The sequence below is a fragment of the Micromys minutus genome (assembly GCF_963924665.1).
Source record: "Micromys minutus genome assembly, chromosome: 5".
Classification (NCBI taxonomy): domain Eukaryota; kingdom Metazoa; phylum Chordata; class Mammalia; order Rodentia; family Muridae; genus Micromys; species Micromys minutus.
In genome coordinates, this window is record NC_137974.1 from 46,927,971 (window position 1) to 47,213,198 (window position 285,228).

The window sequence follows — 285,228 nt, forward strand, 5'->3', positions numbered from 1 at the left end:
ATTTGTAACCTTAAGTGACCTGCTTACCAAAACTGTCCTGTCAGCCTCCTTCAGGCTCTTACCTTTCATTCATCCTGAGTCTCTGGCATCTACGGTTGTTCTGGCTGATGTGTTCTGTGCAGATGACTCTCTTGCCTAGGAACATGCTTAGCTCTTCTAGCTCGTAAACGAGCTTCCCATGAGTATCTTCTCTGCTAGTAAATATTTTTCCATCCCCAGCAAAAGTGTCTCAAGAAGTCCTATTCTCATTTTTTTCTGCACACATTTGGAGAGTAAACTGGTGTCATCGATACTGTTTCTCATTGGTTTGCTGAAATTTGCAGTGACATTCTCATGCCCAAATCTAGAAACCATTGTCAGGGTTGTTGGTGTCTTTCTTTCTGGTCATCATACCCCATCCTGCACATGTCCTGCTCTAGCCGTTCCTCACAGCCCTCCTCAGTTTCATAAAGAGCATGCTTGCTGCAACTGCTCAGAGCTTTTCTTCTAAGCTGGGGATCAAACCTACATCCATATGTATGCTAAGTGTTGCATGTGAGGATATAGGTTTGATCCCCAGCATAAAGTGTAAAGTGTGTATTTTATGAGTAACAGTCTTGTTCTAAAAAATATATATTTGGGAGCTTGGAGCAGTAGCGGAGTGGAGTACCATGGGAAGTGCTGTTCATCTGAGGCATGGGTTGTTGCTAATTGAGAAATGGACTCAGAGCCTTGGTGGAAGTCTAACTGCACATTTGGCCTGAATTGAGGAAAAGCACAAGGGGAGGACAATGCCTAGCCAGGAATCAGTGACTAGAGTATAGAAATAACACACAGAACATGCAGCCCAAATGAAACGTGAGCAGGGGGCCTGGCCAGCAAGTGCCGAAGTGATACCACAGTCAGCAAGTGCCAGATGCTCACTGCAGTTGTCCATAGAAATGCAAGTTACAACAGTTCTAACTGTGATGAGAATATGTGGAAAGGCAGCTCATTAGCTGCTGCTGGAGTTTAAATTGTACAAAGCAGCCAAAAAAGCAATTGCAGTTTGTAGTAAAGTTTTAAATTATGTATAACTTGTGACTTAGAAATTCTACCTCCTTTTTTATTCTCTACCTAAGACACTAATGCTGTAATTCAAATTATAGGGCACTGTCCCTGCTTCATTTGTGTTTGACTCTGTCTTTTCAGGATTGTGTTTGCCGACTTCTTTATCATGAATCTAATCCTCTGGGGGGAAGGCTCTTCAGCAGCCATTCCTTTTGGCACCCTGGTTGCCATCTTGGCCCTCTGGTTCTGCATATCTGTGCCTTTGACGTTTATTGGTGCATACTTTGGCTTTAAGAAGAATGTAAGTTCATTGGTGCTAACTTATTTTAGTGGGTTTTAGCTGAGTAAATTAATACATTCTGCCTTAAAAGATGCCATAAAAATGTCATAAGATATAAACTTACCCTTAAAATTGGGGCTTCAAAACCAGTTCATGAAGTAATAGTGTTAGGAATGTTGGTTTTTAAAGACAGGCTCTCCATATCCTGATGTATCCACTTCCATATGTTACAGTTTGATGATTTAAGTAAACTTTCAGTGTCCAGTCCAGTTATTATTAATGTGGAAACTAAGATAAAAGGGGAAAACTGCAGAATATTTTTAACAGCTATTTAACTATAAATCTTTTTTCCCCTCTTTTGGATGAAGGCCATTGAACACCCAGTTCGAACCAATCAGATTCCTCGTCAGATTCCTGAGCAGTCATTCTACACAAAGCCTTTGCCTGGTATCATCATGGGGGGGATTTTGCCTTTCGGCTGCATCTTTATACAGCTGTTCTTCATTCTGAACAGCATTTGGTAAGCTGAGGACAAAGTCCTCTTACCTCATTACCACTGTATACAGAGCCGCTGTTGAGTTTTGGAGGTTACAGATGTAAACAGTTCCCTCATAACAGCACATCAGGTTGTCTCTCTGGGAGAAGTAGAGTAATGGTAACAGCTAGCACTCACTGAAGCTTTTGTTTCTCTCATCGGTAACTCTTTTATAACTTTCAGGATTCTGTCCTCATCTTCCAGAGAAGAAAATGACTTTTTGGAGGTTGAGTGATTATATCAGCCCAAGTCTTTCCTAGCCCATGTTCTTAAGTAATTGTCCTGCTTCAGAGAAGCAGCTGATAGCTCATGAAGGAAGTTAGAGGTTGGGAAGAAGGCTGATTTTTGTGATCCTGGAAGGTTTATACGATCACTCAAAGCCTGCATTCATTGTTTCTCATTCCTGTGGAAAAGTCTTTTTTGGAAGTAGTGTTTGTGTGTCCCTGGCGGGCCTGGAACTTGCTCTGTAAATAGGCTAGGCTTGAATGCACAGAGATCCTCTGCCTCCCAAGTGGTGAGAGTAAAAAAGTACGTGCCACCACACCATGAGAATTTGTTGTGGTTTGAGCCTCTCCATTGTATTGTTAAGTAAGGGTAGTGTATTGTAATCACCTTTAATCATATGGACATGTATTACCATTGTGCCAAGATCGGAGGTAGCATGAACTTGGGATAAATATGAACTTTGGAAGTGGTTAGAATTTTTCTTCCCCGGGTATTATAGTAGTTTTCCAAATTCTAAAACCTTATGCTAATGTGGTTTCCTTCCTAGTTTAAATGCCTTTCCATTGTGTTTTTATCAAACACTTCTGACTCACTAGTAGGTAAACAGGGTTGCTACATTTTCAGTATTGGGTTAGCAGTATTCAGACCATGAATAGTAGTTTCAGGGTCTACCTGAACAGGAGGCTGAAATGTGACAGCATCACCACCATATCCTTTCTTGTCTCAGCCCTCCTCATAAAATTACCTTGTTTGATTTGTTGAGAAAAAAGAAAGAAAACCCTTCCTAGTTGAAAGCAGAATGAACAGTAAGTCATTTATTGTGTCAAAATATTTGTATCATTGTGTTCTGACTTGTTTGATTACAGGTCACACCAGATGTATTACATGTTTGGCTTCCTGTTTCTGGTGTTTATCATTTTGGTTATTACATGTTCGGAGGCAACTATACTTCTTTGCTATTTTCACCTATGTGCAGAGGTACGTGTTAGTGGTATTCAGTGTTCATTTATTTTAGCTTGATTATTGTTGAGATAATTTTTCTACATATATGTTTATTATCAAAGAAATTGACCTTTATTCACAAATCAAAAGAAGACTTTTAAATTTTATGTATTTGCATTCCAGTCACCCCACCCACTGCCCTCGCCCAGTCACTCATCCCATTCCACTGACTTCCTTAGGACTGAGTCAAGACCATAATCTTGTTCATTGTACCGATTTAAAGATTATCAGTGAAGATTTTAGAATGTTCATTTCCATTATATTGTACTGAATATATATACTGCTGATTTTTATGACTTATTTGAAATTAATATTCTTATAGATGTTTCTAGGTTCTAAAATAATTGGTGAAAATAGATAGTTGGGGATTGGAGAGATGACTCAGTGGGATGCTGTGTCCTCTTCTGTCTTCCTTAGGCACCTGCACACCGGTGGTACAGACTCTGACAGGTAGACACACACACACACACACACACACAAAATATCTCTAAAAAGAGAAGTAGAAATGATTGCATTGAAATGAGTTATAATTTTGGCAAGGCCACAGTGACAGAATCGTTGTATGAGAGATAGAATGATTGGTAAGGTTCTTGAGTGTTCCGCCTTTTGACATTGCAATATGATGTCATACACATAGGAGCTCAAGAACCATGCATTTCAGTTTTTCATTTTCTTTCCCCTCACGTTTACTATCTTATAAAGGGTGCAGATGCAGCTATTTTTGGCCTGTACAGCTCACAGCCACAGCTCCGACACGCCTGACCAATCATTGGGTCTACTCTTTGATCTCTACAGATACAGTCTGTTAAACTGAGTTGGTTTTCTGCTTTGTTTTGGGGGTTTTGTTTTTTGTTGCTGTTTGCCTATCAATTTTGGTTTTATTTTACATTTAAGTTAAATTTACATTTTTTAAAGTTCAAAAAAATGGCTGGCATTTAACATATTTTGTGCAACTCTTCTTGTCTGATTCCGAAATATTTCCATTCTCTCAATACACAGAAACCCTATAAGCAGTGACTGACCGTGACCCTGGCCCTGGCAAGCCTTAGTCGGCTTTCTGTCTTTAGAAGAGCTCATGAAAGCGCATCTGTGATCTCAGAACTCAGAGGCTAGGGCAGGAGGAGTCAAGAGTTGAAAGCCAGCCTGAGCTACATAGCAAGATCTTTTTTTTTTTTAAGCAGAAAAGATTCTGGAGCCATAGAAATGGCTTAGTCAGATAAAGTGCCTGCCGACTTGTGTTCAGTCCCAGAAGCACCAGTTGTGACTTGTGTAGGAAAAGAGAACCTACTCCACACAGTTGTTCTTTATCTCTACACGTGTGCTTTAGCACATCCAGGTCCCCACACACAACCAGTCACACACAGTAATAATACATGAATTTAAAATAATAAAAAGCATAGGATATACTTTTAAGGGTTGCCCTCTTAACATTTTTTTCAGTGATTTTGTGATGGGATAATATTTTGTTGTGTGTTATATCTGTGTAGACATTTATCCACCAACAGACATGTGAGTCTTTTCCACTGTTGGCTGTTATAAATAACGCTGCTGTGAATACCCACCAAGTGTTTAAATGAGTTTTAGTTCTTTCCGCGTGTTCTTTTGGATTGCTTTTGAGTCTTTGCTTCAAGTCCTGAGGGGCTGCATTTAAGCTCTTACTTCTGTCTCCGTGGCTCCTTGCTGAGGCTGTGGAGTGGGCATGCAGTGTGGTCTCATTTTGATTTGTGTGTTCAGTGACTGACAGTATTGAGCATTTTAAATAGGGGACACTTTGTCTTTGGCAACTGACTGTTCAGTCCTGCCCATTTTTAAATTGGACTAGTTGTCTTGTATATATTTTGGACATGAAGCCTTTTTTCTGATAGTGTCTTCCATACCGTGGTACTTGTCACTTTCCTGATTTCCTTCCCAGAGAGCCCGTTAGTTTCCTGGGTTAGCTCACCTGATGTTTGTAGATGCATGTTCACTCCTGTCATCCCCAACCTAGTCCTTGGACCAGGCTAGCCCGTGAGCTCTGAGGACTAGAGCGTGGCTTGTGCAGCCGACACTGCCAGCCGAGCCCCTGGACCTTGTTACTCTGTCGTTAGGGTCTTCGTGGGTCCAGGTTATTGTAGAGAGCACTGGCATCTTAACTGTTAAGTTTTCTGGTTTACAGATAAAAGTGTGCCTTCTCTGTCTGTGTAGGTTTCTGTCTGTCATTTGTCTCAATGCTTATACTTTTTGGCATGTAAATGTTTCAGATCATTGTTAAAAATTATCCTAGGTATCTTTGTGTTCTTTTTGAGTTGGTCCACGGTTGGTGTATAGAAACACACCTGGGCTGGAGTGTCACTCTGACATGGAGTGCGCACCTAGTGTGTGGAAGCTGAGGATTCAGTTGTCAGCACCACACGCACATGTGCATTCTTGCCCTTGCCTGGTTGTGTGTATAAGTGGTAATTCTCTAACACGTGGACGGGCTCATCGGTTAGCTACAGTAGGCTTTATTATGTTGGTTTTCCTGACCTTGTTCTGCTTATTTTGGTGCTGGATTTGCTTTTTGACATTATTTCGCAATCCAGACTAGCCTGGGTGCACCGCATAGTTGAGCTGGTCTCCCTCCTAAGTGTTGGGGTTATAGACGTACTCAGCTGCTTGCTTTTTAAAGTATAGTATTTTTTTTTTTCATATATTCCCAAATTGTAGAAGAGATTGGGAAGGTTTTTTTTCCTTTTTTTCAAACGATGGTTCTGCTGTGCTAAAATTGACTTTATGTAAAAAGCAAGAATAGCTGTGTCTTAAGCACCTACCTTGTTGAAATTATGAGTCGTAACTGGAAGTAAATCTCAACCAGGCCTTGATAGAAAATTGCTGTCATGTAGAGTTGACTGAACTTTATTTAGTAAAGTGAATATTAATTTTGAACCATCAAAGGGTTTTGTACACTGCTTTTCCTTCAGAATCATAACCTTTCAAATATAGTCTGATCCTTTACTAATCATAAACTATTGAATATTTTCTCATAGATGCTTAGCCAGATTTTAGGTAGCCATGCAGCAAACAAAAGTGTGCCTCTTAGCACCTTTAATGAAGTGGAAATACTCAGACTTGAGCTGGCCAGCGCCTGGAACTGGTAGATGTTAAGTTGGGTTCCAGTGAGTGCCATTGCTTGGTGACTGCTCAGCTCCGTGTCGCCTGGCATTAGGAACTAACTCTGTCCTTCTCCACTAGGATTACCATTGGCAGTGGCGCTCCTTCCTCACCAGCGGCTTCACTGCAGTGTATTTCCTAATCTACGCAATACACTACTTCTTTTCGAAACTGCAGATCACAGGAACAGCGAGTACAATCCTGTACTTTGGTTACACTATGATAATGGTTCTGATCTTCTTCCTTTTCACAGGTAAGAAGTCAGTGGTTCTTGAGTAAGTTTGTTTCTCCTTTCTGAATATTCCTGCTTCCTGTTCCTCCTTTATTGAATCATCAGCCCAGCTCTGCATTATTTGGCATGTCCATGTGTAGTTGCAGCTTAGGAAGATGAAAATGCAAAAGACAGAATCAAGGTCACACATCATCAGGACAGGCTTAGATTGTGTATCTTGGTGCCTGTGATAGATTGAGATCCCAGACCCTGAGTCTGCTACGTGGCCTGTAAAACAGCAGTGTTTCCGTGTACCGGATCCTTTGCTCTGTAGGAAGGGAATCTATTGAGGGCACGGGTTGTACTCCAAAAGCATCTTTTTTTTTTTTTAATGTGCTGAGCCTATGTGTGCTTGAGAGTTCCAAACTGAGCCTCTTTAAATGAAGCTAATCTATTTACACAACAGAAATAACTCCCTATAATCTAAGGGAAGATCCTTTTCAGAATTGGTGCTCTGTCCTTATGGGCACTGTGCTCCGTGGGCGCCAGGGCGGTGAAGGGGGCTTTAAGTTCTGCCATAGTCTACAGTGCTTACAGTAGGATGGCGGTTTACAGTGGATCACATGCTCCTGTGGAGCAGAGTCTGAGTTTGTGCTTCACTAGAACATTTCCACACCCTCTGTTTTACAGATTTAGAATAGGTACAAATTAAGTGTTTGCTGATAAATAATAAAGAACATTATTTTAAAATAATTGTTTGATGTATAAGTTAACCATTTAGTGAAGATTAAACAGTATTGCAGAGAACAGAGAGATTACTCTGTGGTTAAAAGCAAGTACTGCTCTTCCAGAAGACCATAGGTCCTAGAACTCATGTTGGATGCTCACAACCACCTGCAGTTGTAGCTCTGACTTCCCCTGTGTCATAGGACATCTGTACATGCCCATGCACAAATAATAATAAATATTTAAAATAATAAAAATGGAATCTTTAAAGCAAATGTGATTAATGATTAGGTGTGCTTGTTTGTCTAACATGCTATAATCCTATGGTCCACTTACATGATCTATGATGAGAAATAATGGTTAGAAAAGAATAAAGGTCTTTGTTTTTCACATGAAATAACTGTTGCCTCCATTAAAGGCACTGTAGTTCATGAAGCTGCAACCTGGAATCTGAGCTGTGTGTTTGAGGCAGTGTTCACTGGTGGTGTGATACTGTGAGCGTGCTCTGTGTTCAGGGCTGGGGTGAGTGTGGAACAGCTCACACTCATTACTTGTTGATCTTGAAGTAAGTTTTTCTCATTGCACATTACTGTTGCCAAATTTTTCATACTGCCACATTCAGTTGCACTATTCCAGCTCACCGTGGTTCTCAGCCTTCCTCACGCTGTGACTTAATCCACTCCCTCATGTCATGGTGATCCTCACCCATAAGACTATTTCATAGCTACTTCATAACTAACTTTGCACCTGCTATGAATCATAATGTAAACATCTGATGTGGGATATCTCATATGTGACCCAAGGGGTCACAACTCACAGGGTTAGAACCACTGCCACACAGTCATAGCCCTTAAAGAGCTTTTGTTGTGGCTGGTGAGGTACCTCAGGGTAGAAACCCTTGGGCTCAAACCTGACAGCCTGAGTCTGAACCTCAGAACCAATGAGGAAGGAAAGAACTCACTCTGCTCTCTACACTAAATACCCTCATACACGGTCAAAATAAACAGAGTAGATTAGATTTTGACCACGCTTCTGACAGACTCCTTTGAGTTTTGCTAGGCTGATGAAGGTAGCTGAAATGAAGGCATATGTTTTTTTGTGTAACAGACCAATGGAGATATCTCTTTAATGTGGCCAGGAAATGGATTTGGAGTGGGGCAGTGGCACGGGCCTATAATCCTGTCCACTTAAGAGTTCAAGACCGAATTAGGGGGAAAAAGGCTGTGTGTTTGTGCATTCGTGCGTGCATGTGGGTGTACAGCTGAGGGTGCGGTGAGTGGTAGAGCAAGCACTTGCTTGCTTGCTTGCTTGCTTGCTTGCTTGCTTATTGAAGAGGCCGTGTTCAAACCTACTTCCAGCAACAAAAGCAGCAGTGGGCTTAGAGATGTGCTCGGCTTTCACCACGCACAGTGTTCCGGCCTAGCGCTGTGTAGTGCCTCACTCCCTGCTTCTCCGATGGGCATCTTTGTTCTTACCCTCCTCACATCATTTGCATATACTGCAGAAACTTCTGGGTTCTCTTACTGCAACACATTGAATACTAACTATAGTTGCTAATTCCTAGCAGCTATACTGCATCTCATAATCCTTCCTCTCAGTCTGTCTGGAAAAAAATGGTAGCAGTTCCATATTGTGATAAAAATTCTTAAATGGGAATCGCTGTATGGTAGACTTTTCATTTTTAATTCAGTGGTGTATGTAAGAGGAAAAGAGCTGAGCAGTGGTGGCACTCAGGAGGGAGAGGTGGGTGGATCTCTGAGTTCGAGGCCAGTCTGATCTACGTAGTGAGTTCAGGATAGCCAGGGCTACACAGAGAAATCCTGTTTCAAAAAGGGGGGAGGGGTAGGTGGGGTGGATAATGGGTATTATGGAAAATATGGACAGTCTTATTACGAAATTGTAAACATTTTTGTAAGGAATTGAAGCGTTTTTTTATTCTTCACAAAGCTGTGTTATTTTTGTCCCACAAGAGTTTAAAAGTTTTATTCTTTTTAAAAGAACTCATCATTTTACATGTGAGTTTCTTTTTGGTGTAAAGTAAAAGTAATCTTTTGAAAGGGATTCATTTTGTGTGTCTTTTTTTTCCCCCTAGGAACAATTGGCTTCTTTGCATGCTTTTGGTTTGTCACCAAAATATACAGTGTGGTGAAAGTTGACTGAAGAAGCCTGGTGTGTCCAGTTAAAACAGAAATAAACTAAATCTTCATCAACAAAGACCTGTTTTGTGACTACCTTGAGTTTTCTCAGACTTATTGGCCTAGTAATCCTTCAGAAACAACATACTTCCAAGTACACCTCTTCCCATGCACCTGTACCTACAAGACGTATTTCAACACTAAGCATTTGTATTGTGATTGGATTAGTATATATTCAGTTGTTCTCAATGAAGAGCAAATTTAAACATTATGTGCATTTGTAAATACGATAGCTGTAAACTCTTCAGTACTTGTAATGGCAGATGAGAGGAGGCCATAACGCTGAGGAAAGACTGGACAGTTGATTGTACATAGGATTTTCTAGACTCGGTAGGTGGAAAGAATTATTTTTCTTTGAAGGAAATAACTTTTTATCATGGTAATTTTGAAGGATGATTCCTATGACATGTTCACTGGGGGGAATGTGGCTTTTAAAAATCTTGTATTGGTTGTAATTGTTCATATCTTCTTACTTTTCTGTGTTGACTTCATTATTCCCATGGTATTGGCCTTTTAAACTATGTGCCTCTGAGTCTTTGAATTTATAAATTTGTTATCTTAATAAATATTGTAAAAATGTCTTCGTTGTATCATTCCCTGCATATTGAAGAAAACTGTGTGAATACAAATGTGTTGACCACTATACTGTTTTATCAGATGATGCTGAATACTGTGGATACACACTTCCTGTTTTCACTTAAGTGAAATTTTAGTCTTTTGGGCTTTGTTAAGTCTGAAATTTCACTCTGAAAGAATGGTAGAAATTGTAGTTATGCCTGTAGGGTCAGATAAGTGACGCCTTTAGAACTTAACTGCAGGCCTTATGTTGTTACTATTAAAAATTTACATTGTAGACTTACTTTCCAAAGTGTAATTTTTTAAGTCAGCAGGATACCTCTGTAGTATCTATAATTTGGAGGTGGCTTTAAGGATGGTGTTGGTCCCTCCTGGCTACACTGTGAGTTGGAGGCCAGCCTGGATTCACAGACTCAGCCCTGTCCTTGCACATAGTATGGGTTAGGCGCTATGATCTGCACACTAGCAGTTGTTACCTCATAATTGCACAAGTACTTCTTGTCCTAGGTCAGGAGCTCACTAATAATTCTTACATCTGGCAAGTTTGGGCCATTTATATGGAAAGCTACGGTGGTTTCAGACAGATCTGTATCAAAGCACCTCCTGTATTGAGGGCTTCACTGCCACCTGCTTATGAAAACAGATCAGACACTTTGTTTAAACTGAAGTAAGATTAGCTCACATCACCAGTTCTCAAGAGATTTTACACATCAGTTGGGCCTGGGAAGGTGAAGTACAGGAACACTGGAGGCAGGTTGGTCTCAGTTACTAATGTACAGTACGTATACTGAGACCCTGTCTCACAACCAGGCAGCTTGTTGGTTTTGAGGTCTTTGCACTGTGACTGGTACTTTTGAATAAGCCGATGACTGACCAAACAGAGTGTCTGATCCACAAGCTCTCCATTCAGAAGCCACGTTGATCTTAGTGGTGCAAATTTTCCTTCAGTTCTGCTACAGTGAACAGTCAGGATTCAACACAGTTGACTAACTCTTCTGGTCTGCCTTTGTTCTTTATAAACCAGCCACATTCCACACACACTAGGTCTAGTATTCTCTCTCTGAAGTGCTTGGGACCAGAATGTTTCAGATTTAAGAATGCTTTCATCGCCTTTATCCAGTTGAGACTCCTTAACCTCACAGCCTGAAATCGAAAACTTTATCAGTGTTGTAAAAGTTTGAAATTCTGAGTTGGGGGTTGAGGGGAGCTTAATGGTTGAGTGCTTGCCCAACATGTACTGAGGCTCTGGTTTTGGTTCCTAGCATCCTCCCACACACATACACACAATTAGGATTTCAGGTTTTCAGATAAGGAATGCTTAGCTTGTAAAAAGTATTGCTAGGAAATGTGAAGGACAAGATGGCTCAGTAGAGGACCCAAGTTTGCTTCCCAGCACAGGCATTAAGAGATTCATAACCACCTGTAATTCCATCCTCAGAGGATTCCTTCTCTGGCCTCTGCAGACACCTGCACTGGTGCATATACAGATAAATATAAACCTTTTAAAAAGTTGGAGGGCTGGTGGTGTTTGGAGAGCTGGCTCCATGGTAAAGAGCACCGGCTGATCTTCCGGAGGTCTCAGGTTAAATTCCCATCAACCACCGTCAGTAATTCCAGTCCCAGGGGAATCTAACACCCTCACACAGATATAAATGCACCAGTGTACATAAAAATAAATTGGGGGAGGGGGTATGGTGACTCATACTTGTCCCAGTCCTTGAGGAGTTGAGTCAGAAGTATTCCTGCGAGTTCAAGGCCAGAAAATGAGGTTGTATCATAGTCCTCTCCTTCCCCCTCCCCCAAAGTAAGAATGGCAAGGAACTAATGAAGGGCAGTGGGGAAAGCCAACTGCAGGGGTGAACTTCAGCTATGAGCTGAAGATGTCCTGCTGAGGACCATGCTGGTGAACCTCAGTACCCACAAACCCTTTCTGGGAGCCACTGAGAGAAGGGACACGGTGTGTGTAAGGACCTGGAGACAGCTGAGTGAGGTATGTTTCTGCTAGTATGCTTGATGTATTTTTTCCCCCTAGGTCTTCTCTAAGGTAGCCGTTTTGTATGGCTGTCAGGAACACAGTCTAATACAATAGGCATATTTAAAAATAGACATTTTAAAATATGCCTATTGTATTAGGGTTCTCTAGAGCCACAGAGCTTACAGAATGTCTCTATATATTAAGGGACATTTGTTGTGATGACTTACAGTCTCTAGTTCAACTACCCCAACAATGGTCAACTAATGGGAAGTCCAAGGATCTAGTAGTTGGTCAGTCCCACGAGCCTAGATGTTTCAGCTGGTCTTCTGTAGAAGTAGGTTCCAACAGATGTGCTGGCAAGTAAGTGCAAGCAGGTAAATTCTTCAAATGTCCTTATGTACGTCTCCAGCAGAAGGCGTGGTCTAGATTAAAGGTACATATCACGCCTGGATCTGGGACTTGTTTTGTCCCAGGCTGACCTTGAACTCAGAGATCTTCTTGCCTTAGTCTCCTGGGATTAAAGGTGTGTGCTACCTTGCCTGGGCCTAAGTTTTTCATAGCCAGGATGCCTCAAAATCTCTATGCCAAGATCCAGGTTAGAAACGAGTGTCTTCCAGCCCTCAAGATCTGGATTGATCACAGGTGTGCCCTCTAAATCCTAGCCAGGGCCCTTTGTTAAGTCTTACATACACCAAACAGAACCCAGAGATGCTGTAGACATGGCCTAGCCCCGCCCATGCCCTGATGACTGCAGTGTTTCAGAGATGGTATTTGACTAGTGAGTGTTGATGCTCTCCCCTGTTCTGTGTCTGTTCCACTCACCAATGTGTTTGATCCAGTTCCACCCTTTATAACCATTTCATCTGTCTCCAGCTGCAGCCACCAGCTTGCTAGACATCCTGAATGGTCCTAATAGCCCTCAAGCTCACTCTGTACACAAGTGGACTTCCCTCAGATCTGCCTTATCCCAGCTTCTCCATCTGCAGAGGGATCCCCTCAGCTACTTCTGGAACTGAGCTGGAACTTCAGGGCACCGGGACACCTCTCCAGTTACTCAATGAGGTCTGGGCCTCGAACCTAAACTTGGTTCTGTTCTTAGCAACAACCTCCACCACTGGGGCCTGTGTGGCACCTCCTAGGACATCCACAGCCAGCTGACCCATCACCTGTTCCTCACATCACATCTGCCACAGAACAGGCCTCAAGCGTGTGCACCCTGTGCTGCAGCTGACCTCTGTGGCACCCCAGCCACACCACACTATATGTGCTCGTTAGTTCTTTGATTTAGGAAATTAGAGAAAGCCTTCACCATGGTATAGCAAAACATAGAGTGGGTGTTAACATTGTAATAGCAGTGTAACAAAATGTCCTGCGCAACCGTCTCGCCAACAAGAACGACGCGGCACAGGAGTAGGATTCTTCTGTGGTAAAGCTTTAATGCTCTCAAGAGGCAGAGCATAAGCTTGCAACAAGTGAAGACGAAGACCCCAAACTATCTAGCCCGACCCCTTATATAGGAATCAGTCCTCGCCTTGGACATGGAGCCCCCTGATTGGTTGAAACTCATCAGGCCCTATGACGCCACGGGAGAGGCAGAGCTCAAGGAGTGGAAAGTTACCCAGCGCGTGCACACATGACTTGTTTACTGCTAACTCCAGCTGGATGTCAGCGCCATCTTGTAATGGAGAATGTGCAGGCAGCGCCCCACAACAAAACATAGACTGAGGGTTAACATTGTAAGACACATGGAAGTTTTTATGGACCTAGATCACTGTTCAGCTTCAATCCTGAGGATTTTGTTCTGCTACATTGTTTATTATAATGTATTAGGATTTGTAACCAGAAGAGAACCTAAAAGCGTTTCACACACATCTGGAAACATGCACACAGGAAGCAAATGCATGAATTCCGATAATGCCTCCAACCATAACAAAACCTCCAAATTTTTTCATGTTACTTCAAAATTTGCCTAGCTATGTTATTTTTAAGTTCTAGCTTCAGGGTAATAATTTAAATAATACCAGTAAGTAGAATGGATTTAACACCATGATTCAACTCTTGGCATTTTAGGTCACCTGCAACACATGGGTTCTAGTTGAAGAAGAGACCCCAGAGTGTGCCATAGGACAGCTTCAAGGGAGGTAAGGACAGATGGTTATACCTGGAGGCAGTCGTGTGGCTTGAAGGTTGCCCATCTGTGGTATGATATCAGTGCCTTACTGTACACAAGCATCCTGACAGACCGTGTCTATGATGACAGAACCAATGATCACAGCCTTAAGGCACTACAGACCTGAAGGAAGATCAGCTTTACAGGGTCTTATAAGGACCTGCTTTGTGCTCACAACCATCTTTAACTCAGTACCAGAGGATCCAATGCCCCATTCTGGCCTCTGAGGGCACCAGGCATGTACACAGTACACACACACACACATACACACACACACACACACACACACACACACGCAAAACTGATACACATAAAATAAAAATAAATATATTTTTAAAAGTGAAGTTCAGATTTATGGTTACCACCTGTTTGGATTATAGAAGAAAAAAATATACATTTGAAAAACATTTTCTTTTTCTGAAGATTTATTCATTTATTATATATGAGTACACTGTATCTGTCTTCAGACACACCAGAAGAGGGCATCAGATCCCATTACAGATGCTTGTGAGCCACCATGTGGTTGCTGGGATTTGAACTCGGGACCTCTAGAAGAGCAGTAAGTGCCCTTAACTGCTGAGCCATCTTTCCAGCCCAAAAAACATTTTCTTAATAATGTAAACTTACATGTTAATTAAATACAAACTGTTCTACCATGTATATGCACAAAGCAAAGAATTCATTGTTTCAACAGAGCTTTTTTTTTCTGTTCATTGAAAACCAAGAGGAGAGATGGCTCACAACCATCTGTAATGGGATCTGGTGCCTTCTTCTGATGTGTCTGAAGATAGCTACAGTGCACTTATATATAATAAATAAATCTTAAAAAAAGAAAAGAAAACCAAGAGCTTTTCATGCAGGGGTGCAGCTTAGTTTGAGCATCTACCCAGCGTGCGTGCATCACACTCTGGGTTTGATTCCTGGCACCACAAAAAACAAACAAACAAACGAAGAAAACCAGGTCTTTTTTAAACAAAACATTTTAAATTACAGAGCTCACTGATGGCCCAGCCGTCAGCACAAGCGTCTACTGTGAGGTCCTGAGTTGTCTTCTCAGCACCCATGTGATAGCTCACAACCACCTATCACTGAAATCCCATGGGGTCTGCTGGCATCCTTTGACCTGCTCACTTGAGCTCCGAGTTCAGAGTCTCATATCTGATTCTCCCTTTGTTCTTGAATTATTTGATTTTTCTCAATAATGAATTACTTTATTATTATAAATAGAAGAGCATGACTTAAAAAGTCTTATTGTTTCCTTTGGCTACTTTTAGCAAGAACTAGTGTCGGCTGTGGGAATTGATCATGATAAATGGCCTTAGAAGAGACCATAGCTCGTGACTTTCATTGACTGTGGACTTACAGATGCATAGTTAAGGTGACAGTAAGGCCAGTGGGTTTGTGACTTGGGTCAGAGAGGGGTTATCTAGTGGCTGGGACAGAGGTGGTAATTGTACAAGCAGGAATGCGCCTGTTTGGGATGACATTAACATCAGCAACATCAGTACACTCTGATGCTGGGGGCGACAGAATCTGGTGATAGACTCCATATCTCACTGTGCTGGGTCTGTCCGTCTGTCTGTCTGTGTGCTGAGAAACAGCAGAGGACATTGTGCCTTTTCCAGCGGTCATGCCATATGACTCAAAATGGCTACCAGAGCAGGTAAAGACTTTGCATATGTTTTCCGTCATAGGCATACATTCCTTGACTGAAATTGGGGTTTAAGCGATACGTATATTGATTTTAAATAGTTCAGTTGACTGAAGGGAACATTGTCAGAGTCTTTAGCTCTCAGATTCTAGAACAGGCTGTTTTGATTCTATAGAATTCTAATGGGCTTCCAACGGCACATCTCTTACACATGCGCTATGGTCACCGAGGGCTAAGAACACAGCAGCAGTGGTGGAGCTTGGCCAGCTCCTCTCTACACTTAGTTTGAACTCAGTGGCTAAGCCTGGAGCCAGCCGGACAGAAAGCTACAGAGAGGCCAACTGAAATCAGAATGCTGGGTCACTTCTTTTTTTTTTTTTTTAAGATATATTTTATTTATGAGTACACTGTCGCTGTCTTCAGACACACCAGAAGAGGGCATCGGATCCCACTGCAGATGGTTGTGAGCCGAAACCATTTTTTTTTAACTCCCACACATGCTTTCTTCCTCCTTGAAAGAACACTGGGGTTGGGGGAGGGCTCTTCAGAAGCCCAGCTCCTCTCTCTTTCTTGAGAAAGTTTAAGGAAAGGCATTTTAATAGCTTAGATTCTGAACATTTAGTTCTCGGTTATTTAAATTCGTTTTTCCCTTGGAGGAGATAGATGCTGCACATGGCCCATAATTCAGATTGTACAGTAAGACTCCTGCTGTCTCTTGATGTGCCCTCCAGGGTTGGTCCAGACCCAAGTCACCTTGTTTTACCCATGGTTCTTAACGCCTGTTATCTGATAGTTTTTTGGTTTTTTTTTTTTTTTTAAAGATTTATTTATTTATTTTATGTATATGAGTACACTGTAGCTGTCTTCAGAGAAACCAGAAGAGGGCATCGGATCTCATTACAGATGGTTGTGAGCCACTGTGTGGTTGCTGGGAATTGAACTCAGGACCTCTGGAAGAGCAGTCGGTGCTCCTAACCGCTGAGCCATCGCTCCAGCCCATCTGGATAATTTTGTAATTGGCAGTATTGACATTCATTTTCATACTTGGTACATATGCTTTAAACAGAAAAAAAATAATCATTTATTTTTATTTTACGTGAATTGGTGTTTTGCCTGCATGCATGTCCGTGTGAGGGTAGATCCCCTGGAACTGGAGTTACAGACAGTTGTGGGCTGCCACAAGCATGCTGGGAATTAAACTTGGGTTCTCTGGACGAGCAGCCATTGCCCTTAATCACTGAGCCATCTCTTTAGTCCTTTGTGGGCATATTTTAAGAAGCAACCACGGATATAAAGTTTTCATTGTGCAGACAAGGCTGTACTGTCATTAGACAACACCTCTGGGGTTAAATAAACAGGGAAAGTGATAGAGGCCACCTCTTGGGACCTGAAGGGAGAAAGAAATGAGTATGTTCTGAAATTTGTCTAAGAAATGATTGTTCCACATCTCATTTCCCCAGGATCTATTCAGATGACAAAGGCCCCAATCAAAGCGTAGCTGGAGTCCAGCTAATAGACGGATCATCTTTTACCCTGCAGTGTAGCCCTTACTAATAACTTCTGAGAAACCGTGTTAAAACAACCTGCTGCCTGGCCGTAATGTGCCCTGGCAGAGCCTCCCTGCTGGATCTGCTGGCTGGCTTCTCAACCCCACAAGCTCCTCACAGCTTCATTAGAGGAACTGTGACACGGTTTACTTCTACCTCAGTAGGTAAGAATCCTAGCCCTCTCCATATTTGTCAGTGTGGTACCATGTGCTAGCTTTGTAACAGCAGCCAATGGGTATGGGCACGAGGACAGCCCAGTTCCCCTCGGTGGGTGCTTGTCCTACTGAGAGTCACCTCTTCCTCCACCTGGACTCAAAGGTTGTGGCCAATGTGGTGCTTTTGGAGTGATTCCTCCTGGGCTGGCTTGCAGCAATGCGCCCAAGTGCCTCAGGGTACCCCTGCAGGCGGCAAGCTCCAGCAGTCTCCAGATAGAAGCTCCAGGCCTCCCAGGCAAGTCTCAGGAGGCTTGGCACCTCCCAACACCTGGCTCAAAGATGGTACCGGCAAAGGCTCCCCTAAGGGAAGAGCGGACTCTCACACTGTGCCTAAGAGTGGCTCCCTGACCTGCAAGATACAGCCTGTTCTCAAAGCCCTGAGACATAGGCCATCCTTTAATCCTTTCCTGACTTGCATTTACATTTAAATATTTGACCTTTGGTTGCTATAGTTATCTATGAATAAATACATGTAAATGGCAAGGGGCTGAAAGAGAACTGGGAGATGTTATTTTATAATCACAATTACCTCTGACCCTCAAAATATTGCAATGAATATCCAAATTTTACCAGATTTCCTAGATTTCGATTTTCTAGACATTATATAGAGTGGCTTACTTTTTTTTTTTTTTATTTCTTCTAAAAATTATGATGTAAGTACTGAGGAAAAAAAAGAAGCTGTTAGAGGCAAAATGTAGTGGCAGATGGGAGCTTCCTGTACACCTCGTCTTGCTCCCAGCATCCATGAGGGAACTGACCTATAGTTTATTTTGAGGTTTCCATCTGAGATGTTGATTGAGGGAGGGAAACATGTTTGAGGCCCTTTTAGTCAAGGGAGACAGTGATGTGGCCAGACAAGGCTGAACAAGAAGTATTTGGGGGTGGGGTGGGACCTCCGTCTAAGTGGAGGATGTGTGCGTGGAAGGCGGGGCGTGGAGAGGTCAAGGGTCACAATGAACCAGTCTCTACAGAGCCTCTTCTCTGTGTCACCGGCTGTCTGAACAGCCCAGGTGGCTCTGGATTGAAAAGGTAGCTCAGGCTGTAGCCTCCAGCTCACACCTGTGTCCCAGGTTCACACTGGGCAGGACGGAAGGTCACATGACTACAGTCTTCACACCCGGAATCACTGAAGAGGTGGTTGAACTGCAGATATCCCAAGTCAGTCCAGCTGCAGTGGCCATCCTTGGGGGCTGTGAGGGGAGGGCGTGCTCACCCAAACCTTGATCACAAGTAAAGTATGTGGAACTTCTCGGGTACAGGCAGGTGGTGTCTGATGTGTTTATTAAAAATAAATAAATAAATAAATAAATAAAAGGTATGCCCCGGGTTTCGGCACCAATGTTAGGAAAAAAGATAAAGGGTGTGGGGGATATGGACCATGGAGGTGCCACGAGGCATAGGGGCAAGGGGGATGCCTCGGGCGTACCCATGCTGAGGCATCTCTTCCCCCCCGCCCCAGGGACCAGCCACTATAGAATAGTTTATTCAGGGCATGGGGAGGGGAGTTAAGAGGGTAGTGGACAGTCATGAGCACATGGACAGAGGGGGGGAAGGGAAGGGGAGAGGAGGGACAAAGGGGGTAAGGGCAAGAGAAGAGAGATCAAGAGAAAGAGCAGGGGGCAAGCAGCCCCTTTTATAGTGCCAGGTAACTGGGGCGGAGCATACCTGGCTGTTGCCAGGTAACTGTGGGGCGGGTTTACAGAATCCAAACAGTTTTGTCTGCGTTCTGTGAAACTGGAGGTTGAGCCCACGAAAGGTTTTCCTATAGTTCATTTTGTGTCTGGATGTAGATGGGGTTGGTACTCCGATGGTGGTTTTTGAACAAACTCCTAGAGGGTGGAAGCTTCTGTAGATAGCTGCATTCTTTGAAGAAGAACACAGGCATGGGCAACTCTTGCCTACGATCAGGAAAATATGTAATTCAAGTTACTTTTTTTCTTCAGCAGGAGAAAGAAGAAATGACCCGCCAAACACGGGGGTGGGGGGGAGCTTTGTACACCCTGCTCTGTGTGCCATTCAGTGATCCTCATGAACAGCGGGAGCGCCACCGCCAGGCGCCCTCTGCTGCTGGCTCTAGGAATGCCAGCACGCGTGACACAGCTTGGCTATCTCTGCCGTGACTGTTTCTGCTTCCACCCTCTTAAACTGCTCAGTTGGTACAAGGGATCTCGGTGCCAGATTTTGGTGTTTTTCTATTAGCTCCAGGCTGCCCGTTACTTCGCTCCTCTCCAGCTCATGACCAAAGAACCCCCAGAGAGGGACCGCAGAGTCTTTCGGCTTTTGAGTAGAGCAGGTCAGAAGATGCTTCCTAGCCCCCGTGGAAAGCTAAGTGACGGTCAAGTGGAGGACTCAGCACCTGATCGTTAGTGATCACATACCACTGCTCCATCCTGTGTTGCTTTGTAACTCAGACCCGGTAGTCTCTCTCTCTCTCTCTCTCTCTCTCTCTCTCTCTCTCTCTCTCTCTCTCTCTCTCGCTCGCTTGTTTTCTCCATGGTGGAATATTATGCAGTGGATGTTTTAGGGCTGGCTGCTCATCCCCTCTCCCTGGTCACAGCTACATGTGGAAGCAGGACCAGGGCATTCGTTATTTTTCTCATAACTGTTGACAAAATATATGACAAAAGCAATTTAGATGGGCGAGGCGATGTAGCTGGGAGTGGGGCGCGATGTGGCTCACAGGTTAATGGCACAGCCCGTTGTGGTGGCAGGACAGGAGGCGCTACCACTTGGCACCCACAGTCAGAAGCAGAAAGAGAGGGAGAGACTCAGGCGCTCAACTGGCTTTCTTTTCCTCTCCCTCTCCCTCTGTCTCTTGCCTTCGCTTTTTCTCCTCTGTTGACTTTATTCTTGAACAAACTCCCCCCCCCCGCCCGCCAGAGCAGTCTAGATGGAAATGCTGTCAGACTTAGAGTTGTCTTTAATGTGCTTGATGTGGGAGAAGAGACCCCATTTTCACCAAGCGCTAAGCTGCACCCCACAATGTGGCCTCCACAGTTGGATCACAAGCCCATACCTGGGGCACAGGCAGGTCATAGGAATGGTCCCAGAAGCGGGCAGAGAGGCATTTCGAAAGAGAAACAGTTTCAGACCAGACACAGATGTCTCTCTCTACCTGACACAGAACCCCAACCCTTGCAAGGCCTCGTGGGGTAAACAGAGGCTCGGAGCGCTCCAGGACTCCAGGGCATCAGTTTTGCTTTACTGCAGTTCTGTGTGGAAACTCTTCTCCATGGGCCTCTCTCCCTCCCGGACGTTGTGAGTTTGGATGAGACGTGCTTTACAAACCGAAACACAGTTGGAAACAGCACACAGTCCCAGCTCAAAGCCAGGGCTCCTTTGCCACCACACTGACCCTCTGACAGACTGGAGATGATCATCCACTTGCTCTCTCACCCGAACTAGGAGCCGATCCTCTCTGTCTACTCGACAGGAACTCTCACTGGTCATTTTGGTGGGACACAGTTGAGAATCTTTGTTGTTGTTGTTGTTTTTTAATTTTTATTTACTTACTTTGTATGCATTGATGTTTTGCCTTGTGTGTGTCTGTATGACGGCGTCAGATCCCCTGGAACTAGACAGTTGTGAACTGCCGTGTGGGTGCTAGGAACTGAACCTGGGTCTTCCGGAAGAGCACCAGTGATGACTCTTCACCACTGAGCCATCTCTCCAGCCCCATGTCCTTGGGAATCTTGTAGAAGTTGGACATAATCAGACTACGCCAGTCAGTAAACTATGCCAGCAGTGAGCTGCTTACTGTGGTCCCACAGCCCCAAGTGCAGGGATTGTCTGGGTTCAGTTGGTGGTAGGTTAGGTTTCTCTTCTAGAAAGTAAATTGAGAAAATGATTCCCCCCCCCCTTGGGGGGAAAAAGAGATCTCAAGGAATTGTTTTCTAAGCAAACAATGGGGACAGTTTATTTTTCTTGGTTCTCTGCATGTCTGCTCTCCCCTGCTTCTTTTCTTCTTTCTTTTTCTTTCATTTCATGTGTTTGGATTGAGAAGTTGGCTATGAAATTGAGAGATGATACCACTTCATTCTTTCTTGTGCTTGGTTTCTCTGGCTGGAACATAAAACCCTGCCTACGCTCTGCAGCCAGAGCACTTCAAAGTTGTAAAAATTTGGATAAAGTACATCAGGGTTATGGCTGTTCTAGATTTCAGTCTTTTTATAACTTCTTCATATTTCACATTGGTTTTGACCTCAGGTTAAAGGAATGCGTTTGAAAAGTGTAAGGATTTGATCCAAGCAATGGATGTAGCAAAAATACTGAGGTCAATAAGTTAAAAGCCTTTTTAAAAAGAAGATGAAGAAGAAGAAGAGAAAGAAGCAAAAACTAGATTTTGCAAACTTTAAGCAGAGGACTGAGTGAAATAGACAAGTTTCTCAGCTGTAATCTTATTTTTAAAAATGGATGGTGTAAAAATACTTTCCCAAGTTTATATATATATATATATATATATATTCCAGTGTATAAATGTTTGAATTAGAGCCAGGTATGGTGGTGGATACCTTTGAATCCAGCACTCAGAGACAGCTCAATATCTGAGTTCGAGGCTAGCCTAGTTTACATAGAGAGTTCCAGGCTACCTATGGCTACATAATGAAACCTAGCCAGGCTGGGGACGGGGAGGGGGGAGATGAGCCAGATAGGAATGGTAGCTTCTCTGAACCCTGAAACCACTTTCTCAGTTCATGAAGGCACTTTCTCTGGATTTACCTTTAATATTTTCATATTTTGTTTTTTTCTTTTGCACAAAAAAATCTGAATATCCCTATGTGTGCTAGGATTTTGCAAAGTGTGGTGGTTGGCATTCTCTTTTTTAATAAAGGTTTTATTTTTTTAAATGTTATTTATTTATTTTTATTTATATGAGTACACAGTAGCTATCTTCAGACACACCAGAAGAGGGCATCAGATCCCTTGCAGATGATTGTGAGTTACCATGCGGTTGCTGGGATTTGAACTCAGGACCTCTGGAAGAGCAGTCAGTGCTCTTAACCGCTGAGCCATCTCTCCAACCCTAAAGGTTTTATTTTTATTTATGTGTTTGTGCGAATGTATGCCACATATGTGTACATGCCTACAGAAGCCAAAGAAAAAGAGCATCGAACCCCTGGGGTTGAGTTTGCAGGCAGTTGGGAGCTGGCTGATGTGGTTGCTGGGAACTGGTCTCCGAAAGAGTGGTGTGGCTTTTTACTACCCAGACATTTCTCCAGCATCTTTGGTGGTTGGCATTTGTTGTCAACTTGATATCAAGAATCATCTGAGAAGAGTCTGTTTGAGGGACTGTGCAGATCAGCTTGACCTGTGGTCCTGTGGTCACATCTGAGGAAGGTGGCTCTTGATTGTACATGACCACCATGGTAACACCATTGCCTGGGTCTGAGTCCTGAACTGTATGAGAAAGCAAGCTGAGCAGGAAGCATGCATGCATGTTCTCTCTGCTTGGGACTCTGGGTGACGAGCTACTTCGAGGTCCAGCCTTGACTTCCCTGCCGTGATGGGCTGCAGTCTGGAACTGTGAGTTAAGATGAACCATTTCTCCCTTCAGTTGTTTCTTCTTAAGGTGTTTTGTTTTGTAAAAGCCTCTCCAAGACATACTGTCAACAAGAAAGATGATACTTTAGGTAGGTAGGTAGGTAGGTAGGTAGATAGATAGATAGATAGATAGATAGATGATAGATAGATAGATGATAGATAGATAGATAGATAGAGAGAGAGAGAGAGAGAGAGAGAGAGAGAGAGAGAGAGAGAGAGTTTCTCTGTATAGCCCTGGCTTCCTGGAACTCACTGTGTAGACCAGGCTGGTCTTGAACCTAGAAGCCTGCCTCTGCCTCCCAAGTGCTGGGGATAAAGGTGTGTGCCACCACAACCAGAGCTATATTTCTTGTTTTATATTAAAAAGGAGAGTGAGATGAAAATCGGGGTTAGGATTGCATGACCATACCACTTAAATCCCCCCCCCTTGTTGAAACAGTCTTATGTAGGTGAAGTACTGAATTCTGTATGTAGCCGAGCATGACCCTGAATTTATTCTTCCACCTCAGTCTTCTGAGTGCTGGGACTGCAGGTTTGTGCCACCATGGATGTTCAGTTTGTGCTATGCTGGAGACTGAACCCAGGGCTTTGTGCATGCTAAGCAAGCACTCCGCCAACTGAGGCCAAACCCCAACTGAATTTTTAAGTGGACAGTTCTAGGACATTGTTTACATTCACATTGGGCAAGGGTTAGGGCTCAGTAGTGGAGCACTTACTTAGTGTGCAGAAAACTCTGGGTTTCATACACACACTATACATACATACTGTTGGTAAACATCATCAACTCTCTTTCCAAACTGACAAAGTACTTTCCATGAAGCGTGGCCTCCCCACCTTTCCCATGACCCCTCTGTAAGAAAGAAATCATGATATCCATCCTCAGTATGAAGTGCATATTGAGCTTATCAATGAATGATAGATAAACAGGAGACTCCTGTCTTCCCTAGCTCACTGCTAGTACCTGCTGGCCTGGGCCCATGTGTTAGAAAAGGGTAAGATCCTTGAACTCGGGGGACATGGAGAATTTGCGTAGGAACTGGAAAGATTGTTCTCTCTGAAGAACCCAACCAGAGAGAGATTTGGGGGAGCAGGGACAATTAGGAATAACCCTCCCCCAAAATAACCCACTGTTTTACACCAAATCCGGTGTGCCAGGCACTTCTGTCTTCTCTAGGCTGACACCCAGCTTTTCAGAGTTGTAAATTAAGCGGCTTCACTGCTCAGTGACGGCATTCTTATGAAGTGAGGGTCACTGTTTCTCTTACCAACCCTCATTCCACTGTTTCTCCCATCTGACTACCCTAGGATTCTCTGTAAATACAATGTTTCTTCTCTGTAACAACCGTAATTGGTTTAACACAAGTCACCCGGCTCAGTCCAACTCCCTATGTGGATTGTTGTTTTGTTTTATTTTGTTTGGGTTTTTGTTTTGTTTTGTCTGAAAGAATAAAATAATTCTGAGGAAAGTCACCTGCGCAGGAAGAAGCAGCTCAGTAAATGGGGATAAGGATGGTAAGGCTTTCTCTATGTCCGTTTTTGCTTTTTTTTTTTTTTTTTTAAAGCTCTATGTATATGTATACATTAACTATTCAATTCAAAACAATACTTTTAAACCATCTGGATAATAAGATGAAATGAAGGAGACCCTTCAGGTTGACCTTCCGGGCTCTAACTGGCCCGGGGCTCCAGGTTTGCCTTGGCACGTGCAGTGTGCAATACCATTTTCCATGTTTGTGGCTGCCGACTTCTGTGTTAGTTCCCTAACTCCTGAAGGGCAGCCTGTGTTTTGATCGGGGCAGGGACCCAGGGACTTAGTGGCACCACTGACAGCCAGTAGCCTCTGTGGAAGCGACACCCGGTGACATGTGATGCTGGGCCCTGTCATGGAGACTTTTGGGTAAGACCCTCTGGGTCGTGTGGAATTATCTTTAATGCGCCAGACAAGAAGATTGTTAACCTGCTTATTACCAACACTTTTCTATTACCGTGGTAGGCAGGCAGATGATTGGAGGATTAGCCTGACTCCGACAGACCCTGCAGGTCCTGCCAATCTTGTTTGGAAAGGAGTCAAATCTGCTCATTGCTGATAATAGACCACATGACAATGCCCCAGGTTGGCTTGTAAGAAATACATACCTCGCTTTTTATTTTTATTTTTTTCTTTTAGCAATAGGAGCCAAATTTGGATTTATCCTGATATATGAGAGATTTGGGACCTTGTGTGATCTAATTGGTCCAAGCTGTTCCTTAATCCCCATTTGCTGACTCTCTGAGCCCCTGTCCACATGGTACAAATGACCCTGTCTCAGGAGTAAGCCTGCCTGGCTAATGGAGGCAGCCTTGGTGTTGCCTGCAAAGCCTGAAGTTCTCTGGGCCCTTGGCTTTATTTTCACTTATCCTAAAGAACAAAGCATTTCTTAGACTTGTTGCCCGGTGGTGGGAACACACCGCCATTTCTGTTGCTGCGGTAAGATACCTTCACCAGGCCAAGAGCAGTCATGCATTCCTGTGAAGCCAGGCCCAGGAAGCAGAGGCAGGCAGAGCTCTATGAGTTTTACACTGGTACTAAGAAGAAGCATTTTTACTCCTATAAGTTCTGTCATTTCATGATTTGTTTATTGTGTGTGAGTGTTGGGGGAGGGGAGCACATGCCACAGCAGCATTGTGGAGGTCAGAGAACAACTCTTGAGAGTAAAGTCTCTCCTTTTACCCTGTGGATCCCAGGAATTGAACTCAGCAATTAAAGCTTTTGAGGCAAGTGCTATCTAACCACCCACACCCCACCTCAAAACAGGGTCTCACCGTGTAGCCCAGGTTGGCCTCAAACTCACAGAGATGGCCTACCTCTCTCTGTCCAGAGTGCTGAGATTTAAGATGTGAACCACAATGGAAATTTACTTTTTTTTTTTTTTTTTATGAGACAGGGTTTTATGTAACTAGGCTGGCCTCAAGCACACTATAATTGAGTATAATCTTGGATTCCTTTAAATCCTTTTCATTTGTTTTCATTTTATATGTTCAGGTGCGTGCTTTACCTGTTTTTATTTAAGTGCAGTCCATGTGTGCCTAGTGCCCACAGCCTCAGAAGAGGGTATTGAAACTGGAGTTACAGATGGTTGTGAGCCACCAGGTGGGTGCTAAGAACTAAACTCCTGCCCTGTGCAAGAGCAGTCAGTGTTCCTCACCAATGAGCCATCTCTCTAGCTCCAACTTGAACTCCCCCCCAAGACTTATTTGTGTGTATATGAGTACACTGTAGCTGTCTCCAGACACCGGAAGAGGGTATCAGATCTCATTACAGATGGTTGTGAGCTGGGATTTGAACTCAGGACCTCTGGAAGAGCAGTCAGTGCTCCTAACCACTGGGCCATCTCTCCAGTCCTCATATCTTGAACTCTTGATCCTTTTGCCCCCACCTCTTAAGTGCTAGGGTTACAGACATGTGCCTATATCCAATATATGCACTGCGCATGTTCTAGGCATGGAACCCAGGGCCTCATGCATGGCTGGAAAATATTTTATCCACTGAGCTATATCCCAAGCCTCTCCAATGCCTTATAGCCAGTCTTTAAGAGCCGTTCCTTGGTGGAGGAGCTCTACGTTGGCATTTTTACGAGGCACCTCGGGGTCCCTTTGACTCTGCAACCCATCACTGCAAACTTAGTGGCTCAAAACAGCGTAACAATTATCTTCTTACAGTTTTAGAGGCCCAGGAGTTCAAAATAGCTCCCATGGGGATGAGGTCAGGTGTTCCTGCGGTTCTTCAGGATGAGGTAGGGTAGAAGCCTCTTGCTGCCTTCCCAGCTTATGGGGGTCCCACTGCCTTGTCTGTGCTCTACTCCAGGCTGCATTGTGTTCCCAAGTCTCACATCTGGGCTGTGATGTGACTCTCTTGCCTCCTTCTTATAGGGATGTTTATGATGATGTCAGGTCCTCCCGTATGATCCAGGATTATCACCTCAAGCTCCTTCATGACACATGCTGAGTGGTGTACTCATAGGTTGTAGAGGTTAGGATGCAAACATCTTTGGAGGCCAGGATTCATTCAACCACACTTGGAAATCCAGAAACTGAGGCCGGGGAGTAACTCAGTTGGTAGAGTACTTGTGTAGTATGCACGAAGCCCTGGGTTTGATTCCCAGCACTTCATGAAACCAACATGGCTGTAATCCTAACACTTGAAAAAGTGCAGGAATTCAAGTCCGGCTTTAACTACGTAGTGAGTAAAACGTCACCTTGGGTAATATGAGACCACGTCTCAAAAAAAAAAAAAAAAAAAAATCATATAGGTAGATAAGTACTAGAAGAGCTACAGAGACAAAGCAGAGGCCATGGCTTAGAAGGTCTAGAAGAGCCAGCACTGGCCTTCTGATCCTAGGGAATGCTGCTGCGTGGGTTGGAAAATCATGCCGTCAGAAAAACCAGACTTCAGACCTTCCGGAGCAGAAGGGTATTTTAAAGGTTATGTAGTCTAACTTCCTCAGCTTAAAGAGAGGGAGCTAAGGCCCGGCAGGCTCACGACGCGCGGCCATTAGTTATTCTGCTTTTGGCCTAAATCTGAGAGACGTCTCTTCCTCTCTCCCCAAGGAGCCAGACGAAGCCATCACCCTTATCAAAGGCAGCGCGGGCCGGGAGCGCGGCTGGGAGGGTTTTGTATCTTAGCAGCAGGAGGCAGCAATGATCTCAGAGCCAAGTTCTATCTGTGCCACTGCTTAAAAACCATTCCACAGAACTTCTAATAGGCCTCTTTCTAAGTGCGCCATTCTGAAGTTTGAAACCAGTGACACCGGCCCGCTCGGCCTTTGAGACTCAACTTTGGTGAGAAAACCCTACATCCGGCCAGACAGCAAAAGGAAGGGAAGATCGGATTGTGATAAAGAGCCTTTGGGGTTCCTAACCAAAGATAAAGGGCTTAATTTTCCTAATGGGTCTGCCCTTTACCACTGGAAAAGTTATTTAAACGTTACAGCAAACAGGTTGACTAGATTATTTTCAGTGGAAGAGACCTAGGAGGTGTCTGTGTGGAGCCAATACCAAGCTAGATATCCTGAGACAAACAGTGAAAGTTGATTGAGTTTTCACGATAATTACAAGGCTGCGTGGTGAAAATATAACTCACTTCTATCTAGGACAAATGAATTCGTGAGCGACAGCATTAAGATTTCAGCAATCTGGGGCTGGGGTGTATAGCTCAGTGGTAGAGCTCCCCCTTGGCTGGCTGAGGCCCTAAATTCTACCCGAGAGCATATCATTAAAAAGGTGTTTAGACCATTTACATCTGGGCCCGGGAGAGTCCCAGATCTCTGCCTTTTTATGCCTGATCTACTTTGCCCTGAAGACTTTCACCCTCCCCCACGCCATCCTCTTTCAAAGCTGCACCCATCCCCCCTCACCCTCTCAGGTGCAAAACTTGCAACGCTCTCTTTTGTGCATGTAACTGAAGCTTTACGTGACTTTTATTGATAAATAAAAACTCTCCCCCCGCCCCAGAGCTGTGTTTGTATTATTGGCCATAGAGAAGGGTCAGCGGACAAAGCGTATGGCCTAGTATCCGGAGACAAGGCATCGATGTGTCAATTAGAGATGGGATGGGTGTTCCTATATCTTCTTTGTCTCAGGCTCCATTTTGGCTGAGCACAGGCTAGAGGCGCAGTGGAGACGGGAAAGTGGAATGGTCCTCACTGGGTGCAGGCAGGAGAGGTCGGGGTGGGTGTGGGAGGCCTCACAGAGGGTTTGAACAGTCTGCCCTGTTGGTATCACAAAGCAATAACTCAGTCTTGCAGATAGTCGGTATCCGTGTTCCCACTCTGGTTGCATAGGGCTTCTGGGGTCTATTCTTTAACCCAGCTCCCGACAACGTTTGTAAGTTTCAATTCAGATAAAATGAACATAGTGACCACTAAAAACAAAACTGCAGAGCTGGAAGACGGAACGGTGGAAGGTGGATCTTGGAAAGGACCTGTAGGTAGGGCAGTATTGGATTAGGAAAGACGGCCGGTGGCAGCTTCTCTTGGCTTCTGGGAGACCCGCAGGCATGGTGAAGGGACCTGTGTGCGTCCCAAGCCTGCACTAGTCTCCGCGCCTTTTCAGAAATAGCCCATTACGTGCTTTGACCACTTCTAGCTAGTTCACCACCCCAGGCTCACCGACTGTGTTAGGAGCATGTTGACAATAAAAACAGCAAAATTCAAGTTTCCCTAACTCGTTTCGGAAGCGGGGCCAGAGTTGGGTCACCAAGCCTTAGTGCAGGAAGGAGAGAGGAGGAACCATGAGCCACTAGGAAAGGGACCAGAGCCATAGGCTCGCCGAGGGGAGGCGTGGCTAGCGGGGGCGGGCGTGGTGTTGGGAAGAGAGGCGGGGCGGGGGGGGTCATGCCTACAGAAGCAAGGCGGGCGGGGCGGGGCCGGGGCCAGCGGGGGCCGGGCTAAGCCTGGTGGGATGGGCGTGACCGAATCCGTCTGGGCGGGGCGGGGCGGGGTGTAGGCGGGCCACGTCGGGAAGATGGCGCTGTGTGTGCTGCAGAACGCGGTTCGCGGAGCGGCGGCGCTGCCCAGGCTGTGAGTTCAGGTTCCCAGTCCCCGCCGCGCGGCGAAGGCGGTGGCCAGAGTGGTCCCCGGAGTCTGCATGGGCACTCTAGCCTGAAATCCTCTGTGCCTCCCGTCCTTGACCTCTCCCAAGGTCGCTGCGGCTGCTGCCTCCTGGGAGGGCTGTGAATGGACCTGGGCAATGGGTACAAACGTTGCTGGATTGGCAGGGCCATCCGCACCTGGCACTTAACACGCTAGCGTAGGGGCGCTCTGGAGTAGCTGAGACGCTCGCCTCCTGGGCGACAACACAACCAGGACCTATGTGAAGCACAGAGGTTTCCAAATGTTTGGTCTCTGGACCCCCTTAGCCAGCTAAGTATGATCGAGGGTTCCAAAGAGCTTTTGCCCAAACCTGCTCAAGAAAAACATTGAATTTTTTTTTTAGGTGAAAAGTGCATAATGCTTTTATATACTTTGAAAATTTCTTTTGTTTAACAAGAGACGATAAGTCTCATACCATCAGCTTTGGAGTAAATATTTGAAAAGAATTCCAGAACTGGGGAAGCAGAGGCAGAAGGCCGCAAGTTCAAGTCTATACTTACCTACATAGCAAATCTGAGGCTACCCTGGACTACATGGCAATACTAGGTGGTAAAAGATCGGTAGACTGTCACAAACAGGGACCCTCCCTCATGACACTTGCCCATCTGCTAACTGCTTGTGTCCTGAAGTCTCCTTTAAGGTGTCCCGCCTAATATGAGGAAACAGGATCAGAGACTGTCTCAAAGTCCCATGGAACAATGAAACCAGAGTTCACAGTGTAGTGATATTTTGTCTTGTGTTTCATGATTTACCCCAGAACCATGGCAGGACCCACATGGTTCCTTTCTCTGTGGCTTTGCACCTTGGCTGGAGAAACCACTCCTCGAACCTGAGTGGTGGTGAAGGAGTGTGATCCTGGGCCAGCCTAGGGGTTCCGTTTCTGAAGTGTGAAAGGGCCAGTCCTGACCACACACAGTCACTACTTCCAATAGGCTTGGAGCTTAGTGCGAACTGCTTTTTACCCCCCCCCCCCCCCTTCGGCCTGTGTATCATCTCTACCAAGGGCAGGTGCTTGGCTTTACTGAGCCAATTGTGCTAAGTCACTGTGGTCCTGGTAAACCCACTAGAGGAAGTGAAATGCTGTCTTGGACCAGTGGGCTACTTCTGGTGCTTAGTTTTAGAGTGTCTGAACCATTGCTAGGCACACAGGGGCCGTTCTAGACCTCCATTATTGATTCCCTGTTTCTGACCCACTAGCATTTGCCCTGAGTTCTAGACTGTCTTGTTATCCACGCAGATGCCTGTGACCATGCCATTTGTCTATACAGACCATCAGTAGCTATTTATCAAGCTACACATAAGTCCTTATGTTTCCAGTTCTAGCATATCACTCAGGGCCCAGTCTAACTTATTCCCCAGGCTTGTTTGTAAAACACCACCCCAACAGTAAGAAAGCCGGCCTCTGCTGTCTACTGTGCAGGCACTTAATTGTTCAGTCCTAGCAAGCATATGAATTATTAGCTCACACCCATCGGGAAGAAATCCACTCCAGTCTCACGGACTCCATTTATTCCTAGCATTACTAAAGTCAGCAAAGTAATTTTCTCTTTCTTTCTTCAAAGTCCTTGTGTACAGGTGGTGCTTTTCTCCATCTGCATTCTTTTTTAAAAAATTATTTATTATATATGAGCACATTGTAGCTGTCTTCAGACACACCAGAAGAGGGCATCAGATCTCATTACAGATGGTGAGCCACCATGTGGTTGCTGGGATTTGAACTGAAGACCTCTGGAAGAGCAGTCAGTGCTCTTAACCACTGAGCCATCTCTCCAGCCCCTCTGTCTGCATGTCCCCTCTACCCCACATACGTTTTAGTTTTTACATTTACTTTATTTATTGTGTGTGTGTGTGTGTGTAAGACTGTCAGCACACACATACTACAGTTTGTATGTGGTGGTCAGAGGACCCATTTTCAGGAGTTGATTTTCTTCCACTATGGACTCCAGGGATGAAAGTCAGGTTGTCAGGCCTGTGTAACATATAATTGTATTGCTCATTTAGAGTGTCAAAGAATTTGAATCATGCGGTGCGTAGTCTTCTCAGATTGGGCTCTTTATTTAACAGGAGGCGTATGAAATTCCTTCATGTCTCTTACGACTTAATGACTCTGTTCTTTGTACTGCCAAGTAATACCCATTGTGCAGCTGTGCCACAAAATACAGTTTGCTATTGAAGGATGTTTCGGTTGCGTCCAGTTTTTGTTGACTGAACAGGAGCCTTCGTTATGCGTTTGCGTTCAGGTTTGTCTCAGACAGAACTACTGAGGAACGTGACCGTTGAATTCTTTCAGAAGATGCCACAGTAGTTGCCCGTCTTGTATGTGAATGAGTGTGTTGTTCTGCTGACTCATCGTTTGTCATTGTGGGTTAAAGATCATTCGACAGTTCTAACCAGTATGTGGCTATAGTATCTAGTTTTCAGTTCGTTTGAACCTGGAATCCTCTTAGAAGATGCTGTGGTGAAATACTCCCCCCCCCCAGGGCTAATACATTTGAATGTTTGGTCCCCGGGTGATGGAACTGTTTGGGGAAGATTAGGAGGTGTGGCCTTCTTGGAGGCTGTGTGTCACTGGGGTCAGGCTTTTGTGCAACCGTCCAAATGGTGCTTTGCCATCTGTGTACATTCTTTGTAAATTTGTCCCAGTTACTTTGCCGGTTTCTGAATTGTGTTGTTCGTGATACAGTCAGAGTGTATATTTGGTTTCTGTCCCTGTTTCTTGGAACAGAGCCCTAAAACACTGGACTCTCCTGAGTGACTTGAGTGTTGGGGGGCTGCTAGGCTTTGGGGTTCAGAAAGTCCACGATTTTAAAGTACACCTGTGGGGCTGGAGAGATGGCTCAGCAGTTAAGAGCACTAGCTGCTCTTCCAGAGGTCCTGAGTTCAATTCCCAGCAACCACATGGTGGCTCACAACCATCTGTAATGGGATCCGATGTTCTGGTGTGTCTGACAGCTACAGTGTACTCATATACATAAAATAAACAAATCTTAAAAAAAAATAAAGTACACCTGTGCCAGCGAGTGTTTTGTCAATTTGACACAGGGTAGAGAAGAAAAAGCCGCAAAATTGGTTCCTGTCTTGAGTTCCCTCAGAGGTGAAGTGTGGCTTGATAGTTGTAAGGGGAAACGAACCCTCTCTGGTCTTACCACTTCAGCAGAGACCCTAACTAAACCATGGGATATGGTGACACCTCCAACCTCTAGGGAGAGGGGATGGGAGTGAAGATTGATCCCAGATCACCAATGAGGGGTAATCCATCACGTCTGTGCAAGGAACCTTCCATCAAAATCCAAAAGGAGGGGGTGTGCTTAGAGAGGGCATAGAAGGTCCCACCCCTCAGCCACACCCTGCTCTGTGCATCCTTCCATCTGGCTGTTCGTCTGTATCCTTTAGAAGGTCTCCCATAGTTATCAGTTTCCTTTGGTTCTGAGAGCCCTCTTAGCAAATTAACTAAATCTAAAGAATGGAGTTTTAGAAACCCCTGACTTAAGTCAATCAGAAACACAAGGAAAACACCTACAGCTTTTCTTGCACCTGAAGTAGGGGCAGTCATGAGGGACTGGGCCCTACGTGTATGGGATCTGGTACTTACTAGCTCCAGCTGGAAAATGTCAGAGTCAAGTTAAAGGGTATCTAGGTGTTGTCTGCTTTTCCTGGGTGTGTGGAGAGCTGTCTTCTCCACAAAAAGCTGTGTGAGCCTAAGGGAGGACAGGGACCTCTGGCCATTTGCTTTCTGTTGAGTTTATTCTTGGTGTAACGACAGTCTGTCATCAGATCTGTAGTTTGGAAATATCTTCTTCCTGTCTGCGTCTTTTCTCAGCATTCTCCTTTAGACTGTATTTCAAAGGGAATATATTTCTAACCTTAATGAAGTCCAGCTAACCATCGGTGGATCTTGAGAGTTCCCCCTCCCCTGTTCTTTATTTCAGAAGGTAAACAACACTGTATTATTCTCAGGTCTGCGATCCCTCCAGTGGTTTTAGTCAGTTTGTTGAGGAAACTGTTCTTGCTCCTTCATCCAGCACCAGTTGGTAGCATCTGTAGGTCTTTATGGATTGACTATCCTACAGTTTGACAATGTTTCCATTGCTTTGCAGACACTGTACGCTCTTTATGATCGACCATCTTGTGTGCTTTGTTGTGATGACTCTCTTGGGCCTTTTGCTTTTCTACATAAACTTCAGAATTAGTTTGTGAATGCCACACACGAATTTTCTGGGATTTGATCTGTATTGCACTGAAGTCTATACAGTAAGTTAGAGGAATTAACATCTCAAGAATCTTGTGTCTTGAGATGGGAGACATGGCTCATCAGTTAAGAGCACTGGCTGCCCTTGCAGAGGACTTGGGTTCAATTCCCAGTACCCACACTTAAGCTCACAACCAGTCACTCCAATTCTAGGCATCTGTTGCCTTCTCTGGCCTCCTTGTGCACTGCACATACATGATATACAAATATTCATGCTGGCAAATCATTTATACCCTTAAAAGTCACTTTAAAAAGTGAAGAAATGCCAGGCAGCGGTGACACACACTTTTGATCCCAGAACTCAGGAGGCAGAGGCAGATAGATCTCTGTGAGTTGAAAGCCAGCCTGGTCTACAGAGTGAGTTATAGGTCAGCCAGGGCTATAACAAAGAAACTTTGTCTTTGAAAAAAAAAAACAAAACAAAAAGAAAAAAAGAATAGTGAGAGATGCATGTGTGTATATGTACAGTGTTTAAGTTATTTTGAATATAGTTTATAGCTACATTGTAATATACACCCATCAGCTGAATATAGAGTTTATAGTTACATTGTAATATACACCCAATAGCATTTTCTGTTGCCCCATCCCTGCTGAAAGGAAACAGTCTTGTTTCTCAGAATGTATCCAATCTGGATGTTGCATCCCTAGTGTTTCTCCATTGGTTCCTGGCTTCCTTCACTTGGCTTAACACTTTGAAGCCTTCGCACACTGCAGTGTGGTCATGTGCTGCCAAATGTATATTACTATTTACATCTTCATGGATCCAATCTACTTATCCTACTCCATTCAAGGAGATACAGAAATGGTGCGGCTGTTTGCCACTCTAGAGCCGGTGGGATCTGAGAGAGTGGAGCTGATTCGTGAGGTGAACTAAAATCTCGTGTGATAGCAATTTTATTCAGAACATCAGGTAATTTTATTCTGAGGGTTTAGAAGAGTCACATGGGTAAAGTGTACAATCACCAGGATAAACCACATGTGGCAAACACCTGTTTTTCCATACAGGCACATTAACGACTGACAATAGCCAGTTGTCCTGAATAATCTGAAGTGAACTCACTCCTACCTGCTATGCCTGGGAGGAGCCTGAAAACACAGTCCAAGAATCATTCTGCGTTTTGAAGACACTGAGGTCACAAGACTCTGGTCTTATATTGTTAGAGTTTTCTTACAAGCAACTCAGAATTCTCATGTGACTTGTTTGGACTGTGTTCTGACAACTTATTTATTTGCTAGCATCCTTGTTTTGAGTGTGTGTCACAAACTCAGTAATCCATCGCTTTAATTTAAATAAGTTTACGAATTTCATTTTCATTGTCTATTTAGTTTCTGACATAGGGTCTTCCTATGTAACTCTGGTTGACCTGGGACTCACTATGTAACCCAGGCTGCCCCTGAAGTCACAAAGACTGGCCTGCTTCTATCTCCTGGTGTGCACTAACACACCAGGTCAAGAGGTTACATAGAGAAAGCTGGGGAAGAGCTGGATTCCTTAGGGGAGGGGCCACTGGTATGTATGATGAATTTTATTAAGGGGGAAAAGAGTTGCTAGTGGAAAAACAATACACTTCTCCTGGCACTAAGCAGCTGTGGTGTGCTCGGCCGGAGCTCACTTGTTTTTTTACACTTTGCTCATGTGCTCAACAGGTTTAGAATTTTATTAGGTAGTAAAGATATTATGGAGGAAATGGTATTTGTTTTCATATAGGTCACTTGGGTATGAATATAAATCCACTGCCATTCAAGCGGCTTCAGCTTATTTTCATGTTGCTTTTATAGCTTGTTGCTGTGGTTTGAATGCGTCCCTCAAAGTCATGTGTTGGGAATGAAATCCCCAAAGCAACAGTGTTGAGAGGTGAGACCTTTAAGAGGTAATTAGGTCATGATGGTTCTGTCCCATGAATGGGCTAATGCTGATATTATGGGATTGTGTTCATGATTCAGAGTGGCTTTGTCATAAAAATAAGTCTGGCCGGGGGTGGGGTGGGGCTGGGGGGGGGGCTGGAAATGTAGCTCTGTTGGTTAAGTGCTTGCCTAGCATATATGAAGCCATCAGTACAAGTTCAAGGCCATCCTTAGTATACAGTGAATTCAAGGCCATCCTGGTCTATGTGAGACCCTGTTTCTAAATATCAAGACAGGTAGTTAAATAATACACAAATAAGTAAATGTGAGTTCTGTCCCTCCCCTGGGGATCAAACTTAGGATACCAGGCATCAGGCTTGGGGCAAGTGCCCTATCTCCTGGCATAGCACCGGTCAGCTCCTGCTGGTCATCATTCCTTCTGTCGTGGGTTGTTGACTCAGTGAGAAATCACTCAGCAGACAATGGTTGGTCTTCCTGGCCTCCAGAAATGTGAGGAAAGTTATATTTCCTTTCCTCTTCTTTCTTTTCTGCTTTTGGGGTAAGGTCTCATTGTTTATGTAGGATTGGCCTGCGATTCATGATCCTCCAGCCTCAGACTCCTTAGTGCTGGGTTATGTGCATGTGCCATAGTACCTGAAAATCATGAGCTTTTCACTCCTTGACATGGGTTATAGCAATACAGAATGGACTAAGCCAATGAAATAACTTTCTCAAATAGTTTGGCTAATAAATGGGCTTCAGAGTTGAGCTTTTTTTTTTCTCATTTCCCCCTCCCACCAGGTTTAGAGAAGTGTTTTTTATTTCTCTTTATTTTATTTTGTTGTTTTAGGATATTAAGCTAACAATGCAGATGCTTTAGCTTTAGTGATAATCTGCTGTTTCCCTATACACGTACACATGCTGGAGCATACATGCGCACGGGCACGAGTACACACACACACACACACACACACACACACACACAAGCCTGCCAAACAAGGACTTTGTTCCTGAGCTAGTACCCCAGCCTTTTTTTTTTTTTTTTTTTTTTTAGAGTTTTCCTCCTGATTATTTTAGAAGACAGACTATCACATTTTGCACATTTTGTGTGCACATGTTTTTGTGTAGGACCATAATCACAGTTGCTCATTTAGTCTATTCCGAGTTTTCTTTCTTGGAAAATCCTGGAGGCAACTTTTGACTTGTGAGCTTGCAACCTTTCGGTGCTTGCTGTCAAATCATCTTCCAGAAGGACTGGTTGGTCACACTCGGACTGCAGGCTGCCTTAAAGGGCTAACCTGCTCCTCTTCCTCGTTATTAGCAGGCCCATACTTGGTAAACACGGAATGTGGGCTACAGAGCTGGTAGTGCCAGGGGTACTTGTCCTCTGGCAGAGAGCCTTGGCTGGCACTCTGTCTTACCAGGCAACTACCCATGTCTTTCTCTTAGCTAGGCTTTTGAGAGCCACATAGGTGCCCGTTAATAATAAAGAGCCAAGAGTCAATGTCCTGGTGGTTTTTATTGGCTTTCTGCGTGCAGGAGTTGGTGGCAGCAGCTGAGAATGGCTGCTGTTCTTCAGGTGGCTACAGGACCCTTTAGATACTGGGAAATAAAAATGACAACGAAGACTTTGTTATCCCTCTGTCCCCTCCCCTTCACGAGCGCCACATTCAATTTATTCATTTTCTAAAAATTACAGTTCTTTGTTCTGTTTTGTTTTTTGTTTTGTTTTGTTTTGTTGTTGTCGTTGTTTTGAGACAGGGTCTCACACTGTAGCTCCGGCTGTCCTGTAAACACAGGCTGACCTCAAACTCACAGAGATCACCTGCTTCCTGAGTGCTGGCGTTAGAGGTGTGCACCACCATACCTGGCAAATTACAATTCTTATTTATTTGTGTGTAGCTGTGTGAGAGTATGTGGACAAGTGTTAATGGTACAGCTCAGATGTAGAGGTCAGAGAGGGGTTATCTTTGGGGGTTGGTTCTCTCTCCACTGTTCATGTTCTGGGCTTCGAACTCAGGCCATCAAGCTTGGAGGCAAGCCATGTACATCTTGACTCTTGATGGCTTTTTGAAAATGGTATTTCAAAAATTTAGTGCATATGTGTGTGTGTGTGTGTGTGTGTATGAGTGTGTGTGTGTATAAGTGTGTGTCTGAGTGTGTTTGTGTACCTGAACACCTACACTGAGGCACTTGTGTGGAGATACGAGGATAGCTTCAGGAGTTGGTCTTCACCAGGTGAGTGTGTGGCAGTATTGAACATCAGTCAGGCTTGGAGGGAAATCCTTTCACCTGCCTAGCCATCTTACCAGCTCAAGTTTAGTGGGACACTCCTTTCCTGTTTAGCTCAGTTCTCACTGAGGTGCCGAATATCTGTGATCTCAGCTTTGGGGAGATAGATGCAGGAGGATCAGGAGTTCAAGATCAGCCTTAGCTACATAGCAACCTTGAGGCCAGCTTGAGCCACATGAGATCTTGTCTTAGAAAACACACAACAAAATAAAACCGTTCTATATTTCTAAAATGACCTCTTTCCCTTTTAATACTGGCCCCTCTGTAGAGCTTTTGAAAGATTTAAATGGATATGGGTCATTAAAATTGTTAAAATATTGTCACTTGCAAATTGCTTAGAAGGAATGGAGGCTTATGTAGAGGCATGTAAACTTCTCTTGCCTTATTATCCAATCTCACATTGGCCTTTGGGAGAAGGCTGACTTGCCCATACTCGGTTTTGGTTCAAATTAAAAGTTTAACATAAAAAGATAAAAAAAGAAAAAAGAAGGAGAAGGAGGAAGAGGAAGAAGAGGAGGAGTAGGAGAAAGAAGAAGGAGGAGGAGGAAGAGGAAGAAGAAGAAAGAAGCACCCAGCTCCCAAGCCAGATGTAGCTCATCTCTGAGACACTGGAGGGCGCTCTAGCAACAGAGATGTTGCTGATAGCAGTGGTGGACAGCGCCCTCACAAACTGGCTGTTTTTCTTAAGATAGGTGGGCGTGTTTTCCTGTTCGTTCTTGAGGACAAATGAAAGACACTTTTCTACACTGCCCTATAAACGGCCTGCTTAAAAGTTGATAATAGACTTAAGTTGCGCTGTACTCCCGTACCCCATGACCTTCCCTCTCGCTATCCTGGTCTGTCTGTGCCAGCCTGGGGCATTTCGCTCTTTAGATCTCAGGCCAGATGTCACCAATCAGGGAGGCCTTCCCTGAAGTCTCTGCGACAAAGAACCCACAGCCCAGCAACCCCAGCAGCTGCCTCTGTATCCTCACCTCATGCAGTGGCTTTCCCCATCACTTCCTCTCCCACAAGCATCAGGTGTTTCTTGATTGTCTGTTTGACCTCCCCCCAGGCCACAGAGACTCCCAGACCAGGGATGTGGCCTGTTTATTCTATTCTTTTAAAGCATCAATAAAGCTGGACGTTGCTTTGTCAGGGAAAGCCTTGCTGGGCTGGAATTGAGGTGGGGGAGTGGCGCCTGACGTGAACAGAGCCTGGGTCTGGTTTCCAGCAATGTAGACACTCAGTAGGGTATCACAGTCTTATGGTCAGCTAGATAGCCTGAGTTAGCCTGGGCTACCTGAGACCCTGGAGAGAGTGAGAGATAGTCAAATAAGGAAAAAAAGAAAAAAGAAGGATTACGGCCCTCAAGTAGGGGAACCTTGGAGAACTAAGAAATGTGGAAGCACACAACAGCTTTTTGAGCTTTAAGTTAATTTGTTTCAGCCTGGGGACCAAATTCTTTATTGAGCTTATTTGAGTTCATATTGGCCAGAGTTTGAAAATAATAATAATAATAATAGTAATAATAGTAATAATAATAATACCTGGGTGTTTGGGTGTGGTGGCGCTTTAATCCTTAGAAGGCAGAGGCAAAGGCAGGTGGATCTCTGAGTTTAAGGCTAGCCTAGTCTACAGAATGAGTTCCAGGACAACCAAGGCTCCACAGAGAAACCCTGTCTCCCAAAACAAACAAAAAGAAAACAATAATAATAAGATAATTAAAATGCTGTATACAGCTCCTGCAACACCAGCTTCCTCAGGGAAGATGGGGTGAAGGCAGGAGGAAGCAGTGTGAGCTGAGCAGCAGTTGGAACAGGAAAGGCTCTGCCTCTAACACAAGACAAAGGAGAGAATGACCGCATCCTCCACGAACAGGCTGCGAAGACTTATACCCACACAATGAGTAAGTAAGTCCTTTAAAAAAATGTAGTCTAAGGGGGCTGGAGAGGTGGCTCAGTGGTTAAGAGCACTGACTGCTCTTCCAGAGGTCCTGAGTTCAAATCCCAGCAACCACATGGTGGCTCACAACCATCTGTAATGGGATCTGATGCCCTCTTCTGGTGTGTCTGAAGATAGCTACAGTGTACTCACACACACACACACACACACACACACACATAAATAATTTTTCTAATGTAGTATGTGAGAAGGTGGGTTTGGATCTCAGAAGAGTTATATGAGGACTAAGGGATTAATATGATAAAGATACACTATGAATTGTCAAAGAGTTAATTAAAAGTTATATATGCAAAAATATGGTGAAGAGAGTGGAGCATGACTGAAGACAGACATGAACACAATGACACGTGTGTACACCCATGAATGTGTACACACGCATAAACACATAACATGCACACATATACATACCAAGGAACTGGATGTCCTAAATTTCATGCTGATCTTCAAGGTTTGGACTTAGAAAAACAGATATCTGTTTGTTTGTTTTTTAAGATTTTATCTTATTCTTTTGAAATAGAGTCTCATTATGTAACCCTGGCCAACCTGGGACTTACTACATCGGCCATGCTGGTCTTAAAATCAGAGATCCACCTGCCTCTGCTTCCCAAGTACTGGGATTAAAGGTGCATACTGTCACACTTGGGAAGATTTTATTTATTTTTATTTAATTTTAAAGATTCATTTACTTGCTGGGTGTTCCGGCATAACTTTCAATCTCAAGTTTGCCAGAGGCAGGTGGATCTCCGTGAATTGAATTCCAGGCCAGCTTAGCCTACAGAGTGAGTGCTAGGAAAGTCAGGGCCACACAGAGAAATTCTGTCTCAAAACAACAACAACAACAACAACAAAATTAAAAAACACCCAAACCAAAAAAATTCATTAATGCATGGATGTAATTCATTTGTGTATGAGTGTTTTGCCTATGTGTATGTCTGGGTACATGTGCATGCAGTGTCAATGGAGGCCAGAAGAGGGCGCCAGATGCCCTGGAATTGGAGTTACGGACAGTTGTGAGCCGCCCAACATGAGGGTTAGGCCGGGACTCTGAAGTGTTTCTAACCACTGAAGCCAGCTCTCCCTGTCCTTGGATACCTGATTTTTGTCTGTGTCCTGTTCCCTCATCCCCTGTCCTGTCTACCTTCCTTGTTTTCCTGGGACCCCTAAGCTGGTCCAGTGGTGCTCTCGTAGCCCATACTTGTCCTGGGTCCTGCAGTCAACAGGACCGTAGAGAGCTGGTGGTGGATATTGTAGACCTCTCTGAGCATACTTTAATCAATGCCTTCTGCAAGGGTCTCAACAGCAACACTGCAGCCAGCCAAGGGATCTTTTACAGGGATCAATCCAGTGGTAACCCCTTGCCCTCCTCCTCTGGTTACAGGTTTAGGATGTGAGTTGGATCACCAGAGCCCACCCATGTGTGGAACATCAGAGCTTTCCTGAGTAGTCTGGTGCCACAACTGTGACTGTGGATACTGTAGAAACCTTTCCCTGCAACTTTGTTACACTCTGTTGATGTCTGGTCTGTTGCTATTTATCATAATGCAGAATTCTGTACTCATAGGCCTAGATCTTCGGGTATAGAATCCAGAAGGAGGAGAGAAGAAGGTGAGGAAGAAGAGGAAGCTGCCATGGGTTAGGAGTCAAGAGAACATGGCCCTGAGGGCTGCTGGCCAATTGGAGCTAAGAGCAGCCAGGATGAAACATAGTAATAACTCGGGGTTATAGGTAGAAAGCAGATTCTAACTGCACAGAGGGTAGATATTGGCCCAGCTCTTGTGCTGATTAAGGCTTATTGTAACTAATGAAAGTTGTGTGCCTTTAATCTGAGAACTAAATTAAATGGTCAAAGGTGGGGTAGAAACCCAATATCTTCCTCCTGCTCCCCCACCTCCTGTGTGTAGGGGTGAGGTGGGGCTGGGGGGCGGTACTGGGGAAGAATCACAGGGCCTCACACATGACAACCAAGTACTTAACCTGGCCTACATAGGGACTTTAGTCTTACCCTAAGGCAGGTAAGCCTCACCTTGCTCCCTGTTATCTACCGACATAGCGATCCGCCTACTGCTCCTCATGACGCACACAGCCCTTACCCTGCTTTGCTCACAGTCTCCCTAACTTTAAATTGTGCTCATCATCCAGGCCCATCTTATCCTGTTGTCATGGACCTCTCAGACAGCAGCATCTCTAGCCTTCAAAGCCCCGCCCGCCTGCCCTCCTCTGCTGCTTCTCGCTGCCCCTCTTTGATGTGCTAAGGTGGGATGTGAACCCCAACTCCCTCTTCTGATCACATCTCACCTGCTTCCAACTCTTTTCCCCACCAAGTTAGTTTGTTATTCATATAGCAGATTATTTCTAATTTTGTGGCTCTGAACAACACAAACATTGTAGGTCAGAAGCCTGACAGAGACTCAGCAGGCTGAACCCAAAGTATCCACAGGGCTTTGTGTGCCAAGCAGAGCCTGCTTCTTTGACTCTTCCAGCTCAGGGGGCACAGCATCCTTGGTGGCTTCCTCTGTCTTCAAAGCTGGCGGCGTAGTGGAGTTACCTACCATACTATAGTCTGTCTAGTTTCCCTTCAGCCTCCCGCTCCCCTTGTGACTGTGTTAGGCCCCACGTCCCCAACAGCAGCTTATTTGATTTTCTCCTTTCATCCCACATCTTCATATAACCTAAGGCAGCAGCAGGTGCTGGGGACAAGGACGTGGGTGTCTCAGAGGAGCTATTGCCCTGCCCACCCACTACAATCCTGAATTCAGGTTTGAGCTCTCTGGTGTGGCATCCAGTTGACAGTTCCTTCACCTTCCACATGGCCTCCTATGCAACATAGCAGCTGTATAGATGTTAAAATAATACTTTTGAGGCTGGAGAGACAGCTCACAGGTTAAGGGTTCATGTAGGATGATGTCATTATACAACAAAGTGGGTTGAGCTTATCATTGGATGAGAAGGAAAGGTAGGCGGGGAAAAGTCTAGGAAAGTGGAAGAGGAGGAGAAAGCTAGAGATTCCAGAGGAGACAACATGGAAGCAGATGTGGATGTTTTTTTCAGTACATCTCTAGATGGAAAAGGTTATGATTATTTCTAAGGGTTTCTATGGGTCAATTTATCTTATCTGGGTGGGCAGTTTATATCTTTGTTAACTGGTTGTAAGCTTATTGTGTAGAGGGATTGTGGATTGAGAATTTAACTTATAAACCTGTTTGACAAGTTAATGATTATGCAGTCATGTTTTTACCAGTGGAGGACAGTGTGGAAATGTAACATGCTGGGGAGGTCGTGGACCATCCAGGACAGGAGCAGCTGGAGAGGGCGGAGTGAACCGCCTGGGAAGGCAGCCGAGTGGAGAGGGTGGCTTGTGGATCATGTGATATCGTCCAGGTGAGCTCGGCTCCACACTAGAGTGGTGTCCACTAACAAGAGAATTGTTTTAATGTTTTCTGTAACAGGTTCACACTGTTCTTACAGAGGACTTGAGTTCAGTTCCCAACACCCATATTTAAGTGACTTACAACCACCTCTAACTCCAGCTCCAGGGTTCTAACATCTCTGACCTTCACGTGTGCATACCAACACACACCATACATGCACACACACACCTCTGACCTAGGTGGACACTCCTCTGTGCATGTCAATATACATACACACACACACACACACCACTGACCTCAGTGGACACTCCCGTCCATATCAACACATACACACACAAAGATGCACACACACATGCATGTGCACGCACACACACACACACACACACACACACACACATCTGACCTTGGTGGACACTCCTGTGTCCACATCAACACATACACACACACACACATACACAACACACTTCTGACATCAGTAGATATTCGTTAGTGTATGTGTACCAACAAACACACACATGCACACACACACACACACACACACACACACACACCTCTGACCTAGGTGGACACTCCTCTGTGCATGTCAATATACATACACACACACATACCACTGACCTCAGTGGACACTCCTGTGTTCATATCAACACATACGCACAGAGAGATGTACCCACATCAACACATACACACACACATACACAACATACTTCTGACATCAGTAGATACTCGTGTATGTGTACCAACAAACACACACATGCACACACAAACACATACTCGATTAAAAAATAGTAAAATAAGGCCAGGAGTGGTGGTTCATGTCTTTAATCCCAGAGTTCAGGAGGCCGAGGGAGCAGATCTCTGAGTTTGATGCCAGTTTACATAGCTCCAGGGCAGCCAGGGCTACGCACAGAGACTCTGTCTCAAAATTTAAAAAATAAAAAATGTTTTTAATTAAAAATAATATTTAAGAATGTGACACGTCAGGGTCTGGAGAGATGGCTCAGTGGTTAAGAGCATTAGCTGCTCTTCTAGGTGACCTAAGTTCACTTCTCAACACCCACATGGCCGCTCACAGCTGCCTAACTCCAGTCTCAGGAAACCCAACACACATGCAGGCAAAACACCAATGCCCATTTAAAAAAAGTGGCATACTTGTCATCTGGACGTGGTCCTGCCACCACAGCAGGCTGAGAGTATTGTTGTTTTTGTTTTGGGGGTTCATTTTTGCTATAGTATGTACCAGTATATTTTTTTTTTGGCTGAATAGCATGCTGCTTAGAGTATACAGTTGGTTATCTTTCCATCAGCTGATGGACACTTGAATAGTTTCTGCTGTTTTGACACTTGTAAATAGTGCTGTTTTGGGCATTCACTCACCCACCAGTATTTGAGTAACTTCTAATCTATCTTCCTTCCCACAAGCCCCTTTTTAACTTTTATCCACCAGATGTAACTGTCATCTCGAAGGTTACTGCTGAGTAACTCACCCTTTCTAGTTCACTCTGAACTCTGGCTGGCTGGTTCAGCTCAGCTGTTCTGGCTCAAACTCCTCTCCAAGCTGACTGACCCAGTCTGTCTTCTCTTGGATTCTGACTGAACTGATCTGCTTGGCCTTGGCGCCTCAAACTAGCAATCTGTTCTAAACCTCTGGCTCTTCATTCTCTGGCGTGTTCTGTTGTATCTCACCTGCAACCTGTCTCTGTAAAATTTACCTGGTGAAACTCTAACTCTCTCTCGCTCTCTCTCGCTCTCTCTCGCTCTCTCTCTCGCTCTCGCTCTCTCTCTCTCTCTCTCTCTCTCTCTCTCTCCATCTCCTCTCTCCCTCCTTTTCACCCCCCCCCCCCATATTAAGTCACCTCTCTTTCCTGTCTGTTCTCAGGAGAGTTCGGAGTGTCCTGTCTTGTTGTTCCTCATTCTTGAGCTCCAGGTACCGACTCTGAAGCAATTGCACTAGGGTCTTTTTATTACAAGCTGAAGCTTGGGGTTGCTCGCTGCTGACTCTGACACAGCAGGACGGTTTGGTGAAGCAGCTCTGAACCCTCATCAGGACAAGGTTTTTATAGGAAGTGGTGAGCAAGTGAGGGGGTGTTCAACCTGGCAACCATGTAATCCAATGACTATTGTAAGGTGGGTGCTCTGAAGCAAAACTACACACAATCACAAACAGTCTGAAAGTACATCCGGAACAATCAGACCTATCTCGATTGGCTGTTGCTAGGAAGTAGCTAGGGAGTAACTCTGGGGTCTGAGCCAAGGACAAGTCATAGTACTAGGGTGCAACTTGGGTTCAGCTGCAGGTAAAGTTCTCAGACGTTTTTTCTTTTAAGATGGAATCCAGTCCTAAGATGGAGTAGGTTTGACTTCTCAGTTTTTGACTCATTCTGTCAAATCTTTCTGTTTGTCATTTTGACCCTCAGTTCCACATCACTTCCAAACATGGCTGCTTCCTCCTACAAACTAATTTTACCTTCAGTGTTTGGAATTAAAGATGTGTACCAAGGGTGTGTCTCTATTCCAGGCAGATGGATTAAAGGTGTGTGGTGTGTCTGAATTCCAGCTGGTCACAAAGACCTAGAAGATCTTTGGATACAGTCTCTTCCCAGAGGAGCTGTGTTGCTGGAATAAAATCCCTCTACAGGGTCTTAATTAGCCCAGGCTGGCCTCAAACTCAGTATATACCTGAGGACAACCTTGAGCTTCTGACATCCTGCACTCAATTCCCAAGTGCTAGGGTTGCAGGTATGGAATATGTCAGTTCGTGCTTTGCTGGGGATTAAACTCAGGGCCTCTTGCATCTTAGGCACACCATCTCTTAACTGAGCTATGCCCCCACCCTTATTTCAGGTCTTTTGGGGGGCGATGTAGGAGTGGGATTCTGGGATCATGTGGCACTTTTGCAAAGAATGTCTGAGGAAATATCCGACTCTTGTTCACTTATGCTCTATTTTCCATCATACCCATAATGCACTGGGGCTTGGATATATCTATATTCTCAGCAGCTCTTGCTACCTCCTACCATCTTACTATAGCTGTTCTGGCAGGTATAAGGCTGCTAGCTCCATGCTCTTTCTCCAAACCATTTGAAAAGGCACACTGGTCCATCCTGCTGCCCCCTTGCCTTCTCCCCACTGCACCGGAGGGCTCTCCCCCTCCTTCTAGCTCCTGAGCAGGTGTGATCTTCCTCCCCACCCCTTTCCTCCTCTGCTAACAGGTGGTCTCCTCCTTCCTAAAGCTAGACCACGATCTTTGAGGCTTGGGGGTGGCAGGGTTCACATCCATTGTTTACTTAGATGGGAAGAGGCACTAAATGCTGGTTATGGTGTCTGCTCATAAGAAGAGACTGGAGAGGTGGCTCGGCAGTTAGGAGCTCTGGCTCTTCTCCCAGAGGACCTGGCTTCAATTCTCAGCACCACGCGGTGGGTTACCACCATCTGTAACCCCAGTTCCCAGAGAATCTGATACTGTCTAGTCTCTGTGAGTACTAGTCCCGTGGCATCCCAGAGGTGCAAGGACATACATGCAGACAAAGTACCCATACACATAAACAAATGAGTAAATCAACACTGGCTTCTTTAGAGCTGTTTAAGGGGAACAAAAAAGACTGTCATCAACATGTCGATACACAAAAGGACAGCAGACACTTAGGTACAATCTCCATCCTTGCGGGAAGCGCCTCCCCACCCACCCCGTCCCTTTCATCAGCATCCCTTCTGCTTCTCTTGAAGGATTATCCTAAGGTGTGAGTTGGGACACTTTCTTGTTATATTAGACCTTCCCCAGACACTGGGAACTTAGTGCCTAGCACAGAGTATGGCACATAAAGGGCTCTGAGGAAATTGTCTTGAATGAATGCCTCACCGAATGGCCGCAGTGATCAGAATTCATTATTAATTACCAATTCGATGTGAGAGGCAAACTTTCTGTGTATGAGTGTGGGTGTCTGTATGTTTTCCTAGATTATAGATTTGTCTAAACATTCCTGGTAATCTAAGACATCAAATCTGAAGTTTCTTTCTTGGCTTTGAGTTCTTGAACACAGGCCAGGGCTGTTTTCAGATTCCACAATATTCCTCCTTTTGATGAAGAGTTTTTCTGAAGAATAAACCAGCGGTCTGTGCAAACTACACTGTTGATTTACATGGCTGATTGACGGGGGCCTTTAGAAGTTCCACCTGTAGTATACCTTCGTCCCAAGGTTTGCAGAAGGTACTCTGGCCAGTCTAACTCAATGTGACCCAGACCTCTCTGTCACCGTGACCAGCCTTCTGTTTGTTTCAGGTTTCTAGGGAATACTTCTGTTCTTCAAGGCCGGACTGGCTCAGCATCTGGAGGTACATTAACAGTGGCTGTGGTGTGGGCCAGAGCATGTCTCCACTCAGAGCACCCGTCTGGTGTCCAGGAAGCCCTGGGGTCTAAGCACTACAAAGGAGGCAGTGTCTTAGCAAGATGGCAGTAGTGTTCGATTTAGTCTTGAGATTGCCAATTTTTTTAAAAAGGTGTGTGTTCACACATGCTCGCCGGGCACCGGGTGCACACACTCAGGTGTCACACACTCAGGTGTCACACACTCAGGCGTCATCCTCAGGAAAACCTACTCACTTTCTTTGAGACAGAGTCTCTTGTTGGACTGGAGCTCACTGATTAGGCTCAAACTGGTCAGCTAGCAAGCCCCAGAGGTCCATCTGTCTTCCCCTCCAAGTACTGAGATTACAAGTGTGTGCCTCACGTGCCGTTTTACATGGGTCCTGGGGACTGAACTCAGGTCCTCACGCTTGCGAGGCAAGCACTTTACAGGCTGAGCTAGCTTTGTTTTGCCGTCTTTGAGTAGTTCTGGAATAGGGCACAGTGGGGAGTGTGAACTGCTCACTTTGCTGGCTGCCCACTCCCGGTTTTGCTTCCAGCCGTGGCTGTGGAAGAGGCCAGTACTCATGTGGTGGCTTGTTCTGGAACCAGCCACATGTAAGCCCCACGGCCTGCTGGGCCAGAGTCCCCCATGTGGGCTAGTGCTGTAAGCTCACTGAGGACAGGCCAGACCTGGGGTGGGGCTGCTGCTTGCTAGCCTACCTCTGAGCCTGCTCTGGTGGCTGAAGCCTGAGCATTTGCACCCAACCTCGGACCAGCAGGGATTAGCAGCTTTGAGGCTGCACAAACACCTGAGGTGTTAAAATGAGGATCCCAGGCACCAGCCCACGCAAGGCTTTGGAAGATGGACGCTGTGCTGTTGACACAGGTGTGTGCTATTAATGAGTATCCTGCTTGGGGAGGAATTAGTGAAAATGTTAATATTTCCAGGATGATTGTTAATGAGGAATAAAAAAAGAATGTATCTTTTCATCCCCGAAGCCATATGGCTTCCTGCTTAATGTGGCTTAATCTAAAAAAAAAACAATTTTGAAACTTGTTACTTTTTATTTTTCTAAGGACAACACTGTTTTTCTTGCAGAACTCACTATTAGTTATATTGTAAAGGGAAATTAAAACAGTATTTACTTCCTAGAACAGCTTGTCACCAAATATCAACTTGGAGAGCTATTTTCAGCATCTCTTTTTATTATTCGGGCATTCATTCATCCATTCTTCTGAAAAGCAAGGATGGCCCCTGGTTCTGGCCCTGGAGGCAGCTGCTCAGGAGGAGAAGGAAGAGCAGTGCGCAGAAGCCCTTCTGCAGCACCAGAGGGTCTGCATTTGGTGCATGGTCTTGTTAGTCAGTTCTTGCCTTCTTGTTTTGAGACAGAGTCTCTCTTGTTTCTGCCTCTTTGCTGCACACTTGGTCCACAGGTTTCCAGATCATTCTCCCATCTTTGTTTTCTGTCTCAAGGTAGGAGTGCTGGGTTTACAGACAGGCACTTTTTAAAAATTATTCTATTGGATATTCTCTGTATTTAAATTTCAAATGTTATCACCTCCCCCTTCATCACCCCTCCACTTGTTTCCCTGAAGGTGCTCCCTCTCCCAATCACCCTCTCCTACCTCAGTTCCTCGGCATTTCCCTACACTGGGAAAACACGCCTCCACTGGACCAAAGGCCTCTCCTCCCATTGATGCCAGACAATGCTATATTCTGCTGCATGTGCATCTGGAGTCATGGGTCTCTCAATGTGTGCTCAATGGTTGGTGTTTTAGTTCCTGGAAGTTGTGGAGGGTTTGGATAGTTGATAATGTTGTTCTTTCTATGCAAACACTTTTAGCTCCTTCAGTCCTTTCTCTAGCTCCTTCATTGGGGTCCCTGTGTTCAGTCCAATGGTTAGCTGCAAGCATCCTCAGATGTATCTGTATGACTCTGGCAGAGCCTCTGAGGAGACATCCATATCAGGCTCCTGCCAGTAAGCACTTCTTGGCATCAGCAATAGTGCTTGGGTTTGGTGGCTGCATATGGGATGGATCCTTGGGTGAGGCAGTCTCTGGATGATCTTTTCTCCAATCCCTGCTCCTCTATTTGACCTTGAATTTCCTCCTGTGAGTGTTTTGTTCTCCCTTCTAAGAAGGACTGAGGCATCCACATTCTGGCCTTCCTTCTCTTTGAGCTTCATAAGGTCCAGACAGTTGCTTTTTACATGGATTCTGGGAATCTGGATTCAAGTGGTTAGTGGGCTTGCAAGGGCCAGCGCCTTACTTAGTGATCCGTCTCCTCGGCTCTTGAGACATTGTCTCAAACTGTACCTCAGGCTGCCCATGGAGATCTGCCAGCCTCAGCCTCCTGGGGACTGATATTACAGGCATGTGTCACTATTCTTGGTTTGCCTCTGTCCCTTCAAGTGCAGTGTGAGGTGGCTGGCTGGGTGGAAGAAGCTTTCAAGGAGTACTTCTGCCATGATTGTTTCTTGGTCTCTCAGCAGCCCGCATAGCTCCTTGACCTGTGGTAAGTCTTAGCCATGTTGACTAAACTATGTTGGGGCAGGTTCCGAGAAACAGTGTCCTAGTTCCTTTTCTGTGGCTGTGGTAAGATGCCCTTGCAACAGTAACTTATGGGAGAAAGGATTTATTCTGACTCGAATTTGGGGATTTCGGTCCATCATGATAATGTGAGCAGCAGAAGCTTGAAGCTGCAGTTACATCACACAGTCTAGAAATGGGCTGAGGGGCTGGAAAGGTGGCTCAGCGGTTAAGAGCACTGGCTGCTCTTCCAGAGGTCCAGAGTTCTATTCCCAGCAACCACATGGTGGCTCACAACCATCTGTAATGAGATCAGATGCCCTCTTCTGGTGTGTCTGAAAACAGCTACAGTGTACTCACATAAAATAAATAAATAAATCTTAAAAGGGAGAGAGAGAGTGAGAGAGAGGAAGAGAGAGAGAGGGGGGGGGGGAGAGAGAGAGAAATGGGCTGAAGAAGTGGTACAGTGGTTAAGAACCCTGGCTGTTTTTCCAGAAGACCCAGGTTCAATTCTCAGCATCTACATAGCATTTCACAACCAGGGAATCTGACGCTCTCTTTTGGCCTTATATAGTGGGCACTATACACATATAGGTGCACAGACATATGTAGACAAAACACTCACACACATGAAAATATATATAACTTAAATTGTTTTTTTTTTTTTTTTTTTGAGGAGAGAGATGTTAGTACTTGTGGTTAGCTCACTCTGTTTCTAAAGTCCAGGTTCTTAGCTTAGAGAATAGTGCCACCCACAGTGGGCCAGACTTCCCACTCTGGTAACCTAGACTAAGATATTCCCTATAGGAACCTGAGTATTTCTAGATGTTATCAAGTTGACAGTTGGGATTAACCGTCACACAGGGATAAGCTCAGAGTGCTGTTGAGACACAGAAGTGGGGGTGACTTCTGGGGGTGTCTGGGGCATCCTCTTGGGAGCTGACTTCAGATGGTGACAGAGGAAGAAAGGGTGGGGCAGTTTGTAAGAAAGGGACCCAAGGCTGGGCTATGGGCAATGAAAACAATGGACCTGCCAAGCTGGCTCTTCTTCCTGTGGCCTGGTTGGTGTGCTGGTTTGTCATTGCTATGTTCACAAGAAGCAACAAGAGGAAGCAAGGGTTTGTTTGGGCTCTCTGGCTGCAGGGAACCTTTCCTTATGGTAGGAAAGCATGTCCAGGTGGCTGGGGAAACAGAGATGTGGATGTTCATGCTCATCGGCTTTCTCCTTTCTAGTCAGTCCCTGACCCCAACCTGTGGAACGGGTGCCATTCCACCTCCATTAACCTATCAGGAAACTCTTGTCATGGACGTGCCCAGAGGCTGTTTCAAGGTGACTTTGGAGACTGTAGTCATGGCTGGTCTGAGTGGCATTCCCAGGGCATTTCCATCTCCTGCTCCTCTTTTCCATGCATTTGCAACACTGGGGGTGGGGGAGGCTGCGGATGCTGTTCAGTGGTGGAGTGAGCATCTCTGATATGCAGAAGGCCCTGGGTTCCAACCCCTCAGCACTCGGTGCTCTGGGAAAGCTAAGTGAGCCAGCGCAACTATGATGGCCCCTCGGCTTTAATGAGCTCACTGCGTTGAGCGGGTTCTCGCTGTTTGCAGCTCTCAGGTGACTTCGGATCTCTGCGTACTGCACACTTAGCTTCCTACATCTGCAGTTAATTTGTTAAGAGACCTTAATTAGAAACTTCAAACAGTTTAAATGTCAATCACCAAAGCAGCGAAGTTCTCAGGTCCCAGCATTCTGCCGGTGTTGGTCATCGGGACATAATCCCAGGTGGACATAATTCAAGACAGATGACATTCCTGGGTTGCAGTTACAAAGGGCTTCTATATGTGGGAACTAATAAGCTGGCCCCTGTCGTCGCTCAGCCAGAAGGATCATCCAGTTAGGACTTGTGACTTTCTGCTCATGATTCCGTGGTTGGGCCAGTGCTTCTGAATGGCAAAGGACGCCAGAGCTACGCTGTGCATAAAAGGCATGGAGTACACAGTAAGAGCGATAAGATTCCTATTTAATACTGTGCTTTCCAGAGGGAAAATAATCACGGGCTGGGAGTGTGGCTGGGTGATGGACCATGGGGCCTGAAATGCTCAGAGTCCCTGGCCAATTTATGTTTCTTTTTAAATCATAGGCTCAAAGTCACATGCAAATTTGGAACTCATAAATGTTGGCTTTTTGCCACTTTTTTGCTTTCTCTATTCTTTGGTCTTTTTTTTTTCCCAAACTATGTGATGAAAGGGTTAAATATGGCAACAAGTCTTGCTTTAACAAAGTAAAACCCAAAGCAGGCAGAATAAATGAACCCCCACCTTTCTCTGCAGGTCAGTTAGTGGGTGTTACATCCTTAGTCGTTTGTGCTACAAAGTAACTAATTTTTGGCAGCTGGGGTACTTTTCACCACTTCTACCTTTATGACTAATGATGTCAGAAGATCTGTGGTCCTAAAAAGGAAAACTGCATGAGAGAGTTTTAAGTCGTGTTTTGAAAGCTTAAAAATATACATATTAAGAAATATGCATACATAAGTCATTTATATAAAATCTTGTCTTATTTGAATTTGAAATGTTTTTAAGTTTTAAAACTAGTTCAAATCTGTCATACTGAACTGTGGGGTTTTGTTTGTTTGGTTTTGGGTTTTTTTTTTTTTTTTTTTTTTTTTTTTTTTTTGTTTTGTTTTACTTTTGAGTCAGGGTTTCTCTGTGTAGCCTTGGCTGTCCTGGAATTTACTATGTAGACCAGGCTGGAGATCTGCCTGCCTCTATCTCCCGAGTGCTGGGATTACAGGTGTGCACCAACATGCCTGGCTCCTATTTTTCATATATTTGGCATTTAAAAGTTAATTTGTACTTTTAAAAGGTATTGTCAAACTATTTGTCATTGGTTATTTCTTAGTCGTAAAGATGTTAGACATAGAAAAAGAGATGTTAACCTTAAAAGTGTGTGTGTGGGTGAGAGAGTGAGCAGTACAGTGTGTGTGTGTGTGTGTGTGTGTGACCATACAAGTGTGGAGGTCACACTCAGCGCCTATGTTTCCCCCTTCTACTGTGGATTCCTGGGATCCAACTCCTGTAGTCAGGCCTGTAGGCACCTTTACTGGCTGAGCCTCTCGCTGGCCTATCAGCTGCTTGTGAAAGTTGAAAACTTGCTTTTACTTTGTATAATTTTTTTACAGGTTTTCTTTCTCCAAAGTACATTAGTAAATGGTCTCTGGCCAGAAACAGCTCTCAGTAAATAGCCAAACATACCCAAACTAGTGATTTCATGCATTTTTCGGGTAGCCAGCTCTGTTTTAACGGTTTCTAGGAGGTGTTTTCTTTTGAAAGCGGCTCATTGGCTCTGTTTGGTGAGCTGTGTGTTGTTAAAACTTCATATAAATGTACACATATTAAAACACAAGGTTTACAGACCCACTGGGGCCTTCCCTTGTGCGGCTCCCATGATCGCCCCCGTGAGTTACAGCAATCCCTGGGCTGTGAGCATAGGTACAGAGCTGCTTTATGTGGTCAGAATGTGCAATTTAATGTTTTCTTCTAATTACTTCTAGCAACGCAAGAGCAGCTGATGTCTACCCATTTATACGGTTTAAGTGGGAATGCAAAGGCCTGGTGGCTTTTACAACTGTAGATTAGGAAGCGAGTTCAAATCCCCCACCCCCCTCTAGAGAGAACTTGGTGACTTATTCCTGGTCCCCTGTTCTTATGAGCCAGCAGCCCAGGGAGACAGTGTATTCGAAATACCAAGTGGAAAAGTTCTTCCTACTTGGGGAAACAAGAGACTCGGGAGTGAGAAGACCTATGTGTCCTCATCCTGTCCCTGGTGGCCTATCACTTGTAAAGTTGCTGGAGAATGGTAATAAAATCCTGGGAGCTCATTTTACGTGAAGCCATTAGCAGTGGGGAAGTGAGGACTAGTTGCCTCTCATACTTTAAGACACTGGACGTCCTCCTTCACAGGCCTCAAGGGCCAGCAGGAAAGCAGAACCGGCTTATGAACCTCAGCATCGGTCCCTCATCAGCAACCATTCTGTAACGGAGTCCCCGAGACTTAGATTCACAACTGTACCTTTAAGCATGGCGGGCACGGTGCCATTGTTTACTACTTGTGACAATGCAATTTCTGTTTCCAACTTCGGATAGACGGGGAGCAGTGTCGCCAGCATTAAAACTTAAGTAAAAGTGTGACTGTTCTTGTTAGTTAAAGAAAAGGGTTCAGCTATCACTTGGTTTTAAATGTCGCAGCTAATGAGGTTCTTAGTGTGAAAACAGCAGCTCGTCGTCGGCTGCTGTGTGGGAACAGGAGGCGGGAGTTCTGAGCCTGGGGCAAGTGTGGCAGGCGGAGGTTTCCATTTGTATGGTGGAGTGGGGAAGTGTATGGTGGAACACACCCTGGAATGGAGTCAGGATACAGCTTATTGGCTACCTGTGGGGTTGGCAAATGGTCCTGACGGTGGCTAACTCAATTCCAGGTTTTTAAATTTAAGGGTGGGTCTTATTTCTTTTTTTCTAATTAAAAAAAAAAAAAAACTTAAATTACATTTATCTAGTGTGTGTGTGTGTGTGTGTGTGTGTGTGTGTGTGTGTGTGTTAGCACAGAGTTCATGTAGCCCAGGCCAGCCTTAAACATACTATGTGATGAGCCAAGGATAGCATTAATCTTCTGTCTTTATTTCCCGTGTTATTATTACAGGAGTGTACTGGACTTATGTGGTCTGGGAATCAAACTCATGGTTTTATGCATGCTAGGCAAGCGCTCTACCAAACGAGCTAATCCCTATCCTGAGGTCAGCACTATGTGGTTGAAACGGCATACCCATGGGCTCCTGGCTCCTCTGGTATAGGTCAGGTGCAGCTCTAAGCCCAGTTCCTTGTGAGGAACTTGCTTTCCACTGAGATTTTAGTGTCCTTCCTTAGGTCTCAGGGTGTTGGAGCACCTTCTGGCTTAAAGGTGGCATTTGCTATCTGAGGGTGGCTTCCTCTGACTCTCTTGTTTAGAGTCACCAGATTCACATTTTTCTCCAGCTATTCTGTCAGGTCACGTGCAAGTTCAGCTCAGGGTTGCTCGGGCAGGACGGAGCGCTGTGCCCTGTAACATGCTTCTCTCAAGCAGATGCACATTTGAATGCTGAGAGCAAATCCTCCCTCCCTCTCTGCCTCAGGAGCAGCTTGGGATGTTACTTAACTTCCAATGAAGCAGTGTTCTTTTCTGAGGGGTTTATTTCGGGAAAGAGAAGAATGCTTGGCTCGAAGGCTACTAGCACATAGAAGGCTGAGGGAAAATGGCTGACCCGGGCCACTGGCCCGAGCTGCACCCCTGTCTTGCAATAATAGTAATACAAAGTAGGGAGCAGTGAGAGAACTCAGTGGATAAAGGTGCTTGCCTACAAATCTGGCGAGCTGAGTTTGATCCCCTTAACCTACATGAAGGCCTAAGAGAGAATCAACTCTGGCCCACACATGCCCTCACGTGTATTAGCACCCAGAAAATAGTAAACGCAAAGAAAGCCAAGGAATGACACTCCTAGGAATAAAACGAACGAAATCTACTTGGACCCATTACAGCTTTCCCCTTCTCGTCCTCTTTACTGTCTCATGTAGTGCCAACAAGACATTTGTGAGGGTCCGCGTCGAGGGAGGTCTTAGGACCACTGCCCAGTGTGCTCTCTGAAGACCAGGACTGTTTATCACACAGGCACCAGGCTGGCAGGAGCCCAGAGGGCTCGGAGAAGCGCTAAAAGTGGAAGGGCTGCGGCAGGGAGAGTGCGGGCGGGCTCGCGGGCTTCCACTAAGGTAGTTCTGAAGGGAGCAGCGTTTGATGGAATCTTACCTAGTTCAAAGACATTACTTTTGGCCTCTCCTTTCTCTTCTCTCCATCTTTTTCTCTCTCCTTTCCCCTGTGACCGCCCGTTCCAGCTGAGCCCTTCTGTCCCCAGTTGCTCTGTACTGTCCTCCTTGACCAGGTTTCTGCCTTGGAAGACTCCACTCCGAGTTCTCGAGTTCTCGCAATACGCCAAGCACTGCGCTTTACCTTCAATGGCCTTGTGAGAGCACATAAGTGAACTGAGTATCCTAAGCTTACAGACTAAGGGAGGGGGCTTCTGTGTCTGAGTCCTGTTCGGACAGCCACAAGCATTTTAGTCCTTTAGTGTGGGCACCTTTAGGAAGGAGAATTCTTTTATTGCTTTCAGAGAGGGGACTCTTTTCTCTGAAAATTAATTCATTTTTACTTTATGGGTAAGTGGTTTTACTTGAAGGTATGCAAACGCACCATGTGAGTGAGATACGCAAAGAGACTCGAAGAGAAACTCCCTGGAACTGGAGTTACAGATTAGCTGAAATGTGGGTGCTGGGAACTGAAACCTGGGTCCTCTGCAAAAGTAACAGCAAGCACTCTAAACTGATAAGCCAGCTCTGCAGCCCCTAAAGCAAATACTTTTATAAAATACCCATGAGATAAGATTTAATTTTTTAAAAATTTTATTTATTCACTTTACATCCCAATATCAGTCCCCCTCCCAGTACCCCCTTTTCTGAGAAAGGGGAGCCCCACTCTGGGTATCACCCAGCCCCCATTCCCACCCCCTTTTCCACTGAGGCCAGACAAGGTTAGGGTAACTGTATCCCCAGGCAAGCAAGAGATTCAGGAACAGCCCCAACTCCAGTTGTTGTGTGGGAGAGGGCATGCGGGGGCGGGGGCTAGATCCAGCCAGTGTTTGCTCTTTGGTTGATGGTTCAGTCTCTGGGAGTCCCCAAGGGTTAGTTGACTCTGGATAAACTGTGATGTCATCATACAGTAAGGATCCGGGTATTAAGAAAAATGATGTAGTTCCCGTGAGTGGTAAGTTGATAGCACTCCTTATATTGGTAACTTTAGTAAAATCCACCTTAAAATATTTCTATTACATTTGTTTGTTTGGGGGAGATCTGCGTGTGCATGGAACATTTGTGTAGGTCAGAGGACACAAGTGGGGTTGCTTCTCTTTCGGTTATCCTGAAGGATGGGACCCAAGTTGGCAGGCTTGACAGTGAATACCTTTACCTTCTGGCCGCTCTTAATGGCCCTAATGTATTTTTTTGTTTCTAGGAGTTATAAAGTGCTGGAGGTCAAGTAGATCCATTGCTGGCCCCTGAACAATGGGCTTCTAGAGAACCTGGTGGAAAACAAACTAAAGCAAGCTGCTGAAGGCAGAAAGAACTAAGCAATAATAGTCTCAGGTGCTGCCTAAGACCAGGCAGGGAGTTGGTGTCCATACTCAGATGTTAAGTCTGTTAGAGCAAAAATACCCTTTAGAGGGAGTAAAAACCCTGGAGCATGCAGTGTCCAGTTCCTGTAAAAAAAAAAAATCAAACAAGATGAAGGAGGACAGTTCCTCGATCCAAACGCAAGAAGATCTGGATATTGCAGTTGACAGGCAATGATTTTAAAGCATCTATCATAATATGTTCAAGGGGTTAATAGAGAAAATGCACACCATGAATGATCAGACCAGGATGAGATGTCAGCTTAGAAACAGAAGCTTGCAAAAGAGCGGAACTCGTAATGGCCGCCCGGGATTTCGGAGGAGGGAATGGGAAGCGACGGATGAACGAGTATAAAGTTCCCCTTCAGTGAGGAAAAATGGGTTTGAACTTGGGTTACTTCCACACAACATATTGTCAAGTTTAATTTTAAGATGGAGTCTTGCTATTTTGCCCAGGCTGGCCTTGAATTCCTGGGTTCATGTGAACCACAGTTTCCAAAGAAGCTGGGGCCACAGGCAAATTAGAGGAGCCAGGAGCAACTCTGAGGGTGAGTTTCCCTCATCAACGCTAGAGACAGGCTGCAGTAACCCACACTGCGTATTCCTTGTGACCCTCCCTCACCCTGCCCCCCCCCCAGTGGGGAGGAGATTTTCGGCCAACATAGGTCCATGAGGGGGAAAGGGAGATGACCAGTGGACATCAGGGTGTAAGCCCTGAGAGTAGGTAGGGTGAAGGGGACCAGCTAAGGCAGATCAACTTTACTTGGGGTGATTCAAGGCTTATGTAGTTTTGGGGGACCTGCTGAGTGTTGAATTAAAGGTATATACTACCATGCCTGGCCGTGGACCTCTCTCTCTCTCTCTCTCTCTCTCTCTCTCTCTCTCTCTCTCTCTCTCTCACACACACACACACACACATACACACACACACACGAGTCAGGGTCTCTGTCTTTGGTACCCACACTGTACAATTATCTGTATCCGTGTGTTTTCTATCTGCTCTTCCATTTTTAACAAGGCAGAGATGGAGAAATCACTTAGAAGCCTGAACAAAGGAGGTATCTCTCCGTCACTTTGTACGAAATGGTGTCACTTCTGCATTTTTGTTTGTGGTTATGATTTTGACATTTTAGTTTATGACGTTTGCAGGGCCTACATTCTATAGCCACCACATGCTTACCCGTGTGATCGTATGAGGCATGGGTGTTCACACTGAGGTTCTCTGACGAGGTAATAAGGAAACAGAAGTGTGAGGTGCCTTTTTAACCTGCAGTCAAGAAATCCCCTGGTGTGAACTGGATCCCCTTTCATGAGCATGTTCGTGCAGTGATACTGTGGGACTCATGGGGCTCATGTGGGGCTTTTGTGGACAGTCCTGAGGGCCCACCTGTCTGTTGTAATTGGAGGGGGTATTTGTCTGATGTTTATAAGATGGCCGGTCTCACTCTGGCTAACCTGGAAATAACTATATAGACAAGGCCTGCCTCTTCCTCTTGAAATTAAAGATACGGGAGTAAAGCCACACAGCCCCATGCTGGGCCAATAAAGCAATTTGTTTATTTTTCTTTTTTAAAGACTTGTTTAAAAGGCCAGAATAGTGTTGAATCTCCTGCTACTAGAGTTTTTAGTCACTTCACGGGTAGTGGCGTGAACCTGAATCTTCTTTAGAGCAGAAAGTGATTCTAACCATTGAGCCACCCCTCCAGCTCTGGACTGTTTTCTTGAGAAATGCTACAGATCCAGGACAATCAAAACCAAACACAAAACCTTAGCATGAGTCTTAGTCCAACAAAACAGCCGATGGGACACAAGCTCATAGACAATGGCAGGGTGTACCAACCAAGATCTATTCTTCATAATTGGAGCGTGTTGGCACGTGTCTGTAATTTTAGTATTCTGAGGCTGAGGCAGGAGGATTGCCATGAGTTTGAGGCCATCTTTGGCTAAAGGGTGAAATTCTATTTAAGAAAACAAGTGAACAAAAAATAGATTTATCATTTCTGGTGGTCTAGGGATAACTGAGTGGGGAAGTATGAGGCCTTGAGTTCATTCACACACACACACACACACACACACACACACACACACAAGCACACACACACAGGCATGCACACAGACACAAAGGCACAGACACACCCACCCACATACACACACACACACACACACACACACACACATAGACACACACATAGAGAGACATACACATGCACACAGACACACAGACATAGATACACACAGACACACACATACACATGCACACAGACACAGACACACAGAGACAGACTCTCACACACAGACACACACACACACCACACCACCTTGGAAAACGTAGTCTATGTCTCAGTTGAGTAGTGAGTAAGTCTTGTGAGGTCCATATCACACTACAGCTCCCAAAATGCAATCTCATGGGGAAGGAAAGGACCCAGTGTCTGTTTTCCCCAAGGATTGGGAAAAGGAAATGTGGGAAGGGAAGGTCTGCTGATTCTCCAGGGACCAATTAAACAGAATCCGAAGAAGAAAGCAGAGAAGGTTCGGCAGAGTTAAGATGAGGGGAAAAGTAATTTTGGGGATAACAGCCGTCAATTATTTTCCGGCTCGAGTGTTTTTTTTCAAAGGGCAGAGGGCAAGAAGCGTCGGGCATCCTCCAAAGCGAGACACATTTCATCATGGAGACGTTAGAAGCAAATTTGGCGCCCAAGACAGGTGCCAGATTTTAATTACAGTTGGCATTTCTGAGCATGCTTTTGGCAGAGGTGGCCATTCTGTTGGAAAAGCCATAGATTTTGACACTAGCAGTATGGGTACCCAGTTGAGAATGATTGCAAATAATTTCCCTCTAGTTTCCATCCTGTTGGTCGTGAGCAAAACTTCAGTGGTTCGTATTTAAACCAGCATTTTCTATTCAAAGAAAACAGTTGTCGGTTGGAATTGTGTTGGGAATTTGGTGTGCTGGATCTTGGGGTAATAATTTTTATTTTAGAGCCAAAAGAGGGAGAGAGAGAGAGAGAGAGAGAGAGAGAGAGAGAGAGAGAGAGAGAGAGAGAGAGAGAGAGAAACTCACCACTAGTTATAACAATAAAATAGGCTATTTCATTACAAGAAATGAAGTTGGCATGCATTGGGTTTTCTGTTAAGTTCCAGGTCACAGACAAATAAAGAAAAGTATGTTGTGGGGAAAAATCCTTTTTAAAAATAATTAGGGAGCTGTCTGTTTTGTTCACCAGATGGAAAATCCATGGTTGTGGGTGGTCTGTGTGAAAGAGGGCACCTCTCGATTGGCAGGACTATGCCTTTAACTCTGTAGTCCTGAGACAAAAATCCTAGCACTGCTGACTGTTCCCAAGGTGTCAGTTCATGGCAGTTCTGCATGGCTCAGCTTCCGTGGCTTCTACCTGTTTTCTGAGACCGGTAGGTAGGTGACATCTCTACTGATCAGCACAGCTGATGGTCTCTTGTCCTTTGGAGTCTGAAGCAGCGTTCTTGTCCAGGCCTGGTATCTGAGATGCCTTTGTCCCACGCTCATGATAATGATAATCTGACTTGTGGGGTTGTCTGTGTGGTTTTCGCTGAATGCTCCTGTCTGGTACACCTATGACCCAGTACAGATCGCATGGCCTGTTTCACGTGGATAACCGAGAATATCCTAAGAGTCAGATGTGGTGGTTCTCGTTAGTTTGGGAAGCCGCTGTGGCCTGGAGGCCAGCCTGGGCTGCCTAGCATGACCTTGTCTTAAAAGGGAGGCAGGTCTGCTGGGAAGATGGCTCAGTGGTCAAGAGTGTGTACTGCTCTTACAGAAGACCCAAGTTCAGTTCCCGGCACTGGCATAAGTCAGCTCAAAACCCCCAGGCACGTTCTCATTTATACAATTAAAAGCACATCTTTAAACAAGTGTGGCTGGGGGTATGGCTTACTTGTTAACGTGCTGTCTGTAAGCATGAGAACCGGAGTTTGGTCCCAGAACCCCACACGTGGTAACGAATGGTTAGAATCTCAGCTCTGGGGAGCTAGACACAGGTGGGTCGAGCCTAGCCCACTGGGGGTCAGTGAGAGAATCTGTCTCGCTGTCTCTGAGGTTTCCTGGCCTCTGCAGACACGTAAAGGCAATTGCACCGTTTCTGAAGCTTACAGTCATGTGGGAATTGTAGTCAAATTTACTCTCACTACTTTCTTCTATTAATCATAGAAAATGAGTCATGTAGCTTCACTGGTAGCTGTTTTTAAATGAGCAGCTTTTACAAATGCATGGGAGTGATGGTTTTTCCAGCTCTGTCTTTTATGTCACGTGGTTTTTACATCTGCAGATTGGACTTTGAAATGTCCCATGCTGAACATAAGGACACATATATGTTTATATTCGTATTTCATTCATAAATCTCCCCAACATCCCCCAATTACAACTACTAATGGCTGGAGGAGAGTTACGTTAGTAAAACTTGCCTAGGGGGCCCAAGCACTCATATTTTCGAGTTGAATGGGGTGACTTTTCTAGAACAGCAGCGTGGTGTCTAGTTTGGATGGCCATGGTTCCCACCTAAGTGTCACGAAGTCAAGGATCAGCTCTCTGTCCCTGCACAGACGCTGCACAGTCTGTCCTGTTTCTGGGCGCTAAACAGTGGGTTTTCTTTTTCCAAGCTGTAATTTCACTCACGCTCTCGCGTGCGTTCGGCGATGCTCCATTTATAGCAGCCTTTGCGGCTGGTGCCAGCTCACTTCAAGCTAAGACAATCAGGCGCGGAGATCAGTTTTAACTAAAACACTATCACACCAGTGTGACGGGCCAAGTACAGCAGGAGGACCAGGAGCCTCCCGAAAAGCCATGTCAGGGTAGAAAAGCTGGGAGAACAGTGAGGAGGCAGTTTCTTTGGGAGATTTTACGAACTTGCCACAGAAGGTGGGAAGGGTAGAGACAATTCGAAACATGGTTTCCGAACGTTACATGATTCCTGATGCAACAGGGAAGCAATAGAAGACAACAGTAGCCATCTCAGGTGTTAGTCTAGGGAGACTCTTCTTGCCCAACGACATAGAAACTGTCATCACATTGGCATATCCTGTGGCAGCGAAATGGCTTAGTGGGTAAAGGTGCTCGCTGCCAAGCCTGACAACCTGAGTTTGATCCCTAGGAGAGAACCAGCTTCCACAAGTCATACTCTGTCTGGCCTTCACATATCATGTACACACACACACACACACACACACACACACACACACACACACACACACCACTCACAGGAGAAAACCCTCCATGAGTGTACTGTATCCTTTACATTTGGACCCAGCTTGTTTTTCCAGACATTTCTCCATTCCATCTCTTCTTCCTCACTTTCCAGCCACCTCTAGGCTCTTCTCTCTCTTGCCACAGTTTGCTGTTTCTTCTGCTTCTAGAGCCCCTCCCACTTTCGGTGTGATGAGATCAGCTAATCCAGTGTCCCTTTCCCTTTGAGGGCCTAGCGTTCGCCCACCCTCCCATTGGCTGACAGCTGCCAACACAGCATCTACATTCTGTTTTGCTCGTGGGTGATTGGTTGAACCCTCTGCTGTCTCTCAAGCTAGGCATGGTGGCACGGATCAGTAATTCCAGTCCTTGGAGGCAGAGACGAAGGAATTGCCATACAGCCCAGGTCAACCTGGGCAACATCGTGAGACTCTGTCTCACACCAACCAACCGACAAATCAACCAACCAACAGCAACCCCCCAGCATTATACATATACTAACAAGTGATTTAAATGTTATTAAACCTCTCAGAGAGTGGGGTTACTTTCATACCTGTTTGAAAGCTCAGCAGTTGCCCTGGTGCAGAACACAAGACAGAGAAGGGGAAATGTTTGCTTGCTGCTTGGTTTGGGTTTTCTTTTTTTTAAAGATTTATTTGTTTATATTTATATGAGTACACTGTAGCTGTCCTCAGACACACCAGAAGAGGGCAACAGCTCTCATTACAGATGGTTGTGAGCCACCATGTGGTTGCTGGGATTTGAACTCAAGACCTCTGGAGAGCAGTTAGTCCTTTTAACCACTGAGCCATCTCTCCAGCCCCCTGGTTTAGTTTTTCAAGGCAGGGTCTCTCTATGTAGCCCTGGCTACCCTGGAATGCGCTCTGTAGACCAGTCTAGCCTCAGACTCACAGAGCCTGCCTCTGTGTCCGGAATAAACCGCAGAGATGGGCACATTGCAGATAATCCCAACAGACTTGGAACTGTGTATGGATGTAGCCGTTCCTCAAGAGGCAGAGTGGATTTTAGGATATCAATAGACACTTATGTCTGTGAGAGACTGGACCTCCATGTCTGGCTTCTGCCTGGCCTGGCTTGTGTATCTTTCTAAACATTCAGAACAGGAGAGGAAGTGCTCCACTAAAGTATAGACCTGTCTGGCAAGACCTGGGGTCCCAACCCTGCCAACGCCCACTGCCCTTAGATGAGGAGGCTACAGAGTAGACACAGTAGATGAGTGGGGAAGGATGCATCATAAGGATGGGCCGATGAGGTGGAGAGGTGGGCTCCAGAGAGTGAGGTAAAGAGGGGTGCAGGGCAGGCAGGGGTGGATGAGGGGGGAAGGGTTCAGGCAGGGGTGGATGAGGGGGGAAGGGTAAAGGGGAGGCAGGGGTGGATGAGGGGGAAGGGTAAAGGGGAGGCAGGGGTGGATGAGGGGGAAGGGAAAGGGGGAGGCAGGAGTGGATGAGGGGGAAGGGGTGCAGGCAGGGGTGGATGAGGGGGGAAAGAGTTATGAGCATCTTAGCAACACCACCTGTGTGTATCACACATCTGCTTTCATGTCCCTCCACACATGTAAATGAGACCACTTACAGGAACAGAAGGTTCCGGGGTCCAGGTGACTGGGCTGCCCTTAAAACATGCTCCTCTCTTTCTCTTTTATTTTTAAGACTTATTTATTTCATGTATGTGAGTACACTGTAGCTGACACACCAGAAGAGGGCATTGGATCCCATTTACAGATGGTTGTGAGCCACCATGTGGTTGCTGGGAATTGAACTCAGGACCTCTCGAAGAGCAGTCAGTGCTCTTAACCGCTGAGCCATTTCTCCAGCCCAAACATGCTTCTCTTTATAAATCAGCCACATCCAAATGATGACTTCCTCTCCATAAGTAGAAGCGTGGTGCTGGCCTCCCATGTGACTGGTTGGAACATGAAAAGAGTTACAGTTATGGATGTGGGTTCAGTAAATATGAGTGGTTTACAGGACGGGTGTCTGTCAGCTGTGGACACCACATACAATGGTAGTCCCCAAGTTGAATCTCCGAGGGACATTGTAATAATCATAGTTGTATTGGCGTGAGTGTTTGCATAACATTAAAGTAGCTTAGGACCCATGTCTTAGAGGGTATCCCCATGAAACAACACATGCCACACATGCTTGCAACAGAGGTGGCCCAGGGGGATGGGACAGGACCAGGGCTGTTGAGAGAAAAAGGGTTGTGTAAGGGAATGGTGAGAGGGGATGTTCATGACTCCAGGCCATGAAGAGCCTCGAATTGTAGATCAGGGTTTTAGGTACCACTAAAATGAACTGGAAGTACCTGTAGGTGTTCAACAAGAGGGTGTAGGCATTCTAGAAGAGGGTGTAGATGTTTCAGAAAAGGATGCAGGTGTTCCATTAATGAGATATATGTGTTTTGGAATGGGATGCAATTATCCTAGAAAGGGATGCAGGTGTTCCAGAATGGGATGCAGATGTTCTGGGATGGGATACAGGTGTTCCAGAAAGGGCTGCAGGTGTTCTAGAATGAGATGCAGGTGTTCTGGGATGGGATGCAGGTGTTCTGGGATGAGAGTGTTGTGATGGCTGTTACACTCCCACACCCTTATTTTCTATGGAACCAGAGATACAACTTGAGACCTTCAATGCCACAAGGGCTGTACTTCTGAGTTAATAGTCATACACCTTGTCTTAGTCAGGGTTTCTATTCCTGCATAAACATAATGACCAAGAAGCAAATTGGGGAGGAAAGGGTTTATTCATCTTACACTTCCACATTGATGTTTATCAACAAAGGAAGTCAGGACTGGAACTCAAGCAGGTCAGGAAGCAGGAGCTGATGCAGAGGCCATGGAGGGATGTTGCTTACTGGCTTGCTTCCCCTGCCTTGCTCAGCCTGCTTTCTTATAGAACCCAGGTCTACCAGCCCAGGGATGGCACCACCCACAATAGGCTGGGCCCTCCCCCCTTGATCACTAGTTGATAAAATGCCTTATAGCTGGATCTCATGGAGGCATTTCCTCAACTGAAGCTCCTTTCTCTATGATAACTCCAGCTTGTGTCAAGTTGACGCAAAACCAGCCAGTACAATTGACCCCTTGTCAACTTGACACACAAACAAATCAATATTAAGCTTCAACCCTTACTTTCTAGTTCATTCATTCCCAAGATCTAGATAACTTTAAGAGTCTCACAGCCTTTACCAATTCTTATATTTTAAAATTGCAATACCTTTAAAATGTTCAGTCTCTTTAAAAAATCAAAGTCTTTTTACAATTTAAAGTCTCTAAACTGTGGGCTCCACTTCTTCCTTCAAGAGGGAAAGATATCAGGGCACAGTCACAGTTAAAGTAAAATCAATCTCTAGCCATCCAGTATCTGGGAATCCACTCACGATCTTCTGGGCTTCTCCAAGGGCTTGGATCACTTCTCCAGCTCTGCCCTTTGTAGCACACACTTTGTCTTCTAGGCTCCAGCTGCCTGTTCCCCACTGCTGCTGCTGTTCTTGGTGGTCATCTCATGGTACTGGCATCTCCAAAACTCTACTGTCAGTCCTGGGGCACTAATTGCCACTGAGGCTGCACCTTCACCAATGACCTTCCATGGCCTCTCACAGTGCCAAGCCTCAGCTGCTCTCCATGACCCCTTCATTCCTTCAAAACCAGTGCCACCTGGGTGACTCTTACACGTTACCAAGTGCAGTCACAACATGTACAACATAGGCTATCTCTGGAACACATCCTCTTTGTGCTTTCACAGAACAGTTCCCAGAAGACTTCACCTCAATGATGCTGGTCTCTTCTTAATCACCACTAATTTCTTAGCTCCAGCTGACCAGCATCAATAGTCCCAGTAATGCAAAGGTTTTGCTTTAGTAGTTCTGGTATCTTGTTAATCACAGCTGATTCTTCAGCCCCAGCTAACCAAAACCACAGAATCTTCACAACCAAAACAGCAACAGCCCTGACAAGAGTCTTTAATCTTCCCTCTGAAATTTCACAAGCCAGGCCTCCATCTTCTGCACTGTTCTCAACATTATCTTCCAAGCTCCTACTGAACATGCCAAAGAGATCTTAATATGCCAATGGCTCTTCTAGCTCAAAGTTCCAAAGTCCTTCCACAGTCCTCCCCAAAACATGGTCAGGTTGCCACAGGAACACCCCACTATGCTGGTACCAATTTGTCTTAGTCAGGGTTTCTATTACGTTTATAATGACCAAGAAGCAAGTTGGGGAGGAAAGGGTTTATTCAGCCTACACTTCCACATTGCTGTTCATCACCAGAGGAAGTCAGAACTGGAACTCAAGCAGGTCAGGAAGCAGGAACTGATGCAGAGGCCATGGAGGGATGTCACTGGTTTGCTTCCCCTGGCTTGCTCAGCCTGCTTTCTTATAGAACCCAGGTCTACCAGCTCAGGAATGGCACCACCCACAATGGGCTGGGCCAGCCCCACTTGATCATTAGTTGATAAAATGCCTTACAGCTGGATCTCATGGAGGCATTTCCTCCACTGAGGCTCCTTTCTCTGTGATAACTCCAGTTTGTGTCAAGTTGACACAAAAATCAGCCAGTACACACGTTTTCTGTAGAGTAGGGATAAACAGCCACAAGCTAGGCAGCCTCTTCTTGAGGCTAACACCTGGAATAAAGAGCGCTGTCCAAGAAAACCAATGTAATGGAGCAAGGGAGCATCAGAACACTGGGGGCCTGCATCCCAATTTCCTACTTGCTGTTAATTCCTAGGGCAGCATCTTGTCATGTGCATGTCCCTGCGGGTGCTGGCACTTCTTTGACGGTCCTGTGAATTAAACATGTCTTCCTGGGGAAAGAGGGGTGGCTCAGTGGTTAAGAACACGTACCACTGTTTCAGAGGACTCAGGTTCAGCTCTCAGCGCCCACAGGTGGCTCACAGCTGTGGCGTCAGTCCCAGGGGATCTGATGCCCTCTTCTGGTTTCTATGAGCAATGCATGCATGTGGTACACAGATGTTCGCACAGGCAGGACACCCATACGCAGAGAAATAAAAAATAAACAAAACAAAACCCAAAGCAACCAAAAAGATGACGGAGCCGGTAAAGGCTTATGTTTTACCCAGGTTTCATCCCCAGAACTCATGTTTAGAAAGAAGCCTGCTGTAGTGGAACACCCATGTCATCCCCACCGGGATGGAAAGACCCGCAGATTCCTGGAGTTTGCTCACCAGCCACCCTAGTCTCCTTGGCAGGCTCCAGGCCAACGAGAGACCCTGTCCCCTACACCTCTAAAAGATGAGTGGCTCCTGAGGGTTGGTGTCGGGTTGTTCTCTGGCCGTCCTATGCTTGCACACACACCCCTCCAAAGAAAAGCAGAAGTAAATAGACACCAGCTCAGAAGGAACAGGGCAAAGACCCCAGTGGAACCCCAGGAAAGGAGAAAATGAGCTGTAGCTGAGCAGCCAAACAAGCATTCATGATTGCAGGGATGTACACATATTAAAAAAGATTTATTTATTTTATGTATATGACAGCACCGTAGCTGTCTTCAGACACACCAGAAGAGGGCATCGGATCCCATTACAGATGGTTGTGAGCCACCATGTGGTTGCTGGGAATTGAACTCAGGACCTCTGGAAGAGTAGTCAGTGCTCTTAACCACTGAGCCATCATCTCTTCAGCCCGTGAACACATTTTTAAAGATTTACTTATTTTTTTATTTTATTTTATTTTATATGTATGGATGTTTTTTACACTAATGGGTGCTTGGATTTGAACGCTGGTTCCTGAGAGTGCAAACAGCACTCCTACCTTCTGAAGCTTCTCCCCAGCCTTAGTTTTGCTTTTGAGACAGGATCTCACCAGATGCCTGGCTCCCGACTTGTTCTGTAGCTTTTTAGCACAAACACGAGAACTAGCCAGAGTTGCTACTGTGATACATGCCTGTAACCTCACAACCCAAGAGGCAGAGGGTTATGAGTTCAAGGCTTTGAAAAGTTCTAAAGTCACTGTGTGAAGTGTATGTTATTGATTGGTATGTGTGGAGCATCGAGTAGACCTGAATGAACAGAACAAACAATTTCTTCTCAACCCGGATGTACCAGAAGGGAGGACATGCCACCATTTTAAAATCGAGTAGCATTTTAGGGTACACACACTTTGGAGGCTGGGTCACATAGCTGGGTACTCCCCCCTCAAAGGAAAAGAAATTAAATTGAGCCAAGGTTACACTGATGAGAAGCTACTCTTGGCCCCTGGTCCTCCTCCCTTTAGAGCTTTCAACTGAACTCTATCACGTGCTCATTCCTCGAAAGCAGAAAATGGGGTGTATAGAGCTGAGGCCCACTGACCCATCTGGTACCCCAGGCTATGAATGACTCTTGGCATCATTTTCCTTTCTGTCAGCCAGTGAATATGTGCTGAGCCCTGGTCGTTCTAGGTCGCCTGGGAGCCAGCACTGAGCGATGACATTGTTCTTTTCCCGCTGAAGCCAGCTTAGGGAACGAGTGTCTTCTAGGATTCATGGAGCCATAGAGCTGGATTCAGGCCCATGTCTGCTCCAGAGACAAAGGTTTCTCTGTTAAAACATCTCTTTAAACTTTCTCCTTCTCACTGGGTCTGTGATCCTGTGGGAGTGGCCGGGAGCAACGGTGTTGCCCTTCTTTCGTTCTTTCTTTTTTTTTCTTTCTTCTCTTTCTTCCTTTTATTTTTTTAAAAAAAGATTTTATTTATTTTTATATATGCAAATTCACTATTGCTGTCTTCAGACACACCAGAAGAGGGGTATTGGATCCCATGACAGATGGTTGTGAACCACCATGTGGTTGATGGGAATTGAACTCAGGACCTCTGGAAGGAGCAGTCAGTGTTCTTAACTGCTGAGCCACCTCACCAGCCCCAGTGTTTCCTTGTTTCCTTCCTGTCCTGACTATGCTGGGCCAGGTGTCTTTACCTGAACTCATAAAATGGAGATAGAACAGTGACCTCTAGTGCCTGGCAGGGGCCTCTGGGACCACCTGCTGCTAGTAAGAACAGCCATTGTTATTTAGGGTAAGGGAGGGCCACACTCAAAGCTGGGTGAGAGGGTCCTATCACCCCAGGACATGTTGGTAGGTTGGTCTGCGGAGCTTACAGTCCAGGCAGCTGGAGCAGGAGAAACTGCTAACTTTTCTTTCTAGATGCCCATGGTCTAGCTGCAAGGAAGGCTTCATATCCCTAGAGTATGCAACATCATGTAGAGGACTAAGAGGTCTGTATGTGAGCGCCCAGCTTTTCCTCAGGGAAGTTGATCAGCTGACATCAAAAGGGCACGTACGAAGGCAGGGCTCTATTTTCATGGAGTCTGTTCTTCAGATATGGTCAAAATAATTCCTTAGTAGAAGTGGCCTCTTTGAAGACTTGTTTTCCCAGTGTAAGGGAATGCCAGGATGTTGAGGAGGGGAGGGGAGGTTGGGAGAGGGAGCACCTTAATGAAGGTAATGGGAGGGGGAGGGGAATGAGATTGGGGGAAAGGGGATAACATCTGAAATGTAAATACAGAGAATATCCAATTTAAATAAGGGGAAAGGAAAAGAAGTGGTGTCTTTACCCTTCTGTGTGGCTTGTAAGCAGCTTCAGTGCCTTAGGAATTAACAGCAAGTAGGAAATTGGGATGCAGGCCCCCAGTGTTCTGATGCTCCCTTGCTCCATTACATTGGTTTTCTTGGACAGCGCTCTTTATTCCAGGTGTTAGCCTCAAGAAGAGGCTGCCTAGCTTGTGGCTGTTTATCCCTACTCTACAGAAAACGTGTGTACTGGCTGATTTTTGTGTCAACTTGACACAAACTGGAGTTATCACAGAGAAAGGAGCCTCAGTGGAGGAAATGCCTCCATGAGATCCAGCTGTAAGGCATTTTATCAACTAATGATCAAGTGGGGCTGGCCCAGCCTATTGTGGGTGGTGCCATCCCTGATCTGGTAGACCTGGGTTCTATAAGAATCTGCAATGCTGTGTTGCTTTTCCTAGTCAGAAGCCATTTTGGGCCCCATCTCACTTCCTGCTTTGTTTTCTGAAGCTCTTCAGGTTTTTATCTTTCCTTAAGTTCATTTTGTAATCGGGGCAACAAATGCTGCCACGAGTGGACAGGAGGATTGGGAATGCTGGGGTGAGAGATCAAATCAGCTTGGGGAAATGGTGGGGCGCCCTAGGTTTCCATACAGTTAAGTGCGGTGGCCAGACTGTAGTTCTGAAGTGGCCACTAGATGGCACTCACACACTGGTGTTCAGACCAGTCCGGGACGCTTTCCACTTTGGTGCCTGTAAACTCACAAGAGAGACTGGCCGAAGCTTTGTATCCCTCCACTGTTGATGGTCTAGACAGACAGGTACATGCCTCTTTCTAACACATCTCACCTGATAGTAAGCAATCTTAAGAACCTGACAAAAATACCTTCAAAGGTCTTAAAACCCCAGTCAGCTGCCTAGTGCATGCTTGTTCTTCTGAGCGAATGCTTCTGCAGCAGTGAGCCCATCTTTGCAGTAGAGAAACTTATTTGTTTCTCTTCTGGTCATTTCAAAGATATTCTCAGTGGATAGAATAAAAAGTGAGGGCAAGGAAGGTACTTAAAAGGCTAGCATGTCAGAAGAAGGTCTAACCTGAAAACACTTCCATTCAGAACTACAGCTTGGTAAAATGCAATGTAACCTACTAGAGATTAATATTATTTTATCAGGTCTATTGTTAGACAATTTCAAACGAGCCACGCATCATCTGCATGTTCTTGTATACTGCCAGAGTAGGAGGAGAAAGGAGATCTCACGTTCTTCTTTCTACAAGTTGTGTGAGCATCGTAGGAAGACCCAATCTTAACTTCGTAAATCTGTTCTGATGGACCAGGACGGGGAAAAATGAATTTCTAACGTCACCTAAGATGGAGTCGGCTCCTGCCTGGTTCAGTTCTCTATGAGCCGAGTGGACATCTTGGGGAGGGGCTGAGTGGCTCTCCCGGGCACAGGCATGCTTCTCTGCCCTTCTTAGTTGAAATAACAGTGCTCCGAGCCCCACTGGTAAGGTTAACCGGGGTGCCGCAGGACAGCAGATGGGAATTCTGGTTTGTAGCCACTGCAGAAAAATAAAAACATGTTCCAGAGGGGAAGGGAGCTTGTATTTCTGCGTTTGAACCTTTGATCCACATTCGCTTCTGAAGGGAGGGCTAAACCTTTTGCTGGAGACACATGGCTGGACATCTGTGAAAACACAGCTGTATGGAGATCCAAGAAAAGTTCTGGAAGACACAATGGTTTTGCTGTGTCAGGGCCATTAATGCTCAGATTCTAGACAAATATTGTCTCTTGATAGCGCTCTCGGAAGGCCTTCTAGATTTTCCCAGGTAATTGCTTAGTAAGGTTATTCTTTGGCTTTCAGATTTCGAGCCACTTTTAAGAAGTGAGATGTAGGTTATTCTCTCCTCTCTGTAAAGACGGTAAAACAAACGGATTGTTGTGATAACCTAGCTGGGGGCTGGGAAGTGGGGCGAAATCAAACCCTTTGAAACAGATTATGGTAAACGTCCATGATTGGCTAGAGCGTTTATTTAGTTTTTAATGGGAATATTAGATGGGGAGCTTTGTTCCTGGAGCTACAGGCAAGAATGGGGCTTTCGAAACACCAGGCCTTGGAAACTTGCTTTGTTTTGAGCCATTAAGGTTTGTCACCGAGCAGATTGAAGAGCCCTCCTATTCATCTGTATGAGCAGCCTTAGCACGCCCCTCCTCCACTCCTCTCCCCAGCCCCTCCACCGAGAGATGGTGTTTCAGCGAGGTCTCCCTTCATCCCCATACTTCCCTCCGACTTCCTCTTGACCTTTTCCCTTTTCCCACTGCTGAATGTGTGACCTGCTGGCTCTTCCCTGTCCCTTGGTAATGGGATATCTTTGGACCCTCCCATTCCTCCCATAGTGTGGCTACCAAGACCTCCTGGGTTGAGGGTTTGACAGGGAAGCAGGAGCCTGGACAGTGGCTGTCCCATCCTCCAACCCATTCTGACTTTCCAATACCCACCACTTCAGCAGCGGCCATGTGCTCCAGAAATGAGATTACTGTGGGGTTTCTTTAAGAGACAGATACAAATATCTACCTTAGGGGGCCATCCTGCTGCCTGAAGGAGTGGGGACTAAGGAAGCTCTCCCAGATACCTCAAAACTTTCCCCCTTTGACGTCATGGTCCTGCCTTCCCCTTGCAGGAGAGGAAAGAAAAGCAGGGACCTCTGAAATGTTGACTTTTCCCTGGGCCTTCTTCTGTGGGCTCATCCTCCAGCCTGGCCAGGCCTTTCCACCCTGCGGTAGTGTCTGCTCTGCTACAGGCAGCAAAGGGGAGGGGCCGAGGGAAGGTAGGAGGGAAACCTGGGTGAAGGTTAGCCCTGGAAGAGTTTCAGCTGAAGCAGCTGAAGGTTTTACCCACCTTGTTGAACAAAAGGAAAAATTTAAAAACCTTCCCAAAATCAAATAACACCCCCCACCCCCTGCCAACGCCAAGCCCCTCTTCTTGGCTGCATTTTGTCCCTGGGACTGTGGGTGTCACCCCAGCTTCTTTTTTTGTAGTTTGAGCTTATGATGCAGAGGACTTGGTGAAGGCTATTAATTTTTCAGGCAAAACAGATCAAGGGAAGTCTTTGATGCGGCCGGTTCCCTCATTTGGTATTCAAAGGTAAAGAACCTACCCTCTTCTCTTTGCTTTTGCCATAATTAAAAGAGATCCCCCCCCCCCCACTCAGTGGCCACAAAAAAGTCACCCGGATTTTTGAAGTACAAGTTTTAACTTTTTCTATCAAGGCTGTTGTTCGGGGGCCCTAAATACAACCGAAATTTATGTTATTACTGTCTGTCTACCTTGCATTTTAATTTTGGCAGATGGGGTTATATTGGGTCTTACACACACGTACTCTTATTGCCTCCCCTACACGCACGCACGCACGCACGCACGCACGTGCACACAAGTATGTGCAACTAGAAATTTGAGGCAACCTTGGACACCTAGCTGGTTTTACAATGGAGCATCCTAAAGTTCCGTGAAGTGGACTCTCAGGTCCCCATCTGCTCTGTTTAGCCTGCAATTATGACCCGAGAAACCCCAGCAAGGCCCTTTGTCGTATCTGTGCATTGCAGTGCTGTCTGGGGAGGCCTTAGGCTTCACTACATTTGCAAAGAGCCTGGCTTGGATTTTTTTTTTTTTAACACCCCTTGTTTTGCTTGTTGTTGATGTCCTGTTTTCCATTGTTTTGGTTGCTGATGTTGGCAAAAGTCATTTCTTTTCTATGCCAGGGCTACTGTGCTTTCTTCTGGATTGGCCGAGCCCCAAACTATCTCGGGATAGTTTAAAAAATTCATGCACCAGGCTGAATCAGTTACAGGTTACGATGGTTTCATTTCCCTATCTAAAGGTAGGTAATATTTTAAAGGTACTGTGCCCGTGTAGTCACCAGAAGCCAATTAAAACCGCCAGCATTCTATCCAAAACCTGTTTGGTGGTATAAATAATTGATACCGGGAAATACAGCTGTCGGGCAGGCCGGCTGCATAGGCCTGCGCAGCAGCCGCGCCTCTCCCCTGTGCGCCCCGGGAACCAGTGCTGACCACCCTATCACCTGGGTTTTAAAACTTGATAATAAGGCCATGTACAAACACATTGTTAAAAGAATCTCTCTGGCCTGCGGAGAGGGAGGAGAGACTGACGTTATTTACAGGTGTTTGAGAGAAAGAAGCAAATCCCAGGATCCGCAAGAGGCAGGTAGCCCCGGGGATAAATTGAGGCGCTCCACCGGAACGTCCAGCTTTTAAAAGGACGTGGTTAAAAGGGACAATTTTATGAAGTTGTTATAGCAACTGAAATACTCCGATTGAAATGTGTGTATCTAAACCGTGAAAGACCGTAGGAGGCCCCAGAAACAAGGCCAGCATTGTGTTTGGGAAAGGCGGCGGGATAGTGGTGGCTAAATATTATCTACCCCTCCCCGGTCCTCCTTCAGGGGCAGCTGCCTCAGTTTCCACTTCTAAAACCAAGCTTCACAATGTCACCTGAATCCCCAGGCCTTGTACCGGGGTCTGCTCGTTGGTTCTCTGACTTGTGGGGAATACAATCACCGAATTATGTGTGATTGGGGCTTTTGGAGTGGCCTCTGAATTCAGCCTTGCGTCTATACTCCTGTGTTCTCTCATTAACGTCTTTGTGAACAATCTCTCTCCGCCTTTCATTCCGTCTCCACCAGGCGTAAACCCACGACTGGCCACCTACCAACGGCTGTGCTCAACAGTCCAAATATGTAAATATTCCTCAAAATTTTATTTTTAAAACCCCTTTCTAAAAGCTCTATCACTCTTTTATGTGACTTGACTTGGAATTTCTTGGTTTTTTTTTTTAAATGATGTTTTTAATTTTCCTCTCCAGTGCTGGCAAGAGTATTAAACAATTGTTGCTTTAAGTCACTGGCAAGACTATATAAAATTAACACATACGTATAACTGTATATTATGCTGTGTTAAAGCTGGTTAGAAAATCAATACCTTAAGGGCAACTGGGAAAACCTCGCTTCAGAATTTGGACTTCAGATAGTTACAATGTTACAAATTTCTTACAATGCATTGTGGGGTTTGGAGGTAGGTTTTTTTGTTGTTTTGTTTTACATTAAAAGAGGTGATAGTTTACTATCAATTATAAGTCTACTAGACCATCCTGTAAGAAGTTACTTGTTTGAATAAAACAATTAACAAAACATGTTTCCACAACAAAATTCAAATGAAGCAATTTCTCCTTTAAATGGTGTTTATTGTTAAATGTTGGTTATCAAGTTGGACTTCTTAATTAATTGTACTATTAATTCTTAAAGATGACAATGGAAAAAGAGTTTATTGGTTTTTTTTGGGGGAGGGTGGGTGTTCTTTGTTTTAGTGGTGTGTGATCTTGGACTCAGAACTTCTCCAGTGGATTGCTTCCTAATTCTTTAAGTCTCAGATCAAAAGATTTTTTTTTCTCCGTTTTCCAGCAGAAGTAACTGTTCTGAATCTGTCAAGGCAAATATTCATTTTAAATTGTCTATCAAATCTGTCATTCTGTTCTGCATATGGGCCTCAGAGTCGTTTCATTTTGATATAACTTCTTGATTCAGAACACCTGCAACCCAAAGACAACGACAAAATAATAAATAAAGGCCCTGTGATCCGAGGCCTTTGTACACATTTTCAGTCACATTTTAGCTTCCTTTGGCTTTTCCGTTCTAAAGACCCTCCCCCCATATGATTTCAAGTATTCCAAAGTGGATACTATTTTATTTCAGGTGGGTTGTTTAATAGTTTGTTGGTGTTTTCGGGGTCTCTAAAACAAAGTCTGACGTGTTAACAGTCTTATTAACGATGTTAAAACAGAATCGGCAGCTTGTGGAGACCGCGGGAACACAATAGCCCGGCAGCCTCCCCTGCCCCCTTATAAACGGCGCCCCCGCTGTCTTCCCTTTGTTTCAGGCCCAATCAGCTAGCTAAACTTTTGTGGAGCAAGGAGGCTGTTCAAGTGTCTCCAGGCAGCTGAAGGGAGGAGCTAGTGTGGAATTTATTGGGAGACCAATCAGGGTAGGAGAGAATGACCCCAAATTGGGAAGAAGGGCTTTGCTGGTCTGCCTGTCTCCCTGACCTCTCCTTGCAGGTTTTGTTCCTCCGAAAGCATTTTGTTCTGGTTGTGTTTCCTAAAGGCCCACACGTTTCAGAAGTTCTGGGTATAGATGCCCATCCCAAGACAGATAGATGTATCCGTGCTGCATGGTTTACAGGAGCTTGCCTAGGTGGGAGTGTTCAGTTCTTTTAGAAGCCCGATGTGGGCTCTTACTAGTTTAAAATACTTAAAAATTTTTTTTAAAAATCAATTCTCTTGAGCCAAAATAACTTCCAACTTTCTCCAGTGTCCTGAGAATTACCGGGGTCACGGAACTGGATTAGCTGTGTCCGCTCTGATTTAATTCGTTTGCCCTTTACAGAAATAGATGTGTGCGCCCAGTTCATTAAAAGATTGTCTTTTCCAGACAATGGTTATAATAAGACAAAGGTTTTTTTAAAGAAGGGGCCTACTTTTTTGTCATCTGTACTGCCAATAACAAAGTTGACAAAGCCATCTCACTTTGAAATACAGATTTATTCGGACATCCTAATGAGTGTTTAATGCCACCATCTGATTTCATACTTTGTAAAGTGCAGTGCCTTCATAAACTCTTGGCCCCACATATCCTGAGCATTACAGAATTTCGGAATGGGCTACAGGGACACTGCTTAGATTTTTTTTCCCTCAGGTTTGGGGAGAGTTTCTTTGTTCGTTTGTTGGCCTCGTTGCTTATTTTTATTTCTCCATAGGCTGCTGTTCAGTGACTTCAAATATAGTACCGAGACCCGGGGTGGGTACCCTGTAGGTACAAAAGAAAAAAAAATGTTGGGTAACACACAGGACACTGCGTATTCTCTTTAGAGCTTGGCTCTGTAAAATTATTCAAGTATACTGAAATCCAAATTATTCGTCAAGAACACGCTGGCTCTCCCATTCTCTTAGTGTTACTTAGACAGAACCCCAAGGGAGGATATTTTCTTCTATTTTGTAAGCCCTAAAAATACACAGCACTGATTGAACAATGTATGAAACTGGAGCAAACGGATGTCATTTGGTACCAACTGCACGCATGGGTATAAATAATACTGTTTCCGGGTTGGCACCCTCGAGCGAGCGTGGCACGGTTTAGCGGCGTTTTACCTGCACGAGGAAGAATGACTGCGGTAGCTCTCTCTGAATCGTCACTGCCTGTCATTCTTTCCTTGCAGCCCACGGGGCTGGCCACCCTGTATCCAGTGCTGAGTGTGACCTCTTCCACATTTCCCTGCTGGGCTACGGGAGCAGGGAGAGAGTGTGCCAGGCTGTGTGCTGGACCTGTCTAGGGACATGGGCTGCCGGCATCAATACATCAACTGCGTCCACCTGATGGAAATGCCTGGTGCATGTCTGTGTGACTTAGGGACACTAAGAAAGCCAAAAGGATTAGCAACAAAGAAAGCTTGTCACCTTTGTGCAGAAGCCAGCTGGCACCTCTCAGTGACAACCTAACCGGCTCCATTTTCATGGAAGCCAAGCCACAGAGCATTGCAGGCCTGAATAGGGTGGGAAATGGGGGGAACCGAGCCAGGATCATGACGAAGGACCCTGTTCCTTTTATTGCAGGTGACACAGGGTGAAACCCACAAATGTAAAGAAACTTTAATAAGCAGAGCAAGTTCAGTCTTTGGGGTGCTGTGAATAGCACTGAGCCTTCCAAAGCTCTTCCTGATTTAGTTTTCAAACTCAGAGGGAAAAGAAAAAGTCAGTGGTCCCAGCATTTGCTTTGGTTAAGTGACCTAAATGGATTGTAACTCTTGGCCACTGGCACTTAAAATAAATCAATGTCCTAGATGCGAGTTAGATGACACTGTGGCTCTGGGGCTGGTTACTCTAGGCAAGAGTTCTGGTGTCTTTCTAGAATTCTGGACTGGCCAAAGTAGCTTCTTGGAAAGTAAAATGTCTGAGCCATTTTACTGTTTGCTTTTGCATTTGAAAAATCTGTGAGCTGCAGAGACATTTTCCTCTGGGGTTACTGTGAAATAATACATTAAAATTATACTTCTTTATTTAACCAGATGAAGGAGATTTGGAGAAAGAACTTTTTTTTTTTTCCTGAGGTCATTGCCACAGGGTCTCTCTATGTACCTGTGACTGTCCTGAAACTCACTATGTAATTCAGGCTGGCCTTGAACTCACAGAAATCCACCTGCCTCTGGCTCAGCCTCTGATGGGACTAGAGGTGTGCACCACCTTGCCTGGCTGCCATTTTGTTTTCTAGTACTTATTCTGTGGGAACGTTAATAAATAGTTGTGGTTATTAGAGGTAGCTGACCTTTCACACACCGCTTCACACAGTATTGGTGAGAACACTCAGCACAATTTTTTTGGGGGGGAGGGACTTGGTTTTAAAGGTAAAGAAATGATAAATGCCTGTGTTCCTCACATGTATTGTGCCAGCTTTTTAAAAAATTGCCAGAGACTTGTATGTTAGCAAATATATCTGATATGTAAATCTCTAAAGGCTTTGACTGTAAGGCTGAGGCACACGGTACCTATAAAAGATGACCGAAATTAATAATGCATATGATAATGAACAATCTCTCTTCTGGTTCCTGTTGCCTGAGTCTTGGTTTTATGACAGCTTGGTGCCCATGTGTTTGTAAAATGCTGCAATGTGCCGCTTAACAGTACCATAACAGGAAAACGGAAAGATTACTCCTCCTGTATTTTATGCACAAAAGTTCTAATCGCTAAATTGATCATATTGCAGAAGAATGGTGTTTTCCAGTTAAAGGGCCATCTGATTAAAATAGGATTCTTCAAAAATATCTTAAATGCCTAAGATACATTTGTTCTTTTTAAAGGTGTCTATTAATGACATTTTCATAAGTGTACATTATGTGCATTGTTCCCATTCAGCCTGTCACACTTACCCTTTCTAGTCCTCCTATTTTTCTCCATTTGTTAAAGATGTGGTGGCTACAGTATGTATCTGTCTTTTCTTTTCTTTTTCTTTTTTGTTGCCACTGTTTCAGAGACAGAAGCATGTTATTGGGCCCAGGGAACTCTGAACAATGTTTCTAGAACTTGTTTTACAACCTAAGCAGGCGAGGAAGCATTCCAAAGTGGGCAACGTCAGAGACAGAAAGGCTAGGGATGGGTCTCCTCTGTTCAAAGAAATATCAGAAGAGAGAAAACATGCTTCTCGTGGATAACTAAAACTGCCTGGTATTTCATGAGTGTTTTTCACAATAATATTTTCATAAAAATATTTTAGTTGAAGGATGCAGAGGAAGAAGGATTAATAGTAGAAAGAAAAATCCCATTTTATAATATATATAGTTTTCAATGAAGCCAAAAACAAACAAAACAAAACAAAACAAAAAAAAAAAAAAAAAAAAAAAAAAACAAAAAAAAAAAAACAAAAAACGGAAGTGAACTTTCACAGGATAACCCTAAGAAACATCTCCACAAACGGTCCTGAAGGTTTACAAAAGTCAACGGGTGGAAAGAAGTCCATTTGGAATTGCTCCGGGTCCGCTGTTAGAATCCGGTGGAGCTTCTGGTTATTATGATAACCGAGTGTACATTTTCATTCAGGGAGTTTAGAGGAAGCATTATTCTATCTCCATAGAATAATGTTTTCTTTAAACAACTCTAACATCAAAATGGCCAAACTGTCGGACGGAGGCCTGTTAGATAAAACAGATGGGATTCTCAGATCGTGCACCGTTCAGCCGTTTGATGGAATTCGCGCCACCCTGACCAGCGAGCCCAGATGGCGCTTAAATCTGTCACTCTTTAACGACCCTACTGTTTTTTAAAAATATTTTTATATTGAGCTCATTCAGTTTAATCTGAGAGATTAATCATTTCCAAGATCTGTCCGGGGAGGGTCTGACTGAGGGCTTTCTCTTGCCAGGACTGAAGCAGGAAGGATGGCACACGACCCGGCCTGCCTGCTAGAACAGTCCGGCACTGCAGGCCCCTGTGGGCTTCGGGCTTTGGGACATTCACAGACAGCAGAGTTGAGAAGCCCACCCGGGGAAGAGTAGCAGTGGGGCTGAGGGAGAAGGGGACAGACATTTGGGAAAGGCCTGGGGGGTGGAGGTGAATTACTGACTCATCCAGAAAAGCCGTTGCTGTTGCCAATCTCCACATTCTGCAAGGGCTTTGGTACTGACTGGGCTATGGAGGAATGGCCTCACTACAAAGGGTTGACCTGGTGGCTGTACCACCTGGAGCAGACCCCCAGGTGGATGAGCCTCTCCAAGATGGTTCTAGAAACAATCGGCTTTACACCAGGACTCGCGCCAGTCTTATAGATCTTTCTTCCAAGGGTTCCCACCCTCCTTTTCTCCTAAATTATTATTTTGGGACAGTGATTTGTGCGGTGAGACGCTGGCTAGCCTCTCTTTCCGTGTCCCTAACTTCACATATGCCTGCAGAGTGGCTTGCAATTGCTGTCCCTGCTGGGACTAGAAAGGGGAAAATGAATGGTTTTTCATTATGCAGTTGTGGTTTTTACCCCCTGCATCTGCATCTGATGTAGCAGGTGTCAAAATATGGTTCAGAATTTACAGCATTAATGTGAAATGTTCTATTACCACTAAAAGGCTACCACCGATGGTGATACAGTCACACAAGTAAGGAGCTGCCGGATGATGCTCCCGGGCTATGTTTGGGTGTGGCGAGGTGGCGGGTTTGTGGGTCACGTGACTGCCTCTCTCTTCTAAGCAGGGGTCTCCTAGTGGGATGCCGATATGCCCGGGTTCAAGAGTTCTATGCCCACCTGAGTTTCTGCCCGCTGAACTCATGTTGGAATTCTGCTTTAGGATGTGGTTTCTTTTCTGATGGCCTTCAGGAAGACCATCAGAGTGGAGCAAGCGAGCTGTGTTGGGAGCTGTGTTTTGGAAACCTTTATGGCTTCTGGGGACTCAAGGTACAAAACAATAGCGGCAGTTATGATGGTGCTCAGGAGGCAGGGCAGAAGGATCAACACAAGTCTCAGGTCAATCTGCTCTATTTGGTGAGTTCCAGGCTAGCCAAGGGTACGTAGTAATACTTTGTTTTTCTTTCTTTTCTTCCTTTTTTTTAATATTACATATAAGTAGCTGTCTTCAGACACACCAGAAGAGGGCATCAGATGTCATTACAGATGGTTGTGAGCCACCATGTGGTTGCTGGGATTTGAACTCAGGACCTCTGGAAGAGCAGTCAGTGCTCTAACTACTGAGCCATCGCTCCATCCTGATACCCTGATTTTTGATAAGCTTTGATCTGTTCTGAGCAGAGCACTGAGCACTTAATGTGTTGATATTAATCACATGACAGACTGGGTTGCAGCAATGTGCACCTTACGGAAGGACTGCATCCTGGTCCTGCCTCAGAATGCTGAGCCTGCCCAGGGGGAACAGCCTGAAGGGGATTGGAAAGGCCACCTGCTGTCTGTTGCTGCGGGATTAGGGTTTGATGATAATTAGAAAGATAGGAGTCTATGTGTGTACTGGCTTCAGTTTACAAACTATAAAATAGGACAATTTATGGGAAGCAAGTAATTGTTTCCACACTGAACCTTATCTCAATGGGGCTGAGGGGATGGCGCAGTCAGTGAAACTCCTTGCTGTGTAAGCACAAGACTCTGCTTTTGATCAGCAACACCCATGTACAAGAGAGGCACAGCCTGAACACTACAACCCAGCACAGAGGAGGCGGAGACAGAAGGTTCTTGGGACTTGCTAGCCAGCCAGGTTCAGTTAGAGACTCTGCTTCAAAAACTAAGATTGAAGCTGGACATGGTAGTGCACACCTTTAATCCCAGTACTCAGGAGGCAGAGGCAGTGAGATCTGTGTGAGTTCAAGGCCAGCCTGGTCTACATAGTGAGACCCAAGACAGTCAGAGCTAGTTAGGCCCTATTTTAGGAGGGAAACAGGTTGAAGATGATTGAGAAAGACATCGTTAACCACCTCTAGTGTACACAAGAGTGCACACACACGCTTACAGCATGCATGTAGACACATCCTGCACACATAGCACAACACAGCTCACACATAGACATTTATATAATGAACACACACACAGCATGCATACACACATATAACATACATATACATCACAATACAGCACACACAGAGAAACACACATATACAGTATGTGCACACACAGCATGCACACACACATACACATGCAAATACCATGTACAAACACAGCAGGAGGAGCCTCGACAGATGTCCTCAGATGCTGGCAATGAGCTCTACCACTGAGCCACATTCTGAATGGGGAGCGAACTTTGATGTGGTTTGAATCTGAAACCTTGTCTCTCAAAGGCTTGGTGGTCACCAGTGGGACATAGGGAGTGATTGGAACATGAAGGCTGACTTCTTTAAAGGATGAACTCATTTGTAGGTTGATAATCTGTTGATTAATCGTAGTGAAGATGGGACCAGGAAGATGGTTTAGCAGGTAAAGGTATTTGCTCTTAAGCCTAATTTAATGTCTTGAAGGCAATGCTGGAGCCCACAAGGTAGAGGAAAACTGGCTCCTCGCTTCCACAAATGCACCCTTATATACACATAGTGTGCGTGCACACACACATACACACACAGTGTAGGCAGCATGCACACACAGTGCAGCTCTCTCTCTTTCTTGCACGCACGCCGTGTAAATATGTGAAGAGGTGAAGGGTCTGCCTTGTCTCCAGCCTCCTCCATGCGTTTTGCTCTGTCTGCTGTGAGGTGAGCCTCCTTGCTTTAGCACATACCCACCATGCACGAATGAGCTCAGAAGAAATGGAGCCAAAGGCCTCTGGTCTGAAACCTGGATCCATGAGTCAAAACAAATGCTATTTTAACTTATTCTCTCAGGTATTCTGTCACAGAGGTGAAATGAGCTCAGGTGCTGAGATACTGTGACAGACCTGCGACAACCTTCCTGTCTTTCCTCCGTCCCTCCCTCCCTCCCTCTTTTACAGAAGGTTTTGTGTTGCTTTTGTTTTATCGAAAACAATAGCAACAAGAAAGATAAACACTGGTTAATTGCAAAATTAACCCTCAGACGTCAGCTAAGTCACTTCCTGCCCTTGAGTCACTACCCTTACTTGTGAGGACCCACAATGTTGTCATGGGCTGCTGGCCCATGCATGTTCCTCTTATGTGCATGTGTGCGTGGGGGTGGGGGCATGTGTATGCCTGTGTTTGTGTGGTGTGTGTGCCTGTGTGCATGTGAGATGTGAATCACCAAAGGCAAGGTGATCATAGTTGTGATAAAGGGCAACACAGACAAAACGATGCCCACAGTGGCCTCCTCCAGAAAGCAGCACGGCTCGTTTGGACCTTTGGTTCTGGCGACCCAATCATGGTGTTTCCAGGCGTGAAACAGAGGAGAAGCGTACCGCATTTTATTCGTCCTAGATAAGCACAAAGATTCCCAAATGAACACATGAAAGGCTACATTGGGTAGTGGCGGAAGGGAATCTCTGTTTGTGAGCCAACTTCCAGACTTGAGCAGGTTGCAGACCCAGAATGAAGGGACAGCCAGGTTCCTCTGAGCAAGGATCTTGATAAAGGAGTTTTGCTATTAGCTCCAGTCCTTCCCCAGAGGGACCTGTGCCTTTTACAAGGGTAACTGTATTCTGTGGTAAAGAAAATAATCAGACTTTTCAGACTGGTTCTGAATCGATGCTGATTCTGGGAGAGACCCCAAGAAACCCTGTGACTATCTGGTTAAAGTAGGGGCTCATGGAGGTCAGAGATTAGTGGAGTTTGGTTTGAGTCTGACAGAGTAGGTTCAAACTCATCCTGTGGTTATTTCTCCAGTCCCAGAATGTATAATTGGGATACATACTTATCAGTTGGCAGGATTCTCACACTGGTTCCTTGACCGGCGGAGTGACTTGTTACAACTGGAAAGGCTGGATGGAAGCCTTTAGAATGTCCTGTGCCAGGAAAAGTAGTGAATCAAAACCAGTATCACATCCCTAGAAAAAATACAGAATGGGTAGCGGGGAAGGTAGTTATAGGTAGTTATAAACACCAGCGAAGGCTACCTGACCAATTATAGAAGCAAGGGTTGTAATTGACATGAGAATTTCTGTCAAAATCTTTTAAAAAAAGATTTATTTATTTTATTTATGTGTATACACTGTAGCTGTTTTTTTCCCCCCAGAAATACCAGTAGAGGGCATCAGATCCCATCACAGATGGTTGTGAACCACCATGTGGTCGCTGGGAATTGAACTCAGGACCTCTAGAAGAGTAGTCAGTGCTCTTAACCACTCCAGCCCCTGCCAAAATCTTAAGAATGCATTTATGCAGAATTGTGGTTTTCCCTCTTGATTCCTTTATCATCAGTTCATTAAGATCAGTTAAGAGGACATCAGTGGTTATCATAAACAACTTTGAGGTACTAAAAACAATGTCTTGAAAGGACATTGCCACCTATTCTAAAATTCATTATGTGTTTGCTGTTGTGCAAGGGGTAGTGATGTCACATCAGGATTAATTGTGACCTGGATAAATGTACAATGCATTTTTTATTGCCTGTGAAACGGTTATATCACGTTAGGTGTTATTATGACCTGGTCGTTGTTTTCCTTTGGAATTTAATGACATAAGGAGATTTGTGTGGGTCAAGTTGACAAGGGTGGACTGTGATGGCTGTTCTTGGTTGTCAGCTTGACTACATCCAGGATTAACTAAAACCCAAGTGGCTGGATATACCTGTGAAGGGTTTTTCTTAATGAAATAATTTGGAATAGAAAGACCCACTTTTTGGGTTTTTTTTGTTTGTTTGTTTTTTATTATTATATATAAATACACTCCAGCTGTCTTCAGACACATCAGAAGAGGGCATCAGATCTCATTACAGATGGTTGTGAGCCACCATGTGGTTGCTGGGATTTGAACTCAGGACCTCTGGAAGAGCAGTCAATGGTCTTAACCAATGAGCCGCCTCTCCAACCTGGAAGACCCACTTTTAATCTGGATCTTTGTGGTCAGCAGATCCACCTTTAATCTGGGCCACACCTTCTGTTGGCAGCCTATATAAAGGATGTGGGAGAAGGAAGCCTCTCCTTTGACTCTCTCCCTTGCTCTCTCGATCTCTCACTGGCAAAGCCAGCCATTCCTTCACTGGCATTAGAGTCTGATTATTCAGGATTCCAGCATACACTGGAGACCAGATGAGACATCCAGCATCAACTGAATGTCTACTGGATTCTTGGACCTTCTGTTGGTCGGCGTCCATTGATGGACTAGCTGGACCACAGCCTGTCAGCCATTATAAGAAACCCCATTTATACATGGATTCATTCTGTAAGTTTTGGTTCTCTAGAGGACTCTGACTAGTACAATGTGTGTCCCTGTGTGTGAGGCAGGGGTCAACATCATTCATTGGGTATGTCTTTCTCTATTGCTTTTTACCTTGTTTTTATTTCTGAGATAGGGTCTCACTGAAACCAGAGCTTGCTATTTTGACTGAATGGGTTGGCTGGAGAACTCCCAGTGTCCTGAGAATTTTGGAATTTCATTTTTTTTTTTTTTAAATCTTAGAAATGTTACGGGAGGGAATATGTTTTCTTTTTAATCCCAGGTGTGGTATATGAGGCTGCTGTGGACTGTTCAGAGCAGCTGACTATGATTTGCCTTGTGGTGTGGCAGGGACGTGGGTTTTTTGCCAGCTGCAGGCAGTCTCTGTGATTGCGTGACGTGTGGAATTCTGGGGACTTTTCAGAGGGTAGATAAATGCTAGGGCCCAGAGAGGTGAGGCGGGCTGCTGTTTGCTGCTATTTCCTATTGTGGTTTGTTAAGTAGTCGTTCGTTTGCAAAGAATAAACAAGAAGAAAGTAGATATCCTGTGGGTGAAGATCAACTTTACTCCTTATGAACAGGAAGTAGTCTAATGATAACCCTGCCTCCTTCCTCTCTATCCCCTTGTCTCTCTTATCTAGCACTAGGTGGTTGAAAGGGTGAAAGGAAGGAGAACCCACAAAGTAGCCAACCCCAGCTACACCCCAGACCTGTCCTCCCCACAGTACTTGGATTGAGGCCAGGGCTGCCCAGTCTGAAGCTGCACCAGAGCCGAGGACCTGAACCTAGGTCCTCATGTTTGCAGTTGACCCACGGAGCCATCTCTTCAGTCCTGGTGTTTCCCAGCAGGGCCAGTGGATGTAGCTCAGTGGTAGAGTCCTTACTTAGCGTGTGGAAAGCCATGAGTTCAATTTAGGGCACCAACACTATGAAGCAAGGAGAAAAGAGTCATGGGGCTATCCATGATGGTCCTGCACTCTGGCTCCCAATGACCTTCCCAGTACCATAAGGAACATCTCCGCTTCCCTCTCTGTCCACTCTGGGTTCTTTTGCCCCGGTCTCTCAATACTGGTCAGGCAGCAGCTGCCTCCTCTTCAAGTCCAGATCTACAACTTTCCTACCATCCTACCTGCAGGGCTCCCCTGAGCTCACTGCCTCGATCTCTGTGATGACATCCTGTTTGTTTCATTCAGCGTACTCCTAAGGACTTTCTTGTTGCTGGTCCGTTTTATCATGTGGGCATCTCCCTGTTGCAACGTAAGCTCCAAGAAGCCAAGGACTACAGCTGTCTTGCTTTATCCAAGTACCCCTAGAGCCAGCAAAGGACCAAATACCTAGTACATCATAGGTGCAACATTTTGAAAAACTTTTCTAAGTGAGACAGTTTAAGGGAAAAGTTGTCAGTGGATAGATGTGTAGCTGCCATATCAAATAATCAAAACCCACCTTCTCTTGACCAACAGACGGGGAATAAGGTGGGAACGTAGGCTGTTTGTCGGATATAAAGCCATGATGTCAGGAAGCTGCTTGGAGGAACCATGAGGAGTTTCCAGGTAGGAGAAGGCTGTGTGTGGCTGCATTTCAGGATTAGCCCCTGATGGTGAGTGGGGAAGGTGGATCAGAGAAAAGAGACTGTAGAAGAAAAGCTAAAAGTAGAAAATTATTTCGAGAGTCCAGCTAAGAGATGACAGAGTCATGAACTCCTGTGGGCAGGGAAGTGTGACTGACTCCCCTTTGGCCAGGATGCATCTCCCAGGCCTGTGTCACCGCTCCACGAGCACTTATTGATGGGGCATGGTGATGGTGCACATCTGCAAACCCATCATTCTGTAAGCGGAGGCAGGGGGATTAGAAATTCAGTGAGGGGCTAGAGAGATGGCTCAGTAGTTAAGAGCACCGACTGCTCTTCCAGAGGTCCTGAGTTCAAATCCCAGCAACCACATGGAGGCTCACAACCATCCTTCATGAGATCTGATGCCCTCTTCTGGTGTGTCTGAGGACAGCTATAGTGTACTTATAATAAATAAATAAATAAATAAATAAATAAATAAATAAATCTTGGGGGGAAAAAAGAAATTCAGTGACATCCTCTGCTATGCGGGAGTTCTGAGCTAGCTTGGGATACAGTGCTTGAGATCCAGTCTTGGAAAGAGTTTCGGATGGGGTTAGTGATGATCTCGGATTACTGGATCCTCTTAATGTTGGGGCCTCCTTTGTTTCCAGACTATAATCGATATTAAACAGCAGCAAGAAACCTCACCTCTTTATTTTAGTTCAAAATCTGCATAGCGAGATTTTATAATCTTAATCCATCCATAAAGTTGCTCTGGACCAGATGTTGGCAAGTGATGGCTCTGGGGGATTGGCAGCTGTTACTCATTTGTCTGGTTACAAACTTGTCATTTGTCTCATGTGTTGAGCAGGCACACCAGGCACAACCGGGCAAACCAGCCCAGAAGTGAATGTCCTGAGCGGCTAAGCACTGACTCGTGGTGGCTCAAACAGGGAGACAGATTTGGGGTATACTTTGAGGCAGAACCAAGTAGAGTTTTTGGTGGATCAAATGTTTCTTGGTTGGAAAGAAAAGATGAGTCAGGGAAGCATTTAGGGTATTGGCCTGGAAGGAAGACTTGCTCTCTCTGAGGTGATGAGCATGCTGGGAGGAACGAGAGCAGACATTCGGCATAAGACCTGTTCACCTTCAGGCAGCTGCTGGAATTCTGCCTTGAAGTCCATTAGTGACTGCATATAAGGTCTGGCTTCCGAGGAAGGTCTGGGTTGCAGATCTGCATGTAGGCATTGTCCCCAGAGACACTATCAGAGCAGAGTGCGTTCATTGCTCCGGCGGTGAGGAGGGACAGGTGTTGGTATGGGTTGTTAAGGAGGAAGAGTGTGTCTAGGGAACCAAGAACAGTGAGGTGGCAGGGACTAACTATGGCACATGTTGCTGATGCTGGTGATAGGACAAGTATTCTGGTGCCAGAAAATCCATCACTGCACTTAGCAGTTTGGAGGTCACTGGTCTCCTAAACAAGAGCAGATCTGGTAGGGGCATCATCACCAGAGTACTAGGGAAGCGCCTTTGTCTTTGAGTCATGCAGCGGAAGCTAGGACACCTACCCAGCAAAGGACAATCTGAGCCCTCAGATTGGGTTAAGCATGCTTTTTAATGAGGTCAGAACCCAGTGAAAGCATATCTTTCAGGAAAAAGGCTCAGCAGATAAGAGTGCTTACTGCACAAGCAAGACAGCCGGAGTTCAAATCCCCACTACAGATGTTTTAGAAGGAAGGAAGGAAGGACAGAAGAACAGACACCATGGAGCTGTGTGTAGTAGCATATATCTGTAAACCCAAGCAAGAAATAGAGGCAAGAGAATTGGGAATTCAAGGTCGGCTCGAGTTACATGAGGTCCTGTCTAAAAAAGAAAGGGAAGGAAGGAATAAAGAGAAGAATAAGAGAAGAAGCCATGTGAGGTGGGTGTACCGGAAGCAGCAGGAGGAAACTGGTTGCCTCACAGATGAAGGAGAAGGGAGATTCAGGATGGCTTCTTCTCTTTTTCTTTGAGCAGGAAATCCCAGTCCCATTCCTCAGGCTGGTGCACATGTATGCTCAGCGTGGAACTCACTGTGCCCTGGAGAGTGGAGGCTTGCTACACGCACCGAGGGCCTGGCTTCTTGCTCAAACAGGTACAGCAGCACTTGTGCAAAGCCATACATAGCAGGCTGTTTGCAAGTAATCAGGTAGCAATATGTGTGTAGCCCAGTAACCAGGGTGTGACAGGCAGCAGCTGTCCAGTGGACACTGGGTTTTCTTTAGCTAGCATGGTCAGCCATAAACTATTCAGAAATTTCTGAAATGTCAACAAAAGGCCCAAACTTTCTTCTTTTTCCCAATCTAATCCTGATAGTGTGGAATGGATGTTTCCTAATTGTCTTCATGAACCAACACATCTGTCTCTCGTGTGTGTGTGTGTGTGTGTGTGTGTGTGTGTGTGTGTGTGTGTGTGTGTGTGTGTTGCTTTGTTTTGTTTAGAGGGACTGTTTTGTTGTGTAGCCCTGTGGCAGTTCCTGGAACTTGTAGACCAGGTTGGCCTCAAACTCTGAGATCCACCTGCCTCAGCCTCCCGACTGCTGGGATTAAAGGCGGTGCATTACCATAGCAGGCCAGGACCAGTGCATCTTACATCAAGAGGTGAGTTCTCTTTGGTCTTTTTGGTTGAACCTTTTGTTAGTAACTTCTTTTTTACAAACGTTTTCATGGTCATCCGTGGTTTAGTACTTTGTATCCTTTTATAGCAAGCGATTCATCAGATATATCTTTTAATTTCTTATTACATCTGCTTATCTTGTGTGTGTCCACACGTATGCAGGGAAGGTGGGTGTGAACTGTGCCCATCAGAGGACATCCTCTGTTCTCTTATTCCACCTTGTGAATCCTGAGGATTGAACTCAGGTTGCCATATTTGGTGGCAGGCGCCTTTACTTACTGAACCATCTTACCAGTCTGAAATATACCAGCTTTTAATTACACATTGATCAGTTCATAGAAATATAAAGGGCACTTCAACGGGCAGTCAAATACAAAAATTAGAATGTTTGTTCCGGGGTATAAGTGTGAAATGGAATTAAATTTCTACTTTCTTTTCTAAAAAGATTTATTTATTTATTTATTTATTTATTTATTTATTTATTTACATATGTGAGCACACTGTCACTCTCTTCGGACACACCAGAAGAGGGCATTGGATCCCATTACAGATGGTTGTGAGCCACCATGTGGTTGCTGGGAATTGAACTCAGGACGTCTGGAAGAGCAGTCAGTGCTCCTAACTGCTGAGCCATCTCTCCAGCCCAGATTTCTACTTTTTTTTTGGTTTGTTTAAAAGATTGATTTTTTTAAAAAAAATGATGTGTGGTGGGGGTGGGGTGTGTATGTGAGGGCTGGAGCCCACAAGGCCAGTAGCATCTGATTGTCATCCATCTTTCTGGTCCTAGAGTTTATGGGTGATTGTGAAACACCCATCCTGCATGCTGAGGGCCAAACTTGGGTCTTCTAGAATAGCAGAAGAGCGGCAGATGCTCTTAGTGACTGAGCCATCTCTCCAGGCCCTTATTTTTGCCTTATATAGTTTTGGCTGGTCTGGAACTTGCTGTGTAGGCTAGGATAGCCTCACATCTGTAGCCATCCTCTTGCCTTTGTGAGTGCTGAGATTATAGATGTATGCTACCATACCGAACTCTACTTTCTTGAAGACACCCTAAAACGGCCTATAACACATCATAGTTTTAGGATTAGAGACGACATATCAGAGTTCTGCAGGGGCTGTAGGTTCTTAGGACGGTAGCAGTGGTCTCTGTGTGTACAGCCTAGATTCAGATGCTAGGAGAGAATGCTTTAGTGGGTTACATTTAAAAGGGTAGATAGTGGGGGAGAGATCCCACCTGCACCAGACTGTTGTGGGAAAAAAAAAATCAGGTTATTTCAGATTCCATTGTTTACTTTTAGCTGCATAATAATCTTCAAGTAGGTTTTCTAACATGCTCTCCAAAGATGCCAGGAATGGCAGCCAAATACCCCGAAGTCTGGGGTGGGTGGGAACGGCACACAATTGCCTGTCACCCTCTGGATTTACTTGTGTAGGACACCAATTAAAAATCTCAAACATGTGTCTTCTTCAGTGGGATTAAATGATATCTTTTTTTGATTATCAAATGCGAGTGCATGCGTGTGTGTGTGTGTGTGTGTGTGTGTGTGTGTGGGCGTGTGCATGTGTATATGCGTGAGCGTGTGTGAGCACGCACAGGCGCATGTGCGCCTGTGTTTTAAACATTTCCATAATGAGTTCCCAAGTTCTTTTGTGGCCATGGTTATTAAAGCTTGTGTGTTTGCGATTTATTTGGCAAAATGCCTTTTGTGAAGAAAGGATATAGTGTTCTCTTGGTTCTTTGCCCAAAGTAATTTTGGAGAAGTCTGCGACTGTGTTTAGTTCCTGTCATTCGGTGGAGACAAGGCATTGTAATTACATTTGATCGCACTCGGCTTACAGTTGTTTTATCGTGTTCTTGTGCTGAATATCTACTCAGACATCATGACAAAACTTAATGGCTACTGTTTTATTTGTTCATAAAATGTTTTACGGCCTTTTTTCCCCCTGCTAGCACACATAGGGTTTTAATCATCACCCTGCATAGAGAGAGGAAGGCAATGGATAAAGAGCTATCAAAATCCTTGACTACATAAAATTTTATTTCAGGTCACATTGCCATAAAAGATATTGAACGTATTTTGTTGCTTTTTCTCCCGACATGCTCATTGTGGTGGGAGGGGTACCGTGTTCAAGCAAACCATATGAAGTGTGGGATTTAATTCACCTAAGATGCCAAACATGGGTGTGTGTTTTCTATTGGAATGGGTAGACAAGTATTTTACACAGAGGCCCCTGGATAATCCAGAGTAAAGGACACCAGTGTATTGGTTATTCTTGGGATTTACAGGCAGGCTATCTTCCTAACCAAAAGGCTACACATTTGCCACTGCTATTCAGGTCTGTCCTAACATCTGCACTGTGGTAGAGTTAAGTTACCAAGTGTTGTTTACGCGGAGCCACCAAATGTCTGCAGCCCCTGTCTGACTGTCAGGGTTTGGAGATTGCTAAGGCCAGCACATTTGCCATCTTCCAAGTGTCAATTCTCACTGTGTCTTATTTTTCCTAAAACCTTGGTCCTGAGATCCTCCGAAAATTGCTCCCAGCCCTTGTATCTGAGCCTGGCTAAGGAAGCATGCCTGTTAAAAAAGGTGTAATTAATAGGAAACTTTGACATCCAGCTGAGGAAATTAGTTTGCATCAAAAAAGGCAAGATAAAGGATTAAAGAAATTTTAGTCCTAATCTAATTAACACCAATTAAAAGATGCAGATGAATTTGCACCAACAAATTGTTAATTATGCACCAATTTGCCTTTTCTGCAACCAAACTCACATCGGGGAAAGTATTATTACCTTTTTTTTTTTTTTCTGTTTGAAGAGATTTACATAGTGGGTTTGTTACAATCATCTTTTGCATAATTAAAGAAAGAGCGGGCGGTAGGAGCAGGTGTGAAATACTTCTCCTGATGTTTTAATTTAGGTTATCTCTTTCCAAGCAGAAGAAGGAGATTGCTGGGGTAGCTATTCACTTACCGGGCACTGATAAACTAGTCTACACAGATGGTTTTCTCTTATTCAAAATATTTTAATTTGTATTTTCATATCCTGGTCCTTAGAAAGGATCCTTTTGGGGGAGGGTGGGGCTGGAGAGAGAACTGGTTGCTATTTCAGAGGCTGTCCTCTCAAACCCATGCCCCACAACTCCAGCTCCAGGGGATCTGACACCTTTGCCCTCCAAGCACACCTAATGCAGTATGTACACCCTCTCCTCACACACATTTAATTAATAATTAAAACAAATCTTGGGACTGGAGAGATGGCTCAGCAGTTAGGAGCACTGCTGACTGCTCTTCCAGAGGTCTTGAGTTCAATTCCCAGCAACCACATGATGGCTCACAACCAACCATCTGTGATGGGATCCGATGCCCTCTTCTGGTGTGTCTGAAGAGAGCAACAGTGTACTCACATACATAAAATAAATAAATAAATAATTTCAAAAATGTTTTAAAAGATCAGGAGAGAGACAGAGAGAGGGAGAGAGGGAGAGAAAAAGGGCCTAGGAGATGGCTTAGTAGTTAAGAGCACTTGACCACTTTTTTAGAGGACCTGGGTTCATCTACCCACAACTGGCTTAACTGCAGCCCCAGGAAGCCTGACCCCCTCATCTGGTCTCTACAGGCAGTGCATGCACCTGGTACACACACACACACACACACACACACACACACACACACACACACACACACACACACACACACACACAGGCAAAACAGTCATACACATAAAGTAAAATAAAAATTTTTAGAGCCTTTTGGCTGAAATGGTATAGCTAATTAAACGCTCTGGGATACATGTTCTAAATGAAGAATTGATCTGGGAGGCCTCTCGAAAGGCTTTGTCTCAGCAACGTGAGCCCTCACGGTGGCAGCTGAAGTCATCCTCGCTTGGCAGCTCAGGGTGTGTTTACCAGTGTTACTCATGAGCCACTGTGCTGGGACTTGTGGGTTGTTTCTTTTTCTTTTTTTTTTTTTCCTGGTGACTGGCTCTTACGGCTCCTCAGATGGTGATCTGAGTAATTGTGCAGGGGGCGGTGAAGCACAGGCCTATTATATCTGCAAATGACACATCTGTCCAAGTGTCATGTAATGAGCAACCGCAGCCCTCTTTATACAAACCATATTTCTCCTCTTTCCAAAATGGGGAAAGAGGTGGGGACTAGGGGAGGGGAGGATCTGGGAGGCAGCAGAGGAGCGTTTCTGTAGATTCCTCCAGCACTGTATGGAAAACCCCACAGCGGCTTTTGATTTCCAGGTACTTATTATTGAGCTCCACTCAAAGAAAATATTTTCCCGCTAGGTCCTGGTGTGAGAAACAGCACCCCAAAGCCGAGTATTGTCTGCTGTGCATCCATTAAATAGCACTAAGTGGTCTTGCCATCTTCTCAGGGCCGACGTTAACACAGCAATTAAGGACGTTCACGTTTTTACTGTTTGTGCAGAACACTCTTGCATTCACGACTTGGCCCAAGCAAGACAGCTGACATTTTCAAAGATTTAAAGTTGGCCCTAACTCTTTTTCTTTTTAAAGTTATATTTATTTTATGTATGTGAGTACATTGTATCTCCAGACACACCAGAAGAGGGCATCAGATCCCGTTACGGATGGTTGTGAGCCACCACGTGACATCCTTTGGAAGAATAGTCAGTGCGGTGCTCTTAACCATTGAGCCATCTCTCTAGCCCTGGCCCTAACTCTTATACTCTCTACAGGGAGACTATTTTGAAAGGATTTTGAAATAAACATAGGTGAACAGGTTTCAGGCAGCTGCCTTTACTTCTTCATGGGGCAGCCGAATTCTCCAGGAGGCTGGAAACTTTCCCCTGCTCCATACTGCAGGGAGAATTTCACCATCACTTCGTTTAGGACACCAAAGAGAAGGAGTTCTTTATAAACAGTGTCTTCTTCTACACAGTCACATGATGATACCTGACTCTACCCTTGGCCCCAAGAGCAGTGGTTCTCAGAATGTGGTCCATAAGCATTATAGAACCTAACTTAGGAATCTGTTGGAAATGCAGATTCTTTGGCCCCTCCTAGGAGCCCCTCACCAGGAGAACTGAAGTATGGTAGTCAGCCACAGTTCAGCAAGGCCTCTAGGTGATGTCTGTTCCAGCCGCAGGGTGGGAACTTCTCTTTTCTGCTGATTTGTGGTCTGTCTGGGACATCTCTTATGCAAGTCTTCCATGAGACATGTTCCTGTTTCCTAGACTCCAATTCCAGGTCTGTCTGTGAGGTAGCAACAGTAGGGTAAGGACAGCAGAGCTGTCCTGTCGGATTGAATGAAAGAACTATAGGTAAGTGAGCGAGCTTCATAAAGGTAAGTTGAGGTTCACTAGTAGAGTGCTTATCAGTATGGGCATTGTCTGAAGATTTTTAGTCCATCCATCCTTCTTTCCTTCCTTCCTTTCTTCCTTCCATATAGTCAACTGTCCTTCTTTCCTTTCCTTCTTCTCTCCATCCATACATCTATCCACTCATTCATCTGCCCCTCCTTCTATCCATCTATCTATCCATCAGTCCATCCTTCCATCCATCCATTAATCTATTCTTCCTTCCACCCCTTCATCTACCCTTCCTTCCATCCATCTATTCATCTGTCCATCCATCCTTCCTTCCATCCCTCCATCTATTCATCCTTCCATCCATTTGTCCTTTCTTTCATCCATCCATTTATCCATCTATCCATCCATCCATCCATCCATCCATCCATCCATCCATTCATCCATCCATCATCCATCCATCCAACCAACCAACCAACCATTGGTGGTAATTTTACACAAGACTTCCAGCAATAGTTGAAAGGGACTGTTCTCTTAAGTAGGTGAAACCTGCTAGACCCAGTCTAAAACCTAGAGTTTGTTACCACTTATAGAAAAGCATGTTTATGTTATGTCTAGGTAAGACCTTGAATTATCCAGTGTTCTTCCATCATAGAATGGTCCACCAGGGTAGAGGTTCAGAGTATGTTCTCTGGGACCATTGCCACTTGCTTATGGAAGGAAGACCTGTATTCCATGTTAGCTTCCATCTGACAAATAGTAGAGACAATGGGTGGCTGCCAAGACTCAGGAGCCAGTTGCTGGTCTTAGAAAGGACATTTTGGGCTTCTCTAACTAGATAGAAACTCTAGTCCCATTGGCATCTAGCCTGGTGTACATTCTGGCTCATTGATGTGTGCTACCCTGCTCATGATGTCCCACTGTGTCCCACCCTATATGTTCTTTCCTAGACCATGAAAAAAAAAAGAATGTTTGAGTTGTTTCACAAATTTTTGGTGTTTTCTTATGTGATTATTTCCTTAAATCATCTTTTTTAAAAAGAAATATTTTCATTGGTGTTTTGCCTACATGTATGTCTGTGTAAGGGTGTGAGATCCTGGATTTACAGTTATGAGCTGCCATGTGGGGTGCTAAGAATTGAACCCCAGGCCTTCTGGAAGAGTAATCAGTGCTCTTAACCACTGAGCCATCTTTCCAGCCCCTTATGTGATTATTTTTGACCAGAGCTATAACATCTAAAGAACCTCAGGAGTCGAGTTATATACAAAATTCTTCAGAAAAAGGTCGGGGCTACTGAGTTAGTAGGGCGATTGGCTGGCATGCCTGAATTTTTGGGTTCACCTAGAATAACTATATAACTAAATAAATATACATCTGTGATCTGAGCTCTAGGGATGGGGTTGAGGGAAGACGGTAAGTTCAAGGTCATCTTGGGAATTGGAAGCCAGCCTGGGCTTCATGTCAAAAAAAAAAAAAAAAAAAAAAAAAACACCAACAGGAGATTGGCTTATAGTTACCTTCTCAGGAGGCAAGGACAGTAAGACTCATCACCGAATGGGACCTGGGGTATTCGGGAGTCTTATTTATTTTTCTTCTAATCTTGAAGCTTCTGTTAGTTTGAAAATTTCAAATAGATAAGCTAGCTTGCCTTTGAATTGAACTCTCTGCTCCTGGACAGGAGGTGTGGTCTTACCAGTGGCTCACCTGTAGAGGACGATGTCATCTTCCTGGCTGGGGGACGCTCAGGACAACCTTTCCATGGAGACTGAAGTCTACCAGCCTGGGAATGCAGGGAACTAAGCGATCCCCTCGGAGATGAGGAATAACAAGATAAAATGTCCCGGAGTCCATTTACTTCCTCATGCCTCCCACTCTTTTAAGATGGAGCTTCGGGTTTAAAGGAACACTTGTATTGAAGTTCACAGTATTGTGTGTTCCTGTTCAGAAGACTTCACAAAGACCTTCTTTTATGAAGAAAACAGCCAGCCAATAAAATGGCATTATATATGTGACCAATCATTTTATAAACCCTGATGTAAGCCTTCAGGCATAATTGGAGTTCTAAGCAAAATACTTTGGTTTTTAATATTTCTATGACCCTCTAAGGGGGACTTAGCAATTACTCTTAAATTTTCAAAGTGGGGCATGGAGTTTTAGCTGCGTGACTTCCATTAAAGCCCATGGGAGTCTTGTTGCTAAAGACATCACACTATTTAAGAAAATGTACTTCTTCTTATGAAATTGCTAGAAGTAATAGTTACAGAAGCGTAGCCCAGTGTTGCCGGTACATTTACAGTCTTTTTATGCATGTTTCAAATTTTATACTTTTGTAACAACTCAACAGTTCTATGAGAACTGAAAAAAAAAAAAAAAAAAAAAAAGCCAGAAAAAGCTTATTATGTGTTTTCTAAAAAGTAAAGGGTGGAAAAATATGAAATAAATTTTAAAAATTAAGGGAAAATTAAAATAATCCTTTAGAAAAACCCAAATGTTTGAAAATATTTATTATTTCAAAATTCACATAGTGACTTCCAAAGTTTTTCTTTTTTAAGTGTATCTTAAAACTGAGCTTTAAAGACAGGTCTCTCACTTCAGAAAGATTCCAGGTTTTCAGTGACCTCAGTAGGAACGCATAGATGAATCAAAGCCATCTTGGGGCAAATCTCCGTTCCCTTAGATGGGAAAACAATCAGTCTTCCCTCTAAACAGGAGGAGGCCTCATGTGGTAGTTCACTAAGAAGACAAGTCCTTTCTTACACAGGGCTTTCCTGCCTCTCTACAGTCAGGGTGCTGTGCCAGATGCCAGATTTCCTCTTGCTTCCACCCTATGCTACATGCAAGAAGAAAGTGCACCCATTAGCAGATCCTGTGTGGGGCTGTTAGGTAAGGCACATTCATCCCGGAAGGGGCTGGTGGATTCTAGGAGGACACCTTCCTTCTGCTGATACCTCAAGAAATTTCTGAGTTTTTAAGTTGCCTTAAAATCTACACAGCTGCCTTAAACCACTACTAGAACTTCAACTGCCTTAAAATCTACACAAGCAGAGCTTGCACAACCAAGCCTCACAAGTCACAGGTCAGATCTTGGGAGCTCAGCACAGTCTTTATCTAGGGCAGAGTCATCGTTGGAGCTGCATTTCTCTGTAGTGCTTTGGGGGTACAGTAACCTTGGCCTCAGATACATTTAGTTTTAAATCACATTCTGAGAGAGGAAATCTAAGAAACTGGGATGCAGGGGCTGAGGCCTGAGATGATCATTTGCTGGCTTAGCTTCAGGTGAGATGTTTGCTATGGTCTCATGCACTAAGGCCCACTGACTTCTTGAATCTCTTCATTAATGGTTAGTCTTAACTGGTTCTCAACCTCTATAATGCTGCGACCCTTTAACACAGTTCCTCGTGTAGTGGTGACCCACAACCATAAAATTATGTTGTCTTTAGTTTTGTTGTCGTTATAAATCATAATGCAAATACCTGATATGTAGGATATTTAATATGGGAACCCCCAAAGGGGTCTTGACCCACAGGTTGAGAAACTGTCCCCATCCCCTTAGGAAGCTCTGCATTAGGTTTCCCCTCATCAATCGGTAGAGTGGGTTTTAGGTAAGGGTGCATTTTATTTTATGTTAAACAAGCAAACAAAAACTTGAACACACACACGTAGTCAAACATCTGTACATATATTAAAATTAAAAAGGCACATGACTGGGGGCTAGAGAGATGGCTTAGTGGTTAAGAACTTTGGCTGCTCTTCTGAGTTCAGTTCCCAGCGGCCACAGGGTTGCTCACAACCATCTATAATGGGGTCTGATGCCTTCTTTTGGCTGGCACACAGGTGTACATGCAAACAGAATACTCATACACATAAGAAATAAATAAATCTAAAACTTTAAAAATTAAACTTAAAAAAAAAAATTAAAGCCAGGTGATGGTAGCACACACTTTAATCCTCCTAGCCATGGGAGGCAGAGGCAGGAGGATCTCTGTGACTCTGAGGCCAGCCTGGTGTACAGAGGTCCCCTAAAACTGAAGTTAAAGATGGCCTTGAGCTGCCACACGTGTGCTGGGAACAGAACTTGGGTCCTCTTTGAGAGCAGCAAGTCTTGCTAGCTGCTGAACTGTCTCCCCAGCTCTTAGAAGTTTTAAAAACACAGATGAACATTTCCATAGAACCATTTTTTCCCCACCTACATAGTATCTGTGGATGAACTACTGGCATTTGACTCTCCCAGTCAGGATGATGGAGGTGACCCGGGTAAAGGTACAAACAGGAGCTGAGCCCTTGTTCGGTAAAAGCTAAGTGGCCTCAGTAACCAAGGGCTCCGAATAGTTCTTTTTGAACAGTAACCCCTCAACTCTCCAGCCCTAACGTCTCCAAAGGGTGACTCAATAGAGAGCCCCGGGCTACACCTGCCTTGCATAGATTAGGGCCTTGCTGCAGCTGCCGTCATTTGCAAGACTAAGGTGTAGCTGAAGAGGCTGTGGGACTCAGTGGGGTGCCAGCCTCCTCCAGTTCCTGAGACTGGCATCTAGGATTAAGAGGGCCTTTGCAAGCCAGGCGCAGAAATTGCAAGATGAGGCAGGTAACGATTTCCTGAGTTTTATGTGTCAGACCTTCGGAGGGAAGTGGGAACCTTCCACGGGTCTGCCCTGAATTAGTCGTCCTTTTTACAATCGGCTCTACAGTGGCGCTGCTGCCAGAACTGGTCAGCACATCCGTGGGCCAAGACACAAACAGGAGAGCTCGGGAATGTGTGGAATAGTCCCCGACCAAGGCAAAGGGGAATGAATGACTCTTTGAAACCCGTAGTTAGTCGGCATCGGTCTGTGGGTCGGACACGTTTCTTCCTGTAATGTGCATCCACTTCTCAGAGAATAACAATTAGGATAATTCTTGTGTGTTCTCTACAGGAAGTAGTATACTGCTTGTGAACGGTGGTCTGAATGAGGGAACCATTAAAGGGGTTTTAATAGACTTTTCAACCGAAAGACATAAGGGACGCTAGCTCTGCTGCCTTAATTGAGAAATATTTTTGCCGCGTGAGGAGGCTTAATCAAGTTTTCATTCCGTACCTGGTCAGGGACCAGGCCGAATGTGCTCTTGCGTCACGTGGATGAGAATGTGCGGTGAAGACTCGTTAGGTCTCTGGGAACTCGAGTGTGTGTTTCTCATCTCTCCTGCGGGCACCGAGGATTCCATACCTGGTTTACTGTGTTGGGTTGAATGCGTCTGTTCTCATTTCTAATGAACTTTACCACCAGACTGCTTGATCATGACTAAGCCCAGGAACAATGCAAATGGAATTGCCCCCTGATGGGGAGGAATGGGCCCAGATGGCCCTTAAAAGGTGATAATTAGGAAATATAGCATATCTGGGTAGCTAGAAGGAGAGAAGCTTGTTAAAGACAGTCAATCTGTTTGAAGCGATGGTCGTTTCCTTAATTATATGCGTTTTCATTTAGAGTTGCTTTAAAGTAAAAAATTTCCCAGGAAAGAGATCAGTCCCTAAAAACCTAGAAACAGTGCCCCGTATGAAATCGTATGGTTCTGACTAATTATTGTTCTTCATACTTTTTGTTGTCATTTCCCAGATCCGTGTAACAGACTTGCTGTGTGTGCTTCAAGAAGCTGTTTAGGTTATTTTAACTCTTATGCTGAAACAGTAGGGGACTGATTAAACGTGAGAAAAATATTGGTATATATTTGTAAACTGAATTTTAAAAATTAAGATAGTCACAGGGTATTACAGTCTGCGATTTCATATACTTTGTAAGCTTGCCTTAAATGTATTGCCTTCTTGGCAGCGGAACACACTGACACTTTTCAAATATGTCATTAAAATAATTTTGCATATGACAAGTTGGACTTGGTGGATTATATTTTTATCTAAATTAGCATATTTGCATTTGCTAATGACACCACTTCCTTGGCTTTTCTTTAGATTTTTTTTTTTCCCCTAGTATACAAACTTGGCATTGCTTTAAGAAAAGCCAGTGACCAGGGAAAGATATACTGTTGCCTGAGGACTGGGCGAAGACAGCCACCCAGCCTCAGCCAGGGCTGTGAGTGATACTAGCCGCTCTTCCTGCAGGTTGTAGAGTCAGAAAGGAAAAGGAAAAGTGTTACATTACACTCTTGTGAATCTTTTGGCAGTCACACTTTCCAATATTGCTCACCACCACCTTGGCACAAGCACAGGTCCCTTGGGGCCTCCGGCCCAGGTGAGACCTACCATTTCTGGGTCTGCACACAGTTTTTCTGGGACTCCCCATAAAGTCGACCTCTGTTGCTCCCACCTTCTTGCAACATGCCCTGGCTGAAATGTGGGGTTCCAGGGAGGATGCTGGGAGCTGAATTCTAAAGTCTTGTTCCCAAAACAGGGTTCTAGATAATTCTGAGTTTGGACTTAAAATCAAACAAACTAAAAGTGAACCAAGCTGTGTCCTGCCCTCCTTCCATTAGCTTTAAGGGGGTGGGGGAGGGGTGGGAGATGAGTCAGGTGACCATGGGTACACTGCTTACAGAAGAGTTTGGATTATTTCCTGGAGATTAACAGGTTGTCCCAATGGAATTAATTCACCTCAGATTTCTTACGTTATCAGCAGAAAACAAAAATTATCTAGCTCAGACACGCTTAGGGCGAGACAAAGTCAAAAACCAAGTGGAAGATAAAAAAACCTCATCTGCTCTTTAATCCCATGATTCACAGCAAGGCATGGTTTAAATCCCCATCGCCTGACAGGATCAGCAAACTGAGTAAGATTTTAAAAGATTACTCCAATGATTGCAACTTTTGAGTAATGAGGACAGACCTGGCTCCAAGTCCACAGTTGGGATTTCTCAGCTCCCAAAAGAAACCTTAGCCTTCTCAGCTGGCTTTTTTAAAGGTGGGTTTGAACAACCACCAGCTAGATCTTGTTTAACCTCTGGTTTAACCGCTAAATGTAAAGAACAAAGTTGAAATGGCCCAGGAGGAGGAGGAGGAGGGTGATTAACTCTGCATTCTTTTTAGACTGTTTTATTAATTAGCTATCCGGAGTAGTAAATTGCATTCCATTTGAAAGCTCTGTGGAGGGAATTTGCATGTGGCCTAAATACTGTCTACATTGTTGTGTAAAGTAGCATTTTATCTCCAGGTTTGTCCTCTGCCTCCTCCCCCAACCCTATTGAAAAGTTTTACCTATGTCTCTTAGGCAGTGGAAGCTTGCCTGCATGCCGGTCCTTTGACACCATGACTGGTCCTAAGTGAGCTTCTTGGTGTTCTGATAGCTTAGGCCATGAAGACTTCTCTTTGCTGTTGATTTATGGGGGGGGGAGGGGAGTTGTTTTTAGCTTCTGGTTTTGTTCAAGAACTGACTAAAAGGAACATTTAAAAAATATATTTTACTTATTATATATAAGTACACCACTGCTCTCTTCAGACACACCAGAAGAGGGTGTCAGATCCCATTACAGATGGTTGTGAGCCACCATGTGGTTGCTGGGATTTGAACTCAGGACATCTGGAAGAGCAGTCAGTGCTCCTAACCGCTGAGCCATCTTTCCAGCCCTAAAAGGAACGTTTTAAAAGTTTTACATTCTTCCTCTTTTTTCAAAATTGCCTTTGTTTCTGTGAATTTACCTTTTGCTCAGTGACATGGGACTTGGGAAAGGATCCTAGTCTTAATTCACATAGTGAAGTGAGTAACTTCCCACCACTCAGTGGACTCAGTACCCAGTTTTAGATGCCCACAGTTTGAGTGTGCTCCCGGACTGCCTAAGTAGCCTTCCTGGGTATTTAGATGGAAGGCCTGTCATTTTAATTGGTATTCCCTCGTGTAAGTCTGTTTGAAAGAATCCATATCAAACTTGCATAGGAAAATCTGATGTTTAATGGGATTGGTGCCTTTTCAATCCCCCTGCCCTCCCCCTACAATTCAACACAAGATCTTCTCCATTTTAAAAGATCATTCATCACCCACTTCTGACATTTTCCCTTTCAGCTTCAGCAGGGAGAAAAGTTATTTGAATAACAAACAAACAAATAAAAACCCATCCCCAGCAAGTAGCTGTCAACGTCCCCCTTGAACAAAAGCTGGCTGTGTCCAGGCTTTTTGTTTGGTTAGAGGCAGCAGGGTGGTGGAGACACTGTGCTGAAAGGCATGGCTTAATAAGCACTTTCAGAGTTACTATCTCTCCCGATTAACTCTCTGATCACTTGCTTTGAGTGGCTGACCTGCTCTCCGTTGGCCTCTCCAGAATTCCAACATGGTAGCCTCCCCTAAACACACACTCTCTCTAGAGGAGCTGCTGAGAGACAGCCAGAGATGTTTGTGAGCACTTGAGTTTAAAAGCATTTTATCTTGTTCCTGTGATCTAAGGGATGGTTGGTTGGTTTGTTTGTTTGTTTATTTATTTATTTATTTATTTAAAGACAGAGTCTCACTGTGTAGCCTTGGCTGGGCTGGAAGTTACTGCAGACCAGCACGGCTCTAACTTAACATCTAGCTACCTGCTTCTGCCTCTCAGCTGCTAGGACTAAAGGCATGCCCTCGCTGTTTCTTGATGAATAGTGTAAGTACTCTAGAGTTGTAAATAAGCTGCACAGACCAATTCTAAGGCACAAACTTTTGTTTCAAGCCGACTCTTCTACAGAAATTGTAATTGTTTTGTGGAAGGTCCAATCAGAATGGTTCTCCCATTCCCCATCTCTGTAGGTAGTTTTTTATAAAAATCTGTATAAATGTTTTGCATGCATGTATACATGTGTGCCACATGCCCATGGCAATCAGAATTGGAGCTACACCTGGTTCTGAGCACCACGTGAGTCCTTGGGAATTAAACTTGGGTCCTCTGCAAGAATAACCGGTTTTTTGAACCACTGAGCCATCTTTCTAGCCCCTCTGTAGTACTTAGTCAAAGGAGCCTTAGAGTTCTATTCAAAAATAATTTTGTTCGGGGCTGGAGAAATGATGGTTCAGTGGAGGAGAGCTCTGGAGCTCCTGCGGAGGACATGGGTTCCCCCCCACCACGTACTCAAATGGCGGCTCAGAACTGTTCGTAACTCCAGTTCTCTTGCTCCCGTGACCCTGAATTCATGCGGCACACAAATAATGCAGGCAAGATGCCCATACACATAGAGATAATAAAATTTAATTAAAAGTAATCTAGTGACATAGTGAAGGTAGAAGTCAGTTGCCCTAAGCTGTAGACAGCTCATGGTGGATGGGCCACGCCCTCTCCTCTGATTGGATAAATTGTCTGTGACACTGTGACCTGGGATGGTGGAGATTTTTGCCTCTTTCTGGAACCAACACAGAAAGGACCCACCAGGTGTCTTGGGAAGGACGTCCCAGATTGCTTTTAAGGAAACTATATGCCAATTTCTACAAAGCCCTTGGAGGACCATCAGGCCGGGCGATTCTAAATATTCCTCCTTTGGAACCTCGTGGCTCCTGGAAGTCCTTTTTCACATGTCCTCAGTCTGAGTTCCTTCCTTGGCCGAAGTTGAATTCAAAGCCACAAGCTTGAGGGTGCTGGGGGCCATCGACTTTCTGGAACTTCCAGTCAAGGAAGATTTTTGTCTCTGTCTAAAAAGCCACAGGGCTATGCACTATACGGAATGGCCGTCCTTTGGCCAATTTTAAGCTAAAAATTAAAACTGAGTTTTCATGCATATGTTTTGTTTGGAAGTGACTAAGGAGACCGTAGAAGGGAGAATTACACCACAGGTCCCTTAAGCAAACTGAGACTTCCCCCAGCTTCCAGCCTCATGGATCCTTTCTCTGCACTAGCTCTAAGAAAAAAAAAGAAGTCCACACACACACACACACACACACACACACACACACACACACACACACACACACCTTCCACATCACAGTATGACAAACACATGCAGGGTGATCCATGTGTTTAAACAACCCTGGGACAAAGAGCTGTAGTGTGCAGGACCCTGCAGACCTGCAGACCCCTGCTTCATAAAGCTCTGAGTGTTTAGAAGGTTGCTTCTGTGGCCAGTATCCGGTCCTGATAGTTCCAGAAAGTGAAAACTCGGAGACAGGAGAGTGGCCCATCCAGCAGCTCGCTCTGTTGACTCTTCTTGGTTTCAACATGCTGGTGAGCCAACGTGGCACATTACCTGTAACACCTGAGAGGTAGAGGCAGGAGGATGAGGAGTTCAGGGAGTTTGTGCCTAGCCTGGGCTACATAATTTATAGCAGTAGCAAAATTACAGTCAGGTAATGGCAACAAAATAGTGTTATGGTTTGGGGTCCCCACGACATGAACAGTAAAAGGGTCGCAGTTACAAGAGTTGAGAGCCCCTGCCCTAGTATTTCTTTTTAAGTTTTGGAGGGTCTCTCTTGGTAGCCCGGGCATTTACGGCTCCTCCTGTCTGTACCTCTGGAGGGCTAGGTCACAGAAATCGCCACCACATCGAGCGTTGGGCCGTGTTCTGATGTCAGCATCGTTTAGTTCGTTCTTTAGTTATGGTTAGCACTTACAGTCACTGATTTTAAAATCTGCAAACTGAAGGTTAGGCACGAATACAGTCTAGTGCTTGTTTGTTTGTTTTGGTTTTGGTTTGTTTTAGTGTATTCACGGAGTTATGAAGTAGTCATCATTCATTTTAGAACATTTTTCTTCCTCCCAAACTCATTTGCCATTAGCATTCGGTCTTCATTTCTGCCATCCCTTCCTGGACAATCACGAATTTCTTCTCTTTCATTCCTTGTTTTCTTTCTTGTCTGTTTTTTTTTTTTTTTTTTTTTTTTTTAAGTTTCATTCTACTTTAAATTTCGAGTGTGTCGAGGGGGGCACGGGGGAGGGGCAGGGGCAGGAGAGTGTCAGATCCCTTCAAGCTAGACTTTCAGGCATTTGTGAACTGCTTGGTGTGGGTGCTGGGAACCCAACTTGGGTCCTCTGCAAGAACAGTACAGCCTTTATTCTGTTTTAGCCTTGGAACCACAGCATGTGCACAAACCTTCATTGAGGCTTTGTCCCTTCTCTGCAACAGCTTTTGGTCACTGAGAGATATGCTCCGGTTCCATCTGGTTCACCAGGCCTCCTGGCTGGACTCTGATGGGCCTTCACTGGGCTCCCGCCTTCCTTCAGCCGCCCATCACCTCTGCAGTCCTCTTACCCCTCTAGTTCAAGAGGATCCGGATTATTTTAAGCAGAGACAGGATGGAGGGAAACCCAGCATTTACAGGGATTTGGGCAAGGAGGTGCTGAGATACCCAGCCAGGCAAACACACTGACAGCCTACATGAGGTTTAAGGAAGATTTTCTTTTTTTAAGACTCTCGGAAGGCAGGAACAGCGTCTTTCTGATTTATTTTAGTCCTTTTCTATAGGAGCCTGTCATTTTAACCTGTATCTCAGGTTGGATTTAACAGCTAAAGCCAGCCTCTACAGAAGTGGCCACCTTTGATGTTACAGTACTGAGAAAGGGAGGAGCATTGCCCAAATTTACAATAGGTTCACTTCTGCAGCCAGCACAAAAGAAATGTTAATGCAATAAACTGTAAACCAGAGGAAGCTAAGCCGGTTTATGGCTGGTGTAAGCTCTGTGAGGACTGCCACTGCCCTCCTTCCTCAGGAGGCATTACAATGGCTGTGTTAGAACTGAGCTCCTGTGACACCCGGTGTCCTCTCTGCCTCCCCTCCAGCATCTATCCCCTCACCCCCTCACTCCCTCACTAGACCAACACAGGTTTCCCAAGAGACCAGTTTCAGGGAACCCAGCAGGGCTGGACCAGAAAGCACAGGTGTGTCAGCTGTGAGCGTGCATAGGGCACAGTTACAGCCAAATCATCTGTTGTCTTTCTGCTAGCATGCTTCAGGAAGTACCCTAGACACATCAGGGGAGATAGAGTGTCTGTGTTGGGCCATAGAGTGAGGGGCAAGCTGGGGTAGGCAGTTAGGCACCTGCCTCTCTACCAGGAAAGGCTTCATCCAGCCTCATTCATACATGCCTTTCCCTGGGTTTGGGTGTCTGTTGCTGAGTAGCTGAGGAGCATAATCCTAGTGGAAGGTGCTTTCTGAGATCTTGGTGCCTGACTGCATTCTGGCTTGAGTACCATGGGCACGTCTCCACTAGCTAAGAAGTTCTGCTTCTGCTATTGACAGAATGAATAGCAAGCCCCACAGGTGTGGCTTATAACTTGCAGTCTCAGGACTTAGGAGGCTGAGGCAGGAGGATCACTGAAGTTTGAAACCAGCCTGAGTTACGCAGTGGGTAAATTGTGTTACATTTTCTTAAAGGGACTTGATAAACTTCAGCTTGGTGGTGCACCTCTGAAGTCTCCCCACTTGGGAGGTGCAGAAAGGAGAATCAGACTTGGTATCTGATAGCTACAGAGTGAGTTCCTGGTAGTCTGTGCGACATGAGACCCTGAATCAGAAACAATAACAGCAAATCACCCCTCACCCCGGGATGGAGAGACAGCACAGTGGATAAGAGCAGCTACTGCCCTTCTAGAGGACTTGAGTTCAATTCCCAGCACCCACATCAGGCAGTTCACAGTAGCCTGTAACTTCAGTTCCAGGGGATCCCAACACTTTCTTCTGGCCTCTTGAGGGTACCTGCATCCACAGGCACATCGTACACACACACACACACACACACACACACACACACCCACACACACACACACACTAGGTCTTGCCAGGTTTGATGGAGCACACTTTTAATCCCAGCACTCGAAAGGCAAGTGGATCATTGGGAATTTCTGGCCAGTATGGTGTGTGTATGTGTGTGTGTGTGGGGGGGTGAGTTTCAGGACAACTTGTGCTACATAGTAAGACCCCGTCTCAAAAATAAGATGAAATGAAGTAAAAGAAAATAGGGCTGGAGAGATAGTTCAGGCCAAAAAGAAAAGGGCAGAAGATACCTGTGACCTCCCTCCTCCTCTTCTTTTCCTGCTTCTTCATGCATATGTGCATGTGTGTGTCTGTACACACCTGTGCTTGTATATGTGTGTGTGCACGTGTGTATGTGCACGCATGTACATATGTGCACCTGTATGTGTGTTTCCTTGTATGTGCACATGTGCATATGCATGTGTGTGTGCACGTGTATGTGTGTGTCCATGCATGTGTATGCATTTGTATGTGTGTGCATGTGTGTGAGCATGTGTGTATGCATATGAGTGTTTGAGAGGCTGTGCTTACACTTGTGTAGAGTACTAGAGACCAACCTCAAATGTTCTTTTTTAGGAGACAGCCATCTCTGGTATTTTCCTTCCAGTATAGTTATATGTATGTGGCTGTTTCACCTGCATATACGTCTGTGTACAACTGTGTGCTGGACACCAACAGAGGCCAGAAGTGGGTGTTGGATCCCCTGGAATCACAGTTACAGATGTTTATGAGACATCATGTGGTTGTAAGAAATCAAACCCCAGTCCTCTGGAAGAGCAGCCAGTGCTCTTAACCAGTGAGGGAGCCATCTCTCAGCCCATCTACCTTGACTAGGCAGGCTAGTCAAGAGATCCTTCTGTCTGAGTCTCTCCGGTGACAGGCTTATGAGCATTTGCCACCCTGCCCAGCTTCTGTCTGCTGACACAGCCCCTTTCCCTGGTACATGACCACTGTGCCTCTCTTAAGCAACATCTCCTTTACCTGGCTTGGGCCTTTCTGTGAGTACCCTGAGCCTTTCTGTCTTGAAATTTAAAACCAAAAAAAAATTTTTTTTAATTATATTTATTTAGCAAGCACAGCGGTGTGTGTCTTTTAATCCTAGCACTTGGGAGGCAGAAGTGGGTGGATCTCAGGCCAGCCAGAGTTACATGCTAAGGCCTTGTCTCAAAAACCCAAAAAAGTAAAGTAAAATTACATTTTTAAAATCTCTCTCCCTCCCTCTCCTCCTCCCTCCCTTTCCCCTTCCCTCCCCTCTCCCCCTTCCCCCTTCTGACTCTCCCTCTCCTCCTCCCTCCCTTTTCCCTTCCCTCCCCTCTCCCCCTTCCCCCTTCTGACTCTCCCTCTCCTCCTCCCTCCCTTTCCCCTTCCCTCCCCTCTCCCTCTCTCCTCCCTCTTCCCCTGTGCTCTTTCCCCCTCTCTCTCCCCCTCCTCTCTCACACACATACATACACACACAAACACAGAGCCTAAAAGTAGACCCCAGAAAATCTCATGTGGCACATGATACACAAATCCTTACAACATATACATATATGCCTTCACCTGGTTCCGAACAATTCAAGGCATGCTTGTCTTTCAGGATTTAAAAAAAAGAAGAAAAAATCATGAAATTAGCTGGCCTCCATGTTGGTTGCCTTGACAGACTTGCCAGTTGAAGGATCAGTGACATTTCTAGGGGCTCATCAGAGTCATATCCAAGCGAAGAATAGTTATGCGAAGTCGTAGGTTAAACGCTCTCGGAATAGAGTGTCATTTGACATGACAGAAATGAACCCTCCGAGGCCCTTATTTCCTCAGGGACATGCTCTCGCTTACGGTTCCCATGTTAAGTAATTTTATTAACTGAGGCAAGAAGAGGCATTTGGTGACAAGGGAAATCTTTTTCCCCCCAACATTTTAATCGTAATCAGGAAATTTATTATGTGTAGCTTTGGAGGCGTGTGAGCTCAAAAGCCCCGGAAGACAGCAAACATAAAGATTAGAGCGTGGTGTTTCTCTTCCCAGGTGTTATTTAAGGCATTGTACAAATTGTCAAAAAGATTAATTGTTGCTTGCAGCTAAACAGATGATAAATTTTAAAATTATATTATTACTGTGTGTCGGCATAAAAGCTCTGGGTCCCAAGTGTGTCACCTTTTTCTGTTGCTGTTGACAAGGTTCACATTTCATCGTACAGCGCCAGAAGGTGTTGACATACATTCAGATTACTGATTAAATGTTTTTAAAACGTGCCACTCAGAAACTAACCCCGATGTTCTATGAAAGAGTCATTTTTAGAAGTTTTCCCCCCTTTTTAATTGTCAACATGGAAGAAAATTTAAATATTGCCTGTTGTAAAACAAGCTTTATGTTACCCCATTTTTTTTTTTTTTTTTTGTTTCAGATTGTAGCCATGCAAAAAGAGACAGGCTTATGCATTCTCCTTGGTTTCTTTCTCTTTCACAAAAAAAAAAAAAAAAAAAAAAAAAAAAAAAAAAAAAAAAAAAAAAGATGGTATAAAAATATCTCTGAGGAAGGTGATAAATACTTGGTTAGGTGTTGGACCCAAAACGCAGGGAGGTGATGACTGACCTGGGGTGTATATGAGTCCTTCATGATTCAAAGTTGACACCGGTCTATGCCTCAAGTCTAGAAGTCTCTGGCCTGTTCACACTGGAAGGCTTAAAGACACTGATTGTAAGGAAAAGATGACAGGGTACCAATGAAAGGAAAAGTCACTGAAAGGAAAGTCAAGGGGCACCAATGTTGTGAAAAGGTGACGTCCCAGGTTTCGGTACCAATGTTAGGGGAAGGATGAAGAGAGTGGGGGGCATATGGCCCATGGAGGTGCAGCAAGGCCTGGGGGCAGGGAGATGCCTCTGGAGGGCCCATGTTGGGAATCCCTTCCCCATGAGGGACCAGCCACTTGATGGTATAGTACAGAATAGAGTTTATGGTCATGGGAGAGTTAAGAGGGTGGTAGAGGAGGGGGGGAATAGAGGAGTAGAAGCCAGCCATGAGCACATGGAGGGAGAGGGGGGAAGGGAAGGGGCAGAGGAGAGGTAGGGGTGGGAGAGCAAGGCTGCAAGAGGCCAAGAGGCCTAGAGAGGCAAGAGAGCCAGGAGGCAAGAGAGAGGAGGGGGCAAGCAGCCCCTTTTATAGTGTCGGGTCACTGGGGCAGAGCATATCTGGCTACTGCCAGGTAATTGAGGGGTGGGGTTTACAGAATCCCAACACTGATGGGTATGACTTTAAAAATTTTGTAGATGAAGCGAGGGCCCAGTGCACAAGCCTGTAGATCTTGGAAGGTTGAGGCTTCCCAGAAGTATGAACACCAGTTCTTGGACTCAGACACAGGCTAGAGTATTCTACATAGCAAGTTGTAGGCTAGACAGGGCTAAAAAGTAAAGTCAGTCTCAAAACAAAAACAAAAACCATCCCAAAACACAAAAGCCAACAGTGATGCATGTCAAAAGACAGAGGAAGAAGGTTCTGTGTCAATTCAAGGCCAACTTGATCTACATAATGAGTTTCAGACTAGCCAGGGTTACAGAGCAAGTTAACCTTTTCTTGAAATATAAACTAATAAATGGGGGAGGGCTTGGGACAGAGTTCAGTGGTAGAGCACTTACCTGGTATATATATATCTAAGACTCTAGATTCAACCCCTAATACTACAGAAATAAATATGGAGATAGACAATTTGAGGATGAAATGGGCCAGGCATAGGTCTTAACCCAAGAGAGCTTCACTGTCCAAGTGTCTAGCTGCCAAATGGCAATTAAATGTGAGTCTCCGTGAACCGACATTGGAGAGCTTTTTGCTTTTTTTTTTTTTTTTGGTGTTAAGGGATATATGGGGCTGTAGGTGTATTATCCCTCTGGGGGCAAGAAGAAAGAAGCATAAAAGAAATGATTCAGGGTGCATTATGGGAAAGTGGTGCATCATGGGAAAGTGGCACTCTCTCTGGTCTTTGGGATACCTTGGTCAGGGGATTGGACAGTGGCTCAGGGATACGGGAGGCTGATACATATACAGAATTGCCATGAGCCCAGCCATTGTCAACGTCATTGTGGTGCAGCTAGAGGTACAGGGACAGATGGTGATCCCTGTTCAGGAGGATGTCAGTAGCTGTCATCAACAGTCCTGAGGTGTCCATTTATGGGACACTTGCTGCAGAGCTTGAATAGTATCTCATTCATTTCAGCAGCGGGACAGCAGCAATGGGCACGAGTTCCTGTCCAAGAATATGACGCTGTTTTTATTTGGGAGGCTGCCACGTACATTTTCTCCCCTTTGTTCCCTCTGTGCGATCTTTATTGCATTGCTCAGCACCTCATAGCATAATGCAGGTCTTTACGAGTGTGTGTGTGTGTGTGTGTGTGTGTGTGCATGTTTGTCTGGTATATGGCTGTGTGTACACCCATGTGTGTCACTTCCCTGAGTGGTTATTTGTGGAGGTCAGAGGTTCAGGAGCTGACATGAGGATTAGTCTCTTCTCCACTTATGTCGCCCCAGCTGTGGGCTGTGTTTGCCCATTCCATCCCCAGCGCTGGAGCAAGGAGATGTGCAACTCTGCCGTAGCTTTCGTGTGGGTGCTTTGCTCGTCCCGCCCCCAGAGCAAGCACCTTCCACACTGAGCCATCTCCCAGGACCCCTTTGATCTACAATTTATGCAAAGCATTTTTGTTTTCTTTCAAAAGCTTTTCTGTTGGGCTTAGTGTAGAAGGAAAATTTGGCTTAATCTTTTCCTATCTGGAAAACGTTCTGCTTTTATTAAACAAAGCAGCAACAACAACTGTTTATACCTGTGATAACCTGTCAGCTCTGGGTTTGTAAAGCAGAAGCCCGGCTCACAGAAACACTGGCGTTGCACCTGCAGTTGCCAAGGCTCCTGGGGAAAGTGGCCACTGTGAGCAGGTGGTGAGCACCTGCGGAGGTTGTTTGTGTTCCTGCCACTTGTGTCAATTCTCCTGCCCTCAGAGAGAGTAGAGGCTTCTTTGTATTGTTAATGACTTTCCCATCCTTTCTCTGAATGTGGGTTGTCAGTTCCCTTCTCAAGCCTGGAGATGTGTTTTTCCACTTACTCTGACCCACTGGGGTTGGGTAGGGGGAAGGGCTGCTTGCTTGTTTTTAATATTGCTTTGATGGTTTCCTTGTCTTGCTGGAAGTCTGGTGACACAGTTGCAAGGACCGTCACCAAACACTTAACATCCGGCCTTGACTTGTGAAATATCTCGTTGGTTTTCTAGGAACCTGATCATGACGTCAGCGGATCCTAATATTAGTTTCAGCCATCACATCCCCGTTCATTAGTGTTTGCATCCCCTTTGTTGATTGGTTGTGCAGCCCCAGTGTTACCTGTGAACAGGGAGAACCATGGATGTGTTGAATGAACACTTTCCAGGTGCCAGGACCGCAACAAGGTCCTAACCTGGAAAGGCCAGCATCATACCCAGACTCAGCTCACAGCAAACATCTTTTGTTTCAACTGTTGAAATTAACTTAAAACCGAGTAGAGATGGGGGGGGGGGTGTTTTCTTGTCCCATAATATTAAGCATTTGTTGTTGACATGTTTTTTCCCTGTTTTATAAAGATTTAAATTAAGGTAGCCAACGTGGTGGCACATGCCTTTAATCCTAGCACTCAGGAGGGAGAGGCAGGCTGATCTCTGTGAGTTCGAGGCTAAACTGGTCTAAGGAGCTGATTCCAGAACAGCTAAGGCTACACAAAGAAACTGTTTCTAGGGAAAAAAATAAAGATTACTAGCAGTGTGTGGTGGTCTATGTCCTTAATCCCAGCAGTTGGGAGGCAAAGGCAGGAAGCTCTCTCAGTTCCAGAACAGCCAGGGCTACTCAGAAAAACTCTGTCTTGAAAAACAAGGCAACACAAAATATTTTATTATTTATTATTGTTGTTGTGTGTGTTAAAGATGGTCAGAAGAGGCTGTTGGATCTTGGAGCTAGAGTTACAGGTGTTCATGAGCTGATGTGTATGCTGGGATCAAATTTGGGGTCTCTAGAAGAGAAGAATGAACTGTCTCTTCATCCAGCTCCAGGTACATTTCTTTCTGAAACAGTAGTTGTCAACTTTTCTAACGCTGATGTGATGTGTGTGCATGTGAGCCATAGCTCACTTCAGTGCTCCACTTGACATCAGAGAGAGGGACCCTGAGCTGAGGTATTGCTCCCATTGCATTGGCTCATGGGCATTTTCTAATTAATGGAGGAAGGCCAGCCCATGGGGTGGTCAATCCCTAGGCAGGTATGCTCGGACTGTAGGGGGCCCTAGCTGACTAGTGAGGCTGGGAGCAAGCTGGTCAGTAAGCAGCTGTCCTTTGGTTTCTGCCTCGGCTTCCCTTCATGGTGGGATGTAACCTGTAATGTGAAGTAAACCCTTTCCTCCCCACGATGCTTTAGTCCTGTTGTTTATCACAGCAACAGGTGACAACCATAGGACAGGGACAGTAGTGGTTTAGTAGTTTGTTGCACAGGGTTGTGAAAGAACACAGAAGACGTAGACCTGAGAGTAGTTCTGAAAAACTATAACATGGCCTTGAATCAAAAAAATCACACACACACACACACACACACACACACACACACACACTCACACACGAATTAAAAATAAAAACAAAAGCTAGAACTAACTTTTTTATAAAGTCAGTTTCTTTCCTTTCACTTGCCTGCAAAAACACTTTCTGGGAATGTTCTGTCCTTCAATGTCCCTTCCTGTGGGCCTTTCTGGCTAAAAAGAGTTTATCTTTTCCCCTATATTTCCTTTCTTATCCTCAAGGAGATTTGTCTTTCTTTGAAATACTACAGGGCTAGGTCTGGGGCTTTGAGGCACCGCATTTGCCAGGCAGACGCAAAGGCCCTGGGTGTCACCCTAAAGGCTGCAAAGTAGAAAGGTTTGTAGCCCCTTAAAAATTGTCGGCTCTTAGAGATCACTCTCCCCTCCTAGCCTAAATCAGAGTCTATTCTGTGTCAATCCTCTCAGTATAGAAGGAACCGTGTGTGAACAGCATGAAGGACTGCCTTAGCTCCCCACAACGGGGCCTGGCGGAGACTGGGCCCTGCTGCCTTTTCAGTAGCTGAGTTCACCCTACCCATTTGTCAGTTGGCTTTTAAGGAGACTTGGGATTGGTCGGCCTTCCTTACCCCCTCCTGAGGCTCAGAGGCACGCAGCAGGGTCCAGCAGGGTCTGTTCTGGCCCGGGCAGCACAGAACATTTGCTCTTCCCCAGACCTTCTGCTACCGTTCTCTGCCCCAGTGGAGATGGAGAATAATAAAACTGTTATTTATACTGTACGGTAGTTTCCTCTGCGGCCTTTGTCATTGAGACTTTGGAAGACAAAGTAAAGGGATGAGGGGGTTTGTGGGAGAAGTACAGTGGGGTGGGAGGGGGATGTCTCAAGGGATGTTGCTCATCCAGCCCCGCCCCCTTTCTCCCAGTTCCCTTTCTTTCTCTTTTGCTACAATGCCCTTTCAAATGTTTTGTGACCTCTGACCTCCCGACCCCTAACCCCTCTGCTCCCATCGCACCAGCCTCTCAAGGTGCCCCTCATGGCTGGAGGAGTCCAAGGCGCCCCCAGTAAACTTCACTCACAGTAGGGAATATATGAAATCACTCACTCAAAACTTTGTTAGTTTATTGTCAGTGCCGACGATCAAATCTGTCCCCATCCATCCCTGTTTCTCTTTGTTTTGACCACAGGGTCTGGCGTCATCCAGACCAGCCTCACACTGTGTAGCTGAACATAATCCTGAACTGTTGGTCCTCTCGCCTCCATCTCCCAAAGTGCTTTGATTATAGATATAAACTAGCACACCTGGCCCCCCACCCCTGTTTCTTTAAAAAATTACATTTATTATTTTGTGTGTGCCCGTGAGCACTCATACGGCTGGGCACGTGTGGAGGTCAGAGAAACGACTCGAGGTTGGATTTCTCCTGCCATGAGGGATCTAGGGAACTGTCAAGCTTGACACCTTCATCTGCTGAGCAGGCTCTTGGCTACATAGCTCAGGCCGGCCTCAGCTCCAAGCTGACAGCTCCAAGATTACAGGCATGAATCATCAAGGGGTTTAAAAGATCTTGTTCTTCATGATCATGTGCACGAAACTACTTCATTCTGTTTGGTTGTTTTTCTGGTTTCCTGACACAGGTTTTCTCTGTGTAGCCCAGGCTGGCCCACAGGCGCTGTTTAAGTTTCAAAACCAGGGTAGGTGGCAAAAGTATCTATTTAACATAGTTGTTACAGGGCATGGCTGGTGTACCCCACCCTCTGTCCTGAACTCAGCAGCCCAGCGGCTGGGCTGCCTACCCCCCAGAGACTTCCTACATAATCCAGACATTTTGGTTACCTATCCTCCTGGCTGCTGTACTTGGTTCTCCTCAGTCCCTCCCCCTCTCCCCACATGGTCCAGGGCCATCAGCACTCTGGACTCTCCCAGATGTGTCTGCCGCTGGCTATGTTTCCTTTATATCTATACTAAGCTTTCTCTTCCACCATACCTAGACTCACTAATGTCCTCATTCCTTTTCCTTCTTTCCTTCTTTCCTTCTTTCCTTCTTTCCTTCCTTCCTTCCTTCCTTCCTTCCTTTCTTCCTTCCTTCCTTCCTCCCTCCCTCATTCCCCCCTCCCTCCCCAAAATGTTTTAGATTACTCTTATGTTTATGTGTGAGAAGGTGACACCTGCATGCATATACTATAGCTGGTGTTTGCTACTTCGTAGCCATCCCCCTGGTTTCACCCCCCAACACTAGGTAGGAGAGAAACAAGGATAGAGGGAAGAAAAGAATTAGGAAAATCCCTGAATCTAATTTCTTTGGTTTTGTTTCTTCTTTGACATTGGCTACTAATAAACCACATCCAATAACAACCTACACCGTCTAGTGAGGCTCTAGCATTTATACACCCTCTGAAAAGTTCCCAGACTTCCAGATGTCACACAGTCCCAGAAATTATCTGCAGCTGGCAAACCCATTCCTCTGTTAGAGCATGAGGCAAATCATAGTCAGCTTTACATCCCTATACCTGGGATGAAAATGAGGCACATTCTTATTTCTGTGGGTTTTTTTTCAATTTATTTTTCTTTTATGTACATTGGTGTTTTACCTGCATGTATGTCTATGTGAGGGGGTAAGATTCCCCTGAACTGAGTTACAGTTGTGAGCTGTCATATGGGTGCTAGGAACTGAACCCAGCTCTGGAAGACCATCCAGAGCTCTTAACTACTGAGACATCTTTCCTGTCCACCCCCCCCCCCCGTCTCTCTGTGTGTGTGTTTAAGAAACCAAAATTTCAGAATTTTCACAACAGTATATAGATATGCACATGGCATGGTGCATGTGTGGAGGCCAGAGGACAATTTCCAGGACTTGGGTCTCACTTTCCACCTTGTTGGTCCCGAAAATGGAATTTGGGTTCTCTGGGTTTGGTGGCAACCACCTTTACTCACGGAGCCATATCAAAGAGCAGACCTGGTGTTTTTGAGACAGGGTCTCTCATTGAACGTGAAGCTTACAGTTTGATACACTGGACAGTCAGACTAGCATCCTCTCTTCCCACTTCTCCCCAGCACTATGGTTTCAGACAGGAATGGTCATGCATGGTTCTTACACGATTGGGGTGTTCATGCAAACACTGTAGCCCAGATCCATCATTTATTTTTAGCTCCCTTTCCTGGTGATGATTTCTGCTCTGAACTTGTTGCTTTTAGGGCTAGCTTCACATCTGTGCATTAGCGCTTTTACCATAAAAGACTGTCAGCAAACTGACAAACTGGGAAAAGAGAATGGAACACAGAGTGGAAGAGCTAGCTAGTGACTGTCCCACCGCTGGGGCCCAAGGGGAGAATCAACTGTATCTCCTAGAGGATGTAAGCTTAGGGGTTTGCAGGTATCCACACCTCTGCTGACTTGGGCTGTGGATTTAAACAGGGATTTCCTGTTTTTTCTTCTGTGTCTGGGAATTTGTATTTGGTGGTGTGGAGTTTCTCTGTGTATTGAGTATTGATTCAGCATGATTTAATAGCATGGAATTCTTTTTTGACTTCCATGGTCTGTGTCTTCTGGGGCTTGAACCCAGGACTTCTCACAAGCCATGCACAGTCTTCCCTGAATCCCATCTCTAACGTCTTGCCCTCCCCCACCCCATTCTGAATTTGAGTTAACAGGCCATTTTCTTGGTAATTTGTAAAAAACTCTGCTATCGGTTCAGGTTTGTTGTGCTGCTTTGGAACATAATATTAGCTGCATTTGAAAAAAAAAATTACTGCCTAAGTTCTATGTTCTGTAGCTTCATAACTTCTCATTTAGGTATTGATTTGTAATTGTTTATGTAGCTCATGAGTGTGCTTAAATACTTTCCTGTTCAATATAAATCCTTAATGCTTGCTGCTCTGACACTGGCTGCTCTGACACACACACACACACACACACACACACACACACACACACACACACACACACACACTGGTGTCTATTCTTGTGGCTATCCTCCTGCCTCACCTTCCTCTTTTTTTTTCCTTTCCCTCCTTCTGCTTCTATGAGGATTCTCTCAACCCCATCCATCTACTCCCACCTCCCCTCCCTGGCATTCCTCTACACTGGGGCATTGAGCCTTCACAGGACCAAGGTCCTCTCCTATTTATGCCAGACAAGGCCATCCTCTGCTACATATGAGGCTGGAGCTATGGGTCTCTTCATGAGTGCTCTTTGGTTGGTGGCTTAGTCCCTGGGAGCTCTGGGGGGTCTGGTTGGTTGATATTGCTGTTCTTCCTATGGGGTTGCAAACCCCTTCAACTCATTCAGTCCTTTCTCTAATTCCTCCATTGGGGACCCAGTTCTCAGTCCAGTGGTTAGCTGTGAGCATCCACCTCTGTATTTGTCAACCTCTGGCAGAGCCTCTCAGGAGACAGCTATATCAGTAAGCACTTCTTGGCACCAGCAATAGTGATTGGGTTTGGTGTTTGTATATGGGATGAATCCCCAGATGGGGCAGTCTCTGGATGGCCTTTCCTTCAGTCTCTGCTCCATTCTTTGTCCCTGTATTTCCTTTAAACAGGGGCAATTCTGGGTTAAAATTTTGAGAAGGGTGAGTGTCCCCATCCCCCAATCCTGCCTCACCTTCCTAAGTGCTAAGAGTACCAAGGTAAGTGCTAAGAGTACCAAGTACTAAGGTAAAGAGGGTATGGGACCAAACTGTACCCCTTAAGAAGATGGAACTGTCAGGGGCTGGAGAAATGGCTCAGCAGTTAAGAGCACTGACTGCTCTTCCAGAGGTCCTGAGTTCAATTCCCAGCAACCACATGGTGGCTCACAACCACCTGTAATGAGATCAGATGCCCTCTTCTGGTGTGTCTGAAGACAGCTACAGTGTACATAAAATAAATAACTCTTAAAAAAAAAAAAAAAAAAAAAAAAAAAACGGGCTGGAGAGATGGCTCAGCGGTTAAGAGCACTGACTGCTCTTCCAGAGGTTCTGAGTTCAAATCCCAGCAACCACACGGTGGCTCACAACCATCTATAATGAGATCTGATGCCCTTTTCTGGTGTGTCTGAAGACAGCTACAGTGTACTTATATATAATAAATAAATAAATCTTAAAAAAAAAAAGACTATCCTCAGAGCCAAACTACCATCTTCTTTAGTAGTTTGGCTGTGGGGTTGGGTTGCCTAGCAAGCACAAGGCCCTCCACGTTTGTAGTAGTGTACATGTATGTGTGTGGGAGTTCAGCTGTACCCGATGACAAAAGATCACTTCAGCTGGTGCTTATTACCATTTGTATCCCCACATGGAGGGGTGGGGTGAGTCTTAGAACCCTCACCTGAGTATCTAATCCTCTAAACCACATCTGTGTCCAAATCTGCCCTAATTGCACATGGCCTTGGGGAGGGGATAAAGTAGAAGGCCACATAGAGGGAGGACTCCATCTGTGAGGGAGGACTCCATCTGTGTGGTTAGGAAAGCTGTCATCCCTGCCAGATAAAAATTCTCCAGTGTGGTCTTTTGGTGGGAATACCCACAGATAGCAAGAAGTACCTCACCCATGCTCTATAAAGTAGCCCAGTGAACTAACTCATAGACCCCAGGGTGAACTTAGTAGAATTGTACGTCAGTGTGTCATTGGGACCTTATGAGGAGGGTTAGACATTGCTTACATTTCCTTGAAAAGAAATGTTAGCAACAGGGTTTAGCTACTGAGGATAAATATTGACAACAGACTTTATCCACTGAGGCATTCTGCTGGTCCTAATTTCATAGTTTTATTTTAGTGTGTGTGTGTGTGCATGAAGCCAGAGGTAGGTGAAGGTTGTTTTCCTCAATTGCTTGACATCTTTATTTTGAGACAGGGCCACTTACTAAACCTATGCTCACTGATTCTGCAAGATGAAGGACGGAGTGTAGGCTCCCACTACCATACCCAGCTCTTTCATCACATGGACATGTAGACTCTGGTCCTCAGGTTTGTTTCCTAAGTGCTCCACCTGCTGAGTCATCTCCCCAGCTCCTTCCGTTTTTAGTTAAAGTTATCCAGTGTTTCTGGATGCTGTAGGTAAGAGAGGGGTCTGCATCAACTTAGGCTACCATAAGATTTACTTGCCAGGAATGGGGCAGCTCATAACTTTAATCCCAACACTTAGGAGGCAGAAGCTGGCAAGTTTCTGAGTTTGAGGTCAGCCTGGTCTAATGAGTTCTGGGACATCCAAGGAGATGTAGAGAAACCCTGTTCTAAACAAACATATAAAAATTGGAATCATGTTTGTACTCTATAGCACAGAACAATAATAACCTGTCCAGATTGATTAAATGAACGAGTGAGAGAACGCATGAAATTTCCACTTTTAGATTTGAATGGAAGTAATATTCAGGCGAGCCCTTGCTTCCTGTTTCTCCAGGAATCTGCTTGGTTTTATTTTTGAGACAGAGTCTTCACAGATAGCCCAGGCAGGCCATCCTTGTGAATAGGCTTCTTGAGTGGGGCTCTTGGACGGGCCTGTTCTACTCTACTTGATGTTTGAAGGTGGTGAGTGAGTTTCCATACTGTGTGCAGGCAGCTTCCCACAGCACTCCTCCCTAGAGGAAGGATTAAAGAAAGCAGCAACCAAGATAGGAGTCTGCTTCCTTCCTCTGCTTCCTCTGGGCTTAAGAAAAGCTTGCCTTTGATGAGATTGAGCCCTGCACTCTTGTTTTACATTTTCAGGTAGACGCCTTGTCGAGGCTGGTTATTTACCAAGGCCTGTTTTAATTCTCACTCCTCTGCTAATCAATTACAGCATTTATCCATTAATCAGGTGTTCCGACGGGGTCAATAACTGCTTCTTGGATCTTGTGTGAGATTGCACATCATCAAACTAGGAACGAGTGAGATTTAAAACCTGGTATGACTTCCCCAGACTGGTGGAGTAACAGAGCAAAACTTAGCCAGTGGAGTTTAAATATATCGGGGTGACAGGCTTCAGGAGTTTTCTCCCCAGATAGTTCATAGCAAGGCTCAGTATTACTGAAGGGTGGACAGGTGTGCCTCGGCCTAAGAAAAACAGAAACATTAAAAAGTAATAATTGTCAACACAAACCCAAGATTGCATTCACAGTTGTGAATGCAATGTTTACTAATAATATCTTGGCACCCGGGGTAGAGGACAAAACACTTAAGCACAGAGGTTTGAAGATGTTTGTGAGTTAAAATTCAACCCCAACTTTATGTCCAACACCTCATTGTAACATGAGCGAAGAAGAGACATTTTATGGTTGACTTTCTCTGTATAAATATCCTTGGGCCCATCTTTCAGGAGAGCCGCGAGTCCACACTCCCTCCACGTGTACACGCCATTTCCTTGCCCCTTAGTCTGCAGGATGTGCTGCCACAGAGTCTGAAAACTGTCGTAGAGACAGAAAGTCTTTGCTAAGTGGAGAGTTAAAAGTTTTTTGAGCATGAGGATGGTTCTGGGTTTGGTTTGGTTTTGGTTTTTTTTTTTTTTTTTTTTTGTCTTGTTTTTCGTTTTTTTAATGACAGATGTACCAACATTTGATTGTCTTCTCATCAAGGGCGGGGAGTGGAGACACTTGTGTAGACTTTCCATTCTCCTCCGTGTCACTGGGCCGTCGTGGTCATTGTCTCGCTCCTTTCTCTCCTCCTTGCGCTGTGGTGAGTTCTGTCATTCCCTCTCCCTCAGGACTTTTGTCCCCTTTGTTTTTTGCTATACCTCAGAAGCCTCATTTCTTTCATGTTGGTCCCATTCATGCGTGAGGGAACAGTGGTGCCCTGTTGTGGGGATGTTCCGCTGGGTTTCAAACAGTAGGGTTTCCCTTTATTCTCCTCTGAGTCCCACAATGGGCTGAATGTCTGCTGTAGAATGCACACACTAATATGCCAGGTTATTTGGTTTCTAAGAAGTCAATAAAAATACTACATTTAGGTTCAGCCCTGGGCTCAGCCCCCCTCCCCTGCTTTCGAGTCTTAAATCTGTTTCATTTATTTTTGTGGCAAAACATACTCTCCTATATTAATCCAAGGAAAGCGATTCTGGCTGTGGAGTTACTTTTTACCACAGGCAGCCAAGACTTGGAGACGATGCCAAAAGAATGGCTTCTCAGACTGATCTTGGTCAGACTTCCTGGTTTAAGAAATAGCACCTGTCTGCCAGTGTGTCTCTGGGGATTTCATCCAGACTGTCTTGTTTTATTCTTGCTTTGGGGTTGTGTGCGTGGTAGGGATGAGCGTGGATGGAGTGTACATAGTTAACAAACAAGGCCCAAAGACCAGCAAAGCTGTAAAAGGTCAAAGGAAAATTTAAGCTTGTGATGCCTCAACACACTGAACAGTTCAGGAACAGTCTTCAAAATGGTCCTTAATGAGGCATAAAAGAGAAACTTGAGCAGGGGCCCCTGTGTTCCTTCCCTAGGGTATGCCACTGGGGACCTATTTAAAAAGGGATTGGGGTAGTTGGCTCAATCAAGCATTTCATTAAGTGGGGGACTTTGATTAATTCTCTTCTTTGGGGCAACAGATAATTTCAGTAAATGTGTAATGCTCTCGGCCGCTGCTGAGGCTTAAAGTTCGTGCTGCGCCCTGCTGAGTGCTAGAAGTATTATCGGGCCTACTTGGCTGGGATGAAGAGGAGTATATCCCACACAGTGGTCTAATCCTTGACAGGCGAGGCTGGTCTTTCAGCATGACCCGTTATCTGGGACCCTGGCTTAGGAAAGCGCGCTCAGACTGCAGGCAGAGACTAAGTCTTGTAAAGCAGGGAAAGGCGCAAGAGTAGTAAGTTGGTGCTTTGTTTTTTCCTGTTTTCTGAAAGATCTCGGGCCAGCCTCTTGCTCAGAGACCCGTGGTTTGGGTAAGTTTCTGGGAGATTCTGCAGGAAACAAAGCAAGAAAGGGAAAATTGCGGGCCAGCAGTTTCACCGCTGTCTGGAAGCTGGGGCTGGCTGGGGCTGGCTGGGGCTGGCTGGGGCTGGCTGGGGCTGGCTGGGGCTGGCTGGGGACTGGCAGGGTCAGGTACGGACCGGTGGTCTTTTGTCAGTTGTTATCTTTTGTTTACCAACTTTTGTTTGTTGGTTTGTTGAGAGACTGTCAGAGAGATGAAGGGATGTTCTGAAGAGAACCAGTGGGGAACGTTAACTTTGGTTGTTTTGATCTAGAGCTAAGTCAGGGGGGCATAAAGTGCTTAGTGTAGAAATTCAGTCATACCTATTGTATTTTAAAGGCTGGTTTGGAAAATGTGTGTGTTTATTTATTGCAAATGCAAGGTCTATTTGGTAGCCATACATTTATGTGCTTTGAAAGGTTGGATTTGGGTTCTGAGGAACCGGAACGGCCCCCAGGGAGGCATTGTGGTGTTGTGTGAATCCCCCTTCATTTTCTGCTTACTCCCTGGATACCCTGGATCTGTGTTTAGGGCTGTTGTCTTCTGCCCTATAAATCCAGGCACTGCACATGCGCTTGAAGCAACAGGTTAGCAGTCTGGATTTCAGAGGATAGTTTGGGTCTGTAGAGAGTGAGTTCCTTATTTGCCATTTGAAGCATGTTTTCCGTTGTAAGTAGCATGTTTGGTTGCTTTTCATGGATTTATACACCAGCTATTTTTTTTTAATGCCAAATTAGGGTGAGATTTTTTGAATTAATTTCAGAATGTGTTTGCATGATAATTGCTACAATTCTAAAAGCTTAACAGCCAATTAACACTTTGAACAAACTATTGTGTGATATTCAGCTTCTTGTTGATTTTTTTTTTTTGGTAGTTGTTTTGGATTTAAAGAAAAGATGAATTTACGCACTTATCAAATATTATTTATTAAATGCCGACTTTATGTCAGGTTTCCAGTAGTTCAACATCGCTTTGATGTCAATATAATTGCTCTTTAACTTAGTTGTAGGACCACAGCTGTGAACAGCAGACACTTCTCGGTACCCTTAGTATTCCGGAACCAGCTTTGACCTTCTTGGCCTAAGTTGGGGCCTTAGTTCCTGGGCACTGTGACTGGTAAATGTTACCTGCTAGAGAGACCGTGGATGCATGATGGTGGCGTAGCAAGGACACCATTGGTCACTTGTTTTTCCTTGCTTGGAAAAAGAGCCTGCAAGCAGTTCAGGCTGGAAATGAGAGTTCAGTCCCTAATGTGATCTGGTCCACTGCGCACACTCCATCGCAACCTCTCCCTCTCCCCCATATCCTTTCTCTGTTCCCCTGAGAACATCAGTTACTAAGGTTCTGATTTCCCCTGAGAGATAGGGAAGTTACACAGTTGGTGCTTCTTCTGTGCCCAGCAGAGCTGTGAGAGTATCATGGCTTCATTCCTGTGGGAAGTTCCCTGAAGGCTTCAGAGACCTGAAAAGAAGCCTGCCTCCTTTGCTGGTTTGAGGTAGTCGCAGACTTTCCATTTGGGGGACGTCTGGGGAATCGAACCCAGGACCTCACACATGCTATGCATACTATTCTATCACTGAGCTGCCACCAGGGTTTTTAAAAATGTCTCCCCTTAGTAGAATTACACTCCTCCCCAATTGCCAAATGCTGCTTTCCCAAGAGATAAACATGGTACCGATGAGACAAAAGAACTCCCTTCAAATTGAACCCAATTCAGACTTTCTGGGATGGTAGGTCCTCATCAAACAAAAGGGGGGACATGTAGAAGGTCTTTCTCAAAATTGGAGCATTATGCTCCTTTGGTCATTTTACTTCTGAAATCCAGTGGTAAATGAAATAATTCCCTCTCCTCCCTTCCCTCCTCTCTCTTTTCTTCTCTTGGTTCTTGAGGCATTCTCCCTCTGTAGCCCAGGCTGGCCTGGAGCTCTTAGTGATCATTCATCTTGGCCTCCAACGTGACTATAGACATGTGCCACTGTGCCCAGCTTAGAAAATTGCTTTCCTGACCCTGGCCACATCTCGCAGGGAATGAATGCGGGTTCTTTCTATTTGCAGAGGGCATCAGTGTTACTATTACAGGTCTCACTGTGCGTCTTCCCATGAGATATGTGATAGTCTCCAAAGTTCACTCACTTCCAACCCAGCCCTCCCCAATACAGAAGGCAAGTAAAGCGGCTTCTAATCTGTTTAAAACACTTGTTCCGTCTGCTTTGAACCTTGAAAACACCTTCCTGGGCAGTCATATTCTGGAAGCACTATCCGGACTTGCTAATGGAACCAGGGAAACCAGAATGCAAGGGGTCAGCAAAGTACCTTCTTTTAGTGAGGCAGGATGAAAGGCTGCCTTATAAATCTAAGTGTGGATTCTAAAGCTGCAAGAGGTGTCTTTGTATGCTGCGCTATGCTTAACACATTGTTGCTGATGAGCAGATGTACTCAGTCATTTATATGGAAATAATGTATATGAAATCCCAGCCCAAAGACCCTCTGCTTATAGGTCAGCTAGAAGCCTTTCTTCCATGGCTTTGTGGATCAGGCCCTTTAGTTAGCCACCTGTTTGACTACTGGCTGTGTTTAAGGAAAAAAAATCCACAAGGATTGTTGGACGGTGGTTACCGTCAGCATGTTTCTCTGCATCTGTTTTCCCTGGTCACTGAACTGTGTGGCTCCGGCCTCATGGGTCTGTTTGGGGGCTGTGTGTCAGCTGGATTTGATAGGACTTCAGAAATGAACATAAATAGAGGAAGGCAGGAAGACGCATCACAGTGCTTTGCCCTCTTATGAGGGGCAAAGAAAGCGTGGCAGCCATTAGGTCACTGGTGAGAGGAATGGCGAGGCGAAAAGACGCCTTTGGGGCTGGCGATGTAGCTCAGTTGGTAGCGTGCTTGTCTAACATGCACTAGGCCCTCCATTCAATTCCCAGCACCATTTCAAACCAAGTGCTTGTGGCACAGGTGCCTGTAAACTCAGCACTCGGGAGGTAGACGGCAAGACCGAGAGGCAAAGGTCACCCTTGAGGTCAGCCAGAGCTACGAGGCCCTGTTTCAAAAGACCAAGAAGATAATTCCTTCTCTTTCTCTGTCTGTTAGCAAAGTCTGTGTCACTTCTGTTGATAACGTCAGGAAGAAGGGAGGGCTAACTTTCAGCTCATACAATGTGTCACTGCTCGAAGTCACTCTGCTGCTGTCATGGACATCTCCATTAGTATTGTCAGCATTGGCCTAGCCAGTTAGTACTGTCATTGGACCTGCTGCTAGATGGAGTGGTGCAGCCAACCAAGTGCCATCTGAGCTTATCTGTGTGAGCTTTTATCTCCAGAGCCACAACAGAGGAACATTCACAAGTGGCTTCTTGGTTGGGCTCTAGGACCCCACTGTCCTGAGCCTATGACTGTCACTGTGATAAAAACCCAGAGGAACAAGCTGAGGTTCTGGTAGGTTCTTCAGGAGGCTAGTGCATGCTCCTCAGAGAGGTGTCCTGGCCCTGAGGACTACTAAAGGGTTCAGAAGTCATCTAGGCTCATTGGCGTCTTTGGTGATACCCCATGAGAGACATTTTTTCCTTACCTCTCTCAGGACAGGCCTGGCTAAGCTGGGGTACAGGAGGTGAACTACATGAATTTGGTGAGATGAGGCTTCAAGAAGCCTCAGCAGAACAGACCAAGATGATTTCTTCAAGGAAGCTAAAGGACACAGATACCATGGCCAAAGATCTAAAACACAGAAGGCCAAACCCCTTTCCCAGGGTCCCCATATGAGAATGGGGACTAAGGGAGGCAGCCCCGAGTTTGTAATATTTTCATTGATAATTGGCCAGATACTGAAAAGTTGCACTATTTTTAAGAAAAGCAAGTAGGACTTGGAAGACTCGTATGGATTATGGAAAGTAAATATAAATCCAACAAGGGCCTTTTAAAAGTTGAGATGGGGCTGCTGAGATGTCTCAGAGTCTTAGGCCCTTGCTATACAAATGGTAATATCTTAAGCGTAACTGCCCAGAGCCCACATAAAATGTGATATTGTAGCATGCGCCTATAATCGTACCCTATGGTAAGATAGGAGAGAGGGGCAGGAAAACCTGGTACAGGCAACAGTGAGCAACAAAGAGACCCTTTCTTAATCAAGGTGTATGAAGACTAATACCCTAGGTTGTCCTTGGACTGGCGCACGAACACACATTCATACACACACACACACACACACACACACACACACACACACACACACACACACGAATACACACTCACACGCCGAATCATAAATACATCCAGCACATAAAGTAAATGTTGATATCTCAATAAGCCAGGTGTGGCAGTATTCACCTGGAATCCTGACATTAGAAAGGAAGAGGCAGGAGAGTCAGAAGTTCAAAGCCAGCTTCAGCTGCTCATAAATTCAAGGCCAGGGCCGTGTAGTCAGATTGCATTAAAAATAAAACAAGGACCGGAGGTGTAGCTCGGAGGTAGAACACTGGTCTGGCATTTATGAGGCTCTGGATTAGATCCTCAGCACTGGGGTTGGGAAAGGAGTGGAAACAGTTTTTATTTCTTAAACGAAAGTCACAGTGGGTGACTATCTAAAAAAAAGGGAGGGTGGTCTGAAGAAATGGCTCAGCGGTTAAGAGCACTGACTGCTCTTCTAGGGACCTTGAGTTCAATTCCCAGCAACCACATGGTGGCTCATGACCATCTGTAATGAGATCCAATGCCCTCTTCTGGTGTGTGTGAAGACAGCTACAGTGTACTCACATAGAATAAATAGATACATCTTTGAAAAAAAGGAGGGGGGACAGTTGCAGAGCCTCACCACCAAACTCACAGATAATTTCACAGGAAGGACAGAGTCACATACAATTGGCCCATGTATGATAGATGAGGGAGGAGGGCGTTGTGCGCATCTTTCCATTGGGTGAGTGGGTGGAGGACACAACTGGGAAATGTGGGGCAGATGGGTCATGGGACGTGTCCAACACACGGAGCATAGATGGACACAGAGTCTGGGTGCTGATAGAAAGATACCCGAAAAGATACCAACAAGAAAGCCTGCACTGTCTCTTCAACCTCCGTGTGTGCCGGCCGAGGACAGAGGGTGACAGACTGCTCCACACCACTCCTATTTTGCTGGAATACCCCCCAAGACCTGGTGTTTGAGGGGCTCTGTGAGACCTGTCCCTTAACTCCCTCTGCATTGGAAGCTGAGGTAATAAAAAAAAACTTCTGATATACAGGACATGGGGATGCATTTGCAGGAAAGGACCTGGATATGGGATTTTTGTTGTTTCAGTTTGTAGGTACAGAGGTTCACCCAGTACATATTCTTGCAGAAGCCAGAAGACAACCTCGCATGGCTTCTTCAGCAGGCACTACCTTGTGTCTTTGTGACAGGATCTTTCCTTGGTTTGGAAGTCACTGGTTAGACTAGGCCTGCTGAACAATAAAACCTCCTTCTGTCTCTCCTTCCCAGCACTGGGATTTCCACTCTTTTGATTTGTTTTTCTTTCATTTCTTGAGCCAGGGTCCCACTATGTAGCTCTGGCTGTCCTGGAACTCAGACCTGCTGGCCCCTGCCTCCCAAGTGTTGGGCATAGGGATCAAAGGAATGCACCTCCACCTCAGTGTACAGCCTTGGAACTGGAACTCGGGCCTTTACATATTTTATGTCTGTCTGTGTTTGTCTCTCTGTGTCTGTCTCTCTTCTTTCTCTGTGTGTGTTTCTTTCTGTGTATATCTCTCTGTCTCTGTGTGTGTTCATGTGCATGTTTAAGAGTAGGGTCAGAAGACAATCTAGGTGCAGTTTATTGTTCTCTGCTGTTTGTCTTAGGCTAGCTGCCCCAAGAGGTTCTGGGATTCTCCTGGCTTCCCATCTCACTGGAGGAGGGGTTAGGATTGCATGTGCATGCTTCTGTGTCTGTGTGTGCTGTTTCTTCACACACACACACACACACACACACACACACACAGAGAGAGAGAGAGAGAGAGAGAGAGAGAGAGAGAGAAACAGAGAGACAAACACAGACACAGGCAGACATAGAAATGTGAGGCCTGAGTTCCAGTTCCAAGGCTGTATAGACCAGGGGCTGGGGCTGGGTTGCCCCTCCCTACCCTGTATATTGCTTCCCCACCCCCACCCCTCCTCTCTCTGCTGCATGCATATGTTCTTTTTCTTCCCCCTCCCCTCTGCCTCCATCACCTTGGTGCCTTTCCTGGCTTTATTCCTTGGGATCAGTTCAAGTGTGTTTTCCCAGTAAACTTGCCTATATACTTTGGCTTGAAATAACTCACCAGAAACTTCTGTGTCATTGTTTGTTATTTGAGTGACTAACAGAACTGCATTAGGAGGTAAATCCTGAATCCCATTAGCTGTTTGCACTCTCTTGTGCTGCCCCCACAGGTGGATCCCAAAGTGTAGCCAGGACTAACCTCAAAATCAAAATCCTCCTGCCTCAGCTTCACTAGATTGGGATTAACTATGCCTGACTTTGTCATCTTGTTTTTTTTTTTTTTAAATATTACTTTATTTTACTTAGTGTATACATGTGTATGTCTGTGTGTTTATGGTATGTTTAGTGTGTCAATGTGTATTCATGTGTGTACGTGGGCATGCGTAGCCATGAATGCACATTTGGAGACCAGAGGGCATTGTACAAGGTTTTCCTTTTTGCCTTATCTTTTTAATAAGGCTGACTGACCACCAAACTCCCTGGATTCACCTGTCTTCCTGGGCCCTCAAGCTTGTCTACTAAACCTACTGAGCCACCTCCTCAGCCCGTTATATCAGTGTTTAATTTCCTATAATCCCATTGCTATATTGTACCATAGAGATGGCTAGAGAAGAGAAAACCCAGTGAAACTGTTGTGCCCAGGAACTCGTCACCATCAGAGAAAGGAACAGACTTTGTCCAAATTGTCTCTGTACAGGGACAGCTGCTTAGCCAGGGTAGGGAACCACCCCTCTTTTTAACTGGTCACTTAAAATTCTTTCCATTTCACTCTGTGTTTCCTCCTTAGCCTGTTTTTCTTGCTTTGTGTGCCAACAGTAAATATGTCCCGGATGGCGTCTAACTACTTTTTTTTTTTTTTTAAAGATTTATTTATTTTATTTGAGTACACTGCAGCTGTCTTCAGACACACCAGAAGAGGGCATCTGATCTCATTACAGATGGTTGTGAGCCCCCATGTGGCTGCTGGGAATTGAACTCAGGACCTTGGGAAGAGCAGTCAGTCAGTGCTCTTAACCACTGAGCCATCTCTCCAGCCTCCATCTACTTATGGCACCATTAGTCACCTGGGTACTCTTGTGCATTTTGGCCATTTGTTCAGCTGCCAGTCAGCTAATTTGGAAACTATGGTTCTTTTCCTCAGAAGCCATAGCTCCTCTGGACACGTGTAAGCTTGTGATGTATGCAGTTCTTGGTCCCAAGCAGCTGGAATGAGCTGTTGAAAGCTAGACCCAGAATTCATTCCTCAGTGGCTGGCCCTGGCCCTGTCAGGTCTGTTGGCACAGAAAGGAGGGGAAACTGAGCTTTTGCCTGTGTTCTGGTTCTGGGCTTTTGACATTGCTTCCCCGTGACTCTTCTGGATGACAACATAACCCTGAGTCCTTCAGCAGATGTTGTCTCCTGCTCCTAAGAGGAAGAAGAGAAAGATAATGGATGTTTTCAATGTACTGGGTCTTTATTTTGTTCAGACTCAAAAGGAACAAGGCAGAGAGGTTAACATCTTTCCTTGTTCCGTCTGAGTCAGCATGGAGACCTACGATCCTTAATCTGTTAAGAGAAAAATAAGCCCTGTGTGTTTGTGGGATTTTGGATTCATTTCTCTTGCCCTGCTCCCATGCTCTGTATTTTTGTAGTCAAATACAGCCTAGACCTTCGCCTCCTTCCCTCCCCCCTCCCTTCCCCTCCCCTCCCCTCCCCTCCCCTGTGATCACACAAAGAGCAGGGAGCCCACAAAAGACTCAGTTTCTGGGTTTTGTATTTTAAAAGGATGAAATGTGTGCTATACTTAGAAACACAAAACGGAGCCCTTAGAACTTGCCCCTAAAAGAAATGCATTGACATTAGGATGGGAAGAGTAAGGGAAGTGAGATAAATTCAGAGTTTAAAAAAAAAAAAAAAAAAAAAAGCAGCCCAAGGGAGTGTGCAAACAGTAGGTGGAAAAGTCCTCCAACCTTCCAACTCAACTCGAGAGTGGTGTGGGGTCTTCGAGGCTGTGCTCCAACCTCCCAGCTCAATTCTGAGAGCAAGAGCAGTGTGGGACACGGCTCCTCACAAGGTCTTGTCAAGGCTCATGCCCTGGGTTGGAATTTACCAGGCTTCCAAGCAGATCACCCTGCTCTGCTGCTGGCTGTGGCCTCTCTGTGGCCTACATCCTCTCTTGGAAATGTTGAGATTGCAAGGTGTACACACTGGACTGTGGCTAAACCTGGACACAGGCATTTTATTTCAGGCTCTTTACTCTTGTTTGTTTCTTATGTGTGCCATGTTAGTGACTGAGCCCAGTGCAGGCCTTCCACAGGCTAGACAAGTGCTTGACCAACTAAGCTATGCCCCAGCCTCTGCACACACACCACTGGTCCCTGCATAACCTTCGCCTATAGTTTTTCCAGGTGAATGAGTTAATGGGCTCATTATCTTTGAACCCCAATTAAGCAAAATACTACCCCCTAAAGTAGATTAGATTCTCATTTTTTCTTATAACATACTACCAAAAAATTGCACCCGATTTTATTTCTAATCATATAAAGATTTGTGGAGGTTTGCATCTTATTATTTGCAGGCATCTCTCTGTAATCACCCCATACTCTTTAGCCCCTAAAAGGCTAAAATATCTTCTATTTGATCCTTCAGGGTAAAAGTTTTGTTCTAAATTGTCACAAATAGTCACTTTTTGCTCTATATTCTTTGCCTCAGCTTTTTTTTTTTTTTGAGAGAATGGACGGATGAATGAATGAATGAATGAATGAATACCACAGGCATTTATGCACGGTGCATGTGTGGTGATCAAAAGACAACTTTGGGGTGTCTAGCCTTCCACCTTGTTGATGCAGGATCTCTAGGCTAGCTGGCCAAAACAAAAAACAAAAACAAAAAAAAAAAAAAAAAAACAAAACAAAACCCCATAGATCCTGCTCTCTTACCTCTCAACTTGATGCAGGAAGGCTGGTTACACACAGCAGCAGGTTACCACAGCTAGTAGAGCTTTGTTTGTTTGCTTGTTAGTTTTTAACAGGTTCCTCCAGGGTTTTCAAATTCAGATTCCTAATTTCCCCAGCCCTGGGTCTTATTTGTTTGAAGTTTTTCGGGACAATGCAAATGTAAGTGTCCATGTTTTTGTAATGTGCAGTGCTTGGAAACAACTCCATCCAAAATGGAACGTATACATTGTTTCAGCTGCGGGTTAGAAATTTACATTATAGGAAACAATATTACATGTTCTCAAGTATGCAAAAGGCAACAGTAATAGTACTTGCTTTGTAGGATTGTTCTAAAGATTAAGTTAATGCAAGTAAAGAACTTAAATGTCATGTACGTGTGTGTGCATGCTTGTGTGTTAAGTCTGAGGACAACCTGCAGGCGTGGGTCCTCTCATCATGTAGGTCTCTGACTGAACTCTACTTGTTAGGCTTGGTGGTAAGCATCTTTATCAGTTGCTATAAACAATAGTTGATATAAAAGGTGATTTGGTTGTCTTTTTAAACATAATTGTGGTTTTAAAGAGTCTTTTGAAATGAAAACTAGAATAGAATAATTTCCTAGTTTCTTACATTTCTAAGATAGTTTGAAAAGCGTAAACAGATCTTTTTTACAGGTAACTTGAAAAGGAGCCGCTTCTGGTAGGCTTTGTGGGGACTTTGGGTTTCACTGTTTTGCTAAACAACTAGTGTTTATACCTGGGAATTCCCCACGTGCAGGAAATAAAAGGCTAGGTCTCGGAGGTGTGAGCAACATTTGCAGAGAAAGGACTTGAGGTGCTAATTGAGATGAAAGCGTTGGGCCCCACCTGGGTTCCTCACCAGCAGCCACACTGCCTCACAAATTGGTTCTTTGCCCCCCAAGGCGCAATTCACAGTCACACCTCCGAAAGCCCACTCCAGCCCTGCCCCTAAGCCCCGCCCTGCCCCTAAGCCCCGCCCTGTCCCGTAAGCCCTGCCTACCCTAGGCTCGAGGGATGGTTGTTTGACCCCTTATTAACTATTTGACGTCCAAAGTATTTTCCTGGGTTGTCGTTGAGTCAACCAATACTAAATAAAAAACTGTCTAATATTAAAATGAAAGGCAAGATCCTTTTGAAACTCATTTCGTTTTGGATATAGATAACAACTTAGAGTTCATAGAAGCTGAGATTTCTATGGAGCTGGCCAGGAGTTCAGCTCTGGCAAAGCAGTGAAGGTTGGAGGTCGAGCAGCGGCTCTGAGCAGCATGGAAGCCATCCCTCATCCCCATGGCCTGAGGCTTTCCCGAAGAAGCAAGATCCTCAGCACTGTTCAGATCACATGTTCCAGACTCACACATGGGGTTAGGATGGAGTGGGGGAGTGTCTTCTCAATACCAGGCTCTGTTCTCTCTCTCTCTCTCTCTCTCTCTCTCTCTCTCTCTCTCTCTCTCTCTCTCTCTCTCTCTCTCTCTCTGTGTGTGTGTGTGTGTGTGTGTGTGAGTGTGTGACCTATGCTGGAGTGGGGGGATGGAATGGGGACAGTCAAGGATGGAGGGGGGTGGTTTCCCTGACTTCCCTGAGTTTCAGCACTTGGCACAGGAGTCCGCTTAGCGGTTTACTGGTTTTCCTAAGTCCACGACCGACCATGTCCAACTCATATGCTGCATCTGAGCTTCCTTCCTATTGGGTGAAGTCGCGAACCACAGAACCAGAACCATCTCTTGACCCATTCTTTCCCTTTCCCCTCGCCTCCTTCTTCCGTGGTACAGATTTTGAGACGCTATATGCACAAGGGTATTACTCGTTTCCCCTCCCTTCCTATCAGCTCAAAAAACCCGATCCTTCAGAGTTAGGAATTGTACTCAGTTTGGTCCTCCCCTAACCTAGAGTAGAGACCTTGCAGCTCAGATGTAGCCAGGCAGATGACACTAGCTAGCTACAGCCCAGTTGGTTTTACTTTTTGAAAGCGTTTCTTCTGTGTATCTTGAAGCTTTCCAGTCCCCTCCACCCTCCCCCGTGGCTTGTGTGGATTTATATGCAAGTTGAATCCATTGAGAACCCAGGGGCCGCTGTGAGTTTCAGGCCATGAAAAACGAGCTTCATGTTAATTGACAATGAAGTTAAGGAAGAAATTTTTATTGTTAATCAAGGGCTTAATTGCCTTTGGGACGGTTTAAATAAATGCCATGCAGTACTTAAGGAGCGATGCTGTGTAAGCGAGATACAAAAATTCTTTAATTAAACCATCAAGGGTACTCCCTGATTGAAATCCCCCCCCCTTATCTTAATAGTAAAACCTTCATGATTCATGTAACGACTCAATCCGGGACAGAGTCAATGAAAGGCCCCTTCGGAAGAACAAATCAATCTCGTAAATTGACTGGAGTTGTTTCTGGGATAGTTTTCTTACAGCTTCTTTGTATGGATCAAAACACATTCCATGTGAATGTTTGTGTGTGCAGTTGTATTTGTTTGCCTTAAGTTGTGTTTCAGCCTGTAGTGTAGAGTGTAAGGGGTTCCTGGCCACTGAAAAAAAGTGACATTTTCCAGCTGGGTGGTGGTGGCACATGCCCTTAATCCCAGTACTCAGAGGCAGAGGCAGGTGGATCTCTGTGAACTCAAGGCCAGCCTGGGATACAGAACAAGTTCCAGGACGGCCAGGGCTACACAGAGCTTAATTAATTAATCATTTTCTAAAATCTAAATTTTGGGAAGTCTAAAAAGAGATTTTCTGGGTGATACCTTAGATTGTCCCTATAATTAATCTACAAGAAGTGCTAAATCAGTCAGTCTGTCAGCAAACCTGAGGATAGCCAAACACAGATCTTCGTGCTGATAAATGTGAGTGAAGGTAAAGAAATTAAACAGAGCTAGAGATTCAGAGGTGCTTGGCTGATTCCTTACTGTAGACAGGAAACAAAACAAAACAGAAACCAAGTTATTTGGCTCAGTTTTGGTCTGTGAATGAATGAAGTCCCGGTTCTGTGAAATTGTGTGATACGAAGAAAAGGAAACAGGAAAATCGGGGGGAGGCTCCTGACAGCAAGAACAGAGAGACTGGTCCATTTGCCACGGCTTGTTATCGAGGCATTCTGTAAGCTGTGATTATCAAGCCAGGGACAGAAGTCCTATAATCCAGTAACTTGGTCTGGTGAGGTGGCTCAGTGGGTAAAGGCACCTGCAGCCAAACCTGAAGAATGTGAGTTCAATCTCTGGGACTTACTTTCAGGAGAAAACCAGCTCCTTAAAGTTGTCTTTTGATCTATGTGCATGCCCAAGTGCTTATGTACTACACACACACACAAACAGGCACACAAAGAGGGAGAGGGACAGATTCACATAATGACACTTTTTAGCAATACTTCTTTGGGACACTTTTTGCTTGCCTGTACCTTCTGAGTTCAGGGCAGTAAAAGGTATACACTGCATACCTGGCCCATAAATTAATTTGTTTATTTCTTTGTTTGTTTGGTTTGGTTAGGTTGGTTTTTGAACCAGGCTTTCTCTGTGTAGCCATGGCTATCCTGGAATTTATTCTATAGACCAGGCTGGCCTTGAACTCAGAGATCTGCCTGCCTCTGCTATGATTAAAGGTAGGTACCACCATTACCCAGCACATTTGGTATTTTTAAAAGCCATATGTATATTTATATATGAATATATGTATTTATGTTTTAGTCAGGGTTTCTATTCTTGCACAAAACATCATGACCAAAAAGAAAGGTGGGGAGGAAAGGGTTTATTCAGCTTACACTTCCACATTGCTGTTCATCACCAAAGGAAGTCAGGACTGGAACTCAAGCAGGTCAGGAAGCAGGAGCTGATGCAGAGGCCATGGAAACATTACTGGCTTGTTTCCCCTGGCTTGCTCAGCCTGCTTTCTTATAGAACCCAAGACTACCAGCCAAGGGATGGCTCCACCCACAATGGGCTGGACCCTCCCCCTTGATCACTAGTTGATAAAATGCCTTACAGCTGGATCTCATGGAGGCTCCATTCTCTGTGATAACTCCAGCTTGTGTCAAGTTGACACAAAATCAGCCAGTACAATCTCTATATATGTACATATATATATATGCACCCCTCCCCGTTCCCTTGCTTCCATGAAGGTGCTTTCTCTCCTAACCACCCTCTCCCACCTCAGTGCCTTGGCATTCCCCTACACTGGAAAAATGAGCCTTTACTGGACCATATGTCTCTCCTCCCATTGATGCCAGAGAATGTTTTCTTCTGCTACATATGGATCTGGGGCCATGGGTCTCTCCATGCAAACTCATTAATTGGTGTTTTAGTCCCTGGGAGCTGTGGTGGGTTTGGTTAGTTGATAATGTTTTTCTTCCCATAGGGTTGCAAACCATTTCAGATCCTTTAGTCCTTTCTCTAGCTCCTTCATTGGGTCCCCATGTTTGGTCTGATGGTTAGCTGCAAGCATCCTCCTCTGTAGCATTATGGCTCTGGCAGAGCCTCCGAGGAGGTATCCACATCTAGTTCTTGCCATTAAGCACTTCTTGGAATCAGCAATGGGTTTGGTGGCTGCAGATGGGGTTGATCCCCAGGTGAGGCAGTCTCTGGATGATCTTTTCTTCAATCCCTGCTCCTCTATTTGTCCCTTTATTTTCTCCCATGAGTTTTTTGTTCTCCCTTCTAAGGACTGAGGCATCCACATTCTGGCCTTTTGTCTTTTTGAGTTTCATAAGATATGTGAATTGTTTCTTGGGTATTCAGAGCTTTTTGGGATAGTATCCGCTTATTAGTGAGTATAAACCATGTGTGTTCTTTTGTGACTAGGTTACCTCACTCAGGATGATAGCTTCTAGTTCCATCCATTTGCCTAGGAATTTCATGAAGTCATTGTGTCTAATAGCTGAGTAGTACTCCATTGTGTAAATGTACCACAATTTCTGTATCCATTCCTCTGTTGAAGAATATCTGGGTTCTTCCCAGCTTCTGACTATTATAAATAAGGTTGCTATGAACATGGTGGAGCATGTGTCCTTGTTAGATGTTGGAGTGTCTTTTGGGTATATGCCCAGGAGTGGAATAGCTGGGTACATTTTTAAAATAAAGTTTAATTAGGGCATGGGGAGGGGGTAATAAAGAATAGAGGCCAGCCATGACTATGTGGAGAGAGAGAGGGGGAAGAGAGGAATGGGGAGAGAAGAGACAAAGAGGAAAGAGGGTAAGAAAGCAAAAGAGCAAGAGCTGTTTTTTATATTTTTTTCTGTTGGTTTGTTTATTTTAAGACAGGTTGTAGTTCTGTAACCCCCCTTAGCTCTAAACTCAGTCTCTAGTGTGCAGAGTATATATATATCATCATGTCCTGCTTAAAACCTTTTAGGGAGGTGTAGGGTAGGGGGCAGTCCTGACAAGTACTATACCAGAACACCAACTTAAAAATCTTATAATATAGAGTTACTACTACTACTACTACTACTACTTCTACTACTACTACTACTACGACGACGACGACGACGACTCAGTAAATAAGGGGTGAAAAAGTTATCAGAGAATGGTGTTTTTAAAAATGAGTTCATGAGAAATTTTTCTGTGTGTTTTTGGTTTCTGACATTGAAAACCTTTGAGTTCTTTAACAAGGGTTGTGTTGCCAAATAAACACACTGTGCATCACATTTCTTCTGAAATGGATGCCTAAGAAGCAGAACAGCCAGGCTGGGGTGGTACCCTCCTTTAATCCCAACACTCAGGAGGCTGAGGCAGGCAAATCTCTAACTTTGAAGCAAGCTGGGTCTACAGAGTGTGTTCCAGGACAGCCAAGGTACACAGAGGAAACCCAATCTTGAAAACTCAAGGGGGAACAAAGTAAATAAAAAAAATAAAAAGCAAGAAATAAAAAATAGAAGAAAAAGGCATGAAATTATGTCTGCTTGTGTTGGCAGACCTAGGACAGGTTAGACCTGCCTGCTGTCTGAGGGCCACCCTCGCCAGTCGACCCCCTAGAAACTGCAGGGGAAGCCTGAGGGATACAGGGACTCACAGAAGATCTTTTAAACAGTGCGGAACTGGAATCTCATTCCGAGGTTTAGAATGTTCTGGAAGGCTGGCATTCTTTCCCTGTGAATATGACAGTCTCTATAGAACTCCATCTGATTCAGAAGCTTTCATTCCAGTTTTCATTTCCCTGCCTAGGAGGGGTGGCTGTGTGTGAATCAGGAAGAAAGGAAGAGGAAGGCAGGTCAAGGTCATCTTTATCCTCATAGGGAAGTCAAAGCAAGGCTTCATCAAAGAGACTGTCAAAATATAAACAGCAAACCAAACCAACCAACCAACAAAACAAAACACAGTTCTCATAATGTAGACTCCCTGTGCTAGGCTGAGCTGGGCTGAGCTAGGCTGAGCTGGGCTGAGCTGGGCTGAGCTGGGCTGAGCTGGGCTGAGCTGGGCTGAGCTGGGCTGGGCTGAGCTGGGCTGAGCTGGGTGAGCCCCACTGATCCACTTAGATGTAGAGAGTGATCTCTAGTCAGCAAGAACATCCCCATGTCTGGTGTTAGATGTCTTGGTTGCTGTATGGGCTGTTTGGTCCCTTCACCTCTGACCCATGTTCTCTCTCTTGGGCTTGTCTTGATTCACACAGATTTGGAGGAAGGTTTATTATCAAACCATGTCTAGAGTATGTGTGTATAGATTCTGCAATTTTCAAACTGTAATATCTATCTATCTATCTATCTATCTATCTATCTATCTATCTATCTATCTATCATCTATCATCTATCTATTTCTCTATGTCTATCTATGTATCTATTTATCCATCCATCCATCCATCATCCATCCATCCATCCATCCATTCAGTCTGTCTATCATCTATCATCTATCTATCATCTATCTATCTATCTATCTATCTATCTATCTATCTATCTATCTATCTATCTCTCATCTATCTGTAGACAGGTTGCTGGTAGGAGGCTGTCTCTGGAAGTGTTAGCTGACTGGGACAGATTGTAATCACAGGAATTAGAGCTAAATTTCCACATCCTGCCCTCTAGCTTGAACGGACAGTGTTTAAGCAGCACTGTTACAGCTGGGTTGATGGTGGGAACTGAAGAACCCAGTTATGGGGCTGCCACTGGTAAGCTGTAGTGGGCACTTTCCCTGAGGGATTCCAGGAGAGCATCAGGGACCAAGGGTGGTGAAGAGCCCTAGGCTGGCAAAGGAATGTCCTACTGACTGGTAAAGGTGGAAATGGCGGTCAAGGTCACTGTGAGGGTTCCTAGAATCCATCACTAATACAAGTGTTTCCTGCTCAGTTTTAAGTATTCCTAAAATGTTTCCTTGGAGGTTCATTCTTTTTCTAGGAGAAAAATGCCTATAATTCTTAACCCAAGTGTGACTGGGGAGGGGAGACGTAGACCATGGAATGGGTCCTATGACAGCTGTAACAAAGAAGCACCAGTCGCTGTTTACTGGGTTGATTTACCCAGAAGTGTGGACAGGGAGAGACAGACAGATCTCCAGTGGTCCCCTCTCATCTGCCCTCTCTGCCTAGTACCTGCAAGAGTATCACTCAGCAACCTGCTTGAAGATGAGGATGATAAAAACCAACCAACCAACCAACCAACCAACCAACCTTGGCACTAGGCTCTGTCCAGCATTCTGAGGATACCTGAAGGCTGGCTGACTGCTGACCAACCGGTGGGCTTAAGGATATAGGAAATGCTTAGCTCTGAGCAGAAAGCCAGGCAGGCAAGAAGCATCTCTACCAGTGTGGTTCATCATCTAATCAGAGAAAAGCATAGCAAGCAGATGTAAAATAGAATAGAGGCTTATGATGTATATATAAAGAAGAAAAGATGACGTCCCGGGTTTCAGCACCAATGTTAGGAAAAAGATGAAGAGAGTGGGGGGACATACTCCATGGAGGTGTATCGAGGCATGGGGGGAAGGGAGGTAGATGCCTCTGGGGGACCCATGTTGGGAATCCCTTCCCCGAGGGCCACATGGATGGTATAGTACAGAATAGAGTTTATTCAGGTCATGGGGGGAGTTAAGAGGGTAGTAGAGGCCGGGGGGGGGGGAAGGGGAGAAAAGAGAGGAATAAAGAAATAGAGGCCGGCCATGAGCACTTGGAGGGAGGGGAGGGATGAGGAGGGAGAGCAAGAGCAGGAGAGCAAAGAGCAGGAACACAAGAGAGAGAGAGAGGAGGGGACAAGCACCCCCTTTTATAGTAACTGAGGCAGAGCATACCTGGCTGTTGCCTGGTGCCAGGTAACTGTGGGGTGGGGTTTACAGAATCCCAACAGCTTAGCCCAGTCTATCATTTACATCAGTTTGCCTATGCCTAAACTTAGTTGTCCTTTCAAGACAGGGTCCTTACTCTGTAGTCCTGCCTGGCCTGGAACTCACAACAATCTGCCTGCCTCTGAGATCAAAGGCGTGCGCCACCATGCCTGGCCCGTGGTGAAGCTTCTGAGGGTATACTTTCATTATATATTTCCTTAGCTGGCAGCATTTGTACTGATTTAAATAGCTGGAAAATTTATATGGAAGACAAGGGTTATTTTATGTTGAAAGAGAATGTGGTTGGAGATCTTCTTTGACAGTCATGTTTTGATCTGGATGTGTGATTGACAGCGGGTGTTCACCTGTTTACACATAGTAGGGTTCAGGCCATAATTATAAAATCTACTAATTTGTACCTCGGAGTGTGTTTACTGGTATCTCTGTGAAGCTCGGGACTCTGATGCTAGTGATTGGAGAGGAGCGCCCGGTGGCCAGTTGCTTCTAGGATGCCTTTTGCTGAGGAGACCCTTGCGGCTTTCTAAAAATATTCTCCTGTCTTCCCAACAGCCCATGAAAGCACTTGCTTAGCATTTTTTTTTGACATTCTCCCCCCCCCCCCCCACACACACTTTTGAAATCTAGAAAAGGAGATTGTTGGAACAGGGACACGGTCATTTTAATACCCCGCCTTTCGTCTGTTGAGTTACATTTTAACTTACATTACAGTCAAGCATTGAAGCCCTCCAGAGAGCTACACCATCTCTGTCAACATTGACTCTCATTTGTTAAAAGAATCAAGAAATCCAAATGCTTAGGCACTTAACATGGACAAACTGGAAACTTACTTTGGATTTTCTTTAATAAACTAGACTTTTGAGAAACTTCCCACTTCCATATTAACAAACCCATAAGGCTTGATCATGTCACAGGGACCCCACTAGTATTATTACATATTTCTTTCTTAAGTGGGAAAGTTGGATGTAACTTGGGAAACAGCAATTTTCTTCCCTCCCCCTTTTCTTCCCTCCCCCTCCTTTCCTGTCTGATTTTGTTTCATTTTGTAGTTGGAAGCTGTGGGTATTTTTTCTTTATTTAATCCCTCCCTTCTTTTTGCTTTTCAATTAGGTCACTGTAGAAGAAGCTACTGGCTTTTTTGTTTTGATTTTGATCTTTTTATATCGCCCCCCCTTTTTTTTTCCTTTGCATATTTTTCCTTTTCCAGGGAGAAATGTTTCCAACCAAATTTAAAACACTTGGGTGTTTCAGATCCCTGCAGGGACATTTTAAGTATCTGGACCTGTAAAGGCCCAGTAATAACTACCTGAGTTGCTTTTAATTACACAATATAGCTGCATCATTTTCCTTCAGGTTCCTTCTGATTGATGCCGTAAGGCAATTGTAACCGCGGATGATGGGATTAAGTGCCTCTCCAAGTGGCTTAGCTTCTCGTGGGAACAAAGGGAAAGAGGGGACTCTCAGCTCCTTTTTGCCCGAGAAGCCTTTCTCTTCCCTTGCTGCATAAAGAAACACAATTAACAAACATTATCCCCAGAGGTAAATTGAAATGTACATGCAGACAAGAGGGGCTCTTGACTGCAATTAGACATATATGATCCAAGGTATCCTGGCCATTAATTAGCACTAATTGTTTAAGGAAGACGCTCAGAACAAATGATTAAAATGTAGGGGCCATGACGAGGATTAAGAGCCCGTGTGACAAAACGCATGCTCTCAGCCATAGTGGTGACTCCCTTTGCGAAGCTGCTGTGATCCAGGGGCTCACACACTCTGCGGTGAGCCCTTCGGTCTGCTCAAAACCTGGTGGTGTTTATAACAAACAACGTCTATCTTTCTTTCTTAATTAGCGAGAACTACTGTGCAAATGTTGATATTTTGTAATTGGATATCCTTTCCGCTCTCCTGGCCCCTTGGGCTATTATGGAAGTCTGTTGGTTTTGCTAGGAATCTGCTTAAGTTGAGTGTTTGGTTGTGTTTCTTTGCTCTGCTGTCTTTAGAATGTCAGATACCAGGCAAGACCATGAGAAAGGTTGCTAGTTTGCATGTTTGACTGCAGGAGACAAGAGTTTAGGTAGCTCAGGCTGGCTTTGAAATTCCTTGGAGCTGGGATTGCAGACTTGTACAATAGCTCCCAGATCCTTGCCTAGTTTGCAAATGACACCACAGCAAGACAGGCACATTCACCAGGTCCTTTGGAAGTTGAAATTTCTAGTAGAGTCCCAGAGGTTCGATACTACCTGGGAACAGGTTGCTCATGATGGTTGGCATTCTACAGAGTTCCCAATGGCTGGGGAGTTAGACTATGGCTCTGTCAGTACCAAACTAAAAGGAGCTCCTCATCTGGGATCTGGGATAAAAGTGTGATCCATTTCGGGAGATAGTCAGTCATTGGAGCCCCTCTACCCTGACAGTGCAGTTACTGGTAGGGTTACAAGTCAGCAAGAGAGAGACGAGAAACATCAAAGAAGGGGAGAAGAGAGAAAAATTGATGGAAAAATGGGCCAAGGAATTCCCAGAAAACGTGGGAACTTTGTTAGTCAGGCGGAAGCAGGCAACAGTGTGTCCTAGTAGATATTTTGTGCTGTCTTGTTGGTAGCCCACAGTCTTCTCTCTGTGTTATGCTTGAGTTTCTACAGTGCTAGGGGTTTTCTTTTTTAAAAGATCTATTTATTTATTTATTTATTTATTTATTTATTTATTTATTTATTTAATGTATGTGCGTACACTGTCACTGTTTTCAGACACATCAGAAGAGGGCATTGGATTCCATTACAGATGGTTGTGGGCCACCATGTGGTTTCTGGGAATTGAACTCAGGACCTCTGGAAGAGCAGTCAGTGCTCCTAACCACTGAGCCACCTCTCCAGCCCCATCCCCAATATCTTATAGGTCTGGAATGGTAGCACATACCTATGATCCCAGTACTGGGCTGGCTGTACAGGAGGACCAGGAGATCAAGGTCATCCTCAATTATGTAATGAGTTCGAGACCACCCTGAGCTACAGAGGACTCTGTCCGAAAGGAAAAGAGAAAACCAGCAAAGGCTTTCCGATCTCTAGTGTCTAGCCTTGTCACCCAACACTACTTCTGAGGTAACTACCTCTTATTCTATCATTAGCTACTCCAAAGGAGGATAAATCAATATCACTATTAGACAAGATACAAGATAGCTTTATAAAATGCACTATTATATGAACACACATACACTCACTCTGTATGTCTCTGTCTCTTTGTTTCTCTCTGTCTCTGTTTCTCTCTGTCTCTCCATCTCTGTCTCTCTCTGTGTGTCTCTTTCTCTCTCTCTGTCTCTGTCTCTCTCTCTGTTTTTCTCTGTGTGTCTGTCTGTCTCTGTCGCTATCTCTGTGTCTTTCTCTTTTTTTCAACTCTCCTTAAATGTAAAGCAATTTCCAGGAGGCCTTGCCCTAGATGGAGCTGAAGAGGGTTAGTTTTTGTAGTCTGCTACACATTGAAAACAGAAATGGAAGTCCATCTATGTTATGCGGAGACTCCTGCTTATACCCATGTGCACCATCTTGGTTTCCTCACACTAGCTCTGAATTACAAAGAAGAAAACAGTCTCTCCACACAACCAAAGCTGCACTGCTGGATTCAAGGTCGCAGCTTGCATTCACAGCTTCTGTGTGTGTGGTGTGGGTCTGGCAATTAGACCCAGGCTGCATTTCTTCCTTAAGAAATTATTCAGAGAGAGAGAGAGAGAGAGAGAGAGAGAGAGAGAGAGAGAGAGAGAGACAGAGACAGAGACAGAGACAGACAGACAGAGACAGACAGAAGCAGACAGAGAGAAGAGAGAGAGACAGAGAAACAGAGAGACAGAGAGAGAGGGATTGCAATATTATATGCTTCAAATATCTACAGACCAGAATAGTCTAGGGACTGTGGCCAGCAAAGATATCAAAATTCAAAACTATGTAACGTTTTGGCCTCATTTTCATTGAGATTGACACTTAAAAGGAATTTTTTGAACAATCTGGGAAGAAACAAGAGATCCCACTAACCAAGATCAGTTTCATGACAGTTATTTAAAAAAAAAAAGGTGGAAGAATCATTTTTTTTTCAAAGTTGTAGGACCATTTTTTTCCCCTGGAGTGAAAAAGATTCTGCCTTGATTATTTCTCTCTATGAAAGAATCCATTCGGGGGAAGGCACAGGCACATTAATCTGACATACATAGCCACCTTTGAACTTTGGAAACTGTAACAGGATCTGTCTGGGCTGCTGTGGTTTGGTTGGTGAAGTGCTTGCTCAGTATTCATGAAGACCCGGTTCCATCCACCGCACTGAATACATAGGCCACCATGGCAGCCGGGATCCTAATACTTGGAAGGTGGAGGCAACAGGATCAGAAGTTCAAAGTCATGGTCTGGCTGCATGTTGAGGCTAGCCTGAGCTACTTGAGATTAAAAACAATCAGGAATCTTTGGCTGCATCTGTTAGCTCTACAGTTGACCTTTCTGACCTTGAACAAGTTTAGAACTGGACTTTTCTAGTTCATATCTGCTTAATTACTACTAAAGTTCTGAACAACCCAGGAAGCATCCTCTTGGCTTCCACTGGTCCATATGCTATGGAAACACCCAGTACTAATGGGAAGAACTTAGTAGACACTTATTTTTATTTAAAATGTTTTACTTTTAATTTATTTTCTCTTTACTTTATACATTGTTTATATATCTTACACGATACAATTTGATCCACTTCAGTTTTGGAGTGGAGATGTTACTATTTGTTAGTGGGTTTGTTTTGGTTGGTTTGTTTGAGACAGAATCTCCTTATGTGCCACTGGCTGGCTTGGAATTCACTATGTGTCTCCCAAATACTGGGATTTCAAGTGTGTGCCACTTGCACATGTGTTCATTTCACTCAACTTGTTTGTTCTAATTATTTGGTTACATGGATGATTGTGTGTGTGTGCGTGCGTGTGTGTGTGTGTGTGTGTGTGTGTGCGTGTATGAATGCCTGCACGCTTGTAGAGGCCAGACAGATTTGATAGAATTGATTCTCTCCTACCATAGGGGTCCAGGGATGGAAATTAAGTCCTTAGGCTTGGCAGCAAACACCTTTACAATTTGTGCTTTTGAAAGAATCTTACTGCATTGCCCAGCTGGCCTTGAACTCTCAGATTCCAGGCCCAAGTGATTCCCCTGCCTCAGCCTGTGGAGCTACAGGTGTGCCTACCAAACCTGGTTAGTGGGTAGCTTTGATGTTCCTATGGGAACATTATTTCCGAAACTCTCCATTGGGCTGTTTTTGATATATTTACTACTAAATATGGTCTGTTCTGTACTCAGCTTTAGAGTGAGATCTTGGGAATTTGAACACTGATGAGTTGAGCTAGATCTGTTCTGAATGGTTGCTTTGGGTGACTTGTGGAACTCTTCCTCTTTTTTGGTGATGCATGGAGTACCAGGGAACAAAGCTGTGAATAATCTCTACTGAGACAAGGGGAAGCCTGGTTGGCAAGTCCTTTAGGTTTTTCATGGTGATTGGTCAGACACTTTGACGCTCCCTGCAATGGCTCATCATTTAGTCTCTCAGAGTCCACGGAAACCCCCGTGGACCACACCCTAGGGGCATTAACAGTGACCTATTGAGGAGTAACATCCTGCTGCTGCTCCTGGGGGGCTTGCTGTCAATCTCAGCTTGAAGAGGCAGAAGCGGGAACATCAGGAGGCATGGGGGCTCCTTTGGAGTCCTTTGTGTTTTTAGGAGCCCCAGGGGGGAAAAAAACAAAGCAAACAAACTCTAACTGCATTGTGATCTTCCTGTAGCTGGTGAAGACATGAGGTTCCCCGTCCTTTTTTATTGAGACAGAGTCTCACTGTGTAACCCTGGTTGGACAGAATTCTCCATGTAGACCGCACTGGTCTCAAACTCACAGAGACCTGTCTGCCACTGACTCCCAAGGGCTGAGATTTAAGATAGAGGCTGACTCTAGGGGGTCTCTCTCTCAGCCTCATGTCACACCAGGGAAATAACCAAGCCCTTCAGTTTTCCACAGAACTGCTCCTCTTACGAAGATCAAGAAGGCGTAGGATGGAGAAGAACCTCTAATAGGCACATGCTCCCTTGTCAGTATCCAACACACGCACACACATGCACACTCACATGTGTGTGTGCACGTGCATGCGGACACATACACACATAGACACAAAGACACTCAGACACAGATACACACATAGACAGATAGACATACACATACAAAGACACACAGATACACACACAGAGATACAGAAATGCACACACACAGGGACATACACAGACACAGACACAAATGGATGTAGTCACATAGACAGACACACACAGACACAGAGATACACACACAGATACAGACATGCATGCACCCCCCCCCACACATGTGCATGCACACTCATTTTTCTACCCCCACTTCCCCTTCCCATCCTAACTTGCACTTCTCTTCCTCCCCTACTCTCCAGTATCCTTGACTTCATTAGTTACACTGGGCTGCTTTTTCCCCAGCAGGGATACCGGTGCCCTGAACTTGAGCCACTCTAATAGACAGAGGCATGACGCAAGCCTGCATCTCCAAGTGGGATCCGCTCACAACCAGTGCAGTCGTGTGAGGCTTTCCCTGTTTCCAATCCACACTGTCACATGGACAGCTAGAACTCGGTGGCCACACCTGGTAGAGTAACTGGGTGACAGTGAGGTGCTTCTTACTTGTTTGTGCAGCCATAGTCTTCAGTTAAGAAGGGCCTGCTTATGGCAGGATCATGCCTGATCCTGAAGTTCAGTAATGTGTGTGTGTGTGTGTGTGTGTGTGTGCACGCATGTATATGGTGTCTCTTTGTGTCTGAGTCTATGTGTGTATGTATGTGTGTCTGTGTGTGTGTATGATGTCTCTGTGTGTCTATGTCTATGTGTGTATGTGTGTGGTATGTGTATGTGGTGTCTGAGTGTGTGTCTATGTATGTATGTGTGTAGTCTGTGTGTGTGTCTGTGTGTATGGTGTCTGTGTGTCTGTCTATATGTGTATGTGTGTGTGTGTGATGTTTCTGTGTGTCTATGTCTATGTGTATATGTGTGTGTGGCATGTATATGTAGTGTCTGAGTGTGTGTCTATGTGTGTATGTGTGTGGTGTATGTGTGTGTATATGATGTCTCTGTGTGTCTATGTCTGTGTGTGTATGTGTGTGGTATGTGTATGTGGTGTCTGAGTGTGTGTCTATGTGTGTGGTGTATGTGTGTGTGTGTGTGTGTATGTATGGTGTCTCTGTGTGTGTGTCTATGTGTATGTGTGTGTGTCTGTGATGTCTCTGTGTGTCTGTGTATATATGTGTATGTGTGTGGTATGTGTATGTGGTGTCTGAGTGTGTGTCTATGTGTGTATGTGTGTAGTCTGTGTGTGTGTCTGTGTGTCTGTATGTATGGTGTCTGTGTGTCTGTGTCTATATGTGTATGTGTGTGTGTCTGTGTGTGTGTATGATGTCTCTGTGTGTCTATGTCTATGTGTGTCTGTGTGTGTGTGGTATCTGTGTGTCTATGTCTATGTGTGTATGTGTGTGGTATGTGTATGTGGTGTCTGAGTGTGTGTGTGTGTGTGTGTGTGGTATCTGTGTGTGTGGTGTCTCTGTGTATAGTGTCTCTGTGTGTTTTTAGATGGTTTTAATATGTAACCCAGCCTGACCTTGAACTGATGTTTCTCCTGCCTAAGTATCTAGAGGGCTGGGATCAAAGCTCTGAGCTGCCTACTTCTGTCTCCATTGATGTTTTCTCTAGGGACCTCCTAGATGCAGACCATGCATTATTTACCCCTTTGTGTCTAGCTCCTTCCACTCTGTGTAAAGTTTAACTTTTAACTTTGAACATGGTATTTGTTGCCTTTCTCACTTTGTGTAAGCAGAGATCCTGGTATCAGGGTCACTCCCAGGAACTAGCTTTGCCTCTCTGTGTCCTCGTAGTCTGAGGAGGTACCACTTCAGGTACCACCCCACTGTTACCAAAGCCAGGTGTTTTGTGTTGGAGTTACAGGGAATGCAAGCCTGTAACTCCAACACATAGAAGGAGCCACTGAGGCTTGCCTGGACTACGTAGTAAGACCATGCCTCCGGTAAAGAAGGCTGCTGCAACTGGTTGTTTTGTCTGCCCTTTGCTCTCCAAAGATGCCTTTCCTAGGGGTTTTCCTGCCAAGAGGATAAGAGGACATGTACCCTTGCTTGATACGTGGCTCACCAGAGAGTTCTCAAGGCAGACAGATATGGCCCATGGGTCGTGCATTAGAAATGAACCCACGTGGAACTTGAACCACATACTGTATGTGTCTGCTTTGGACTCAAGCCTCATCTTCATTTTGGCCCTAATGGAGCTCAAGATGGATGCTCTTTTTTGTTGGGGGGGGTGGTTTGCATTGGACATATTGGGGGGGTGGTTTGCATTGGACATATTGTCTTATCTCTGATGAACCAGCCACACACACCTGTCTGCAGCTTGTACAAATTTCACGAAGGGCCCTGTCTGCATGTAGGAAGACAAACAGTTGTTATGTGGCTCTTCCATCCACGGAACTCCCCCTGTTCTGTGCACCGTTGCCATAGTAACTGAAACAGTTTTTCAAACTAGGGAGGAATCTCTTGGGGCACTGGGGAACTTAGCAGAGTGAGAACATAAGTGGAGCCTAATCATAGATGCTGGTGTAGACACCTGATTATTAATAGCTTAAGCCAAGTGGAAATTAATAAGTGACTTTTGCTGTCATCTTGAGAGTAGGAAGGATGCAGTAATGGGCTGTTATTTTCACTTAGCACACAGGTTCTTTAGCACCTGTGTCCGGTGCCCGACCAGGTCAGAACTCAACTTTTTTGCTTTTCCCTGGTGCTAGGAATGGAAAGTAGGGTCTTGCATACTTTAGGCAACTGCTCTACTGCCCTGTTTTGTGTGTGAGTGCATGACACGGTAAGCCGAGAGGCTAGAAGACAGCTTTTGGTATTGTCTTTTGGAATGCTGTTCATGTCATTTGAAACAGCGTCTGTCATTAGCCTGGAGCTCACCAAGTACTCTACACCGAATGGCCTGTGATTCCCAGGGACCCTCTGTCCCTGCTTCCCCAGCCTTGGGGTGAGCACTGTGCACCTCTGTGCCTGTCATTTTGACAGGGGTTCTGGAGGCTGAATGTAGCTTTTTGTGATTAAGAGACAAGCAGTCTAAAGGCTGAGCTATCTTCCCAGACTTCCCTACACCTAAGTTTTAATTTTTAATTAATTAAATTTTTTTTGAGAAAGAGTCTCGTTATACTGTTCTGTTTTGCTTGTAATCTACTATTTAGCATAGACTGGCCTTGAACTGGCCTCAGCTATTCAAGAGCTGCTGGTATTATAGGCATGTGCCTTTAATATGTGGCTCATGGAATTTGTTAAACAGAAGCTTTTGTATCAGGGGACCTAATACCCAGTGGGAAGACCTAGTACCCTTGCCTGCAGACTTAGCTGCACTTTAGAACCATGAAGGGACCTTAGGGAAGACCTCAAGCCCTGGTATCACCCTGTACCAGGGTTGTCACAAAAGTGTTAGAGGAGTAGGGGACAGACAACTCAACTTCACTCATCTATAACTCTGGGAACTCCACTTGAATAAAGGCAGATCCTTGACTTTGCCTCCGAAAGAATTCCAGAATGAGCAGGTATGAAGCAGAGCTGGAGTTCCTCAAAAGGAAATTTGTTTGACCAGGTGGTGGTGTTTACTTGTTTGCCTCGGTTTTGGCTTTTTGAGGCAGGGTCTTACTACGTAGCTCTGGTTGTTCTGGAACTCCATCTGTAGTCCGGGCTACTTTGGGACTGCCCTCACAAAGGCTGGGATTAAAGGTGTGCTCCGTCTCCCCAGCCCCTGAATTTAGTGATTTTTGCTGCGTTGCTATTGTTTTGAGACATGGTCTCGAGTAGCCCAGATTGGCGGAGAATGACCTCGAAACTGCTGGTCTTCATGCTGGGTTTACAGATGTACCATCTTCCCTGACTGAATTCGATAAACCTTTGAAAGCTCCCACGTGGTGGTGTATGGACACTTCAGGTGGGAGCTCCCCTACACTTGGGACCTAGAGACAGAAATAGGTAACGAGGTGAGAGGAGATGAAAAACCAGGCCAGGAGGCGCCTCCCTCTGAAATGTGCCCTCTAAAATGGGTCACTCGGTAGAGATAACTCCCTGTTAAGGCTGCCACATTTTTTTCAACTCATGATTTGCATATAGTTTGGATACATTTACATGTTGACGGTGATGAGGTAACAATGCCCAGTGTGTAAGATAAAATAAGTTTGATCTTGTCACCTACTGTGCACATGATCAGTCAGTGCAGAACACAACTACAGCACAGGACAGATTTGGAAGCAGTCAGGGATCAGGTAAGGAAGAGGACTCAGTAGCCAATGGAGAAAGAACCACTGTCCCCTGAGGCCCCTAGAGACCTCAGAGTCCACAATGAAACTGGAATTTAAGGAATCTAAGGTCTCTCTGTGTATTCCTTCTTTTTTTCTAAATATGTCCTGCCCTAGTCCCCTCAACCCTCACTGTATCCCTATTCTGAGCCTTTGTGGCCATCTTAGTCATAGTTTCTATTCCTGCACAAAACATCATGGCCAAGAAGCAAGTTGGGGAGGAAAGGGTTTCTTCAGCTCACACTTCCACATTGCTGTTCATCACCAAAAGAACTCAGGACTGAAACTCACACAAGGCAGGAATGTAGAGACAGGCGTTGAGGCCATGGAGGATGCCGCTTACTGGCTTGCTTCCCCTGGCTTGCTCAGCCTTCTTTCTTATAGAACCCAGGTCTACCAGCCCAGGGCTGGGCCCTTCCCCCTTGATCACTAGCTGAGAAAATGCCTTTCAGCTGGATCTCATGGAGGCATTTTCTCAACTGAGGCTCCTTTCTCTGATAACTCCAGCTTGTGTCAAATTGACACAGTGACATAATGACCTTTCACAGCCCATTCTGTTGGAGATCCCTCCCTGGACCTTCTGGGCAGGCCATGTTGCTTTGGGGACACCTCTTCACCATGCTTGTATCCTGAAGCCTGGGGCCTTTGTGTGCAGCAGTGACCTAGACAGGTACTTGGTAAGGGCCACAGTAGGGCTGACTCTACAGTGTTTCTAGGACCTTAGGTTTGTCTTAAGCCAATTGTAAAAGAAATAAGAAGAAGGAGTGACATTATTTTGATAGTTGTTTAAAATAAGGGAATTGTGCAGAAGGAGAAGTCATAACTTGCAAATATACACTTTCGAGCCATCCCTGATCAAATCTCAAGGAACTTCCAGGTATTTCTCATCGTTCACTAATACTGTTGTATTTATAAAGTCACGTCTTCCACTTGAAATAGCAAACAGGAGGCCAGAGAGATGGCTCAGTAGGTAAAGGAGCTTGGTGTCCAAGCCTGGCAACCAGAGTTTGATCCCCAGAACCACATAAAGAGAGAAGGAGAAAACTTACTCCCACGTTTTGACTCTTCCTGTGTATGCACAGGCCCACCCACACTCACACATACGTGTCATAGACACACACACCCCATGCACACACACATATACGCACACAATATAAATAAGCAAAGGACTAATAATTAGGATATCAGTTGATACATTAAGTATCTTTGTAAATAGTTTTTAGCTTTATTAAAGTAAAACTGTGTATTGAAAGTATTTTGATGTTCTGATATATATATATATATATATATATATATATATATATATATATATATATATATATATATATAATGAAATTACTCGTCCCATAGCTGACACATCTGTTACCTCTCGTTGTTAATGCATATTTGACCAGAATAATTAAAACCTACTCTCGTAATAAGTTGGAAATGCATGATATATTGCTAGTATAATCTCCAGGATTTATGCATCTTTTGGCCACAATCTGAACCCTGCCAACAACTTCCTTCTTTCTTTTTCTTCCTTTACCTCCTCTCCCACAGTCCTGTTGAAAATCACACTGCTACCCTCATTCTAAGAGGTGGGCCTTGGGGCTGGAGAGATGGCTCAGCAGTCAGTTAAAGAGTTAAGACTGCTCTTCCAGAGGTCCTGAGTTCAATTCCCAGCAACCAGATGGTGGCTCACAACTATCTGTAATGGGATCTGATGCCCTTTTCTGATGTGTCTGAAGACAGCTACAGTGCACTTATATATAATAAATAAATAAATCTTAAAAAAAAAAAAGAGGTGGGCCTTGTGTGAGGGGGTACAGGTAGGGCAGAGGTCAAAGTCTGGCATCTTCTCGGGTGCTCTCACTTAACCCGGAGCGCACTAGTCAGGCTGGCCGGCCAGCAAGTCCCTGGTATCTGCCTCACCAGCACTGGAATTACAGGAGTACGTCGGTTCGGTCTTGTGGGTCAAATACTTTGGAACTCCTGGATCTGATTCATTATTTTTTTTTGTTTCTGTTTTGGGGTAGGGTTTTTTTTTTTTTTTTTAAATGGGTCTTATTATGGTGCCCCAGGCTAGACACAAACTCAAGATCTCCAGCCTTGACTACCCACAGCTGCTGCTTTCTCTTCTCCCCCAACTCTTCAACCCTCCACCCCCTTCTTCCATCTCTAGGCCAGGCTGGCCTCCTATGTAGCCATAGTTGATCTTGAACTGACACCCCTGCCTCACCTCCTGGGTGGTGGGATTGAAGCTGTAAACTACCAATGGCTCGATAGAGCCATTGTTGGGAATCAACCTAGGGCTTTGTTCATACTATATAAGCACTCAGCCCACTGAGATACATCCGTAACCACTGCTTCGGTCTCTGGATTACTGGGGTTAGAGGCATGAGCCTCTGTGCTGAGCCCTGGACTTCTGGAATCCACTGCAGACTTCTCCTGGACCACTTGGATGGCAGATGGAGTTACTTTATGTCAGTTTGAGTTTACCCTACCCATTTCTACGGTCACAGGGTAGACCAAAGAGGCTGTGTGGCTATTACTACAGCAGCCATGTATAGCCCCAACACTGGGACGGAAGCGTGAAGCAGGAAGCGCTTGAATTCTGGGTTCATTAGTCCCTGTCAAGGTAAACCAAAACAAGAACAACAAATCCCAACTACAACCCAACAATAACAACAAACCCAAAACCTGATGGTTGTTTTAATATCCTCATATATTGGAGCCTACATTAGGCCTTTTCGCAGATGGCTCTTAATGATTTGCTTTTGTTCTTGTATAGGGTTTTCCTATTTCTTCTTATTTTTGATATTGAAAACTGAGTATTTGAATCAAAATGTGCAGTAAGTACGTGAATCGGATTCCCCAGTGTTTGCCCTTAGTTTGTGATCAGCCTGGGTACCATCGAGATGAGCCAAGGATACGTATGTAACGAGCCATCTCAAAAAGCCAAGAAATAGGTGGTTGTAATGGCTCACGCCTTTAATCTCAATACTTTGGAGGCAGAGGCAGGCAGATCTCTGCGAGTTCAAAGCCAACCTGGTCTATATTGTGAGTTCCAGTAAAACCTGGGCTACATGGTGGGACCCTGTCTTACAAACAAAAAGCCAAAATAGGATGAGAGGGCTGGCCCAGTTCCTGAGTGTAGTGAATGTCAACCATGGTGGCTTACAAACACCTATAACTTCAGCCTCAAGGAACCCCAAAGACCACATGTGTGCCCTCACACCACCAAAGACACATAAAAAAATTTAAAAATATTTTTAAAAAGCCAAAAGGAATGAATGGCTGAGTTTGGTCACAGATTTATAAATACAGAATTCCGTTTTGGACTAATCCTAGTCACTTCCCTTGCAGGAAGGCGTCTCTCGTGGCCAGTGCCTGCAGGCCTGGGTACAGCTCCTTGTCCAGTCACAAGTATGTTCCTCGGAGGGCGGTGCTTTACGTGCCTGGGAATGATGAAAAGAAAATAAGGAAGATCCCGTCCTTGAAAGTAGACTGTGCTGTTCTGGACTGCGAGGATGGTGTTGCAGAAAACAAAAAGGTATGTCGTGATTTTCAGACGAGTGAGGCTGGGCTGGCATCACTGTTCAAGAGCTAGCCTTGTTCATCACTGTTGGGAAGTGTCTGTCTGTCTGTCTGTCGTCCTCAGTCTTTAGCTCTGTGGTATTGGTTAGCTTAAATAAATTGTTGACCTAACCCTGAGCCTCCCCACCCCAAGATGATCAAAGACCCAGATCCTGGGGGTCCAGGTAAGAATTAGAAATCAACTTATTTAAAGATGAAGATGCCTATATAACCTCCACCTGCTTCCCCTTGGTCCACAACTGTTTGTCCCACGTCCCTGGCACCAGCCGATTGGCTGCCCTGGTCACATGTTCTGTATTTGTTTGTCTCAGTCTGCTGGGCTCAGGCAGAAACCTCCAGGGTTAGTGAATGCAGAAGTGCCTGTTATGTGAGCCATGGTGGGGGCGGGGGGCGACTCTAGTCAGAACTTGCTGACTTACTCCTAATCATGCTAAAAGATTCCCAAGCCAGCTAAAATACAATGAAGGAATTCTCTTCCTTCTCCTCTTCCTCCTCCTCTTTTCCCTCTTCTTTTTCCTCTTCTCCTCTTCCCCATCCCCCTCTACCTTCTCCTGTTTTTTTTTTGTTTTGTTTTGTTTTGTTTTGTTTTGTTTAACCTGTAGATAAGGCTAAACAGAGTCATACCACCAGGCCGAGCACAGGGGCTTTGTATCTGGTGGTTGAACAGTAGGCACTTCGGTTTCATATTGTTTTAACTTTATATTTAAAGTTTATTTTTATTTTCTATGTGCTTTGTCTGCCTGTGTGTTGTGCATCATGTACATGCAGTGCCCACAGCAACCAGAAGAGGGCGTCAGGTCCTCTAGAACTGGAGTTACAGGTAGTTATCACACACTTTATGAATGCTGGGAACCGAACCCAAACCCCCCCAGAAAAGAAGCCCTTAATTGCTGGGCTGTCTCTCTAGCCTCCTGTTTTGTTTAACTTTATGTATTTATTTTCACAATATGATTTCTCTATGTATTGCTGGCTGCCCTGGAACTCACTTTGTAGCCCAGGCTAGCCTCAAACTCAGAGGTCCACCTGCTTCTGCCTCTCATGTGCTGGGATTAAAGGTGTGCGCCACCACCACCCAGTTTATTTTCAAGCTTTTAAATAATGAACACACATTTGTTTGATAATTAGGTGAAATATGTAAATACGTATAATAATAATTTATGTATGCATGCAAATGCCTTGGTTAAAAACATGCTTTCCCCAACCTTTGTTTACCCATCAGATCCCTAGGCCGTCTGGATTCCTGCTCTCTGGATAGCTTCTTACTCCCATGATCTGAAGGAGTCTGCCTGAGATGAACAGTTTTTCAAATTAATTACTTTCCTTGGAGAGCCTAGCAAACAAATATTTGCCTTAATTAAAAAAAAAAAAAGAGTTAATTTTCCGTATCTTTATAATGATAAAATCCAGACTTCCCAAGTATTTGGGGAAAAGATTAGAATAAACAACTTTGGTATATAATTAATACAATTAATCTCTTTCTCCTAGACATTAAAAGTAAATAGACTTTTCTTTTAAAGACTAGAATGTGATTCCAATATACCCCTCCTCAGACTCATGTAGTGCGCTCTAAGATTAGATACCAGGTTGTAATTCCAGTCCTGTGAACCTCAGGCAACTCACCTTACTTCTTCACCTCAATTTCTTATCTATACCGTGGGGATGACAATATCTTCTTTTGTCAGGGTTGGGGATTATTACTGGAGAAAAGTTGATAAAGGGCCTTCGAATAGCTGGATTTCCTATGGGAAACGGGTTAGATAAAGCCTGCAGCAATTGAGATTAAAGGGTGTTTACTTCCATGCTGTGCCTGGAGAAAGTTCTAACTCTATTTCCTAAGTCTTGAGGCTGTCTTCTGAGACCCACCTGAGGATCTTTTCTGTCCCCCTGGAGAAAATGCACCTCCTTCCTGCCGTGTCTCTTCTCCTTTGCTGGCTACAATTGCCATCTTCAGTCATATCTTCATGCAGGATGGGCGTGTGCTTTTCTTGGTTGGGGGAGGAGGAGGTTTAGAAATGGGATCTCACTGTGTAGCCCTGGCTGTCCTGGAACTTGTTATGTAGTCCAGACTGGATCTCAAACTCACAGACATCCATCTGCCTCTGGAATGCTGGGATTAAAGCTGTGTGCCACTATACGCAGTTGAGTGCATATGCTTCTATGTGTACACATATGTGTGGATGCCAGAGGCCAGCCTTGAATGTCTTTCCTCAGGTCCTCTCTACCTTATTTTTTTTGATATAGTTTATTGGCTGGTAGATTAGGTGAGGCTGCTGACCAGAGAGTCACAGGGATCTACCTATCTGCTTCCTCAGGGCTGGGACCAGCCACCATACTTGGCTTTTTACAAGGGTCCTGGACTTTAAAGCGAGGTCACCAGGCTTGTGGGTGACTGAGACACCACACAGGCATGTAGGAAACCTTGGAGTCGGCTCGAGAAACTCTAAGGTCATGTTCTCAGCACAAGGGAGATGTATTTATGACAGAGGAGGAGAGGGCAGGGAATAAGGGACAAAATCAGGAGATAGAGGAAGAAAAAGTGGGGAGTGAAGAAGGGAGGGGGGAGGAATATTTTTCCTGGGAGGGGGATAAAGGACTGCCTTAGGGCAGAGAGGAGACAGATAGGAAAATGGTACTTTACAAAGGAAAAAAGGAGAAAACCCGGAATTAGGACAAGGTGTTTATTCTAATTGGGTATAGTTAACATGTGTTTCTTTTTTTTCTTATTTTTTAAAAAGGTTTATTTATTTCATGTGTGTGAAGACACTGTAGCTGTCTTCAGACACACCAGAAGAGGGCATTGGATCCCATTACAGATGGTTGTGAGCCACCATGTGGTTGCTGGGAATTGAACTCAGGACCTCTGGAAGAAAAGTCAGTGTTAACTAACGAGCCACTTCTCCTGTCCCCAGGATGTCCTTCATTTTAATTTAATAGTTAGAATGTGTTTCATTTTAATTGGATTTTTTCTTTTAAGATTTATTTACTTTTATGTGAATCGGGCAACAGATCCTCTACAGATGTGTCTGGAGTTGCAGACAGTTGAGAACTGCCACGTGAAGGCTGGAATTGAACGCCTGTCCTCTGGAAGAACCTAAGAGTGGCTCTAAGCCATTGAACCATTTCTCCAACCCCTTACTTGGGTATGTTAATTAGGTGAGCTAAAGGGGGCTTTTGATTGCTTGACTTCAATACTTTGATAGCTAGACTTCCGGTAGTCAACCTCAGGAGCAGGAAGTGGCCAAATAAAGGAATAGACCTGGGGGCTGGCTTTAGGAATGGAATCTAGCTGTTATTAGGAAGGCAGAGAGAATGGGAGAGAAGGACAAAGCCTGCCAGAGCTGTGCCATGCTCAAGTTGGCTAGCACCCTTCACAGTGTCTTTATTAGGATACTCATTTTGCTCATTTAGCTGAGTATTGCATTAATTGCTAAACATGCTTTTCTGCATGCTGAGTTAACATCAACTAGAGTTCCCTTGAAACATCCACAGAAAGTCCTGGTAAGCACAATCATTTTAAGAAGCGAACTTGGATATTATTAGTTTTGCTGTTAAGATTTCTTTCTAGATATGATAGGGGGAGCAGCTTGGAATCAAGCCTCTTGTGGAGGGTCATCTTGATTGAGCTTGGAAGACTCACCCACTGTGGGCGTAACTGACTAGGATACTGGATCTTATTAAAAGGGAGGAAGCAAGTTGAGAGCTACACTACCATCCACTTTCCTTTGGTGACTGTTGTCTCATGACCCACCATTTTAAGGTCTTGACGATTTGAGTTCCCTAATATGATGGAGAGAGAGCACCTTCAACTTCCTTCCATAGTTTCCTGTCAGGTTATTTTACCTCAGGCTCGGGACAGAAAAACATAAAAGTGTGGATTTAATTTCTTCTTATATGCTGTGTCTCATAGTTACCATCTCAAAGCTTTTTGGGGTTTTGGTTTCATCATCTAACACTCACACCATCTAAACGTTTGACAAGCTTGCCATATGAGAATCTAACAAGTTTGCTGTTGAGGGGTTGGCACGAGATGCCATTGAGAATTTCTGTTGGAGTTTAGCGATATTTAAATGGTGCTGACAAAATACCAGACACTGTCAGCTCAGAGTCACTACAATTATGTTCCTTAAAAAAAAAAAAAAGATTTATTTATTTATTATATATAAGTACACTGTAGCTGTCTTCAGACACACCAGAAGAGGGCATCAGATCTCATTACAAATGGTTGTGAGCCACCATGCAGTTGCTGGGATTTAAACTCAGGATCTCTGGAAGAGCAGTCAGTGCTCTTAACCACTGAGACATCTCTCCAGCCCTACAATTATGTTCCTTTTGCAACTTGGGAAACCGAGGCATCTCAAAGTCATGTTCATGATTATTCCTGGGGTTGTGGTTATCTCTTCTTGAAGCTATTAGATTTTCATCAGATCCCTCCTTAGAATGAAGGTGCATCCTTCATCCACACAGTTAAACATCCATTTTACTTGTACTTCTCCAGCACCCAAAAACTGAAGTGAGGTACATAGGCTTGGATTTTGCTTTTGTTTCTGTTTATTTAGTAGTGCTAGAATCAAATCTATGGCTTCATGCATGCAGAGCAACAGTCCAACCAACCGGTTTTTCCCCCATGTTTTTCTTTTCTTTCTTTTATATTTTTTAAAGATTTATTAATTATATATAAGTACACTGTAGCTGTCTTCAGACACACCAGAAAAGGGCATCAGATTTTATTACAGATGGTTATAAACCAACTAATGGTTTCTGGGATTTTAACTCAGAATCTCTGGAAGTGAAGTCAGTGCTCTTAACCACTGAGCCTTCTCTCTATCCCTTTCTTTCTTTGTTTCCTCCTTTGTTTCTCTCTCTCTCTCTCTCTCTCTCTCTCTCTCTCTCTCTCTCTCTCTCTCTCTCTCTCTCTGTCTGTCTCTCTCTCTTAAGGTAAGCAAAGTTTTGTTTAAAAATAGAGTAACAGCTTCCCTCTGTGGGGCAGGAGGGTACCAGAAATGGCTTACCAAATGGCTTGTTTTATGTTTTGTTTGTTTGTTTGTTTTGAGATGGAGTCTTATTTTGTACCCTGTATGAACTGTGTAGACCAGGTTGGCCTCCAACTCAAAAGAGAACCATATGCTTGTGTCTCTTGAGTGCTGGGATTAAAGGTGGATACTACCATACCTGGTCAGAGAGTTGTTCTTGATGAGCCCATGTCAATACCGGATAAAGTAATTTGTTTTTGATTTTTGTTTGTTTGTTTGTTTTTTTGAGATAGATTTTCTCTGTTTAGCCCTGGCTGTCCTGAAAGTAGACCATGCTAGTCTCAAACTCAAGAGATTTCCTCTGCCTTTGCCTCCTAAGTGCTAGGGCCAAAGGCATGTGCCACCATGTCCATCTGAAGTAGAAGTAATTGTAAGGGTTTACTTTTGTTATTTTTAATTATGAGTATATACATGAGAGGTATGTAGACATGAGAGCAGGGTGTCCACTGAGTTCAGAGGTGTTGGGTGCCCTAGAAATCATCTTACAGGAGGTTGTGAGCTGCTCTGAGGTATACTGGGAACTGAACTTAGGTTCTCTGCAAAAACTGTGTGCTCATAACTGCTCCATCATCTCTTCAGCCTGAATTAGTTTATTGACTTTTCCATGTAATAATCACATATATTATAATTTGCATGCTGTGATGGTTTGTATATGCTTGATCCAGGGAGTGGCACTAGTAGAAGGTGTGGCCTTGTTGGAGGAAGTGTGTCACTCTAGGGATGGGCTTGGAGACCCTTTCCTAGCTGCCTGAGGATGCTCAGTCTGTTCCTGGCTTCCTTTGGATGAAGATGTAGAACTCTCAGCTCCTCCTGCACCATGCCTGCCTGGATGCTGCCATGTTCCCATCTTGATGATAAGAGACTGAACCACTGAACCTGTCAGCCAGCCCCAATTAAATATTGTCATTTATAAGACTTGCCTTGGTCATGGTGTCTGTTCATAGCAATAAAACCCTAACTAAGACACATACACTACCCTGTTTTAATAGAAACTCTATTTTCATATAAAATTTCATTTAAAGTTTTTAAATCTGCCCAAAGATACATTGCCATTAAATGGGAGAGCTAAGATCTGAAATTCTTAGACACCTTTTTAAAATTAATTAATTAATTAACTAATTATTTTTTAAATCGGTTCTGGGGATAGACTTGAGGCTGCACATGCTGGTTAGGCACTCTGTCATGGAGCCATACTCTCTGCCCTAGATTTTCTAGACCTTCTGATAGAGTCAAGCTCACACTTACTGCTTGTCTGTTTGTCTCAAAATCTCTTTCCCCTCTTTTGCAAGGCTAGCACCTTAGCTTTTCTTAATCTCAGTTGACTTTACCCACTTAAAAAATATGTATTTTATTTCCCCCATAAGGATCCTTGATTCGATGAAGAATGATACCCTGAACTCCAATAGTCCGTAAACTCAGAGTGTTTTATTCTGCTGAAGTCCAGCATGCTGGGGTCTCCCATTACCAAGTGAGCTGGCAGGCCAGATTTAAAGCACATTAAGGGAATTCCAAGGGAGGTGACCTTTATCTTCCTCCATCTCTAGGGACATTTCAGAACCATTACCTGGGCATAGAGGCTGGAAACTGTTGCTGGGGAGCTCTGGAAACTGTTGCTGACTTGGTATTGGATAATCAATGGAGTCTCATTCCATAGGGAGCGAAGAATTTTTTTTCCTGCTCTGAGTATTCCTTTGTTGCTTGTAGTTCTTTGCTTAGGGGAAGGCCCTGTGAGATCTCCCCCATCTATCACCATGGTTTCTTGAAGGTTACTCCCGAGTAACGTTGTTTGTATCTATGGCTTTTTTTAGTGTCCCATGGTTGCTGCTTCTTTAGTCTTGGTGTCTTAGGGTTTCGTTACTATAAAGAGATACCATGACCATGGCAACTCTTATAAAGGAAAATATTTAATTGGGGCTGGCTTACAGTTTCAGAGGTTCAGTCCATCATCAAAGTGGGAAGCATGGCAGTGTGAAGCAAACATGGTGCTGGAGGAGCTGAGAGTTCTGTGTCTTGATTGGAAGACAGCAGAAGGAGAGACTGATGTTTTTGTAAAAAGATAAAGGGGAGGAGGATGTGTTCTATGGAGGTGTGGTGAGGTATGGGGGAAGGGGAATGCCTTTGTCAGACCCGTGTTGAGGCATCCCTTCCCCCTGAGTGTCCAGCCAGAGTTTATTCAGGGCATGAGGAGGGAAGTTGAGAGGGTAGTAGGGGTAGAGAAAAAGAGAAGAGGGAGAGGGAGAGGGAGAGAGGAGAAGAGAAGTAGAGGCTGGCCATGAGCACATGGAGGGCGAGGGATAAGGGAATGGGGAAAGAGCAGGGGCAGGAAGGCAAGAGCAAAAGAGCAAGAGAGTGAAGAGAGGGCAAGCAGCCCCTTTTTATATTGCTAGGCATACCTGACTGTTGCCAGGTAACTGGAGTGGAGCTTAGACAGAGTGCTAACAGAGGCTGTGAACCACACTTAGCTTGAGCATGTAATACCTCAAAGCCCTGCCTCCTCAGTGACACACTTCTTCCAACAAAGCCACACCTCTTAATAGTGCCACTCCATTTGGCCAAGCATTCACACATGTCTCTGGGGGCCATTCCTATTCAAATGACCACATCTGGTAAGTTCATAACTTCATTTCATCTCAGTATCAATATCTAAATAAGTGTGAAATTTCTTATATGCATTATTTCATTTTCTTTCTTGAAATTATTGCTCTTTGTTTTTCTGAGACAGTTTGTGTGTGTGTGTGTGTGTGTGTGTGTGTGTGTGTGTGTGTGTGTGTGTGTGTGTTGCCCTGGGCTGTCCTAGAGCGCACTATGTAGACCAGGCTGGCCTCAAACTCACACAGATCTGCCTGACTCTGCCTTTTAGGTTTGGATATGAAAGGGCATGTGCCACCAGACCTGGCTTTAAAGTTCTTTCTTTGTTTCTTTCTCTCTTTGTTTCTTTCTCTTAAAAAGATTTATTTATTTTATGTGCGTACACTGTTCCTCTCTGCAGACACATCAGAAGAGGGCATTGGATCCCATTACAGATGGTTGTGAGCCACCATGTGGTTGCTGGGAATTGAACTCAGGACCTTTGAAGAGGAGCTAGTGCTCTTAACCTCTGAGCCACCTCTCTAGCCCTGAGGCTATTTCTTAATCATTTTTCACATTTGGATGTTATTCTTTTTGGTGGAAAAACTAGTCTATTCCTTAACAGGATTTCATGTAGTCTAGGCTAGTCTGGAACTTCCAATGTACCTAGAAATGACCTTGAACTCCTGATCCCACTGATCACAGGCATATGCTTTTATGTGCAGTTGAGTCCCCCTCCCCCCGCTTTTTATTTGCCTATATTTTCTTTCTTTTTCTTCTGTTTTTTTTTTTTTTTAAGATTGTCTTTTTACAGTTTTGCCAAGCTGAACTATGATGAAACTCATCTCCCTCAGAATCATTAAAATATAGGTACATCATTTTATATGCCTTCTTATTTGCATTTTCCTGATAATTGGATTGTATTGCACTTGCCCAGTTCTCCATTGAGTGTGCTTATCATGAAAAACAACAGGAGTGTCCACAGAAAAGCTCGTAAGTGTGCAATACCTCCCCCTGAACTTGCCATGCTAATACAATTAAGTAGCTCCTTCATGTCAGAAATAGTTTAACCAGTGCAAGCTTACTCACCTTCTCAAGTATGGGTCATAGAGACTCTCTCTCCATCGCCTCCTCTTCGACTTTCAGTGCATAAGGAAGTACAGGAATGTCTGCGCCACTGTCTGACAGACACAGTACAAATGTACTGAGCGGAAATCTGGGGACTGACTCCTCATGACTGTGTGTTGACACTGAGGACTAGAGTCAAGATGCTGTTTCACTAAGTAGCGATTTTTTTTAAAACAGTTTTTAAAATTACTTAGTATCTACATTTAGTTATTGAAATGTAAGAAAGATTTCAACCAGGCACTGTGATAGATAAGAAATATGTCGTTTCAAGATGCCCAGCTTGGATCCGTCACTGGCTATCCATGATATAGTCAAAGATGCAGAAATCCAGGTCTATAAGAATTTGGTCTTTTCATTTTCATTTGATTCTAAATAGTTTTTTGTTGTTGTTGCTGCTGCTGCTGCTGTTGTTGTTGCTTGATTGTCTTGTTTTCAAAGAAAAGTTGAGATTTAGGTATTTATGTGTCTGAGTATTTGCTCACTTGTGTAGTGTGCTGGGGTGTTGGATGAGGGTGTCAGAACCTCTGGAACGGGAGTTATGGGTGGTTGTGAGTGTGGTTGTGAGTGTCCACGTGGGTTTGTTCTCTGGGGGTTGGCTGTGTTTCACTCGCCTCGTTCTCTGGGGAATGTACGTACTGTGGAGACAACAGGAACTTCCACAGAGAAGCTTATAAGTGAATGAATCTGGGTTCTCCCGAGACCTGCATGTGCTGACCCCTCTCCGGCTCCCGCTTGAAAGTCGTCTGTATCCTTGGTTGACCTCAAACTTGGCTGTGTCACTTAGGATGACTTTTTCCTCTCCTTCTCAGTGCTTGGTTAAAGTTGGGCACCGCCATGACTGGTTTTGTGGTTACTTCATGCCAGGCAAGTGCTTGGGATAGAACCCTGACTCTTCAGCAATTCTTAGAAGAGGAAGAGAAGGCCAAGGGATGGAACTGTGTAGAGGTGACATATGTGCAAGTCCTCTGTGCGGCTCCTTCTAGAGGGCTTCCTCATATGGAGTGAGTGGTTATCTTGGAAAAGCCAAGGCTCTATAAAGTCACTGTCACTCCAGGCCACCTGCTCGAACTGGCAGAGAACCCATGGCATATTACAGCTGGTCTCCACCTTGAAAAAACAGCTGTGGTGATACTGTCAAATATTAAAAATTGTGCCTTCTAATCAACTGTTAGAACTTCAGCAGAAGGTTGGAGAGATGGCTCAGTGGTTAGAACACCAACTGCCTTTCCAGAGGTCCTGAGTTCAAATTCCAGCAACCGCATGGTGGCTCACAACCAGCTGTAATGAGACCTGATGCCCTCTTCTGGCGTGTCTGAAGACAGCTGCAGTGTATTTATATGTAATAAATAAATAAATTAATTAATTTTTTTTAAAAAAGAAAAGAACTTTAGCAGAAACTGAAGAAACACATTACCCAGCTACTGTTGTTTCAAGGGTTTTGTTGTGTCCCTGTTTTGGACGCTAGGACGCTCAGAAGCCTAAAGTATGTTGGACATTAAAGGGGACGGAACTTTGGGACAGCGCCGCATATCTGTGTTCCCTATGGAGGCTCTTCCACAAACGTTCCTCTAATATCTGACCTGCTGCACACCACAGAGCTAACTCATTTGCTGGCTGAGTTGCTTGTTAGGAGCTAGGTACCTCATGTCAATCAAGATGATTGGCTTATAGTATGATGGTTGATAGTGATTATCAGCTCTACAGGTTCTAGAATCACCCTGGGCTCAAATGCACAAGCCTACGTGGACATTTTCATTCAAATAGCCACATCAAGTCTTTTCTCATATGAGTAAGAAAACTAATATATTTACTCTTTGATAAATATAGGTGCACTTTTTCTGATACATCTTTAGTTTTGCTGTTTTCCTTTTGTAATTCTGCGGATGAAGCAAGGGCCTCCTTAAGTTAGGCAAGTGTTCTACAGTTGAGTTATGAGCCCACCTGATGCAAACCTTCTTAAACATTTATTTATGGTTTTTAGATAAGGTCTTGCTAGATAGCTCTGTCTATCCTACAACTTACTATGTAGAGCAGGCTGGCTTTGAACTTGCAGAGATCTGCCTGTCTCTGCCTTACAAGTTCTGAGATTAAAGGCATGCACCACCACACCTGACACACATACCATTTTAAGCCAATTCCTGGGCTGGAGAGAGGTTCTATGGGTGGCTCAGTCATTGGGAATACTTGTTGCTTTTGCAGAGAACTCAGCATTTTTTCCATTCCCAGCATTCACAGGGTGGCTCACAGTTACTGGTAACTCCCCATAGTTTCTAGGAATCATCCCCATAGGCTCCTGGCACACATAAACTCACGCAGGTTCACATATATACACAGAGATGAATTAAAATTTTAGATAAAACAATTAATTCTTGATTTTTTCTATAATGATTTTCATTGCCAGACAGATGGAAGACCCTTCTCTACCTTAAACACATGTATTCAGTCACATAGTTCCTTCTTCTCTTGTGTACACACACTCCCACTCTCACACTGACATACACACTCACATGCAATGCCAACATACATTCACACTTGCACACACACATATACCACAACTCACACCTTCATAGTCATACGTAATACATTCTCTCTCTCACACACAACTCTCTCTCACCCCCTCCAAGCCCCTTCACATCCCTCTCTGTTTCACACACACAGACACACACACACACACACACACACACACACACACACACACACACACACCATCTGCATACACAGATCCATTTGGCTAGATTTTAGATTCTTGAGCATTATCAGTTTTGCTGGAATAAATGTGAGTGCCTAGGTGTTCTCCCCACAGGGAGAAAACAGGAACAGATGCAGCTGAGTGATTAATACTCACAGGGTCCCAGGGAGCCAACTCCTCTTCGATAGGGGTGTGGATTAGGATGGGAAGGTCCACTCCCAGGTGCCTTGCATTTTATTAAAAGATCTCAGAGCTTGGGATATTTCTTCAATAGCAATTGGGGCATCTGGGAGTCTTTTCAGAACAGTATGGAAACCTGAACTGTGCTTTGGAACTCAGCAAGGTCTTTTTGATCCTTAAAGGTTCTTTAAAAAAAAAAAGTAGGTTTTTATGCAAGCAGCAAAGTGTTTCCAGTTGTTTAATAATCCTTCCATACCTTAAATAACCTTGCCCCCGAGGAATAATTGTGCGAAGGTAAAACCAAACAACCCTCTTCCCCTCTCCTCATTGTTTTGTTCCTCAGACCTGGTGTCATCTTGGTGGAAAGCCGCCATACTCAGAGGTCTCTATTTAATGAGCTCTACAAAGTCTCTTCATGAAGGGATGAAGCCTTTAAATTGTCAGGTATTTCTTCTCCTACAATTCCTGGGCATCCAATTAAGACTGACGATGACCCGCAATACAATGTTTCTGACTTCAGAAAGCCCAGGCCTGGCCAGTGAAACATATCTTTGAGTTTCAGCTTAACATTAAGGTTAAAAAGAAGCTGGGGATATGACTCAGTCTGCAAGGTAACTTTTGGAACCAGGCAAAGTTGAGTTTTACCCCAGCTCTCACATTAAAACTGGGAGGAAGAGCAGGAGGAGCAGGAACAGGAGGAAGAAGATGAGGAAGAGGAGGAGGAACAGGAGGGAGAGGAGGAGGAGCAGGAGGGAGAAGAGGAAGAGGGAAAGGAGGAGGAGCAGGAGGAAGAAGAGGAAGAGGGAGAGGAGGAAGAGCAGGAGGGAGAAGAGGAGGAGAGAGAGGAGGAAGAGCAGGAGGGAGAAGAGGAGGAGGGAGAGGAGGAAGAGCAGGAGGGAGAAGAGGAGGAGGGAGAGGAGGAGGAGCAGGAGGAAGAAGAGGAGGAGGGAGAGGAGGAGGATCAGGAGGGAGAAGAGGAGGGAGAGGAGGAGGAGCAGGAGGAAGAAGAGGAGGAGGGAGAGGAGGAGGAGCAGGAGGGAGAAGAGGAGGAGGGAGAGGAGGAGGATCAGGAGGGAGAAGAGGAGGGAGAGGAAAAGGAGCAGGAGGGAGAAGAGGAGGAGGGAGAGGAGGAGGAGGATCAGGAGGGAGAAGAGGAGGAGGGAGAGGAGGAAGAGCAGGAGGGAGAAGAGGAGGAGCAGGAGGAAGAAGAGGAAGAGGGAGAGGAGGAGGAGCAGGAGGGAGAAGAGGAGGAGGGAGAGGAGGAGGAGCAGGAACAAGAGCAGGGACAGCAGCAGGAGCAAGAGCAGGAGGAGAAGAGCATCACAAAAGTCCCTGTACTAAGGAGGCAGAGACAGGAGTGTGGCAGAGACAGGAGTGTGCCTGGGGCTTGCTGGCAGTAGTGGTTCTCTGACTTCCAGTGCTGAGACCCTTCAATACAGTTCCTCGTATTGTGGTGATACCCAGCCATAAACTTATTTTTGTTGCTACTTCATAACTGTAATTTTGCTACTGCTATGCCTTATAATGCAATGTCAGTGTTTCCCAGTGGTCTTAAGTGACCCCTGTGAAGGGATTAGGGCACACCCCTCTCTCCCAGGGATTGCAACCCACAGGTTGAAAACCACTGCTTTTGAGTGAGACTCAAAACCTAAGGTGGGAAGAGACTAAAAAAGATACCCAGTGTCATCCCATGACCTTCATACACATGCCCACACACATACACACTTGCACACACATTCTCACACACTATCATATAAACTCACCTACACTATGTTCATTAAAACCTTTTCTTTAAAAATGATTTTATTTTTAACCCTGAGACAAGGACAACATGGTTTTCACAAAATAGGCCCAAGATAATGGTTTGATATATTTTAAATTTCATTTAATAAATTTATTTTATACATAATGGTCTTCTGCCTGCATGTATGTCTGTACATCATTGTGTTCCTGGTACCCATGGAAGCCAGAAAAGGGCAGAGACAGGCAGATCTCTGTGAGTTCAAGGTCAGCCATGGCTACACAAAGAGAAACCCTGTCTCAGAAGAAAAAGAGAAAAGAAAAAAAGAAAGAAATACAAAGCCAGCTATGAGTACTACTAGACTTCTCGATAATCATTTCATCCTGGTTTAATCCCCTCTTCAGTGATGGGAACATGCAGGAGATGTGTGTGACATCCTCTTTTCTGGAATAGTCCATGTTTTCATGCATCTGGGGCTATAAATGCAAGAATCAGGGCCAATAAATCAGGGAATCTTTTCCACCTAAAGACAAAGGAAGCTGAGGTGGGTGTGAAAGACCCAGAGTTGGAGTCAATTCATGTGGGTTAGGGATCAGTCATCTGTCTTCAACTTTGAGACTCAAGAGGCTCCAAATATCACCATATTTCCTTTGAGCTGAAGGTAGTTTTAAACCATTGGTCTTTGGAGTCCCTGATCTCTCCTGGAGCTCTGGAGCTGGCCGTGGTGCTGACAGTTGACCGAGGTTGATTTCAGTGAGCTGGTGCATGCTTCTGTTTGCTAAGTGCTGCGCATGGTCACCTCATTCTGCTTGACGCTCTTTTTCTCAGTGATGGATAGGCAAAGGAGAATTTAGAGAGGTCAACAAACTTGCTCAAGGTAACACAGTTTATGAGTCTCCACTGTTCTCAACAGAGCCACACTGAGCTTTGGAATTTTCCCTTATCTGACATGTTCTAATACAGTGAACCGGTGTTTGACATTTCAAATAGCCAGGATGGTCTCTGTGGGCTGAGCAGAATGAACACTGGGTGGTTAGGGCGGAAGGCATGGATCTGTTGGTTAAACGTCTTATTTAACATACGTGAAGCTCTGCGTATTGTATAAAGCCAGGCAGGATAGCACACAACTGTCATCCATCACTTAGGAGTTCAGTGCCATCCATGGAGACATTACCATGATGACCAGATGTGAAAGATGAGACATGAGACTCTGTCAAAAAATAAAAATAAAAAAATAAAAAAGAAGAGCCATTCAGTGTTTCCTTCACCTTGAAAAGCGAATTCCATCATGTTCCCACAACTTGCCAGAGTGTCTCATACTTAGACGCTACACAGAAGATATCAGATAAATCGGTATATCAGTATACTCTATGTAATCAATGCATTGTCTTTACTATTCCTTATGGGTTAGTTCAGCATTAGCAGAAGCACTGCCTAGTTATCAGTGTATGTGTGCTCAAAATGCACATTTTTGTTTATTCTTGAGACAGAGTCTCATTGTGTGACATTGGAACTCACTTGTAGGTCAGGCTGGCCTTGAACTGCAGAGATCCTTCTGCCTCTTTCTCAGGGTTAGGGTTAAAAGTGTGCACCGCTGTCCCTGATATATCCTCACCTCTTACAAAAGCAACTGTGAGGACCAAAGGAAAGAGAACTAAAGCAGTGGTTTGGGCCATCTAAAGTCCTGAACATGCATTAAGACTGGGTTTTTGTTCGATGTCAAGCTTAGGATCTTGTGCATATTTTAGATGTGAGGGGATGTGTTCTGCCCACTACAGACTAACTGGGTGTACAGGCGTCTCATGATAACACTGTGTGCAGTAGCAGTTAGACCACATTCCAATAAAATCTCCCACCTCAGAGTGATTTATTGCCTCGTGGTTTGTATCACATCGTATTACCACTCGAAAGACTCCCGTGAGTCTGCCATCTTAACTCACTTCCCGCTTGTGTGTTTGAGGCAATGGTGCACAGCTGAGCTCCTGGAGGCCCAGGCCTGTTTTGACAGCTCTCCTCAGTCCATGCGTCACCAGGCTCCGTCACTGCCAATACGTCTCACATGGCTTTGTGGACATGTGTAGCATGTCTGTATGACTTGCAAACACCCATACATTAGTCCAATAATAATTGGGTTTCTGTACAACTGGAACCCGGTACTAGCAAGCTGCCAGCACGTTCTTTTGGCCACCAGTACTAGGCAGGAAAATTATAGTCTAACTGTCTTCCTGTTTATTGATAAACAAAGTGGCCAGCCCAGCTATGGAGCCTGATTAGCAGTTTGCACCCTGTCTGAAAGGGTAAACAGAGCCCTACTGTTTTCTGTGTTTGACAGCAATTTGCATCTTTAAAGAGGTTGGACTGGGCCCTGAGATTCAAGTTCAACTTTCCAGTGCTAGGTCCTCTTTGATGTGTTCCATGTCAGCTTCCTTATTTTATCCTCCTCCTTTGTCTTGAGCCAGGTCTTTGCTAGCATTTCCTGTTTTCATCTGTCTTGTCGGGGCTTCCCCTTACTCCAAGTGTCTGAAGGGGATGGGGAGGGAAGGGCAGAACAGGAAGGAAGTGTGTCTGTCCAGCTGTGCCTAGATTTGTTGTTCTGTGTGGCCGGTTCATGCCCACCACATTTAAAAGGGAGACCAACAGACAGAGAACCTGTTAAGCCCTGCCTTTGGCCCTCAGGTCTTCCCCTCCTTCATCTTCACCTACACACCAAAGAAATGCCTCCTCCCATGATGTAAAGTAAAATGTGGTATCAGCCTTCTGCCTGAGTTTGGTGCAGTATTTATTCCTAAGCTAATTAGGTTCTTAAACTAAATGGTAACAGACCAAATAGCTGACTCCCTCCATAATTATTTTCAAATGAAAGAAATGAAGATCATTTTAAGTTGAATTTGCATAATGTAGAAGGTCGAATAAATATGGGTAAACACGCATTAATCTGTTTAAACAAACTTTCCCCGTAATCCTTACAGCATGTAAACAACATTTGTTCTGCCTTAGAGATATTGCATGATTGGACTCCCGAGACCCAGTTACCCCACTGAACAGCTTCCTTTTATAACTTCAAAAGAAATGTTATATATTTATTGGAGGCTGTAGGGTGTTAAGTGTAGTTAGACATAAATTGTACCTCAGCTATTCCCCTAATGCCAATGGGGATTAAATTAGATTTTATAGCGGTTGTAGAAGTCTATTTGGTAGTTAACACATGGGATTTTTAAATCCTGGAAAACATAATCCTATTATAAAACAGGCAGCTGAATTAACATTACCCAGGAAGAAACTCTTTATGGATTAGCAGGGTTTTTTTTTTTAATAAAAATAATAACAAAGAAAATTATCAATTCTATGGGGGATATTACATGCTTTTCTCAACAGTAAGAACAATGAATTAGAGGCAGGGAGGGGAGATAAATGGCTGAACATACCCTTACTGCAACCAGTGTTCTTCCATGGAGGAGGGAAAAGTAGGCTAAGAAATGGACTGTGTTACCTGGGACCAGGCCTTGCAGACTGATGTCTGTACCACAGTGACAGAGGCAGAGTTATCATTGTCACATATTTCCTGTTTCTGCTTTCCTGAGATGATCAACAAGAGCAAGACAGTCACTGGGAACCAATGCTGTTGACAGAAACCCAAACTGCAGGTCACACAGAGTGTCTGTTCTCTGTGAAGCCAGTAACGTGTTTTCACCAACAAGCCTCCAGAATACGAATTTTAGAAGGGGGAAGGCCCATGGTGTAATGTTAAAGCTTGAATTCCAAGTTTTCTTCTTTTAACGTGGATTGCTTTGGGGGGTACGTGGCACGGGTGTGGCATCGTGGGCTCGTATAGGTCAAAGAACAGCTTGCATAGTTGGTTCTCTCCCCCAACCTTGTGGGAGGTTCGACTCAGGTTGTCACACTTGACAGCAAGGACCTTTCCCATGTTACCAGCCCCCAGGTTTTCTTTTAAATACTACCACCTGAAGGACCCCCTCACCCAAATATGTGTGCACAAATATGTGATTTAACATAGAAATGCACACACTAACTACATATAGATAACTGGTAGTGTATGGGTGGCCTTTTATCTTCAGAGAGGATCTGTCCTAAGTCCTTAAGTGGTTGCCTTTCATGTGCTGGTGAGGGTTATTATTAGAAGTTAGAGAACTTGCCAGTTTTCATTTGCATGGATATCATCTTGGCAGATAATCACACAGGCATCAATCACTGGCATTATCATTGTGCAAGTTAATTGTATGGGCATCAATCACGTGTGTATCTGGAACAAGCCCTCACATGGGCATCAGCCTCACCATGGAGGAAGGTAATTGAATCGGAAGCAGGGGAGGCTGTGTCTTAGTGGTCGATAATCACACGGGATCAATCACGCAGGTAGTGAGGTAGATAATCCTTTGCATAGTCCGAGGCAGCTAATTAGCAATCACATCAGTACCCCGATATTCTGATGCAGCTACATATGTGATTGCTTATGTGGGAGTGTAGCCAAGGCAAAGCCTTCCTCAGCAGAGTATTGGAAAACATACTACTGAACTCCTTTGATTTTTAAGGCATTGGCTTCTGGGATACTCCTGGAAAGGATATGCATGAACAGAGAAGTTTGAGCTCTGTCTTACAGTTCTGTTGTTGTGAGGAGACACAATGACCACAGCAGCTCTTATAAAGGAAACATTTAATTGGGGCTGGCTTACAGTTCAAAGATTTAGTTTATTGCTGTCATGGTGAGAAGCATGGAGACATGTAGGCAGACATGGTGCTGGAGAGGGTCTGAGAATTCTACATCAGGTTCAGCAACGGGAAGAGAAGGGTGACGGGAACCTACCTGGCTTGAGCATTTAAAACCTCAAAGCTCACCCCCAGTGAAATGTTTCCTCCAATAAGGCCACACCTCCAACAAGGCCACACCTCCAACAAGGCTGGCTTTGAACTCACAGAGATTTATCAAATGCTGGGATTACGGGAATGGGCCATCATGTCCAGTTTTATGTGATGTCTGGGCATCTAGCATCTAAACACTATTCAAGCACTGTATTAGTTGAGCTACATTAGCCCTCTGTATCCTTCCTCTCCCCACCTTGCTTCAGATCTCAGCAGGTGTTTTCTGGACAGCCTTAGCCCTAAGTCTGGAACCCAGGACAACCAATCACTGGATTCCATTCCACCAGCCACAGCTCAGCCCGTGGCATGATGTGATCCAGAGCAATCAGCAAATCTTAAATGTCTGAGATGGGTCCTTATGATCCTGTAGCCATTAGTTCTTGGTTCTGACTGCAGGGGTTGGTGCTGAGCCTTGGGAATATTCACGTGAGCCAATAAAGTCCCTTTAGGCTTAATGAGTTAGGGTTGTGTTTTTGCCACCTTGTTCAGAAACAGCCCAAATGGGCAAGTCACTGGAACTTTTCCTGAGAAATTTGGTTCAAGAGATATGGTCCCTGGTCCAGTGAACTTGCTGGCACCATGCCTGACAGACCTCCCTTTAGGGCTCACATAGTGATAGAAGGGGAGACTGATTCCTTCAAGGTGTTCTCTGATCTCCACACAAGGCATGCCTATGCCCACACAAATGCATTCACGTACAACGATAAAATATAGTTGCTTTTGAAAAAGAAACATTGGGCTCAGTGAGGGAAGCTGCTCTGTGAGAAGAGCTGTCCTGAGCCAAGCCAGGGGTGAGGCTTCAGGAACAATCATCCTGACTCTCAGATGAAGCTGGGAATCACATCTGGAGCTGGTCAATAGCCCGGCTCACCCCCTTGGTAGATGCCAGTCTTTCAGGGTCTGTGCTCACACTGTGAGGTTCATTTATTAAAACCTTGAAATGTAGGGCTAATGCTTTCTCTCTTCCTTTCTGTGGGAGAAGGAGGGAAAGAGATTCTTCTCGAAGATGCATTTTATGCTTTCCTGAATAGGATGCTTCTGAAAGGGGGAGGAAGGAACAGTAGAGGGCAAGAGGCTTTTTCTGGGGCGCAGCTGTCCATCTTCCTACAGATCCGAAGTGGCCAGGAAGTGCCTTCCTCCTCTACTCTATTATAAGTGCATAGATTGCATTCACGGAGGCCCTACCATCCTGACCCAGTAGCCTCCCAAGGCCAGCATCCTGATGCTATTATACAGGGACTCAGAGCTCATTGTGAGAAAGTGTATGTGGCTTAGAGTCCTCCGATAGCCTGGTTTTAATTTAATAATCCCAGACTCATTAGCGTTATAGTTACTTGAGCTACTTCAAAATTTAAAGGTGGCAGGGGGTATACCCTCCCGTTTGGAACTCACTTCTTGGGTTGTGGGAGATAGCTCAGTGGCTAAGAACGCCTGTTGCACAGACATGAAGATTTAAGTTTAGATTTCAGCACCCGTGTAAAGACACTGAATATGGCTGCACACAGGCCTGTAATCCCAACATTGGGGTGGGGTAGGGGCAAAGACAGGAAGGTCTAGGCTCAATGAGAGACCCTGTGTCAAATGAATGGGATAGATACACATTTAGGCCTTCATGTGTATAGGCATGTGCACCTACACACACATGACACTTGTGCATACGTTGCTCTGCTGGCTAGTTTTATGCTCACTTCACACAAGCTAAAATCATTTGAGAGATGGGGACTTCAGTTAAGAAAATCTATCCATAAGATCAGGCTGTAGGCAAGTCTGTAGGGCCTTTTATTACTTAGGGAGTGATGTGGAGGGCCTACCCACTGTGTGTGGTACCATGCCTGGGATGGTGCTTCTGGGTTCAATACGAGAGCAGGCTGAGGGGTTGGAAAGAGCACTGACTGCTCTTCCAGAAGTCCTGAGTTCAATTCCCAGCAACCACATGGTAGCTCACAACCATCTGTAATGGGATCTAATGCCTTCTTCTGGTGTGTCTGAAGACAGCTACAGTGCACTAACATAAATAAAAATTAATTGAAATTTAAAAAAGAAAGAAAGAAAGAAGGCTGAACAAGTCGAGAGGAACAAACCAAGAAGAGCACCCCTTCATGGCTTCTGCATCCGCTCCTACGCTGGGGATACTGCCCCACCTGAGTCCCTGTCCTGACTTCCTTCAGTGAGAGAGTACAGTGTAGAATGTGAGCCACATCAACCCTTTCCTCTCCAAGTTTTTAGTCATGGTGCTTCATTACCGCAACCCCGGTTGGGAACCCTAACCAGAACCATGCAGACACCACACTTACTCCCACACGCACATAAAAGGTAAACGGAATTTACTTCTTCTGGAGGGTCCCCATTCCAGTGAAAGTTCTGGAAAATAATTGTAAGTGGGGGTGCCCAGTGAGAGCTTGAATCAATCACAAACTGATCATTCTTTAAATAGGTGTCTTTACCGGGGGCTAAGTAAGTGTAGCCTCTTCTGCTTCAGGTAGCCCTTTTTAAAAATTGAGTCTAAGTAGAAATGATTGAATAAATAATGAGTCTCTGATCCCGAGTACTAAGGGTGGAACATGGGGATGGGGAATGGTCATATTTTCTCTGCTTCAGGGTCCACCTGTGACCTTCTCTCTGCCGGGCATCCTTGGAGCTCTCTCTGTGGGAGGATCCCTCCCAGAAGGCCTTCCATGACCTCACACACACTCACACTCAAACTCACTCACACACACACTGACACACACACACACTCACACACACACACTCTCTCTCATACACACACTCACACACACACACTCTCTCTCTCACACACACACACACTCACACACACACACACACACACTCTCTCTCTCTCTCTCTCTCTCACACACACACACACACACACACACCGACATTTCTCCTCTACGGCAATGCATGACGGTGCCCATCTTTTGCTGGAGGCCCTGGGACAGGGATGGGTCTGTGTTCCCAATACCCAGTGTTTCCAGCACACACCACCTGCTCTCAGTAGTCACAGCCATGTCAAGAGTTTCAAGTCTGTCTGCCTCCTCTGCAGGCAACCATTGAGCAACTAGTGTGTCGAAGGGGGACTCATCCCAGGTCAGGAGCTGCGTCTGCCTCGGCCAGTCCAAAACAGTTCAGCCTCTCTTGCCAGCAGTCACTGCCTATCAGCAAGGTGGTGACTAGCTGAGGATTCCTGGTGTGGTTGTCCTCCTTCAAAGAAGACCGTGGCAAATTAGTTTTTCTTCCCTGCTAACGGCGACAAGGGAGTGCGTTGCCACAGACCGGCTAAGCACAGCCTGCCTTTGAACAAAAGCATCCCTGTGGGTAGCAGAGTAGGTGGAGAACGAGTTAAGTTTCTGTTGTGATGTCGCTGAGCCTTCCGGGCAGCCTTTCTCCTGAGTGTTGTCATGTAAATGTCCTTAAATAAGACAGCTTGAGTTGCATCCTCAGTCTTTGCTGCTGAATGTATCCCGCTGGAAGAAGAGTGGACCAAGTGGATGGGCCTCTGAAGCAGATGACATCGGATTTGATTCTTCTCACGCCCATTTTTTCCTAATACATAATGGAGAAAGTAATGCTCTTATGTGCACGACATGAAGATACATCTGTAACTGGGCAGTGGTAGTGTAACCCCTTTAATCCCAGCATTCGGGAGGCATAGGCAATTAGATCTCTAAGGCCAACCTGGTCTACAGAGTTGAGTCCCAGGACAGCCAAGGCTACACATAGAAGAAACCCAGTCTCTGGGCTGGAGCAATGGCTCAGCGGTTAAGAGCACTGACTGCTTTTCCAGAGGTCCTGAGTTCAATTCCCAGCAACCACATGGTGGCTCACAACCATCTGTGATGGGATCTGATGCCCTCTTCTGGTGTGTCTGAAGACAGTGACAGTGTACTCATGTACATTAAATGAATAAATAAATCTTAAAAGAAAAAGAAATCTGTCTCTAAAACCAAAAATAAATAATAAATAAATGCACAACTTAAGAAAGAAGCTTTATCTTGTCTGACATATCAAGGTCTGGTCTGTAATGGCAGGAAGCTAAGGTAGCAGGGCCTGGTCACATGACCTTGGCCACCAGAGAGCAAAGAGTGATGGGATGGGATGCACGTGGTTGACCCTCTCTCTTCATTTTGCACACTCAGCCCATGGAATGGTGACATCACAGTGGGTGGGTCTTCCCACCTTAATGAACACAACCCAGATAATCACCACAGGAATGCCCAGAGGCTGAGGTGATTTTAGATTCTGTCACCTTGGCAGTTAATTAGTACTAATTCGTTGGTACTAATCACCACTGTTTACCCAATAACTGGTTTTTGTTTGTTTGTTTGTTTGTTTTTCTATGTTTCTACCCTGTTAATCTTGGGGGTTGGCCCTGAGGTTGACTTGATCAGCTAGAAAATGAACTGGCTTTCAGGTCCTGTGCTTATGAGTTATCCAGTGGTTTGCCATCTAGGGTTTCATGGTAGCATTAGCTATAAAGGAACAGTATGAGCTTGAAGAAACCCAAGGGGCTCGTTGGTTCACACCTTAAGGTTGGGTGTGAGGCCAAGAAAACGGCTGAGATGAACGTGCTTCTGATCTCAGGAAAAGCCTTGAGGGCAGTGCAGAAAAGGGAAACTGAGAAGACCCCAGGATGCTTCTGAGGCAGAGTGGGGACAGCTTGGTCAGCAAAGATCTTGTTTGTAAATTTCAATTTTATGTGTGTGTGTGGGGGTGGGGGGGGGAACCCGACAGAAGCAACTTAGGGAAGGCAGGCTTTATTTTGGCTCTCCTGGTAGCATGTGCAGTCAGTGCTGTTACTCAGGCAGCTTTTTCTTCTGCTCTGGGGGTATGGTGTTCATGGAATGGCAGCACCTACATTTAGAGTAGGTTCTCATCTCAACCCAATCTAGGAAAGTCCTCACAGACGTGCCCAGAGGCCTGTCCCCTAGGTACACCTCCTAGATCCTGTCAAGCTGACAGTTGATATCAACCATCACAGTAGATGTCATGGACCTGTCCTCCGTGCGGGACATAGCAGTGTCTTGAAACAGCAGCGGCAATTATGCACAAATGACAGTCATAAGACTAACATCCCTGTGTCTGCTCATTGTCCTAGAGGCTTTACTTGTTGCTGGGGGTGTTGGGCGGCTGTGAGCTTAGCTGCCAGCCAGTTTTGCATGCTCCTCTGAGCAACCCTTTGCAGGCGTTCCTAGCAGTAACTCGCTCCAGTTCAGCTTCCTGGATCACTCACCCAGCTAGACTTGTTTGCTCTGTCCTTGGAGCCCTACCTGGGGTATGCAGACATTTGTTCATGCCACCCCAGGAAAAGTTAATGTAACAGTAGGAAAAAACTACCCAAGAGGGAGCAAGGCATGATGGGAAGCAAGTGAAAACCCTATCAACAAAACACAGTCACACAGCAGGAATCACCCACAGCAAGAGCCTGGGCCACTCTCAAGGGCTCTCAAGGGCTCCCAAGGGCTCCCAAGGATTTTGCAGACTGGGATTTGACATTGAGCTGCTCAACAGGTTGCTGCCCGGCTTCTGATTCCTTTTTTACTCCCCTGCTGTGTCAGCCCCCCACCCCCACCAACCCCTCGCCTCCTCCCTCTCACCTTGCCTTTCATCTGTTTTTGTCACCGCTTCTTAAGGCGTTAAGGCACTTAAAGTCCCACATGCTTCCTCTTTGGCTGGCTACCATACCTAAGATTTCTAGACTGTCTTCATCCTTTCCCTAAGGTATCACCCCCAGAAAGAACTTGCTAAGATGTAGTACTTGACAAATTGCGTTAAGGCATTAACTTGAAGGAAAGTTGCCCTTATTGACGCAGTGTGCTTTAAAGGAGAGTTGTGAGGTGTGTAAAACATAATAGCTAACATTTTAGTGGTGTTTGTGTACGTGTGTGTGTGTGTGTGTGTGTGTGTGTGTGTGTGTGTGTGTGGTCCTGGGGACTGAACCCAGAGCCTCACATGTTTAGCAAGCAGTTTGCAGCCCAGCTATCTCCTTCTATCTTCTTTTTACTTTGAGTCTGGGTCTCACTATGTTGTCCAGGCTGGCCTGGAACTCGCTCTTTATGGCCTTGGATACTCTGTGGTGGGAATAGTGAGGAGGCTAGATGTTGTGAATGGTGGGGATGTATGGGGCTCCCGTCCCCTCCCTATCCTCTCTTCTGGTTCCTGACAATAAGGTCAGCAACTTTACTTCACCAGCCCTTCATCATTAGCAGCTACACTAGCATAGGCCCAAAGCACCAGTGCCCACCAGTCATGGACTGCAATTTCTACAACCATGAGCATTTCCTCTTAGAAGAGTTGATTATAGCTACTGTTTTGATGTAGTAATGGAGAGCTCACTATCAAATTTGGTTATTGCTATCTTCCGTTACTGTGAAGAATATTGTAGATATATAGTATCTGAGTCACTTCCCTATTTGTGTGTGTGTGTGTGTGTGTGTGTGTGTGTGTGGTGCCTGTGATCATGCATGTATGTGTTCCTGTGTGCAGATGTGTGCACGTGTGCCAGAACTTGACGTTTAGTGTCTTTCTCATCACGGCCAACCATACATTTTTAAGATCAGTTCTCTTACCAAAACGGGACCTTGTGGTTTCAGCTAGACTCACTGGCTACCAAGTGCCAGAGATCCTCTCATTTCTGCCACCACAGCTGTAACAGGGGAGCTGGGGATCCAAGTCTAGGTCCTTGTGCATGTGCAGAAAGCCCTATACCAACGCAGCCATCCCCAGTCACTGTATTTAACTCCTATTCTGGAATTGCTGGAGATTGTTTATAATCACACAGAACTGCTCTCCTGTTACTATCGCCTTTAAAAAGTGTTTTAGCTAAAGAGAAAAGAACAGGTTCATTTTGAAGAGACTTGGGAAGTAAAAGTGGCCAGAGCCTGTGGCGCTCCTGAAGTTATGAGTTAAAAACAATGAACAGGGATGTGAGCACTCTTGCTGAGAAAGAGAGAGGGCCAGACAGGAAGCTGGGCTCCCAGCCCACCGACTGGCCCAGTGTTGATCCTGCCTCCTCCGGATACTGATGCTTGGTGGAGGGACCCAGGGACTGAGGGAGGGATAGGAGGGGAGCCTTCCAGCACTCCAGGGTCACACCTAGGTGCATTTGCACCCATTAACTGATTTAATTATCAAAACAGCCCAGCAGGCACCCTTGTTTTTCCTAGACAAGTCTTGTCAGATACTTAAAGTTTATAATTTTCATTGCTCTTAATAGCAGTAAAGATTTTTTTTTTTTTTTAAAGGAGAGCTGGGAGTGAATCTGGAGAAATGGCTCTGCAGTTAAGATGACTTCAGTTTCACGGGTTCTGAGCCCCTCTCTCTTCTGACTTCCTTGGGCATCCAGCACACGTGTGGTAAAGAGATCCACACATTAAAAATAAAATTTAAGTTTAAAAAATAAAGGAGGGCCTGCAAGATGGCTCTGCTCGCTTGTTGATATACAGATGCTATACAAGCCCATCAATCTGAGTGGTAGCTACATGTTGGAGAAAGTAAACAACTTTATGAAGTTTTCTTTGACCTTCACACACATGCTGTGGCATGAGTTCCCCCATCACACACACACACACACACACAATAATAATAATAATAATAATAATAATAATAATAATAATAATAATAATAAGTTTAAATCCTTTAAAAAAATCAATTCTGAGTTCACCAATTTCACATGAGATTTACTCTAATATATCCCTATGTGCCATCTCTATCTTCTTATAGCCATAAAGGTTACATGTTTGAGTGGTTACAGTGTATCTTTTTAAAAATATTGTTACATTTAATTAATATATGTGAGTATGTGCACGTGCCATGGCACAGACAACTGTGGGAGTCTCTCTCTTCTTCCTCCACATGGGATTGAACTCACTTTATCAGGCTTAGTGGCAAGTGCCTTTACCCACTCTATCCTGCTATGGTAGGTTTTCAAATTGCTACAAGAATTGTTGTACTTAACCATTCTCCAACTGTTGAGGATGTATAAATTGTATCTAATTTTTACTATAATTTATAACATAATAAATGTTGATACATTTCACAATAAGGAGCTTTTATGAGGACTGACTCTCACCATGTAGCTAAAATGGCCTCATCTTCCTTATCTTCTGTTTCCCCAATGCTGAATTCCTAGGTGTAATCCAGTGTGCCTGACCACTTCTTTTAGGACGTATTTGTTAAATTGGGCTTACCATATCAATAAGTAGAAATATATTTTTGTGGCTTTTAAATTTTTCTTGTTTTTATTCATGTATATAAATGTGTGAATGTATGCCGTGTGTGTGTGTGGGGGGGTACCTGTGAAAGCCAGAAGAGGGTGTAGGATTCTCTGGAACTACCAGATATGGGTGCTGAGAACTGAATTTGTGTCCTCTGAAAGAGCAGTAATTGCTCTTAACCACTGAGCCATCTTTCCAGCCCTACTTCTGGCTTTTGCTTTACATTGCCAAAGTCTTTTTTGCATGATGGCTCAGTTTGTAATAGCGTTTACTGCAGGAGCATGAAGACTTGAGTTCAAATTCATGCTCGTAACCCCTGTACTGGGGGATGGAAACAGATGGAAGATGGATTCTGGGAGCTTGCTGCCCAGCTAGTCTACACTGTAAGTGGTGAGCTTCAGGTTCAATGAAAGAGGCCTCTGCATGCACCTACATAGGTATACACACTTACATGAAGAGAGGTGTACATGTGCATGTACCCCCCCATACAAAAAGGGGATCAGGAAAACCTTTACTTTTTAGAGAGTGTGGCATACTGTTTTCTTCACACGACTTAGCACTTTTGACTTCGAAGGTCAGAACCCCGACCACCACAATAAAGCTAGTCTAGCTGACCGGTTTGTTCCAGGGATCCCTGTTTTCATCTTCCCAAATCTGGAGTTATAAGTGGCCAGTGTGCTCCAGTACAGAAAAAACAAAACAAACAAACAAACAAACACCCCTCAAAAACAAACAAAAACCTAAAACCAACAAATCTATGAGGGTCTTTATTTTTGTTTATTTTGTGGGTCACTTACTCAGTAGGGTCTCCCCAAGAGATGTTTAGTTCGTGTCCTTACATATAACGTCCCAGAAAGCCAAGGGTTACTTTTATGAGGCACCCTCTTGGGAAAGACTAGTGTCACTCAGAAAACCATTGTCTGCCAAACTGGGTTCAGATCACTTCTCTGGGGTTCAGAGAACTTGGTTTTGGATAGAATGCAAACTTGGTTTGCATTGGAATTTCAAGCAGTAAAGAGATGCTTCCCAGAGTATCTTGGGAAAGCCCAAGGGAAGAAATTTTCTGTGTATGAAGCAGGAGCCATGTCAGCATGCCTGGCTTCCTTTTTTTGGCACCTTTTCCCCTCTGGAGGAAGGGGGTGGGGCACAGATCCTGAAGTAAAGAAAAGGACTAGAGGCAGGGAGCTGTGTGGCTGTTAGTGATTAGCTGTTTCCAGCAATTATGCCCCTTCCATCCAGGGTGTGGCGGCTGGCACCTCTCTTAATGAGACAATTTCCAGGGCTTGAGTGTTTGCGCCCCAGTTTCCTCTTGGCCCTCACTTGCTGCACTCCTTGGCAGCCTCAGAGTTTACTGACATTATCACCAATGTGGCACATTCATCTTGGCCAACATGAGAAGTCAGGGAAGACATGCCAGTCTGCCATCACACTGGAGCTTTGGGGAGAAATGTGAGGCCATGTGAAGCCACCAAGCCAACTTGGCTTCAGGGAGTACGGACCTTGTCCTAGTCATGTAAGTTCGGGATTCTCAAAAACATTCCAGGTTTCCCTGGCAAGTGAGAGCGTCTGTTCTATGCTGGAGTAACAGGGCTTCATTGCACAGAAGTAGCACCATTAGGAAAGGCACACCAGGTAGGTAGACAGGCGCTCTGTGAGTCATCAAATAAGGATTGAGCAGTCACCATGTGGCAACAGGCGGCTGTCACTGCAATTATCTGTGGTGTAAGCAACCTAAGTGTTGGGCCTCCTCTCAAGGGTCTCATGGCTGGTGCAATAGACACTGGATGTGCGGTAGTCAGTCTGTAATAGTGACAAGAACACACAGTGCAAAATCCAGTGAAGACAGAAAGCAGGACTCCTGCTAGAGAATCATTCTGGGCACGTGACATTTAAGCCAGGGTCTGGGTTCCAGAGGTACGGGAGGGAGACTCACAGCCCAGGGGCAGAGAAGAACTTTACATTTTGATGGCACTATGATAAAGGTATATGCTGGAAAACCCAGTACTCAGGAGGAAGGCAGGGGCTGGGAGAGGTAGAGCCATGAGCCACATAATAAGGGCTTTTAGATGTGTTCTAAGCTGGTGGAGGGCAGCTAAGACCAAGTAACAGACATACGTGTAATAGGAACACTAGTCTAAACCAGGTGTAATGTCTATGCATACTTGTAATCCCTGCATTTGGGAACAACGCCCCCCCCCCACATCCCCCCATTGAAGGCCTTTATATTTTTCTCTGTAAATTTCTACTTTCTGTCTTCATGGGCAAATTCTTCAGAGAAACAGACACCCACAATTCTATGCCTGACGAAAACGTTTGGAAGAGCCATGCTTCAGCTCTGAAAGGAACACGGTGTTCTCCATAGAGAAGGCCGAGCCTCTAGGATCCCCATCTTGAGAGCCATTAGAACCCCTAAAGTGACCCGATTTCCATCAGTCTCAGAGCCATCCAAGCAAGGTCACATTGCTATGACTCCCTCCTGGCGATCATCATGAAAACAGATGCAAGTCCCGCTGTGGTACACTAGTCCACTCTGGGAACCAGAGGGTCAAGTGCCCATTATCCAGGTAAGCAGTCTCTCCCTGGGAGACCAAAAATGCATGTCAACATGCCAAGTAGAGGAAGCCAGAGCCACCAGGGCCACCTGGGAAGGGAGGCCTCAGCCAGGCAGTACTAATAAAACCAGACAATGCCATAGCCTTGGCGAGGCTCAGCCAGGAGCCGGGCAAGGACGAGGTTGGGAGGAAGGGCCTGCCTTCCTCCAAAATCAATGTCCCTGTTAACTTGGGCAGAAGAAAATCTGACAGCTCTGGAAACCTGCCCATCCGAGGCAAAAGAGGAAGCTGAGAAGCAACTGGAGCCAGAGGAAGACTAGAAATGGCAGGCAGAATTAGATGCCTGTTGTGAATCCAGGGCACAAGCTCTCGACTCTGTTTGCAAGATAGGCCTGATAGCCCTGGGCACAGGTGCCATACTCCATCCCCACATGGCCTTCCAGATGCCCTTTGAAGCAGGCTGCCCCCTGGGGTCCAGTTGGAGCTGTTTTTAACAGAAAGGCCCTCAGCTCCAGACCCAGCTTTCCAAGGGGCTGTTACATTTTATTATCTAGGATATATCTGAGAGGCCACAGGCCCCACGGAAGCCTACAGATAAACAGAAGTGCCATGAGATTACTCTGGAGGAGAATCACTTTTTTAGTGACAAGGCGGTACTGTCCCCCTGGCCGATGGGTCTTGTACTGCAGCGTCTATTCCTAAATCGAAACACTCTGAAAACCGAAACTGCTGTTTACTGACCCCACCGTGTGATACAATCAGCCCTGCATTTTTGGGAAGGGAAGGCATGAAAAAGATTCTCAGATAGCAGCCGAAAGTCCACGCTATTATGTCTTCCCAAAGCCTAGTATTTGCTCTTGTGTTGTTATGGGTTTGAGGACTTAAGTCTATCAGAGAAGCCACAGATGACCAGAGAGAGCCCTTTGCACTGTAATAATTCATAGACAACATGCTAAGGTGTGGGGTTACAAAATTGTAGAAAATCACTTGAATACAGATTTCAGTGGAAATGCTATGTTATAAAAAAGAAAGAAAGAAAGAAAGAAAGAAAGAGAGAAAGAAAGAGAGAAAAGGAAAAAAGGCCTGGGCTTGTGGCTTTGCATAAAGCCCAGTGATAGAATGTTCCTCCATGTAGCTTTGGCTGCCTCAATCTAGATCCATGTGCCTCCAAGTGTTGGAATTAAAGTTGAACACTACCATACCTAGTATTTGTGGGCAAGTTTTGTGTAAGTCTTAGAGTGATGGCTACACACACTTCTGGTTTTCAGATGCCACGTCCCATGAACTACCTATACAAGGAGGGATAGGGGACTAGGTAGGTGCAGCTCAAAAGAGGACCCCTCCAGTCTTCAGCACAACTGCTGTGGATGGTGAAAAGGTAAATCAGGTAAGCCACCAATGGGGTGGTGCATCAGGGTGATGACAGCCTTAGGGATCAGAGAGATGAGGAATCCTGACTGACCAAATTGTGAAACTAGGCCTTTTTTTCACACAGGGCCATCTGTGTGTCCCCCTTTGCTTCTCTAGTTACATTTGTATCCTGTTAGAAAGAAATGCTGTGGTTTATTTTTCAGTTGGGTGTAACAGAGGCAACATTGTTTCTGTCTTAAAATTCTGCATCAAAATATTTTTGTCATATTGTCTCAGAAAGAAAAGAGAAAGAAACAATATGGCCATCTTGTCTTCCAGATTTGCTAAAGAAACTGACCTTAGTGGGGCCAGGTCAAATTACTCTGTACTTTGCATTTCTGGGATGCTTTGTTAGTGGACCACAAACCACATGGAGCCACTCTGTAGCTGGTACTGCAGTCAGTGCTCACAGCCATATGTAAGAGGGACCAATGGGATGGGATGAAGAGTCAGTCAAAGGAACTCAGATTCGGTCTCTGTCTGCTGCTGACTTTTGATATATAGAAGGTATGGGGATTAAATTAACCGGTGTTTGTACAGCACCAACATGGTGCCTGCCATGTAGAAAGCACACAGTATATCTTAATGTAAGTTCACTGGGCCACAGGACTGTCTCTTTGTCTCCCAGTCTTTGGAAATAACATAGTAGCACCATGAACTGCTGGAAATAGGCACTTGGGTTGTCACGTGGCCCCCACATTTCATGCCTACTTTTTGGAGTTTCTCTTATAATGGTACTCACAAGGGCTCCGGCCCTGTGACCCCTCAAAGGCTGTGCACCTCCAGATACTATCATACTGTCTCATGGATTAGGGAAGGATGACCACAGCCAACCCAGAGCCCAATTACAACAGAGGTGGTGCCCACCATCTTTTAGTGTATCTCACTCTACTCCAAGATGTCATTCTATTAACAGTGACCCACAGGAATGTGGATGCAGGAAGATCAAGAGCTTGAATCCAGCCTGGGATAATGAGTTTGAATCTGTCCTGGGCTACATGAGAGAGCCGGTTTCAAAAAATGAAAGTGGGGAGGAGAGCAGACTGAAAATATAATTTTGAGGATGCTTGGTTTCTTTCTTTTTTTCCTTTTTAAAACAGCAAACAAGCAAACAGGGGCTCATTTTGTAGCTTGGAGATTGCTGTATTGACCAAGGTGGCTATAAAGTAACAGAGATCCACCTGCCTCTGTCTCCTTGACATTAAGATCTGCACCCCTCATCTTCAGGTTGCTTTTGCTTGGGAGTGGACCCCAATGGTTAAGCCTTTGTTCCTGCTGGTTTACCCTCTGCAATTCTGCGTTGATTTAAGCATGCGTGTCCTTCCAGAAATCTCTGGGCTGAAAAGTAATATCTTTGGAGTCCCTGTGAATGAGGTTAGTATCCTGATAAAAGAGATTCTAAAGAGTTTGCTGCCCCCTCGACCCTGTTAGGACACAGTGGGAAGGTGCCATCATGAATCAGGGAGTGGATCTTCAACATCAAACCTGCTGGCATTTGGGTCTTGGATTTCCCAGCCTACAGAACTGGGAGGAGATTCAGTGTTTTTTGTTGCTAAGCCACCTAGACCTTGGTGTTTTGTTACAGTGGTCTGACTTGACAGCCGCAAAGAAAGATCAAAGGAACAATCCTTCCTAACTCCTGCTGGCTGAGATTTCTCAGGAATTGGGAGGGGATCTGAATGCATGCTGCAGGTAGGATTTTCTTTTTCCTCTCACCTACTGATAAAGGGATAGTGCTTAAGCAAAGATATGCATAACATTGGAGATGCAAACAAGGGCCAGGTAATGGGGAGGCAGCTGCTCTTCTTTCTCAGCCAAGCCAGAAATTGTCAAATTCTATTCCTTTGGAACCTGGATTTATCTTTGATAACTCTTTCCTTCCATGGGTAATTTTCATTGTGACCACATGTTTCCTAAAAAAGATAAGATAATCAGATTGTATTGGATATCCCTGGAGGCAGAAATTGTCTACTTAATGTCTATTTATCTTTAATGTATGTTTGAAGGGGGTGTAGTTGAGAAATACAACTGAGAAAATATTGAAAATGTCACTAAGTTAAAATTGTAATATCTGGATTACGAGTATATATGTACTACAATATGGTACTACATATGAGAAATTATGTGACAGAGGCCAGCAAACCCAGTCCCTCTTCCTTTTGGCATACAGTTATATTCCTCAGATTCTCCTAAAGTTATATATTGCTTTGGAGTTAAGTTTGGTCTAGCAGAATGTATATATGTATGTATGTATGTATGTATGAATGAATGAATGTAACTTCTAAGGTTAACCTTAGACACTCCTGTGTCCTTGCTACTTTATTAGGCTCATTGCTGAGAGAGAGAGAGAGAGAGAGAGAGAGAGAGGGAGCGCTCAGAGATAAGAGCACATACTGTTCTTTCAGAGAAACTGGTTTGAATCCCAGCACCCAGGACTCATACTGGGCTGTTAGGAACTCCAGCTCCAGGGGATCTGATACCTTCTAGCCCTGGCCTTTCAGGGACCTGCATACATGTGACATGCTTACACACATACATATAAATCTTTAACAACAACAAAAGAGAACTATTGATTGCCTGTTCTCTGAATACAGATAGACATACACACAGACACAAACATAGGCAGGCACACAGGCACACAGACACAACACACACACAAACACAGATGGACATAAAGACATATACATGGGGAAGGAGACAGACAGACATTGGGATGTGAGGTTATGTAAGAAAGGATTTTCGGGAAGTGGCTTCAGAGCATCACAGAGGCTGAGAAAACTCTGTGATTCGATGTCTGTAAGCTAAAGAAATCTAGATGAGGCATTGTAGTCTTTCAGTCAGAGCCCAAGGGCCAGAGAACCAGGGCTTCAGTAGCCAGAGGCAGAAAAGGACTGATGTCCAGCTGAAGGAGAGAGAAATTCACCGTTTTACTTGCTCTCAGCCTTTAACAGATTGGATGACACCCACCCAAACTGGTGAGAGAAATGCTAATCTCTTCCAAAACCTCCCCCAGAGACACACCTAGAAATAATGTTACCAGCTATCTGGGCCACTAGCCCAGTCCACTCACTCATCATGTAAAATTAACCATGAGAGCTCTATGCCCATCAAAGCGGTGCTTGCATGTCCTCATTGCTGTTTCCCCCCAGTTTCTTCATTCCCTTTTAAAGGTTCCCGCGGGCATCATCTCTGTAGAAGGAGTAAGGAACTCTGACCCCTGACCCATCACCATCCAGCACGTATATGTACATATTAACGTGCAACTGTGCTAAATGGTCACTGCATAACAATTGTGCAAATAATCTCACAACCTTGGCAACCATTGAGGGCTACAGTTTTGTCCTCAGGTTCTAGTCAGATGGCACAAGGCATTTTCAGACGCTTTCTTGGACTTAAATAAATACAATGTGTATCTAAGGTCCCTCTGTGCCTCCCCCACCTCCTGGCTCCATAGCTCATGTCTTTTCACTGGTGAATAATAGTTCGTTCTCTGTATATATATATCCCATTTGTTTATTGTCTTTGTATTTGCTTCGTCCATTTGTATGTCTTACTATTACAGCTCCATTTGGGAGTTGGGAATTATTAAATGTCTTAAAATTCACCATATCACTTGCTCTCAGCCAGTTTAAGTGACCAATGAGCTCCCCGAGTCCTCATCTGAGTTGGCTGCTCACTGGGTTGTTATCCAGTGCTGGCCCTTCTCTTCACCTAGGGGAGTCTTTTGGCCTGATCTGAGTTGGAGCTTTTGCTCCCTGGATCTCCTGGCTTTCTCTTGCTCAGTTTATTTACTCGTTTTAATGAAGTACATCCTCTAGTCATGTTCTCAGAAAGGTTCTATGGGAGACACTTTTCCCAAAAGATTTGGCATGTCTGTGAAGGTATTCATTCCACTTTCATGGATTTCTATGTGACTAGGAACCTGTTGTCTCTCTCTCTCTCTCTCTCTCTCTCTCTCTCTCTCTCTCTCTCTCTCTCTCTCTCTCTCTCTCTCCTAGTTTTTCTGAGATAGTAGCCCAACTGTAAAATCCCGCCATACACACAGTGTGCAAACTGCTTTGAACTACCTTGCTTCTTTAGCTGAGTACCGGGAATGCTTGTCTCTGTGCCGAGCTATACGTTAGAGCTGGGGACGGTTATGTTCACTCGCCAATATCCCCCACCACCACCACACATACACTCTTGGACTGAAGCAAGCACAGAATAATTATCTCAGAGATGATTTCTGGCAAGTAAGATCATCAATAGCTGGAAAGGTATGTTTCAGTGAAGACTGTTTATAAACACACCTCTCGCTGCCAAGATCTTCACGTCTAATTAATTAGAGTCATCCCCACCCGCCTTTCCACTTACATCACTTCTGTACACGCACATTCTCTCCCACACGTTCATGCCCATGTTCTGTCCCACACGGGTGCACACACTCCCGAGTGTACACCTGTCTTGCTCTTAGTTCCTATTTCTCTCCGTCTGCATAAGTTGATACACTTGGTTGACTTGCTTTCTGTTTCACCCCCTCCCTCCCATCAAAAAATATTTTCTGCATCTCCAACTTCATCAGGACGTGCCTGGCTGAGACTGTCAAAACCACTGAGCAGTTTAATCCGGAATTGGCTCAGATTAAACTGGTGAGGATCAGCTGAGGAAGCAGCCTTGAACTCCCTCCTAATTATTTATTGGAATCCAAGCCTTTGTGTTATGGGATATATTCACAATCCTCCCATCTTCCCTAGGCGGTGTGGCTCCCACAGACTCAGACAGAGCTTTCTGCACTCGAGAAAGACAAGCAGAGAAAGGAGACAGGGTGCCAAGCTATGTGCAGAAACATGGCTTTTGACAAAGGTGCCCTGTAAGCTGAGGTGTTTCAGTGGCTTATTGGATGGACACCTTTATGTAATTCCATTTACAGTAACACCATGAAGTAAGGCGTGGCAGGCGGGGCTAGTCACCAGCAAGTACCCAGAGGAGTTTGGGATGACCAGCTGGGAGCTGAGGACAAAGTCAGACAGAACTTTCTTGTCAGTCTGACAGCTGATCAATGTAAGGAAGTATTTCCACCCCTCTGAGCCATAGAGCTCTTATCTGCAGATGGGGACCAGAGCGCCAGCCTCCAAGGCTGCCGCAGGGATCCAGGTAAACACCCATCAAAGCAATCTGTCAGTAAGGGACTGTATAGACATTACTCATCATTATCTGACTTTACAGAGAAGGAAAAAAGTGATACCATTTTATCTTATTCCAATTTTCTTCTCTTACCCCATGGTGGTGCTGTGGAGGGAATGGAAGGCCTTGGGCGAGATAGACAAACTGTACCACTGAACTACATTCTCAGCCCTCGGTCTTCTTTTATATGAGGAATAATTTGTTGTTGAAATAATTCTATAAGTGTAAACATTATGACAGAGAAGATCCGTCAGGCGTTTCGTGATGGGCAGCTATGTCTCTAGGATCTGAAGAGCTGCGTGAGACGTGTCAGAAAAGAACGGCATCCCATTGGTTCACAAGGCTCAAACCTGTGAATGTGGTATCCTCACAGGCACACTAAGCAAATGTTTAAAACGGTAATGATGGGGAGGGAGTGGCAGGAATTGAGCCGGCAGGATGGGAAGTTGGGCATGGCACTGGTTGCCACACACGTTGGTTGTAGTTGAAACTGTGTCTTGGGCACCTTGGCAGGTCTACTGAAGTGAGGGGGGTCTTCCTTCCTCATTTCACCCCTTTCTGCTCACAGTCCTCATGGGGCTCAGCATCTAAATTCTATGCCGATGGCTTTCTGGTGAGGAAAATTGAAGCATGGTTGATTCATAGCTGATGTTGGGAGGTGGGTGGGGAGAAGGCTTAGAGCCTTATTTCTTCTTTTTCTTGGGGTGGTGTGGAAGAAAGCTTCTGGGATGACCGGCCATTGCCAGTTTGGCTTGGCTCTTCTCTTCAGTAATTTAATCAAACACAGAATTTTGATGTTGCTGGGAAGGTATTTTGCAGGTGGGGTCAGCCCAATGGTCAGTTGATTAAGGAGGGATTAACCCAGCCTCCCAGCCTTCTATTTCAGGTGAAGTGTGCCCACCATGGCCTGGGCAGCTGTCTTAAAATACATTTGTTTGCTTATGTCCCTCCTGATGGCCACTGCCTTGGGTGGCATTTATCAACACACTGTTCTTTCCCCAGAGAGTTCCTTTTCCTTTGACTATGTTTTAACCCAACACATAACAGTTCTGGGGTTGAGTTTTTTTTTTCTTTTCACTGGGAAAATTGAGCTGCCTTACTGGGATGATGAACCTTGTAAGTGACTTCCAAATTACACTCTAGCTTCTGTCTTCTGGAAATCTACTTAGCTTGATAAGACTGAAGTGCTTGGAAAAAAAAAAAGACATTTATTGAGTTGGGGAAAGCATGAACATGCCATGGAGATCATGTGGAGATGCTTTATTAGAGTTATTGCTGTGATAAAACACAGTGAAAAATAACCTTGCTGGCTTGCTCCTCGGTGCTTGCTTAGCCTGCTTTCTTAAACAATTTAGGATCACTTATCTAGGGTTGGTACCACCCATAGAGAGCTGGGTCCTCCCACATCAAACACTAATCAAGAAAGTAATCAAGAAAATGCTCAATGAACTTGAGAGTCCCTCTTCCCAAATAAGTCTAGGTTGTAACAAGTTGACAGAAAACTAACCAATGAAGGTCAGAGAACAACTTATGGGTGTCTCCAATGAGTGCCTCCTACTAGGTGAGTTCCTGGGATCGAACTCAGGTTATGCTAGGCAAACAAATGTTTTTACTACTGTGTCACCTCATGGTCTATAAGCGCGCGTGTGTGTGTGTGTGTGTGTGTGTGTGTGTGCAAGGAATTTAAGATATGTTTGTTGTGATATGGTAGTGCATACTTGTAATCTTAATACTAAGGTCAAGAAGGAGGTTGTAAGTTCAAGGGTAGCTTGGATTTCATAGCAAGACACTAGCTGAAGGAGAAAGAAGAAGAGAAGGAGGAGAAGGAAGAGGAGAAGGACCAAAATCAAAACACAACAAAAATGTACAAACACACCAAAAATGTTTCTGTATTCTAATTGTCCTTCATACCTAAATTCTGTGCTTATCCCTTTGGGAACACACACCCATCAGTAAGGAATCTCAGTAAACTCATAAGCCTGGGGGCTGGCTCAGCGCAGGGGCAATAAACACAGCATTTATGGACTTTGGGTTGCAATGAACTTGGCTGTCTGCCTGTGCTGTTTTAAAAGTGGTTATCTTGTAATTTTAGGTTCAAGGTTCTCTGGGGTATGACAGACTCCCCCCTATTCCATTAGTTATCTTTCATTTTGGAGACAGGCCCTAGAATCATTCTAGTCACCGCAATGCTAGTAGTCACAGATGTCACGTCGCAGACATTCTGGCCACACCCAGGCAGACTGGCCAGGACCTGGGTTCCGTGAGAGTCACTGACCACAGACTTCAGTTCATAGCAGTTCCCCGCGGGGTGATGTGTGAGCCTCTTCAATTGTCCGTGACAGTATTCCACATACACATATCGATCCCCTCTAATCCCTAGCACTGCTGCCCAGCCTTTCTGTCTGGCTTGGGTGGAGCCCCCGAGGGGTGGGGAGAACCTGGTGCCATCAGACATCCCTTAATGGCAATCCTTCAGGGACTAGGCAGGTGGTCTTGCAGATGAAGTATGTAGCCACGAACACAAAATGTCTCTGTCTCAGGGCTCCATACGTGTTCATCATACCTGCTGCCGGAAGGATCTGGACAGGCCCTCCCCTTAGGAGCCTGTCAGCTCTGTCACTAATCAGCCTGGGGGCTACTCAGGATGACTGGCAGCAGGTACTTCCACCCCCTGCCAACCACCCTGCCCTCTCTGCTCTCAGCCCTGCCACCTGGGGAGGCCACACCAGGGCAGGACCATCAAGTCTGGCTTCTGTATCACACGTGGGGCTCACCATCAGCCACAGTGCTAAAATATTTATAGTGATCCATGCAGGACTCAGACTTCCACTGTCCCACAGAAGCCCTAGATTTCAGGGTGCTGTATTGCTTGGGAGGGTCTGCTCACCCTGGTGGCTCATTTGGGAAGCAGGGTAGAGATCACAGCAAAATAGCCAGAATTTGGCCTTTGTCCCAAAGGCTACCTGGGAAGAAACTGGCTTGGGAAAGTGACAGGGTTTTACTTCCCCTTAACTCAGAGATTCTGTTTCATACGCACATAGGAAAGAGTCAAAATGTTGTTCTCAGATAGTCCATCAAACAAACTCTGCAGAAGCAGGTTTTCTGGGGAAGATCATGGTAAACGCCTAAGGGTAGGCAAGTTTTCCCATAACCATGGCAGCTGTCCCCTCAGAAGCAGCCCCCCATTTTGTCCCCAAACCGTGAGTTCCACTAGCTTGGACCTTTCATCCAATTGGTTTTACGTGCATGGGAATTATTGGTAAGCACTCTGAAATGGTGTTGTGTGCTAGCTGCAAATTATTTGGGTGTGTCTTGAAACTCATTAAAAGGGAAATGTCCTATTCTGTAAAGAGCAGCATTTTTACATTTTCAGAATCAGATGTTCTCAGCGGGGAGCAGGGTTTATCTTTGTCATTGCTGGCTTTTTCTAAGTACATCGCAGATTGAAAATCTAAATGAAACAACCACAAGCGAAGGCATGGGGGATGTTTATGTTGGGAAACAGGAGGAACACATACACACACACACACACACACACACACACACACACACACACACGTCTGCACACTTGCACATGCACGCATATATAAAAACATACATACACAGACATATATGTGCACACACATGCATCTACTCACACACAACACACAAATGCAAACACATACACACACATAGACACATATGTGCACATACATGCATACACTCGCACACAAGCACACACAAATGGACACACGCACACACACCTGTTTATTCGTGAATTTAGAAAGCCTTTTTCATGTTGTGGTTTGTTTCTACCTTGCTAGTTGTTCGTTTTTCACTGGAAATATTGCAAATACATAGAGCTGCCGAGGTGCCAGGCCCCATCTCGGTGTCCAAAAATTGGCTTTGTACATATGCTAAATTAGAGATTGGCTGGCAGAAGCAGTTCACAGATCCTAGATTGGCAGGGATTCCTCATGAAAGAAGACAGGGCAGCGAGCCCGGGGGACTCACTCTGTAGCCGGCAGTAATGCAGCATGCTCCCTCCTACACGCCAAGACCTGTTTTTAAAATAAATTCTGAACCTCGATTAGGCATCGCTTCTGCCCCAGGTAATGGGCCCACCAGAGTCTAGGGCCCTATCCTGTTCCTGAGGAGGGGATTCTCTTGACCCCTTCAGAGGACCTAGCTTTGAGACTTTTTCCACCAAAGGACCCAGGTCATTTTGGTTACTTCTTTTCATCAACAGGGCATCCTGGTGCCAAAGGAGGAAGGTAGGAATGCTTTAGCTGAAAATCCTTTTGTTCTCCCCCCAAAAAACCCAAGCAAACTTCTGTGATGAATTGATACTAACAGAATTAACTCAGTGAGGAAATGTATTAGACAGCCGGAGCAGAGAAGTCTATGCCAAAAGGATCCACCATCTGGGTCTTTCTCTCTCTGCATCAACCAGAAAAAGCCTTTCTCCTTTGCTAGGGGGTAGCTGATGGCTTTACTCTTCCTAAGAGAGAACACTTCATTTTCTAGACAGTGATGAGTTCTAAGCGAAATCATGTTTGTTCCTAAGGTTATCATTACTGATCTTGGATACCTGCTTAATTTTAGAGTTAAGCCCTGGAAAATTATGAGACTTGCTTTCCATCCCAAGTGGTATTGTGGCTTCAAATGGCGACAGTCAGGCATTATTTCTTTTTTCTTTTATTTTCTTTTTGTGAGCCCATAACATGGCATATTTCTTTTCAATCCTTCTCCCTTTCCTATAAAGATGTGGTGGTGAAGAATCAGGAGCTGAACAAGGTGACCTCAAAGCCATGCAGTTTGTTTTCTTTTTTAATTTACTTTTTATTATATATAAGTATACTGTACTTGTCTTCAACATACTAGAAGAGGGCATCAGATCCCATTATAGATGGTTGCAAGCCACCATGTGGTTGCTGGGAATTAAACTCAGGACCTCTAGAAGAGCAGTCAGTGCTCTTAACCACTGAGCCATGTCTCCAGCCCCCACATGCAGTTTTACAGGTACTATTTAATCTGTGTACCCAGACTCCATGAGTTCAGAGAGCCCTGTGCAGGAAACCTATACTCAGTCAACATCACTGTGCTGGCCAATTTCATGTCAGCCTGACAGATGCTAAAGTCATTTTGGAAGATGGGAACTCAGTTGAGAAAATGCACCCCCATCAGATTGGCCAGTGGGCAAACCGGCAGCATTTTGTCTTGGTTGATGAATAATGTAGGAAGGACCAGCTCACTGAGAACAATGCCACCCTAAACAGGTAGTCCTGGGATAGATAAAGTAGGCGGAGAAAGCTAGAAAGTAGTGGCCCTAAATGCCTCTGCTTCAGCACCTCCAAGTTCATGCCCAGAAATCCTGCTCTGGCTTCCCTCAGTGATGTACGCTATAAGCCATAAGGTATAAGGTGAATAAGCCCTTTCCTCCCCAGGTTGATTTTGGTCATGATGTTTATCACAGCACTAGCAACTCAGTCACCAACACTATTCTTTGCGTCACCAATCTCCTTGGATGTCACCATGGAGTCATGGCACAGCAAGATCAAGTTGCGTGTCTCTTTCGGTACCACATGTAGCACGGTGTGGAACACTCACTTGGCTGAGCTTCAGTTGACCTGGGCTGTCCTGACTGTGTCTTCAGCATGGCCCCAAGTCTTTCAGTGATCTCCCTAGGGCTTCTTATATTTAATCAATTGAGCACGGTGGTACTCTCTTATAATCCCAGAACTGGCCAGATAGAGGCAGAAGACAGAAGACAAGACTGGGGGCCTTAGGAGATGGCAAAGTTGGTTAAATGCTTGCTGAATGAGAAGGAGGATCTGAGTTTGGATCCAAAGCAGGCTGTGGAGACAAAGGTCTGTAATGCTTGAGCTAGGGGTACAATCAGATAGGTTCTTAGGTTTAGTGACGAGTCAATCTAGCCAACTGGTGAGCTCAAAGTCTTTCCCTATGTAGGGAGTTTGATGCCAGCCTGGGCTACATGAGTCCTTGTCTCAAAAACAAAATAAAACACACACACATAAAACAAAACAAAACAAGACAAAACTCCACATAATAAAATAAGACAGACAACTATGTAACTGTGGGCCTGTCTTCAATCCTCATGTTAACTTAACTTTGTGGTTCTGGAATTTAGGCATCTAGAAGTACTTTGACTTAGTATGAAGGAGCTTGTAGGAGTTAAATGAAGAGACAGAGCTCTTAGTGGGTAGATATTGCTCTGAGCATATATTGTACAGTCCTCTCTTCATTTGCAGGTGCCTTTCTAGTGTGAATGAACAGGGAAGGGAGTGAAAAATATATGCAGAAATCGTGGGGTGTGACCTGTGTGCCGTGTCTACCAATACAGGCAGTATCTGAAACAACCAAGAACAAAGGCGTGGGTTTAGAAGTATCTGAACAGTTAAAATTACATGAGTGCTGCCAAAAGGTCATGTGTGAGTTTACGGTTACCCCGAGGCACCTACCTCTAAGGTCAATGAAATGGTGACAGCCACAAGTCCTGCCTCTGGAGACACAGTAGCATCTGTAGAGATCTACCAAAGATTGCAAATAGTCTAGGTGCCATTACCTAAATAGAGGTACTGGAAGAGTGTGTTTTCAGAAGAGGCAGGAGAGTGAGATAGGATCTCTGTATTCTGTCTCCCTGGCTGTCCTGGAACTAGATATGTAGATCAGGTTGGCCTTGGAATCATACTTGGCCTAGATCTCCCAAGTGCTGCAGATGAAGGCAGGTGTCTCCATGCCCAGCCCTGAGGGAAGGGATTTTAGCAGGAAGAACTCACCTCTGTTATCTTACCAGCTCCCAACATCTTTTTAAGGAACCTGTTTTAGTGACTTTTGTGAGGGACTGAATGGTGACCTCCCAAAAGATAAGTTGTCACCCCAATACCTAGACCCCCTATAAATGAAATCTTCTTTGTAAAAAGTCATCTATACAGAGTATAGTTTAAGAATCTACAGATGAGATTACTGTGGGTTGTCTAAGGAACACCTACACACATTGACCCTTATAAGAGATGCAAGAAGCCATCAGATCTGAAGCTTGAGGGGTGTGCCTACCATGTCTGCCTGGACACTGCCATGCTCCCACCTTGATGATAATGGACTGAACCTATAAATCTGCAAGCCCCCAAAAAATGTTGTTCTTATCATGTGCCTTGGTCATAGTGTCTGCTCACATCAGTAAAACCCTAAGCAAACTCAGCAATCACTCTAGCCCCGAGATCTTTATTCTTGATCAACCTTATCCTTTCAAGTATTTCTATCTTATTGAGCAATGGTATTAATAAAATTCTGATATCTTGTGACATATTTAGAATGTGGACTCTCATATATGTTTGGAAAAATTCCCTTTTAACGTGCCCCTCATTTCAATTTTAAATGTTTTATTTAAATTTTTATATCTCTCTCTCTCTCTGTGTGTGTGTGTGTGTGTGTGTGTGTGTGTCTACACTTATGACTGTGGGTACCTGCAAAGGACAGAAAGTGTTAGATCCCCTGAAAATGGAGTTACAGGCAGTTGTGAGCTCCCAAACATGGATGGTAGGAACCAAACTGGGTCATCTACAGGAGCTTAAAGTTGCCCTTGGACTTCCACACTCACACTGTAGAAATACATCCCCATAACCTAAATACACAGAGAGACAGAGCAAGACAGACAGACATAGATAGGCACAGACAGACAGATTAAATAGACAGAAAGACAGACAGACAGGCAGGATAACTATGAAGCAACAACTCCCACAGCTTTCCTGATAGAAATCAACCATCAAAGAAAGTTGTTGGTATGCTAAAGTTGGATTGTGAGAGACAAGGACATTGGTTTGCTGTCATTTAAAAACCAAACTCATTTGGAAAAAAATAGATTAAATATTGTAACAATAAGCTGCTCAGCCTCAACTGTGAGTTAAACTGGTATATACTGGTTCTAAAACCAAAATATAGCCTGAAGAGATGGTGTGCCCTCCACTTTGCTGAAGCCTGATCTCTCATTGTTTCTGCTGCTGTGTGGCATGCTCCAGGCTGGATAGGCTGCATGCTTCTGAATAGATCTCTCTCTCTCTCTCTCTCTCTCTCTCTCTCTCTCTCTCTCTCTCTCTCTCTCTCTCTCTCTCTTTCTCTCTCTCTGCCTCCCATCTCCCTGTATCTTACAACTGCACCACCATCTGTAATGTTTACTTTTGTATTAAGACTGAGTCTCTCTGTATAGACCTGGCTGGTCTAGAACCCTTGAACTCTTCTGCTCCCTGAGTTCTGGGATTGAAGGGATATGCCACTATGCCCAGTGCTTTATGTTTTGTTTTGTTTTTAAGTGTGAGTTCCAGGAATCAGACCTGAGTCATGAGCCTAGTTCACTCTGGCATTGTTTTTATCTGCTGACCCATTTCCCTGGTTCTTGACTCTTCCAACAAATGTACCTTTCTAGGGTATGAATCATTTATTTCTCCTTCCCCAAGTTTCTGTCCTGAAATAAAGGTCCTGACACTTAGCCCTGGTTGGCTGGAACTCACTATTTAGACCATCCTGGCCTTGAATCTGTCACAGATCCTCCTGGCTCTGCCTCCTGAGTGCTGGGATTATACTTGTTAGTCTCATCTGGCCCAGCTTTCTTTTACTTGTAAAATCTCTAATGAAGAACTTATCTCAATCCCTACTTTTTCCCCTTAGTATCAGCTTGATTAAGCAAACACTCTAAGAATGCTTACCAATTGCTCATCAGGTAGAAGAAGCCAACATATTGTCAGGATGAGTTGCAGTCAATATTTAATTGAATCTGTCTTATCTCTTTATTGGCCCCCACATTCTCACTCTGTGGGCGCTGTTTAATATGGAGCCGCACACAGACTCTGTCACTCGCTCCATGAGCTATGCTCTCCACCAGATCCCCTTCCCAGGCGCTACACTCCGCCTGCCATGGTGCTTCTGCCCCAGTGTGTTTCTTTACCCCATCTCCCAACACAAACATGACTCTAAGGCCCGATAGCTTTTCATACAGGTTTAAATATTCAATTCTCAATCCACAAATCCTCTATACAACAAGATTACATCCAATGGACAAAGATACAAACTGCCCTTCCGTATAAGATAAAAGACCTATAGAATCCTTAAAATATTCATAGCTACCTATCGCCAATTAAGTCCACCTGGATCCAGCTCATCCTTCTCGAGCTCCATCTTGATCTCCCGTCTTCTCTCTCTCTTCCTCTCCCGATTTCTTCTTTTTTCTCCGCCTACCTCTCCCTGTCCAATCATGTAACGCCTTAACACAAATCTACAAGGATGTGTCAGGAGATGGTTGGGATGGATGGGATGGGTGCCTAGAGAATATATTCATTTATACTGCGTGCGGATTTGAACAAATGTGTTCAGAATTCAGTATCATCTGAGAAATGACCCAGAAAGGAACGCAATGGTCAGATAAGGTTCTGAACTTACCTTCCAAGTGACCCTCCCCCCCAATTTGTTCTTGAACAAGGAGGCTAACTATTGCCACATGGCACACCAGAGTTAGGATGTTTCGAAAGCCTTTCATTTCTGGTAGTAATTGAATGAGGGGAAAATGTGGGTCCATGTGAGTACCTGGGGAGGCACACTAAATTTGGGTTATATCATTATCATATCTGTTAGTGAGAAAGGAGAAGGAGTGTAATGTGGTGGACCACCCTAAACCTCAACATTTGGGAAGTATAGATACATTTTTAAAAATCTAACAAATATTAATACTTATCTCAAACCTCGCCGTTACGCATGTCAGACACTGTTGTTATCCCTACCTCCACCCCTTTTTTTGACTGGGTTCCAGACTTACTATGACCTTGAGCTTTTCTGCTCCTCCTGCTTCACTTCCAGAGGGGGTGACAGGCATACATCATTGTCCTAGTCAGGGTGACTAGTGCCATGATGAATCACCATGGCCAAAGCAACTCGAGGAAGAAAGGATTTATTTGGCTTACACTCCCATACCACTTTATCATGAATAGAAGTCAGGGCAGGAACTCAAACAAGACAAGAACCTGGAGGCAGGAGGTGATATAGCAGAGGTCATGGCTGGCTCAGCCTTCTCTCTTATAGAAAGGACCAGGACCACCAGCCTACAAGGGACTGGACCCTCCCACATCAATCCCTATTTAAGAAAATGCCCTACAGGCTTGACTACAGCCTGATCTTATGGATGCAATTTCTTAACCATGGTTTCCCCATTTATGATGAATTGTGTCAAGTTGACAGAAGACTAGCCATTACAACCACCATGTGCTGGTTTTATGGGGTGCTGGGGATAGAATGCTGAGACCTTTGGCCATGTCGGACAGACCTATTGATCCACATCCCTAACCCCTCTTGAAATGAAGAAACAGAGGCACGGTGAGGTGGCGAGACCATCCAGTTCCCAGACACCATGGACTTCAGAACTGCAGGTTCCACTGATGGATTAGAGGAAGATTGTGAGAGTTGGAGGTGCATGGACATTCCTTTAGGGACTGAGCGGGCACTTAATTGGACCTGGTGTTTGTGCTAGTAGGCTGTGTGTCCTCAGCAGCACACGTGCTCTGTGCTGAACGCCCTGAGACTAGACTTCCCCTTTCTCTGCTTTCTGGTCTACCTAGATGTGAGACAGCAACTTTCGCTCCTACCCACTGTGTTCTCCTCAACATAATCTTTCCTACTTTCTTTTCATTTTATTTTTACTTTTTTTAAGATTTGAAGGGGACATTGGATCCCATTACAGATGGTTGTGAGCCACCATATGGTTGCCGGGGATTGAACTCAGGACCTCTGGAAGAGCAGCCAGTGCTCTTAACCGCTGAGCCATCTCTCCAGCCCGAGTCTCCTACTTTCAAAATGGCTCAGTGAGTAGATAGAGGCAGTTGCTACCAAGTTTGGTGATATGATTTCAATTCTCAGAACCCCTCTGTTTTTGAGGTGGCTATGGGTAATCAAATAGGCTGGCACTGTTGTGAGAACAGCTTCTAATCATCCCTGTGACTCTAAAAACAAACAGCCAGCTCTCCACAGTACTCCATGTTCCTAGTGGTCTGAAGGTTAGAGTTAGGAAATGCATTTTTGACTTATGACTACTTATGTGTCAAGTCTTACTTTATAACCCAGGCTGGCCTTGAATTCATGGCATCTCTCTTGACTCAGCTGTCAAATGTCTGACCTTTTACCTTATGGTCTGTTTATGGACTGAACCCATCATAAGTTAAAAGGAATCTGTATAATTTACTCCAAAGCCATTGGCATGGGACCCCCAATGCTCTACTATCATTAGGAGCAAAACTGCTGCTGGAGTGAGGACTTGGATCTAGGCTTCAAGCCTGGTCTTTTCTAAGACTCACTAATCCCACTGACTTCAGGGAACCAGGCTGTTCTCATCTCTGAGCTTTATACTTGGAGCTGTGAAGCCTGGCCTCTCTCCACAGCATCTTCCCCAAGCATCCTGGCCATTGCTGTTTGAGCCAACACCGGGACACCATCCGCTTCACAGGTCTCTCTGCATCACTTTTCCGGGCAGAGCCCAGCTAGGTGTGTATTAAAGACCAGACAGTTTTCCATTTTCCTTATGATTCTATCTTTTGCACATTAAAAGATGAAAACCTTGGATTTCCTGCTCTACTTATGGTTAGGAGAAAACGGATACGTCATAAGGCAGGGGATGGGGGAGGGGGGCTCTCAGGTGGGACTGTGATGCCGTTAGAACTTCAGCGCTCTTGAGGACAGGTGTGTGTGGCCAGATGGGATGCCTTTGCCCTGTCCTGCATGTCCAGAGGCCTCTGCTGGCAGAACTGCCAGCCCAGGTGGCTTCCGTCTTCATCTCTCGGGAAGAAAGGACACCATTTCATTGTGACACAGGCTATCCAGCGTCCACACAATCTGTTCTGCCAAATCACACCTGGGGCTGTTTCAGAAGGATCTGGCAAGGTTTCTGACTGCTGAGGCTGAGGCTCCTGCCTCAGAAGCCAAAACGTGGCAGTGGGGCTGGGATCTGAGTCCGCCACTCGGGAAATTAACCTGCTTGTTCTCACGTTAAACGCTTTATGAAAATTTACTGGGCGCGGAAAGAGGAAAGAAAACCCAAGTGGTCGCTCGGTACGCCTGGCTGCCTGGCACCGGTGAGCGAACAGAGCTGCCGGGGAGTGAATGAGGAGGCCTGGCACCGAAAAGGTGGAAAACACGGGGCGCGTGGGAGTTGGGGGGAGGGGACGGCCAACCGTGCAGCCAGCCCGCCATTGCATTTCGGGGGAGGAGGCATTTAATTAGACAGGAACCTGTGCGTGGGAGTTGGCGCGCCTTGCGATCGGACACCCGTGCCCTACAACACTCATTTGCAGGGGACTGTGGCATGCTATGCTTGGAAGAGAAGCCATCCCCTGTGTGGGTAGTCCCAGAGGACAGCCCTCTGTGGTGACCAGTTATCAAAGCCTCCGCCTTCTTAAAAAAATGCAGTGGGTATAGAGAGATGGTTCAACCGGTAAAGGGGCTTTGCCACCATGCCAGGTGACCTGAGTTGGATCCCTGGAATCTTCATAATGGGAGAAGAGAACCAGCTCCTGCAAGTTGTCCTCTGACCTACACACGTGGGTTGGGGCACACTGGGACCCACCCACTCCCACACACAAAATAGATACCTGTAATTAAAAAAAAATAAGTGAAGTAATTTTTGGAGAGCTGGGGTGTAACCCAGTTGGTACCCTGCTTGCCTTAGTGAGTGTGTGTGCGTGCATGCGTAAGTGTGTGTTTGTGGTGGGGGGGCATGGATACCCAGCACTGCCTAAACAAGTTAAGTTCTTCCAGGACTACAGAAGTGGACTAAGAGGATCAGGAGTTCAAGGCCATCCTAGGCTACATAACCCTGCCTAGGGAGCTGGAGACTAGCCTGGACTACTGAGATGTTTATCTTTAAAAGGTGTGTGTGTGCTATCACCGTTCCCCATCCTCTTCCTCCTCGTCCTCCTCCTCTTCTTCCTTCTGCTTTTAGGTCTTTAGAGACAGGGTTTCTCTGTGTAACCCTGGCTTTCCTGGAACTAACTCTGTAGACCAGGCTGGCTTTGAACTCCGAAATCTACCTTCCTCTGCCTCTGCCTTGAGTACCGGCATGCATTGCTGCTGCCACCACTGCCATCACCACCCAGCGAGGCCGGCCAGCCATCTTTTCCTTCTCGTTGTTGATTTTAAGAAAAAAATATATGAATGAGGTGGAAAATACCTATGAATTTGTTCTGGAAAAGCATGATCCTTTAAAATATTGAGCTCAGTGAGATGGCTTAGCAAAGAAGTCTGCTTGCTGCCAAGCCTGATGACCTGAGTTTGCTCTTCAAAATCTGTGTGAGGTTAGCCTGGTCTACAGAATGAATTTTAGGACAGCTGGGGCTGCATACAAGAGAAACTCAGTCTCAAAAAAACAAAACCAAACCCGAGCAAAATTGAACCATAAAACTCAGTATAAGAAGGTTGCCCTCTGACCTCCATGCTCTTGCAGTGGTTACATACCTGCTCACAGATGTGTGTGTGTGTGTGTGTGTGTGTGTGTGTGTGTGTGTGTGAGTACCTCTCAATTTACCACCTGGAAGGAACAGACTAGGCTGGGAGTGGTGGCAAATGCCTGTAAACCCAAATTTCCAGAGGCAGAGGCAAAGGAATGCCCTAATTTGAGTATGGTCTACACAGTGAGTTCCAGGCTACCCAAGGCTATCTAGCAAGACCATGTGGCTGAAAGGGGGAGAGGGGAATGTAGCTCAGCTAATTGAGTAAATGCTTGTCTAACACACAGAAAATACTGAGCCTGTGATATCCCTGTACTTGGGAGGTGCAGGCCAGAGGGGAGGAGTTGGAAATTACCCTCGGTTTACACGGGAAGTTTGAGATCAGCCTGGGATACACTAGACCCTGTCTAAGAGAAACTCTTGTCTGGAAGGGTTTAGGGGATTTTTGTTGTTATTCTTCTTTCTTTACTTTTTCATTTATTTATTTATTTATTTATCTATCTGTTTATTTATTTATTTTTGGTCTTTTGTCTTTTGTATTAATTTCTTTGTAGCTTTAAAGCCTTGGCAATATAAGTAGTTGAGGAGCAGCACGGTCCAGTTTGTGCTTTGCTGAAATAGCGTCTTTCATCTTGTCTCTGCTAATACACTATTGCCTTACCTAATTTTTTTTTTCTTTCCTGGCTGTGGGGACAACAAATGAATACCCTAACAGATTTTAATTATCTACGTTTGGAATTCTGCTTTGGGAAGACAGGAAGTCTCAGGCTTGCTCTGGCAGCTCCTTGAAATGAAGCTTAGCCTGGTTTGCTTTGTGACAAGCCCGCTTGTGCCATGCCTCCGGGCATTTTTACTTCTTCCAGTCCATCGCCATAGCTTCTGCTGTGGACACCAGACCCTTGGTGCTGACACCTTAGATGTTGCTGAGGCAGCACAGAGACCAGAATATCTGGACTCAGTGTCATTGTCTGTTCATGGGCTCCCAGCAGGTCATCAGGTCACAGCAGGACAGCATGTCTCCAAGTCTTGGTGATAGATAGAGAAACGTGTCTTTCTACATAGAAGGAAGCTAGAGTTTAGTATAAAGATTTGTTCTTGGCCTGGCAAGATGGCTCAGTAGGTAAAGACACTTGCACACACCCGGAGACCTCAGTTCATCCCCCAGAACCTACCTAAAGATGGAGGGGGAGAAAAAAAATTCTATATTCATGATGTGTTGTATGTGCCAGCCCATCACGAACACTCACCGTACAATACATATATTTTAAAGTTTTGGTTTGTCTGTTTTTCTGAGTCAGGGTTTCTCTGGGTAGCTCTGGCTGGGCTGGAACTCACTCTGTAGACCAGGTTGGCTTTGAACTAGAGATCCACCTGCCTCTGCCTCCCAAGTGCTGCAACTAAAAAGTCCTGCACCACGGCTGCTCAGGTTTGCTCCTTTCCCCCTACATTAAAAAACAACAACAAAACCAAAACCAAGCAAACAAACAAAAACCAAAACCTCAAAAAACTGAGACAAAATGTAACTCAAATCGGCAAGAAACTTCTGTGTAGCTGAGGGTGGCCTTGAACTTCCTGATTCTCCTTGTCTCTGCCTCCTGACAGCTGCTATTACCACATCCGGGTTGTGTGGGTCAGGGTCAAATCCAGGTTCCCAATCATGCTAGGCAAACACTCCTACCGAAAGAGCTAGGTGTCCAGCCCTAGCTCGTTCGGTTCTTGATGTTCACACGAAGAGGAAACTTTTGATCCCTTTTCTACAATGTAGCTAGAGGAAGTTACCTGACAGAATATGTTGCCAGCATCATTTACAACTGTTCAGGCAGGGCACAGGTGATGCGCCTGTTATCCCCAGCATGTTTGGACCCTCAGTAAGCCCTCCTCATTAAATTATGAACCCTTCACTCTTGATTTACCATTCAAAAGAATGAAAGCGCCGGGACCCTGCCCCGCACGGGTGATCCGCCGCACCTGCAGCAAATGGCGCGTTTCCCTTCTCATAATGAAGAAAGGTAGGTGCGGAGTCCTTTGATGATAGTGCTCCCTTTTGCTTGTTTACTTTGATTCTCCCACGCAGACTGGGACCCAGCAGGAGGGCTTTTAAACCAAAACAGTTAATTACCTCCTCTAACCCAGAGAAGTCGTGAAATATAAATACGGAGTGAGGGAGAGGGCAGCCTGGCTCCAGCTGTACTTTGTACCAGTTGGGGAAGAGAGACACCTTCTCAGTCCTCCGGGGGCAGGGTGGAGGGAGACCAATTAGAGGGTGTGCCCAGTGAGGTGGCTGGCCACCCACTCTGCTGTGTCAGTGGGCTGGACCAGGAGTTCCTCAAAATGGAACCTCTGCAAACACACATGTTCTGAAGATAAAGGGGAGTGAGTCACTCTGAGCCTAGAGTCCCTCCCAAAGGAAGATTCCTCAAGGTGGATGGGACTGAACAAGGACCCGACCAAGGGTCAGCTCCTCCACATGCAATCGTGGGCACAGGGCACCTGGTCCAGATGGACTTTAGGGTGAACCTGTGAATTCATGTCCGTCACCTCCTCAGCCTTCTTCCCAGTGGAGCACCGCCTTAATTCTCTCGTTGATAAGACACTGCTCTCAGAGACTCTTGTTTTTCTGTCAGTCCTAATGGCATTGAACAAGCTTCCACCTCTGGCTTCATATATACTAGCCATCCATTTTATCTGTGTGTCTGTGTATATGTGTGTGTGGGTGGATGGGTGAGAGGGAGAGGGGAAGAGAGAGGGAGGGGAGGAGGAACAGGAGAGGGAGAGAGAGGATACACACGTGTGTACAACACACACTACCCACATGGAACAGCTTCTGGATCAGTTTTCTCCTTCCACTGTGGAGTCTAGGGCTTGAACTTAGATCATCAGGCTTGTCCATGGCAAATGCCTGCATTCTTACAGCCATCCCATGTGTTCGTTTGGGCTCTTCTCAGGGGGCTGTCTGTTCCTTTTGCTTCAGAGACTCCGGGCCTCCCTTGCCCCTCTTTGAGCTCTGTGGGAAGTACCACTCCTGCCTATGGGCAGTAGGTTCTGTTCTACTGACTAAATTGTTACTTCACTTCCAGTCCTATGGGCCTCTTACTACTAAGCATATACTGCCGAAGATGGGAACATTAAATTGGTATAGCCACTTTGAGAACCAGCTGACGGCTTCTCAGAAGGTTGAGCATGCAAGTTACTATGTGACCCGACTTTCTTTTCAGTACAAAGTCAAGAGAGGTAGAAATGTATGTGAATATTATACAAAGGGTTCATGAATGTTAGAGCATGTTCCACAACAGCCCCAAAGTAGAAAACAATCTAGATGTCCACCATATGGAAGGTTCTATGGTATGTTTCTGAGTTTCAAAACAAAGCAAATGTGCAGACAGAAGTACAAATGGGCGAATTATATGTTCTGTAAGTTGTATCTCATTAAACCATTACCAAGGGGCTGGAGCCATGGCTCAGTGGTGAAGAACAATTATTGCTCTTTCAAAGGACCTGAATTTGGTTCCCAGTACCTACATGGTGACCCATGACCACCCATATTCCAATTGTAGGGCATTCAATGCCGCCTTCTGCCCTCTGAGAGCACCAGACATGCATGTGCTACATGTAAAAAAAAAGACAAAAACAAACAAACAAACAAACAAACAAAACTAACAGAAACACTGCCACCAAAAACTCAAATAATTGTCTAGAAATAGCAAAATGAAAGTTGCTACTTTTAAACTTCTTTTATTATGAATACAATACCCAAATATATATAAATGTTAAAGAGAATTGTTTTATTTAAATATATAGTCATTGACCAGCTCTCCAAAGTATGAACGTTTTTAGAAGTCTTTTCAGAATTTTTTTCCCTCAATTTTATTGCCAGAATTTTGCACATCAGAAAACTTGGAAGATCGTACAATAAACGCCGCTATTCCCTGCTGCATTTTCCCACCACCTTGTTCATTCTGCCTTCATCTGCCAGCTCCCTTGCCCACCGATCACTCATTCTCTTAAATTCAGTGTAAGTTGCAGACAGCCCCACTCTTCCCTCAGTCCTACTGCGTGCTCATTATTGAGACGGATATTGGATATTTATTTATAGTTCTCCAGAGAAATGCACAAATGTAAAGCCTTCACTGCTTGATATGAGACAAACGTAGTACTCATGTAGGCTCGGAACCATTTCCCCTTTAGAAATATTTCAAGCATTTTTTGACACTTGGCTGTGGTGGCGAGCGTGCCGGAGCATATCTGGCTTGTGTGGAGGTCAAAGGGCAACTTGCACGAGTCAGTTCTCCTTTCCACTGTGAGATTCAGGATCAGACTCAGGTCCTCAAGCTTGGCCCCAGGGACCTTTACCCTCAGAGCCCCCCTTGGTGGTTGTCTTAGAAATGTTTTTAATTGCTTAGAGCCTGTGAAATAGAGTTTCGGATGCCATCGTTGTCTTTTTTATGTTGTGTTTGCCGCCTGTAGAGTTGATTCAATCTCCGGCATGAGAAATTCCAAGCACGTACTGTAAGCTTCCTGAGCCTTCCCAGCCCTTGAAATGAAGGGAAAGATGGTTTGTAATGTTTTGCTATAAGCCCTTGTTTTAATGTATCATTCACGATAAGCACATATATAGACAAACGAACAAATAAGACTGGACTGTATCTAAATCTGTGGCTTCAGAGTGAATAGGATGACATGGAGTATCTTGTAGGATGAATCAAGGCCTGAGACTTTAGACCAGTTAATTAATTAATACACAGAATGTAGCCAAGGCAAAACTTTCTCTTGTCCTTCTATCTTTCCTTTTTCTTTCAGGAAACAAACCAAGATTTCTTTCCTATAGCAACAAACACCCCAGTGAGCTAGAAATTCATATGATCCAAGTATATCCTGTGCGTATTTGAAAATGTCAGAACAGAGCTTATCATTTTGTACAATGAATGACCTTTTAAAAGTCAACACTGTCTCTTGTCTGATGGGACACACTACCAGAAGCAGGGAACATGTTTCTCAATCTGGTTACTACATCCCTTCTAGTGACCCCTGTAATGATAAGTTCTGTGCATTCATGAAGACCTGCAAATATGTTGTCCTTATGATGACCTCTTTTGTGTCACAGGCATTTCTGACTTTTATCACAAATATATCTAAAAGGCAGAACCAAAAAATGAGGTCTTTAAATGGAGCAGTTCACTCGAAGCTTTTTGGTTTTGTTTGTTTTGTTTTGGTATAACCTAACATGATCTGGACAATTATAGCTTAAATATTAGGACCTTATTCGGAAAAACCTGGAAGAGGCCAGACCCGTGACATCACTTGACCAAAGATATGGGTTAAGATGGGCCGATCTAGAAAAGGAAGAGTTTAGTAGTCGCTTGGAACATAAGGCATGGCATTTGTCTTTATGGAATGAAGATATTAATTTTATATATGATTTTAATTACAAATGCTAAATATCTCCCCTGAGTCTAGGAGGTCTTTCCTATTTCTTAATTACCAGATCTCAGCCTCGGTTGGAGGTGAGCTTTTCCCTTGGTCCCAGGGAAAGTGTGGGTGGACTTTAACGGTCACAGTTTGGGGAGGGGAGAAGTGGGGTTGCAGGGGTGGGAAGTGGGGGAGGAGGTGTTAATTCAGATGTTAGGGAACTGTGATGATGCTGTTATTTTAGGCACTTATTTGAGTGTGTTTCTACTTTGTGGTTCTATAAATAAGCCAGAGGGGGCTCCTGGTTGTCTCTCTGCTTCTTGAATCCTGTGGCCCTGTCTGTCTCATCCTATCCGACAGTAGAATTGATGCCCCTCTAATCCCTGGAAGTTTGGGGCTAATGAACTGACTGCTGAGCGGCCGCCACGGAGCTTGGTCCCAAACTATACTGTACTTCACACTCGATTTATTCTCCAGATGGCGAGACTGTGCCGCCCTGCCGCGAGGGACCACCCCTTCCACTGGAGTGTAAAAGTGGACGGATGTTGTTTTCTTTGCAGATCTCATCGTTCTGAGCTAGAAACTCTCGAGGATGACTAGTTATTAGCTTTAATGTGTGCCAATTGAACCAGCCGCACGCAGATTTTTTCTCCCTTAATTTCGGAGGCTGCAGGTCTTGGGGATGGTTGATTTATCTGCTTTCCTACGTCACCGGAGCGTGTCTCCTCCCCAGGTAACAGGAATCCAGGCTCTGAAATCGCAGCCTTGGTTCCTGGCCCAGACACGGTCACGTAATACTGTGGCTTATAAATGAGGACAGTTTTATTAGCCTCTGGTCCACTGCACCAAGTGGCCCCGTGGCACGGCATATCGATCGGTTGCAGGAACTTTGGGGAGCCTTGGAAGATTCTGGTCCATTCCAACCTTGTCTGAAATCCGTGTGGAATCAGATGTGATACAGAACACTCCATGCTAGTGAGCGAACTCTTTCCAGATGTAACAAAACTTTTCATAACGGGCCTCGGTTCTACCATTTGGCTTGTCCGATCTGAGAGGGCTGAGTTCCTCTCACCAAGAGGACCCTTCAACAGGCTGTTTTATTAGAGATATGGTCCCCCCTCCGCATAATGAGACCAACCTTCTGCCAAGACATTGTTTTTCCACAAAGGTCATTCCTTTTTAATTTCGGTATGTTTCTCTAAAGACCCCACTGAGAGAGTCTGCCAGGCACTTACAGACCTCTTCTTAACCCACCTAAAGGTGGAGGCAGAGGGTAGATTATCCCGAGGGGACTAGAGGAACTATGAGGGAAGGAGGGTAGAGGAGGTTGGAGAAGTCAATGGAACAGAGCGCAGAACGTCTTTCTCCTTACAACTGGGCGGAGCAAACAAACAGAATACAGCAGTACTAATTGTTCTTAGAAGCTGCCTTTCTCTCAAACCAACAGATGGCGTGGGTGTGTTTACTAGCACAGTGACATATTTCACCATTAAAAAAAAATCCACACACTTGTTGGCTGGTGTAAATTTAGTAAGGCTGTTGGATATTTTTGGGATACGTACCAGAGGGATCCGTTCTTCATTGATGTAAATTGGAGCAAGCAACAGCTTGTTAACAAGAGTTTTTGGTGTCAATATACCTCAGACACAATCCTCCATTTTTGGAAAGGTACGGGGTGACGCCAGGAGAGAGCTCCCTGTTTATTCTGAACCAAAAACAAACAAACAAACAAGCAAAAACCCATAAATCAACAAAAAAAAAAAAAAAAAATCAAACCAACCAACCAAACAAACAAACAATTCAGGAAAATGAAGGATAAAATGCTGAGTGCTCACTGCTTGTTACTATAACTGGTTAATGACTTATCAGATTGTGCATAGAAATTGGAATTAGGTGTTTCGTTTGCAGGCAGTTTCAAAGGATTGAACTATACTCAGTGGACAGGAATGTGTGGGAACCGTGGCAATCTGACCTCAGATGGAAATCACAAGCAGGTTTATACCATGAATTCTGCACACACAGTTCCCTTCAAATCCAAAGGAAACAGCTTGGGGCTCAGATTCTGTTTGACGCCTGAGACACAATTTAAGAAGCTGTCAGGAATTCTGCATCCTCAAGCACACGTGTCCGCTGGTCATTTGTTTGTCTTTCCTGCAATAAGGGTCTAAGGGCCTTGTGATGTAGGCCTGAAACTAGACACCCTCCTCCCTCAGCCTCCTGAATACACCGTTGTATTCGGCGCAACTGTAGGGCCATTGGACTTGTTCCCATTCAGTCTCAAGCTGCACGTCTGCAAGGCTGGAGGATGAGAACCCACAAGTTGGAATGTTTACAAACCAGAACTATCCCGAGTTTTTAGGTTTTCTGAGGCGGTTGCGTCTGAAGACAGGTACTTGTAAAATCAGAGGAATCCCTCCCGCTACTGTAGACGGCCTTCAAACACTGTTTACTCCTTTGCCTGGCTACCAATGTGTTCCCATTAGCTTCTCTAGCAACAGCACATAGTAGGTCACCTCTGTGGGATCTGCACTATGGAATAACCAAGTTAGGTAAGGGTGGGTGCTGGAGAGATGGCTTGTATACTTCTCTTGCAGAGGGCTTGGGTTTGGGTCCCTATACCTCATCAAATGTATTTCACAACCATCTGTGACTCTAGCTTCAGGGGAGTCTGATGCCTCTGACTCCTTTTGGCATCCAAACTGTTGTATACATACTTCCCACAGCACACGTACACTCTGTGAAAACAGATTGTAAGAATTTGAAAACAGAAAGAGTGGCATCATGCGGACTCAAGCCACTGCTGAGCTCATGTGCTTTCTCTTGCTTTTGCCTGACACTGGCGTAATTATTCACAGCCAACACACTGCAAATCGGGTGTGCACAGAGACATCCTAATGTCCTTCTGGGTGCCATTCCCATGTGGCCTAATAACTGTAAGGTACCCTTTCATCACACTGTGTAGCTCAGACCCCCATCTAGAAGCCTTTCTGGTTTCCATTCGGAGGTAGACTTACTTATGTCTGGTTTAAATCAACTATCTTGGGTTGGTTGTTTCTTTGACTGAATGTAGGCTTGTGTTGGCTTAAGCAATTTGATCAGTTTTGTTATTGTTGTTGTTGTTTTGTTTCAGATAGGTTCTTACCATGTAACTCTGCTAGTATAGAACTCACGATGTAGACCCTCAGCCCCTGTGTTCTACATGTCTGTCGCTCCTTAAGGCTAGGGCTCCACCACTTATGGCAAATGGTCTGTGCTTTGAGGAGCTGTTTTGCTAGATATATGCTTCTTTTCTAGTGGCTGTATTTTGTTAGAAAATTTATAGAGATTTATATATACACACAACCATGGTACACACACACACACACACACACACACACACACACACATACACAACTAGTGCCTATAGAAGCCAACAGAATGTGCCACACACACCCCCACCCCGGGACTGGAGTTACAGACTGTAGTAAGCCACCATGTGGATTTGAGGACCTAAATGAGGTTCCTCTGCAAGAGTAGTGAGTGCCCTTAACCACTGAGTCATACTCCCAACTCCAAGACTGTTTTCTTTTTTGTAAATGAATTCATCAGTAGTTAGATGCTTTAAAGTTTTATTGGTGTAATAAAAATTCTTCCCAAATTAAACTACCTTTGATAAGCGTTCATTCTGGCAGTAAGAATTTGTTGAGGGCTGTTGGCAAGATGGAAGACTTTAATTTTGAAACTGGAATTGGCAGAAAGTAATGGGCCCAAGAGCTTCCTTTCTCTCAACCCCCCCCCCCCAGCCCTTTAGTGTGTTCCTCCTGTCCCACCCACCCAGTCTTCACCTCAACCTCAAAGCTAATACACAACGTATTTGGGCTCATACACTCTTTCTTAGGGTAATTCAAATGTGACTTTCAGCCTCTCATAACTACAGCAAAGGCTGTCAAATCAAAGAAAACAGTCTATTCGTCAAGTGCTCCACGGAGGGAGTTTTTGGTGACATTACTGTTCCCACCTGGACCAGTGGCAGTCTCTCACGTGATGCTGAGTGTCAGACTCCCGTGGGTACCTGCTTAATTGAATGTCAAGACTCGACTTGGTCACAAAACAAATAAAATAAAATAAAAGAGGATGCTTTTTTTCTGAAGTGTGATATACCTGGGGAGCAGAAAAGCAAATGCTTAGCTTTCCCCCTAATGTGAGCATGCTGACAGGTGACATTGTCACTGTCCCAGTCCAGTGTCTGAGACTTATTAAGTGAAGAGATGTGGGTAACAGACTTGGAACCATGCTTAATCCAGTTGATGGCCAATCAGTTAATTAGCTATTTTAGCTTTTCAGTTGGAAAGTTCACTAATGAGAGGACTACTCTGCCCTTAGAAATGTAGCAACGCGCACGATGGAACGTCCCTGTTGCATTCCAGTCATCTTAAATAGTGTGTAGAAACCATTCGTTTTCTTTTCTTTTTTATAAGGATTTATTTGTTTTATGTGAGTACACTGTAGCTGTCTGCAGACACACCAGAAGATGGCACCAGATCTCATTACAGATGGTTGTGAGCCACCATGTGGTTGCTGGGAATTGAAGTCAGGACCTCTGGAAGAGCAGCCGGTGATCTTAACCACTGAGCCACCTCTTCAGCTCTGAAATCATTCATTTTCAATATCAGTTTGTGGGCAGAAAAATGTGTTACTCTAATCATAGTGTCTATAAGTGTCCATCAGAACTCTCTAAACTGTCCCTTGGGTTTCCTTTAATGATAAGAATACACTTAGGAGATGCATTTTCTCAATGTTTACAGAATGAAGCTCGATTGAGAATAGCAAAAACTCTTGAAGACTTTGACTTGGGCACAACAGAAAAGTGTGTGAGAATCAACTCGGTGTCCAGTGGTCTGGCTGAAGCTGACCTGGAGACATTTCTACAGGCCAGAGTTCTCCCCTCTAGTCTGATGCTACCCAAGGTAGAAGGTCCTGAAGAAATCCAGTGGGTAAGTAATAGTGCTTCTCTGTGCAACGTAGACCAGCTCCCGAGTCACCAAGAGTGTGGACAACATCAGTTTAGAAATGCTTGCACAGGACTGAGGAGAGAGCTTATGGATAAAGCAGTTGCTTAGTACATGTCAGGTCTTGGATTCAGTCTGTACCATGAGTAAAAAGAGACAGGAAGGAAAGAAAAACGTGACTGGCTGTAACTCTGTTGGTAGAGTTCTTGCCTTGCATGCACAAGGCCCTGGCTTGCCTCCCTAGCACCAAATAAACTGGATGTGGTAGCAAATGCATATAGTCCCAGCATTCAGGAGATAGAGGCAAGAAGATCAGAAGGTCAAGGTCACCCTCAACTACATAGCAAGTTTGAGGCTGGTCTGGGCTCCTTGAGACCCTGACTCAAACAAGAAAGGGGAGAAGAGATTATGAAAAGTGAGTGGGGAAACCTACCATTTCCTCTCCCCTAGAATCCAGGCACGTTGGGTTTGTGGTTCGGTCAGAGAGCAGTCTCCCGAGTAGCCCTCACAAATCAGTTCTTGGACACTTAACTTTCTGAGCCTCCACCTTGCCACCGTGGAGCGGGGCTTCTGCTTGTGAGAACCATGATGGAGATGGTTCTGGCTAAGGCACCTCTGAAGCCAGTGAGGATGCTCCCAAAACATCATCCACCATAAAGTGAGGAGCTCTAGCTGCATATGAAGTCAAGAGCCCAGGGAAGGGAGGGAAAGGTCACTCCTAAGGGCAACTGGGGGAAGAAACAGGAAGCTTTTAACTCGTGGTTTTAATTAGCTCAGATATTATTTCCTGCACAGTTCTCTGGTGCGCCCCCCTTCTTTTAAATTACTGTCAGGTGTGTTTGCATTTCATGACAGACTTTTCAGCCAATAAAAGCCCAAAATGTAAAGTGGATGGCATGTCAAATTACTTAAGAAAACTTTGAAATGGGCCCAATTATTCTATGATTGTTTTAATTGTGAGATGGGGGAGGGGGAGTGAATGGGGACTGACTATTATTCTGCAAATTCTGCAAGGCCCTTGAATAAAATGCCACTTTATTGTGCCACTTGGGGCAGAACCTTTGGGAGTGACTGGAAGGGGGGGAGGGGAAAAGTTCAAAGCAACGTTTCATATTGTCTTAAAGGTTGTGGGTCTAACCAAAGCAATATGCCGAGTGGCTGTCATACCTAGTAAAGTTGCTACCTTAAAAAAAAAAGATGATTAATTTACTTTTATTTTATCTGCATTGGTGTCTTGCCTGCATTGTGTCTGTATGAGGCTGCGGGAACCCCTGACGTTATAGACAGCTGTGAGCTGCCATGTGGGTGCTGGGAATTGAACCCAGATCCTCTTGAAGAGCAGCAGGTACTACTAGCCACGAAGCCACCTCTCTAGCCCCTGGCTACTTACTTTTTAAAATCCCCCTGAATACTCTGGATCTTCGTTGTACAATATATGGGTCACCTGCCACATATGGCCACTCGGCATTTGAAATGTGGTTCTTGCAAGTTGAGGTGTGCTTGTGATGAGAAAGTTGTACACATGACTGTGTTTAGAGACTTGAGATTCTTTCCAAGTAAAGAAAGACAACTGGAGAGTATCTCAAAATTTTTAATATTGATCCCATAATGCAGTAATAACATTTGTACTCTGCTAGTTGGGTGTAAGATACTGAGGACCTCTCTGTTCCGCTGTACTGTGAATGTAGCTACCAGAAGGCTGGAAATTATCATGCATGTAAATGGGAAGGTATTTGCGTGGACAGTTCTGCACTGGGATCCTCTTAAAGACCTGTCATCAGGGTTCCGGTTCACTTAGCGAACTGGAGATTTCACCAAGGTTAGCCATGGATGCTTAGAGGTACTGTTTAGAGCGAATGACTGTCCGGAGGCTTCCAACCTCACTCGAATGTGTATTAAGCTGCTGGAGGACTCTGAAGTCCCTCTTTCCTTGGTTTCATCCTTTATGCCTCTTAACACCAGCATCGCACTCAGGCTGGAGCCGATCTCCCCAATCCTCTGTCGGAATCGGTGATCTCCCCAAGCCTCTGCTCCGGGGCTCCGTGTCGGAATCCTCGGATGCGAGGGAGACTCTGAAATTGAAATGGGACTTCTAGTTAGCAGAAGTCTTTGGGGCTGTTTATTTTTCCTCTCCGTTTGTATTTATGCGAAGCGTAAAACCTCAAGCCTGACGCACAACTGAAAGATGGGCTTACTTGTTTTCTTTTGTGTGAGAATCGCCCGCTCGCCTTTTGTCGTTAGTGTGGGCTCTTGTCTGACTGGCACGGCTTATTGGGCTGTAACAAGCGTAACTCTGCCTCTTTTGTCGCGGGACAATTCTCCCACAAATCCCAACAGTGCGTATTCTTCCAACACGCTATTGGGTGTGCACTGGAATTGAAAGAATTGCTGAGCCCTGCTACTTCACCTCCTCCCCGGTCTCTTTGTAATTCTCCCCCCTTCTTTTCCACACGCCCCCCTTCCCAGTCCCCTCCACCTCGATGAAATGAACACTTTACCAGGCCGGAAACATTTAATCGTCTCCTTTTGAAAAAATTAATTGAAACTTCTCCACTAGTTACCTTTTGTGTTAGTACTTAATGCAATTTTTTAAGAAAGAAGGGGATGGGGAGGGGGGAGGGGCTAGCATATTTAATTTTTAAATGCCCCTATTGACTATAAACCAAAAGGCATTGGAGATTTTTTTGTTCATTAAGAGCAGGGGATATCTTGTAAAAGATTTACCTAGTTGTAAACTTTACGACTTTTTTTTTTTTTTTTTTTTTTTTTTTTTTTTTTTTTTTTTTGCAGTTGTAATGACTATCCCAGAGAATAGTTCAAGTAGCTTTGGAAGTTTTCTTTCTTTCTTTCTTTTTTTTTTTCCTTCCTTCCCCCCCCCCCCTTCTTTTTTAATGAGAGAAGAAAATAAGTAGCTAAGTACTCAATACCCAAGCCACCAATATCTCACTCTGCATTTCCACGTTTAATTGTAACATAAATTACATTTTATTTTTCACCGTGTCTGATACCATACAGGTTGCCCCTGAGCTTTCAGCCCTCTCCTCACTCTGGCTGGCTGTTGTGGTGGGTTATTCTGTTCCCTGGAAGTTACTAAGAGGTGGCGGTGACGCCGTCTAAGAGGGAGGGGCAGAGAACGACGGGAATCATTCTTCATTACTGAAAGCTGTGATTTATTTTAGACTAATTGTAAAGTTACTGCAAATCGCTCAAAAGCTTTTTAAAGATCCCAGTGATTAGGTATTTTTGGGGGGGGGGCACGCAGGCAAGAGGGGGCAGGTAAAAAGGGAAATAACACCTCTAATCCTGCTTCTGGTAAATAGGCTGCCAGCTTTTAAAATGAGTTTCCTTTCTATTAGTGAGAATATTATGCTAAGCCTTAAGCATTAGTTTTTTATGTTGCCATAGCAGCCTTACTCCTGCAGGGTGGTGACCTCTGATGATTACAGTACAAAGCTTAGAGGGTCTTGAAACCCCCTTTGAAGATGAAAAGTCTTTGATGGTTTATATTTATGCAAATCTCTTAGATATGATTTACCCAACTGAGACTGAATGGGGAGATGATTAAAATTCCCTTTTCCTTTGATATCCATTAATGGCTGAATATTCCTTAAATTTAAATGGATATATGTGTTTTCAACTTTATTTACAAAAATATCTTTATTATACCTGTGTTTCTTCCCCCCCCCTTTTTTTTAATCTTCCCACATCTTATTAGATCTAGATAGCATAATAGATTTACAATTTAGATTGTGGGGCTCCCTCCCTCTTTTTTTTTTTTTTTTTTGAAACGGGGGGGGGGGGGGGATGGATCTGCGAGAGCTTTTGTATGTTTCCAGATGATAGATTTTGGAATTTGGGCTACCCCACTGGCAGCACAGAGCTAGCTGTGAACTGGTCTCATGGAAAAAATTGGCAAGCTTTGGTCTTCAAAGAATTAAACTTCCTTTTTAAGGTCTTCCTAGGTAAGCTTAAAAAATATATATATGAAGAAAACCCTCCGGAACAAAGGACAGTGGCGCTCTGACGGATGGCTCTCGGATGGCACACACGCAAAAGGCAGCCAACAGTTGCACATGTGTTGGTGTTGGGTCTGAAACAAAAAACAGAAGGGGCAGGTAGAGAGGTCTGCTTTGTTCTGAGCGCCTGACATTTGCATTTAGTGGAGCGGGGGTGATAAGTCCTGAGTAAATACGTTTCCAGGGGAAGCATTTAAACTGGGGCTCTCTCCTTCCTTCTTCCTCCTCAGCCTCAAATGATTCCCTTTGAAGGGAAAGGGATTGTGGTGTTTGAGATTTCACTGTGGTTTGGGGGAACTTAGTTACCTTTAGTTTTCTTTGCTTTTTTTGTTTCTTCCTGCCTACCCCCTCCCCATCCCTTTGCAGGGATGCTGGAGGCTGGGATAGGGTATTTCCTCAAGTCAGAGGCTTTTTAGCCTCACCCTGTCTGCACTTTAGGGGCTGAGCTTCTGTCTAATCACCTATGACATTTCTGATTTTAGTTTTCAGACAAATTTTCACTCCACTTAAAAGGCCGAAAACTTGAACAACCAATGAATTTAATCCCCTTTGTGGAGACGGCAATGGGTTTGCTCAATTTTAAGGTAAGGAAGCCTTCCAGAGCATGGTCATGTGAGTTAGTATTTTACTTTGATTTCCTAAAGAGAACTTCTGGTTTTTTTATTTGAACATCTACTTAGAAAGAATTTTTTTAAAGAAAGATTTATAAACCAAGTAAGATATTTAAGCCATTTTAAAAAAATCTGTTCTACTCCAATAACAAGGTTGTTAATATCCCGGAAGACAAAGAAACTAGTTAAAAAAAGAGGAGGTCTTCTCAGTCTCCAAACATTTATATGTTCCTGGAGTATACATAACAATAAAAATCACAGAGTCAATATATGCTTTGAACTAGTTCATGTATAGATTAAGCATATATGTAAATATTATTTTTTACCTTTATACACTGAATTTGAATTGCCCTTGCTACCAGCCGTCTTCCCATCTGCAAATACCCTGGCCTCTCTGTTACTATTATCTGTAATCCTTAGCAGATATATGATTATTGTTCATAGTTTATATACATATACATATATATATGTATACGTATATATATATATATATATATATATATATATATATAAAATTTGTAGTCTCTGGCTACGTTTCAAACATGAAGTGTTTTTTAACACACATTCAAAAAGGATTAGCTGAGCCAGTTCTCAGCCGCTGTGTGGCTGCATCAAACTACCTGCCTGACCAGATTCATAGCCAAATCGTTTGTCCCTCTTGATCTACAGGCCTTTGATTCATTACCCAAACCGTGTCTCCCCTTGTACCACCTGACTTTGAATGGCCGCCTAGAGCTCCCTGTACCTCTTCCCGAAGTTTCTAGCCCTTGGTGGTTTTTTTTTGGTTTTGTGTTTTGTTTTATTTATTTTTTCCACTCCAGAGAGTAGGAGGGGGAACAAAAATCACTAAAAAACAAGAAGTAGCTGACCTGCGGTGGAGAATATACAAGCAGGTGCTCGGAGGAAGCTTTAGAGATCTGTAGGACTGTGTAGGAAGGGCCCAGTGCAGAGCCCTGTGTGGTGACCAACCCTTTCAGACAAACAACCACAAAGTCCTCAGCCTGCCCTAAGAGCCCCGAATATAATCAACATTCCTGAGCTGGAGTCAGATACATGCGGTGGTTTGATTTTAAAGCACTATTTTGCCATTTTATTCATGAATTACTTAGGAGCTCTCACAGTGCCCGAAATTAATCAACAGTATCTCCAACACCTCCTTCATTCTTTCCCTAGCCACACAGATGTTTGTACGTTACAGCTCCATGTCCCAAGATTCACAGCTGCATCTACAGCAAACGTAATTCGTCTTTACATTCATCTGGACGTGTCAGAGTTGCTCCATTCACACGCAGCATTTTTATTTTCTCTTCAAAGTTGTAGATTTTTGCATTGCCTGACTGTAAGCCTGAGACCACTTTACTTGATCCTAATACAAATAATCCAATTAGTTTGATTTCAAAAAAATTTCCCCTCCTCTCCTGTGGTTTTACGTTTGTTATTTAAGAGTCTTCTTAAAACAAAAACACATTCTGGAGGAACGTGGATTATTATAGTAGAAGTTGAGTTTACCAAAAGTTATCTAGAAAATAAGGTGTTGTATAATTGGAGTATTGTAACTATATATTAAAGAGTGAAGGCTATGTTGATGTAATCACCAGGCAAAGCAGATGTGTATGAGGTGGTCATCCGAAGAAGAGTAAATGCTTTAGGGAAGGTCTCAGTTTGTTTTAGCCAGAGCATGTTAGGATCTGGATCTTTTCTATTGCTGATTCATTGGCTCCCAGCCCCTGAGACTCTGCTCTGATCTTTTCCAGGCAGTATGTGAGGAAACACTAAAGGTCGGACCTCAAGTGGGTCTTTTCCTAGATGCAGTCGTTTTTGGAGGAGAAGATTTTCGAGCCAGCATAGGTGACAAAGATCTCTCCCACCCCCATCCCTCAGTTCTGTGTGTGTGTGTGTGTGTGTGTGTACACGTGCGCACGCGCAATCTTTCTTCTTTGCTCCTTCACAAAGGGACATTTACATAATAATGTGTATTTGCTAGCCCTGGCAGTGCCCTTTTATGACAACTAACTGACCAGCACTTCCTGATAGGTTAGGGCTCCATCTCCTGTTTCCAGAATTCTTTCTTATTACCTCTACTTATTTATAAAATAACTAATAAAAGCCTCGAAAACCTCAGGCATGCTCAACAATGTATGGGGGACCTACTTGGCTTCTCCTACTTACTGATGCTCACATATGTTGTCTTCCCTTAAGTACAAGACCTGAGCCTCTAGATAGAATATTCAAGTGCTTCTGCATGGGTCTTAATACCGTGTTTTCTATGTTAAATGTAGTAGGCAAGTAATTTTAAGATAAATTATAAATTTTCCTTAGTATATATTTCAGGGTGCTTATTGTTAAATATTTACTGGCCCTGCTGGTATCTCTTGAGCCCTTATCTGGGTGTTTCTATGGTTGGAGACTAAAGGCCAAAGGTTACACAAAGTGTTTTCAGAACCACATCCCAGTGGGCTAGGGACATTTTCCCTGAGCCATGGGCATTGAAACCCAGGTTTAAGCACTGACATCCTCCCTCCCCGCAGGGTGAAAAAAATTTTAATTTTAATACAATTTAGGTCTTTCCAGGAGATATTCATGTGTCTCACAGTTAAATGCATTACAGAAGGCACTCAGGCACTTTCTGTAGTTCCCAAAATGAGGGTCTTCCTCATTTCTCCCTGTGCACCAACCAAAACCCAAAGCACTGGATCAGGACATCTTTGAGGACAGATGTCACAAAGCCATTCCTAAGAATTGAGTTATATCCCCCCGACACATCCACATTTAGCTTCCCGGACACTTGCAGTGTTGTCTTTGGGCTGACACTGTCCAAGGGCTTACAGAAAGGAGGAAAATCTGTTAGGGGCCCCTGTGACCTGCTTCCATCTCCCAAACACAAGTGCAAGTGATCGTATTGAAAACTGTGCCAGGCCACTAGACATATATGCCACTGAGCACTTCTTCCCTATATAACTGCCTTCCTGCGTATTGGAATAACTGCTTTTCTGGGAAACAAGTTTCCAGGGAGATGTACATGTCTTTAGGACCTGGTTTCTATAGTATATGTCTGGGTTTGGTTTCCAATATTAACACCTGACTTTCCTATGTGTAACTCACTACTAGGTGCAACAAGCAACAAGGACACCCAAGACATCCTCTATGCCCGGCAGAAGATTGTCGTCACGGCAAAGGCCTTTGGCCTACAAGCCATAGATCTTGTATACATTGACTTCCGGGATGAAGATGGACTTCTCAGACAGTCAAGAGAAGCAGCCGCCATGGGCTTTACTGGTATGATTCCCGGCGCTGTCGTAAAGAGCAGTGTGTACATTGGCAGGCATTCCAGAAAATAAAGATGTCTATGCCTCCCATGTCCTGTAACATGAGAAGGCTTCACAGAACAGAACACCTAATGGGTGTTACCTGGGTTGTGTGTGAGCCGGTTTTCTCTCTCCTTTTCTTTTTACTTTTTTTTTTTCCTTTTACTTGTTCTTTTTGTTTTGTTTTGTTTTGGGGTGTTTCTTGCTCTTGGTCTCTGCAAATTTCAAAACAAAATATTTGATTGAAGTTTTTTTTTTTTTCTTTACACTTATCTTTCTGTCTTTTAAAGTATATTGGTATAATTGGAGCGGAGCTGATCCCAGGGAAAAGATGAGACTATTACAGGAGGGTTTGAGAGTGAAAACCTGTCAGAATTTTAGATTGGTAAAATATAAGAAAATGTTCCTAAAATAGCTAAAGTATTAATTAGTTTTTTAATTGATACTACCTTTAATTTTTTACTCATGTCTATTTTTAAAAATCATTTGGCCACAGTAAGCTCCTCTTTCCTCCTGTGTCCCCCAATAAGGATCTGTGTGCCTACTGTCACCTGTGGGTACCAGCTGGCCCTGGGGTCAAGGCAGGCAGCTGACGGTCCCCAGTTCTCCTTACTCCTGCCTGTCCCCATGCGTTCAAAGAAGCTGAAAATCAGGTTTTTGCAATGGAATTCTGCTTTTTGAAAACCTTAATAGAATCTTCCGAATAAGTGGTCCTGTGTGGTTGTGTACACATACTTACGTATTCTCTCTCTCTCCCTCCCCCCCACCCGTGTGTGTGTCTCTCTCTTATACACACACACACACACACACACACACACACACACACACACGTGTGCGCATGCCCACATTCTCATTGATTCTTATGATGAAAGTGCTAAAATTGCTAACTGTAAATATACCAAGCAGCGAAGGAGGGAGGGAGGGAGGGAGGGAGGGAGGGAGGGAGGAAGAAGGAAGGAAGGAACACTGTTATTCCTTTTATAAAGTACTTTGATACTATACCTAGTCAGGTTTTAACTAAAAGTCTCACAAATCACCTTGAAATGAAAAATGTGTGTTGGCGGAAGATGTTTTATCCTGAAATGAAACGAAAGACTTAAGCAATAGTATAGTTATCTTAGAATTAAATAAACCTGATTTTGTTTTTCATATATAACAGGGCACTAGCATAAACCTAAACCTCTAAATTTTAGGCTTAAAGACATATGATTGCTATTCACAGAAATGTTTTATTTTTAACTGTCTGGACTCTTTCTCTTTATATTTAACAGGGACAGAGAGAAAAACGAATCCTCCTGCTAATTGGTGGGTGGGTGGGGCATGCCTGTCTTTACCTCCTTCCTGTGGCCAGTTAGGATGTGGCCCAAATGGAAAAGTTGGGAGAAAAAGCTCCATGAAATCTATCTAACAGAGGCTGATGTTGGCTTGTAATATGTGGCACTGAACATGTGGTGCCAGCTGCCAGGCACCCTGGTCTCAGCCACCAGCCCTTCTTGTTCTTGCTTCAGTGCCCCCCCCCACCCTCAGATTTCCCTGGGTCTCAAAGTTTTCTCAAGACACAGGACTGGATTGAATTGGTCCCCAGTTCAGTGTCAGAAGACAAGCTATTTCAAATCCGGTTTAAATGTCTAGACTGTGCCCAACTCAGCACGAAGAACCTATGGACCTGGCACTATTGTTTCTGCCCAATGGGGAGTATTAAATCACAGGAAGATGGAAGCTGGGATGCAGGGAGGCACCAAGGGCAGGGCCCATTGTGCCTCCAAGTGGCAGAAGCTGTAAGCTGGGGCCACACTCCATACATACGAACTGATTTTGAGAGGTCTTTGTCTCCCCAACTATATTTCTGCACACTAAAAAAAAAAAAAAAAACAAGCGATCAAAACATGTGAGATGTATCATATGTTTTGATGCCTCTCATGATCCTAGGGTACTAATGTTTGGAATTTAATTGTGATAACTTAATACTTACACAAGAGAGGGAGAGAACCAGCAGAACTTTGTGGGGGAGGGGCTTCTAGGGGAGAAAGCAGAATATCATCACCAACTTTATAATACTTGTCTGAACAATACTTGTCTGAAGTAGGTGGTCTGAGAACTTAAAATCAGCAAAAGTGTCCTGTTATTCATAACTAAAGACTGGGTCAGGGCAAGAGTTATCAGTACTTTCAGCATGAAATTTTAAACGTATACATACACATAAAGTCTTACTTTATGAGGTTGTAATAAAATTATATAATTTCTCCCTTCTTTTGCCTCTCTCAAAAAAAAAAATCTACCATCACACAAGACAGCAGTCTGTACTTTAGTGTTTGCTGTCTTTATTTCATAGGTTGATAGATTTAACATCAATTCCAATAACTGTACACATTAACTTTAGGGTTTTTATAATAATAATAATAATAATAATAATAATAATAATAATAATAATAATAATAGACCGAAACTAAAATGTGAAAGATTTCCCGCTGCCTTAGTCATTATGGCTACCACAGCCCTACAGGCTTCGAGGTGAGATTAGGAATATGAAGCAATATAATTTTTACAGGCTTTTGTACAAGACAAAAAAAAAAAAAAGATACCATCATACAGTTGCCTAAAGAAACGTGACAGGTACTGATTTAAAGCTAGATATATCAAGCGGTCCTGTAAAAAGGATCTCATGGTCATAAATTTTAATGCCATCCAATTTTGCACCCACTTGGTAACTTGTCAATAAGAACTCTTGTGGATAAAATATTTGCTTGTGTCCCACATGGCATTAAAGCCAATTATGCAGCCCCTTGGAATGTACACAGAAGGACAAAAGACTCCTTGGCATGGAAAGAGATACACATTTCAAGACCGCACTGCAGAACGGTGGCCTTCTTCTGAAACGTGGGTGCTTCCGAGCGCTCAGGAGGCTTCACGAGAACCTGGCTACCCAGTTACGTTTGCTCCTCACATTACAGAGCTTGTACCAAGAGGGTCCCGTGAAATCTGCCTTTCTGCACAGCAGTGTAAATTGTGTACATAAATTATGAAATCCAGGGCTAACAATTTAGGAAATGACTACTGGGCACTGGCAAGCTTTTTAAATAATATTATTGCAACTATTGAAATAATTAAATGTAGAATCAATACCTACTATTTGAAGGGAGTTCACATTTGTGGCTCTATTAGCCAACTCTGAAAATTAGTCTTTAAATAGTTTGAAGTGTCTTTATGCATATCAAGTTGTAACATTTTTCTACTATGCTAACAGGCAAGATTGAAATCATAACATAGGATTTTTAATTATGCCAAGGTTTAAAGGGATTATTATCTATTTACCTAAAATTCTTTTCTCAAAACACTAGAAAAAAAAAATCCTTGTTTTACTATTTTTACAAACGTTGTCCCTTTATCTGTTCAGCAGAACAAGTATAGTAACAGAAATTGGTAGTTTATAAAACAAAACATGACATATAGTGTTAAATATTGAAGCAACTGCTTAAAATGCAATATAATTTAATGTTATAACAATGAGATTAAATTGCATTACATGATTAAAGTTATGAACGTAAATTGACTCTTTAAAACTAATGTTCACTTAATGGATGCTAACTATATTTGTTGTCTGATCAATTTGCATTTTATTAATGACCTGATTAGATACCATACTTTCAGACTGTTAAATTGTTATTATTATTATTATTATTATTATTATTATTATTATTATTATTAAGAATTATAATTACTTAGAACCCCTTGAGGCTCGTATATTGATGGTGCCTTTATTTCAAACCCTTAAACTTCAAAAAGAATCAGATTTTCCTGAAGGTATTTTTACATAGATACAATTTCTTATCATTTGAAGACAAAACAGCTCTCATACTATAGGAAGAAAGGGAAGATCCAAATATATTTTAGAACAGATACATTTTTTCTGTAATCTTCTCAGTTTAAAAAAAATGTGAAATGGAGCAATCCAGATAGCACGGTATTTAAATCTGCCTCTTAGTTTACAACTTTAGATATATTTTCATCAAATGACATGCTCAGAAAGAAAATGAAATATAGTACACTTCCCTTAACTTTTCTTCTGTATTAAAATTTGGAACACTGAAGAAAAAAAAAAAAAGAAAATGAAATATATCATTGCTTGGTATTGATGTGGTCATAACGTCTGCTGTGAGCTGAACTCCGACTGACTGTCACTGGTATACAAGCTTCAGAAGGTAGCACAACCCTCCCCAAACAAGCACTAGACGGCTTAGACAATTTGAGAGAATTACCATTTAATTTCACTCCACCTTTACTGGAAATAACAGATAACTTGCAGACCTTCTCCAGTTAAAATGCAAGCAAAGTAGTTATTTTAACAAGCTGCCTTATTCAGCCACCTGTAACTAAAAATGACAGCTTTCCTATGAAGAGGGGGAAGGTCCACATACATCTAGGGTACAGTAACGTCCATACTTGTGTTTGTTCTTATGTGGTTTTCTGGAAAAGCGTGTCTGATCATGAGTTTTGCTTTGTACTGTGTAGATCTTCAGCACCCAGTCTATGAAGCATCCAAGGCTGTTCCCAGCTGGGTGCGTCTGGTCTGTCCCCAAGCCTCCAGTGTGGTTGCTCTCTTTGCAGGTAAACAGGTGATCCACCCTAACCAGATTGCTGTGGTACAGGAACAGTTTACTCCAACCCCGGAAAAAATTCAGTGGGCTGAAGAGCTCATTGCTGCCTTCAAAGAACACCAGCAGTTGGGAAAGGTAAATGGTTTTTGTTGTTGTTGTTTTTTCTTAATACCTCGAGTGGTGCTGGAGTTTAAAAATATTATGGACAAGAATGGCTTAAGGAAAACACATTGCGTTTGGCAGGAGAGGCGGGAAATGTGGAATGGAAATAAAATTTATCAATGAGAAAAATCGCTGAAGGTAGACAACTATCCCTTTCCCTAAATATCTCACTAATTGGTTCTCCTGTCTCGCTTTATTTATTTTGTTCTCATAAGCTGCATTGGCAGTCTCAGAAAAAGTAAAAAACCTTTTTAGGCTCTGCTGGGTCGTCTTCGATGCCGTGCTCGTACGAGAATAATTTCAGATCAAAGTAGGAGCGCGATGTAACGAAATAATCACAGTTTGACCACATGGTTCTCGTGGAGAGAAGAAATAAATTTCAAGTTATTTTAATTGGGGGGTGGTGTGGGGGGGAGGACGTAAAAGAAAAGTACCCACGTCTCCTCTGCTTTAGTCATTTAGGAGTGGGAGGTTGTAGATGGATCAGTACTGGTTTCTGGACTTGAGATTTGGAAAGAACGGAAGGCAAATTAACACCGAGTACGGCTGTTCTAATTTAGTGCTTCATTGAGCCTGGCGTTTCCCGCTCTGTGGGTTTCTGCTATGTAAATATTGCAGTGGTAATGCACAATCTGTCTCCACTTCGTGCCAGTAACACTTAAATTAGGTGTCGCCTGAAGGAAGATTTTATGCTACTTGCAGCATTGTTAGTTAATTATCTTAAAGGTTATTTGCAATAATACCGTTTGCCTCTTTTCCAGAGGGATGGGGGGAAGTTGCTTTTATAAATCTACCCTGCAGTTGCCATGCCTTCCACTCAGAATTACTTCGGAGAGGAAGGGCGCTGAAAAATTAGTGAGGTCCTGAATGTTGAACACTTGGCCTTGTGAAAATAAATAAATAAAAACACAGCAGAGAAGAAGCAAAATCTGGTTTTCAGGAGTGGACCTGTGACACCCGTGTGAGACATGTCCTTTACATGATCCCTGGCAGCAAGGACACCTGAAAACCCCAAGATTTGTACATATGGGTAGCAGTATTAAGTAGGTCATTCCCCTATGGATGTCTGTTTTCAACCCTGCCCAGGCATGCCCACCTCCCTCTCCCACTCCCCCAAACCCTCACACACAGACTAACCTTTGTACAGACACACACTTAATATCCAAAGTCAGACTATCTACCTAAGAAAGATCCCATTTTGACATTATACCAAATTTATGAAAAATAGGTTTTTTTTTCCCCATTTCATGTCAATGGTGGCCATCAAAAAAAAAAAAAAAAAAAAAAATCATGCATTTCACAGGAAAATAGTTTTAGGTTGAAATTGTATTTCACGTTTGTTTCTATATTTTGATCCTGAATGAAACTTGACAGTAAATGACCGTATTTACCTAGAAAGAAAAGCTGTGCAGTCTTAATCTACACATTCGAACAGCTCCATCATCTCCTTCCCACACACCTGTAAGTATGCAGAAACACACATACACACGCACACATCTACACATGCACACGAGCACGGGCACACACACACATACACACATACACATACACACACATACAAACACACACACACCCACAAAACGAATCCTTTCCCTCAATTCTGCCTTATACCAGTGGACAGTGTGCACACAATAAACACATCGAGATAGTGTGCTGAGGTAGTTTGTGCTCCCCTGAGACGGCAGACAGGCCCAGTGTGGATGGTTCTGCCTCTGTGAAACAGTCACACTGAAACATACTGAAGGCAGATACCTGGCCCTCGTAAGCAGATGGAAAAGGTCACCAGTTCCAAACAAAAGTCACACCAGAAACACTGCCTTCCTGCCTCTTAAGTTCCCGAATAAAGATTACAACCACCCCCCCACACACACACACACATACTTTCCTCATTATATCTCAAAAATATTATTCCTAGGGAAAATTGTCCAGGCCTTTGATAATGGTGATGTAAATGTTAAATCTGGGCTTCCCCCCCCCCCGCACTCCCCCCCCCCCCCGCTTTCATTCTCCAAATAAGAAGTGCCCTCTTGTTGGGGTATAATTGGGGCATAAGCTTTCACAACAGTGCGGCAGGCCAGCTTTTCTTAACACACAAGACCACATTACCTATTAGGTCATTTCTTTCCTGTCCACTTTGTGGAGGTTTGATTCCAACAGCAAATGGCCCTGGTGCTTTTTGTCCAGCGAGGCTTAAATGACTCACGTAATGGAGCCTCCGGTGGGGACATATGGTTATTTTATCCGGCTAGTATGACTCTTTCACTGGGTCTATAAACTGGCTGGCCTCAAACATTGGGACTGCAGGTAGGTGCCTTGGGTTTTAAGGAGATCGTGTGGCTTAAATAGTGTGTGGAAGTTATTTTGGCAGAGATCTCCTATAAATAAGCTCTCGGTGGTAGGAAGTATCACCTCCAACAAACATTTCATCTGTCTTAGTTCAAATGCGTACCATTTATGAAAAATACAAAAATCCCAGGTATTTTGTCCAAAGCACAGATGACCCCCAAGGATGGAAAATGGATGGCTTGCGTCCTGGTGAGGCACTCATCAGTTTCCCCGAGGCCCTATCCCTCTCCTCTGATGGAAAATTTCATTTAATTAATTCCTTTAAGTAGAAACAGTCCAAGAAGGCACTATGATGTAGTCTTGCTTTTCTCCCCCACCCCCTTCTTCAATTATACCCTTTCTGCTCAGAACCCGGAACATGGCCAGCATTGGCAGTATACAGTGGGTCATTTATGTTTTCTGGTTTTGGAAATAGTGAAATTCCTACCTTCTCTTCCCATCTCTCTAAATGACACCCTCGGGGAGGCTTGTATCACGAGCAGGTGAGTTGTTGGGGCTCAGACTTTGATCATCCAGTGTTTTTTTTTTTTTTCTTAGTTAGCAGTTCCACGAAAATTAAGTCTGATGTGCTTAGTATGAGAACATGTGAAAAGTCATTTTTACCCTAGAAAAATAATGATATTTGACTCACCTAGTCTATGAGCATTTGACAGGTAGTGGTACTCAAAAGTACCAGAGATGAACCAGTTTTACCCGGCACAGCCTTCCCTTGTCAATAAGCTTGGAAGCGGCAGGCTGAACTTTGGAGCTTTAGCTTGGTTCCTCTTATTTAAAATCTGTTACCAATATATATATATATATATACATACATATATTCAGCATAAGTTCTATTCCTGTTTTAATTCCCAGGAAGTAAAATATTTATAATTGAACCTACATTACTAACCAGACAGAGGCTCTCTTCCTTCCAGCAAAAGTGTACTCTGAGATACAACCTGCAAATCATTAATCCTTCTACCACACTGGGTAAAATATGTTAGCGGGGATGAACCATTTTTATGTGATTTGCTTTAAAAGTGTAAATGATTTTCTTTAAAATTACCTATTTATCATTTATATATCTTTTTTTTGTTGTTGTTGTTTTCATCATGGGATTTTATAGTATCTTGAAATTCTCCATTCAGAACTGGGTTTAGTGTTTGCTCAATGAAACATGGCTTTCTTGTTTTTCTTTTTTTTTTAATCCACTAAGAATTTTACATAATGTGAAACCTAGATAATTACAGTTGGGGACTTTTCAAGTCATTAGTTACTGTTGGGATCAACAGAAACTGTAATCACACAGAATTTAGTACCTGTAAAACGTCTATTAATACAATATATAAAAACATATTTGGCCCTGTGTGCTTTTCTCCTCTGAATTACGACATTGCTGCTAAGGGTTTCCTCTCATTTTCAGACAAAGATAACAGCTCGAGAAACAGCTCTCTGCTTTCAAAAAATGATCCCTAATCAAAGAAAATCCCCCCCAACATGTATAAACATGGAACTCTTCGTGAACTTGCATGTCATCTTTGCAGAAGGGCAAAGCTAATCTTCTTTCCAGTTTTAGTATATGTGCTGCTGATGGAAGCACAATCAAAAGGAACCTTAACCTAAGAGTTACCACTTCCTCCCGGTGTGAAGAGTACGGAGGAATCGCAGATATGTGCATATTACTTATGAGTTCTCTGCTGCATCTGGCTACAAACTTGAACTTGATTTCTTTTTTTCAGGCAAATCTCCTTTTAATCCCATCACTGCCCTGAGCATGTCATGTAGGTTTGGAAGGATCTTGTTTGAACATTTTTAGCAGTTTTCATTCATTACAGCTTCACAAGCTGACTAAACACCGACCGGGGGTGGGGGTGGTGTTCGTTCAAGATCTAGGTCCCATTAACTGTTATAAAGGTCAACACAAGGTCAGTTAGTGACGTTACCACGGTAAGTATAACGTAACTGCAACATTCCCGTTCCACTCATGAAGGAGCGATGGTGTGGACTAATGGGCGGACGTTAATAAACGCTTCCTATGCGGGGTGGGGGGGCATCAATTACAAGCGATCTCTTATTAACGCATAAAGGAATTGGTTCCTTTTCCTCTCTGCCAGCGGAGATAAATCACCCCTTCCAAATACAGAAGGCAAGCGGTTTTCAAAGGTGTGGCCACAGCTCCGCACCTTACTCTTAGGCTTACAAGTGCGGAGGAGCTTTACAAAAAAAAAAAAAAAAAAAAAAAGAAAGAAAGAAAGAAAGAAAGAAAAAGAAAGAAAGAAAGAAAAAGAAAAAGAAAGAAAGACTGACTGTTGGATCCAGATGGCTCTCTGGAAGTCTCCCCGAGAGGACTCAGGAGAAATCTCCCCAGCCAAAAATGTTGTTCCCACTTTTGCTCACTCGCCAGAAAGCCCACACCGCCACTCTTTGACACAGATCAAACAAATCATCTAAAGATTTGAATGTTCTCTTTTTCAACGGAAAGAGTTGAACCAACTAAGCGAGGGCGGCACGTTTCGGTCCACGCCCACCCACCCATCCCACAACCCACAGCCGTTCCCATCTACTTCTGAGCAGCCACAGGCCACCAGCACCTGGTGAATCCCTGCGAAATGAAAGACTGGGCAGAGATCTGCTTCAAAGATTCCTGGTAATTGCGTTTTCCCTTTGTGTCCCTGTTCATTTGGAGTTTTCAGGGCTGTATGCTATGTCAGCTCCGAAAACTCCAGCCCTTAGGAAACCTGAGGCCCCAGTGAAGACTTTATGACAGGTCTGATACACCAAATTGCAATTGGAAAGAGAAAAGGAAAACACGTTTAAAGTATGGAAGTGAAATTCCCCTATTGCTTATCACTAACTGCATTGTTTTTAGAGGGAAATGGCCAGTCCAGTGTTAAGGGAGAAGAGGATTTTTGTTTGGTTTTGCTTTGTTTTTATTTTCTTTTTTATTTTCTATAGGTTAGGTTTGGCAACTTTTAAAATTATTCATCTTTACTATGAAGGCTTAAGACCTATTCTTAAAGGCAGTATAGCAAAATAGCTTTACTTTGTATTCACATTTCCCCCTATGTCTGAAAAAAAATTAAAAAAAATATTTTTATTGCTGGGGGCAAAACCCAGAAGTCTTATTGTCAGACCTAAAACCCCAAAATGGGTTTGGAAATCGCTCACATGCAAGGTGGTGATAAAGCTGTGACCGCTTTCTTCAGTAAAACAGTACAGACGTGGTTTCTTCTGGGTAACAGTAAACACACAAATGACAGACTGTGTTTGATTTTTTGTAACTTTGAGAGTGTGGTGTGTGTCTGTGTAGGGGTCACGTGCTGGTGTGTACACATGGGGAATGGGGGATAAGTGCTGGGTATCTTCCTCTCTCGTTTTGTACCTTATTTTTCGAGAGGCGTTCCCTCACTGAGCCTGGAGTTGGCCATTTTTCTAGACTAGCTGACTCACAGACCCCAGGTCCACCCAGCTCCTCCTTCCCAGCACTAGGGATACAGACATGTACCACTGCCTACAGCACCCGGCTTTTATATGCGTGTGAGGGATCCGAATTCAGTTCTTCATGCTTGTGCGGAAAGACTTCACCCGCTGAGCCGTCGCCTCTGCCCCCAAATAAGATCTTTTTAAAAAGTATTTCCATTATAACCAAATTCGAATAGGGGTAGTTCAGATGTGTGCACAGACACACAGCTGATCTTGAACAAAAAGAGACAAGGAAAGCAGGACCAGCCTCAGAGTCCTCACCCCACCTTCCCTGCGATCAGATCCCAGTCCTGTCCTGACCTTGTCCATCTACCTGGCCCCGGAAGGCCTCTCGATTGGCTAGACATTGGGGTGACATAGCGTTTACTGTTGGGCTTCCCACCAGCAACAATGGCTTATGTTTGACATGGGATACTACTGTTGGGTTGATTCGATAGTTACTCAGTAAGTACCCAGGATGATTTCTGGTCCCTGCCTCCAGCTTTAAGTTGGCGTTACAGGACTTTACCAGCAGCCCTAGTTTTGTATGGTAGTCAGGACTGAACCCAGGTTCCCTTTTTGCTAGGCAAGCTCTCTACCAAATGAGCTACCTCTCCAACCCACCATGAAGTGTTCCAAACTAAATAAAAATATTTATGCATTTAGCCACGTATGCTGAGGACGCAGTGTGAGACCCTGTACTCCGTCCCTGCACCAGAAAAACGCAGCAGGGGGAAAGAGAATCAGACAGAAATGAAATAGCCATTATAAAGTTACTGAAACACTAATAAATACACTGACAATGGGTGAATTTTATGTGCAAATCATTTAGTTAAAAAAAAAAAAACCCTGAGGAACTATAACTGAAAGATTGAATTCCTCAGCAAATTTAGAAACTCCTTTAGATTTCGATACTCAGAGAAATCCTTAGCAAATAGCTTTTTGGCATTGCCTGATTTTCTTTATCCAAGGCATCTGGAACAATGGCTTCTCTCCTATTGGGTCAGTCTCCTGAATATTTTTAAGGCAACTCTTGCTGCCTGCCTATCTGAGGACAGCTTTTAAAAACAGAAAGCACGTGTCCCTTACACTTTGTAAAGATGACTCTGGGCCCTCAGACCTCCATCTGCGCAGACTGGTCACAGATGAAGAGGACCTCAGAGGGTCACCTCGGGTCTCCCAGCCTGGTGCCCCGCAGAGCCTGAGCTCCAGAGCGGCTACTCTCCCGATTTCCTGAGTCAATCATACCGACGTGACTCGTACATCTCCTTTATCCACTGACTAGAGTGAGAGCTAAGTCACTTTATGCTTCCTCTTTACAAAACTAAACGTGAGCACTGCCCCCCCTTCCTCCGTCCCGTCCCTTTTCACGTTCTGGGAATTCACCATTTTTATAGACACTTCTGGCCACTCCCCTTTGTTCTGATTCTGGACATTTTAATGAGCATTTTCTCTACCTTTCTGAATTATCGAAAACCTGTTTGTCTCTGTCAGATATCCAGCACTCCTGGTTCTAGTTTCTTTTCTTTCTTTTCTAAAATATTTATTTTTTTATTTTACATGCCTAATTATTTTGTCTGGATTGTGTCTGCACACCAGAAGAGGGGACAGTTATAGACAGTTGTGAACTGCCATGTGGGTGTGGGAATTGAACCCAGGACCTCTGGAAAAGCAGCCAGTACTCTTAACCACTGAGCCCTAGTTTCTTAAAGAGACAATTGTGTTAACATTCTGTGGGAGTTTAGGGGGTGCAGGGAGTTCAGTATGCATCTACCTCAATTCCTACTATCAATGCTAATACCTCTCAAAAGGTTAAAGCCCCCCTGAAATCTAGATTTGTGTTCTCTACTGCCACATTCTCTTTGGCCATGCCAGGGAGACAGACAGCTCAGTGGGTAGTGGTTCTTGCCTCCGAGCTTGACAAGTTGAGTTCAGTTCCCTACAACACACACAAGAGATGGAGATCACCAATTTCTGGAAAGTATACCCAACCTCCCCATGTACACTGCAGTAGTCTCGTGCCCTGCACCCCCAAATAAATGGTAAAATGTTTTTGTGAAAGTATCTTTGGCCAACAATATCAGTAGCAACATGACTAGCTATGGCATGTTGGTGACTGTGACCCTGGTGGTACAGTAGCAGTTGGAGTAGAAATACTTGTATTTTGGTGGCGGTAGACCTGTCACTGCAGAGATGATTCAGGGGCAGTGGCAATGCCAGTAACAGTTCTCATTGACAAAGAGCCTGTAGGGCCCTTACGTGTTTCCTTTAATCTTCGATACCTTGTGGGGGAGTTTGTTTCCGCTACGGTATTTAAGGATCGAGAGCGGAAAACTCAAATCCCAGCACAGCACAGGTCACATTTTCCCAACTTTGCTGTTGTGAATTCAAGTTTTGACACAGCTCCTGCTTGGCATTTATTCTTACTGTTTTCAGCTTTTATCCTAGCGAATAATACCTCTGAAACAACAGTGCAGATAAAGCAGTCTTTAAAATAAAAAATGTAAATATGTAGTGTATAAAATCAATGTACATTAAACGTTTGGCTTTCTCTGATGGCCTCGGGTGGGTACTGTGCTCCGCAGCCATACTCTGGGTTCACCGACTAGGAGCAGTGGTGAGATGTGGAAGAAAGGCTTAGACTCTAACCCTATTCTTTTCTCCTTGCCACATGTTTCTTAAGATGGTTAGCGGACCCAGATGATTCATTTTGCATCTCTAAAGCTGAAAGGAGGCCTCAATGGAGCAAAGCACTTGGCATGGAAGCTGGTGGACATGTGGTGGAGAGAAGCAACTACGGAAGTTGTCTCTGACCTCCACACAGGCTTTGTACGTGTGTGTGTGTGTGTGTGTGTGTGTGTGTGTGTGTGTATACACCGATGCCTTCATCATGCTACAAATGATAACTGATCTGTGAAAATAGGGCCGAGGAAGTTGAGGCAGAGGTTTGTCCCAAGTACGAGGCCAGCCTGGGCTGTATTTAGTCTACATAGCAAGACCTTGTCTCAAATACAGAAACTATTTTGTAAAGGTATAAAAATGTAATCCACTCGGTGTGGCAGTACATGCCTTCAATCCCAACACCCAGGAGGCAGAGGCAGGCAGAGCTTTCTGAGTTTAAGGCCAGCCTGACCTACATAGTGAGTTCTAGGACATTCTGGGCTACACAAAGAAACCTTGATTGACAAAACAGAAACAAATTACAAAGACAAAACTGAGACCACCTGTTCCTCCAAGCTCTCACCTGCTTGAACTGCCATTTTCTGACCCTGTCTTCTCTCTCCACAACATGCCTTCTCATACCACACATATGACATACTTGGTTTCCCTTGAATGGCTAAGTCATTCTCACTAATTACCATGGCCTCAACTCACATTCCAGTTTTGAGGTTAGCCATTGTATCCTGCCGAAGACTTGGGTATTGTTCAACCAACCAGTAAATGTTACCAGACCTGGGAAGGTTCAAGGATACAAAAAGATACTTGCAGATAAAATGTCTGATTATCACCCAGCTCTGAGTTCCCCTGGGAACTAACTGCCCTGTGCCCTGTCACTCTCTTCCTGCCCCTACCAGGTTTTTCCTGAGCCCTTGCTGAATACTCTTCCATAGTGTACCTGCCTTGCACTGGGTCACACGCCCATTTGTGTTCTATCATTCCTAGAGGTGATTGTCTAATGCATTTCCCTGCACTAGATGAAGACTTCATGAGGTCAGGGACACATCACTGTGTCCCCACCTAACTATACCCGAATATACAAGCATGCTATAGACTTCAACCACACGGAATGATGAAGAATATAAAGAGCTGTGATCCAGGGCTCCACAGAGTTTGACAGGGTGGATGGCAAGATTACAGGTCCCTGGGACCAATCGGTATGGACCCTTACTGCATATGTCAGAGTGACTTATGGACCCACCAATCATGTACAGTAGCAAAACTTTACTCAGAAAATCACATTTGGGGTCCAAAAAGAAAGAAAGAAAGAAAAGACCCAGCTACAACTAGTAAATCTGTAGTTTCTCCTTATTCCACTAAACCCCTATTGCTCCCCCCATCTGCTCTCTTCCCCCCCTCCCTTCTATCCCTCAATGCTATAGCCTTCACCCAAGGACCCTTCAGTGTCCTTGTCATTGTTTGTGGGGGTGGGGGGGTCATCTAGGTGCATGGTTTGGGAGGTCCCAGGTCTTAACCCTCAAGAGGCTTCCAACATAGTGAAAGGGACAGCCAGAAACCAGTAATGACAGAGGGGGGCAGACAAGACCCATTACAGCAGTTCTGTAGGAAAGGACAGGGGATGACCAGGGAGGTTGAATAAAGAACTCCACTGGGAGATCATTTTTAGACTCTTCGAAGCACCGGGAATTTGTCAGGTACAGGAAATGAACTCGGAATGAGAACAGAGGTGCTGAGGTGGGAGACAGGTTATAGAATCCCGACTAGGTAGGTGATGCTTGATTCAGTGCGTGCCAGGGCAGTCAAAGGTTTAAGCAGATGAACACGCCCACCTCAACGGTAGCAGTCAGACCCCACCTCTTAATGAGATCCCTAGTTAGCAGCCAAAGAGCCACAGTACCCAAACTTCCATGCTAACGTGAACATCACAAATTGTTCAAGAATTCTGTCAGAGAAATAACTGAAGGATGGTAAAGAAAGGGAGGGAGTGTTGGGTAGGCGGTGACCAAAACCTGGGTATATGGCACACCTGTAATGCTGGGGCCGAGGTGGTGAGGATCGCCAGGCTGATTCATCAAGCTCCAGGCCATCTCAAAAAGTCAGGTGGAAAGCAGGTTAGAAGAGTCCCAAGGTTGACCTCTAGCCCACTCAAAGCCAGTATCTGGCCTAGAAACTTAACACTCAGTGACCAACACTGAGAAGAACATTGGCAGCAAAGATACCCAGTGGGTAAAGGCCTTCCTTCCAAGCCTAATGGCCTGAGTCTGATCCTTGGGACCCACAGGATTCAAAGAGAACACTGGCTCCAAGGCATCCTCTGACCGCCATGTGTGTGCGCATAGACCCCCCAGACGTAAAAATATTTTTTAAAGAAGAAATATTAGAAATTTACTGGAAACAATTGTCTGAGCAAAAGGCCCAGTGTCATGTTGGAGTGGGTGTCGCCTTAAGAAGCAGGTACTGAGTGAGGCAGAGCCCCCTGCACACAGCAACAGCCCCCACCTGCAGGTTCCAGAGAACACCCTTGAACAAAGGATAGTCTCCGTTTGAGCCGGGCGTGCAGCTCGGTATCAGAGGGCTTGCCTCGGATGTGTGAGGCCTGAGTTCCGCCCTGTATGAGATGCGGAAGAATTTGTAGTAGTGTCGGCTCCTGGCAAACTGGTCCTCGAGTGCTCTAGAGAGGGAAAACAATACAAAGACGACTTCAGGTTCTGAATGCCGGAAACATAACTGTTTCCTGTAACTGTGGACACTTTTCCTATGTCACCCATGGTTCCCATCACCACTTTCCCTAGAAAACATTCTCCTACATTCTTCTGAAAAGGTTTTGGGGAGGAGGAGGTTCTTGTTACTTCAGGGCCATTCTGAACCACCGTTTGTGGCGTTGGGGATCAGACCCAGGGCCTCTGCTATGCCAGGTTAGTGCTTCACAGTTAAGGTACGTGGCCAGCCCTATGTGCCTATTGTCACCAGGAATGAGTTTAGTGTCACAAAACCTAGAACCCTTTCCAGTGTCTTTCTCTTTACCTGTACAGATGACAGGAGCATCAGTATGTTGTTCTTCATTTGCAGGGTCTAAGTCTGAGACCCATAGGGAATAAGCGGTGCCCATGTACTGACCGTCATGGGATGTGTGTAGTGTGTGCTGAGTGCACAATCTCTTATCAGTGGAGGTGTGCACTATGGAATGTGTGTAGTATGTGTTGAGTGTACAGCCTCACATCTATAGAGATGTGCATGTGGAAAGGAAGATGCCGACTAGGAAAAGCCAATACAGCCGCGGATCTCATCTGTCCTGAGGCTCCTCTTTCTTATCTGCTCCCACAACAAGTGTAGGGGTGGAGTCTTCCCTTCCTGTCCTAAGTAGTTCCCCAAGGACTGGTACAGGTTGCTCTATCCCATAAATGGATGACCGGTGAATGACGACTAGCCTAAGAAATGTCCATCAATAAGTAATGTGAGGACACTCTGTAAGAGAGCTCAGAGGCTCCAGTGGCCTTAGGGTTTGTAAGTATGTACTTGTAACTTGGCCCTTCAACTTCAGAGCAGCAAAAGCACAAGGTCACAAACTCAAGTGTGCATCGGGATTATGAGTCGATTCCTGGCCAGCCTCCAGGCTTTCCGAATCTAACCCTGTTGGACTAAACTTGGAATCTGCAATTTAACACACTCTACTCCAACACAAATAACACGGCTGAATGAGACTGGTTATGTATATTGGAGTCTGATTCAGTTAATCACAAAACATGCTCAGCACATTTTTAATCCAAATGCTTTTAAGAACACAGGGGATTTGAATCCGATAAACATGTCTGAGAATAAAGAGGTGGCTTAGTGGTTAAGAGTATGTACTGCTCTTGCAGAACACCTGAGGTCTGGTTCCCAGCACCCACATCATGTAACTCACAACCACCCCTATAACTGTAGCTCCAAAGGATCTAACACTGTCTTCTGGACTCTACAGGCACCAGTAGTCCCATGCACTCGTACACACATACACACACACACACACACACACACACACACACACACACACACACACACACATACACACACGTAATGTAAATAAAAATAAATCCTTTAAAAAACAAACATGGAGCCAGGTGGTGGCAGCACATGCCTTTAGTCCCAGCACTCACAAGGCGAATCTCTGTGAGTTCGAGGCCAGCCTGGACTACAGAGGACAGCCAGGGCTACATAGAGAAACCCTGCCTCCAAACACACACATACACACAGAGGGAGGGGGAGGGAGAGGGAAAAAGAGAGAATGAACTTGTCCTGGGTTCTTAAGTTTTAGTTTGGGAATGGAAAAGGCCGTAGGAAGAGACGGGAAACTGTAGCAGGGACAAAGGAGAGTTGCTTGCTTGGTACAGTTTTGGTTTTGCAAGGTAGAACAGTCTGGAGCTCTGTTGCACAGCACTGTGGGTGCTGGTGACATGGCCACACCGTTGGCACAGACATTCATTTTTATAGTGCATGTTTTCTTTTTATGGTATTGTTTTGGTTTTTCTTTTTTTTTAAAGATGTATTTATTTGTTTTATGTGAGTACACTGTAGCTGTTTTCAGACAGACCAGACAGAAGAGGGCATCTGACCCCATTACAGCTGGTTGTGAGCCACCGTGTGTTTGCTGGGATTTGAACTCAGGACCTCTGGAAGAGCAGTCAGAGCTCTTAACCTCTGAGTCACCTCTCCAGTGCATGATGTCTACCGAAATGAAAACGGCATTTGTGCGTTTGTGCAGCTGCACATGCAGGCCAGAGGTGGCTGACAGGTTTCCATTGTTTTTGAGACAAAGTATTTCCCTGATCCTGGGATACAGTGAACCAGTTCAGCTGGCCTGACTGAATTAGTCTCTGCTTCCCCATCACTGAATCACAAGAACGTGTAGGTGTGTGTGTTGGTCTATTGCGCTTAAGGCCTCACCTTCTGCTTATGAAACAAATGCTTTACTGACAGCCTCTTTCTCAGCCTCCTAAACAGATTTTTCATGGGATGAACAATAGCATCTATACCCGTGTGTTACTGTGGGCAGTATTCATGAAACAAAGTACGTAAAGTCCCAGCTGTGCACTCCGAGATTAATAACTGTCCAAAACATGATAGCTGTCTTGATCAGCATGGTTCTCAGAGTACTTGGTCATGAGCGCGGTATTGCTTAAAGAATTTTAAAAAGATTTCTTTGCTTTTATGTGTACGGATGTTTGCCTCTGTGTATATGTGCGCATCATGGACAGATGCGGTACCTGCAGAGATTTTTGGTCTAGAGTTATACAAATAGGTATGAACCTCGATGTGGGCGCTGAGAATCAAACTGTCCTCAGCAGGAGCAGGGAGCTCTTAACCATCCCGCCAACTCTCCAGCTCCTTAAAGCCATCTTAAAACAAAAGTATAACCTGAATCTTCAGACTTTATAAAAGTTCTTTGCATTTTTTTTTTAAAGATGGGATGTCAGTTTTCCAAAAAAAGCATTAGCCAGTGAAACAAAAAACTTCTCCAGCATCTTCAAACTGTCTTCCAAACTCCAAACAGCTTTTTGACAAGTTACATTTATAAAATCTAGTCTTCAGCATTCGGCTGTTCATGTTCCCAGATAAATCTGTGCATTAAGGGGGAAGGCGTGCTATGAATTGATATATAAAGATGATATTCTGAACACTGAGGTCCTCAATTTACAGAGAGAAGGAAACAGAACAGCAACAATACATCTTGTTTTTCACATAATAAAGGAAATCAAGCTCCATATGTCCCCCCCACACACACACAAAAGAAAGAATGAAAAGAAAGAAAGTAAGACTCTCCAGGTCTTAAGAAGCTAGGCGTCCCTCTCATCTCTAAGGTGCTTATGGAAGTCCACACAGCTTCAGGAGACAAGGCCTGAACCTAGACAGATCACTCAGGGCTAATCAACTTTTGTTGGTGGTGGGTTTTTTGGGGGAGTGGGATTGTTTGTTTGTTTTGGGGTTAGGGTTTTGTTATTGCTGTTATTGTTTTTGTTTTTTTTAATTTTCATGTGCACCTAATGCTAACTTTCTCTTGCCAGCCTATTAGTTAAACCTTGGAAGGACAGATGCCCTGTTTTATAGGGGCCATAATCCATTTCGTGGGTGTGGGCGGGTAACCAAGAGGCCATTGCAACTGCTCACTCACTCCAGTGGGAGACCTAGAAGATTGCCTTGTAAAACAGCATGGGACCCCCACCCCTGATCTCCATGGAATGCTAGCCTGGGGAAACCTCCCCAACCAGATTCACAAAATTCACCATGGTCCTAGATGACCCAAATTAGCGCTAGGCTATATGGAATGGGCCAATTGAAGGTTATGAGAAGAGGGGGGTTCAGAAAGTGACCCAAATTCAGGATTTTAGGCCATGCAGGTGTGCCTAAGGGTGGGGTTCATCATTCGAAGAGGATTAAGCATTCCTAGAAAAAAAAAAAAACCTCTGGTTATATATGCTTTTAAATCTACCTTATCAAGAGATGAAAACTGAACCTATCACTAAGGATTCTCTGCCACAGTGTCTTGTTGACTTCCTGTGAGTATGCTCTCTGTGCCCACCCTATGACCCTCGAGGTAGCTCCCGCCTGTCCATCTCAGCAGCCCTATGCAAGACCAGTAAGTACAGCAGTCCCTGTCAGACAGGCCGTACTTTAAGTTACGCAGTAGGAAATAAACCGTGCTGTGTATAAATGAACCATCAGGGGCTAGTGTGGCTCCACCCACCTCCAGATCTCCAAGGGACACCTGCTCTTTCTCTCAGGGCCACATTCTTGACAACAGGTTAAATGACTGACCGGTAAAATGGCCGAGGTGTGGCTCAGTCGTAGAGCCACGGCCTAGAAAGATCCAAGTTGTATCTCCGGCACTTCAAACACAAATTTTAAAAACCTATTGGAAAACCAGGGGATGGTGGCACTAGCCTTCAATTCCAGCCCTCAGGTGGCAGAGGCGGGCAGAGTTCTAGGACTTCAAAGCCAGTCTGGTCTACATAGCAAGTTCAGGGCGGGGCGATACTGTCTCAAAAACTACGATGAAGAGCTTGGAAGTGCATGGGACTAGATGTGTTGCTGGCTCACACCTGTAACTCTAGTACTTGGAAGACTGAAGCAGGAGGATTGTCTTGAAGGGTGACTTACATTATAGAGGAACAGAAATTTTTAAAAAATCAAATAAGAACACAAATAGCTCGGCATTAATTTGGGTTCAGATCCTGCTACCTTCTGTCGGTTGAATCTCCCCCTCTTGGTTCCAGGGAAGGTTTGAGGCTGGGAGACTCGGTGTTACCTATAACTCTAACCCTCCGTGGGCCCCAGGGAGGATCCACATCATATGCCAGTCTAAATGAGTGTTTGGAGAAGGCTTAAGAAACAGGGAATCTGTAAAATGGGGCATAGAGGGGTTGGGAGGGTGGGGCAGAGACGCCTCCCAGTTTGACTGGTCAACAAAGAATGACTTCTTTGTCCTTGGCCCGGGTGTCCCAGCAGCATGACCTCTTGGCTCATATTTTTCCATTACCCTGGAGTAACACCTTCACCGTGTCTGGCAAGACGGAAGCAATTGTTACTAACCCGATAACACACTTTAAAAAAAAAAAAATGAAAGAAAAGAAAACGGCAATCACCTGCTAGAGCATGTGACTGCTTCAGAATCCCACAGGATCTCAAATGAGATGAGGAAGTATTCAAAATTTTCCTCCCCAGTTGTTTCCCCCGTTCGATTTTTCAAGGGCAAAATGAACAGTTTACCACGTTTTGCGTCTGCTATGTTTTTTTTTTCCCCTCTCTGTTAGAAAGCGGAAGGATTTCCCAACCCCCTCCCCGCCTCTGTAGGAGGAGAAAAAGAAATCTCTCCTCTGTAATTTACTCTGATTTTTCTCAAAAGTTGGGCAGAAAAGTCAGCCTAACTCAGGTGGGATCTAAAATGTTCTCGTGGTACGAGTGTGTGCGCAAGAAAAGAAGCCTGTAATTTTCGAGCATTCTTTCAGGAAGTTTGTATTCTGTTTTCCAGGGAGCCTTTACTTTCCGAGGAAGCATGATCGACATGCCATTACTGAAGCAGGCCCAGAACATTGTTACGCTTGCCACTTCCATCAGGGAAAAATGATCTGTTAAATGAAGCCCTCCTAGGGCGGGCTGGATGGATGCTGTGGGCTTCTTAAAGACAAACCGCAGTACCAGGGGCAGCTTGCTGGCACACCGGATCAGGACCTCATTTTGTGTTAGTCACAACGCCCCCCGCCCCCCAATCTTACTGACCCGATATTCTAAAAATAAACTTTCTTCCTTTGGAGTCTAAGCTTGTGGTTTGACTGTTGTCTAGTAATGTGTTATAAACACCGGTTTATTATTTCGCAGGGGGATCGGCGCGGGAGGAAATAAAGGTGGGAAGAAGTAAAGTCCTCGGCGAGACACATTCTGATGTGTTCTGGAATGTTCCTCATTCTTCTTTCATTAGGAAATATTTCCAATACTGTTCATTTGCACAGAGGACACCACAGATAAATTTAAGGCCAGGCCTTTTAAAGAATAATATCAAAGTCGAGGTCTCAGCGGGTTTTATGAATTATCAGATAAAACAACAAAATGATGTTAAAGTGCTGTTAGGTATTATGTTGGCTTATAAAAGCCTGTAAAGAATTAACTTTCAAAACTGATTTCTGGAGAAGCCACTGTTGCTCAAAGGCTCTATCCATATGGTGACCCCCGAAAGCTCTCATCTTGGGTGAATACTCCGGGTCAACAGTTACTGGCAATTAAAAAAAAAAAAAATCAATGCAGGCAAAACAAGATTGTCCATTCTTCTCTTTGTCTTCTTGCTTAACTGTTCACCATTGAGGCCATTTCCCCCCTGTAAATGTAGGGCTAGGATGGGACTCACAGCCATAAACTTGTATGTCTGGAGGACACAAAGCCACAGGGCTGGTGCATATGGCCCCCTGCAAGATTTGCATCCCATTAGAGATGAGGCTGTGTGTCATACGGGTGGTGTGGTTAACGGGCTTAGTAAAGCTGTTTGGAAGAGGTTAACCCAGCTTGTAGGAAGGGTAAACAAACATAACAACCAGCCATTGTTCTCTATTCAGCCTGTACTCTTATATTGAAGGCTAAAGGGTATTGAAGCCTCGGGAGGATCAACTTGTGCGTGCCAGAGGACGCCAATGAAGTTTGAAACACCAACAAGCGGAGATTTTGTTTCTCTTCCTCATTAAATCATGAGCCTTTGTGCGGGGGGACTCTGAACCACTGTTCTTTAAGAAATTAGCAGAATAGGAAGTTTAAAACTCCACACCAACCTTTTCATGACCTACTCAGCAGCGTGGCTGCTCCTCTTAGACACGGCAGGGGAAGGCTGTTCTGTTTATTTAAATTTGTAAATAGAAAACAGTTGTTTTTCTGTCTCATTTCTCTCCTCCTCCTTGGCCCTTTTGGTGGATTCCCTTCATGGCCCCTGGCGTGTGCCCCATCCCCAGCCCAACTTCTCACCCCGATCAGTTTCTTCCGAAAGAAAGCCCTAGGAGGTAGATGCCACATCATTGCACCAATGCCAGGTCAGAAACCACAGTTACCACGGCCACCATGAATCCCAGCGCAGGGTAGGAAGGCGAACACCACACTCTGACTAGCATGAGGCTGAAGCCAACCCAGAACTGATGGATCTGGAGAAACATATTTCTGAGACACAAATACTCACAAGCAAGGGACCTTAGGGGCTAGCTCTTAAACAGAGCTGGGGCCACCTGCTTTGGACCTTGTTCTCTACTTCCCTTTATTAAGAGATCACCATTCCTCATCTGGGCTGCCCTGTGTTACCGCAGATTTCTGGAAAGGCAGGTGGGAGTGAGAGGGCTCAGTTGTCCTCCTCTGGCCATTGATGCTTCAGGACAGTGGACAGGGGCATTCTGGGTAAGAAATGCCCAGGTCCCAGGTTGCATCTGGGATGTTGGGATGTAAAAAAAGATCAGAGGGTACATGCTCTTGCCTCCACTCCAGTTGTTCGGGTAGACCCCAAGCCCATAGGCCTCCTCAAGCCAGGGCCTCCCTCTGAGGAAGCCCCATCTGCATGGTGGAAGCCATGGAGACCTCAAGAAAAGTAACCCTTCAAAGTGGTACTGAGAACAGGTCCACAGCAACAGTGCCAGGGGCTACTAGGTCCTCATCATGTTAGACTATCTCTAAAGCCTTGTTCCCCAACTTCCTTGTTCACATAAAAACACCCTGTTTGGTCCTGGTTTTGCTTTTGAAACAGTAAGTATCCCAGGCTAGCACCAAACTCATTTGACTTCTCCTTGCATCCTCCTCTGAAGTACTGAGATTAAAGATGTGCCCCACTGGACCCAGCTCAAAACCATCTCATTGGCTAAGCCTTCTCAGACTTCAGCTTGGTCATCTTCATAATAAAGATCCACTTTAGGTAGGATCATAAGACCGGGGCCCACAGGAGACAAAGATGTAGCCCAATCGCCAGTTGTCTGAGCCCTCAGAAGAGAGGTGGGTGACTGCCAGAGTCCCATGGTCCTCATTGCCCCTGGGAGACAAAATTAAAAAACATGGAGGAACTAGGAGACAGACATTCCACTTCTCCGACCCACACCCCTGGTAAAGAACAGACAAAGAGAAATACCACCAAGGCTGTGTGAGCCACCAAGGCTGAGTCTGCTCTAGGGACACAGACTCGGGTGATGAGGTGGGAAGGGGACAGGGGAAGGGGACTTGGATGCTCATCAGACTAATTAAAAAACATACCTGTTTATATTTTTGTGTAGCTCACGGCAGCCACTTTGCCAGTATCACCCCCTTGTTATTAATTCTAGCGGGCTAAATTATGGATAACACTATTAAAACATTATCAGAACTAATGAGAAACAATTACTTAGAAAATGAGCCAGGACAAGATTGAGCCGAGAACATCAGCGGTTGATCTCCGCAGATTAGTTTAATAAATCATCAGGTTCGATGCTACACTGACCGGACGGGCTCAAAGCCTCGTCACGGGAAAATGAAATTGCGATTTTTTTTTGCATAATTTTTTCATTAATCTCAATAGGACCCGTGTGGTGTAGATTGCTTTATGCCTTTAATACCTTGCCCGAGGGGGGGGGGCCCAATAATGTCTTCATTGTTTTACTGAGGTCTTAATGACAATCTGTGACAAACTCATTTTAATGTATAGAGGATGGTATCTGTACGATCATGTTTTATTGAAAGGGTAAGGAGAATTCCGGTCGGTTGGGGCACCGCTGGAACTGCAAGTTAGGGACTTTCTTCAGCCTTGTCACTAGTTGTCCACCAGGCCGCACTGGCCCCCACTGCTCTAGGGACTGGTCTGGGGAAATAGTGTCCCAGGGATGAAGACTTCACCGCCCGGAGTTTGCATTTGAAAGTCTTTGATTGCCTGGCATATTTTGCTGGATAAATAGAACCAACCACGGGGTGTTCCGCTCTCTAAAATAGAAGTCATTATCGCCAGGAGCACCTTTGCACTAATAGTTTTGTGGGAGTTGGAGAAACTGACTTTCTTTAGAGACTGTGGAATTTGCTTAGTTGCCATAGGGAGAGGAGACGGGCTTTCCACCCCCTTCTTTTCTCTTTCTTTTTCAGGATGGTCTCCTTTTAGAGCTTGCATTTATTTTGCGATCTGAATCCTCTGCGTTTTTATTTTTATGTTTTCCCTCTGGTGTTGGGAAAGCAATGGAAGAAACAAAACCGGTCATAAGTTTTTTTTTTTTTTTTTTTTTTTCTTTCCACAGGAACTTGTGAATCTTAATACTAGCGTTGATCACAGGACTGGTCTGTAACCGCAGGACTCGGGAACACTGCCCTCTCCCGGGAGGGCCCCCTGCAAGGCCTTCACTTTGCAATTTAGGGGAAGTAATTACCTGACCCTAACATTGAAATGCTAAAGCCTAACTCTTCTTTCTTCCTTCCCTCTGTTTTCAACTGGGGCCAGGGGAGGGATGGCTAAGTAAGCGACCGACCGAAATGGAACGGAAATTACTTTTTAGTACCTGTAAAAGTTGCGCAGTGGGACCCGGCAGCTTGTCCCGGTTCTGTGGTGGGTGACTTTTGTCGTTGGTGGACGTGGTTTGTTTAGATTCTAGTCATTATTTGACACTCCCACCTCCTTCAGAATCCGTAAAGCTAGCCAGAAGCACAAAGCAAACGCCGGGAAGGCACCAAAGTCTTCCTGGAGACGCAGTTTGTAACGATCTACTCAGTTTCGTCTAAGCAGGTTATTTATGTTTTCGGGGACTATGTAACTGTGTTCTTCCTTTTACATCAAAAAAAAAAAAAAAAAAAAAAATCCTTTCTTTTTTCATTGTGGCTGATCAGCTGGGTTTTCTTTTGCTCCTTCCGACGGGAAGAGCAAGGCAAGCATGGGACCCGCGAGTCGCTTAGGAAGGAGACGTGCCCAAACGGTCAGGACACGCATGTAGATGTTCTGTCCCTTGCCACCCACCTCTAGCAAAATCGCGCGGGCATCCCCCTGGAGCAGGGACCAGGCCTTGGGCACATTTCGGAGGTCGCTGCTCTTCCCGGCGGGATGACTTACACCGGTCGCGCCGTGCTTGAGGCACATCGGCCGGCCAGGCCAGGCCTGGGCTGCACTAGGGGGATCCCCGTGGCCCAGTGGCCAGGACTGCGGGCCTCCCGGACCCCGCGAGCCTGTCCCGCAGCCAGGCTGTAATGGTGCGAGATCAAAGGCTGCCCGTGTCCCCGCGGAGCCCGGGACAATCCTTTGCCTTTGTGCCCGGTTGCTAGGAGCCGAAGAAACTAAGAGAAAGTGTCAGGAGCGTGTTAATCAGACTCGTTACAGTGTAACAATAACGTCTTTCTCGGGGCTCCTGGGCCCCTGCGCACTCCGTACACAGGCCGGACACCTGCGCGGGGCCCATAGCCGGTTCTGGGTATGTATGGGTCCTGGGTCGCCCGGGTGTGTCACCAACATCGAAACCTCCAAATGCCAGGCAAGTCCGGCGACTCCTGGTGTACTGGATCTGAGTTTCACTCCCTAAAGACGACCGATCTGTAGGCCAGAGGACTTGGGAAGATCCAGATCTTTTGCCTAGTCGGCTTCCTGATCAACGTTCCCCCAGATATACTGCAAGCAACTTGATGGATTTCTTCTCACATACATTGAGAGAAAACCACAAATTCTAACCCTCAGGGTAAGAAAGAAGCAGAACTATGTAATCGTATTTCCCGGAAGTTTTTATGGGGAATCGTCGCGCTCACGAATATTTAACTAAATTCATATTCAGCCAACACCTGTTGAGTTCACTGGGTGCCCCACCACTGTCCAAAAGTCACCCGAGCGATCCACGCATGAGTTCTCTTTAAATTGAAATACCCGTGGCACACACCTATCATCCCCAGCACTTAGGAAGCAGAGGCAGGTGGACCTCTGCGAGTTCGAGGCCAACCTGATCTACAGAGTGAGTTCCACTTAGCTAGGTCGATATAGTGAAACTCTGTCTCAAAAAATAACATAAGACTGTTGGATGCCCAGAAAGGGACAAACCCATAAAATAATATACTAAAACACACACATAAAATAGTATACTAAAACAGAAGTTTGAATTAAGGGTTTAAAATGCCCCCTGTCAGGGTGGTATCCAAGGGGACCCACCCCCTCTCCGAGGAGAAGGGGAGGAGGTCATGGAGGAGAGTGAGACTGGGAGGAGTGGAGAAGGCAGAGACAGGCCCATCTCTGTGGGGGTTCAAGGCCAGCTCTGGTCTACAGAGCAAGATCCAGGATAGCCAGGGTTATGCAGATAAACCCTGTCTTGAAAACCAACACCACTGTCACCAACAAAACCAACCAAACAGACACAGAATTACTTGAAATGTTTGAAGATTCAACAATCCATACTCTTTCCTGTATATAGGCTCTGCAGAGTGGAAGCCAGGCAGAGGGAACCCTGAGGTTGGAAGAATGATCCCTTCTGTAGTGCACTGGCTTCCACAGACTTGCCTAGAGGTCCTGGTAGTTGCTGATCTGATGACCTGGCCATGCACAGGTAACTGCAAAGCTGTAGCCACAGCTAGAGATTGGCCTAGGTGAGATGACTTTCTCATAGATGACCTCTTGGAAACAGAACCAGACTTCTAAACCGGAACCACAGCACACTAAGTTAAATTAAAGCTGACAACCTTTTAAGACCCCACAAGAACTCAGTAACCTCAGAGGAGTCTTTATCAGTGTCAGCCAATTTTGGAAGGGGAGGTGTTGGGGTCTATCTGAAGCCCTGTGTGGCTTGGAACTTCCTCTGTAAATCAGGCTTAAAGACTGAGATCTACCTGCCACTGCTGGGGTTGAAGGCTCTGCGGTGCCAGACCCCACCCACAAAGACTCTTCTTAGGCATGCCAAACAAAAACAAAAATGTGTTCCCTAGGTTAGGGTCTTGGCACATGGGAGGAGCTCCAGAGGGGAAAATTCATTATTCAAATAACAAAACATTCTCTCATGAGACAGGAGGCAAAGGAAACTAGTTACCTTTTTGTTTTGTTTGTTATTTTGGTCTTTTTGTTATTTTGTCTCCCCCCCCCCTCCCCCAGAGCTGAGGACCAAACCCAGGGCCTTGCCCTTGCTAGGCAAGCACTCTACCACTGAGCTAAATCCCCAAACCCAAGGCATAGCAAACTAGTGAGATGGTAAAAAACCCGTAAAAACCCTGAGACCTATGAGGTGGAAGGAGAGAACCAACTCCTGTAAGTTGTCCTCACACACACACATACACTAAATAAGAGAAAGAAAGTAATGTTTGAAAAAGGAACTACAAGAGGTGACAAATACCGTGGGGTCATACTATCCATCTGATGAGGGTGAGAAACAGTGGAGAGAGCTGGGTTTTTTTTTTTTTTTTTTTTTTTTTTTTTCTTTTTTCTTAAGGATGGTTTAACCCAGTTTTTTTTTTTTTTTTTTCTTTCTTTCTTTCTTTTTTTTTTTTTTTTTTTTTTTTTTTTTTGTCTTAAACAATGAACTAATTTGCCTTTGGTATTCAGATGCACAGCTAGCATCACAAAGACAAGGAAAGTTCTGCTGCCTTCGGTTGGCTCCTCGTATCTTCAGAGGAATATCTAGCTTTATATCTCCTCAGCACCAGGGGACAGAAGGGACAAGTCGGTAGAGGACGGTGAACAGATGGCTCATCTTACAGAAGCGCTTGCTAGGTAACCCAGGTGACCGGAGTTGGGATTCCCGGAACCTACTGAAAGCAAAACAAAACAAACACCAAACCAAAGCCAGAGACAGTGGTAGACATCTGTAAGCTTAGAAATTCTGTGGCCGAGCAAGGGGTGCAAACCAGAGAAATGGGGAAGCTGGAGCAGAAAGTGAAAAGCGGCTAGGGTCTAATGCATGATTCCGGGGGCCAAAACCAGAAAGACCGCCTCAGTAGGGTTAGAGGCAGGAGCCTGAAGTAATCCCCAGACCTCTAAGGACACACACACACACACACACAGTGAGAGACATAACAATCACAGTCTAAACTCTATGACAGTTACCAGGAATTCCCGTGGGCCGAGAGCTCTATGGTACGTCTCCCAGGCTTGCCTGAGACAATTCTGGCTGCTGTCACCACCATGTACTGTGTCTGTAGCACTGGCCTCGCTAACTGTAGGGACTTTTTAGAAGAAGTCCTTTTCAATCACCCTCAAGACTCCTAAGCTTTCCAGACACGCCTGTGTAGGAGGGCTTCTCAGCCCCTCAGAGGGCTACTGATCTGCCCCTCTTCCAGTACATTGTACTGGATTGTTACTAGAAGACTTATTTAGGTGTGTGTGTCCTCACATAGTGCACACACTGGACATTGTCCTACCCCTCAGGATACTTTCTGCTCTCATTTCTCGCCCCCGAGTATGAGATCCGTAAGCAGTGTATTTGTTAAAACCAGGCCTTGGGTCTCTCCTCATCAATTAGCACTCTGGTCCTGGCTTTCTGCTACTTAGTTAAGTTACATTCACACTGGATATTTATCCTCTCAAGCCTGTTTCTTCAGCTACTCAAAAACAAACAACAGCAAAATTCTGCACCTGGTCCCAAGTGTTGCCATGGAGATATGCTACATGAAAAGTGGCCCTTTGAAGATCCCCCATTTGACCAGCTGAGGAGACATGGCCTTCAGCTACTAGAACCCAGCTGTATGGCCCAAGGCCTCACCATTCCACCCATAAGGAAGGAGTCTTTAAAAAAAAAGAAAAGAAAAGAAAGGAAGGAAGGAAGAAAGGAAGGAGCCTGTGTTAGGACAGGCATACTCCACTCTTCTCCCTCTGCAGAGGGTCTTTACTCTTACTGTTACTGTTTGGAGAAGGGGTCTTATCACGTAGCCTACTGACTCACGACTTGCTATGCATAGCAGGCTAATCTTAAATGCCCACTGAGTGATCTTCCTACTTCTGCCTCCCCAGTGGGTTTACAGGTGTGCTTTAATTTCTACTAATGAGCCTGGTTTTCTCCTCTGTCTCTATCAGTAAATGAAAAGGCATTTTGTCTTTTATGGCAGGAAAATACATTCATCTGGCAAAACTTCCATGTACATTCCAGAAGAGCCCTGTGGCACTGTTAGCAATCTTCTAGATCTGTTGATTAACTATGGAGATTTATCTCAATGCCAGATATTTGACAATAAACTTAATATCCTCCATCATTCTGTCCAAGCCCATAGAGAGAAACTAAAGCCCTAAGGGCCTTAGGTACCAGTCTTATCGGAAAGGGGGCCACCATTCACATAGAGATATAGGATACTGACAGTCAAGTAATATATAGTATATATCACTATAATATATATAGTATGCTCAAGGCCATACTATAGGGACAGCCATACCCATGGCAAGCCTACAGAATGCTTGAAAAACCACACACTCCCAACTCAGATCCACAATTCCCCCAGGAGCATCTCTTCAACAGGCCTACAGAGTTTGGCAGCTCCAGAGATCTGGAAACACTACACAGCTCTCCGTCCAACATCAGTAAAGATGTCTGAGCCCATCTCATTTCAGACACGTGCCATTCGAAATCAGGCAGGAGACTCAATCCCCCTAAAGCTCTGCCTTCTGCAGGATTTGCCACCAGGACAGAGCTGAACTGCTAGAGAATGTCTTCGGTCTTCTAAAAACAGATGGAAGAGAGACCACCTCAGGACTCACATGCAAAAAACAGAGGAGGCACCACCGGCTCTGCTGCTCCTGGCCTCACAGACCCCTGCCATCTTTGAGTATTTAAAGTGGACTTGCTCTTCTTCCTTAGATATTTTACCTTCCCTTCTCTGGCCCACCTACATTCAGAGTCCCAAAAGCAGAGATCCCAAGTGGACAAGAGGAAATCGAGGAAACTAGGCAACCCCACCCCCAATCTGAGTCCATATTTTGGAGGCAATTCAAGCTCAAGTCCCAACTTCTTAGGGACTATCCCACAATCCTTCATTTACTGTGAACTTGGCAAGGACTGCGTATTATGTCCATTTTTCTGGAGAGACCCTCCTGAGCAGAGGATACATGGCTAATGCTGTACTCTGGGAATCAAAGGAGAAATGACAATGAGACCACTAATTATTCAGTAAATTAAGTGTAGCTGTTCCTCCTAATGTGGTACATCTACTCACGCTGTCTTTACGGAAAAGCAGCATTGCTCAAACTCTGTGTAGGGATTTCAGAACACAGACGATTGGTTTTTGTGCTCACAATGCCTCAGGAAAGGCTATCTTAGAGGGTCTCGTGAAGCTCATGTGGGAGCCTAGAAAGATGCTTAGGGATGATGAGGTTTCTCTATAGAAATCTTCTTTATCTCCAGAACATTGCAAAATGTGAAATTTATGTTTTTAATATGTAACTTATGATGGCATAACGATATTTATGTCAAGCCCGTAAAATCTGGTTTCCATCTTAACTTTATTCCTTTTGCCAGTGAACAGTACCAGAGATGGTAACAAGTGAGTGTTGTGAAAGCTGATGTTTCCAAATTGTGCTACACATTATATTTTAGGATGGGACTCAACAAGCTCATTCTAATAACTGCCTCATAAAATCTCTCTCTCTCTCTCTCTCTCTCTCTCTCTCTCTCTCTCTCTCTCACACACACACACACACACACACACACACAAACCTTCACCTGCACCAGTCTTCGTATCATGTAAAACATTTTAAAATGTAAACTGTATCATGAAAATGTTGAAATATTAAAGGTAAATATGTTCAAATTTAACTGGCAAGTGACTTTGTCATGAATGTTGCAAGTAGTGTCTATGAAAACCAGTGCATTTTAAAGAGATTTGTTCAAAAGCTTCCCCTGGTCTTTTCTCTCCTTCCTTGGAGGGCAGATGTGTTTGATTAGTGCTCAGAAAAAGACTGTGTTTTCGTACCCTCCAGTGTGGCGTTCCTAAAAACTCTGATGGTTGTAGGACAGCACCCTCTTTTTCTTTCTTTCTTTTTTTTTTCTTTCCTTGAATTTTAAAAAAACTTGCCTCCCCTTTACTCTTTTATTTTCTTTCAACAAAACAAAGACAGAAGACCTGCTTTAAGAAATTTTATACATTCTCACAGAGTCCCAGTTTGTTGACCTTCAGGCCATGGAGTAAAACCTTTCTTTCAAGTCAAGCATTCCCCATTGGGAAGCACTCCAGCTTTTTCTTTTTATGAGGAATTTTAACTGCTGGACTTAATTTAATTATTGTATTTTGTACATACTCCCAGAAGCCCTGGGGCACGAGCTTTGCTTTCTTCCAAACTTTCAAATAAATATCTTTAGAAATGCACGTTTCTGTCAGCAATGGCACTCTTGATTTGATTTCTAATCCAGATTCCCAAACATGGGTCATTCTGTTTCCTGCCTTTTGCATGAATTTCTACCTCAGCACCCTCTCTTGCTACAGCCAGCCCTGAGCACACAGAAGCACACTGCCCTTCTAGAAGTAGGCACCTAGGCTTCACTAGAAAATAAAATCCATTTCTAAAACTCAGCAACATTGGAGGAGTTGATTTCCCAGGCAGACACTGCTAGGGAGTGAGGGTGTGCTGGCCACCCGTGCCTGTCCCTTAGGGTTTCTGCAGTGTGACTCTTTTTACCTAGGGCTCATTGCACATGTGGGAGAAGAACACACACACACACACACACACACACACACACACACACACACACAGTGTTATAATTCCAACATGACAGCAAGATTTTAGTATCTTCTAACTTTTTTTTTTTTTTTTTTTTTTTTTTGATACAGGGTCCTTCTCTTTAGGGCTGGTCTCAATTCATAACAATCCTCCTGCCTCAGCCTTCCAAATGCTGAAATTACAGGCTTATCTAGGCTTGTAGATCATGCACATCTCATCTTCTTGTCTTCGGCGTACAAACTTCTGCTGGGTACTTCTGAGTTCCTAACTTTTCTCCTGGAAATAAAAAACTTTAACAAACTTTTCATTCTCAAGGGCAAACGAAGTAAATGTTTTGTTTTGTGGCAGACTTAAAAGCTCACTTAAGATTATTAAGATGTGGGAAAAGCACTGACTCATAAGACCTGCCCAAAATACTTTGTGGGATTAATGAAGTCGATTTGAGACTTCTGTGACCTCTGGATTTTGTAATAATTTTTTTTTCAATAGGCTAACAAAAGTTTTTAAATTTTAAAATAATAGAAGTAGATTTTTCTTATTATTTGTATTTAAGTTTTTAATTATATAAATCACAGCATTTGGGGACTAAATAAGGGCGTCTGAGATCATCTGTGCCAAGAGGCTGTATGTACCTTGGCTGCATGTTAAAATTGTATGTTGGGGGCTGGCGAGATGGCTCAGTGGTTAAGAGCACTGACTGCTTTTCCAGAGGCCCTGAGTTCAATTCCCAGCAACCACATGGTGGCTCACAGCCATCTGTAACAGGATCTGATGCCCTCTTCTGGTGTGTCTGAAGACACCTACAGTGTACTCATATATGTAAAATAAATAAACATTAAAAAATTGTCTGTTGGGTGAGATAGGATAGCACACTTCTATAGTCTCAGCACTCAGGAAGCTGAGACAGGAGAATCACCTTTTGTTCAAGGTAATATATCAGAGAGAGAGAGAGAAAAAAAAAAAACAAAAAAAGAATGTTCTCCAAGCATTCAAATGGGGGGGGGCAGGTTTTTAATCCCAGCACTTATGAGGCAGAGGCAGGAGGATCTCTGTGAGTTCAAGGACAGTCTGGTCAACAGAGTGAGTTCCAGGATAGTCAGCCAAGGCTACATAGAGACCCTGTCTTGGAAAAAAAAAATGGAAGGCAGGCTTGTCCAGTGCTGGGCAGGCACCTGAGTCTCAGCTGCACAGGATTCTGAGGTGGGAAGGTTTCTTGAGCCCAGGAGTTCCAGGGTGACTGGGGCAATATCACATGACCCAGTAGTACTAGTTATTGTTTTGAATACTGCTAGTCTTTTACATATATTGATCTCTGGTTCTCATTATAGTCAGGAAATAAAGTTCCAGTCAGAGGCATCTCCCTTGCCCCCAGGCCTCGCCGCACCTCCATGGGCCATATGCCCCCCACTCTCTTCATCCTTCCCCTAACATTGGTGCCGTGACTCGGATCGTTATCCTTTCACAACATTGGTGTCTCGTCATCTTTTCCTTACATTGGTGCCCCGTGTGAGGATGTTAGATTTCCTCACGACCAGATATCTCTTTCCTTTCATTCTGTGACTTTTAACAACCTTGGATTGGTGCCAGCTCGCCTCAAGAAAATGCAGGTTCGAATCCCGACGCTCACTAGCTCAAGACCCGGTAAGCTCCCTCCCCACATCTGTCAGAGTAAGCATCCAAGAGGTCCCAGGGAAGTGTTCCTGAACTCCCCCTGAGGACAGATGCTTTTACTGACCCTCATTCTAAGATTTTTTACCCTTGGGACCCCCCTCTCTTTTTACTAGACCCAGGCCAGGCCTGGATCTCATTCTGGAGCACCACCTCCCCTTTAACCCCATTGCTGACTCTCACCCATGGGCCGCCTCCATGGAGCACAGCCTCCGAGTTTTGCGCCCCCATGGCAGCTATACCTACCCTCAGCCATGGGATTGTTTTCGCCGCTTTTGTCCCTATTTCCTGGGATGGTTTAGCTTACTTTACAGTGATCAGAAAGCAATAAACTGCACTCCCTTCCTAGCTATCTGTTCTGTGTGAAGGTCTGTCCCTGCTCCTAGCCTCTGCTTGAGACTGTTTGCTAGACCTAGCTGTTCCCATCCCACGTGTGCTTTCTCCGTCCTGGTCTCTGTCCCAGACTCAGTTTGTTCGCTGGGACCCAGTAGGCAGGCATCTGGTCCTGTGGAAGGCTCAGCCTTGGTTGCTTGGGCCTGCGGCAGGAATCCAGAGCTAGTAGAGCCTGCCAGTAGGTGGGCTTCCTGAAAGGAGCACCAGCCAGCGACACCGCTCTGCCGCTCCAGCAGGAGCTTCAGAGCAGGCTGATGTGCTGTAGGCCTAGTGCCCCAGGCTCCAGCCTCTCCCTAGGGGCAGTGAACAGAAGGGTGGTGATTGGGTTTCTGCAGGGACCCTGGCCCTGCTGGCAGTCCTAGGGAAACCATGAAAGCAGGCCTCCTAGTAAGCAGTCGCCTGCCTAGCAGATCACACACGTGGTCCCAAGACCTGCCATGGCATGGCGGCAGCACAGGTACTCCCCGCCCACCGAGGGGCGGGATGGCCCGCCCCCTGGCCGGAACACCTAGCCTTGCCCTGCTGCCAAAGTACCAAACCCCCTCCCTGTATGTGAGTGCCTCCAGTGCCCCAACTGCACTTCTCACCTGTGTGCAGTAGTGCCTGTCTCGTGTATGTTTTGTTTCCCTTTATTTCAATCTTATTCTGCCTGCTAGATTAAAGCTTTATTTATTCTAAGCCAGATTTCTGACTGCATTGATAGCTAAGGTAACTGCGGCTTAACAACTAAAAGAAATAAATTTCTATTTTCTAACAAGTAGCTCAGATATATGGTTACTTTCTTAAGTAAGCTCTGGTTCCATTAATGCTTCATGTTTCCTCTTGTTAAACTTCCTTTTCCACTACATACAATTCTTGCTCCTTTTGCTCCATAAAGACTCATCTTAAAAATGTTTATGTTGTTAACTCATGTTGTTATCTCTTATAAACTAATAAGCTACAATCAGATCTACCTCCAATAGACCAAATAAGACTCCACCCAGATAAGTACATCTGCCTAAAGCTCACTACCTATTCTAAAGGGTGGGATTCCTCTAGATTTCAAATGTGGGTTTCAAATGTACATCTAAAATTTTTCTTTCTTTACTGAGATAGTTAAGCCAAACCCGCATAGGGACCTAGATTTTCTTGCGACCAGTCCTTGCCGGCCACCCCGGCCCACCCTATCGGGCTCAGCATAGCCTTGGCTGCATGGCTGGCGCTGCGGTTGCCTATTCTCTTAACGGACTCCACTGCCTCGAGTTCCCGTACTGTCTCTTGTTACGCTGACTGCCGCAGTGAATGTCTCCCGCCGCCATCTCCCTGCCGCCACTGCTGCTACCGCTGCCGCCGCCATGTGCCACAACTGCCTCCCCGTCTGCCACCATGGCTGATCTGCCAACAGCTGCCCAACTCACAGACTTCCAACACGTGAGTTGTCGCCATTACTGAAGCTCTAGACACTTGCTGGCCACTGCTCCACCATGTGTGCCAGTAGCTCCCGCCACGTGGGCTGCTGAGATAGATCAGCCACACACCACATGGTTTCACTTTTCCTGATACCAGATCATGGCTAAGATTCCCGCACAAACATCGGCAAATTGGTAGAGATTGTCACTCCAGTTGGCGGAGAGAATCCCCGATTTCCCAAAAAGGCCTGGCCAGCCTTTGCGGGCAAAGAGGGTTACTTCTCTATAGCCACAGTTTTGAGACAGACATTGACCATTGAGAAGCTCGTCGGGAGTGCCCTTCACTTTTTCCCTTCCCCCAGGGCTCTAGCAGCCGGTTCACTCAGCCGAAGTCCAGGCCTGGCGAGGGCACTCTCTGCCAGATCCGGGATCTGGCGAAGCCACCAGGAGTCCGAGTGACGACTCGCGACCCCTGCGCATAGGCGAAACTTTTCTACCGAGTTTCATCCACTGGGACGCTGGATTGGATGGCTCCGTAGCCCCCTCCCTGTACCTTCCCAATGGGCAACTCAATGTCTCAAAACAGGTCACCAGGCTCCCCACTGGGATGTCTCCTAAAAAATTCCAAATCTCTAACACTGACACCTCAGCAAAAGACATCTAAATTGGTACACCTCTACAACAATGTTTGGACTCAGTATCCACTAGATAATGACTCAAAATGGCACCCTAGACTCATTAATTTTATGAGACCTTCACTCATACTGCCAAAGATCTGGTAAATGGAAAGAGGTTCCCTGTGTACAGGCATTTATCTATCTCCGCTCTAATCCTTCTCTGTGTTCTTGTAACCCAACCCACCTCCTTTTAGCAATGAGGCAATAAGGCAGATGACACCACAGCTCTCGATCCAGCCAACGAGCCATCGCCGCAAAATCCAAACCTCTACCTCAGCTTCTATTCATGTTATTCTAAGCTTTTCAAAACTCCCCTCCACAGCCAGACTCACATGTGGACATGGACACACCACCCGGCCTCCAGCACCACTGCCGGTGCCCCTTTCCTCCCTTTCTGTCCTCTTCTGTGCCGCAATCTTATAGTCTGATGTTCTATGCTTTACTATGAGTCTCACTAATAATTTACTTCCTGAGGAAAGCCAGCGAGTTTGGGAGCAGAAAAAATGCATGCAGACGAGATCCATCAAACAGATAGACACTAACTTAGATCCTAAAAACCCAGAAGGTAAACAACTTCTAATGACCTATTTCTTTTCCCAGAACTACCCCGACATAAGAGACTAGCTTAAAAGCTTGAGAGGGGACCCCCTAACTCCACAGGCAGAAGTCTTGGTGCTGGCCTTTAAAGTGTACCATGGAAAAGGTAAAAAGGCTCACAAATACCATATGCTGGCAAAGGCTTCCCGACCAGCCCCAGCCACAGCTACACCACCGGGCCCCTGCTACAGATGTGGTCAACAGGTCATTGGGTAAAAGCTTGCTCCAGCAACTCACAAGCCAAGGGGCCATGTCCTAAGTATAATCCAGAGGAACATTGGGCTGTCGATTGCCCTGTGTCACGCAAGACAGAGGGACATCACGCCCAAATAACCCTCCAGCCTTCTAGGCTTGGCTATGGACAACTGAAGAGGTCCAGGCTCCCTTGACCTGACCACTGCCATCGCGAACAGGAAGCCACGGGTAGCTATCATGGTATGTGAGCAGCCCATCTCCTTCCTCTTGGGCACTGGGGCCACTTACTCGGTCCTGACGGAGTTTTGGGGACCTACTTCTCCCTCCCATTTTCCTATTGTCGGGTAAGAAGACACCTTACCTTCCTCACCAGATTCCAGCACTTACTTACATTTTTAGGAGTGCACCTCTCAGTCATTCCTTTTGGTAGTGCCAACATGTCCTGTCCCTTTATTAGAGAAGAGATCTAGCTAAGTTGGGAGCCTCTATTTCCTTTGCTCCCCCCATTTGCCTGAACCCAAGCTTGCTAGCAACCCCTCTGCTTCTATCCAGTCAACCTATTAACACAAACATGTTTCCTTTACCAGCTTATCAGGTAGACCCCCGAGTCTGTTGCTAAACACTCTTCTATTGTCATCCAATTACTAGACCCTACCAGGACCCTTTTAAGGTGATTCTTGAGACACCTGCAGCTCTTTTACCACATACAAGATCCATGAGATCCCAGGTGGGAGACAGAAGTTGTTGGTAAGCTCTACTGTAAAAAACCAGCCAGAGTCCCCCCTGTAAGTACTATCAACATTCAGCTGCCCTGACTCTGATGTTGCCATGACTCCACACCTTTCCCCTATCCCTCTTCATGGCATGGCAAGTCATTTTAAAATATCCGGGACACATTATAGTAATTTGCTCCAAATCTTCTGTCTACTTCAACGACAGACAAAAAATTTCTAATCAAACTATTAATTAGTTCCTGTTACAGGACTACCAGCCACTGTCCATAGAGGAGCCTGATGTGAACATCTGCCAGGTGGATCTCGATGGTGAAAGCCAGCTGCACCCCCTTACGACGCCCCAAGACAGCAGGAAGCAGCCAATGAGACTCGACGCCCCTATTCCCCTTTCACCATCGACCTCCCCCTCCCGTTTTTTCTCCTTTTTATAATGAGAAAAGGGGAAGAATGGCAGCATTAGGACTGCTCCTGAAAAATCTTTCTTCCAAACCAAATGTACTTAATCTCTATCTATAATGTATACACATGTGTGTTCCAGCATCTTGTCAAGTCCAGGTGCTTATTACATCTAGAACAGCTCCAGAGAAGCAACCTACAGATGCTTCAGCCTTCTCTCTCAGACGCAGACGCTTCAACTGGACCTGTTACTTCTGACCTATCCTCAGATGGTTCTACAGACCCTGGACAACAAGGAAACAGCCAACTCTTAAGACTAGACAAACATCCCTACCCCCACTTTTCTGGACTCTCTAAAAACATCGCCCCAAACAAGCATGAAGCAGTCAAGAGATCACAACGACCCTATTTCTGGTCCACCATCGCCTCTAATTTTTCTTTTTTAATTAAACAAAAATGGGGGAATGTTGGGATTCTGTAAACCCCACCTCTCAGTTACCTAGCAACAGCCAGGTATACCCCACCCCTCAATTACCCAGCAGTGGCCAGGTATGCTCCGCCCCAGTGACCTGACAGTATAAAAGGAGCTGCTTGACCCCTCCTCTCTCTCTTGGCCTCTCTTGCCCTTGTGCTCTTGCAGCCTCCCTCTTCCCTTCCCTTCCCCCTCTGTCCCACGTGCTCATGGCCGGCCTCTACTCCTCTACTCCTCTACTTCTCTCTCTCTCTCTCTCTGCCTCTACCACCCTCTTAACTCTCCCATGACCTGAATAAACTATTCTGTACTATACTGTTGTGTGGCTGGTGCCTCAGGGAAGGGATTCCCAACATGGACCCCTCAGAGGCATCTCCCTTGCCCCCAGGCCTCGCCGCACCTCCATGGGCCATATGCCCCCCACTCTCTTCATCCTTCCCCTAACATTGGTGCCGTGACTCGGATCGTTATCCTTTCACAACATTGGTGTCTCGTCATCTTTTCCTTACACTTTTACTCTACAGATTAGAGATAAGTAACCCAATCAAACCATAGAACCTTCAAAGATAAAATGTAGCTTCTGTGTTAGAAGCAACAAGACTAGAACTTCACAGTTTTCGTAAGAAAGTTTGGGGCCACAGGAGCTGGTCTCAGTGGTGGGTGAGTCAAACAGCTCCTCTTACTGACTTGAGCTTTAGTTTCAGGCACATTCAGCTTCACAAGCCAGGCTGGTTAGAGAAGGGATCCCGACCTTGGAGCTTTCCTGTCTCTTGACACACATGTACCAGTCAGGTGCATGGCTACGGAATTCCTAGAATTCCCAGAAAAGAAAATGTGGCTCCTTTGGTGGCATGGCTGTTCTTCAGAACGATTATTCTGTATGTTTAGTTGTCTTGTATACCTAAACAACACACATAAAATATCATATTTGTCCCAGTGCCTCAGCTGAAGCCATCAGACTGCTAGGACTGACTGCTAAGGCCAGTCAGCCAGCCCCGAGGGAAGAAAAAACCTCAGCGGTTAGATTGGAGGGTCTCAGGAGACTTAGATCTTACGTAGTATCTGAAGTTGTTGTACCCAGCAGACTTGGAGTGTCTTAGTAAAGAAAATAGGGAACCTTACTTTCCTCTGCCCTCTGGCCACCTTCTCCCAACCTTGCTTACACGTATTCTTGTAGTCACTAAGAGAAAAGGGTAAGGAGCTCTTCAATGCCTTAGTCATATTCACCGCAGGGCCTGGTCCTGAGGACCTCTTCACGAGATGCTGGGACCTTTGACTGCAATTATTTGCCTTAGGCCAAAGACCCCCTTTTGGTTATTCCCTTTCCAGCTTAATGAGGCTGGGAGCTTCAAATCCTTGTTTAGAGCGTACTTTCACTCCATCAGCAAACACTTTTAGAGGTTCTATTATGTACCTGTGGTAAGACTGCTGTTGACCTGGGGGCAGGTGTTTGGGAAGAGCCCGGACTTCAGTGCAGGCTGGTAATTCTGTGGGCTGTGAAAGCCAGCATTCACTTCAGGCTTTTCTTATGTTAATCTCCCTCTACTTCTTCCTGCCACTCTTCATTGTCTTTCAAAACAAACATGCAAATTAGCCCAGAGCCTAGATCCATCATAAAGGGGGTGGGGGGTGGTGCTGAGGAGGCCAAGGAAAAAAAGGGGGATTTAATTGTATCTAAGAATGTGGGCTATTCAAGAGAAAAGGTTCCTAAAGGGTTAGAAATGTTTAATGGTAAGGAGAAATGCTGGAAGACCTTGTCCTATATGGTGGGCCCCAGTTTCACTATCAGATGGGACAATGACAGTCTCATAAACTGGGCTGAGTATCACAAAATACCTTAAAGTGACAAGAAAGTGGGATTCAGTCCCTGTGGGTTTTTAGAACGGTTCAGGTCCTCAGTAGTGACAGAGAAGAACTGGGGAGATGGTTCAGCTGTTAAGAGCACTGACTGTTCTTCCAGAGGTCCTGAGTTCAATTTCTAGCAACCACATGGTGGCTCGAAACCACCTGTTACAGGGTCTGAAGCCCTCTTCTGGTGTGTCTGAAGATAGCTACAGTGTACTCATATACATAAAACAAATAATAATTTTTTTAAGTGACAAAGAATTAGAAAAGAAAGTCCAGGAGACATTTGAGTCTGCCTTGGTAGTAGAAAGTGACAGAAACTCTTAGCTAGGTGAGGTCGCTCAGGCAGGCAGGTCTCTGTATGTTTGAGGCCACCCTGGTCTACATAGCGAATTTCAGGAAGCTGGAGCTAAAATAGTGAGACTGTCACTTGTCTCCAAAGATCCAAAGCCAAAACAAAAACAAACAAACCCAAGAAACAAACAAACAAAAAAAAAAAAAAAAAAAAAAAAAAAAAAAAAAAAAAAAAAAGAATGGAAAAGAAATCCTGAAAGGTCCCTGCTCTGTCTCTTCCAAGAACTCCTTCTAGGGTCCTGTGCGTGACTTGCTATTTGTGGGATCATTTCCATTTCCAGGCCAAGTGTAAACTGTCCTCATGTCCAAATGCCTACTCACATGAGGAACAGAGATAAAACAACCCCAAAGCTCAGGCAGGGAGCCAGAGGGCCATTCCTTGAAATGCCCTGCGTTGGGATGGTCTCTTCACATGGTGCAGTAAGGAGGGGCCAGAGAGGCTGTAAGGTAAGTGAGAAAGAATATGTAGAGCAGGCCAGTGCCAACCTCACTTCTCCATATGACATGCTTATAAAGTTGGAATTCAACCAGAAAGTTCATTTGCTTTCTTCATGGAACCTAGCCTGGTGTGGTCAATTTTTGTTGAATAAATTAGTTAATACATTGAACTCTGGACCAGTGAGATGATTCGGTGGGTAAGGGTCCTTGCATCCAAGCCTGATGATCTGAGACCCAGTTAGTAGGAGAGAACAGATTCCACATATGAGCAGAGGAGAGAGTTCAGTGCTTAAGTTACTTGCTGTCATCCATAGCAGTCAGCCAGCTCCTAGAATACATACATGCCACACCCCTGAGAGGGTCCCCTTGGCCTCCCTGTGGCAGAAAGAGTATGGCTTCTCAGGTAGTCTGCTAAAGTCTGAGTTTGACCAGGTCACATTCCTTGAATGAAAAGGAATTAATATGCAATATGATATTGTATATTACCTACATGTATACAACATAATAATATATACATCAGTGTTTTTCCTGCACATGTGTATGTGCACTACATGTTCTTGGTGCCCATGGAGGTCAAAAGAGGATATCACATCCCTGGAATGGAGTTATTGATGGTTATGTGGTGCACAGTGAATGGGCATCCTTGGCAAGAGCAACAAGTGCTCTTAACTGCTGAGCCATCTCCCCAGCCCCCTACATTCCTTTGGAGATAAAGCAAATCATTCTCTCTGGATTGAGCAGAATTCAATATGACAATGCATGCCTCAGCTCTGTCTATCTACCAGGCCCAGGACCCCTCACTAGGGTCTGCAATTGGTCCTGTGACTGGGACAGGGTGTGGAGGCTCCAATTTGAGCCACCACTGTCTCCTCTCAAAAGGTGTCAAATACAGATGGTAGAGGAAGGGTGGTAAAGGGAGAAAAGGAATAGAGATGAAGGGATGGTGATACTTCATCACACACCATGCTGGGAGGAACATGGAGAGAGGGTCTTCTCAGTTCTGGAGTTCATTAACTCAATAGGCTTCTCAGACAAGCTTAGACCTGACACCCGCCACTCTCTCCATGACTTGACCCTGCTACCTTCTCTGATTCTGCCTCCTCCTTCTGACTCTATCTCCTCTAACTCTGCCTCCTCCATCTGTCTCTGCCTCCTCCTTCTGACTGCCTCCTCCCTCTGACTCTTCTCTCTGACCCTGCTTCTTCCCTCTATACTGTTTCCTGCTCTGATCAGGTCTTGCTCTGTTCTCAACTGGTTATGGCAATCCCCAATATATTGTCCTGCTTTCTGTTCTAAAGAAATTGGTCCTATATCCTTGAAAGTCAGTACATAGCCAAAGACAGAAAACTGGTCCTTAGGTGATATTCGTTGGTCTCACAGGGACAATTAGCTGGGTGCCTACTCTTCTCACTACAGGAGCTGTGGTGGGTATGACTTTAGTCCTCTGGTCAAGAATGGCTGGGACAAATTCCTAATAGAGTCTGACCTGGGTAGCCTCTCCTTCCCTGGTGGCTGCTGGTTATCAAGCATGTGTATGTTTTTTTGTGTGAAAGATCTGTGGACAACAGACAACTTTTCCCAAGGCTACAAGCCACCTGGGAGAACAGAGTGTGAAACTGTCAATCAGAAAGGTAAATCTACACTGAGGCCACGGGTGTTTTTTGTTTTTTTTTGTTTTTTTTTTTTTTTAAATAAGGCATTATCACTTGAGAGAAGGAGATTAAGGAAGAGACTCTAGACTTTTCAGCCCACAGGACCTGGAATGCGGGCAGCTTTTTCTGGTATGGACTCATGTGTCGTACCCAGTGCCTGTCCATTCACAGCAGGGCTCACAGAAACTCAGGCACCCTGCATAGTATGCAACATGGAGGTGGTGGAGCTAATCACATTGTTCACAGTGGCAGAAGGTGAAACACAAAACGGTGTTGGTTGGCTTTGGTTTGTGGTTGTATCCTAAGAAGATGGACTCTCAGAATAGCCAACATTGGCTCTCAGCCCTTCATCTCACCGAACTTGACTGTTACAAGTAAACATTCTCTCAAAGCCAAGGCAGGCCTGACACTGCAACAAATTGCAACAGTTTATCTCTGTGGCGGTTGGTTTTAATTGTCCAGTTGACACAGTCCGGAGTCACCTGGGAAGCACCGCTGAGTGATGGATTGTCAAGATCAGGTTGGCCTGTGGGTGTGTCTGTAGGGGACTATTTTAATTACATCCGTTAATTGATGTGGGAAGACCCAGCCCACTGTGGGTGGTCTCGTTCCTTGTGTGTGGGTCCTGGACTATAAATGGGTGGGAGACAGTAAGCTAAGCAGTGAGCCCGAATCCACTCATTCTTTCTCTGCTCTTGAGCTTCAAGCACCTGCTGCCTCGATTCCCCTGCAGGAACAGACTGTACCCTGAAATTGTGAACTAAAGTTGATCCTTTCTCCCTTAAGTTGCTGTCTGACTGTAATTTACAAACCCAAGAGTTAGGCATATTGGAAAAGCATTCCAACTTTCTTTTCCCCTCTTCTCCTCCATAGTCTAGTATGGTTTTCACAACTCTAAAGTATGCTTTTCCAACACGGTCAGAGAAAAGTGGGAAGAGAAAAGACAAATATGTCTTCTACTTTTCTCTTACTTCCTACCAATTCTGTTCATTTAGGGACAACAATAAAACCAGTTGCACTCATTCGTTCATTCATTCGTTCATTCATTCAAACAGACATGTCATAAATTTCCCAGGTATAGAAGTTTCAGCTTCCTTTGCTTCTGATGTAGGGTTTAAAAATCTCAAGGTAAGTGCTACCTATCCTTTCCTGTCTTGCCTCTCTTCCAGCCTTCCACATACTTACTGGTGCCTAGGCTCCTGCCCCTCTTTACCAGCTGTACTATCCAGAGGACCCCTCCCCTTCACACCTCTACTCCCTTTATTGACTGCCTAGAGCACGCTCAACCTCCTCAGACTCAGCTACCTAGAAAAGTCTCTATCATTTCCAGTCTTAACTACCTAAAGGATCTTTTACCTCCTCTTGTTTCTACCCAAACTGTGCCTAAATGTTTGCTTTGGCTGCCCTGGCTTCTTTGAATAACCATTAGTCACTTCTGCAAGAGACTAAAACAAGTTAGGTATGATGAGGTGCACTTACACCCTTAACACTCAGGAAGCTGAGGCTGGAGGATCATGAGTTTGAGGCCGTGGGCAACTTAGAAAAAGTCAAAATAAGCTTTATTTTTAAGAAGATGAGAGATGGGCTGGAAAGATGGCTCAGTGGTTAGGAGCACTGGCTGCCCTTTCAGAGGTCCTGAGTTCAATTCCCAGCAACCACATGGTGGCTCACAACCATATGTAATGAGATCTGATGCCCTCTTCTGGTGTGTCTGAAGACAGCTACAGTGTATATAATAAATTAATCAATCTTTTAAAAATTGTATATAATAAAAAGATGAAAGACAAAAGTTGTGCGTGTGTCTCAGCAGTGATGATATAGATTTGATCATCTCAGGGGAAACTGAGGGAAGCGGAGAGCAAGAGTGAAGCACCTGCAGCTATGTTTCAGCAGGACCGCCCCACACCAGCTGAGAGCCACCTGGCTGAGTCACCCTCTCACCATAAAATTTACTTCACCTCACGGTGAATTCCATTAGTCATGCAAATTTGCTGTCTCCCATCACAAATTTGTTTTCCTTTCTGCAGCTCAGAAGCTCCATATAAATACAGTAAGCCATATTCCAAGGACCCCTCCCCATTCCAGAAATTTCCAATTTACCCCCCTGCCTTAAGTCATAAATAAAAACAAAAGTTTGCTTAAGAAAAAAGAATAGGAAAGAATAGAAAACCTACAACCCCCCCCCACCCCGTTTCAAAGACATGGCCTTTGCCTAGAGGCCTCATTCATCCTGTAAACTCATGTTTTGGCCCTGGAATAATAAACTGACTCTCAATTCTTTATTTGTGACTTTTTTCTTTAATAGGGACAAGAATGTAGAAACACTGGATAAGAATCTCAATCAACTTTCCTCCCCTCCCCCAACTCCCCCCCACCCTGAGACAGAGTTTTTCTGTGTAGCCCTGGCTGTCCTGAAACTAGCTTTGTAGACCCCAAGTGCTGGGATTAAAGGGGTATAACACCACTACCCAGCTTCAATTTATTGTTTTTGAAACCTACCCAACTGTTGACCTGGAGTAACAGTAGAGTACTTGCCTAAGATGTATAAACCTACAAGTTTGATATCTACCACCTCCACCACCTCCCCACCCCCACCCCACAAAATGTTAGGGACAGGACATTGGTAAAGTCCAGACTTAATAGGCTGGATGAACCATCACTTCCTGTGGGTCTAACAATAGGCTAGTATGGCAGTAAGATGGGGTGGGGTTGTGGGGAGTTCCTCTTAGATAGAGAGATGTTCTAGAGACCAATGGTACTGACACTGTCAGGCCATGCCACCTCCCAGTGCCTACAACCAGGACTTCCGAGCATCCTCTGATGATCAAGACTAGATAGGGAGCCCCTGACAGGTAACAAGGATGGAGATCTCTAAGGAGATGAAAAATCCTAAACTCCCAGGACAGAGCACATTCCCAGACAAATAACTGCAGCTGCTAAATCTCCTTCCCTTTTCCTCCCCACTCGTGGTGGCCTAGATGTCCTTAATGGGGTTTCCAAGGGTCAGAGACTTTAATGTCTCCTGCTCTTAGGTGTGTAAGAACTTCCTGGAGCAAGTAAACAAAATTTCCTCGATCCCATGCCAGAACTGTTAGCCTGGCCACAGTTACTAAGACACACCCCCATCCCTCAGGAGAAGGGCTTTATTCCCTAAGTCTCTGGAGAGCTTTCCCATTCTGCTAACCTGAAATGTGGTGACGCTGGCCATCACTGGTTCTCCCAAAATAAATGCCAAGTCCAGCTTTTGATGGCTACTGTTTCCCACTGTAGCTGTTTGAGGGTTTCAGATAAACCAGGAGAGCCCAGAGGATAACGTGCCTCTCCTGAGCGAGCGCCCATCAATCAAGAGAGAAGAGGGTATGATGGATGGACCACTACTGTGTCTTCCCTGACCCCTGACCTCCATCCATTTGTCTGTCTCCCCCTGACATGGAGACATCGCTCTGTTCCTTGTACATGTCCTATCCTTTCTGAGTTCTAGGGCTCTCGTTGAGGTTGGCACACACCAGAAGACAACATAATACTGCCTCCTTCTAGATCTCCATTTTGCTAATAGTCTTTGAGGAAACCCAACATGAGCTGGAAGGAGATGGACATGATTTGGAAATGTGGAATTAGCTCCCTTAAAAATACCCTGTGCCAAGGCGCTCTGTTTCCAGTGGCAAATAATTTGTTGAGAAATTGTTTAAACTCGGATCAACCCAGCAGATCGTTGATAAGGCTGACCTCCAGGCTGTGCTTAGCACCGAGACAGAGCTTTCACAGATGTGAGATTAAGTCCACTGGAAATGCCACAGTCTACCAGATGAAATCCCAGGGGCTCTGTCCCCTCAGTCATCACTGAGACTTTTGAGATCTGATTTTTCATTTTGGTACTGACATCATTGGAATGGCCTTTAGTTTTGTCTTGTTCTGGGTATGTGCCGCTGTAGCAATCTAGGTGCTTCGAAAGTACATCTGGGCTTCCTGGGCAAGCCAAGTTCATTAGACCCGAGGCTGCATTATGAACTTATCCTTAGAGCCGCTTAAAGCAGCTACTATCAAACAACAAAGGTCTATACCCTTCCCATTCCATCAGGCACATACTAGAAAGGAGAGGAGGTTCTCTTTGGAACGTAGTTGGAAGGCAGGTATTCAGAAATTAAATTCACACTGTTGAACTGTTTCCTAAATAATCATCCTGACCAAATTAACATTAAGACTTTGGGGGCTGGAGAGATGGCTCCGTGGTTAAGAGCACTGACTGCTCTTCCAGAGGTCCTGAGTTCAATTCCCAGCAACCACATGGTGGCTCACTACGATCTGTAATGGGATCTGATGCCCTCTTCTGGTGTGTCTGAAGACAGCAACAATGTACTTATATATAATAAATACATAAATCTTTAAAAATAAAAGAAAAACCTCATTAAGACTTTGTTAAAAGTAGACAACATAGAGCTTGGCAACCAGCCTGCGAGTGCAGTGTGCTGCACTGTTTGGACCTAATTGCTTAACGTGAGTATTTTCAGTTGGATTCCTAGCATTTAAATTGCTTCTAAGCCCAGACCTTTATAGAAACAGTGTGTGAAGGACCCTTCACATGGACTTTTTAAAAACCCTGTGGCTAGATTTATTTACACTGTACCTTCATTTCTCCTCTAACCCCTTTCTTTGATCTGTAGTAGGTGTTTTAGCATCCTGAAGACCAGAGGGTAGGCTTGAGCCCTCACATTTACCACTAGAGATTAGAGACAAAATTCTGTGTGTCAGATTTTCCAAGGCTGCCATGACCTCATCTTCCACAGCACATTCACATCAACAGTTATCAGAGGCTTGCAGTAAATGCTCAGGAACAGTTTTGGGTGTCCATGAGCCTCTGATACCCACAGCCCCAAGTGTGGTAGGAATGCCGGGGGCTTCAGTCTGGGCATCCCTTACTAAGAGCCACCCACCATCTTTTCTGTGTGCCATGGTGCAGAGATGTTTGGAAATATAAAGTCCTTCCTTCTGTCCTGCCTCTTATTTTGTTCCCTCACCTTTACCTCAGCCTGAGGAATTCAGAAGAACTCAGGGTAATTTCACTCAGAGGGCATACTCTCTAGCAAACTTCAAGGAAACAGTTATGTGACTACTTTTAAACTTTTTCTTTTATGAGACAAGGTTGCTTTTGTATCTAAGGCTAGCCTTAAAGTCACTATGTAGCAGAGAATAACCTTCAGTTTCTGAGTGTCTGTCTCCAGAGTGTTTTTACAGGTGTGCACTACCAGGCCTCAGCTCTGCACAACTCAGGGCTTTGGCATTCGGGATAAGAGCTCCACCATCCGACTACACCCTGAGCCTTGTTTTGAAAAAAACACTTAGAAAAAAAATGAAATTCTGAGCTCTCCTCTGCAACGCATAACAGGGATTCAGGATAGGGAATGAACGGTCCAAATCCGTGCTGAGTTCCAATAATTATGAACCTAAGTCCTGGCGATATCTTTGTTCTTTCCCCTTGAGGATATGAAGGTCCACGTTAGGCGAAAGGAGAACATATTTCAATTTACTTGGTGCTCATCTCAGTAAAACTGATGACAAAAGACCACCCACGAATGTCATGTAGGAATAGAAAATCTCCATGTGCCAAGATTAGCATCACCTACACCAGGAAATCTGAGGCCAGAGGCTCCATACCAAACATTTCTGAGTTTTGTTGTTGTTGTTGAAAGATTCGTTTACTTATTTTATGTGAGTATACTGTCACTATCTTCAAACACACTAGAAGAGGGCATCTGATCTCACTACAGACGGTTGTGAGCCACCATGTGGTTGCTGGGAATTGAACTCAGGACCTCTGGAAGAGCAGTCAGTGCTCTTAACCGCTGACCCATCGCTCCAGCCTGATTCTGAGTTGTTCTTGAGTACATTTGTATCTGTGTAGTGTATGGGTGTGTATATACAGATGTGTGTGCCGTGGAAGCCAAAAGTCAACACTGTTTTTTTTTTTTTTTTTTAACTTTGCAAGGTTTTGCTTAGTTTGACAGCAGTTGTGGGGTCACAGGCCTGATCTCCACGTTCCCGTTTGGCCATGTGAGGAGACCCACGACAGTGCTGGTGGTCCTGGGGAACCACTGGCTTCCAGGCTTTGTGCTCATTTCGCCTTCGGCCCCTCCTCGATAGGCTTCCTGATGACCTCCCCACAGAGTTTGAGACCGATGGCTCTATCAATTTTGCCCCCAAACGGGTTTTTCGGAATGGCCCGTCCACTTGGATAGTCTGCAATGACTTGCGGCTTTTCACTGACTTTCGTGACCAGGTCCTTCGCTATCAGCCCTTTGCTCTGCCGACCCCGCTGGATCACTTTGTCCACCTCCAGGGTCGCCCTGTCCTGATGCAGCTCCTGTCTTCCGGTCTAGCTTGGCTGTGTTTTAAGTGGTGGAAGGCTGCTCGTTCTGGCCAGCAGCCCATATCTTAGATGTCTCCGCGTCTTCTCCCCGTCGCCTGTGCGGCCATAAGGCTCTCCTTACCCAGCACCGTCACGGTGTCCCGGTCACTCAGCCATGGCGGGGTTTGGGCGGTGGTCTTCTGGCAGCTCTGGCAGCTGCTCAATCTACACTGGCTATCTTTCTCTATCACTCCCCACCATTTATTTATTTGTTTATTCGTTTGTTTATTCATTCATTCATTCATTTATATGTGTGCATGTGCATATATGTGGGTGGTTTCATGTGTGCAGTAGGTAGTCGTGTGAAAATCAAAGGCCAACTTTCAAGAGTAGATTCTTTCTCTCCACTCTATAGATCCCAGGGATCAATCCCAGGCTGTCCTCAGCCTTGGTGACGAGCGCCTGCACCGGTTGAGGGTCTCTTACTGAAATTGGATCTCACCAGCTTGACAAGCTGGCCAGAGAACCCCAGGAATCCCCTGATCTCTATGTCCCCAGCACCGACTTTCTATATGGGCACTGGAGATCTTAACTCAGATCATCTTTGTACCCCAGTTTCTGAAATTTTGAACAGTTCCTCTGAACTCTTAGCTGTGCCCTGTTATCTCATTTGTGACCTTGGCCAAATGTGTCAAGAGAACGTCCACAACAAGGCAGGAAGGACAATCAAATCCCAGTTTCTCCTAAACACAGATCAGTAGGACAGGCCTGCCTTTCCAGCAAGCAGGCAGCAGCTAGGTGTTTAATTTGGAATCCGATAGCTGCCTAAATTTTGAGATCTCCCGTAGATGCACAAAGAGTCCTCCACAGCCACGGGCAGAAATTCTTAGAAAAACAACCCTCCCGGTGGTGAAATCACAAACTACCACTTTCCTCCCCACCTCCCTGTCACGGGAGAAGCTGTTTCGATTTGAATTACAGGGACCTGTGCGGGCTACCTGCTGCACAAAAGTACATGTGACAATGGACACTCCTTTCTGGCTGTCCGGTGGTGTTATTTCAAACACTGTTGGACAGATGGGCTCTGTGTTGAGGGGAGAGGGGCCATACCTCAGCAAGAAAATTGTTTCTACGTCTGTCATCTCTGGGCACACAATGTCCTTCCATCACCTCTCCCGGGTAGGGACTGAGCTGGGCAGATTGCTTCTGAATACAGAACAATAGTTTCTTCCTCAAAATCCTCTCTGGTCTTGGGGCCTGGACTTAATTTGGGGGGCCTGGATGTCTGCTGGGCCCCCTGTGCAGGCCCTGCTGCTGCCGTGTTTTGAGCATGTGCCTGTAGCTCAGCAGCTGCTGGAGCACAGTGAATCCATTCACTTACTGACGTAGCTCAATGACTAATGGGGGCTTAGGGAAGACACACAGAAGTGTTTGACAAGCAGAGACAACCGAATTACTTTTGGAGGGGGGCGAGGAAATGACACCCCCCAATGGGCTTGGTCTAACTACTTGGTTTGGAAGAGAAAGCATTGGCAAGCTCACTTTGGGAGGTCACCCGGATGTCATTCCATCTATCCACCATCATTAATTCTGAAGGCAGGAGCCAGGCAGGTGTTTGGGGATGATGGACATGAAGAAAACGCATCATTCAAACCCAAACCGTTGACGTGACAGGCGGCCCCGGCCGTGGTGGGAAGTATGCACCTTAGAATCAGACAAAATGGGTGGCCCTAGCTCTACCATTCCTGTGACCAGAGCTACCTGAGCTTTGTTTCCTCCTCTATGAAATGGGGACAATAACAGGATTCCTGACTAGTGAGGATGTTCAGCAACAAAAGAGATGATGGGGTAAAGCACTTGGCACACATTAGTATAAAGCCCAGCAGACAGAAAACACTTAGCAATGGGTATTAATCGTTGTCACACATTTTGAATAGAAAAAAGGGGGCTAGAGACATGGCTCAGCAGCTAAGAGCACATACTGCTCTTGCAGAAGCACCAAATTTGATTCCTAGTGGCTTACAACCACCTATAACTCCATCTCCAGGGAAACCAAACACTGTTTTCCTCAGGCACTGTGCTCATACGCACATACCCAGACACCCCCTCCCCAAGACATATATCCATAATATTAAAAAACATTTTAAGGCACAGAGCAATTCTGGTCAGCATCTAACAGAGTATTTAACAGTATAAGCTCAAATGCATCTTGCTAGAGCAATAGGGAACAGAGTTAATCCTTCAAGGAGACCAAATTGTCTTTTGGAAAATGAAGTGAAGAGCCGTGAGCTAAGAAGTAGGTAGAAGGAAAGTTATGTCTCCGCGGGTATGAAGTAGAGTATAAAATGGGAACTACTAGAGACTAGAGGTCTTTTTTATAACATTCCAAATACAGTCGACTCTGAAGGGAAAAGATACACTTCATCATGTTCAATTTGAAGTGTGTTTTTTTAAAAAAAAAAAACATAATGGAAGTAAGAATATTTTAAAATTTATACCAGAAAAAAGTATGAAAAAGTCAAGGATCTTGGGGGCCATTCTCCTGGGATCTTCTTTCTTTACTTCCCCCCCTTTTTTTCTTTTTATTTTGATTGTTTTTGTTTTTTGTACAGAATAGAGTTTATTCAGGTTATTGGGGGAGTTAAGAGGGTAGTAGAGACAGAGAGAGAGAGAGAGAGAGAGAGAGAGAGAGAGAGAGAGAGAGAGAGAAGTAGAGACTAGCCATAAGCACATGGAGAGAGAGAATGGAGAACGGAACGGGGAGAGGAGGGGCAAGGTGGGGGAGAGCAAGAGAGTAAGAGAGCTTGGTTTTTCTAGAGAGTTTCTCCTTATAGTCCTGGCTATCCTGGAACTTTCTCTGTAGACCAGGCTGGCCCTGAATGCAGGGATCTGCCTCCCTCTGCCTCTGGAGTGCTGAGGTGAAATGGGTGTTGCCACAACTGGTAGGAATTTTTTTCTCTTAAGACAGGGTCTTATGTATGCAAGGCTGACCCCAGACTCAAACTCATTATGTGGCTGAGAATAACCTTGAATTTCTGATCCTCCTGCCTCTGCTTTTAGAGTTCTAGGATTACAGGTATGCTCCATGACATCTAGTGTATGCAGTGCTGAAGGTTAACCTGGGCTTCATGCATGCAAAGCAAGCACTGTGCCAATGGAGCTACACCCCCAACCCTCACCATACCTGCTTTTGTGAACACTTTTGGCAGGTGTACGTTTTGGTGAACAAAATTCAAAGGACTTCCACAATAAAGGATACCCCCCTCAACACCACACACACACACACACACACACACACACACACACACGTGATCCTGCTATGTAGCTCTGCCTGGTGTAGAACTTGATTTGTAGACCAGGTTAGCCTTGAACTCATAGGTGACAAATTCTGGGATTACAGATGTATACCATTGTAACCCAGTCTAAGGGAGGTTTTAAGGAAAGAGTGTGGTCCTAGGAATGACCATGGAAATTAAAGTAAGCAGTGTTGGCCGTAGATGGTCATGGTGTCACTGTTCTGTAATCCCTGATGAATCTCCATCCAGAGATGGGCAGAAGAGCGAGACAGCAGTTTAGAGCATTGCACACTGCTCTTGCAGAGGATCTGAGATCACCTACACTCATGCCCACACACCCACACACAGATATGCACAATTAGAAATAACAAAGATAAATCTTCTTAAAATGTCCAGGGCTGGAGATATAGCTCAGTGGTTAATAGCACTGACTGCCCTTCCAGAGGTCCTGAGTTCAAATCCCAGAAACCACATGGTGGCTCACAACCATCTGTAATGGGATCTGATGCCCTCTTCTGGTGTGTCTGAAGACAGCTACAGTGAACTCCTATATAATAAATAAACAAATCTTATAAAAAATTAAATAAATGTCCAGAGATGGAAGGAGGTTTGTGTTTTTGGAGAGCCGAGGGAATATCAGCTATTTTGCATAAACCACTGCATTTAATGCTATAGATCTATGGAGTGGATCACTTTATTTGTTTAAAAGATTAGTTTTTTATTAGTGTTTAAAAGATGGCTCTGTGCTTTAAAGTACTTGCTGCTATTCCAGAGGACCCAAGTTCAGTTCCTAGCACCCATATTCGGTCAGTTACAACCACAAGTAACTCCTACGCTGGGATGCCCAAGGTTCTTTTCTGTCCTCTGTGGACATACCGACAGGTGTAAATACACAGAGAAGCACATGCATGTACAGCCTGGTTTTAAATTTTGAGATGAAATCTCATTATGTCTTTCTGGCTACCCTAAAACTTAGTCTGTAGACCAGACTGTTCTCAAACTCAGAGATCCACCTGTCTCTGCCTCCCGAGTGCTTGGACAGGAAAGATTAGGAGGTAGACCTTGTCAAAGGAGGTGTGTCACCGGGGATTCTTTAAATCCCCAATGCTACACCTATACAAGCTGACTTCTCCACCTTAAATTCCTCATCTCTAAAATGAGAGCAAAACACAGGATGTAAGTCATGGAGCCGTTGTGAAGATGAGATAGAATTCAGGCACTACTTGGTATATGTTCTAGTGTGATCATTTATCAGCTAAGCCAGTGGGTGGGCACAAGCTATCCCACTCAGTTAGACCTTGTTAGGGTCACAGTGCCACTGTGTGTCTCTAACCATTAGCTTTGCACCTTAACCACCATCCTCTGTCACTAGCTCCTTACCCCGATGAACCTCTCTCATCCTATGCCTCGATGCAGTGGCTCTATCCACAAGCCCAGGCTTCTCACATGTGCATCTTGGGGCTGAACTCTTCCCCCATTTCTTGTCCATTTCGGCTCCTGTGAATGTGACATGGCAGCCAGAGGTCAGCGTAGCATGTCTTCCTCAACTGCTCTCCAGATCTGTCTTTCTTGAGACAAGGTCTCTCACTGTGATGGTTTGAATTCGATGCATGCTACTCCCTACTCCTTCCTTTGCTACCCCCCCATAGGTTCATCTGTCTGAATACTTGGTCTTCTGTTGGTGGAACTGTTTGAGAAAGATTAAGAGGTGGATCTTGTTGAAGGAGGCATGTCACTGAAGAAAGGTTTTGGGGTTTTCAAAGCCCCCCAACACCCCTAGGGTGCTCTCTATCTGCCCCCTACTTATGGATCCAGATGTGGTCCAGACCTTGTGAGATCATCTCTATCCTGATGCTGTGCCTTTGTTCCTCCATCATGGACTCTAACCTTCTGAAACCATAAGACCATCACTTTTTCTTTATAAGTTGCCTTGGTTGTGGTGTCTTCATACAACTGTAGAAGAGTGACTAAGATTCGGAGCCTGCAGCCCATCTTCCACTAGGCTAACTGGCCAATGACACCCAGTCATTAACTTGTCTTTATTCACATGACCTAGCGATACAAATCCTTGCCTTCAGCTTCTATGGGAGTGCTGGAGATCCAAACTGTGCTCTTAATGCTCTTCCAGCAAGTACTTTGTTGACTAAGCCGTACCTCTGTTTCCCACATTGCTGCTTTTTTCTTTTTAAACTGATCTTTTATATTCTAGCCTTAAACACACACACACACACACTATAGACTTTTCTCAAGAAAAACTATCCCTTTCCCAAGATTCCCAAGTAGAAAAACCAGTCTTGTCTTGTGCGACTCCTAGTTCATCACCTTACAAGCCAGTTTGCTTCCTTTGCCAAAGGGAGGGTTCTTTGTCTTTAAATGTAAACGGTATTTCTCTTGGCAAACCTTCAGCTGCTCCACCAAGCTCCCCAAGAGCTAGAATATGTTTTCAGAGGTCAGACCTGACCGAGAGTGAACGTTATCAAAGAAAGTTTAGAATACTGAACTTGAGGGTACAGAAAAATACCCTTGACCGTATCCAAGTGAGGTCAAGGTCTCCTGAGTACTTTACATGCACACTAAAAGAGAAGGGGCCTCTGAAGAATTCTGGTGAGAGTGTGCACTCCCTGGTGTCACTGAGGCAACAGAACAGCAGCCATTTTCTAAGTTTGGCTTTGTTTGATATGTGAGAGTCAAACCCAGGAAAAGTGGCACAGTTTCTCTTTTGAAATCCTTCCCTGCGTCAGATCCAAATCTCATGTCTCCTCACTTTGTTTCAAACTAAATATCAAAAGTCTTTGCTTGCTCTTTTTCATCTCCCTGACAGTTCTTCAATATGCTGCATTAAAATGTCTCCAAGGACAGAAAAACACATTCAGGGGATGTTTAGGCGCTAACCGCCCCGTGCTGCCCTTCATTTCTTTTGGCTGTCTCGTTAAACAATGGAATAAAGGACCAAAACGTGTGAAATCTATGCTGACTACTTAAGAAAGATTCCCTTTGTCTTAGAAGGCAAACAATACGAACTCAGGTGCCTGGTGGTTGTTAGATAATTTCTTCCAGAGGCCAGTAGGTCACTCTACATAGCTGCACAACTTCCTCCACGTATATATAACTTCGATGCATGGTAATTAGATAAACTGACTTTCCCTTTCCCAGAATGCACTCTGCTTCCCTGAACTACCCCATCCGATTGTGAGGTGCCAGGGGAGGAAATGTGCCTGAAGCACACGGCTCTGCCTTGCTCTTCTTTCTGTCAGAAACTTTCAAACATTTTTCATCTTATTTATTTTTATATTTGTCATGATACATTGTTTATACGTATGTGTGTAAATGTGTCATGATGTGTGCATACAGGTCAGTCAATAATTTTTGGGTAGAAGCTCTCTCCTTCCACCATGTGCCTCACAGGAATTGAACTCAGGTCACCAGTCTTGACAGCAAGCCCCCTTACTTACTGAGCCATCTTGCTGACCCTAATTATTTCCTGTGTATTATTATGGTTTGAATTTGAATATTCCCCCCAGAGACTCTTGTGTTTGAACATATACTGCCCAAATGGTGGCATTGTTTCGGGAATACTCTGGAGATGGGGAAGCTAGAAGATGTAGACCATGAGAGGCAAGTCTTTGAGGCCTGATGACCTGAATTTGATCCCGGAAACTTGCATACAAGTGGAGGGAGAGAACTGACGGCCCAGTTGTCACGTATCCACATTCGTGTCATGGCCTGCACACAGCAGCCCCCACCCTCCTTATGCAATACAGAATCACAGAAAATATTTCTTTCTTTTTTAAGATTTATTTATTTATTATATATAAGTACACTGTAGCTGCCTTCAGACACACTCACACGAAGCTGTATCTCCAGCCCTTCCCATTCTTTTAATTCCCTGATTTCTGAGAGAATTTGATTCTGGAAGATGTAGTAATCATCTCAGATAAAAGTCTACATTCAGGATGGTAGAACGTAAAACCCAAACAGCTCACCAAACCCTCTTACCACCTGTTTAGCCCTCCTATTGTTCATTGTGGAGCTGTTTGCTGAGGGAGAAGTATAAACCCTACATGTATAGTCAGGGTCACTCATATGCACTACATGTATAGTCAGGACCATGCACATGCTCTACAAGTGCAGTCAGGGTCACTCATGTGCACTACATGTGCAGCTAGGGTCATGCATGTGCACTACATGTGCAGTCAGAGTCACTCAGTTATTCACTACTTATAGCCAGAGATGATAAACCCTCAAAAACCACAAAAGAAATAACAACACACAAAGAAAACCAGGCTGGGATCAGCAGGTAAAGGCTCTTTCCACCAAATCTGATGGCCTGAGTTTAGTTCCTAGGATCCACGGAAGAACGAGACCTGATTCCTGAAAGTTGTCCTCTGACCTGTACACTCACAGTATGTGATTACTCATATGCGCACACATGAAAGAGAAATTGGGGAGGGGGGGGGTGAAAGGAGAGAAAGAGAGATAATTAAAAAAAAACTTAAAAGCTAAAATAATAAGTAATAAAACATTCTACTTGAGGAAAGGAAGACCAGCCAGCCTTACCAAATACAGATCAGAGTGATGAAAGTCTGAGGAAGGAAGCCGAGGGCAGAGCCTGGAACTGGGGAGAAGAGAACACACACCCCCATCCTTGCTTTGCTAGGGATGCAGGGTCTGGGAGGCAGAAAGCGAGGAGGACGTTAGCAAGTTTCTGAAGCTTTGGGGGTTTTCACACGATGCGGCCGCCCATATTGTGTGATCAGATCCAGTGTAATCATCTGTCAGCCTGTCTGTTCACACCACGCTGCTATTCATAGTCGACGCACCTCTTCCCCATGTTCAACACCATATGCCTCTTCTCCTACCTAACGAGGTGCAGGGCGCGCAGGGAGTATAGGAGACTGCACTGTTTTCTCGGGTCTATGGCTCTGAGGAGGAGGAGGGAGCAGAGGAGAAGGAGGAGGTAATGCTGGGGCCCCAAGGGGCCATTTCAGACCCTTTTGTAGAGACTTCTCAGGAGCAATAGTGAGCCACAATAATTAATTAACGTGAAATGAATTGTGACTGGTGCTCTCTGTGGAATCATGGGAAAGGAGACAGTAAATTTCAGGATTCCAGTGAATTACTTCTTATACCTCTGCCTGCCTATGGAGTTATATAGTTCACCATTGCAACCGGTATACAGTAATACTCCTTAAACATCTTCCTTTTTCTCCCTGACAGGTCCATGCAACTATATACACACACTGTCAGCTGCTGAACGCTACTGGAGGGAACCCCATAGCCTGGAGTTCCCAGGGACTAGAGGAGGGAGGGGGGTGCCTAGTGCCCATAGTCTTTGACATGGGTGGTGAGGCTCTGGAGAAGGGTAGGAACCATTGCAGGAACAGTGTGTTATTAATGTTGTCGAATCATTCATTCACTCAAAAAACCACTGACAGGGGCTGGAACACAGCTCCGTGGTTAAAATGCTTGCCGTATAATGGGCTTCAGGACCATGATCTGGATACCCAAACTCTAGGTTAAAAGCCATGTGTTTATAACCCCAGATCTCGAGGAAGATCCCAGGGGATTGCTGGCCAGCCAGCCAGCACAGCTCAAAACAAAATGGCCAGCTCTGGTTCAGTGAGAAGCCATGTTTTGTTGTTGTTGTTGTAGTTGTTGTTTAAAAAAGTAAGACTGTGAACAATTGAGGAAGACACTCAACACTGACCTCTGGCCTCCACACACACATGAAAGGGTAAACACACACACACACACACACACACACACACACAGAGAGAGAGAGAGAGAGAGAGAGAGAGGAGTATCTCACTGAGTAGCCGAGGACGATCTTGGTTCTTACAGGTAACCTCCACTATTTCTAGTGTGTGCAGTGTTGGGAACAGAGCCCAGGGCTTCCTGAATGCAAGGCAAGCGTACCACCACCTGAACTACATGGACACAGCTCACATTTCTAAATCTAAAAAAGACAGCCATCACCACTGACTGGTCTCATCTTCAACTTCAGATGTACAAATAGTGGGCTCTGGGCTTTGGCAATCACTGTGGGGATTTCCCTCCTTTTACCTTATTTTTATACTCTCTAAGTTACCACTTAACATTTCCTCTTATCCCCTCCCATCCTCCTTCTCTTCTCCACTCCAGGCTTCACACGGTCTCCGGCTCCCCTCTTCCCATCCTTGCCCCTAGCTGAGGTTTGAACCTTCACTCTTACTGGAGATGAAGAATTCAGCTCTCATCAAAATAATCCCCTCGGTGGAGAAGTTAGGGGAGCTGAGAAATCAAGGCTTACTGGTCACAGAGTTTTGGTTTTGAGTGAAAAAAAAAAAAAAAAAAAAAAAAAAAAAAGACCTGCCTAAGGAGGCTGAGGCAGGAGGATGATAAGTAGGGTTATGACTAAGGTATAGTGTTAGACAAGGCTTAGGTGAGCAGCTAATGAGACACCATCTCAAAAGAGTATGTATATAGCCCACTCAGTGGTAGCTTGAAGTGTTCTGGGTGTAATCGTCACTACCCACTCCTTCCCTCCCACAGAGGTTTGGGAATAGTAGGGTGTAACTGCACACAATATTGTGAAAATAACCAAATGCCAATGGATTATGCAGATAAATTGTAAATTTGTGTTCTGAGATTTTAAAAAGATAATTAATTAATTTTGTTTTATGTGCATTTTTGGGAGGGTGTCAGATCCCCTGGAACTGGAGTTACAGTTGTGAGCTGCCATGTGGATGCTGGGAATCGAGCCCAGATCCCCTGGAAGAGCAGCCAGTGCTCTGGACCACTGAGCCATCTCTCCAGCCCCAGTGTTCTGAGATTTTACTCCAGTTGAAACATTTTCTTTTAAAAGCTAAGGATGTATATCTCGGTTGGTAGAGAACTTGCCTGCTATAAAGGAAGTTGTGCTTCTGACTGCAACATCACATAAATGGTGCTATAAGTCTGTGATGCCAGTTCTTAGGAAATGTAGGCAAGCGGATTAGGGTTTCAAAGTCACCCTCTGCTACACAGTGTGAGCTTGAAGCCAGCTAACTGTGACCTTACCACAAAAGAAAAAAAAAAAAAAAAAGAAAAAGAAAAAGTATTTTTTTAAGTTGTAGCCAGTCTTTGACATAGGTTCTGATCACACATGACATATGGACCTTATTCATTTAACGTTCCTTCTTGCTTCAACTCCCTCAGCTGTTGCGCCTCTTTCTGCCTCTGCCTGCCCGGGTCACTCAGGCCATCATACAAACATGCTCCTTGGGCTCCTTTGAGACCAGACTCTTGTGACCTGTATCCACAGTTGCTTCTGCTCTCTGCTGAGCCTCGGCACAAGCATCCTCCTGAAAGTTCCTGCCTGGCTTTCTTTTCTGACCTCACCCCCTGGCCGTCCCCCCTCCCCCATGAATTCAATGAGCGGAGCCCTCAACCAAGGACTACCCAGTCTTCTTGACACAGCCTGACATCTTAAATCACCCTGCCTTCTCGACTCACCCACCTCACAGAGAAGTCCTTCCAGGACTATATGCATTCTCCAGCTCATCCTTATCTCTCACATTAACCATCTGTGGTCCTCCCTACCCCCCCTCCCTTTCTGTCTCTCTGTGTGTGCATGTATGTGTGTCTGTCTGTGTGTCTGTCTGTCTGCCTGCCTGACTATCACTGTCCCTCTTTCTCTCTCTCTCCATTACATATGTACTGGGCTTCGTAAGAACATTGTCATACATGTATATAACACGCTTTGATCCTACTATGACCCCATGCTACCCCCCATGCCCTCCCCTTAATTTCCCTCACCCCTAATCTCAGTTAACTTTCACTTCAAAATATATAAAACCCAGGATCCACAATGAAAGGAAACAAAATATTTGTCCTTCTGAGATTCACTTGACTGGGATAATCTCCAGTTGCATCCGTCAACTAGTATGGCCGAGCAAGTGTTCATTGTGGGTATAGACCTCACCTTTTTTTTTTTTTTTTAAGATTTACTTATTTATTATGTATAAGTATGCTGTATCTGTCTCCAGACACACCAGAAGAGGGCATCTGACCCCATTACATATGGTTGTGAGTCACCATGTGGTTGCTGGGAATTGAACTCAGGACCTCTGGAAGAGCAGTCAGTGCTCTTAACCACTGAGCCATCTCTCCAGCCTGACCTCACCTTCTTTCTGCATCGATGGCTACCTGGTTGGTCCCATCAGTTCCATGACTGTGGACACTGCTGCTGAGATGTGCAAGTATATCACTCTGGAGTCTTTTGTTGGCCATGGTTTCGCCCTTCAGAGGACACTGGTGATGTCTGGTGACTCAGTTATCTTGGTGTGGAGGACCAGGCTGCTCCTGCCTCAGCGTGGGTGGAGACAAGGCCCGTGATACGAATCCTATAGTCAGAGGAAACCCCCCCTAGCAGGTATGAAATATGTAGTCATCTGATTATTTTTTTTAAATACTTTGTTTCTAGAAACTCCACCCATAGCTTTACTCAGAAGTACTTGTATTTCAAAATGTAAATGAAAGGAAATCTGGCCATCTTTGCAGTTCTATCTAAAGGTTTCAGAGAAGAAAAAGAAGGATTGGGCTCTAAGTCTAGGTCCCCAGCCTAGGACCCTCTCAGCCAACTTGGCAGCAAATGACACCAGGCTTTGCTTTTACTCAAGGGGAGCCTGCTCTGCCCTGCAGAAAGCAAAGCAGATGCAGGCTCTGTTCCCAAAGAAAACACCAACAAACCAGCCTCTCCTTAGTTTTGAAACAAACAAAAACAAAAAACTGGTTTTCTCTGTTTATTCTTAAAAAAAAAAAAAAAATTAAACTAAGGGCTGGGGTTACGGTTGGCAATAAAGGGCTTGACTATCACGCGTGCCCTGGGTTTGATTCCTCAACATAGCAACAACAAAATAAGTAGAATTAAACAATGTTATAGGAAGCACTGTCAAAACCATCCCATGGTTCCTACCTGAGTCCTGCAGAGCTGAGTGGAAGGCAGGAGAGCGGTCCCCCGCCCTGTCCAAACCCCTGGTGTTTTAAGATCCTGTACATTTACTATTATTTCTGGCAGGTACCCAAGGTGAGTGTTTTCCAGTGTAAAAACTCACCAGAGGCCTGAAGCATAGACCTAAAACAGCCTGTGCTGTATGTATGCAGTGGGTGTATGTCTGTAATGAGACCACAACCCCGGGAAGGAGGATGGAGCAGGGCTGCCTAAGCCATTCAGGGTGGCAGTCAGCAGGAAGCCTGTATCCTGGTATCATCTCAAGAATAAGAGGGAAGTCAGGGAAGGGGAAGAGCCTAATGTCAATTTGGTGGAGTTAAGGAACCAGAAGGCAGATGAGCATGCTGTATTCCCAAGTGCCAGGAAAGGTCTGCAAGGAACTGGAAAAGGTACTGCCAAAGGTCTGGAATGCAACTCAGTCCCATGAGTGCTTTGCCTGGCACACATGACGCTCTGGGTTCAGTCCTCCGCACCCCGTAAATGGGCACGGGCAAGCACAAAGCCTTGAAACCTTGCTCGGCAGTCAGGGTAAAGGCAGCAGGGTGAGAGGCTCGGAGTCATGCTCCATTGCACAGCATGTTCGAGGCCAGCCTGGGTTAAGTGTGAACAAAGAAGAAAAGGGAAGGCTGAGTTACGAAAAACAAACAAGACATTAGGGGCAAGGAGTGAAGTTCAGTAGAACATGCACAGAGCCCGGAGGAGGCTGAGGCCCTAGGTCCCATCTCCAGCACTGGAATAGAAGGTCATAGTTAGAGGGGACAAAGAAAAGGCTCTGGGTCCAGCAGTCAGTATGACTGGCAGAGAGGACAAGCTGGCTGAAGGCTTAGGTGGAAGCCGACAAGAAAACTTCAAGTCAAAGAACTCGCTTAGGGCTGGAGGCTCTTCCAGAGGTCCTGAGTTCAAATCCCAGCAACCACATGGTGGCTCACAACCATCTGTAATGGGATCTGATGCCCTCTTGGTATGTCTGAAGACAGCTACAGTGTATTTATAATGGATAGATAGATCAATAGATAGATAGATCGATCGATCGATAGATAGATAGATAGATAGATAGATTAAAAAAGAACTCATTTAATACTCCCTGAGGACCGTGGAAGAGGGGAAAATGGAATGGAGAAAAAAAGTCAGAAGTCCCAAGGGGAGGGAGCTTTTGGTTTTAAAGGACTACCTCTTGGGTCTGTCCCTAATTTTCTGGATTTTGTTTCTGATTTAAAGGGAGAGGTTTTATGTCACCCCTGAGAGTCTGCATTTTTGTGGGATTCAAATATTTCTTAATTAGGTGCTGTCTCTTTACAGAAAGCAAAGACGCCTTTTATTTCATTTTACTCTGCTGTTTTAATTTACTCCCTTTCGTGTTTAATAACTAGGTAGGGAAATTCTAAACAGCTGCTGTGAAATATTACAAACCCTGCTTCCTGAGAAGGCTAAGAGGGAACTTTCCAAAACTATCTTGGATCCCAGAGGTGGACACTTGGGGAGGCTCTGCAAGCCAGTCATTGGGAGTGCTCTTTAAAGAGAAGTGTGGCTCTGTCCTGCTCTCTTCTTTGGTGAATGTTGGGGTTGTGGGGTGGGGGTGTTGGGGTGGGGTGGGGGCAGGAATTATGGGATTAGAGGGGATGTTTGAAGGGAGGCTGGCCAGTCACTAGGCTGCAGAGGCTCACACTTATACCACTGTCCTATCCTGAGGCCTCATAGTCAGACTATGTCACCCCAAAGCAGAGAAAGTGCTGTGTT

General features: G+C 44.8%; 2 protein-coding genes across 3 annotated transcripts in view; both read left to right on the top strand.

Annotated features, from left to right (window-relative positions):
* The window catches only part of TM9SF2 (transmembrane 9 superfamily member 2), a 45,855-nt gene extending 35,929 nt beyond the window's left edge, over positions 1-9,926 (top strand). Inside the window, exons 13-17 of the mRNA XM_080916683.1 lie at positions 1,171-1,330; positions 1,678-1,829; positions 2,936-3,047; positions 6,282-6,453; positions 9,230-9,926. Coding sequence (XP_080772809.1) covers positions 1,171-1,330; positions 1,678-1,829; positions 2,936-3,047; positions 6,282-6,453; positions 9,230-9,297 — 664 coding nt within the window. The 3' untranslated portion in view covers positions 9,298-9,926. The remainder of the gene's footprint in view (positions 1-1,170; positions 1,331-1,677; positions 1,830-2,935; positions 3,048-6,281; positions 6,454-9,229) is intronic.
* A 19,553-nt stretch (positions 9,927-29,479) lies between these two features.
* CLYBL (citramalyl-CoA lyase) lies at positions 29,480-243,266 on the top strand. Of its 2 annotated transcripts, none has more exons than XM_080917345.1 (8): positions 29,480-29,564; positions 154,170-154,356; positions 213,618-213,806; positions 218,320-218,421; positions 220,203-220,296; positions 221,557-221,724; positions 226,359-226,483; positions 242,979-243,266. In XM_080917345.1, the coding sequence occupies exons 1-8, from the start codon at positions 29,509-29,511 to the stop codon at positions 243,072-243,074; spliced, it is 1,017 nt and encodes a 338-aa protein (XP_080773471.1). In that variant the 5' UTR covers positions 29,480-29,508; the 3' UTR covers positions 243,075-243,266. The 2 variants fall into 2 exon arrangements, with proteins under 2 accessions (XP_080773471.1, XP_080773470.1); XM_080917344.1 differs by lacking the exon at positions 242,979-243,266 and adding an exon at positions 230,256-231,889.
* Positions 243,267-285,228: the final 41,962 nt, after the last annotated feature.

Coding starts and splice junctions, on each gene's coding strand:
- CLYBL (XM_080917344.1), top strand. CDS start 29,509: ATGGCGCTGTGTGTGCTGCAGAACGCGGTTCGCGGAGCGGCGGCGCTG. Junction 29,565..154,169: donor GCGGCGGCGCTGCCCAGGCT/GTGAGTTCAGGT, acceptor CTTCCCTTGCAG/GAAGGCGTCTCTCGTGGCCA. Junction 218,422..220,202: donor TGGGTTTGCTCAATTTTAAG/GTAAGGAAGCCT, acceptor GATCTTTTCCAG/GCAGTATGTGAGGAAACACT.